Source organism: Netta rufina (assembly GCF_964035555.1).
Source record: "Netta rufina genome assembly, chromosome: 12".
NCBI classification, from domain to species: Eukaryota; Metazoa; Chordata; class Aves; order Anseriformes; family Anatidae; genus Netta; species Netta rufina.
Window position 1 is genome coordinate 5,847,594 of NC_140135.1, and position 287,293 is coordinate 6,134,886.

Sequence of the window (287,293 nt, forward strand, 5' to 3'; positions counted from 1 at the left end):
CTGATAAGCCGCACTTTTTGCTACCCTGGGCCAACGACCTGTCATGTTTTGACAAATGCTGTACCCTAGTGTACTTTTTGCTCATTAGAATATCATTATAATACCAAAACACACCTCCATGCCAAAAGCTACCCACCTCCAAGGTGTGACCTCCCCTCACTGAGCACGCGCTCTGAATTTCTCGGAGCCTATTCCTTTAAACGGAGACGGGAAAACTTTTCACCATTCATAACTCAGATATGCTTGACTATGGTCACTCAAGCTCCAGCTAAAAGATAGAAAATAATATAAATTGGCCTAAGAGAGAGGGGATGTCAGGGAAGATACCATCGTTAGGGAAGGTACCATCGTCAGGGGAGATACCATCACAAGGGAATACACCATCCTGAGGACCTCCTGACCCCTGGGATCAGTCAATGGGCTGAGCCTCTCTTAGTCCCCGATTGGGATGCCTTTGGGTGAGATTTGAACACTTGTTTATACTGTGTGTCTCTGCGGAAACAGAAATCTCTGTAGAGTCTTTGTGCCTTTCAACGCATTAATTTCCAGGCTGTGTACCTGTGTATTTCATGCGTGCTAGCTTGCTTTTGCAGACAGTAAATTATCGCCAGCAATCCAAAGACCCTGGGTACCTGTTGCTGTAATAAATTGCACTTCACTGCATTGTTCCTAGCTGTGATAGCTCTCATTGAACACGACTAGAGTGAGGGTGGTTATATGTTCCTGGTGAATCCGTGACAGTGGTAGTTTTGTGCTCGGAGTCCGACCAGACCCATATCGGTTAATGCGTTACTGGTGAATCTGTGATTGTGACAGTTCAGTGTCCTGAATCCGACCGGACCCGTAACGGTTAATCAGCTACACCCCTTATTGCGACAGAGAAATTGGCATAGTCGGCAGGATTGCTATGGATAAACTGCTGCAATAATGCAAATGTTTCCCTTCCCAGGTGGGGAAGGAGTGGGCCCAAAAATTTTGGAAAAATCAAGAGGAAGTGGTAGAGCACATTGAGCAGTGTCAGGCTTCACGAAAGATCAGACAACGAAAGGGTAAAGGTGTGATTTGTGCTGTGTTAGATGCCTGTTTGTCTTGTGCTCAGCAAGAAGCTAAGGAAACTCCTGCTCCCAAACTGATTTCTGATGTGGAACATACAGCTTTGAAATCAGAGAATGAGGTGCTGAAGTCATCATCAGCCTTCGTAAAGGAGACGGGAGAAACATTAGGAATCAGAATGGATAAACATGAATGAGAATAACAAACTTGTGACTGAAAATGATAAACTTGTGGGTGAGAATAATCCTCTTAAACAATTGCTGGAGAGGTTTAGTCATCTGTTAAATAGAATACAGCCTTCTGCTCCGGTTAAGCGGGATCGTAAATCATGCAGACCCTGAAAGCTGGGATGGTGATTTTTGGTTTGACAGTGATGATGATGTCAAAGAGATTGCTGATTCTGAACATCAATTGATTTCCTCGAGACCTTTGGTTAAAATTGAGACTACCTTTGATGGTGATGATGATGAAATCAGCACTACTGCGTGAACGATTTCATGGTCACCAGCAGAGTTGGTTAAAATACAGGAGAATTTCTCAAGGTGGTCAGGAGAATCGGAAGTTGATTATGTGTGGTGAGTTTCTCTTGAAGGAGGAGACCAAATTATGTTGAGTGAGGAAGAGGCAGGAGACTTTTGGGGACCTGGAGTATTTTTAACCACCACACCAGGAGACCATAATTACTCTATAACTGCATGGGAGAACTCTGGGGAGAATTGCCTAAGCGGAAAGCCCCCAACCCATACAGAAACTGCAACTTCTGCACCGAGCCCAATTGAGGAGGCAGAAACTCAGCAAAAAACCTCCTATCCCTGGGGAGGGCAGTGAGCCACCTTGCTCGGCAGGTATTAGCAATTCAATGGCTCGCTAATGAACACTCTGACCCTGTCATTGCCATTCCCATTGGACCCTGAAAAATATCGGTAAATTTTCTTACTGGCACCAGGACCCAAATATCAGTAATTACACGTGAGACAGCACAGCCCCTGAGCGTTGACGCAGGGTTAAATTCACCAGGCTCGATGGTGCACAGTGCCCCACCACAAAAAAATTCACTCTGGCTGCCAGAGGAACAAAAATTAACAGGAGCAGAAGTATTAGTTGGTGCTGCATGTGCTATTTTAGGACTTGACATACTGCGTGGCTGTATGTGGAAACTCCCTGATGGAACTGTGTGGAGTTTCGCGACACATCAAAGGGATTCAGGCACAGTGAAACTGAGGCTGTTACAAACAGCCATACCCTTACACCCCGCTAAAATCACTAATGTTTGGCAATAGAGAGATAGTGAAAGCCTTCCATGCATCTAACAGTAGCAATAACTACTCCCAAATATCCCACACACATGGGAACTCAAAGATTGCTGTTTCACCCTCTTTCTAACCCTGCCGGTTGAATACAACCGAGCGTATTTTATTTTCTTTCATGTTCACGGGAATCCTGAGTGAACTGCATGTGGACAGCTGGAGAATCGCAAACCAACAGTTTGGATTGATAATGCTGTGCTTTCCCCTGGCCTTGATGCAATTACAGGCCTTAAAGGAAATTTAGCTCCTGTGGTTGTGCGCAGAGCTGAGGTGTTTCACCGAGACATCTGACCATGCGTTGTCATAGTATAGGACAAGCCCTAGAACATCTCAAGACAAAAAGGACCTAAATCTCTCTACTTTAGTTCTACATGGAAACAAATTTTTTTCCAAAGATGAATGGAGTTGGAATGATTCTCTAAGAGTGGATGAACTTCAAGACTGTCTTTTGGGGTTACAGAGGCACAGAATTATCAATACAAAAAAGAACATACCAATTCGGCCTTACGTTAATCTCACTCCTTCCATCTTCAGCACAGGTCCTTATATAATTCAAAATGTAGGACAACAAGTTCTCTTTAACCCTAGCTGGTCTCTGAAAAGGGTAGATGCAGCTGGGCTATTGGGAACAGGATCAGATATATTAAATAACTGCTACTACAGATGACCTAAGGAAATTGGAACAACATTTTACCCCATTGGGAACAACTTGAAGAACTGTAAATGCCCTTGGAAAAACTCAAGGCAATACCTCCCTTGCCATGAGCTGCATCCAAACCAGTTAATGCTAATTTTCGTATCAATGCCCAGATCATCCTTAAGATGACAAGTGCATTTTCTGTGCGCAAAAATGTTTTTTAAAACAGTTTCCTCCAGATCTGTGTTGCAGCAATGGACTTTTAAATAGTTATGGATAATAGTAAAGACGAATCATATATGAAGCTTAACTAAAGAACAGAAATTCTTGCTTAGTTTAAGAACTGAACTGTATTTTTAGTTTACAGGAAGGTGTTAAAGAATTCATTTGAGGCTACTGAACAACTGCTAACAAATTATGTTTTGTTTATGTCATGCCCCAGATAGTCTTGTATTTGTTGATAAACTTAACTGTCTTTTTAATGGAGACCAAATGCCTGTAGCGTGTAGTTTCACAAGTAATTCAGTGTGAGAACCTGGCCAAATGATCCTGGGAATTATTTTCATTATTTTCCCCTCAAAATATGCAAAGCCAAAAAAAAAAAAAAAAGAGGTTGTAAGTACGACACGTTTTGTTCATGAGCATCCTCGCATGCCTATAGCAGCCCTACGCGTAGCAGGCTTCCCTAACACAACAGCACCTTCCATTTCTACAGATGGAAAAAGCAATTTGCTAACTGGACTAGAACCTCTTCATAACAGTACAGCTCCTTTTGCCGTGACAGTTACTCCATCTGAGGAACGTAAAGCTCCTCACTAATGTCTTTGCCTTACAATACTCATGGGAATTGAAGTAGGGCTCGAAAAGGTCGTTTCACTCCCTAATTAAATGCTTTTACCTTTGCAAAGGCACCTGGCAGCTGTATCAGCGTGGTCATAAATAAATAAAATAATAGTAACAGGGAAGTGAAGATATGTCTGGTGGAAATACTAGGCAACTGGGATGGAAAGCAATAACCTGAAGGAGTTTGGCCAGAATATCAGAGCTGTGGCCTCGTGTTTTGTAGGGCTGAGGCAGTCTACGAGAAACTTGCGCTGACGGGAGGCTCTGACCATGCAGCTTGCTTGGCCACCCCTTGGAGGATCTTCTGTCCATGGATGGCACGGATCTCTACGTGGAGTTCCTTCGTGTAGAGGCACTTTGAGGCAAAGGCAGCCTTTCCTATCAGCTTGAGGGCAACAATCCCAACCAGAGGCTTGTTCTGCAAGGTACATCCGTTCTCCAAAGCAGCTCTTGCCCTTTCTATTGGAGAGAGCTGGTGGTCACAGCTGTGTGCTGCACTACTGAGTGCTGGCTTGGGCGTCCAGAGCTGAGTTTTGTTCTGTGCCAACAGAAAGAGAAGCGAGCAGAACATGTCAGGGAACTTAAAGAGGTTTTTCTGTGCTTGTGGCCTTTGGTAGGTGAGGAGAAGGGCAGTGACTGCCTTCAAGGACTGTGAGTTGGCAGGCCCTTGGATTTTCATCTCAGTGTGCTGTATCAGGGAGTTCTGTATCGTTTTCCTAAGAGGACTTCGAGCCCTTTTTGGATGTAGGGCTTACCATGTCCTGTAAATCTAAGCACCCAGACGAGGTGGTGGAAATAGGCAGGACATTGCAAGTGTGCCTTGCACTTGGCTGCGTCGTTCTGGGATAAAGCAGTGCATGAATTCATCCGCGGATTTGATGGGAGCAGAGGGTGTTTGGAGGCATATGCTGACCTCCAGGACACGCATGGAGCTGGCTACATACGGGTCCCTAAGCCAGTTAACCGGGTACATTGCCCATCCCCAGTCCCACCTCGCACAGACGAGAAGCTTTGCCAACAGGAGCTGCCTTAATCTCGAGGAGAGCTGCGAGGCCGTCGCTGGGTGTGCCTCTCTCCGCAGTCTGGTCAGGCTGTCTTTATTTGCACACATCCTGTAGTCCCTTGGGGATGGAAAGACAAGTTAACATTGGCAGTCTATGCGCAAACAGGGTGGGGAACTTTTTGATGAAAATATTTTTCGTTGGAAAATGGCATGTTATCAAAACAGAAACCTTCTGTGGGAAGACTCAGCTCGGAATTACTTCTGCCCGGGATGCAGTTGCTGGGAGAGGAAGCACCGTCCCAGCCTCGCGTCCTACTTTGTGATGTTTGGTGTGCAAGGGCTGAGTTCAAGACTCTAGCCTGAATTAGGTCAGAAACCTTTACTGTGATTTCTCATGTTTTGGAGGAGTCCCCTGTTCAACAAGTCCATTGACCGCCCTTTGGCCGCTGCGTTCGGCTTCTTGTAGACACATTTTCTCACTCCTCCCTTTGTTGTGGAAACAAAGGAAGAAAAGGCTTCATGCAAACCCCATTTGGCTCAAACAGAGTGGGGACAAAACGTTTCTCTAGCTTGGAAAAACATTTCCTGCACAGCTTTGTTCAAATATACAGTAGCACATTGGCAATGAGAAGCCTGATAGCAAGGGATGTGGGGCCAGCAGAGCCATGGGCATGTTTCTCGTGACTTGGTGCTCCTGTGTGGGATGGCAGCTTCAGAGGGGCTGGGCAGGAAGCACATACAGTCCTTAACAGAGCCTCAGTGCACCTTTCATTTTCGTACATAAAGGGAAAAGAAGCCAAAGAATGGTTTAATGAATCATCCAAAGCCACAAAGCAAAACTGGAAGAGGCCTGTCAGTCACTTCAACAGCAACAACAGAGCCAAAATATAAATAATATACTCCAAGCAATCATATTTTTGTTTCAAAACTGTCAAGAATGAGGTGTTGTTTTCCAGTGGGCCTATTATCCAGCCCTGCCTAGCATCCTGGCAGGCTGTCCCCTTGCTGTCCAGCTGAGGACTGTCACTGCCTGCATCCACTGCCATCCAAGCCCCAATCCCAGCCCACCCTGACACTCTCCCCTCAGACAACCTTCGTGGCACTTGCAGCGGTGGAACGATGTGCGGAGCTGCGTGAAAACACCTCTTAAACAGATGTGTTCAGACACCAGAAGAAAGCAGAGCATTTCATCCTTCTGCTGGAAACTGGAGATTAAAGGATAAAGATTACTCGCCTCCCATTATTTGTCGCTTTGAACTGTAGTCTGCTTTTTTAAACTTTAACACAGGGGAAGTGTGTGATGTTCCATCTCTTTGTGTTTCCTCTCTGAGGTTGTTTTTGAGCATCTCCTTGTAGCTGTTTGACTCAAATCCTTTATAACTGAGGCTGCCTGGGGAGATCCTTACAGTTTATAAATATAATCTAGGCCTTGGGCCCATACGGCTCTTAGGAAGAATTAAGTGGTTTGGAGCACTAGACAGGCTTCTGAGCCAAGAGTACAAAACAAGAGAAATGTTAAGGAAAATAAATAGCCACCAACAAAAGGAGACCGACACAAGGTTTGATTACTATTTTGTTCTGCTAGAGTCTGTGGCAGAAAGACGAAGATACCCACCTAATGAGGAAGAAATTCATGAGCCAGGTTTCAGCCACACACAGCATTTGAGGTAAGAAAAATATTCCATCCCTCTGAGGTACTTTGATCCAAATCTTTTCCTTGCAGTGACCTTCCTCAGTCAGGGGCCAGATTTCATGTGAAAGGTTTTCCCTCTCCAGAATGTGAACTTCAAAGTGTGAGAAAAATGGGTTTCATCCAGCTGTAGGCCTCAGAGCGAGCGACCAGGAATGCTTGTTTTATTTGTTTTTCTATGGATTCTAATTCCTTCTTACACTTTCTGTCTCTTTCTGGATAAAGCAGGATTTTCTTACCAGCAAGGCTGAGAATGATAACCATGGTGCACGTCTGTGGTATTCTGCAGATGTTCCCTGTAAAGTTCCTGCATACATCCCCAAAGCACGCTCACCAATTACGACTGGCTGACTCAAGTCACTGGAGTGGAGGGAGAAAAGCGTGAGAGGAAGAAAAAGCACAGGTAGGCATCGGCAGTGACAAGACAGAAAGCCACTAGTGATTCCAGGGTGCTGGCGTTAATCAAGACACTAGCCACATCGATCATGAAAGAGTTAGGGTTAATTCAGCCCATAACACAAGGCTGGGCTCTCATGCCAAGGGCTTTTTAACTTGGCACCAGAGGGGCACTGTGCCCCAGTTCATCGCTGAGCATTACTGATGCTTAGTCTGAAGATTTTTAGTAACTGTATTACAGATGCTGCACCCCACTCCAGCCTTCCCTGCAGGGAAGAGTTTTGGATTCGGCTGTACCAGCTGATTTTCTCACCACCTGTTTGCTACCTGTCTGTGATTGCAGTAACCACAGAGCAGCAGCTGGAGCAGCAGAAGGTGTTCCCTTCAGCGCTGACCTGGACAGCCAGTGGGGAGAGACCAGCACGGTCCCAGATGTCCCACTCACCAGACAGACTGTCCAAAAAAGCTCCACAGCCCTGTGCTGCTGCCCATCAGCTGTAGAATGTACGATAAGCTTGCAGTGATGTGAGAGCCACTTAATCATGACACTATTTTTTCTTCCTGTTGCATATGCTGAAAGATCAGCAGTCCTTTCATCGAGATGCCATCTTCCTGTTAGATCTCACAAGGAAATGCTTCTTGTCTCCGTAGGACAAGCGTTGAGATTATCGCTGGTTACACTAGCTCCAAAGTAAACCAGAGCCACATGACTCAGTGCAGCCAAGCCTGTGAGGCAAAAATAGCAGGCTGGTGTACTGAGATGGTGGAGAGAATCAAAGAGACACTGTCTACCAAAATTAAAATGTCTGCAAATGAGCTTTCAGCCAGTGCAGAGCCAAAAGAAATGTTTCTTCCATGGGCTTACTTATTTTTGAAATCTGAAAGGAAGCAGTTGCTAAAGACAAATGGACATTGTGCTGAAGGTTTTAGGAATGAGAGATGGTAGCACAAAGACACTGATAGTGAAACTGCCATCACTGATCTGCATTGTCCACGCTGAGAGGCACTGAATAAAAGCTTGAGCTAAAGCCAATGGAAGTGAATAGAAGTAAATGGGAAGATTCCCGCTGCCTTTAATGAGTTTTGGCACCGGCCCTAGATGAAGAAACATAACTAGCAGTAAATAAACTAGGTTCTAAAAATCCTTTTGCCTTCAACAGCACACAGTGTTATTAGGAAGATGACAAAGGAAATCTGCTTATGGTGCATTTTTTTAAGAAAGTGTGACCCGCCTGGAATAAAACAATGTGAGCGTCATGTGTTGGCCTTGCGCAGGTCAGCAGCAGCAGTCAGGCTGGAATCTCAAAGCAGAAAACCCAAACCTGGCCTGGCTTCCCAGCAGAAAGCCTCTCTGCATGTGCAAGCAGCTTTGGCGTCCTCTTGCCAAAGCCACCACTACGCAGAAAGGACGAGGGGCCACACTGAAGAGCACAGAGTGCGACAACCAACAGCTGTGACTATAAACAGAGAGCACTTCAAGAAAATAAGCACCTGCCTCAAGGCTGCAGTGTGCCCTTCTTATGACAGAAGGATGTGGTGCAGCCCTGAGGCACTGCAAAAAGAGGACTCATGGGCACAGCTAATTGTAAAATTAAGGAAGGAGGAGCAGGAAGAGCTCAGAGGGAGACAGTGGAACAGCTTCATCCATCTGCCCAGTTCCTACTTGCCACAGGGGTGGGTATTGAAGGAAAGCAGAAGAAATATTTCATGCTCATCATCTGTGCTTCAAGTAGAATGCAACCTCAGGAGACCATGATGGCTTTAACAGGCAGGCAGGCTTGGATGTAAGAGCCTTTCTCAGCAAGGTCACCGCGTGAGTCAGCGCGGGGCCAGGAATAGCGCTCAGGACCAGCACGGCTGTGCGGAGCTGGAGACAACAGGCTCTTCTTTGTCTCCTGGGAGTCACCGCCCCGGCCGGGGAGCTGTGCTCAGGCCATCGGTTCAGCACAGTCTGTGCCATGAGCTTCAGAGATAAAATACACACTTCTTGGATGCTGTTTCCTGTAAAAAAAAAAAAAAAAAGCTGGCGAGACTGTGCCATTCTCAGTGGCTGCATTCTGCTATTTTGCCTGTAAATGAAGTCAGATACGTTTGTGCTGTTTGCTGCTCTTCCTTCTCCAAGTGTCTCCATCAGCAGTGTGTTAAACTCAGTGGGATGTCAGACATTAGATGGGAGGAATGATCCAGTTGTCAGGGCATTAGCCTCTGGTTCAGCAGCATGATTCAAACTACTCCTCTGCTAAAGCCCACCTGTGTGTTCCTGGAAAAGTCACTTGATCTTTCTTTCCTCCCCCTCCTTATCTGAAAAGCTGGGTCAAGCATATATCCTGAAGACTCGGGTCTCGTGAAAGTTGTGCTCCAGACTGCAGTGGTAGTTATCCTGGACAAGGAGTCTCTGCCTGGCAGAAGATAGGAGATTTGCTGGAAAGGTGAAAATGTGCTTTGGGGCTAAATGGGAGGAGGTTTTCACTACGGCCTCCTGTGACACCGTGGCACAGGGATGAGACTGACTGGGCCTAGGACACGGAGTTGAAATTGTGTTACAGTAAAGGATGAATGCTGTGGCAGGGGAATCTTGCTTGTGTCTGTGCGTAATGCTCAGTAGCAGATGATGCTTACAAAAATCATCCGCCTCTGAAAGAAAATGCTGTTATGTTCTATAGAGGCCAGACACCTGTTCTCTCATGGACTGGTTGCGAGCATTTAAAGAAAAAAAATTAATCAGTTATTCTGTAAAATCCTTAACATCCCTACCAGTGCCACAAGGCTCTTTTGTATACAGGTTCCTTGTCTTCTGGGCACTGGGAGGAATGAAAAATACTTCAGGGATTTCACTCACTGACAGGTAGGAATGGCAAGGGCGTTCAGTAGGAAAAACAAGGATTTAAAAATCAGCAGGGCAGGCTCTGGAAACTGGTTTGTGCATTCCTCATCTCTGTTTCTCTCTCCTCTCACTGTGTCTTTGCACAAATGCTTGTCTTACTCTCTCGGCTGCTGTGTTAGGCAAGTAGGACTGAGATCTCTGCTCACAGCAACCTGTTCAGTTGTGCGCAAGGTAGTGCTTTCTTCTGATGAGGGCTAAGCTCACAGAATGTTTTAAAAGTACAACCAGAACATGAAACTGCTGCTCAGTCTTTATTCTCTTGGGTCTAAGCTCCTTGAACCAAGGTTGCTCCATTTCTCCATGCAGTGCGGAGCCCACGCTGACATTTGGAAAAGCTGCCATCTCCAGCTAGCTGCAGAGTTGCCCTGAAGCTGTGTCTCTTGTTACTTACAGGTTTGTGGCAACAGGAGGTCACAAAGCTTACTCCTCATCTTCTCCAGAGTCCAGGGACGTCCTCAGATTTACAGCCCCTTGCTTTTGGCTTAACCCAAGATGAGAGCACTTGGTGTGAAGGTGGGTGGTGCTGCTGCTGCAGCAGGGAGGAGCTCACCTGGGAGGCTTTGGCTGGTTCTTGGGAAGGGACCACAAGAGAGCTCCATTGGGACTGCTCTGGGCTTGCCTCAATCAAGGCTCAGATTTCAAAAAAAAGACCAAATCTCTCAAAAAATTGGGAAGGAGGGGAGGAATTGCACTTCTCTCTGCCCACACAGTGTGTCACCCTTACTCCATGCTGTTATGCTCTCATATAACATTCCTGCAGGACCATAAATGCCTTTTAAGGGAGCAAATTTCACTGACTTATTCCCAGTCCATAAACTGACACTGCACAGGTGGAATTGGGATTTAACTGGTGACATCTTTAGTCCCCAGAAGGATTCAACCAGCAACTCCTTTTGAAGGAAGAGGCAGCTTTGGGAAATGAGCCTGTGAGGTATCCTGCCAGCACCATGGGTTGGTGGGGGCGTTGCCTCTTCCTTTCCGGCATTATCCCAGAGCAGCAAGGGAAGCATTTCTTCCTTCAGTTTTTTCTCCAGGATTCACAGTCAAACTTCGCATTTCCACCTGCCACATGCTGCATGCTGGAGCCAGTGAGCATGAGCACCAGCACTGGCAGCAAATCTCTAGAAAGATTGGACTTGCTTTCACATCACCCAAAGGCAAGACCACGCTTTCTAGTTCCTTTTTCTACCCGAGCTCCCCATGGCCCCATCATATATAATCAAATCTTCCCTCAGCTCTCCTGACTCCCATTCAGCCATCCCATCTTGCCTTCCATCAGCTGCTTTTGCACAATGTCCCTGCCCAGCTACGTGCTGTCCCCAGCTGTGCACTGCTCTCTGTGCTCCGTGGGTTTCATCGCTGCATTGCTCGCTGTCTGACATCTATTGCAACAGGGATACTCCAGGGAGTGTCAGGTTTGACCCGGGGGCAAACTGGAGGGAATGTACTTCTTTGGGCAATAATATCACTCCCACCTCCCCTGATGAAGTAGTGATGACAATTTATGTGGAAAGAGGCAAGGTGCAGGACTTGAAAATCACAAAGTCTCCTTTTCAAGGAGATGTGATTGTACTGCAGGTGTACCCGTGGGGGAAGGAGTCAGTACATCTTTCTATTCCCCAGCTACGTTGGTTCCATTATGCTCTTTCAGTGGCTTTTTGTTACTCTATTATAGGTGCATTGCAGTGGTCTCAGAAAACCCATCGCTTTCAGCAGTAAGGGAGTATTAAAATGCATAAAGGTATCGGAGGCTGGCAGATGGAAGCTGATACAGAGATGTAACAGAGTTTCAGAGGGTACTTTCTGACAACTTTATGCACTCTGTTAAAATTTAATAGGCAGGAAACCACCAAGGTTCTGGAGGAATCTAACACTGATTTACAGAAATTGTTTAAAAATATATAAGCTGCATCTTCTGTTAGTGTATATTGGCAGAATCAGTGGAGCTATGCTGATACACTCCAGCTGTCTTTCCAAGCCATATAATTGAATAACAAATGAGTTGTCTACATAGATTGTTGGAGCACGGTCAAGAATTGTATACTGAAATTATTAGCCTGTGTTAAAGCATATATCATTCTGGGAGAGGTTTTCTTTTAGTCCCATGAACATCAAAATGATGCTACGTTCAGCTTGATGAGTGAGTAATAGCATCTCTCAAATCCCTTCTCCTAGCTCCAGACACCCAAGCTGAAGTTTGGATGTCCCTTTGACAAGTAATGTCATGACATTCATCCAGCTCTGATATTAACTCAATTCTGTATGATTTGACTGTTCTTTGTCCTCTTCTTTGAGTCAAGGAAGCTGTGCCCCTGAATGACAAGCAAAATGTTCCAAGGTCAGCTGCTAATACTTGTTTTTTTGCCATCCTCTTTGGCAGTAGCTTATTACAAGTGGTGGCCTGGACAGCAATAGAGATTTCACAGTGGTTTGCAATGGTGTGGCGATAAAGAATTATTTACTGCTTCAATCTTCTAGCAATGTTGATGTCAATCCTCCAACCTCTCCAAAAAAAAAGCGTGATAGGAAAAATGGTCTAGAAAAGGAGATAAAACATGGATCAAATTTTAATAGTGAGTATCCACTGAACACTTTATTTCCCAGAATGAATATCTTGGCTTCCTCTTTTCTATGGGATGCATACTTCTGGCAGCTCCATTAGTTCAGTACACAGAAAAGTCATGTTATTCAGTTACAGTCCTAGCTTCTTTTAATGTAGTTTAGCAGCTGGAATTCAGGAGGAGAGGCAACAAGCATGGCAGCAGCCAGCTCCCTGTGTACCTTCAGCAGCCAGTCTGCACACCAAAGCCAATGCATTTCTGAGCAGAAAGGCAGCAAAGCTTCTCTTTGGCCTGCAAAATTCCTTCTGCTTTTGCACAAAAGGGGGAAGAGAGGCAGGCTTACAACCCACGGGATGCTTGCCTGCAGATGCTTGCAGTGGGGCAGTGTGTATCTAAAGGATGCTCATAAAAAAATAAGACACAGTTGGGAACAGCAAAGGAAGAGGTGAGGGAGCAGCAGCTTCCTGCAACGTTCCCCATCTAGCTCAAAAGCATTTAAGAATGTAAGAGCAGCCATAGTCCATCCTATCAAAGATTCATCTCCTCCGTCAGCCTGTCTTTGACAGTGACTAAAATTGGAGGCATTTAAGAAGGCAGCAAGGAAATAGTCTTTGCCAGGATTAGTTTCCCAGCCTCCAGCTGTCTGGGCACATGCTGAGTGAGAGGTGGTGTCATTTTGCTTAATAACTCTTGGTGGCTTTCTCTTCTATGACCTTAACCAACCTCCTCTTGAGGGCCTGTATGCTTTTAAGATCCACGGCAAAGTTTTCTATAGCCTGTCCGCAGGTTGCATGCAGAAACATCTCCTTTGGTGTCTTTTCAGCATGCCACCTGGTAGTTTCATTTACTCCTCCCCAAGTTTTGCAGTTCCATTCCTGGTGCTTCTTCACCCTCCTTGTGCCACCTGATGTTTCTATAGACCTACATTATCCCCTCCTTTAGTTGCCCATTTTTCAGGCTGGAAAGTTCCAGTTTGCTTAACCAGTCCTAGCATTGAACCTGTTCCATATCACTTCTTTTTTTAACCTTTTCCAGTTGAGGTCAGTCTCTAAATTGACACTAAAAACAAAGAAGCAGTAACTTCCTCTGCACCTACAGAGCAAAAAGCCCTGAGGTGTGATGGAGCAGGCCAGTTCTGTAGAAATGTGAGCTGTTGAGATGGGGATGGGTTTGGCCCCCATAAACCCATAAGATATTCCAGGAGAAGTGCAGAGTTTTCCATCTTCCCAGAAAGAAGAGATGCAAAGCAGAAAGCCCTCTTACCTGGGAGATGTAGGAAGTCTTTCTGAGGCAAATTTCCCAAGTGTCTGGGTCTGTTTATTTCCATGCTTAGTTCAGGTTTGGTTTTCACCCACACTCATGCTTCAGTCCGGGTTCTCACCATGATGGTGTAAGAAGCCACCTGCACATGCAACCCCACATGAAGACCATAAAGCCCTCATTCAGGAGCCGCATCTCCCTTAGCCACAGCCCTGCAAAATTTAATTCTCTTTGCTTTCCCTTCTTAAAGCTGACCCACGTAACTTTCCCCCACATGGCACTCAGTTTTTGGTCCCCCCATGCTCAGAAGGTCAATTTGAGATGCCTCAGAGGGGAATTAATAATTAATTAGTTATTTATCTCTTCCTCATGCCATTGAACAGTCACAAGATGGGCTTGTAAACTCACCCAGGTAAGTCCCAGCCATGGAGTGGGTTGAGCCCACGATCTTGGTATGGACATCACGTTGGGCATCTCTCAATGCACTGTGCATTCACTCTGATTTATCTTGGGCAGACCACTGTTCCCAAGGGCTCTCTCGCTATTCTAGCATGATATGGTAGATAAAAGCAATCCCATGGGTGATTTGATCTTCTCTCTTTTCAGGCAAATCTGCCAGCGGTTGATTGCCACGTGTTCCCTCTGATGTGGCGGAGGCCCTGAGACCCACTCTATGGCAAACTGCAGGGAAAGTGGGAAAATTGCTCCTTTTTCTTGGCATGTGCGTGATTGTTCTGGCCAAACTGATTGCAGTTCTGTGTGTTTATGTCACACTTTATTATTTACACAGGTAGTTCTGGTGTGGGTTCCAGTGCCTGGTGGCTTTGTAATTTGCGCAGCCCTTGGTCTGTCGGCCTTTGCTGTTCTCCGCAGTAGTTGTGGCAGTTTCCTTTTTTTATTACCAGTCCTTCCTGAGGGAGCAGTAATTTATGGCCAGAGGTTAACCTCATTTGCTGAAGCATCCAACTCTTGCGCCAATAGATCCATAAAATGGAGAACAGGGAGGAAGAGATGGGAAATAAATAAAATAAATATTCTTCAAACGACACACACAGCCATTGTTGAGACACAGAAACAAAGGAATTTCTGTAACGGCTGAGATCAAAATGAAATCGAGTATCTTGCCTCTGTCGGCGTATCATAGCAGTACCTTGGAGGAGGAGGACAACTCCATTAAGTAAAAATTGTGGAGCCATCTGCCCGTAATGGGCTCTGCTCTCTGAGCCAATTTTCTTCCTGAGCCAAATGCTATTTGTGGACACCTTACAGCACGTTTCCTTATCACGACACGTTTTTACACAGTTCTGTGCAGCTGTGGGTCCTCCCCTTGTGCATCCGCGCTGCGCAGCTCTTGACTTTGATGACATTTTGTGGTAATGAGCTCTGCAGATGGGCGGTGCATAAAGGTGCTTCTTTCCTTGGCACCGTGATGGCAGGTGGTTGCAACTCGAACTTCTCACTTTGCCCTGGCTACCTGCAGCTTTAGCAGGAGCTGGACAAAAATGCATTGAGTGACAGAAGCAGTGGTGTCCACACAGCAGGGTGAGGGGAAGGACAGCGTTGGAAGCATTTGTATTACAAGGGCAAGAGCTGCAGCTCAGGGTTAGTGGCTCTCAACTGCTGCATTTCCCTTAAAGTCCAAGCTCTTGGACTTCAGTGGATGTGCCAGATGGGAGATTTTTATTTTTTCAAGATCCAAGAGTGCCTCAAATATGCCCCGTGCAGGGTCTGTTACTATCGGTGGACAGAAACCTTTACTGCTCTACCTGCATTGGTCCTGCAAAACTATGGCACATCTCTTGAGACCATACCCCAGTGCTTTATCTATTTAGCATTTCTATCTATTTCTATATTATGAACCCACTGCTCTTCTGCCGCACATTGGGATCTGTTTTCTGTTGTCCATCCACCTTCTCCTCTCAGCTAATGTCTTCTGCTCTTTTCCCCAGTAGCCAGCAAAGAAAAACACGATCGCCATCCCCTTCCTTGGCCGTGACCAGTCAGTCTGCTCCTGGAGTTACTGGTGAGTCAGATGTACCAGGCTGTTCGAAGGCTGCTCAGGCAGCGTGGGCAGAGCAGGAATAACCCTGCTCCTTGGCAGCACCGCAGGACGTGTGCCTCTCGCTGAGCCTCCTGCCGTTCCCCCATGGGGTGAGGTTAACAGGACAGGCTCTGGTTCCCAGCCATGGGTGGGCGTCCTGTGTGTCTCAGCCAGCCTCAGGCTTCAGCTCCCCTTGGGGTAATGAAGCTATTTCTGTTTCCTGGGTAGGGCTCCGTCCTAATTTTGGCTTCGGCATAGATGATTCTTAGTGTTCGTGGGACGGAGCAGCCCATCAACCTTGCGTGATAGCTGGCCAGCTCTGAGATGTATAAATCAGTCGCTATGTTCCTAATTCAGTACCCCAGAAATGGGCTGCGTGTGACGAGGGAATAATTTTAGATTTTAGGAGCCATGTTTGGCTAAGATGAGTTGGCAGCATCCCTGAGACTGAAAGAAAATATTGTAAACACAGTAAAGAGCACTATAAAGCCTAGCTTTAAATAAATATTGGGCTTTGACTCCAACTGGAAGAAGCCAAATTTCCAGCTGCCGAAAGGATGCCCAGCTCCCAGGAATGTAATCTGAGATTCTTGGCTCACTTTGTCTCAACAATTTAATAATCATTTGGGCTTTTTCAGCCCCAGAGCATTGTCCATCAAAATGATCTTGAACATAAGTTAAAATTGTTCCAGGGAACTCCCCTACTTGGCTGCAGCCTGACACGGGGTCCCTTACTTGCCAGTACCCTCACCCCGAGCTGTTCTCCCACACAGCCCTGTCCTGTCCCAGGACAGGTAACAGAGATGTAAAGCCTATGTCCTTCACCCTCGGTGGTAAAATTCCCGTGAAACAAGAATTTTAAGGATATTTATCTGTGTGGTTAGTTTTTGGCAGGTCCTCTTTGGTAAACTGGCCTGTTTTCCATGTTTACTGATGGGAACAGGGTGGGGATGACTGTTGCATCGAGCTGTTACAAATACATGCCACATCCTTTCAGCAGCGGATACAGCAACTCCCCTGGCTTGAACCAAGGGACTGCAGCTCAGCTTCCAGAGCACCCACACTGCGTGATCCACAGCCGGCAGGAGTCCCTGGTGGCAGGCAGAACATCCTGGAGGAAAAGAAACCTCAATCAGGACTGCCTCCTGTGAGCTCAATAAATGCAGGGATACACAGGAAAAGCTTTTGATCTTGGATAGACAGACGTTATTGTCTTGTCTTCCTCTCCCCTAAAGAAAAGAGGGAATGAAACAAGTTTTATTGCCCAGGGCATTGTCTGGTAGATGAGGATGGGCGAGGGGAAGTGGGAGAGGAGGGAGCCTCCTTGGGAGCTGACCCAGCCCGTCGTGCTGTGGCAGGAACTAAACCAGGTCAGTGGCCCAGTTTGCCAAGCGGGTTGGTGCCAGGTGCTAGGTGTGGTGCTGGGGCTGGCCAGTTTGTATATTAGGTGTATTTAAAGAGTCAACAAGAAAAAAAAAATCCTGCAAACTTTCCTCTGGTTGGCATTCCTCTCCACGCTGATTCCTGTCCATGCGTGGAGTGTTGGGCGCTGAGGGGCCAGAATTGTAGTTCTACTGTGCAATAACAGCAAAATCCCCACTGGGGTCTACAGTAACAAACCCCGTGTTGTAGGATTGGCTTTTTTCCCCTGTGAAATGCTTCCAGAACAGCTTCAGCAAGTCTCTGCACATCACATTTCTGTCCAGGGCCTGACAGCAAATGCATGTGTGGCCTCTGATCCTTAATTTTAGGATCTTCGTTTGAACAGACAAGGTTTCATATCATTCTCAGGTTAGAATCTGGCTTTTGGGATTGCTTCTCTCAGCTTCCTCCAGTTACAAATCCCTACCAGCTCAGCTGAGAGTGTGTCACGCACACAAGGCAGCGATCCGGAATCGCACCCACACCCTGACCCTAGCACCACTCACACATTCCTAAATTATTTTCTATCAGCAACAGCAATGCCTCACTGAGATAACTGGAGGCAGATGGGGCGTACCCTGCAGGTTAAGCGTTAGGTGCCCCTTTTCCCAGCACGGCAGTGGTTCTGCATGCTGGAGCTGCCCTGTGAAGGAAATGCAAGTGAGCTCTGCTCTGATGTCCAAAAGCTGAATTACATCCTCTGCTCCTCGAGACTGCCGTTTTATCACCCCCTTTCCCTCCTGAAGTATTAAAGGCTTTAGGATGAAATAGTCTCAGTTGTAACAGGAGAAGGAAAAAGTGGAAGGGCCCAAGTCAGATCTTCACTCGACATATTCTTCATAAAGGGAACCAAAGCTACGTGTGTCCCAGTGTACGTGTACGTGTTTATCACTGAGGCAAAAGCTTTTTATCAGACTGTTAAAACTTCTTCAAGCAAAGAAACAGGCAACTGCTTTTTTTGTCAGCTCAATTGTTTCTTTATCCTAAATCCATGTAGTATGTTCAAGACAGTTCTTGTGTCTGAACCTGAAGGCAGAGCGCTCACCTTTATAAGCTTCAGGAGGGATTTGAGCTTTCCCTCGATTTCGTATTTTACCTCTTGTTATGCGTTACATAGCAGCGTGGCAGGAACATCGCATTGTCCCTTTGCAATGCCTTTTATTTAATGACTTCAAAATGCTTTGAAACCGTTTGACATTTGAAATAAGAACTGGGTCAGTTCTGCCTTCCTCGTTTTAGAGATGAGGGCAAACAGATAGAGAGGTTAAATGAATTGCCCTGCAAAAAAGAAATGTCTGTATAATGCAATTTGGAAGAGTACCTAAAACTTTTGGCTCTGTTGCCTCTGTACTTACCACAGAATGGATTTCCTCTTCCAGTGAAAATGACTTCCTCTGTGATCATTGGCAGTGAGGCTGCCAGCCAGAAAGCGATAATTAAAGAGAGCCCAAGAAGATCAGTAGCCCAAATCCAAGCGCTCTGTCTCTACAACAAACTGAGGGGTTGACTTAGATGGAGCTCATAAGAGAGATTGGGACTATCTCATGTGCATTCAGCTATGGGTGAAGCAAACGTACAAGGTGTCAGGGCCTTCAAGACCATCCCTGCTCCTGCTGCTGCTGCACCCCCCACCGTGTGTCTGTGGGGCAGAGCTGGAGCAAGAAGCCAAACTGCAAGGTATTTGACAATCACATACTTCTGGGAGACTGCAGAGCACCACCGAATAGACCTGGCTAGCTAACGTGTGTAGTAAAGATTTCTTCTCTCCATTTCTGTTTGCTTTCATTGCTAATGAAACCCTGGATGTGAAATTCACGGGGACGTACGTTGCTCTCAACAGTCTCTTTCATGTCGATCCTCGTGATAATTTGTGTTTTTCTGGTACTGTTCCTGCAAAAATGAGGTTCCGTGAGAGTCTCAGGTTTCATTTCACAGTAAAATGAAGTTTTCAGCCATCAGAGTTGTAGAAAAAAGCCTAGGTGACAGCTCAAAGAATATACAAGCTTGAAATGTTGCGTGCCAGGCCATCTACATCAAATCACCCTGAAAGAAAATTATCATGGATTTCAGCTCAAATGTGTTGTTTTATCACCTTGCAGAGGAGTTGCAGGCTTAGAAAGGAGAAGCTGTTCTGAAGCATTTTGAGTATGACGGATTTCTTCCCAATTTATGTGACAGTGCAGTGACAGTAGGTCAAATGAAACTGAATAGCATTTCAGTGAAGTCTGAACAAAGTGTCTCATGGAGCTTAAAGAGAGAAAACCAAAGGCATGATTGTGCAACACCACCTTGGAATTACCAGAAGAATGATGTGTATTTATGCCACTCAAAGGTGATGCAGCCCCATGCAAACAGTGATGCTGTTGCTCTTTGCAGCTCCCTGTTTTCAGCTGCACTGAGTACCTGAGGGTTTCCTGAGTGGTAAAGTTGCTTTCTAAAAACAGCTCTGCAACTGTTCCTCCGAAGACCTTCACCTTCAGCTTGAAATCTGCCCTCATTTACTTCCAGTTGTGCCTGTATCACATTTAATGATCAGATTTTAACTTGTGAAGGAAAGTTTCTCCATCTGGTGATTCCTGTGGGACCGTCTCAGTGCTACTGCCATCAGCACGAAGTGTTTTTTTTTGACTGAGGTACGCAGTGTGCCATGCAGGCCCTCAAGGAGAGTCCTCTGACAGCTACAGCACTTTCAGTCTGAAGATGAGCAGAACCACCCCCAAAACGGACCAATTCTGTTTCTGCCATTTTCTTCCTGGCATATCTGAGCAAACACTCCCAAAGCAACCAGCGTGATGGCGTGATCTCCTCAAGCAAGTTGTGTTAAGTGAGGGATACAGAAGCAGGAGCTCTTCTGGTAACCACTGCATGAGCAAAAGGCTGATTTAATTACCCTAACAACTGATTAAAAATGAAAAAAAAAAAAATCTACTCCATAGTACCACATAGATTGTTTTGGATTAGAAGGGACCTTAAAGCCCATCTAATCCCAAACCCCTGTCCAGGGACCCCTCCCACCAGCCCCCAGCCCCATCCAGCCTGGCCTTGGGCACTGCCAGGGATGGGGCACCCACAGCTGCTCTGGGCAGCCAGAGCCTCCCAGCCCTTGGAGTAAAGAATTTCTTCCTTATATCTCATCTTACCCTACCCTCTTTTAGTTTTAAGCCATTCCCCCTCGTCCTATCCCTGCACCCCCTGACAAAGTGCCCATCCCCAGCTGTCCTGTAGCCCCCTTTAGGTACTCGGAGATTGTTAAAAGGTCTCCCTGGAGCCTTCTCCAGGCTCAACACCCCAACTCCCTCAGCCTGTCTCCATAGCAGAGGTGCTGCAGCCCCTTGCCCATCTCTGTGGCCCTCCTCTGGACTCATTCTGATACTTCCATGTCCTTCTGGTGCCGGGGCCCCAGAGCTGAACACAGGCTGGAGTCTCACGAGGTGAGAGCAGAGCAGTGTGGGCTGCAGGCACACGTTGCCGCCTCGTGTCCTGTTCTCACCCACCAACACCCTCAGGGCATCTCAACAGGGCTGCTCTCAATCCATTCTCAGCCCAGCCTGGATTTGGGGAATGCATCACGGGAAGCACTAGAGCTTGTGAAATCATTCTAGTTTCTCTTCCCTTCTTGGTGGTTCCTTGGAGAGGAAAGGAGAAGACGAGGTCTCCGAAGACACGGCAGGATTTCCAGCAGGAAGGGCAGCATGTTCTTAGATAAGACACTTACTGGAAGGGGAAGGATGGGAAATGTTGATTCATCAACAACTATTGTGGAACAAATATATTTTTTTTTAAATGTGTGTTGTTTATAAATAATTGTATTTTTAAATGCCATATAAAAATTAGGATTTTGCTGGGAACCATTGCAGCGATCCTGGACAATCTGGCAACTGTGTCTGCAGACATTTCTTAGTTGGCTGCAGCAATCGGGGGTGTGGGAGTCCCTGGAGCCCAACTGATGAGCGAGCAAGGAGTTATTTACAGAAACGGGAATATTTGTACTTGAACAGGGACCTTGAGGTGTGCAGGGGCCAGAAGTGCCGGCATGACCAGCAGAAAGCAACGTCACCTCCAGCGAGGCGAACACTGTCTCAATGTCCTGAACTGTGGCAGGAGCTGATAGCAACTGCAGGAATGATCTGTTTAGGCAGAAATTGATTTTCACAAGATTGCCAGTGGAAAAAAAAAAAAAAAAAAGTGCCTGGGCATTAGCAGAGCAGATGCAAGATCCAGTGTTAGCTTCCACCCCTCCAATGGACAAAACATCAAGAATCTGGGTGGCAACGGCTCCGACCCTCTGAGAAATAACCCCTGGTGGGCCTGCAAATTCTCTGCTGGCAGGTTGAAGGACAAGACAGGTACTTCTTCGAGTGTGACAGGTTACTGCGGTGTGCCTGCCACTGTGGCCCACGAGCCCAGCCAGGCAGCAGCTGGCCATGCAAGCATTTCTCTCTGAGCTCAGCCTCAGTTTTCCCTCCACTGTTCTGTAGCTTTATTTTATGCCAGACCTAACAAGGGAGATTGCAATTATTCGAGCGCAGTAACAATGTTTATTTAGAACTATTGCACCAGCATCAAGAGGTTGTACCTTCACATGGCAATATGGACACTGACACCATTGAATTAGCTCAATGTGTGTCAGGGAACGGGCTTGTTGCATTTCTTTTCCCGTTACCAGTCACACCGACAGTGACAGAGGACACTTTGCCTTTCCTTCTTGAGGAACAGCGTTGCTTTTAAACCGTTGGTGATTTTCATGTCAAAAGCAAGCAGATTTCAGGAGTCAAGCAGGGCTTGTCAGACGGCTCAGGGTCCCAGGTACTGAGGGACTGAATGCAAAACAGTCATCGCTTCGGGGGAGGTGGAAGTCCTGGGGGATAAGACAGAGCCCAAAATGTTGCATTTCCCTCTTGACACATGCGTCTGAAGAAGCCCTGAAATGTCAAACTCACACAAAATTGTCAAAATGATGGCAAGTAACACAGCCAAGCAGCCCGCAATGCTTGGGAACCATGCACAGCAACGCGCAGAGAGAAGCAGGATGCGGCCGGCACCATGGCACCCCCTGTTCTGACAAAAGACCCGTCTGGTTGGGTTGTATTTGCTTTGTTTGGTTTTTAAATGCTTCTTCCCTCCTTTTTAAGGCAAATAAGAAAAACTTCCTGGTTCAAAAATGGGGCGCTGGGGAGGGAGGTCCAGGAAGAGGAGCAGGGGAAGAAGGAGGAGCTGAGGAGCTTGGTGAGCAGGAAATATTCTCCTCATCTGTGGAGAGAGGAGAGGAAGGTGGGGGCACAGCCAGCATCCAAGTTATTAGCAGGGCCAGGGATGTATTATTTTACTCGGATTAACTGATAAAGCCAGCTAATAAAGGAAAATCATAATTTCTAAGGCAGATGAGAGTTAGTTGAGGAAAGCCAATATCTTCCTTTCTGTGCTTCCTAGCCTCAGGAAAAACGCAATCTGATCCTGGTGCCATCATGATAAAACTGTACGTGAAAAATATATCTATACCTGTGCTGCTGGTAAGTGCTGGGTTATTAAAGTGATGAGAACTGTTCCCATTTGCTGAGCGATTTCCATCACGGTGCTACCATTAACTAGTGCGTTCCTGTCCCCCAAGGGGAAGAAACTTCCAGGACAGTCTTGTCCGAGTGAGCTGCATGCTTATGGGCTGTGGATTTCATTTCACGGCTGGGGAAGCAGCTGCCATCAGCGATGGTGATAAATGGCAGTGTCATGAGAAGGAACCTGAACCTGTGCGGAGGGTCAGCTCAGATGAGGGAAATCTCAAACTAGGCTCATCTGTGGGTTTTTTCCCAACCAAATTTGTTGTTTGTTCACTGCTGGAGAATGTCACTAGGCAAGGGTGTGTTCCTGCACGTGCACGTTGCTGTACATGCCCACATGTACACGGTTTTGCTTTGTTTGTCTTGTGTCTTACACTCATTTCTTTGTTTTTTAGGGAAAGTGCCCTTTTGGGGTGGCTGACCGACCCCAGATTGCCTCAGGATGGCCTAAGAGAAGGAGCGCGAGGCAGCGAGGCCTCCAGCAGCGTGGGCTGGGAGCTGACATCAGGTCACATTTTCTGACAAATCATTGACGTGTCCGGGTCTGATAAAGTTTCATTGTGAAGCTGCCAGTTTCCTTCCAAGGGCCGCGAGGATGGCTCCGTCGCGGCTCTGAAGGAAACGGGGACGGGGTGGAGACTCACCCGAAAAACCCATGAAATATTTTACAGGCGAACTACAGAGAAACCGGAGGGAAGCCAGGGCAGGGCGGGAAGGGGAGTGCTGCACGCAGACGGCGGGCCGCAGACTTTGCTGACGCCGTGGGGCATTTGGCACTCCCAGGGAAGGGTAAATACAAAGATAACTGGGCAGGGGTGTGGGTGGGTAGCGCTTAGCTCTGAAGGGCCAAGTTTCCTGTGGCCTTTCACCCTCCTGCCCTGCAGTTCACAAGCTCTTAAATAGGAACGGAAAGGTCATCACAGCCTTCCCCTGTTTTGGGACCGCTCTTTGGCGCTTTGCTTCTAGGGGCTGGCCTAACTCACCCCGTGCCTGCAGTGACCCGCTGGCGTGCAGCATCACCACCACCTGAAACTGCACCCCTCCCAGGGGCAGAGCAGGGAAAAGGAGCTGAAGAGCGGGCTCCTTATCCCGTGGAGATCCTGAGGGTCACGGGATTTGTGACGTGGTTCTGTTTCCACTGACAGTGTCTGTAGGTAGAGGCTTCAACGCAGCTTTATGCTTTGGTGTCACATCTGTTATCGATACTCCTCTGACCGAAACACAGTGCGAATTTTCCATGATGACGATAACGTGGGAGCTCAGAGTGAGATAGCAATAATAAGTAATTATAAGTCATACTCAATTAGTCACGCCAAGTGCTCTAGACAGAGTGCTTTTCATTGCAAGTGACTCCCATGCACTTGCGCGCGCTGGCCGAGATTGCCCCCATTAATTTGCTGCAGGCGGTAGCGCTGCCAGGCAGCAGCAGAATTGATCACTTCACTGTACTTGCATATTAGTTTTACACGGAGATTCTGTGCTGTGGAGGACACAGATCATTAGGAAACTGCTTTTAGCTCATCTTTTACTCCTCAGCATCTGCCCTGCTTTCTCCTGCTGATGTTAGTAATTGATGGTCCATCGTGTCGCCTCCAAAGAGATGCAGAAGCCCTCGGAAGCCCTGCACGATTCAAGCCTTCTGTGCCACACTTTTCCCCTCTGTGAAGTACCCTGGCATGGGAAATGCTATAGGGAGCTAAGGTTTGCTGATCACCAAGTAAAAATGTGCTCACCCACCAGCAGGACGCTGCACTCTGGGGCGGACATCAGCAGCTGGTGAATAAATCCCAGCACCTTCCTCTGCCGCGTGGTTCCTTGAGCCATCTGGTCCCGCTCGCAGCCCAAGCCCTGCTCGAGAGGAGCACGCGGGACACAAATCAGGCTGGAAATAATCGCTCTCTTGGAGGGAGTGATGTGGGAGCGTGGCCTGTCCCGTCACATTTCATGTTAATGATCTCTCCTGTGGAGAGGAGGGGGGAAGAAAAACTGCAGCGCAAAAATGGATCGCTGGAGGCACGTCCCTGGCATCCTTCTTTAGTTAATTTTCTGACTTAAACAAGTAAAAAATGAGATAAATAGGGAAAACATTTTTTCTCTATACTTTATCTTTTTTTTTTTTCTTTTTTTTTCTTTTTTTAAGTACTTTCAGTATTAATCAAGTCAGGGTTGATCATAAACCATGTAGCACTGAATGAATGGCACAGAAATTATATTCCCAGAAATTCCAGGTGGGCAGTTTATGGTGAGCATTTTAATTTTTATGGTGATTTCATTGGGGAATGCATAAACACATAGAAAGGAGATCAACCACGGAACCACTACTGCCACCACTGGCACCAAGGGACAAGTAGACGCTGTGTATTGCCAGGGTTCATGGAAACACCAACCTAGCCTGGGGGCTTTGAAGCCAGGTTGATATGAAACTGATGTAGGAGCAACAGTTTCCTGTGCTTCAATAAGTCAGGGTGTTGCTTGTAAGTGTGACTCCTCGTACATAAACCCAGCACGTGCCTGATTTGGGCAGCAGTGCTCTTGTTGTTCACCCCAAATATTAAAATTCCTCTTGATGATATCCAAGGACACTGGCAGAAAATGATATATAGCTTTTTTTTTTTCTTTTTTCTCTGCGTTCATTAACTTTTTCAGGAGAGAAATGTTTCAGATGCTGTCACTAGATTGAAACAAAATCAAGTAGACCAGAAGCTGTAAAACTTTAGGACTGATTTCTGACAACAGTTACAAGCGGCTTAGTGGGATGAACTTCAGTGTTCCAATAAGATGAAGTGGAATAGAAAATTGATGTGATAAGAGATTGGTGAAATAGACATTTTTGATGTGCCACCCTAAAATATATGGTATTTTATTAAATTATTCTTTCAGTTGAAGGAATAACATTTAAGCACAATAAGATTAGGAATTTAAAAGACTTCAAGAGAGCTTCATTTCTCAGAGAGCACATTCAGGGACATTCTGACATTTAATTTCTCAGCAAAATGGGAAGTGAGGCTAGAAAATGGGACACAATTAGCATTTACTTAAAACTTGGTTTCAGTTTTGCATCGGTTCAAACAATGCAATCTGAACAGAGTGAATAATTTGCTTTGACTTTGCCTCTTTATTTCTGCTTACAACTGTTTTGTGAACAGCTTGCAAATTTCTCAAATACACCCATTCTTTTCTGGGAGGTACCAGTTATTCATCAGATAAATCTTATGAGCAATTCTCAGTCTTCCCTTTCTCAGTTCTATATTTAGATTTTCTGCTACGGTAGCCAATATTGAGCAGAGGCTTAGGTCACCCATTACTATTTCTGCTCTCTGAGTGCAAATACGTATGGTTCTGAGAACCAGACAATTTGAAATGTCCTCTAATTTCTGCTAATACGCTCCTTTTCTCAACACTAGTCAGAAATAAATTTAAAAGGAAAATGGGCAAGTACGAATTGACCTCAGCGCCATTTTGAGATGCTCTTGCAGATATTTGATGTACTATTTTCTGAGTTCTCATTTTAAAAACACTGAAAATAAAAATCTGAAGGAACATTTAGTAGGGGTGGGTAGAAATTGCCTCTCAAGTTAGAACTTCTTTTTGCCATTGCTCTCTGTAGAGAGCAAGCTTAGGTGACCAGCCTAGATTGAGTACCTCCTTTTTAGATATCCAAATTTACATGAAACGCATCCTATCCAAAGTAAAAAACAAAAACAAAGCAACCAAACCAAAATCTCACACAGCATTTTATTGAAAAAAAAAAGTTTCCTATCAGAAAATCCATTTGAGCAGGCAGATTTCAATCACTGCTGTCTATTTTTGAATACATAGAAATGCATGCAGGACCTTTATATTATGTCTGGGCTTAAATCTAGTTTTGCTTAGCAGATTTGCTGTGATTTATCTTGTAAGTTCAGCACGGATCAGACTGATGGGCACAAATCTCTGTTTACATTGTGGTTAACCCAAGTTAAACCCTCAGCACATCATTTCCCTGCTATGGGCTCCTGAAGAGCAGCACTGCTGTGTCTCCATACTGCTGCTCCCTGCCATTTAAAGCACTTTTTCTTGCTATGAACTATTAGGGAACGAACGATGCATCACTTGAAATGGAGACATTACTGCTCAGGAGGTTTCCTGATGCTATTCAGGGCTCCACGTGGAATTCCGGATCCATTCCCATCACCAAGCGCTGCGCTGAAAATGTCAGGCACTGCACGCGCTTGCTGTGTGTCTCCACAGGGGTTTCTGTCAATATACACTTTCTGTTACCCAATTTAGATGCTGAACATCGAAGTCTTGAGCATTTGATTCAAAATTCAACAAATAATGAGCACCAAGAGTGCAGTTCTACATTGCCTTGAAAAATAAAATCTCCTTTGAGCTGTGAAAAACAAGATACTCGGTGATTTTACCTTGAGTTCTACACCTGAAGGAAGGTTTTGGAGATTGTGAGTAATCTTTTTAACTGCTGGCAGCTGAGCTCTTTGAAGGCTCTCCCCAGGTTGTCCCCATGGTTTGTAATCAGGTGTGCAAAATAAATGTTAATGAGGGGGTGCTCTGGGGGTTTGGCTAAGCAGTGCAAAGGTTTGTTTGCTGGTAGGGGGTGAGAGGTTCAGAAATGCAGCGGAGCCACCCCAAAAGAGGTGAGTGGTCTGGTGGTGCTGGCTTTGAGGCTTACAGGGCTTGAGGGTTTTTCTTCTGGGTCTTTTCTTCGCTTCTGGAGCAGCGCTGACCTTACCCTGGGAGGCTGCAGGGTGGTGGTGAGCAGTGGGGCAGCTCAGTGAGTGATGTGTGTGAGCAACAGGGCGCAGGTTCCTCTGTGCTGGGTTTCATCCAGCCAGCTCCAGGCTCAGTGGCTGGCTGCTGCTATGGGCTGGGCGGCTGGTGGAATGATCTCATTTCTGCAGAAATGACTTCTGTGACCTATGGCTGTTTGCTCTGCAAGGTGGCTGTGAGCAAGCATTGATTTTTAACTCATCTTGTTGGCTGGTGATTTCCCAAAGGTCTGGGTTCCCCCTGCAGATACCCACCTGAGTGCCTGGGAGGTGGCTGAAGGGGAAGGAGCTGGGTACTTGGTGGGCTGAGGCTCTTCCTGCTGCTGTCCCTCTCCCCCTAAATGATATGGGGTGTAGGGTACCTGCACTCAAGCGTTTGGTGACTCTTCTAGGTGTTTGTGGTGTGGTTTTGCTCATGTGGTTTCTACCAGCTTCTTCTGAGCAGGTTGTCTTGCGGCTACCTGCGTGCTAAGGCGGTGTGCTGAAATTCCCAGGGGAGGCATTTCCTAGCTCCCAGTCCATGCTGTGCTCTCCCTGCCCTGCTCATAGGCTCTTCTTGTCAACTTTTTAAGCAAAATCTGTTCAGACGTGTCACAGCTGTTTGGTGGCTGTCAGAAAACCTCTGTGTGCGTTCCTGCAAAGGTGTTTTCAGCTCGAAGAGCTGCCTGGCTGCTACCACTGTTACTGGTTTTAGGTTGTTCACTCCTTTCAAGGCAGTTTCCTGACTCCCTGCTAGAAAAAGATATGGAAATAGGAACAAACATCAGAGCATGTAATAAAATCGCCCAGTAATCAGTAGATTGAACTGGTCTGGACCATCTCCTTGCCCAGCTTCTATGCTGGAAGCTTGTAGAACAGACCAGGGTCATGCTGAGAACTCTAATCTCCTTTGGTAAAAGGGGGAAATGAGTTCAGAGAACAAACTTGAATATTAATAGATAAGTTTAAAGAATTAGTAGGAGAGCTAGGTGTCGTGGCTCCCTGGCTGGCCCTGCTGTGTAAGAGACTTCTAAATCCAAGATGTGCAAGATCAAGAAACCTGATAGCCAGAGCTGAGCTCTGGGCCGTGCTATTAAATGCAGAAACACTGGAGTTTCGCCAGGGATCTTACGGATGCTCCTGATCTCAACAGGAGACCTGAACATCACTGCTGCTTCCAGGAGCTTCAGCTCAGTTCAAACCCACATCCAGAGCTTGGTCCATGTCTTCAAAGCTCTTCAGAAAAGAGCAGGTGAGGATGGAAAAGGTGCAGTGGCACAGAACCCGATGCTGTTTGTCTGGTAGCTCACAGCAGAAGCCCCAGGGAGGAGGGAAGCTTCTGTGCTGTGCCTTTCATTCTGCACTAGAGGCAGGAGAGGTGCTGTTGAGAAAGCTGTGACGTTTTGGAGGAAGGGGAATCACAGCTCACAGGCGTAACCTGACTTGACTGTTACCGTGTAATGGTAGCCACAGCTACCCCTCAGGAAAGAAGTGGAGGGAGATGTGCAGAACTGGCCTTAAGGACAGGCTGAGTGCCTGTCCTGTCCACAAGGACACCGTGAGCCATTCGTTAGTGTGGCCTCAGTAAGCTTTGTTCCAGGGGGGTTCTGAAGGTGGAAGAGGGAGAGTGAGGGCATGACAAAAATGGAAACACCTGCCTTGGTTCTAGGGTACAGTGTAAGTAAATCCACATTATAGGACCATTTCCCAAGAAAAACATGGCCAATAGCTTAAAAAAATAATAATACCTCTGTCTACATCACAGACTGCAGAATGGACTGTGTATGAATGCATGTAGGCAGCCAGGGACAAAAAATCTTTATTAGTAGATTGCTTGACAGACCACTTAGGTGTCCTTATAAGAGATACTCTGCATTCTTGTATCAAGCAGCTTCTGCTCCTAATTAAACCACTGTGAATCAGAAGCAACCTTGCTGTCCCCAGCGTGGTGGCTCCCTTCACAGAGCAGCTCAGTGCCGTTTCCTGCAGGGGCAGGAGGGGACACAGGCTTTATTCCTGCGAAATGACCAGCCTTGAAGAGGAGTTTCTTCCAGGTAACAATTATATGAGCAGTTGTGGGGGGCAGAATTAAGAAATGCTTCCAAGTCCGGCCAAAAGACATCAGGCTGGTTGTTTACCAGTCACTCTTGTGAAAATGGAAGGAAAATTCATCTGTTTGCTAGTCTGAGCTTGAAAATCCTGGTGTCCTGTTTTGGAAAAGAAAGTGCCTGGGGAGTTCAGGGATTCCCAAGGCAATAGGTGATACATGCTCATGGAAAGGAAGATCTTGCAATAAGAGAAGGCAGGCCACTGTAAGCTTCAACTAGATGTGGAGCTGAAACAACAAGGATTAGGTGGAAAGGAGCTCTGTGAGGAGCACAGTGAAATTCTTTTGTGCATGTCCTTAGGGAACTGCAGGGCAAACTGAACTTAACATTTCTCAGTGGGCATGTGTTAAAAGCTGTTTGTGGGGGAGCTCTTTAGAGTCCTACATAATATATTTGCTACAGGAGATTGACTGTTTCAGTGACTGGTTTGTTATCACATAGCTGTTACAGTGGACGACCAAGGATGAAGAAAATAGTGATTGCTGCTTTAATAGAGTGGTAGGCTCCTGATGTGCCTCGGGACACTGAGGATTTTAACAGCATTTGTTTATTAATGCAATGCTGTCCATCCTGAACATTCCCAGACCCATGTTCACTGCTTACTCCTCTCCAAAAATCATGCTATTGGCTTAAAATTAGGAGGGTGAGGCCTTTGCTAGCAGGGAAGTGAGCTGAAGGGCTCTGTGCAGACTGATGCCTGCTGAGGGACCTCTCAGGGATTGCCCCTTGCAGGCATTGCCTCTTTGTATACATCTTTGTGCACTGGTGGCATGCATGAAGATGGCAACGTGGCATTCAGTTGTCCCCAAGTCCAGCTTGCTGCAACAAATCCTACCAGCTTCTGTGTGAGCACTCGGGCAGGCTGTACCTCTTGGTCCTTCTGGTTTTTCAGAAGTCACTGCAGCTTTCCTCAGAAGCTGTCCTTGGCCAGTCTTCAGGTGAGATTCAGCCTTGTAGTGTAGCTCAGAAAAGATGTTTTTTCTCTCTTCCACAGGGAAAAGAAAAGCAATTGAATCAGTCCTGTGGCAGGTAGCTGAGAGCCAACCTGCACCATGAAATTGAATCCCTCTCCAGTTTTCCTCCTTTGCCATGCGGGCTCCTCGGTAGTTATGAGTTATCCAAGGCTTTCCAGCTGTCACTCTGGGTTCTGTGTCCCTTCTCTTGTCATCATTGTTCCGCACTCCAGCACAAATGGCACAGTGCTGCTCTGCTGTGGGGGTGCTGGAACTTTTTGAGGTGGCCTGGGAGGACTGGGGCTCCCTGCCTTCTGCCCTGTCATCCTTCCTGCAATGAGCCATGCAGGTAGGAACACCACCCTGCCTGGAGCAGTCTTCAGGGGCTGGAAAGCCTCTTGTTAGGCTTCCTTCCTCCCCATGGGAGAGCAGGGAGGTGGCTGTCAGCTGGGACCATGCCACCTGCTGTCTTCCAGACCTCAGGCTGACCTGTACTGAGCAGCTCCTTCAAGGGGAAAATCTGGAAGGTGGCAAGTGAATCCCTCTGAGATGCAGCTCCTGCACCTCCTGAGGTGCTCTGCTGCATGATTCTGTCTTCCTCTGCTCTCTTAAGAGGGGCACAGATGCCAGCAAACATGTGTTTTCCCCCTCTTTGCTTGGGGGAGAGGTTGGGATCTCCTCAAAGGCCCTGCAGGAGGGGATGCTCTGGGTAAACCCAGCCCCATGCAGGGCTTCACCTGCAGCCTGGCAGCTCCCTGCACAGTCCTGGGCCTCGCTGGGGCTGATGGCTCTGCCTCCAGCTGTGCTCTGTTAAATGCCTATTGGAGACAGATTGGCACTTCTATGGCTTGAGGCATTGGTGACCACAGAAAAATGTCCTTTCAACCCCATTTGTAGTTATCTTTTCTGCTGAAAGAAAAGTAAGTAAATCCTTGGTAGTGCATTAACCTTTAGCCTGTTAATATGCATCTCCTCAGCTGTTGCTGATCTCGGAAAACAATGCGATTGCATGGCACAATGAAGTGTCTTCTGGTTTTACAATTGAGTCTCCTGCTTGTTTTATGTTCCACTTATTTTCTCTAGCAGATATGTTGTCACTTTTAAAAATTTTCTCAGTAGTTAACAGTGGGGGGGAAAAGATGAAGATGTTCAGAGGAGCGATGCTGGGAATACTTCTGTGGTCCGTGCTGTTTGCTGTCTGGTGTTGGACATCCACTGTGAGTAACTGCGGAAATTCTTCTGCACCCATGGCAGTAAATACTGGTGTCCAGTTTCTTCCACAGAAGTATTTCTGCACTTATTCCAGAAATGACTCTTCCTTTGAAAAGAATTACATTAAATTGTTGAGATTTCCACTGCTGCTGTTGTCAGGATCACATTCAAGGACAGGATGTGATTATTTCTTTTTTTAGTGGTTTATAAATACGGAATCATTTGGATTCAACCTGTCATAAAAATTGTGTTAACTGCTCTGCAGCACATTTGATAACAAATAAGATGGCTCAGTGAAACCAAACAATCTTCAGCAGATCTAGTTCACTTGCAGCCACTCAATCCTTCTGTAGTCGTTCCCAGTTCCCTGCTTTATCCCCAAGTACTGCAGTGGCAAGTGTTGTTTCATGGGCTCAGCGTGAGAAGCCTGCCCTGTCTTTCCACTGCGATGCTCAGGGGATCCTTTCCTGAAGGCAGTCTTTTATTTCTAACCCAGAGCCGTGGCTGAGACCTGCCCCAGTGTGTGGGGATTGCTGCAGGTGGGCTGGAGGGGCCAGGTAGGCTTTGCTCCATCAAAGCCTTGTGGCAGTGGATCATTTGCTTCCTGTGTCTTGAGATGCTCATCTGAAACATCGTGTGGGCCAGCACAACGTGCTAGGCTTCATGGTGCTATCATCATGCCACTACTCATGGTATTATTATAAGGGAAACATATTGAAGGCTGGGCAAGCAGAACACTTGGGAACAGCCAAGCCCCTGGTCTCCAGCAGCCTCACCACCTCTGTAACTGGGAGGTGTCAGCTCCTACCCAGCCTGTTCAAAGCAGGGCCAGTCGATAGGGTTGCTCTGGGACATGCAGCCTCTGTCTGCTGTTCTGGGTGGGTGCAGGCTGGTGGGGAGCCTCCTGTGGAAGGACATGAAGAAGTGGGCTTGCATTCATTTAACTTCACAAACGCTGCTGAGTTGGAGGCAATGCTTGTTGTGGGCAAGTGTTTAACAAACCACAGGCACTGTTCTGGCTGGTGTTAATCTGCCCCCTGTGCTGTGCCTAGCTATTTTGCCTTTCACTGAATGTAGCTGATAAAAATAGGGCTGTTGTGTTCTGGTTTGCATTGCAGTTCTCCATCTCGCTTCCATCAGTGGCTCCCTGCAGAATCTCAGCTGTAAGCTTTCCCTGCCTGCTTCCATGAGCTAGCCCACTGGGTCTCACACTTCCCAAAATGTTGTGCAGGTAGTGATGTGGTATGTGCAATGGTCCTTTGGTGGAGGGTTTAGGCCTTTGGCCAGGTTTTAACTTACATGCGGAATATCTTCTGCATGACAACTCTCTGCCTTGAAGATCAGAGATGAAAGAAGTGAAGATTGCTATCATGGAATTGTTTGTTTTAGGGAATTGTTTCATCTTCTGAGGGATGGGTGCTGGGTGCACAAGGGGTTGTCTATAGTTCTTCATTTGGGTGCTTGTCCCAGCCATACAATCCACCTCTGCTGAGTACGAAGCACAGAAATACTTTTCTTGAGACAGTGTGAGCTTTGGCTTATCCCTGATGGATTTACGAGGATGCAGGAGAAGATGGAAAGCAGAGTCTGAGTAGAGAGCAGAAAGCGAGGGGAGCTGGGTGGCAGCAGCATGGGTGCTGTGCCCAGACCCCATGTGGGCTGGAAGTGCTGGGTGTCCCTGCTGTGCTGCGTGGCTTCATCCTGCCAAAGCCAGCCAGAGCTGGGTGTGCTCTGCCCAGGGCTGCTTCTGAGGAGAAGCTCTTGCCAGCTGGAAGAGCTGAGGTCTCTAAAGCAGGGTGAGTAGCTCATCGGAGTCAAGACCATCTTCTAAATGTTAACGGGCACATTGCAGGAGACGCTCAGCAGGCACAAAAGGTCACTGCTGCCCAGGCTTTCAGTAAAACAAAGGCCAGCTATTTTTAACCTAATTTCAAGTGGGAAGCCTAAAGCCATAAGCTGGCCTGATTGCAGAAAGCCTGGACTTGCCTGATAATCAGAGCTGGATGCGTAATGTGGGGCTGTGACCACAAACACGTTCACAAGCCGCATCCAAAAATCCCTTCTGAACTCTGCTAATGCAGTGATGGTTGCGGGCATGTCCTGACCCTGCAGAGTCCTGCACTAAAAAGCAGTTCCTGAGTTACTGTAAGGGACAGGGAGTTTGGGAACTGAAGGTGGGAGCTACAGACATAACTTGCATGACTTAATAATGCCCCCATCTTCAGCTGCCACTGCAAATGAGTGGGGGAAAAAAAAAGATTGTATTGATTACCAGGCAAATGGGACATGCCAGAAAGGATCTTGTTTTCTGTTTGGGTAACCCAGGGCTCCTTGGATGTGTCCTATATAGAAAACAGCTTTGAATCTGGAGGTGTCTTTAAGAATATGTATTTAAAATAGATCCATAAAGATCGTGTTAATGTACCTGCTGGCTGGAGTGTGAGCATTGCCAGGAGAAGGGCTGCACCTGCTTCACGTGGCTTCCTTCAGCCTGGAGGCTGAGCCAGGAGAAGCCGTGTTCTGGTCCTGCACCGTACCCTAATGTTCTCACTGCTGCTGTAGGAAGCAGGACTGCAGGTACAGGTCTCTTAACACTTGTTCCTGGTGTAGGAGAAGAGTTACCAGGACTTCTTGGTGGACTTCATAAACTCTGCGGTCCCTGAACCGAGCAGCACCAAGCTTCATGCAAGCTCAGCGTGCTGCCTCTCTGGTGTGACAGCGCTGTGTCAAGGAAAGGGGGGGGGGGGGGGAAGGGCAAATTTGGGCCAACCAGCCTTATTTCTCCTGAAATGGGGTTTTATAACAGGGCTTTTCTTGCACTTATGGAGCATATGTGGAATACTTTTGACTTCTTATCAGCCTGCCAGTGAAGACCTAATGCCCCTCTCCATAGCAGGGACAGGCATGGACTCTCAGCTGCCCTGCTGTGCAGTGATGAGAGTAGATCACCTTCTGGTTACAGCACTCGGCCCAGGAATGGGAGGGCTTGTGAGCAGAGGAGCTGCTTCTTCCATCAGTGGTCACTGAGGGCTTGGTAAAGCAAGTAGCTTTGCTCCTGGAGCACCTGAGCACATCGTTTCCCTCAGCAAACGAAGCTGATCTGTGCCATTGGGTGGCTGCCAAGCACAGCATCGGGTCCCTGCCTGCAGCAGTGATGGAGAGGCTTTGTGTCCAAATTAATACATGTGACACAGCCCGGGCCTGTTCTTGGCTGCCTTCTGACGAGCTCTGGTGGGATGCAGTCCTCAGCCTGTGGCAGGAAGCGTTGCTGGCAGGTCCTGTGGTTTCAATGTCCCTGCTGCTCATCTGTCTCCATCTGCCTTTGGGCCGGTGCAGGGGATGCTGTGGCTCAGCTCCTGAGCTGTGTGCTGTGTTTTGGGGGAAGATGCTGCTGTGGTGGTGATTTTTCACTGAGCAGGCGCACAGTGTGCACAGCCACTGCTATTTCTAGGGGCTATGGTACTGCCAGACTCTCTCTTTTGCTCAAGAAGCACAAGCATAGTTTTCTGCAGCTCCATAAGAGATTTGGAGCTCTATGGCTTAAAATAAAATTAAAAAAAAAAAAAAAAAGCCCAGCTATCTCACTGGTGTGTGCTGCCCCTCTGGATCTGAGGGGTGCCCCAGACCTCCCGAACACGCCTGGTGCTGCACACACCAGCACTTGGCATTAGTGCTTCAATCTCTGGGGAGACCAGCGTGTCCTCAGGCTGTCAGAGTGCACCGATCACACACATGTATATCTTTATCTTATTTGTAGGGCTCCTGTCCCCAAGCTGTGAGGTGCTGCAGAGGTCACTGAGCTCGTACTTGCCCAGAAATTCCCATGGAAAACCATTGATAGGTCAGGAATGGCAGTGCAGGGCTGGCTTTGGGGGATCCCAAAGTGCACCACAAGTATGTTGTTGCCTTCATTCTTATTTTCAGGCACAGATTTCTTTAAGTGCTTTGGTAGAAGTTGTACAGGACGTCTCCTTAAAGCAAACAACAGGAGCTACCTCTCAGGGTGTGGAGATCAGCCTAACCCCAGCAACAGCAGCACAGCTGCTTTTTTCCCCCAGGCCTGCAAGAAGTGACAGATCAAACACTTCTTCCTCCAGATTTGCTAGGACTGAGACCTGAGTGTGGCTGTACCCTTGAGTCACAAATTTTCTTGTGTTTTTCCCCCCTGCCCATCATAAAGCACTGCACCAGGTGTTTGCACTTAACCTCCCTCTGCTCTTCAGCAGAACCATCTTGCAAAACAAAACCACGCTGCATTTCCACAGTGTCCTGTGAAGCATCCTCACTGTGTGCTTCCCAGGGTTAATCATTGAAGTTAATGATAAAAGTAGCGCAAAGCAGCAAGGGGATACGTGCCTGTCTCAGTTAGTTTCAAGGCTGTTGCAGTCTGCCTGCTCCAAATCACAGAAGGGAGCTGATGCCGCTGGTGAGGAGCAATGGTTAAAAAAGAAAAGCCTTGGCTGCTTCCCAGAGAGCTGAAGTACTAATTAGGGCCATGGACAGTCAGCTAATTCAGACCTTAATGAGCCCCAAGGGACTGCAAGATAACAAAAGCTCAGATGGGTACACCACTGTGCAGCCTTGAAGCTGGGCTGTTTTAGTGCTAAGAGCCTTGACGATAAATGTGGCATCATGCGTGGAACTGGGAGGAAACTGGAAAAGGAGCTTGTGAGATCTGGGTCGTGGAGGCAGGTGCAGCTTCCTCTAAGGGCAGATTTCACCCCACAAAAAGCCAAAAGCAAAAAAGCCAAAAGCACCCCAATGAGACTGGAGGCCTCTGTAGTGGAAAACAAGATGTGAAGTTTGGTTTTAGTCCTGGGGTTGCAAAGAGGGGCTAAAGCTTGGTCAAAGGTGGGACCGAAGTCATTGTCTTGTTTTGAGGACGTTGGGCTGGATCTTAAATTTCTTCTCTTGGTGGTTACCTTTGGGTTTTCTTTTTTGAAGAGTCGTGGTGCCTTTCGTCTCCTTCATTTCCTTGAAAAGCACTTTTTGTGTGGGCACGGCCAACATCTAGCATAGGATGCTTCCTTGCCGCCAGGACCCAAAACAGATGTGAGGCAAAAAAGAAAAGCAAAAATCCTTCCAGCTGGCCTTGCAACCTGCTCCCAGCGAACCCCTTGCACCCCTCAATCACCCTCAGTGAGCTTTGGCTAACGTGCCACGGACCCTCCGTGGTCGTGTGGCTCTTTCCAGCAGCACCTTCCTCTCGTGGGTTTTTGCTTTTTCGAAGCATAACCACACGATTGGGAGCACAAACGAGGAGATCTTGTTAGGAGCATCCTGGCAAACGTGGGCTTGTTGGTGTGCTCCTGCCAGCCTGCTCAGACAAGGCAAATATTCCTGCCCCGGTCTCCCTCGTGGGCTGTGATGGGCAGGATCTGGCCTCTAATCACAGGTTTTTGTGAAGGCTTGTGCCTGTATGGCTGCAGCACCAATTATCCCTGCATTTAGCCTGCTGAGAAGTTAGAGGTAATTGACACAATTTTGCTTCAAAGCTTGTTTTTAATGAATTAAATTTAAATTTAATTAACTATTTCTCACATTTTTGTATTATTTATTTTTTTTTTGTTTCCCTTAGTAAGCTAAAATGCTCATTGTGGAGCTGATGGGCATAATGTTAAGCTGGTTTTGAGCGAGGGTAGTGGAGAGGAGGGTTTCTCTGTGCGTGTGATGGGTCCTCCCTGCCGGAGGAGCATTAGGTCTCATCTAAGTGCCTTTCCCTCCTCAGTGGTCCTATTTACGTATATATATGTATATATATAATGGAATATATGTATGGAATCGTCCTGACACTGTTACAATTCCTCATGTAAATAACAATGGCCTTTTCTCCAGGCTGCTTCAAGCCCAGCCCTGCAGGGAGTCCCTGCCCTGTTGCTTAACTTTCTCCTCGTCCCTGCAGCAACAAATCCATCCCATTCATCACTAACCCATTAAAATACTGCATACAATATTATTTTCTATTACACTTAGCAAAGCAGGCTGATAGTAAACCTCTGAGTATCAAGCTCCTGCAAGAGGCAGTGGGAAGTTGGGTGTTAGCTTGCCTGGAAAGGTCAATCTGGCCAGTGGTGAGAGAGGTTAATTTGGTTTCCCTGCTAAAATAAAGGACGGTGCCTTGCTCCTTACCCTTGTTTACCCAGCTCAGGAGCAGCTCCCTGCTTTGCAAGGCAGGATCCCGCCCTTCCTCTCCTTGCCGAGCTGTGCTTCCTGAGAAAGCACAACCTGTCTCCTCCATCTGCTGACTGGGACTAAAATAGCTGGGGGGGCCTCTCCTCCCCCTGCCTGGACAGGAGACATCGCTCAAAGGGCCAGGCTGCGTGGGACACCTGCTGAGCATCCCCGTGCAGATAAATTACCCACGGGACACACAGCTGCAAGGCTGCATGTGCTCAGGTGCTGTGTGCTGGTGCAGCTTCACAGGCAGGAGCCCAAGGTGCTCAGCGTGGTCCTGCTGAGACCCCAGCTGGCCAACGGGGCCTCCATCTGTACGACAGCCTGCCTGCCTTCCTCCTTTTTATTATGCTGGTGTTTAGCAAACAGCTATAAAGGCAGACGAGTGGCATTGTATCTGCGTTAGCAGCTCACGTTCCCTAAATATCCCAACGTGCAAGTGTGGCATTGCTGCCTCACTCTTCTGCTCCTGGCCCTTTGCTGTGCCACAAAGGGCAGCGTCCCTGCAGCCTGCACCTCGCCTCTGCTGCTTACCTTGTGGGCAGCTCCCCTCTGGCCCTCTGACTTTTGGTAATAACCAGAAGTGCAAATGGCTGCAGCATGGGCAGGGGAAAAGTGCAGGGTTTGGGCTCCTGCAGATCTTTAGCACCACAAAATAATGGGATGTGTTGAAAATTGTGACCTTTTAACATTGTTTTGGCATGAAATCCTGAAGTTGTTCTTGCTTGATACGGTTTGTGTATCAGTTGCAATTTCAGTTTGCAACCCAAGGATCTAAAAATACCCAAATAGTCTGCAGCTGCTAGGAGCTGGGACCTGCAGGGCAAGTGAGGTCTCCTTGTCATGTAGCAAGGCAAGGCTGCCTCGTTTGCAGGGCTTTTTAGGAAGGTCTAATAGACCAGGTATATGGTTAGTGACCAGGTTGGTCACTAACTTCTTTTTGCTGCAATAACAAGGAGGGTGCTTTTTTTTTTTTCTTGTTTGAGTGCAACCTGCTACGTCATATGGATTTTTTCAATCAAAATTCTTTAGTGATGGTTCATCTGATTCAGTCTTATAGGAAGTAGCTATTAGAAGTCTCTTCCTCTCCTCCCCAGCTTCCAAAAGAATGATGATAGGACCGAGTCTCAATCAGGTGGCTGCAATGGGCAAAGGCACCATGTTGCTGCCGTGAGGGCGTTGGGTGCTTGTTGTGGAGGTCTCTGCTTGGCCATTGATTGCCGTTGATTCTTGGGAGTATCTTGCCCTACGCCACAGGGAGAAGGATATTTCTGTCTGCATGATGTGTGTGTCCACTGATGGGAGAAGCATGCTGTGTAGTGAAAGCCCACGGGTTTCTCTGCATCTTACATTCAGCTGAAATCCAGCGCTTGTGGCTGCTCTGCTGGGTGAGCTCGATCAGGAAATCTGGGTGGAAGCAACACTGCTCTCCCCAGCATTGAAATAGTTTTTTATTTCTCATTGAAATAGTTTTTATTTCTTTTACATCTGAAATCTCAGACAAAAAAAAAAATCCCGAACTGTGTAAGAATCATGAAGGATCATGAAACCTCCCATCCGTCAGGTTTCCTGGCACCGCTGCTCCCCCCCCAGCAGTGAAGCTGTGGAGTCAGATGGAAAGTGGAGAAGAATAACGATCCACTAGATACTCTGCTGCCTTGCCATCAGGGAACTGAGTAGGTAGAAGAGTTGGATTTGGAGTAGGAATTCCTCTTCCTCTGCTGTGCTCAGCTCCTCTCTCCCTTTTTGCCTCTGACTTAGTGCAGAATTCATTAATATGACACTGAGAGATGAGGTGAGTGCTGGGCAGGTATTTTGCCTCTCAGCATCCTTGTCCCTCCCTTCTGGCCAATAAGGGGACCCAGAAAGACTTCAGTGTATTGCTTCCCATCTGGACCCTCTTTTCCCTGGATTTTGTGAAGTATCTCATACACCTGGTGAGCACAGTGGATCACACCTGTGCTGTGATTTCCCTCCTCACCACCATCATTTTTTGGGGTAACAACATAAGAGTAGCAGAGTTCGCAGCAGTAAGAAACCGTAACAGTCTTTGCCCTCCAATTCACCTGTTTAGCATTCTCAAGGAGAAGATGTGAAATGGTAACCCTCTTTAATTCAGGAATGTACTAACTGATCTCACATTTGTTTGTAGCTGCTTAAAGCACTCTCTCCTCTTTGCTCTCTGTGCAAAGAGAAAGCTGGAAGATAAGGCTGCCACTTGCACGAATAAACGTGGATGTTGATAGAGCATAAATTGCCTGAAAGCAATGGTCAGATTTTTCTCCTATTCTGAACTTGGTATGTATCAAAAATGCAAACTTTCTGCATTCCCAGACCTCTGTGAAGAAGAAAAAGGCAATCTTTTCTGCCATTACTGACCGACACCTAAGGAGCGAACAGAACAGAGTAACAGGGAGCAGCCCATCTCGGCAAGTTCTTGTTGTTTTTGTTGTTTTTCAAAAAAAAAACTCATCAATTTATTCTCATAGATGAATGTTAGGGAGAGAGCTGGGACTTAGAAATCAAATGGATCTGTCATCGTACAAACTGTGTTTCCTTTCAAAACTCTTCCAGTGGTATTTATTTCTTGTATTGATTTCAAGAAGCACGGGTTGTCTTCTGGTGTGAATGTTTCTCTTGAGAATATTTTCCAGGTGTTTTTCTGAGCGCAGACATAGTTGAGAAATCAAATCAACATCACAGAGGACAAAGGGGATGGCTTCCAAATTAACCTCTTGTAATGGTTTGGCACTACTTCCTTGGCATCTTTACCTGGGCATCTTAAGCAAAATATGAATTGCTCTCGGGAGACAAAGACCTTCCTCCCCCTTTTCTCTATAGAAGTCAAAACCAAGCACAGAAAACTAGAATGATGCTCCTGGGGGAGGGAGGAATGGTGCAGATTGCTCAGTGTAAAAGAAAACCTTTTTTTTCCTTCCATTTTATTTTAAGTGGAGATGGATTTTGCTTCAAAAACACTGCTGGGTGGGAAGGGATGATTCCTCCCTTACCTCCCATGGAAATAAGGCCGGATGAGTAGGCACAGCACCCCCAGCCAATGGGTGTTTCCCTCATAAATGAAATCTAAGGAGGGGAATTGGTTTGGCTTCTTCTCTATCAGTAGAAATATTGATTTGTGTCCCAAATTAACCTTAAAAAGTATATTTTTATTTCACTTGCACAGGTGTCCTACCGCACCCCTCCCTTTAGGTAATTTTGTCTGGATGGCTCTCAGCCAGCTGGCCAGTTTGGGGCATCTCCTTGCAAAGCCTTGATTTTTTTTTATTTTTTTTTTAATTTTATTTATTTACTTATTTTTTTAAAAGCGGTCTGAGGGCTGAAATGGAGCTGGCATCTATGGCACCAAGGGCCTTTCTGAACTGAGGGCAGTGGAAGTGGAAACCAAGAACCATGGCTGGGCCCTGGTTATTTCTTCCCGTTGCTTTTCAACATACGTGTTTCCCTGAAAGGTGTCGGGGAACAACCTGCAGTGAGGGATGGAGAAGGACTCTGCAGTACTTGTGTGGTTGTTGCCCTGGGAAGCCTCCAACTCTTTGGGCTTTAGGAGGAGTCCAGACATGTGAAAATGCATTCTCTTAATGTTTGGCAAGAGCAGGATCCGAAGGAGAGACTATTAAAATGTTACTTTTCATTAACATGAGTTAATTAAATCATTTAGCTAGCACTTTCTGTACTGAGAGCACGCAGCCACATGCTATTTTGGGGTTTTGCTTGTTCTTCTGCCAAGTCCTAGTCTCCTGAGCAGCTTTATTTTTGAGTGGGAACTGAAGAGTTGTGGACAATGTTAAGCATCATCCAGTGGATCTGCTAATTTGTGGCTAGGTTGTGCAACTCCTACCCAGCCAACCTGGCTAATTTTAGTTATGGGGTGAGTGCCAGAGGGCTCTGCTGGGGTGCAGGCAGGAGGCACGGCCCCGTGCACCAGCACTAATTGGACAAGAATTCAATGCAGGCATGAGTACGTCTCATCTGATGCAGCAGTTTCTTCTAATTGTGCTGTTAATGCGAGCTTGGCTGTACCCAGGGGTATTGCTAAGAATATTATTCATAATGCACTCACTTCCTAAACCTCAGTAGCAGAACTTCACCCCTTCTGTGGTTTCAGCACATGGTCTGGGAACAGGAGCTTTCTCCTCCTCTGTTGTGGGTTCATCTCTTTGCCGTTATCTTCCTCGCATCTTTACGGGACGTAGGCTTTCACTTTAGACTTAATTTTTGCTTGATACAATATGTTTGAGGTACCAGCCTTCCCAGGCAGCCATCCTGGCACCTAAAGCACCGTGTTCTTTCTGGAGCATTTCACGGAGGGTGGTGGTGGTGGTTTTTAGTGTGTTGCTGCCCTGGGGCAGTGCCAGAGCTCTCGCTTGCTGCCAGCAAGGTGCACTGCCCAAACGCAGCGTTTCCATCCCACCTGGGGCCTTGGGGCTGGCTGTGCATTGCTAGCAGAGATCTTTCTCCACCCAGGTCTTTCTGTTTGTGTTGTTCGCACACAGCACCAGAGCTCAGGTTTTATTCCTGTGCTCAGGAGCTTGCAAATTTCTTCTGCAGAGTGCCCCGTGCACCAGCACCTCATCCTGCTGGGGACAGCCGTGTTCGTTGCTCCTGGAGCTGCTGCTGCTGGTGGGACAAGGCACCAGCAGCTGTAAGCTCTGTGCCCAGCTTGCTGCTGACTCCCAGCGCTCACAACACCTCCGTGCCTGCCCGGGACTGCTGGGTGGAAAGGCCCCAATGAGGCGGGGGGAGTCCCTCAACCACTGCTCTCAAGACATATCCAAGATGTCCTATCCAGCTGTTGTCCGACCTCTCTCAGACCCTTTACATTTAAGGGAGCTCTCATTATGCCATTCATTGCCCTTTCAGTCACATCAGAAGCAATCCTAGGATCCAAGCCACTGGGGTCTGCTTAACCAGAGCTCAGCCTCAGCAGCTGGGACTTCCCCACCTGGGCAGTGGGGTGAGGAGGGGCATGAGGGAAAAGGAGATGGGAAAACAGGGGGGGAAATCTTATTTGCAATAACAAGTTGTGCTGTGTTCCCTGTGCCAGGTGGTGTCGGGGCACCCCTCACGTCTCGCTGTGCTGATTTTGCTCATCACTGAACCCAGTGGGGTGAGGGTGGGTGCACACAGGTACGGGGTGTTTCCGGGGTAGGCTTGTAGGCACCGTTACGTGGTAACAAGGAATAATGTCACTGGCAGAGATGTCACTGTTAAACGACTCGCTGGTGGCTTTGTTTCAGCCGTTACACCGCTGCAGAACTAATGGCTGATCACTAACATTACAGCAGCCTCCGTGTCACAAATTAATGCACGCTCCGAGCTCTACTCCTGTGCTGTCATCGGCTGGCAGATAATGAGAAAGGAGAATTTTTTTTCCCATAAATTGCACCACATTGGGGGGGAAAAAAAAATGTAGAAAGCGGAGGAGTTTGTGACTCACCTCGCTGACCGAGGATCTCCAGCTGTCAGTGCTGCTCAGAGCAGGGGAGCACAGGGAGGTGACTCAGGTCTGGGTTTTCTGAACGAGCTATGCTAAGCAAATGTCTCTGGGAAACGGGAAGGCAATGGCTTACACACGAAAAGAAGAAATGAAAGCAAAGAGGGAGGAGGGGGGGAAGAGGAAGGGAAAGGAGTATCACTTTGTAAGCCTGAAGCTGCCCGGAGGGACAGGAGCAGGAGGGGTGGATGGCCGAGGCCCTGCAGAAACGCTGCTGGGTGCCGTGGCTGGGGATGGGCTCTCTGGGACCATCGGGCTGGGAATGCTTGCTGCCTGCTCCAGAGGGGAGATGGTGTTGCAGATGTTCAGCACAGCAATTTTGGGTGGCCCTCAGCACCCAGCGAGGTGGTGAGAGGCGTGTGTACATCAGGCTTACAGAGGGACTCCTGCCTGTGCTGGTCCCTGGGCATCTGCAATTGCTACAGGAGATGCTGTGATCTCTGCTCCGGCTTCCCTTTGATCGCTACCAGCTCTGTTTGTTCTGTAAGCCCTCAGCTGTGCATTTCCTTTCAAATGGTGCTGAAATTCCTGACAGTGGCATGCTTGCAAGTGTGTCTGCTGGTGCCCTGTCCTCTTCTCAGCACCTTTGAGCATTCAGCCACCAGCACTGAGTTCACTTCTCAGGAGCCAAATAGTAACAACACTTCTTCAGGAGCAGTTTTGAGTTGATACAAGCCATAAGTCACAGGGAACAATTAATACATGTATTACTTAGGCAAGCATTGCTAAGTCATTAATTCCACTTTTGCTGGAAGTCCTTCTGCAGTCCGCTCAGCCTGCAGTCTGCCCGCTGTTTGTGCTCAGCACTCTGCTAGACCAGACCGGGACGGCATCCGTGATCGGCCTCGCTGGCTGGTTTTTTTATGCTTAGTTTCACTTGAAGGGTCTCTGCTGCAATGTTTGGATGGAGACACTGCAGAGACATGGTTATTTATTTAAACCATCTGTTTCCATTGGCAAGGAGATGGCCCATCACAATATTTCTGTTGGTCTTCAGGCTCTTTGCACACCTGGCAGTGGCTGCACATGTTAGCAGATCTGAGCAAGCAGATCCTACAGGTCGTGCTTGTTGTGTGCAGGTACAAATTGCCTATCATTGAAGGCAATGTCTTTTTTCTATTGCCCTCTCTGGATTTCTCATCCCCTAGTGTTGGAGTAGCACGGGGATTTCTAACCAGGTCAGTGGAATTCAAACTGGCGCTCCTACAGCAATTTCTATCAGCCTTTCTCTTGCAGCAAAACCTTTTTGTTTGCGTGTGGTGCAAGATCTGTATGGCCTTTAACTGTCTACATGGCTGGGTATTAGTAACACACCTTTTCATGGAAAGCCGAAAGAATTACAGCCCAAGGGCAGTCTCCACATTGCTGTCCTCCAGGGCTGTTACCCCTTGCTGTTCTTTAGTTATTCCCTACCCAAAATATCCCCGTTAGCTCCTGACCCTGCTTCTCATCATGCTTCAGACGGGTGTGTCTGGGGATCACTTTAACGGTGAGCATGAGCTTTGGTGGGTGCTGCCTCTGGAATTTGTGCTCTGCTTTTTTTCCACCCCCAGGTGACAAGAAGAGCGCCGTCCCTGCTGCTAGGAGTTGCACAGCGTCGTAGATCGGGGGCCAGCACGCTCAAGGTGTAAGAAGTAGATGGGGAAAAACCCAACCAACCCCAACAGCCCTGTTGTGTGTTTCCCTGAGCCAGGTAAGTGTTGTTACCTCCCACTCTGTCATTAAATCAACCACGGTGTGTCTGCACACGACAAACAACTTCTCCCTGTCTAGAGGTGTCATTAGTGGAGCCCCCGTGTAGCACTACATTATGTGCGAGGCTGAAACCACTCATCTGTAATCAGGCAACAGAATCAAACTTCTTTAATGGTACATCCAGACAGTAAGAATAAAGCCAGGGCAACTGCACTAGCGACACGGATAACAACAGCATGACGCATCCTTGAGCAATTTGGCTGCGCGCTCGCCTCCCCAGCCGGCCGGCAGCAGGCACAGCCGGCACAGCCTGCAGTGGGCAGGCCACACGCTGTCAGCCAGCCCCTTCTCTGCAGTTATTAAAAACGCTTGGTTTTCTCCATCCATTTCCATTTGTGTCCCCCTCCCCTCCCAGTGATCCTGCCCACACCTGATGAGCAGGCTGCAAGTAGCAGAGGCTGAGGCAGGTGCCGCTGGCAGGATACATACATACCTTACGTGTCATAGCCCCTGCTGTGTCACCTCTCCTGTCCCTGGCGAGCAGCGGTGCCTCCAAGCAGCAATTCAGCGGGACCAAACGTGGGGGCTTTGCAGGGAGCCTGTCCCCTCGCAGTCCTTAGAGAGCGGGCACAATCCGTCCTGGGAGCTGGGCCAGAGACCGCATCTCCCGTCTCAGCTCGCGCCACCAGCTACGGGTATTTATTGTGTTTGCTCCTATTTTCCTTTCCTGGTCCCAACGCTCTGGATTTCCTTTGTATAGCGTGAAACCACCGCAGCAGCAGGGCGGGCCAGGGACTCCTCTCTTGCCGCCCTGTATCTGTGGGGGAGTGAAACTTAGAGGGAATCGATGCATTGGTCGCATCTCCCCTCAGAAAACAGCCTGTAGGTTAAGGGCTCTGCCAAGGCAGGTGATCATGGCTCCCTGTGACTGAATGAGAACGATCCCCCCCCTTTTCTGTCCCCCTCCTGTGTGCACACAGCACCCACACACCAATGCTTTTGCCTGTCGCAGTAGGGCCCTTGGTGGTTGCCAGAGGCTTTGTGTCTGCTGAGCATCCCCTGGGAGCGCAGGGGCTCTCTGCAGCTGGCCGTGGACACCAACACAACCAAGCTGGGCTCCAGCCAAACCAAAACATAAATTGCAAAATACAAATGTGTTTTAGGTCAGGTAAGGCAGCAAGTGACTGAAACGTTTGCAATTGCACTGTTAGAGCAATTTGCCTGTCTGGTCCTTGGCTGGTTTGGGTCTGCGACACTGTGTAAAAGTGCACACCTTCACCTCAGCTGGGACCTGCATGGGGACCAGGCTGTGCCATGAGGCTCTTCGTTTTTGGCACAGCAAAAGCATCAGTCTGGCTGCTGGGGGTTAAGATGCAGCAAATGGTGCCCCCATCCTGCTTCCAAACAGAAAAGAAAGAGCTAGCGTGATAGCAAGAGTATGTGGAAAGCAATTCCACTTCAAGATGTGCTAAAATCTTTGACTCCAAAAGCCCCCAGCTTGGTCTGCACAGGAGCGACTGATGGGGGGGAAAATCTATGAAATGCTCAGGTCTGCCAGCACTGAGCTGAAATTAAAACAGCTGGGGCACTGCAGCTCAGCAAAGCTGTGCTCAGACCATTCATCCAGAAAGGACAGCTCTCTCCTGGGATGAAGAAATAGCCAGTGACAAAGGACTTTCTGAGACAATGACAGCAGCGACTTCCCCTTCTGTGAATGAGTTATTTGTTCAGACCTGCAGCTCTCTTCTCACTTCTGCAGTGTTTTGCAGTGAACGTGTTACGGCATCAACCCAGCCTCCATAAAACCCGCATTAAAAATTGCTGCTTTGGCTAGGAACAGGTAGTCTGAAGTGGCTGAGCTAGGCTGTCTCCAAGCATTTCCAGTCTGGATCAGCCCAGTCACTGAGCCCTTGGATCAAACACTGCTTTCTGTGACACCTGTGGTAGGTCACGGGGCCTGTTCCAGTTTGTACCAGTTCAGAAACCAGTCATGAATGAGACTTTTTTCTTTTAAACCTCAGTTACACAGTTCTAGGGAAAATCCCCCTGATTCAAAGGATCCTGTGGATGGTTGTGTGGGTGCGAGGAGCCCAGGCTCTGCTGGCATTAGGTATTGCTGTTACTTGTTTGGCATCACCACCTGGGGCAAACTGTGCTGTGGGCACAAGCCCACCTCCTTTCTGCTTTCACGTGAACCTGCAAAGGCTCAAATCTACATATACATACACGCAGAGCATTTGCTTCATGGATAAAAGCTTCACAGCTTTTGTAAAAGTGAGATTAAAAGGAGAAGCAAATGTGACAATGTGTCCTCTTACTGCTTCTCCAGGTGAGAAGAGAATCAGAAGTTCTCTTCTGAGGTTAGCTCCCAAGGTGTTCTTCCACTGACTTTCTGGTTGAAGCCAGGCTCAGCCAACAAGACACCACAGAGCGTCTTGGTGCCAGAATTCTCGTTATCTATAAGCCAATTAGTCCTGTAGTTTATTCTGAAACAGCTAGTAAAAACGTTATGCCCTTTCCCCTCCATCTGTATGAAAGCCAGGCGGCCGCGCGCTGCCTGTTACGGCTCTCAGCTATGAGAGCAACGGGGCAAGAAGGAGCGTGAGTGCAAAGCTCTGCGTGCGTACAGCCCCCGTCGCTGCTCTAAAGCCAATTACCAGCTCCTCTTCCTGCTGGCGAGCAGGAGCAAGTGAGGTTGCTGGCAGTGACCGGGACGTGACAAGATGCCCCCGACCAGAGCGCTTCTTCAGGCACTGATGCTTTCTTTATGAGGCAACCGTTCCTGCAAGGGATCAACTTTTCTGTGTATCTCCTTAATGAAAAATTTAAAAAACGCAGTGTTCCCGTCTTGCTTTTTTTTTTTTTTTTTTTTTTTTTTTTTTTTTTTTTTTCCTGTTGCTGTTACAACCAGCCCTGAAGGAAGAGGAAAAGTGCTCGGTGTCCCTCACACAATGTGCCTGTGACTAGCCTGGCCTTGCTTGCTGTGCTGACAGCAGAGAGCTGGAGGGGAGCAGTGTTTGGAAAGGGGCCCTCGAGGGCTCCTGGAACAGGGGAACGTTTTTGAGCCTTCACTGCTGCGTGGCCCTGCCTGCGGAAAATGCTGACCAAAGAGACCCCGTCAAATCCGCAAGAGGTAACACACTGCTGTGGCTCTGAAACGAGAAGCTGCACATCTTCACCAGGATGCGTGTTTGCCTTGAGAGAGCTGGAAAAAAAAGGTGGTGAATATTAAAAGCATTTAAGAAATACCAAGTGTCTCTTTCCCATAGCAAAGGTAGGAGATTTTGACAAATAAACAGTTTTCCCATTTGTACCTGCAGTTTGGGGGAGATGAACAGCTAGTCCTTCCTTAGTGCAGCGCTGCAAAGCCCTCGGCAGACAGTGCTTAGAAATGCTCTCAGAAATGCCAGCTATTCCTCTGCACCCACAGCAACATGCAATTCCAGGTCATTCTTTAATAACCCAGCCCAGATGGTGCATTACGCGCTTTGGAGGCTGCTGACCCGCTCCTGTACTTAGTGCAAAACCTGGTGCTGCTTCTTAGCTACAGAAAAACATGAGAATTGTCTGTTTGGGCTAGATTGGGATCTGTAATCACAGCACCATCCATCAGATTGAAAGGCTGGTTCCGTAAAAAGGAAAAGCTCAGCTGTAATACCATGGGGATGCACACACGGATAAAGCAGAGATGGCTTTGACGTTCAGAGTCATTCATACAACGGGCCTGTCACGTCACAAACACATCAGCCTAAATGCTCTACTGCTTATATTGCAGTTCCCACGCGGAGCTGGGGCCTGGTGCTGCCCATGGAGGCCGACAGCTACGCAGCATTTTGCACGCCGACGTGACACCGACCACACAGGTTGCAAACTGTGCAGGTACGTGGAACAGCACGATACACCTCCAGAACTGGGAATCAATCAGGGACATTAATATATATATATTTTTGGTCATTTCCCTACTGATCACCGTCGTTCTGAGGGTTGCATTCTGTACTTTGACATGGACGTAATAAAAGCTTTGGTGCAAAACAGTGACCGCAGGCATGTAAGTGCATTTCTGAATCAAGGACCTGCTGTGCCCCCACCACCACCTCAGACGATCTGCTTGGGATGTCGCCTCGAAATACAGCCTAACAAACCTCGCACCCCTCCAGACAAGCGAACTTTAAACTGGGTCTCTGCCTTTTTGTTTTATGCAACCAAAGTTCATAGCAGCAGGCAGAATGCTCGGTGGCTGGGAAAGGCTAAACCAAATGAACGGGGTCACCGAGTTCAGTACGTGCTGGCTAACAGCTATGGGCTGCATCGCACTCCCAGCCACGGGGAGCTCCTCTCTCCAGCCACCACCAGGACAGGAGGCCGGGGGCACGGAGCTGCTTTGTTGCTTCTCAGTAAGCTTTGGTGGTGCTCTCGCTCCCAGCATGCACGATGGGTTTCTTCCCCATTGCTTCCTTGGCACATTGCACATCCCGGGCAGTGCGTACGTGCTCCCCGACCCCACCGCCTCGCCTTCCTCACGGCGCACATGTGCAAGCTCAGAGGGGAGCGCAAAATTCTGGCAAACAACATTTTGGGCTTGTTATCTGAAATCATACCGTAAGGACGGCGGTGTGGGTAGGAGAGCTGCGCTTCAAAGGGAGGTTTCTGTATATTTTAGGTCTGCTCTCCCCAGCAGCATGCTCTGGAAGCAGTGCTGTGCCCAGCCACCCGTGTGACTGCAGCGCTGTCCTGCCAGAGAAGCAGAATCACTCAGACAGGTGAGCGCCAGCACGGCACCCACGGCATCGTCGTTGCAAGCAAAAATGTAAGCGAGAGAAAAAAAGCTTGGGTTTGGTCTGGGCTATTGCTGAAGCAGAAGGCAAATGTGAAGCTGTGATGTTTGAGGTCAGGGTGCCCCTGCCTCTGAACATGCTCACGATCTGGACCCCCTGAAACCTTCGTGCTCACAGCCTTGCCTCCTATCCTCTCTCTCTCCCTCTCTCTCCCAGAGCAGGGCTGCTTGGCTTTTTCATGTTTTTGTTTTTTTTTTTATTCCCTTGTCTGCCTGGTTTCCTCATACACATGGGCTGAAGACACGGTCGGTCCGTGTGCCGGCACGCACCCGCACAGGCACCTGCAGGCTAGGTGGGCAAGCAGCACAGTGCCACTCCTGGCAGGGCCGCTTGTGGCTGCAGCTGTGTGCAGGCCCCTTGTGCGTGTACCTGGCTGCTCCACAGGGCATCGGTCCCAGCCTCTACCAGGTCTGGGTGCCGTGGTGGGGTCACCCCACTTTTCAGGGTTTTACGCCTGCAGTTTTGTGCTCCCTAGGGCTGCAGCACTCAGCTGCCTTACCTGTGACGTGCCAGCGGGGTTCTGCAGAGAGCCCTCTGCCTTTCCGGGCTGCGGCCCCAGGCTCCTTCTCCCTGCGGGTGCTCTCTGCCTCCAGGCCCAGGGGAACCCAGGGCAGGAACCTGCTCCTCGTCTCCTGGGGCTCGGCCTCCTGCAGCAGGGCAGCGCGGGGCTGGGGCTCCCTCCCCTGGGAACCCCCCTGCTCTACTTGCAGGTGCTCTGAAACACTTCTCCCGATGCTCACAGCGCATTCGCGATGTCTGTCTGAAGAATCAAGGCTGTTCTTTGGGTTAGAGCCATGCAAAGCTCGGTAACAGAAAGCATTTTAAAACCATGTTTCACAGAAGACTTGATCCGAGCTCTGTTTGGAGAACCCCCTGCCAGCACTTGCAAGGCATTTCTGTGTCCGTGCTGGACCTCCCGCTCCTCGTTAATCCTTTCCCTCTGTTCAGAGGAGGACACAAAGCGAGGGGAAGGGGGGGTATTTCCAGAACAAGCCTATTTTTGGTTAGGTGTGATCGTCTTGGTGTCTGCTTTGCTGACAAGCTGGAGCCCCCCCAAGCAATTCGTGCTCAGCCTTTGGGAGAAGAGTGAGACCGCTCTGAGGAAAATGATTTAAAATGCCTTCAGATGCCTTTTCACTTCTTTTTATTTAATTCCATAAATATTTTCATAAGGCTCAGTGTCTTTACAACACTTTTTTAAACACTTTTTTTTGTTTGTTTTATACACACAACTTTGACACTTGTTTGACAGGGTCAAACAGTCCAATATAAACAAAATAATAAAACTGGCAAGTGCGGATCAGCTGGGTTACCAAAATCCTTTTTTTTTTTCTTTTTTTTTTCTTTTTTTTTCTCTTACTGTTAAAACCCCAAAAGCACTAAAATATCAGTATTTGGCTTCAAACTAGAATTTTAAAACCCTTTTTTTTTTTTTTTTTTTTTTTTTAATTCTCTGCTACAAGTCCCTGTCATCATAGTGCCTTTAAACTCCTACAGACTCTTCTTTTCTTCTCAAGGAAAAATAAGCTTGGTGATGCCATGCAGAACTTACAATAGCTACTAAATATACATGTTCCCTGAAATGTAGCTGCAATGAAAAGATGACAGAGCATAAAGAGAACAAAACCAGAAACCCAAAGCACCACAGTGTACTATCAATAACATTGCAATGGATGGCCGGTGACCATCCAGAAACTGAAACAAATTTCAAATATATTTCTCTATGTATTATTTTCTATTTACAACTGTTAGATGCACCTAGGTTGATTCTTGTTTGATCTTTTTGGAGAGGGTGGGGAGGCGAAAGTCTTGAATTTAGATCCTCTGTTCTAGTGTCTAGGTCAAGGGGTAATGCATGTCATTTACCTAGGGAAGAGGGTATTTTTATTTTATATATATATATATAGTTTCAGCCAGAGAAATACCGTAAACATGTAAGTTTGTTACAACTCTCTTGTTTCTGCATATGGAATGGAAAGTGGGTTCCTCCTGTCTGGCATTGAAATGAAAGTCTGTATCAGATGCTCAGTCAAAATCACCCCAATCTGACAGCGTCTACGCTGCTTCCAGCACTTTCAGACACACGAGGCAGCCCAACCCTGCTCCCTAGTGGGAAAGCCACAGTAGGTAGTAAAAGTGGGACCCAGTGCTGGTTCTTCTTTGTGATAATGCTCCATCTCTTGCAGCACCTTGGCAATTTATGGAGGGGAAGAGCTTTCTTGAGTGCCATGCCTGAGAGCCAAGCCCCTCTTCCCTCTGGAACAACGCCTGCATCTGCTTTGCCTGCCACCTGGCTTCGGCAAGCGCTAGCAGCGCTAGCTTGGTTTGGCTTTCCACTTAAGAAAGAAGCTGTGAGTCCAACAAGTGGCCTTGTCAGATCAAGCGAGTCTTGATTTATGATGCAAATAATGGTGTGGCGGTGGTGTTTCTTTTTTCCTAGTGCTGAATATTTAGGAAGCATCTTCTCATAAAAATTATGGATGTCTCATTCTCACTCTCTGAGGCACAAAACAGTAAATGAACAGGCTTAACTAATGTGCTTGTTACTTTTTTTCCCTAAGCAATTAAAAGGCAAAGGAATAAGTGAAATTTCCATCATGTTGACAACAGATTATAATCTCTCTCTTTCTCTCTCTCTCTGCATCTCTCTCCAGCCATTCAGAAACAGTAAAACATTTCAGTTAACTTCTGCAAATCAATCTCATTCACTTCTCTAAATACCCATTCCGTTAAACAAACAAAATAATAGTTGCTACATTTTCAATATGAAAATCTGAGCATAAAAATGCAAAGGTACAAAAGAGCATAGGAATTACTTCTGATAGAAAATTGCACTGCCTCCTATTTGGGGTTCCCAATGTTTCGCTGTTGCCTGTCACAGAGGGGCCACTCTTCTGCTCCAAAATGCTAATCTGGTGTTGTTCAGTGAGAGTTCCTAGGTTACTAAAAGGTGCTGAGATTATTTTTGTAGTTAAATAAAAAATACATTCGCTGCCTTGTAACATGCCCTGAAAGAAAACAGGCTCCACAGAAATACTGAAATCGCACTCTCTGCTTTTGCCATTTTCTTGTAGTTCTTGTGTGAAGAAAAAAAAAAATATGTTTATCCACACTACTGGCCTGAGGTGTTTATATGGTGTACCAAATTCAAAAGAAAATGATAAATACCATGATCTATTATTTCATCCCCCGTTTTCAAAGGAGCTTGCAGAATAGCTCTGCAAAGTTTTTGAACTTCATCTTCTGAACCTGGTTAAACAATCTCAGTTGTCATAGGGAAAAAAAAAAATCATCCTAGTGCACAATGATTTGTTTTACAAGCTCAAACATAAGTTTTTGCGCTTGCATACAAATGTAGTTAAGGCTGAAATTGTAGGAAATGTCTTTGAAAGTACAGCTATGAATCTCCAGAGTGAGAAAAAGAGAGAGAAAGAGACCTGGAGAATTCAGCTAATCACTCCAGAGCCCACTGACCCTGATGCACCCCTGCTGACCATCGCTGCAGTTCACATTTAACTGAGCGGGGATTTAGATTAGGTCATACCCACGATCACAGGGCTAAACTTCTCAGGTCACATCCACATCTTTCCTGAAAGGCAGTTCTCAACTGCTCTGCAGCTTGGATGCATTAAATATCAGGTAAATACTTCCAATTACTTGGGCAATGATCCTTCTGCTGACAGGTCACTACTCATGTACACAGCTCATGTTTTGCCTGGGAGGTCAGTGCCCAAGTGGAGCCGGTGTTCTTAAACGCAAGAGTAGTGCAGGCAGGGCCCTCTCTTTTGGGATCATTGCTCCTGTAAATAGCAATTAGTGGTTTGTTAACGCAGTGCTGTGCAGGCGTGAGTGTGGCCACCAGGATGGGACCTTAGTTCCTGAAGAAAGAAAACTGGCCATTTGTTGGAGCCTAATAGCCAATTTTCCTCTAGCTGGAATGGAGGGCATGAAGCCGTCAGTTTTTAAGCTTTTATCTTTGCATGGAAAACAAAGATAGGAGTGGGCTTTTCAGAGAGTTGTGTCTCAGCTTAAAAAGAAAACAAATCAAAATCAAAGATAGCCCCACAGAAAAAAAAAAAAAAAAGTAAATAAAATGCAAAAGAAAGAAAAGCCCCCAAAATTCTTTTCTCAGTCTTACGCCGAGTGTGAACAAATCACACTGAATTGAGAAAAAGACAGTGCTTTAAAAAGTGCAAGAAATTAACTGAGGAAAACCCATCTCTCACTTCCTAAATAGCTGCTACCCCTTCTGCTCGTTTTCACCTGCACACAACAAAAAGAGTTAAAGCCAGAGAAATACTGCGCAGCAGAGCATGGTGCACAAAGGAGCACATCCAGACAGGCACGAGTCAGACCAGAGGATGCAGGACAGGGACGGGGAGGGTCGATGCTCTTCGTTGAAATGGTGACTCCGGGGACAGCCAAGGAAGGGACGGAGAGGGAGGGAGCGATCTCCCAGCGATCCAAAAAACAAACAAACCCCCCATAAATAAAATCAAACAACATACACCAATGTAGTCCATGAGAAACTTCGATGACGAATTCACACAAGCAGGAAAGCATTCTGGGATGCCAATGACAACTTGAATGAAGATGAAGAAGAAAAGAAAAAAAAAAAACACAATGTCCGACCAATGGAATAAAATAAAATAAAATAGGTCACATGATTAGAAATCATTGGTGCTTCCTAGTATCTAGTAGCAGATTGCTTCCCAAAAACAACAAAAAAGTTTTTGGTCCTTCTGTATATATACATATATGTATATATATTATTTTTAAATATGTATGTATATATATATATATGTATATATTTAGTTGCAACAGTGCTTCTCCGAAAAAAGGTCCATCTATAAATATAATTTTACTTCATTTTATTTTTAATTTTAAACTGGTTTAAGTTAAAATTCACCATCTTTCTAGGTATTATTTTTTGAATGGTGTTAACCTGCTGAAGTTTTGCCAGAATGGTGCCTGGCTGCGTCTGGGTTCGGTGAACTCGAAGACCTGGGCCTGGGATATGCCATCTGTCACCATGTATTGTCCCTGATTTAATGGATCCTGGGGTGGTGGGTAGGCTGGAGGAACCGACTTGGAGCAGCTCACACCTGCATTGATGATTGGGGGGGAAAAAGAAACAGATCAGTCAAAGTGCAATCGGGTCAATAGTCTTTCTTCGTCATGCTCTCGCTTCTTATCGCTTTATAACCAGGGTCCCAAACAAAGGGAGACATGCTACAGACGGCGAGTCTACGGAGAAACGCAGCCGCTGCCTAACTCAGCTCAGAGGCTCCCTGCGCTGGACCGCGCGTTGAAGATTTGGAGCCGAGCCATCACGTTTGCATTGGCAGAGTTTTGCCTGCCCTGATGGAAAAGTCCCGCGTGCCCTAGCGCGACGCAGCGCGATGGCTGTGCCGCAGGCGGCGCCAGCCTGGGCAGACGTCAGCAGACAGCCATAGCGCCGGTCCCGCTCTCCCATTTCACACTTGATGTTTCCGAGCTCGTTTTTCACCCTCCCAGCTACATTTACAATGGGTTTTGCCCCGGCAAAGGTGCCCCAGTGACCAGCCCTGAGCAGCACCACCCCAAGGACCGCTCGGCACCAGCTCCCGCGCCAGAAGGGAGCAGCGCAGGCGGCTCGGGGGGAGCGCTGCCACAGGGACCTGCGTCACTAGATGAAGGGCAACTTGTTGGTTTGGAAAGCTGGTCAGACTTTTCCATAGGGTTTTAAATTTATTGGTCGTGTTTCAGCCCCAAATGGCTATATGCAATGCAGTAAAGGCTTGCTTCTGCTCAATCCAAATGGGCAGCAATGGATGGACTGGCAAGGCTACACCGCCAGGGTCTGTCGGTGGCTGGGTGCGCAGTGCCCACCTCAGTGTCACAACGCCTGTGCGGGGAAGGGGTGAGGGGACACTGCTCTCACGGGGTTCCCAAGACAGAGGGGAGCTCCAGCAAGCTGGGACCTACACAGCCACTCGTAAAGGATGACGCACAGATCGCAGCGCGGGGTGAATGGAGGCGGAACAGAGGGAGGCGTGGTGCCACCGTAGTGCAGCCTACAGGGAAAAGTCACAGCTACTTCTGCATCGCCTCCCCGCCACACCACTGGGGAGGGATAACCCTCAGGATACTGCGACCAGCTGGAAACCGCAACTTCCGAAAGGGATGGGAAGGAGCAGGGCTCCGAAGTGGGGTGCTGTAAGCTCTGGCCAGCTCTGGATCCCCTCTGCTGCATGCAGAACTGCTCTTCCTTCTGCAGGAGGGCAGCCCCGGCCGCGAGACGGGTGGCAAGCGTCGCACGGGGCCATCGCGAGGCCGCTGCCTCCCCTGGTCTTAACCGCAGGAGCGAGGTGACTCTACCCGAGTAGCTCAGTGTCCTCGTCTGGAAAGCGGGATGGCATGACCCACCTACCTCACACGAGGGTGGTGAAGCTAAATTAATTAATGTTTGTAAAACACTTTGAGATCCTCGGATGGGAAGGTGCTAGAGAAGGCAAAATACGGTGATTAGCACCCAGGTACCACAGCAAGGTGTGTAAAAGAAATGTGACTGCATTCAGATCCTAGCCACACACAAACACATGCTTTGCGGGACCAGCGCCGGCTGGCCCGGGCACAGGAAGGCTGCACACAGTCGGGTACTTACAGACAAGGGAAAAAGCCTCACAAAGTGCACTCATGGAGCTCGTCTGACCATTTCTATATGGTGCCACAGTGCCAAACCTCTGTTTTTTTTTTAATACAAAGCTAAGCCTTTTTAGGTGAGAAAATTCATCTTCTCTTGCTATAGGATTTACCCAGCATGGATTCTTAAAGCCATCAGAAGGTTCAGACCAAATGGAGATAGTATCTCAATGATGGCTAATCAATTTCTCCTCCTTTACAGCAAATACAATCCAGTCATGCAGCTTTCTGTTCACTGCAGGTAGTAACCAAGGCTGTTCCTCATGGTGGACAAAAATTGCTCCATGATTCATTACTCACGAACCTTTAACCAATTCATCACAGTTAGTATTTCAAACAGTTGAAAAGAGCAATCTGGCGATGTTCTGCATTTGTATCTATGCTGGAATAGGTACTCATCAACAAGCTTTCTACTCTACCTTTCCCAAGCTCCTCTCTCCCAGAGAGAGTGTGCAGAGAGGAGCCCAAGCCCAGAGCCCTGCTGTCCTGGGGTCAAACCCGGCCAGGGTCAGTCCTAGGAGACCCGAGACACCACGGGTACCCCTAGCTGGCGGGGCTCAGCATTTGCCACGCTGTGACTTAAGCCAATGACGTCCCGTAAGGGCAGAGCATGGGCCTGAGCTCACCCCTGCCCCACCACTTCCATCCCTTCTTCTACCACTGTCCTGCTCCACGCTGCCTGGCTGGAGGGCGATTCAATGTGTGGGCGGTGAAACCAACTGCAGGGTCTGCGCTTGAGACCGAACTCCAGCCCCGAACCCATGTCAGAGTGCAGACATCCCCCTGGAGAACTGCAGCCATTACTGCTTTGGCTGCTTCTCCCAGGAATTTTAGGCTCCGTGTCAAGGTTAGGATCTAGTGCAGGTCCCTTACATGGCTGGAGCTGGGAAATGCATCTTCTGTCTGGTAGGCGGGTTGGATCCCAAAGGACTGCTTCAAAGGGAGATAGTCCTGGTGCCACCAGGGTTACTACCTAATGCTCTACAACACAAAAGGGCTGTGAATCTAACGCTGCTGCTACGGGACAGCCAGCAGTTGTTTCTAGCTTTGGAAGACCTTAAAACCACGCTGCTTTAATGACATGGCCCAACGTCTTTTGCATCCTGTGGCTGCAGAATTGCACCTGGCCTCGTGATGCATCTGGCCTGCCGTGCTGAGCCGTGCTGAGCTCTCTGCTGTCTTTAAACCAACTTGTGGAGGGTGACCTAATGGTTTTTAATCACGACACAGAAATGCTGTGAAATCTCCTGGATGAGTAAAATGTTATGCACTTGGGAGGCTGGAGAAGTAGAAAAAGGACAGGCTGGCTGAAGTCCACTGACATTGATGGAGTTACACTGCAAAGAATGTAATCCATAGGCTGTCTTCTCCAAACAAGAAAAAGGCAGACTCCCCTGGCCAGATCACTAGCAAACCCCAGTCAGTTCTTTCCCAAGGGAAGCCTTTTTGGTCCAAACTCCTGGAAAACAGCTTTCCCCGCCTGGAACATGCCCATGCAAACACACACACTGCCACTTCCCGCAGTAAAGAAGCTCAGACCCAGAGTCTTCAAAATTTTTTTTGTGTGTGACCCTGCTCGAGGATGTAGAGTTTTAGTATTAGCATCTAAGTTGGATGAACTTCAAAAGCTCCCAGTTGGTTCTCTTTGAATAAACAGCCAAAGGTTTGCATATTTATCATAGTTATCAAATGGCGTCCATGGCCTGACCGATCACAACTGTGCGTCTCCATGGCATGCATAATTACTGGGTGTTTGAGGGCATGCAAATAAAAACATTTGTGCTCTGGCAAGGCAGGCTGATTATTCCCTAAGAATACATTTTCTGGTGAACCTGTGATACGGCATGTTGCAAAAGCTGGAGGTGCCCCGAGAATGGCTTTGGTTTTGACATGCCGATGTTCCTGACAAGGTGCAACACAGGAATTATGTGCAGGAGGAGGGAAATTCACCTCATCTGAACATCTTCAGAACCCGAGAAGGAGCAATTCTGGGGAAAAGTATGACAGGTTGCTATTTTTCTATTCTGCTGTGAAGCGGTTTGTTCTCTCATCAGAACTCGGGGCTGTTGTGCAAAATTGTCTCTTGGGGGATTTTTTTTATATGCAAAGCCATCACTCCACTGCAATTCAACAGAAAGAAATGAGCAAAGCTCTTTTCCAATGCAATTTTGGGCTGCTCGGCGAACAGAATTCAAAGCGCAAAGGGAAAGAATCGATAGATCAGTAATGATTTCCAGCCACAGCTGCTGCACTGCCTTCCCGAGGCGTAAGAAAACAGCTCTACACCAATGACCAGACTTGGAGCTCCTTCTGCTGGTTCATGCATAATTCTGCACAGTAGCAGAATATAAAGGCTGCAGCTGCACAGCAAGATCATTTGGCAGGGTGGGGGCCGTGGAAATCTGTTCGGAATAAGCAAAAAGAAAACTCCAGGGTTTATGATTTGGCTAGACAAAACTGGTGAAGAGAGATGCTGTGCTGTCAGTTGAAATTGTGCCTTTTTTTAGTGCTGGGACACGTCACTTGGAAGCTTTTGGCTTTCGCAGCTCAGAAGAAAACAATTAAAAGACAAAACATGATCTCCTTATTTTTTCCTTCTTTTTTTTCAAAGTGCCTTCTCTATTTGGGATCACACCAGGACTCCAGTAGCACCTGCAGACCCAGGAGCTCGCTGCCAAGTCCCAGGCCATCCACACGGACACGTGCAGACAGCCCCACGTACAGCGGGGCGGCTCCGCTAACACTGCACCTCGTGAGAGTTAATACAAAGCAGACACGGAAAACACTCCAATTTGCCTCTATAACCATGGAAACTTGCCTTACAAGATGCTTATTCCGTCCGCACCCTTTAAGATTTTATCTCGTATTTTGATCAGGAGCTATTTCAGTGGCTTTTCTTCTGCCTATCCATCTAGGTAGCGTGCTGCTCGTTGCTCCCGCTCATTGAGTGGGAGACAACAAAACGCCGGCACCTCCTGTGGTGGCTGAGGGGAGGCTGCTGGAAAGGAGGCAGTGCTGCACCAAGGGGCCTTCCGTGTCCTCAAGGGCAGCTTCAGGAGCCGTGTTCAAAAAATCTTACAAATTTCATTTCCTTGTAGGTATTTTAACCCACGCAACATGGGTTGCAGGGAACATACCTCAAGAACACTAATTGATGTATGGTTAATTACTGCTGCAGCAGAGACAAATTTGGTTTAAGGAAACCAGAAACAGCCATGGCTGAATGGGTACAACCCTTTGCCCTTCTTCAGCACATTTCAACAGAGGATCTCAAAGCACTTCACCACTGCTCATTCCGTTGCTGTTATATTCAGAGTCAGCAAACTCCTCTGTGCCTGGTATTAGATCTGCTGATTGCAGACAGCTTTTACACCAAGAGCACTTAGCAGCCACGGACTTCACTGGTCTTCACTTCCATGCTCAGCTCTCCACCTCAAATTTTGTCACGCTCACTCAAGAGGAACCTAAGTGGTGCATTAGCCATGGCTCTTCACGCAGCAGGGGATTTTTATCAATGGTCTGGCAGAGGTAGATACTGCCAGGAATGGTACCTGTGAGGAGAAGATGCCTGAGCTCCCCTTTCTAAGCCTAACTTCTCTGTTTGGAGGAGAAGAAAAGGGCTCACTGCTGCTCGGGGGGACCCTGCAGCCTTGAAAAGTGCAACAGAGGAAAACAGTGATCTTGTGGCTGGGCTATTCCACAGCCAAGTGCACTGTCTGCAAACACCGAGCTAACCTCACCTTCCTGAATCTACTCACCAAGCCTGTTACTACAACCTACTGCCATCAGACTAGATGTTAAGATAACGGTTCCTCATGTGATAAGCAAAAGCTAAGTGAGGCAAGGTGGAATAAATGATACAAGGGCTTTATCAATCAAAGCCAGCTGAAAACTAATTGTATTTATGTAGTCTCCCTCTCCTCCAGCATTCTCTACACTGACAGCAATGAGCACGGTGTCTGTGCCATTGATGGGCAGAGATCACTTCGTCCAGCGCTGCAGCCTCGTTGGGGTTACAAAATGAACCAAGCAAGACTGTCCCTTGCCTGACACACCTCACTGAGCCGAAAGTACGATAGTGCTGGGCTGACAGCCTCACTGCAGTTGGAATCTCAACCTGACATTGATGTCAACACCTTGACTCTTCAAATGAGGGCTCGGCATTGATGGAAAACCCGGGCGGGCTGTCTCACATCTCACCAACAACTCCCCGGGAGGATCTGCTCAAAGCGTGTGCCCACTGCTGAGTCACCGACACCGTCCTCAGAGGTCTCCCAGCCAAGAGTTTATTCTTTATTTTGCTTAGCTCGGTGCTGGGCCAGATCTCGGATGGAACTGCCGACCGTCTCGGCGGTGGTGATCAGAGAGCACTGCTTGTGGGCCTGCAGCACCCCGGGGGGCTGGGGCAAGCTGCAGGGGGGCACCACGTAACGCTGGTGTTTGGGAGGCCTGGGGAGGGGTCTCTGTTATGGGCAATGGGGTAAGCTCTGTGATGTCTCAGTCTGTGGGGATGCCACCAAGAACGTGATTAGCTCCATTCTTTCACCTGTGCAGTGGGAAGCTTTGTGAAAAAAAGGAAATGGCCCTGAATATGTGAAAATGCCAATGCCCCTCTTTGTTTCTAGCTGCTTGGTCTATGTGTTGCTCAGGCTCTTTCAGCCCCCCAGGCTATGTCTCCCCAGATGTGCAGAGGATGGAAAACAGCCAGGGCCAATCTCGTTAGCAACAAAGATGCAAGAAACAAGGTTCAAACATTCAGAAAAACGACAGGAGGTGCCTGCAGACTCAGTTACCTGGTAAGCCCTGTCCTTGCCAGGTGGATGAAGCCAGCACAAGTACACTAATGCGCAGTTGCCTTGTTTTGCTGTATGGACTTGCTGGGGGAGAGCTTAAAGCGTACAAGTTTGAGATGTTAAACAAAGCTGTTGGGTGTTTGGGTCAGGGTTTTATGAGCTAGTTAGCCGTGAGCTCAAGTGATCAGAAAGGAAGAAGTTAGCAGGAAAATTCAGTGACTCAGAGGGAGTTTTACTGCAGGCCACAGCAGCTCATGCTGGCTGATGATTTAACCCCTGCTGGGGTTTGCATAGCTGGGTATTTATGGGCAGATTTAATGACAGCATCCTCAGCTGAAGGCAAAGGGTGGTGTATGTTTTCCTCCTTCCCCTAGTCCCAGGCCACCAGGCTGAAGACTTGTCCGGGCTGGGGGCCCCTGCTCTGGTGAAGCTGAGGCACAGTGCAGAGGTGAATACATGGGACAGAGAGAAAGGCAAGGAGCTGGCTCAGAGCACGGGGCTGCAGAGCTCTCCTGGGGCTGGAAAACCCTCTCACCTAGCTCTAAGGCCACTTCTTTAAATTTGAGCAGACATTTAATTTTCCAAAATGGGAATATTAATGGGAAACACAGCTTTGAAGATGGGCTCTCTTCACTGGGCAGTGGAACTGCTGATCACCCTGACAACTCTGGCTGACAGCTTCTAGGAGCGTGAGCTCATATCCCCTTTGTGCCTGGGGGAAGGAGACAGCCTGTGTGCTATGGGGACAGGTGTGGACAAAGCTGGGGAAGCCAGGAACTGAATGTTTCTGAACGCTGCAAACGCTCATCACAGGAGGGAAGATCAAAAGTGGCCACCAGAAGGGACGTCCCTGATGGACAGAGGCAGCGAAGGAGCCTTCTGCTTCCAGATACGCAGAAATGGAAAAAAGTACCCTGGGTAATCCTGTGTCGGTATTAAGAATAGACCAGAGTCCTACACGTGATCCATTTTCATGGGGACTTCAGCCTTGTTTCCACTGCTGTAGTCAATCACAAATGCAATTTTGGAAGTGCAATTTGATGCTATCTTAATGTCTAACTTGCCACTGCAGGCAGCAAAGGTCCTCAGTGGTACCCGGCCTTATCTGCAGAATTGCAGACTCGATCGACCGTGGTTTAAAAAGGGTGGGGTTTTGTTGGTGGTGCTGATGGTTTTTGTTTTTTTTAAATCAAGCCACATCAAATACTCTATTATTTTACTATTTCTAGGAGCCACCACACTGAATTCTATTTCCAGTTACCACGCTGACATTGAAAGACACTGAAGGGCTGTAACTGAGAGGCAAAATCTTGAACAATCAATGCAAAAAGAAAACAAAAAAAAACAAACAGTCCCTCTCCCTATCTGTCGGTAAGGCACACAACCAACACTACCCATTTACCTTACATCTAATGGACTTAAAAAAGGCAGAAAATTGGTTTAATGCTGTCTTAAGGCACCTGGCCTAATATTATTATGTTTTGTCCAATCTAATAAGTAGTGCAAATCGTAGTATATTGCTGAAATCTGACCTTGCACATAATTAAATCGATTTGGAAGGAGGCTTGTGTACGCATTTCTGTTTGGGCATGAGAATTAAGGGGTGGTTGCATCCAAATGGTCTGACTTGAGCCCCACAGACAACCCTCATTTGGGGACCGAAAATCTCAAAACACGGAGTTGTGCTCTTACTTAATCACCTGCATGAAGTTTCCATTAGTTCAAAAAGTTTCAAGGTTCCTTCTCCTGCTCTTGGGGGCTCTCTCACTGTCTCGCCCCCGTGTGCCGCAGCGAGCGGTACTTTAAATGCTTCCCCTTAAAATGCACGCAGCTGGCTCCAGAGTAATACCTCTGGGAGGTGTGGTACAACAGGGCATGAAATGAGCTGCAGTTTATACTATTTGAAAAATGTTTTTCTGCTTCACTTCTAACAAAGTTGATCGCATTTTCCATTTCACCTCCTTCACGGCTTTTCTCTCTTCCTTAAGTATTCTGTGACAGGGAAATTACCATGGGTTCCCATTTAAGAGGTGGAGGGAATGACTGAGATAATCTAGAAACAAGTAATAGGCATCCGCTGACATGGGAGCAGAGCTCTCACCACTCAGGTCGTGCTGCTGAGCTGTCGAGCCCTGCAGCAGCCACTGAGATCTGTCCGGCGAAGATCTCAGTGCCTTTAACTTTAACTGAATAAATACTTCAGCTGAATGCAGTGGAAATATCCCTATTCCTAACCAGTCTCACTGCTTTCCAGGTATAACTGATGCTCCAGAAACAACTTAACACCCCTTCTGATGCTTCTGTCCTGCTGTGGGAGGCTGGGTGGGGAGGACAAGGGCAGCCCCGCTGCCCGCAACTGCCCCGTGTGCGCACACCAGTCTGCCTGCTGCCAGCCCTGAGAGCAGCACCTCGGCCACAGCAACACAGCCCAAGCACCTTCCAGGGTCTTTGGCAAAAAAAAAAAAAAAAAAAGAAAAAAGTTGTTGGCAATTGATGTTAAATGCACATGGAAAGATTCAAAACATCAGTCACTATAAGCCACCTCTCTGGGATGTCCTCCTCCTATCTTTCTCTTCCGAGCAATTCCGCGAGCTCTCTGCTCTGTCTGTCTCGTGCTTCTCCTTGGATCCTGGGTAAAAGCACAAGGCAAACCAGGGTAAGAAACCCAAGAGTTTTCAGCAAAACATTCAGTGCAGCTACGTAATCTAATTAACCTAAGGCAGGGCTATGACTACCGTGACGTAGGACAAAAGAAACAGAGCCACTAATTTAATGGCCTTATTTGTTGTTATTTGAGATTTCATATCATAAGTAAAAGAACCAGACTTTGCTTAACTTGATGCTAGGGGCCTGACTGAATTTCTATCCATCTTGAGGACTTCATCTCATAAAAAGAACTCCCAGTGTCATAGCATATGCTCGTTCTGCATAAAAGAAATGCTGACTGGTGTTTTATGAGCTAATTAATTTTATCAGAAAAGCCTACGCTGATAACCCCCCCTCCCCTTTTTCATCTCAGAGAGAAAGAGAGAGAAAGAGAGGAAACGAGAGCAATTGCTGAATAAGAAATCAGTACAGTGCAGTTACGCTCATTATGTTTTTCAGGATGCAAGGACGGGGATTTAATCAGGAGTACTGGTAGGCATGCTCAGGCACCTTTGAACTGTGTCACTTAATGACTAAAGAGTAAAATTATTAATTAATAATTAATTAATTAATTAAAATTATTAATTAATAATTAATTAATAATTTAATTGAACAGCAAATAATAATTAAAACTGGTTTTGCCACGGCCATCATGCAAGTCAGATTATCCAGTTGCCATAATTTCCGTGATTGCTTCCGTGGTTGGGGGAGGATCTGCAAAACCGAGCTCGTGATAGCATCCGCTACTGCCAGACCTACACGGACACCGTGTCACATACCTGTCCCCGTTTTTGCGTATTTTGAGCTTAGAAAATCTGGCCAGGAGAGTTTTTAGAGAACATCTCAGCAGACAACAAAGAAAGTTAGTAGAGAGGAGAAGACTAATGACAATGGAGAGACACAGCAAACCATGGTGTTTACAGCTGGCCTAGCGAACCACTGCTGTACCAGCAAAGCCAGTAGACAACAAACAGGTGAGGCAGAAAGCAAAGAGCTCCTTCAACTTCTGCAAAAAAAAACAAAACAACCCAATGCCTGTAGAGAATGGGGAAGAATCTACCTGGGACTGACTACAGCCAAGAAACGATGAGCCCTGTTATAGGCCTAGTTGTGCTGAGGAACTTTGGTAACTGATCAATATGTCTATGACTTTGTGAAGCTTTGGAAAACGTGAAAAATTACCTCTCTGACTTCCCCTCCACATTGACTATTTCAAAACCTATAGCTGCAGGAGTTTTTGCCAGAGATAATTAACTATGGCCGTCTGGGCAGCTGAGACTCCCTTTAATATCTAGCATGGCATTTATTAGTTGGCCTGGGCGGGGAGATGAGCCTGACATCGGAGATACGTAACATCTTCACTAAGATGCATTACTTCCTAAAGCTGATGCTTCTGTGCTGTCCTTTACAAGTTACAGGCAGCCCCAAGAACCATGAGCATCCCCTTTCCAAAAGCAGGAAAGGGGCAGATCCCTTACCATGCCCAATATTTTAGCCTTCTTTCTTTCTTTTCTAATGGGAGACTTTGGGTATTAGCAAAACACCTACACATCTCCGCACTCACTCCCATTTCAGCCTGAGACAAACAACTGAGAAAGATTTCTGCCCCCAGGGACAGCTTCTGGACATGGGACTGGAGACACGAGATCAAATTCATCTCTAGCAGAATTCCACTGGCTTCAACCGCATTAGACCAGAGATTAATTTGGCCCACAGGTACATTAAGAAAGGAAACAAAGCACAAACGGTATTTTATAAAAAAAGAGAAAGGGGAGAGGGAAATTCAAGGGGGACACTGGATCCTAGCCCAGCAGGATTCAGCCCAGCCCGCTCCACCCTCACATCACCAGGCACAGTGCATGTTGCCGGTTACCTTTTTGCTTACTGACTTTCTTTACTGTCATTGCCGCTTGCCGCTTTTGATTTTCAGAAATTTCAAAGCCTGAAAAAGGGAACACGGCAAATACAATTCAGAAGATTGCTTACAAAGCCTCCTTTTCTCTTGGGGACGGGGGAAATTTTCTGCACTGTTTAGCAAACACAGAACTCCCTAGGTGGCAAAGCATCACCCAGTGAGCTGTGTGTACCGCAAGGTATTTCAATGAAAAGCAAATCTTCCTTGAAAGGACAGGCCTCCTTATAATCTCACTTGTGCAGGGTCTGTATGAAAAGTAAGATCAGACCCATTATTATTTATACAGTATCATCAATATGCCCAGTGCTTTACAGCTGAGCAACACAAACTGAGCCTGAACCGACGCTGGTTACAGTCAATTTATGGGCTGATGCTGAGGGAAGGGCACGGCTGATAAGTCATGGACTTTGCCACCATCCTGCCCTGCACAAGATGTGCTTAACTCGAGCAGTAATGAGGCAGCCAGGAGACTCTGAGGTCAGGTGGCCGAAGAGTTCTGTCTTGCACAATGCCCATGGAGGTCCAGGCTTGAAGCTATGGGCAGAATTTGCTCACTGAGGGCCCAAAATACCAGTAACTGAACTGGAAAGAGACCTATTTCATGGCAATGAGAGCAACCAAGGACATTTGAATTGTAATGCTACAATTTAAAAAAAAAAAGGTGGGCTTCTCCAACACTTGGGTCTAAATTAAGCATTACCAACAATCTCCTTTCAGATCCATTTCATATTCCTCACCTATCTTTTCATCTTCTTTAACCATCTTCCTTTCTTCTCTGAAAGCTCTGAGCCATCGCAACTTCTCCTCCAGTTTCTTGGCAAAGAATAAGTGCATTTCCTCAGTCTCCTTGTTATGAAGTTTGAAGGCATTCTTCATGCTCACATTGAAGTCATCATCTCGTCCGTCTTCTATATCCACCACTTCGTATTTATCCATGTCTATGCGACCTTTGTAATACAGAATATCTCTCCGTATCAGGTCCTGCAGAGAGAAAAGGAGAGATGGGCTGATTGTAAGGTACTTAGAGAGCCTCGACTCAGCAGGGAATTCATGGGAGGGTTGAAGAAAAGAAAGAAGCAATGGTGAAACACGGTCAGAGTCTTCAATTTTGTCTGCTGTGAATATATTTGTTGCTGACAGAATGAATAGGGGACATCATAGACAAAACACAGCAAAATAATACAAATCCTTATGCTGCAAAATTTTGCTTGTAGGAATGAGAAAATGCCTTTTAGTAGGCAATACTCTTCCATCATTTCCCATGGGTTTAGTGTCTTCTTATTGAGCTTAGGGTGTTACTCCTGCTCCATATGACAGGAAAACAGAAAACACAGGCCGGTGGCCTGATGGGATTACTGTGCTGCAAAAGGGGCTGTGTGGAAGGATAAAACTTGAGAAATCAGCTTGTGCATGCTTGGCCGTGCAGGTCCAGTAGTGCAGCTCTCTCCTGTCCAGACCCATTTTTAGTGGCAGGGTCTCTGCCATTTCTGCCGTTTGCCTGGAACTGATCTATTCTTGCACAATTCATCAGTGAGAAAACCACCCCCAGTTCTCAATTCAAAAAACCCTTAAAATTCTCTCTAACCCATTATGCCCTGGTTTTAACCAGCTTAATTTTTTGCTTATTCCCTCCTTGACGTTTATAGCCTTTACAACCAGACCTGCTCATCTTCACCTGCTTTCTAGATCGATCATTCCTGCCCCTTTGCTTATCAGCGACTGCTCAATTCTCCATGCCAGGACGTGTAAAGAAAACTAATCTTCATTATTAATATTTCAGAACGCAGGTAAGAACACCCGCAGTTCCTCGGGCTGTTTGACCTGCCCAGTGCAACCTGCTCTCCGTGCCAGCGGCACACCGTGCAGCAGCGCCGTGTTTCGGCGACCGCGGCCCCACAAAGAGTGGTTACAAGGCATGCATATGTGAAAAGGCAAATTTAGAAACATGCAGTTAAGGTTGTCTTCCTCTATCCACTCTCTAAATATAATATTTGGGTGTATTAAATTAACTTCACTACATTCTGATTTTTGAGAGTGCCCTAAGACAAACGCAATGCCAAACAATTCATTTAAAAGGAAAGAAAATCGATGTACAACATTTACTTACTCAACATTTAGTAGCGAGGTGGTTTTTTTGTTTGTTTTTTAAGTTAAGCAGTAGGCATTATTTTAAACAAATCATTTATCTTGAAAAATAAATTATACATCATAGTTTTTCAGCAAACTTGCTCATGGATCTTACAGACAGCATTAACTATCATGAACTGGGCAGAAGCTTGTACTCTCTAAAATTTGGATCTCTCCTCTAAAATGCTCTATGGGGGAAAAAGCATCCATTAACTAACGTATTGTATAAATCCATTAATCAAGATGTTGTATAAATATCTTCCTCTAGTACGTAGGCTTTGAGCAGTGATGCTGTCCAAAACATAAGAAAAGGATACTTCAGGCTGACTATGAATAGGAAAAACTTTTCTACATTTGGAAATTTGTTCCCCCCCTGCTGATAAGAGGTGTTAGGCGTCACACTAAACTTGTTCAATTAAGTCAGTACTGTGAACTGGGTTTAAATTTTAGCCTTGGACTAGTTCTTTGAAATAGCATTCATCTTTACCACATTCTCAAAAAATTGGTAACAAAACTCATAGGAAAAAGATTTGCTCCTTCAAGCAGTTACACCAACAAATATTCTTTTTCCCAGACAAGAAGAAGAAAACTTGCTGCTGTTGAAAACTTCTAGAGCAAAGCAGTCTGTCCTTGTGAGACAGGTGAAGTGGGATCCAACATACTTTTCTGCACAATATTCATGGTTATATAGAAATTTGTTCATAAAAGGTATTATAAAAAATAAACAATCACAATCCTCCTCACCTGGTACTGCAAATGCAATACTCTGTGCGTTAGCTTTTTCCTTGCCCATACCAGACGTGTTGCTTTCCCTCTTACCTCTTCAATTTTGGGTTAGAAAACATTATGAGCTATTTTTAATACCTAATGCTAAATGAATGTTTTAACAGGCTTACGCTGTTGTTAGGCTTCCAGAGGACAATGCCTCTGGTGTGGGCACGTTCAGCTGAGCTGCTCCATGCATTTATTTCCCTTCCACGGCTGCGGGGCTCCTGCAGCTCAGAAGCTCCTGGGTTTTGCAGGTATTGCTGCGTGTTGGGTGTGAAGATAACGGTGTTGCCTAGGAGTTACTGAGGGAGCAATGAGGAGCTAATGGAATCCTACAAGCGCTTTTGGAAGTGAGATGGCCCCACAGAATATTATCGTTGGTGAAAATGCAGCAGCAGGACGACCAAGCTCAGCTATCTGGGCTGTTTGCAAAAACCAGGCAGAGAAGAAGCGGCGTGTTTTTGTCCTTCAGCATTAAATAAGCACATGGGGGAAGCTGGGAATAGCAGCAAGCGCAGAGCTCCCGCCTGCCTCTTTCACTTTCATTCTGAGAAGAGACTTTTCAGTAACAAACCGAGAAGAAATGCATCAGCCTCTTTCCCGTCACCCTCCCCAGAGCACCCAGCCTCCAGCTTGGCAGGAATCTGCTGCTGGAGAAAAGGCCCCGGAGGGGAGGACCAGAGGAGAGAAAGGCTCCGCAACAGAGGCAGGTGAAACCCTTCAGAGGTGCCCAGGAAATCAGAAGAGCTCAGAGCTGGTCCATGAGGGATGTTACCTGCGTGAGGCCCACTGCCCTGTGCCAGCGGTGCATTTCTTCCTTGCTTCCATCATGGCAGGACCATTCCCCACCCATCGGCCATGAACTCCAGCACCGGCACCCAAGTTTTCAAGGGACCCTTTCATTTTCCACACATCAGTGCATGGTTTGTATGCACACGGGTTTGAGAAAGTTCAGTCCATACAGCAGATGGATAACTGCAGCTAGATTGTGTCCCCTGCAGCGGGGACAGTGTGCTGCTATCACTCCTGATTATCCCAGGGACACCACAGGAGAGACTCTGGAAGAAATTATTAAGCTCTAGGATTTAGGTTTGTTTATGTGCTGGCTATATTAGTACAGTATTATCTAGCTATAGTTTAGCCAGCATGCAGACCAGCTGGTTAAACTGTCCAGTTTTGGATGTCATACAAAAATAAATAAATAAATAAATAAATAAAAATGTTTCATTAAGTGCAAGAAAATGTGGGGAAAAAAAGGCTCTGAAAACCTGATTGGTGGGGAAAGGCCAAGAAAGATGGAGCTGCTTAATCTAGAAAGGACATAAATCAAAAGGAACAAGCTATTGGTATTCCAAAATGGGAAAGCTTCTTCGAAGAAGGGTGGTGATCAATTATTCTCCATTTTGATTGTGGCTTGGCTTAATTTACCACAAGGGAGAAGGGGATTAGACACTTGGAAAAAAATCTTTCTAGCTGTAAGAGTTGATATGCAGGAGAACAGACAAAATAGGGAAGCCTTGGGACAGCACTCCCTGGAGATTTTCAGAAATAAGGTTAGGCAAACATCCATCAGAGAAGATCTGAGTATACTTAATCCTGCAAGGGAATAGCTAATCTCCTGGGGTCCTTCCCAGCTCTACGTTTTGATGATGTCTAAGAGAAAGGCGACAGATGGAGACAAAAAGGGATGAGAGCAGGTAGGATTATTACGGACGTCAGGGGCAGTATGAGAGAAGCCCCAGGGCGCGGGCTGGGACAGCAAACACGAGGAGCAGCGACATAAACCTGCAGTCTCTGCAGACTGCATCCAGATTGCATTGCATGGCTCTTAAGAAAATTGATGCATTTAGGTCATTTGCACTTATTTGTCTGAATATGATCTTTTTTTACCCTACAGCTTCTGTGATTTCTTTTTCTTTCTCTAGCTGAGAGGTTAATTAAGCTCTTCTGAATAAAATGCTCTGCAGTCTGTTCACATAATATGTACCAAGAATTCACAAGGAAAAGATGAAGCCAAAAAAAATGTATTTGATGGGAGCACAAAACAAAGTTTTGACACATTACATAAACCTACCACGATTCTGCTCTCTGCGTTTGCTTTCTCGGAGGTCTGCAGCTGACGTGCCTGCGCCTGGGGTAGTGGCTGTGCTCGGGGGGGGCCCTGCCTGTGGGACCTGCCTGGGCCCTTTTATCCTGCTCCCACCCTGACTTAAAGCTCCCGTTTCACTGCCCCCTCTCAGAAGGGGGAAGGCGACTTTCTCTAGCCAGGCTTGAAAGAAAAAAAAAAAATCTAATTTGTGACTGCCACGAGGAAGCCGAGGCTGGCCCTTAATTGGAAAAGCTGAAGATGTGGAGTTGCGCCGTGGCTTCCACGATGAATTATGCACCAACCCCCAAATTATCACACCGGATCTAGACATCTCTATAAAGGATTGCACCCGTAAATCAGACTGCTCAATAACTCTTACTACTTGCCCTAGCACGGCTTTCTCCCCCTGCTCCCCAGCTTCAATCCAGCCTGGTTTTCCTGCCGTGGGTACCGGGGGCCGCAGCCCCACAGGCAGGCGCTGCCTGTTGGTGCTGGGGGGTGCTGTGCCCTACAGCAGCCACCCCCCGTGCCACTGGGAATAGGACTAGAGGAAATAGGATGTTAATCATGAGGAGTCAGTTGCTAGTGCAAGATGGCTTCAGAATTAAAAGCTATTTAAGAGATTAAGCAGCACACGAGGAAGAGATTTCTCTGGGCTGCGCACTGGGGAACCTGCCCGCATGGGGCGCCTGCTGCTGCTTGCACAAAGCTGGTGTCCTGTGTGGAAAAGGGCACGCTGCCTGTTCTGCACACACTTAGGGCAAGGTTTGGGGTGAGCTCAGCCTGGGAAGAGCCCAGGAGGAGGGCTCAGAAAGGAGTGAGAAGGTCTCAGGCACTGCCTGTGCCAATGGTCCCACCGGTGGGGAGTGGGACCTGGTGGGATCTGTCGGGAGCTGGGGGCACAGAGGGGCTGTGCTTTTGGGATTTGCTGCCGTGGGCAGGCTGTCAGCAATTCAAACGCTTCTTGCAGTGCAGGACCACGCAGGTTGCTGGTTGGTGTCGGGGAATGTAATGGATCCCTGCCCTCTCCCCAGGCAGCCTCCTCGCAGGAGCTGGCCCTGGGCACGTCCCAGGCGGTTCGCTCCTGTTCCCTTTGGGTGCTGCCATTTCCATGCACTTCACAAACTCCTCCTGTACACTGCTTTGTGGGTGGCACGCAGGGAGGGGCTGCGAGGTCTTAAGCTACTGTTATGACTTGAGGATGGCACTTTTTTTTTTTTTGTTCCAAGAGCCATGGTTTACTCTATGCTAGGTCACACTCTACTTCTCATGCATAAAACAAGGCGTCTGTAAAACGCAAGCAGGGGAAGAGCCATTTGCAGCCATGAGTCATTAGATCCCTTTTATAAACTGACGATATGAAAAAACAGCAGCCACAGAATAATCTCTTACAAGTTTCTCATCACACTTGCAGGTTGTTGGTCCTCCCGGCTACCAAAATCCTGCACGTCCCCATGGTGAAGCAGCTGCAGAAGGGCTTTGGGAGGAGGGATGCACCGAGCCCCCGGGTGCAGGCACACCGAAAGCCTGTGGTGGCAGCTCTTTAACAGCTCGGGGCCCTGTAAGAATAGCTCGGTGGTACACGCTGCCTGATCCAGAGCTGGCAGAGCACGGGCAGGCAGTGAGGGGGCTCTGCGGGTGGCAGATAGAGTCTGGGGGCAGCAGACACCATGCTCTGGGGTTCCCTGGACCAGGCAGAGCACAGCCTGAGAGCTGCTGGGAGGCCACAGGGTGGCTCTCCTGCTGGGGACCGCCACCCCATCCCCACCCCAGCCTCATGGAAGGCCGTCACAGAGGATGCTCTCCGAGACATTACTCCGGGTGACTGCACCAGGCTTCTTCCCTCACTACTCCTTACCCCAGAACACGGCCCGGAGCGAGGAGCTGCTGCTGAAGCCCTCGGGGCTAGAAGGCCACGAGCATCACGCTGTGCATGCACAGCTAAAGCAAAGCCGGGGCTTGCCTTATACACCCTGTAACTGAAACACAGCGCAGATGAGGCAGCAAGGCAGCAGCACGCTCAGAAGCAGCAGTGCCTGCAGGCTGTGGGCTCTTCAGGAGAACGGGGATTCGGGGATGAGGCTGAAAATAGGGACCCTGCCGAGCTGGAAACTCTACAACTTGGTGAGCAGCTAAATTTGATTTATCAATTTGAGTCGATAAATAGTGAGGAGTTGATGCTGAGATTGGGAAAAGACTAAATCAGGGTCTATAAAAATGACACCCAAACACCAGCCCACAGTCTGGGAAAGGCTGAGCTGTTTTGAACCACGCTGTGGGTCTGAGCCCCCGCTCAGGGGATTTCTCACTGACCTGGGCAGCGATTGCTGAGCAGAATGGAAGAAGCAGAGGGAGCGAGCAGGGTTTTTCAATTTACTCCCGAAATTTGTCCTGATTTTCCTGCCTGCCTGCTCTCCATCCTCACTCTGCCCGGCCTGCCGTGAGCAATGAGAGCATGGCACGCTGCCACCTCGCCGTGTCTTTGGGTATCTTTAGTCATGAGGGCTTTCAACGTTCTTTGGCTTTTTAAAAAAAGATTCAGCGCCTACATTTTTAAAATCTAATTTACCTTAAAGCAACCCTTTGAAGAAAGCAGCACAGCCTGGTTTTCTTGAACGCTGAGGACACAGTTTTCCCCAGCATTTGTTCATTTAGACTTATCTGATTGAGGAATGGTTTTTAAGACAGGGCAGTCCTGCACCATTCTCACCGACCTCTGCAGAGTGCACGGCACAGCTGGGCCTCTTCTCTGTCCAAACGAGACCCTAAAACTCAATGAACTCTGTTGTTTATTTTTTTTCCCTAAATAATCTTGGTATCAGAAAATAAATCTAAGCCCTGGCTGGATGCCAGTGACCCTGAACCACCCTGTCAGACACCGTGGTTTGGGCTTAGCCAGCCTTTAAGGGCAAGGAAATGGGGGCTGCTCAGCGCGACCTGAAAGCACGATGAGGGAAAGCTCATAGAAACGGGGGGCTGCCAGCACCACCTCCCCGGCACGGCCCCAATCTCCAGCTGCACGATGCCCCAGGTGAATGTGGGAACCAAAACATCTGCGCTGCCCGCTTGTGTAACTCTCCCCTGCACAAGGCCAGCTGTGCTGGGGAGGTCAGCAGGTTGCTGCCAAATTCTTCAGCCGTGTCTGTCTCCCTGGGAAGAGTCTGGGGAGAGATGCTCGATCCACCCTCGCCAGCTCCATGAAGCTGCGGTGTGGGATCTGAGTGGGGGAGGCCTGGAGCCGAAAGCATTTACGTGGAAATGCTATTTTTGCTCAATGCATTTAGTGGGGCAGCAGTGGCATTTCGATGCCTCGTTCCACCTAAAGCCCAGTCAGATGCGAAGCCACGAGGCGAGGGCGAGTGCGTTTCCAAAGAACTAACAGCAGGAAGGGATGGGAAACCCTCCTGCAGGCACGGCACCGCCTTCCCGTTCCCTCGGGTGTGCTCCCAGGGGCTTGAAGTCGTGCCACCGACAGGACGCAGTGGGAGCAGGGTTACATTTTCAGCTTTTGAGGTTTCGCTTGTGGGCCAGATTTACACCCACTGCAACTGCAAGAGCGATAAATGAGGCGCAGAGAATGCTGTGCAGCATCTTGCATATCGCTGTAGTTAGATGAGTAGGCTAAATCTGTTCCCCATCCAGAACACAAAACACTGACTGTGAATGACTTGCTGAATTCAGCCCTTTCTGGATTCTACCACTAAATTAGCAACTAACAACCTCCAGCCTTCCCCTACCTCCAAGCTGGAGCTTTCCTGAGTCCTGCTGACCCTGCTGCTTCCAAGGGGCTCTGGAAACACCATTCCTTAAAAGCTTGATCCTCTTCTTTGGGACTGTGACCAGACCATCCTCAGCCCTGCATGGTTTTTTGGTCGTCTCCATGCTCATCTCATGCTATCTCATTAACTCAGCTTGCAAAGTGCTTCACCTGCAAGCACACCACACCGCCGAGCCTCAGCGAGCTGCTGCTTGAAAACAGCGAAACACGGCCTGCCCCGACCCAAAACGGGGTGTTTTATGGAGGTTTAGATTACGGGGAGGAAAAAAAGCAAGGGTGTGAGGTGCTGCCAAAGTCAAACAGTGTTCCTTGTGGGTGAAAAAAGCACTTGAAGTACTGAGAGTTGTCCCGGTGCCGCGTCATGTTTGCAAACAAGATTTGCAGCCAGCCCTGTGAGACCCATTTGCCTGCCATAAAAGCAGGGCCGGCGTTTTGGTGCAGAGATTACCTCAGTGTTCCTTAGCAGAAGCGATCTGGGAACTAGACCTTCTCACACGAAAAGGGCTCAGAAATGTCTCTTTTATCTTCCTGTTTGGAAACTTGAACTGCGATGGAGTTTGACAGGATGATCTTATTTACTCTATCTCCTGTAGCACAGCTATTTCTGGCTGGCTGTCCGGCTATTGCTATTAAACTGGTCTCATTTTGCTTCTCATCCAACCTGCTTCGCTCCGAGAGCTCAAGGGAAGACAGCAAATAGCAATAAAACACAAGCTGGAGTTTACATCGCATCTTGCTTACAAGAGACACATAAAAAGTGCAAATGAAACCCAACTGTGCTTCGTTCAGCAACTGCTCTTTCAGTGCTGCAGCAAACACGAAACAAGGAGCCCCACCAAGGCCTTGTTCTACCACGGGTGGAAGAAAAGCATCATTGGGTGCAGAGATGCTGTTAACCCTTCCTGCTGCACGCTGTCAGTTCCAGCCTAATGCCACAATACTCTTGAGCCCACCGGGGAAACCCAACCTATTACCCAGAACAGAAAAAAAGATGTTCATCTATTATATGGTGAGCACCTCCAGCATCCCCCAACGTAACACGCTATGATCATAATTAATACGGCGTGTCACAGTCCGGGATGTTAAGTACTATGATTTGCAAATTCAAAGCATCTCCGTGTCAAACCCTCTCAGCTTCAGGTTGAGACGAAAAGTAGACCCTGTGCCTTTAAGGCAACATCTTTTAATGCTAACATCATCAAGGATTGACTTCATTTCTTGGTAATTACAGTTAGCACGCTGGAATATGTATTCTTCTTTCCTGATTACAGACATATGGTAAGTCAAACTGAGGCCAGTGCTTGCTTCCTACACAGTTTATTCCCTTCTTCCTTTCCAAAAGGCGTTTTCGGGTTAGGGTAACTGACCTACACCCTCTTCTGAAGGCAGCACCACTTTGTCCTCCCAACCTCTGGTTCAGGAAACACAGACACAAAATGCATTAGGAGAGCTTGACGTTAGTCCAATAACCACAAGTTACCCAGCTTTGCAAAGAAAGTCCAAATCATTCTCCCAGTGGCTCTTAATCATGAACTGTTGGCCAAGCTGCCTCGGTGCACCACGTTTGCCACAGCTTCTGGGAACGCTCTGCAGTGCCTGCCTGCACCCCCCGGCAGTTCGGCAGGCAGGCTGCTGAATGCTTGACACAGTAATTGCATCTGACTAGAGTTCTCACTTCCTAGGACCAGAAATTAATTTAATGGTGATATTAGGAAGTGACCGGTGCTGTCTCTGATGGGAAAATCCGAGCCAAATACATTTATCTGTAAAGCTCAGAAATCAATTTTCTTTGTGAAGACTTTCCCACACGAGTTGCTTTGCAAGATGGTTGCCAAAACTGAGAGCTGGCTGCCACAACAGCAGCTCCTCCACCTGCTGCTGCTGCTCTTACTCATGCAGGCCTTGTAAATCTTAGTGAAAGTTTCCTGCTTGGAAGTAAGACTTAAATACACCCATACTGGCGGACATAACATCTGCCAGGCACATTTGTATGCAGCCGTTTGTAATTACTCCTTTCCACAAACGAGGTTTGTGTCTGAAGGCCCTTCAGTTATCCGCGATGGTCATGGGAATGAGTTCGGGACTTCTCACTCTGGGGCAGAGGAGCTCATGGTGGCAGGGAGCAACCTGCAGAGAGCTGCGGACGCCCCATGATTTCAAAAGGTGAGGCAGATGCTGAAGCCTTGCTTGAAATGTTTGGGAACGACTGATAAATGCAGCAAATGCAGCTCCTGCCCAGCATTCCTGATCATCCTCTGCAGGAGTATCAAGCAGGGGAGCAACTGTGCGAAGACCTTGGGAAGAATCACCCTGAGAGTCGGCTCCCTCATGGAAACGCCTTGGCCAGACATCCAAAAAAAAACAACCCTACAACCTTGAAAGATTTCCAGACATCAACAGAGGGAAAGGGATTGCAAAGCTTCCAGAAAGTAGGTCATATTCAGAGCAGAGAGTTTATCTGGGAATACAGTGACTGCTGCTCAAAGCAGGTAGGTGGGTACTGGAAATACTGCTGTGGCCAATGGCCCTTACATTCCTTAAATTCCTTAGGCAACACTGGATGGATCAGGAGGAAAAAGAAGAATGGTAATCCCTGGTAGCACATGATAGCCTGCTGACACCCTCCTAGGCCACCTGCATGTATGGCTGGTGGAAGAAACACGATCCAACACAGGAATGGTGAAAAGAAAGATGGGTTTTGAGACTGTGGGCTCTGCCTTGTCTTTAGGCCAACATGGGACACAGCGGCTGGAACGAAGCAGTCCTCAGCGCTCCCCAGTTGACAGCAGGGCTGCTAGGAAGGAAACTCAGACTTACATAGGGAGGGGACGTGTTGCTTTGCAAGCAGCAAAATAAAGAATAATTATTAACTAATGGCTACAAATGAAAGAAAGTTGTTACCTGGGCTAAAGATGTAGTTTTGGTACTCTGTCTGGGTTCAGCAGCACTACAGCAGGCCCAGAGAATCAGCAGCTTGCACTACAGGCACACGCAAGGGTTGTGGACACGCAAGGAGCAGCGTGCTCTGGTATCTCCAGCACGTTGGTTGGCTGGAAGCACAAAGCTGATGAAATTTTTGCAGAAAAAGAACTGGCTTTCGCCAGTTCTTTTCTGGATACTGCAGGAATTCATGTACCAACCTCCTGGACCTGACATGCACCTGCTGCTATCAGAGAATGCCACTAACGCCTCGCCTCAGCCCAGAGGGGTGAAGCTGATTCCAGCCAGTATTTGCCACATCGAAATGGTCTCATCACCCACGGCATGAGCTGGTGAGTGCTGTGAGCCCAGCGCGTGACAAGCTTTGTAGACAATTGAGTTCAAAGCAAACAATAGAGAATACCAACATCCAAAACTGTCACAAAGCTTATGGAGCCAGGCTGTATCTGTTCCATCAGAAACTCATGAGGCAGCATCTGCCAAGCCAACGAATCCATATGCATTAACTAGGGGATTTGAGAGCACTGAGCTGTGGCAGCTGCAACGTTTTACCAGTGAGACAACAGGTATTAAAGGTGAGGAAGATGTGCAGGCTACTGCTAAGAAGATCAGGAGGAGTGTAAGATCTTGTCTGAAATACACTCTAGTCTTCCTCAAGCCTCTCAGGGTATCTAGCACGCTTTCATCAAGCTAAAGCAACTGTGATATATTTGCATAAGAAATTGGTTTTAGTTCCTTATTTATATCAAAAATCTCTTTTGCCAATAAACAGGTAAAATTCAACCATTATAATTAAAAAACAAATGTTTTCTCAAATAGACCGTGTCACAATTAAAGACGTGTCACACCTACTAATTTATTGTACCTGAAGAAAAGCCACACATGCAGAAGACTTACTGAAGAGGAAGATTCACCGAGATGTGCCAGGATAAATAGCACCAAAGCTGAAAGTTTTGATCAGACTCAGTAACTACACAAACCTCACAAAAAATACAGGTCAGATTGAATTTTCTCACTGCCTGTCTCTGGAAGACCAGGAGTCCTGTTCAGTCAGCTGCTTTGGAAGCCTCTGTAAGATTTAATTCTCCCTGCATACAAGGCAGAGGAGCTGGCAGCCCTGCACCAGTCTGGACTCTGAGACCTTCTGGAAATCTGAAACTTAGGCGCTTTGCCTTGCCCTTCTGGACTCCAGCAACTTCTTTTCCCTGAGGGTTTGTGCAAGTGGGACATGAAAGCATCTCGCAAGCCACGTGCCACTCTCCAGCACTTCGATTCCCATGACTGGCACCAGGCTGTGCTGCAGCTGACCCCGCGACGTGGTGCTCTGCCCACCCCGGCCAGATGAAGCACCAGCACCCCCGCAGACCTGCCATCTCCCATCTCTTGGTAGTCTGCGGGTCCTGTTTCATCTCCTCAGAGGATAATTTTGAAGCCCAGGGTAAAAGAGGCTGACCCCTGTCTTCCTGCACCTTGATATAAATGCTGCCTCCTTAAGAAAGCTGCAGGATCTGGTGCTGGCACAGATGGGGAGGTTTGGGTGCCTGCTGTGGTCTGCAACAGCAGAGCCTGACGCAGGGTCAAACCAACACAGGCTCCAAATCAGTCTGATTTATTTTATATAGGATATGTGACCCCAAAACATGAGCTGACACTCCTCTGAATTCTGCCCTTGGAAAATCTTTCTTAACAACTTTAAGAACACTATCAAGATCGGGAAGTCCAGCTGTAGCCCCCTCTCCCCTCCTACCCCATCACTCTGAAATATAAACACTGCAGTTCGGTGCTGGAAAGGCAGATGCAGAAGGAGACAATACAACTTGGCGTGGTCCCTGTGCCCATGGTGTCGGGCTCACTGGATGAGTGACCCCCCTCTTCCCCATCACCCTGAAGCCCCCAGACCTCAGTAATGGCAGCAGGGCCCACCCAACCCTGACACGGGGCTGGTCCCTGCCAGGAAGACCCAGAACCACCACGCTGTCTCTGAGGTGGCAGAAATGTGCAGGGTGCTTTCCTACAAAGGCCTCTCTTGTGGGACATTGCCTCTTGCACAACACAAAATGCCTTCTGAATGCATAAGGGAAGAGGACACAGCAGCACTGTTAGCATACTGATCCAACCTCTCGAATCCCAGCAGTGAATTGGGGCTGGGGGCGATGCTCGATACCCCTCTGGATCAGACCCAGCACAAGCCAAACTGGATGCTGCCTTACGAATCAGAAATTCAGGATCACAATCAAAGTTTAGGAGGTCAAGATTAAAAAAAAATATTAAACCCAGCTGTACATTTCCACTCATTTTGACTGTTCTCCGAACATCTGACGTTGTTATTGTTGCTTGTTTTTTTGTTTTGTTTTTTAAGAGAAATGGGAAAGATGTGAAAAGCACAATGGGGAGGGATGGGGGGGGGGGAAGCACACGCGTTCCAGAAGGCAAAATTTCAGTCAGCCGTGACTCAGGAGAAGCAAGTGCCACCCACTGAGCTGCACAGGCCGCGGCGCGGCAGCGGGCAGTGATGCCGCGGTGAGTCAGGAGCCACCCACGCCCACACCCCCGCGGCTCCCTGAGGCGCTGGGCGCTCCTCGGAGGGCCGCCACACGGCGCAGGCCTCGCTCAGCCTCTCCTCGGCCTACCCAACGTGACAGGAGCGCAGCCCCGGCATGCTCGGCCGCAGACTTCTGAGCTCTGTCGCTTTGCTTTGAACAGCTGTGAGGGTAATGAGCTGGGATCACCTTACCGGGACTATGGCAATACAGCTCTGCCGCTGCTGCCTAACACAGTTGCTCCAAAACACAGCCCATCTGCTGCTATGAATGCTGCAATGCATTGGTTCTTCACTACCTTTCTCTGCCTTCGTGGTGGGTTTCATGGCAGAGATGTCCCCTAAAACACAGCAGCTACATGAAGATGAGGTTTAAAATCCGTTTTCCTGAATGACAGCACATACACCCTGTTCAGACCAGACTGCTGGCTGGTATTTCTTCAAGAGGCAACAGTCATCACTTTGGTGCAGTAATTGAGCTGTCTGCCCAAGCGCCAGGCTTCATAGTTCATACAGAAATTCTAGGGTTATCTAATCTCAGATCATATGTTGCAGCCAAAACCCAGAAGTAGAAGTGAGGCAACGAGCCAAAACGAGGGGCACATGAGAAAAAGGCATGAAATGAACAAGTGGAAGCTGGATTTGCTACTAGCATAAAAAACCCTCTATCATGTTATACTCACCATCCTGTAATTCAGTATTTCTAGCATGTGGTGCTCTCCATGTCCTCCTCTGCACATGTAGCAAACAGCCACCTTGCCCTAAAAACCACTTTGGAATGGAAAGCCTGTCCCCAGCATGTCCTTAGCAGTGCTGCTTTCTCCCTGGATGTCCTTACCTTCTTGCAGAGAACCATCTGGTGATCAAAGAGAAAGAAAACACGCTGCTGGTTCCGTCCATAAGGCTGGTAAATCCAGGACATCTCTCCCGTGTAGATCAGCTCTGAGCTGCGGTCCAAGATATCATCTCCCTGGAGGGCACAGAGAATGAGGCCATGTGAGCCACTGCTCCCAGCCACGGCATGTTTCTCTTTGCAGAACAGGAAGGGGCAATAATTAAACAAGATTTTGGCCCTTTTGTAACTCTCAAAGCTGCCCTGTCTGACTTCAGACCACAAACTGGGGATGTGGGATCAACAAAAGGAAATCACTTGAGTGGGACATTCAAAGCACGACCATTATGGTTCACCCTGCAACAAGCAATGGGACAGCACAACCACTGCCGCAGGACACCGTCCCCAGTCCCCTTGCTCTGCCACCCCCAGCTCTTGCTGCAGGTGCCCATCCCACAGCCCTGCGGGGCTCCCTGGGGCACGAGGACTCCCGTCTGTCCCCACAGCCCCTGGCTCTACCCCGGCAGAGCACCCCGCTCTCACCAGGCTGCTGCAGCCCCCTCACTCTCAGCTCCCTCCAACCCCTGCCTCCTGCCCACTTTGTGCTTAGGGCAGCAAATTCCCCGTCACCCCCTCTCCCTGTAGAAAAGGATCCCCGTGCAAGTGCCCCCTGGAGGTATCAGGCCAGCTACCAAAGTCATCTGCAGTGGGATATCCATTCCCTCACCGGTGGGGCTGCCAAAATTCAGCCTTACAGACTGCTGCCTCTCCTCCCACCCTATCAAGCAATGACAGTCCCTTCTCCTGTGGCTTGTCAGAGCTCCCCATCTCCCAAAATCTATCCAGCCCCACGGCTGGCAAGGCCTCCCCGGCCGGCTGCCAGAATGCCCTCACCCTTTCTCTGCCTCCGGCTAACGCTTGTTTTCCTCTCCAAATTTTTTTTTAAGGATTCATGAGCAGATGGTCTTGAAAACACAGCGCTCTCTCTCCCACTCTCTGAGAGAACAAATGCAGTCACCCTCCACTAATTGGGATGAGCTGGACTTTTTAAAAAGTTAATTAAAATCTATTTATTAAAAATGGGTGAATTCACCACCACCTGCCCTGTGGGCATCTCTCACTCTGCAACACCACAGAAGGAAATAGGACGACTTCAGCTACAAGGTAAGGACCAGGATTTGAGAATGAAAGAAATGCTTTCTTTTTTCTTTTTTGGCTCTGAAACTAGTGCAGTGCTGGCTTTGATGCCAAACTAGAGCCAATCCTAGGATGGGAGCATCCCAAAATCTCATCCAACAGCTTGTAAGGGTTCAGCCAGCTATGGGGGGCATCTAGATAGACACGCTATTCTGGTTCCACTTACACTGGCAGGTGCCAAAGCAACTACGAGTCACCCCACTCCTCATTTCTCGGTGAGGATTTCAGACTGCTGTTCAGGTAAATGTGTAATTAACCTCTCAGCATTGATTGGAAGCAACTGTCTGAGTCCCTGGGCCCTGTGACAACAGCAACTTCATTAAGTCGCTGCATCATCGCGCTGCAGCAGACTTCCAAATCGCCTCAGCGAGGTGCTTATCTGCCTCTCTATCTCCTTTCTGTGGCTGTAGTATCCCAAGGCCTAATTAGGGATAACTTCCCAGGCACACAGGGGGTCATTCCCAGAAGGGATGGGCCTTACGGGGTCTCAGAGAGGTGGCAGGGCCCAATCTCAGTGGGTATCTCCTGGCCAAAAACCAGGGACCGAGAGCTGCTGAGGAAGCTCGGGCCTAGGCAAGGCTGTGAACAAGAAGCCTCTGAAGGAAGCACACAGACTGCAGAAATTGGGGGCTTTTCTGACTAAACGTGAGCTTACACGAAGAAGATTAATACAAGCCTACAGAGAGGAGCTTTTATGAGAAGGGGCAAGCCTAGAAAGGGCTGTCTGCTAAAAATAGAAACCCAGCTTTGTCTTTTACTCCTGTGGTAGCATCTCAAGCCTGAGGATACACAGAGGGCTCTGTAAACACTTCTACTTGATTAGCTGAATCCAAACCGTGTCGTCCCTGCAAGCCATTTAAAACAAAAAAAGTCAGATCTGAAACGATAGGGTTGGTATTGCATTTTGCATGTTGTGAAAATGTTGTGAAAATTGTGTTCCTTTTCGGGCTGTCCCGCTGCTTCATCCCGAGAGCAACACCTGAGCTGGGGCTGTCCCGGCTCAGACCACCCCTGTGCCCGAGCCCACCTCGAGCACAGCCCCCGGCTGCTACTGCTGGGCACAAAATCCCCTTTCCTAGTTAGCATTCAGCAAGCAGGGCTCTCTTCTGCCTGACACTGCTGTTCTTTAATTAGAGATTGACAGGCTGATTAGCACTCTGGGCTACGGAAAGATCAGAAAAAGGAAAGCAAGAGAAATGTTGTCCTTTTCATCAGGCTCATTTTTTGATACCTTCTGTTGCTGGGGAAAGGAAAAAAAGGAAGAAAAGAAAAGATGGATCTGTTTCAGTCCCTGTTGTGATTTTTTTTCCCAGGAGGGTTTCTCATCAGGCTGTCCTCACTTTGAAAACAGCATGTTTCGTGTCATTCTTGGATTCAATAACGTAATATTACGCTGAAGCCAACTATAATATATTACATAATTAAGGGCACCGAGTCTTGATTTAAAGGACCAGTAAATAACAAGAATGGGAAGAAATTTAAAAGGACAGTGTTCATTATATTTCTCAATTATATGTATTTTTCCCTTCATGTAAATATAATGCTCTTGAAACCTGCCAAAGTGGCAACCCACAGGAATCTCGGGTAGAAATATCTAGAAATCTACATAAACCGAAGTAATCTGCTTAAATAGCAGGTTGAGACTAATGCAGGCTGATGAGCAAGGCTCTCTCCGGTGCCAAACACCCCGCTGCTGGCTCAGGGACTGCCAGTGATCCCCTCCCAGGGGATGTCCATGGGATGGGGAGCCCTGCCACATCGCCTCCCTCCTCTGAGAAAGACCTGCCCCAACAGTGGGCTTTGGGGGAATAATCTCTTTATAGTGCTATGTACACGTTATGCAGTGACCTTTGGGATCTGCAACTCTCTCAGAGGGGCCAAGGAGGGACTGAGCATGTAAAGGCTGCCCACAACAGGCTCTGTCTGGCCCGTTTCAGGTCTGATCCAGAGGAGACTTTGCACGCTGGGCTGAGCCCACTCCAGCTAACTGCGTGTGCCAGTTTTACCTACCTGCCTTTAAATGTCACTGTTTTGATCTAAGGATATTTAACTGCAAGTAAGAGGATGACGCTGAGCAAAGGGAAATAGAGGTTGAACATCAGGAAACACTTCATAACAACAAGAGCTCTCAGACACTGAAAGGTCTCAGCGGGAGGTGGTGGAAGCCCTATATTCTGCGCCATTAACAACCGAAAGGACAAAAGGCACTAGAGAATTTAGTGTAGGCAGGGGCAGCACCTCTCTAGGTCTGTTTATACATTGGAAATTCAAGTTACAAAATAAAAAAAGTGAGTCACACATGGTAACAGTCCAATCCAGGGTTTTGGGTCAAGACCATGTTCCTACAAATTATACAGGAACACATTTCAAAGTGATTGGGATTATTTCTAATTTACAGCAGTCAGTGAGATCTGAATCATCCCTGAAGATTTCGCCCAGTCATTACTTGCACAAAGCTACCAGAGCTGCCAGTAATTCCTCCAACTTCGTGCCCTGGCTGCCACAGCACAGTTATCAGCTGCCACTAAAGTCAGACCGCTCTCTGTCGGTCCCATTTGCGATTTAAACCAGCAGCCCCTGCTTACGTGACTGCCTGAAAAAAAGGTCTGGCCTTGGTAGCTGAAGGATGTTCACATTTGTCAAATGCTGACCCTGAAATTCACCTTCACGGGGCCATGCAGAAAATCTTGAGGGATTAAAATGATTCCTGAAACACACAGGCACAACTCCACAGGATTCAATAAAATCCCTTCTGCTCAGATTAGCTAGGACATGCCCCCTGCTTTTTAAATTTGTTTTAGGATCAGCAATATGTGTGCATTCCCAATAATGCCCTCTCCTTGCAAGAATACGTGTATGCACACTTTGTATACAAGTTCATTTCAAATATGCACTCACAAAATATTTGTTTTGATTTTTTTTTTTCTTTTTAAAAATCTATTTCCAACATCCTATCACAAAACACAGGTAAATTCAGAAATTAAAATGCAATTTCAAATCAGAAAGTCAGCATTGCTAGTATAGAGATGTTAAGGAAAAACATTTTCTAAATGAAGTATTTCAACGTCCTTAAACATTTACCCTTGGTTGCTGCTGAAACAATTCACCAAGTGCAAAATACAGTAGTAATTAGGGATTATCTCTATCTTGTGCCCTGCATGAATTTCTGGTGGGGGGAAGAAAAATGCCTGAACTGTTTTTCTCCTCATTCCTGCTTTCTTGTAGTTGGGTTTGCTGGTTTTTTTGTTTTGTTTTGTGATTTTTTTTTTGATTGTCTCAAGCAAGACTGTGCTGTACTCCAGATCCATGCTGCTATTGCTTGCTTGCACTGCTGTGCCAGCTGGAGAGATCAGGAAGCCACTGTGACACACACACAGGGACGGAAAGGAGTGCTTTTGGGTACAAAGGCTAATTAGAGCAGGAATAGGGCCACAGAAAGATGGGAGGGTAATGCTGTGGGTTCCTGCCTCCATTTCAGTGAGCATTTAAAATCAGCTGGATAAGCACTTGCAGAAGCATGAAGTTGACTTCGGGTCACCACCTCTCAGCTGTCCTCCACCAAAGAGAAATCAGGAGTCACAGTCTTCTACTCTCCAACCCAGATAACTCTCCACAGACTGGAAGAGAATATCTACCAGGAAATCCCTCTTCTGCTCCGTAACAGCCTAGTTGTAGCAGAGGTGGGCTTGAACCCCTGCAGGTTGGGCAGGAAATGGAGCCTGGGAGATGTGTCCTGCAGACAGAGATCAGCTGAGTGGGGGGGTTGGAAGTTAGCAGCCTGGGCTTGCAATGCCTGCAGAGAGCATCTGCAGATTGAGGACAGAGCGAAGCATCAGATCTGACAGATCTGGCATCCTGCTCCCTTCCTGCATTATACTACAGCTGACTTCTGAGTGGTTTGGGTTTGTTTTTGTGCATCCTCCTGGCCATTACACGGACATCTGTGAAGTGGAGGCTGGATCTGATGATTCAGAAGTTACTTTAGGGGCAAGAATCCAGCAAAGTCCTCTGCTGCATCAAGCTCTCGTCCTCTAGTGTTCTCACCACAACTCCACGACTATTCTTGATCCAAAACATAGTATAAAAATGGCAAGAATGGTGCTTTCCTTTGAATGGGGACAGCAACTATATTCCTATTGGATCTCTGAGCAGCAGCAACAGCAGGTTCTGTTATATTATGAGAAGCTGAAGGATGGTGCTGTGATATTGTGCTTGGAAATTTGGAGAAGTAATTGATAAGCCCCTGGAAGAATGAACTGGCAAGTTCCTGAGGATAGGATGGAGATAAAGAGTAGGTACAGCTATGCAGGAATGAATTATCAAGGATACAGCTAAATAAAAATGAATTATCAACTGAGCTAATGGAATAGAAAAATAAACTGCTATTCCACTGATCCTGTGTGGAGGTCACCTTGGCTTTCCACTTGCACATGAATATTCACTGACTAGGAATTGATCCGTCCTTAATCTAGATTTATTTACAATGAGAGCCCTGGCATTTCTTACAAATGACACACATTAGCTCATCACATAGAATATACTGAAGGCTGAAGATGTATCCGATGGTCCTGTGCCTCCTTGAAAGCAGTTTTCTAATTCTGAAAATGAGTCTGTGTGTCAGTATTAGAGAATGGTTTCTTCCCAGTAAACAACAATAAAACAATCAAGCAAATCATCTGCATTCTCTCCTCTCACTGCCAGTCAAAATTCAAGCTATGATTGCTGCATTTATATGTTTTATCAGGAGACCCAGGCTTGAATCTAACCCTTGTTATAGCAATGATACTAATTCAGTCAAGGAGGATATGCAATTAGGTGATGTACCTGCATTTCTCTCCCTCTGCTCCCAGCCTTCCTAGATCTTCCCCTCGTACCCCCCCAAAAAAAAATAATAAAAAAAAATTAAACAAACCATGCATCTTTCCCATATACTAACTCATACAGTGTTATCCCATTGACTTGTTTATGGAGTTATTCCAAATCTTTGTGACCATAAGGAAGAATGGAAGCCATGCCACCACTACAAGTACCTACTTACTAAACACATGGCTCGATGATTTAACACAAAGAGGGATTTACAAAAACATTTGTCCTGGGTCTGCCTCAAAAACCCTACTCACAGATTACATTTATACAATGATTCAAAAACATTCAGGGATTAAAAAAAAAAAAAAAAAAAGGAGAACAAGTGTTTAGCTTGGATTTGTCTTTTAAAGCACATGGCAAAAATGTAGGAGAGCGAAGGCCTGCTGGTGGGGAATCCCTCGGCTGCCTTTGCCTTGCCGGTACTGGCCCCTTCCAACCCCTATGACTGTGATTCTGTATTCTCAGCTCATTACCTATACTGCAGCTACATACAGAGTTGCTTCAGACACATCTTTAAGTGGAAACTCAGTTTAAATGTGCAAGTAGCATCTCTTCAATTCAGCGTAACATTTTGGCTTCTAACCATAAAAACAGAAGCTTTCTCCATTTTTTTTTTTAACCTGTCCTGATTTCCAGGGCTTTTTGCTACCTCTCTTCCTACTTCTTCCCCAGTCACAGAGCACAGAGACAGAATGCACAGAGTGTCATCTAAATCTCTTGTACTCCCAGGACAATGGCACTGCAATCACAGAAGTTAATTCAGACTTGTACTGATGAAACTGGAACTGGACCCTCAATGTTCTTCAGAGTACCATTAATGCTTTACATCCCCAAAAAGTATCATCTCCAAAGTCTGTAAGTATGATTCCTCTGTCCCAGTTCCAAGGTCTTCTCCAACAAATACCCAGACCAGGTTGTGTGAAATGAGCTCTGCAGTCTAGGGTAATTCCAACAACTGCATGGAATTTACTTTTCCCAGGTTTATAGCACCTAATCAGGGCCGAACAGGTACTGTACCTCCCAGTCCAGAACGGAGGCCTGCCATTGAGCTATCTTGTCAATGTTCTCCAGTCTCCGCTTCCGCTCGTTGATCTGTAGAGTCATGTTCCTCATGACGGCAAGAGCAGCAGCCACATACCTGTAGTCACTGTCAAACACAAAACAGAGTCCGTGAAATAGAGAAAATAGAGCCTGATGTGCAGTGGAAACTTTCATCAGTCTATCATCACCAGCAGCAAAATCTCACCATCCTTTTAGAAAGAAATGAAGGGAGGATTTGCCACTCATCATTATGTGTTTTTTTTTCCAACTCCAATGTCTTTCTGGATCATTGAAAAAAAAAAAAAAAAAAAAAAAGCAGCTGGCTTACAACCCAAATAGTGTGTGTATGAGTCAGAGAAGGCCACAGCTTCTCAGATGGTTTGCATTGAGGGAGCCCCACTGGGAAGGGTCTGCCCTCTATCACCCCAACCTACAACTGCTGTGGCTATCACTCTTTAAAGTCTTAAGGTGCTTGCTAAAGCACATTCTAAAAGAAAGTCTGAACATTTTTATGGCCTGTCTCTGGGCCTGGATTTTTATGTTTTTAAAATGAATATTAGAAAATATTTTTTGATTAGACATCAGCCAGAGCCTCTTCCAAGCTATAAGGTGATTCCAAGAGTGCCCCAGAGCATAATCCAGTGGCATTCACTCATACTGCAGACTTCAGGTGAGCAAATCAAAAGAATTCTTTTTATTTTTTTTCCCCTGGACAGGCCTGTGAGTGTAATAACACAGAGTGAAAATAGCTTCCCGCCAGGGCCAGCAAAGATGATGATCAGTCTTTTCAAAAAGTGATGGCGAAATCAATGCTATTGATTTCCACCCTGTGCCTTCTTTTCCATTCCAGGGAACCTTAATGTTCATTTTAATCGGAAAGACAGACAAGGCCAGCTGCCATAATGCCACCGTAATTTATTAGTAACTTAAGGGCTGATATTGACTGCTGACTAATGAGAAAAACTGTGATCTTGGGCAGCTGCAGGGAGAATGGCTTTATTGATTATTGCTGAAGGATTGCACAGGTGACAGCTAAAATAGGGGTGAGTGCTGTGAATTAGAGTGGATCTTTAGGTCCATTTCCCCGTTTGATCCATACAGGATAAATATTAAGAAACATTCGCAATACAATATACAACAGAATATTATTTGCTATTTTGCCATCCTTTCTTGGATGAAATCTTGAGATCCGTTTTCAATTTTTATTCAATTCTTATGTCAAACTTCTAGCTGGGCTTAAAATAAATCCTACAAAATTCCAAAGCATCACGGCTGGTCTTTCAACAAAGTGAGGGAGAATAGAGGATGGGCTGACACACACAGCCTGATCCACAAAGAAGGATTTCTTGCAAGGGAGGCTAATGTCAGTCCTCCCGTTAGCAGAGTCTCCATCTCGTAACGTGTTCACACACTCCTAATTCCAGCTCCGACCTGCAGCAGGAGCGCTCAGGACACCAGCAAGCTGCACTTAGGACCTTTATATATTTACTTCATATTAAACTGGTGTAAATCTTTAGGAGGTGAACAGATGTGGCTTTGTGAAAAATTCAAATGAAGCAGCCTCAAAACAATGAGCAATTGAAGGGAGCCAGGCTTTGAAAACACCCTCATGCCTGCCTCCATGCGGAGTGGGCCAATGCCAATCAAGCTGGGTTTTATCTTGGTAATGCTAATTCACTAATTCTAATGTTCTGTTTGAAGAGAAAACCCCATGCACATTTTTCATTCACACAGCACTGAAGAAAGAGTCATGCCCGAACTTTTTTTGGGCTCCTAGCCCATGTCTGCGGCAGAGCTGGCAAAAACTTTGAAGAAAAAAATAACAGAAGCAAAGGATTTGGGCAGTGCATTAATAATAGGATAACATTAACTATGAAATTAAGGTAAGGAAATTGCTGCTTACTTTGGGGATGCAGTGACCTCTTTCCAGGGCTCAGTCAGGATGCAACCCTAGACTTTTGCCTAATATCACATGCTAACTTGAGGGAGAGTGGTCAGGTTTCTGATTTCAGCACTGTTGTCCTGAACTGGTACGGGGAAGATGCACAGCTCTACAAGCACGTATTAGTGAAGAGGAGGTAGCAAAGAAAAAGAATATCATGTCCCACTCTTAGATGAAGCTAGCAATTACTTTCATTGGGACTCAGGGCTCTTCCTGAGGTTTGCCTTACTCTGTAAATGGTGCAATTGATTTAAACAGTGTTTTCTACATAGCAAAATTCTAATCAGAGTGCCTAAGAGACTCCTAATCCAGCCAGCGATGGGCCTGATTTCATTGTATTAGTCCACTAATTAGTCCAACAGAAAATTATTCTAGCTTCTGTTTCAGACTCGCAATCGAATTACAAGCACTGTCAAACTGCAAGTGCATGAGGACGGCTCACCACCTGATTAAGGAGCCCAGCTGAAGCTCCCCAGTTGGCTTCTTGGTTTCCATGGTTCATCACTGACACTGACAGTACCCCAGCCTGCAGGTAGCTGGCTTTTCCCTGTGTCTGGTATTGCCACAACGTGACATTCCCCAAAGATTACTTGCTGTTCTTCTCAGTCTTCGCTCATCTCACCTCCAGCCCCAAAGGAAGCAGAAAATATTCGTATTTCAAGAGGTACTGGGGCAGCCTGGGTTTTCTGCACAGCCCTGACATGGAGGCATCTGGTGCTGAGACACGCTCCCTGCGCATCACTTTCCCTGCTCATGGCACAAAGTGGTCTGGGCCGCGAGCTGGGCTGCCTGGAGGTGGCTCCCAGGCTCCTTGAACGCTGGAATTGGAGGAGCCAGACCACAGGATGGTGTGGTGCAACCCACCGCGTTCCTGTGTCACAACGCCACTCCACCACAGGTCAGTAAGTTCTCTGGGGCATGCCCACACTAACCAAGGCACAGCATTTTGCTGGCTCTCTGTGCAGCCACAGGCTCCCCACGTGTGCTGTGTTACAGCTCCAGGGGGCTTACGCTTCACTAACGCAAGGCAAACAATCCTGCTTTTCCTTCTCAGAAAATGAAGAAAAAAGAGATATGAAGCGCCCATAGCTGTGTCCTATCACGGGCACAATCCAGTAAAAAAGAGCTCTCGGTCTGAATCAACGAGTTGTTGCTTAATGGCAGGAAAGCGCTGAGTCTCCGCGGAGTATGACTCTGTCTGATCACTTAAACACATGCCGATTTTAAAACATCCCAAAGGAATGCACTCTTCCAAATAATTTACCCTTGTGTAATCACACTGTCCACATACCCTTCGGTATTGCTACCAAACAATTCAGAGAAGGTCACTTGAAGCACAGACCTCCTCTCCCCGAGGCTGCTAGCAGCTCCCCCTTGTAAAGCCAGGCATCCAAATTCACCCTAAGTACTGTGGGGACATCACGTGGCTGGTGAGCAAAAGAAGCCACAATGTTTGGGATCCTAGAGCTGGTTTCTGATACCCCGACATTCCCATGAGTCCACTCCAAGTTTGATTTGGCCTCGCAAGGAAAGGAATAAAAGAAATTGGATCAGGAGCCAAATGCATATCAAAATTGGTGATTTTTAACCAAGTGTTCAGCTAGCATCAATCAGTGAAACTGGTGAACCAGGTCATCGCAAACGAATGTACCTCTGCTCATGTCACTTTTCTCTGCACTTCCAGAGCTGGTTTTGGGAAACAAAAACAAAAAATCAAACACTTGCAGAAGTTTCTGAAACCTTTGTGGTCTTTTTTTTTTCTTTTTTTTTTTTTCCCCTCTAAACTACTTCATTTTAAAAAGGGTTTTGGAAAAAGAAAGAAAACTGACACAGTAGAGGATAATCTGTTCTTAGGGGGCCTCATTCTTCTTTCACCTATCATAACTGATATCGTAAGTACTATTCTCGATTCACACTAGGTCAGGTAATTAGACTGATTGCCCTCATCAGAAGCAAAAGAGATCCATAAAATTCTGGGGAAGATATCAAACTGCCAGGTGCTCCTCTGATCCTAAAAACCCAGTGGCAAAATCAGAGATGGAATGAGGCTGAAAAGCAGAACGGGCTCTGAATTTTCCCAGGATCTGAGCATAGGCAGGTTTGAGCTGCAGATGTGGCCCTCCACCCACTACATGCCCTCCCTAGGATAAAGGAATAAGCCTTTCTGACCACTGACTGCTAATTAAGTAATTTTTCTAGTGTAACCAGTAGCATCATAAAGTACATCCAAGGGTAATTAGTTCACATCTGATTACAAGAGAGATGAGTTTGGCTCCACTGAGAATCGGTGCTTTGAGAAGCTTTCTAGCTATCTGCTAAACCTTTGCCCTGCTTCAATTTCCACAAGATGTCATTAAGAGAAGAGCTGGACAGACATAAAAACATCCCCCGTGTGGATTAAGAGGCCACGTAGAAAAGCAGTGAGCAAAACCCCTTTGTGTAACAAGAGCACCCCCATACCTGTGATCCTGTGCAGTGTACTTGAGGAGCTCTGCGAGCTGCAGGGGGTATTTGCAAATCTTCTGCACTGGCGTCAGAAGGAAACCGTCGATGGCAATATTAATCATCTGCTGCAACAGACGACACGCTTCGAAGAAATTCTGGTACCTGCTATCTTTCATCAGCTTGGAAAGCTCCATGCATGCATCCAAATGGTTGTTACAGTACTCCGAGTAGATCCAGAAGCCATCTTGCTGTGAAAGGCAGGAGGGAAGGGAGCGCACGTCAGACAGGCGCCACGAGCAGGCAGTCACCCCACCTGCCAACATGACGGCTAAAGAAAAAGGGACACCCCAACAGGAGGAGGGAGCATCCCCAAGTCCTCTTCCTGCTCAGAGAAGGTGCTGCACGGTTGCCACATGGGCCGCAGGGGGCCAAGTCCTGCACAGTGCTGAGGTCCTTATAGGTCCCGGCTGTGGTAAAGGAAACCCCTGTGGGTGTTCTCAGCTTCAAATCGACTGCTGAGATTGTTCTTTGTGACAGGTGAGTAGTTTTGAACACCCCTTTACCAACAGGGAACCCCAGGAACCAACTACTGTGCAGATTTCCCCAGAGTCAGTAAACACCAAAGACTGGAAAAACAAACACCAAAAATGAAAACCCCTTGCACGTGCGTGCCCAGCCACCCTTGGCAGTGCTCTAACCAGGCTTTTTGCACTAGTTGGGCTGGAGTCTCCATTTCCTGCCTTCACTGACCACAGATCATCCCCAAATGCCACACAGACACCCCAAATGAAAGGTGTAAGAAGGATCACGCTGGAAGGAAGAGGCAGAAACAAACGGGCTGCCACACTGAAGTCTGTAGTTCAGCCAGCCCTGACATAAGCCCAAGGAAAGGCAGGCTGTAATGTGCCTTTCTGGGAACAGGGCAGCCTGCTTTCCTCCCCAGCCCCGCGGCCGACCAAGAGCCAAGCACTGACGCCTCTCTCCTGCTGAAGTGGGTGAGGAAGGAGCTGGCAGGCCCAAACAACAGGATCTTAATGTCCTCATCCCTCAGTTTCCCCCAATGGCTAAACAGGGATAATTGATCAGGATTTTATTAGCCAGCTTTCAACACCTACGGAAATGATGACAGCGATGTCAGGTATTTCTCCCAGTAACAGCAGTAGGAACTTTTACTTATTGTTACTGTAAATGAATTGACAGCACAGCTTTAGGACATGCAGTTTTAGCTACTGCTGCTCACCAAGATTTCATACTTTTCTTTTGCACAAAGGTGCAATATGCTGTGTGCTTCGGAAGCAAGCAGCAGAGGTTGCAGGCTCTGATAAAAGCGAGCCATGTTAATGCCATAATGCATTTTCTCAGGAATAAGCTTGCTTTTTAATTAGAAGGCCAGTGATGCTTAAGAGATGCTGCAAACCTTTTCAGGGATGCCCCACTAAAGTTTCATGACTGTCTGCTGGAAATTTCTCTGGCCAGTGAGCTGGGGCTAGCTGGACCTGGCTCTAAGCACAGGACCTGCGTCCTGGGTCGGAGCACCCCGGGTGTAAGCTGACACAGCACTTCAGTCTCCGTAAAGGAAAGCCTAAAACTGCAGGACCATAATTTCCCTGACACTTCCTGACACACTTCCAGCACTGCCCAATTTATCAGCTCCTGTAACACGTGGCTTATGTAACAGCACGAGGGGCTGGCCCGAAGCCTCCAGGAGTGCATCGTCAGCTGGAATGTCCTGCTCGGGGTGCACTCAGTGGGGACGAGCTCTCTGCCACCCTGCTGCCACCTCGCACCTGGCCCTGCAGGTGAAGGCATCCGAAGCTCTGTGGGTTTTTCATCCCTTGCAAATGCAGCTCAGTGCCACAGCAAACAGCCAAGGCACTTGCTCTCCTCTGCTTGCTTTGTGTAACACACAACTAATGCCTCTTCTTACTCCTCCAGACTGCCCTACCTATTCCAACCTTCTGGTCACCCGTGATCTGATGAGGATGGCTTGTGAGTGGAGTTAATACGTACTTTGAGGAGAAAAAGAAGGTAGGGGGTATGTGAAGGACCTTGTGCCTACATAACATGAGAGAGGATGTGAAAAGTTTTTGGGATTCAGATGCTCTGGGGCGTTACCCAACTATATACTTCACTGAGTTCTCCCTGCAGCTGTACCTCCCAAAGTGGATACAGTGCCTGTGGAGGAGCCCGTGGTGTGTAACTGGAACAGAACAGGACTGATGAACACAAGTTAGATTCTGAGTGATTCCTGCCTTCTGACTTCTGCTACATCCCCACTGCACCCACCATAAAACAAAAAAACAAAAATTGCCAAATGGACTTACGTGTTCAAGGAAACACGGTCCAATTTCACTGAGATGGGGATCTTCTTTGTTGTACTGTTTCTCCAAATCCCGGACAAAACCCATCTGGAATCTATAGATATCTTCAATGTTACCAAAGATGATCTTTAGCTGTTCATCGTTGAACATATCCCGTCTCTTCCGGCATTGCTTCAAGTAACCCTGTAAGAAGCAAGACAGAACAATCCATAAAATAACCCAAACGCTTTTCCTGAAGCAGCTCCCAAGTTTTTCTTGAGGACGGAGTAAGTGAAAACAGAACCAGAAAACATCTCTGAAAACAAAATCCACTTTTAAAGCATGACAGTCTCCATCAGCTGCTCTCTACAAGTAAGTGTGCAATAGGGAAAACAGGCTTCAGAAACCTCTAAGTCCATTTTTGACAGACAATATTTCATTTACAACATTTGGCACTTGCAAGCACTGCTCCCACTGCAACCTGCAGCAGAGCACAGCGCTACCCTCGCTCAGGACACACCAGCCCCAGCATGTACCAGGCTTTACAGCCCACACCAGACAGTGCTGGAGACAGCGCGTGTACAGGAGAGAAGTGCAGAGGGGGAACAGCGCCTCAATGTCCTTCAGCATTCTGCATGAATCAGTTTTGCAGAGGGAAAGTTCCCCAGAGATCTCAGGCAGTACAGCCTGAAACTGCCGTGTCCCTGCTTGTGCTGCAGAGAACAGCACCATTTGGCTGATGGCTCAGAGAGGTGTGTTACAGCACCGTACGCCTGGTCCTTCAAAACTCCCTGCCTCGCACTACCCAGCATCAGGGGCAGCTCCTGCGAACATCGCTGTTTCCCCATCGTCTTCAGTGGCACGTGGCATTACAGGGAAAGCTGGGAGGGGCTGTTTGGTCCCCTGCCTGCTCTGATTTCTCGTTTTAGCCACAGCAGTCAGGATAAGGAAGCTGCCTACCACGCTGAGAAATACTTAACTAACATGTGGCTGCATGGCCTTGCTCTTGGAAGAGAGCGGTGTACCCGTCCCGAGTCGTTTCAGCACCCGGTGACATGCTGAAGGCAAACACTCTTGCAGCTTTCCCTGACGTGGGAGGCAGCATGGTTTGTCCCACACCTGAGACAAAAGCAAGAGGGCTTCTGTCCTGCTGGCCTCCCAGCAGGGAACCCCAAAAGCAGTGCAGGAGGTTGGGGGCGTTTCGGCTCACCCGATCGAGGGAGCAGCACGAGCTGCATCAATGCCATCTAGAGGAAAGCAGCATCGTTTTCATTTTTGTTTCCTCTATCCTTCATGCGATTACTCCAAATACACTATTCCAAACAGCTAAAATGTGAAAATTTTGTCCTGTTTTCTCAGCTACCATCTCTTCTTCCTTGGTTAAGTGGGAACAGAGGACCAGGCTTTGTGTCCTGCTTTGTACAAACATCAGGCTCACTCACTGAGCCTACAGACATGAAAGGTAAACGGAGAGAGAGGAAGAACTGGCATGTAGAGAGCTTACAGAAACTCTCCAAAATCACAGAATGAATCTGCAATAGAGCTGGCAGCGGTTCAGGCCTCCTGCATCCTGACCCAGCGCAATAACCAAAAGGTCCCTCTTCATCTTCATCCGCCCGTGTTACCCAGTGGTGCTGAGCCCACGTTTAGCTGGACAGCACACAAACAAATCAGCAAGGAAGCACTGCTCCAAAGACCTCCTGACCTAAAAAGACGTGGTGGATCAATATCCTGGCAAAAAGAAAACACACCACCCCGATCCCTGTCTGCGTTCCTGTTTTGCTGGCCCTGCCTCGTCCATGAACTCACCGCCCTGGTTTTGGCTGAATCACGAAGCCTTCAGACACTGAAATACATGTGGGGAGGGGATGGGGTGTCACGCGGAGGTTCGGGGTGCCTGGGCTGAATTTCTGACCCTGCCACTGATCTGGGTGACACTGAGCAAATTGCTTCTCCCCCCCGTGCCTCGCCTGTCTGGATGATTTAGACTAGAAACTTTGCAAGGCTAAATATCAAACGCTGTGCTGGCCTCTTCTGGACCGCGGCCTCTTGACTGAAAACAGAATGATATGGGGGTCATCAGGAGATGACTTTGCCTTTATTATATAGGGAGAGGAAGAAAAAAAAAAAAAAAAAAAAAAGAAGGGAAAACTGCCAACAGCTCCAGTTGAATGGCTATATTTGGGAGCTCTAGATGCTTAGTCACACAGACGAACCGCCAGCTGGTGACACGCAGCTGCTGGCCCACAATGCGAGCCATTGGGACGCTATAATAAGCTGTCCTTCAGCCTCACCATGTGGTTCCTGGGAGGGAGAACTTCAAGCAGATGAATGATAAATGCAACTTTGGCCGACCTGGCACAGAACCAGCCTCTAGGATGTCCAGCTTAGCTAGAAGGATGCCATTATCCCGAAGGTGCCTGCTTTTTCAGCTGGGAAGCTTGGGTTATGGAACACCTTCCACGTTTACCAAATCTAGGTCTCTCTTCTTCCAAGAAGCTCCTCGATGACTCACTTCTCTGGGTTTCCCTCTCTCATTTTTAAGGCCAGGAGGAATGGGAACAGGCTGGTTCCCAGGCTATAGGACAGTTGAAGGGCAAACAAAAATACAAACCATCACGGAACAATGCACCTATTGCTTTCTGTGTTTACCTGCTTGTCTCAGAACAGCTACAAAAAATTAAAAAATAAAATAAAGAAAAGACGTGGACCTGCCCACAAGGCCAGGCTCTTCTTTTTGAAGCTGGCTGCAGCGCGAGCAGTGCAGCAATGTGTCTGTGCTGGGGCCTCTGCTCCGCTGCATGCTGCAGGCTGCCTGCAAGCCAGGCTCCCCTCGCACACACACAGCTCTGAGACATCAGGCAGTGGATGATTTATGTGAACAACTTCCAGCCCTGGGGTTGCTGTTGGCTGCAGCTACCGTCGTGAATATTCCCCGTCCTCTGTGTGCTGGTTCATCACTTCGCCTAAATCACGTGCTCCTGAGAAGCTGAAGCAGCACGTTTCTGCACAGGCACCTATGAAACCACAGGGAGAATTCCCGAACGCATGGAATTCCCAAGGCTTCTCCCCTCTCCAGTTTGTGCATTTTGATGGTTGGTTTCCAGCAAAGGGGAGACTGCAGATTTATAGATAACACGCAGCAAGCGCCAGCTAGAAGGCTGCTGCATATTTTTTCCGGTAAATTTACTTCTGTTACATAAAACAACGTCATCTTCCTCCTGCTCATCCCATCAGGTCTGCTCAGAGGAGGGATAGCTGACTGATGAGCAGATGTTGGAGAGTGTTTTGTTCAATGAATACCTAAAAATAGCTGTCAAACTGGCTCCCTTTAAAGTACATTTCCATGTAGTCCCTGAGGTAAAGGCCAAAGTTGGAAAGTATCTGCAGGAGGTTAAGTGCTAAGTTTTCTCCACCCCAGAATGGGTTTAGAGACGGTCAGGAGAGGTGGCCAATCCTTCCATCCTTCTTCTCGTCCTGCTGAGAGCACGGTGAGATGCTCTCAGCAAGAATGCTCTCAGCATGAGGAGATGAGAGCTGCTGCAGGCTCTGAGTGAAAAGGCAGTGGTGGTGATATTCCCATTTCCTTCCATCTCTGAGCCACGCTGGGGAGACCCTGCCCTGTAGACTACCCTCCAGGTTGGACCAGTACCATCTGGGCTAGCAAAATCCTCATCTCCTGAACAGCAAGGACTGAGCATCAGGCACGGATCCGTGCATCAGTCCTGCTCCTCTCCCCACCAGCACCACTCATTTTTTGGATGCAGACTGTGATTGCCCTGGGACCCACCTAAAATGTGTAATGAAGTCCATAAGGAACACAAGCTGGTTCCTCAGAAGGGCACAGAAGAAGCCAACCCCGAAACAGCACAGGAAAGCTTGTCCCAGCTCTGCGCAACAGAGCCACGCTGACCGGCTAAGATGCAGTGAGGATGTTTGCTCCTCAGCTTTCAGAGCTGTCCTGGCACCAGAGCAAAGTTTAGGTGGAATCCAGACAACGTTATTAAAAATAAATTCAAAGTGAAATTAGTTGGAAAAGAGGAAAAACACAGCTCTGGAAGTTGGCTGCCCTTCCTCCCCTCCCACCCCCAGATTACTCAGAATACAGAGGTTTCCTTTCATCTCCCAACTGCTTCTCTGTTCCCACCCCTTACATTAAGCCTCATCTCCTAATCCACGTCCTGGTCCCAATCTGCTGCTCCCCAAAGCACACCACCCTGCTCTTCGTGTGACCAAAGCCCCAGGGCAGGGGACGTATTTTCATGCCTGGGGATGGCCACACGGACCTATGGAGCTTTACTGGAGAGGCTGTGCCAGTGAGGCTGGCTGCTGCTCACCATTAGGAAAGCCTAGTTTTCAGCAGCTGATTATTTTTCTAACCTCTAACTGCTAAGCCTGAATTTCCTAGTGCTGGATGTTTCCCTGAGGCTAAATTCTTTTTTCTTCCTTTTCCCCTCGGTGATATTTCAGAATAACGATCCGTCAGCTCCCCATAACGCAGGCCAGGGAACGCTCAGCATTTTGCCCCTAATAAAAATCTTCGCAAACCCGTTCCAGCGAGCAGCAGCAGCCAGCCCTTCACACTCAAACAAGGGCACAGCAGCAGCTGCTGGTGCTGTATGGCTTTGCTGAGCAGGGGGATTCCCCCAGCCTCCGAGCCAGCTGCATCGCGCAGGTAATTTTCATGCTGGTGCTGGCTGGCTTGTGAGCTCCTGACTCGGCAGGGCTAGTGCCACGGGTGTTGTAAATAATAACACGGTGTGTAAGAATATAATAGCAGGTACTAGGCACACGTCCTGCAACAGAAAGGAGCTGTCAGAGGGCTCTCATTACCTCACAGGGGCTACGGTCCTCCGAGAACGACCCCACATCTTAAGGTGCCACAATGAACAAGGAGTCCTAACGCCAGTGAAACTCAGCAACAAGAGCAAAACTGCACTGCTGAACCCAGCTCTGAATCAGGCCCAGCCCTCACCACCCACCCACATCTCCTGGAGCCCTGGGAGCAGCTTGTGCCAGCCTGGGTCTCCTCTGCAGAGGAGAATGCCCATTTGGGTCCTCCTCCTTTTGTAAGCGAGGCAGCTGAATCATTTCCTGATGCTCTACCTGACAGGAAGATTTATCCCTCAGTACTGTTTTGTATCCCACAGATCTCTCCCACATATTGGGCATATCGTTGGGTGCTGTAAATCAGTGTTACCCCACGGATCTCACTGGAACTATACCTATCTGCACCTCCGGAGAAGCTGATTTAGCAGCAGCCCGGTGACACGACTGGCAAATGCAAGTTCAGATTTATTTTGTTGTTCAACAGAAAAGTGCAAATGCAGGAAAAGAAACACCACGTGGAAAAGTTCCTGCAGTTCTTCCCTTCTTCAGTGCAAAGCCCTCTGACTGAAATAGCACGCTGAAATTAAGCTCATTTGTTTCCAGATTGAAATCCCAAGATTCTTCCATATTTGAACAGCATCACGGAGGTTTTTTTGGATGGCTGCTCTGCCTTGTCAATAGAAAAGGGGCAAGTATGAAGGGAGGATGAAGACATTTGCTAAGCAGTATTCACAAAGGGCTTCAGCACATTGGCTCTGGGAAGAGAGAGCCCAGGCTCACAGCCCACTAAACACTCCGAGGGGTGAGCTGAAAGCCCTGGACCTTGATTTTAGTGCTAAGGAACTTCTGCCTCTCCGTAAGAAGGATGCACAGTGCCCAAGCTGTCCCACAGCACACTCTGACAGAGCTGCACGGTCCCCTTCCCAAACACCCCACGCACTTCAGGCACAGCTCGGGGCCCCGAGGCTGCAGGCCAGTCAGGAGCTGGGGGCGTTAATTGGATGTAATGAGGAAGAACCAAGTGGAGGATGCGAGGGGGCAGTCATCAACGTGCATTTGCTTGCAGTTTCCCTTACACTATGCAAATGTAATGTACCTCATTTCCCAGGGTGAGATCATTCTGCTCACTGGAAGAGAAGGCAAATGGAAGCCCCCCTGAGCAAGGGGAAATTGTGAACCCAATGTGAAAGACACAGGTGGAATGGCTAACTGATTGCTTTAATTACAACCTAATTTCCTTAGCCACAAGTTCAAAAGTAGACAGCGATGGGTTTTAATTAAGAGAAATGCTTGAAAGATCTCAACCTCATAATTTTTCAGTCAAAGTGATACAGAAAAAAAGACCAGAAAATTGTATTTTTGGTTAATATGACCTAAAGCTAATTAGCAGCTCCAGTAGAAAATACTCAGAAGTATCAATACTTATTGACGGATGCTGCTCCTCAATTACACACACTCCTAATAAACACAGTGTGACTTTTCCCCCGTCACCCCAGGACCAACTCAGTCCTCAGCTCTCAGCAGCCCATCGTGCGTCCTGCGGGGTCCCCAGCGCCACAACCCCACGTACCTCGCAGATGTCCTTGAGGTGCTTGATGTAGTGGCGCTCCGTGTTCATGATCTCGTTGATGACGTTGGCTCTCATCTGGTCTCGGTTTTGGACGGTCCGGCCGAGGCAGAGGCAGTCGGCGTTGGGATCCAAGTGGCCGTTCTGCACGTCGCTGGTTCCCTCCTCCACGCCATCTTCTTGATTCACCCAGAGCTGTGAGGGGGAGAGGGGAGAGCAACAAGCTGAATCGTAAATCCATCAGGAAGCCAGCGAACGAAGAGAGGCTGGGTGATGGTAATCATGATGGTACGGCCTAGGACCTTTCCAGCTGACTGATTTACGAAGGACGAGATACGGCTGGGGCAGAAATCTGAATGAATCTGAACATCAGCTCAGGCTCACTGGGTTGCGGCACTGAGGTTGCTGCAAACTTCCCAGGCCAGGATTTGTGAATGAGCATTGATTTTCATTTCACAGCAGCTTTCCCCATCATTTCACATGAAGAGCCATTCTCGCTCAGGCAAATGCCCTGCCTCAGCATCTGAGATTGTGATCCCACCCTGCGCTGAGCTCAGACGGGGCCGTTCCTTGGCAGAATAAATCTCCGAACGGGTCTGAGGGCAGGTTTGGACTGGGAGCCAAGCACACCCCTGGGCACTGAACCCTTCGAATGGCAGTGAATTGCTGAATGCGATGAAAAAAAGGATCTCTGCCTTTTCAGCACACTGAATTTCCATCCCCCAATAAAAACATCCATTGAACCTGTAAGCTAAAAGCTAGCGCTGACTCCTAGTCTCTGTCTTTGAGCGTAGCATATGGATCAAATGCTTCCCTTTGTTATCTCTTCCCCAAAATAAAATCTGCTTAAAGTGACTCTTACAAACTCAAACTGGGCTCAGCACAGTTTGTAAATGAACATTACATAAAGGCTAAAACACAGAAATAGTGCTGGCTTACAAATATCATCTCCGTTGTTATATAAATGAAGCAAGTTTTCTTCTTGGCATTTAAAGACCAAAATACCAGAGACCTTGGAACATAAAAATACATCTACCTGTACACAGTGAAACAGTCCCCACAGACAGGCACAAGGGAAACAAGCTGCAGAGTTAGCCGGATCTTTTCTTCTTCTTTTGACTGTTAACAGTTTTTAGGAATTTCCCATTTTTCAGCTTAATTCCCATTTTAAACACCTTCATTGTGTGCCTGTGCAGACTGTGTTCCTGCAAATTAGTAAAGTGAAAAAAAAACCTAGCCCTTCCCACGCTCCTTCCCTGTTTTCCTAACCAATTATTATGTTTAGCTAAGCCACATCGCCCCTTATTACAGCTCCCACATTTTGTCTTCCTACAGTGAGCCGCACAGGCCAAGAAGCCGAGGTGTTTGCAGAAAACACATCTCGAGCAGAATGTTAATGGTGCCATTAACTTAGGAAAGACAAAAAAAAAAAAGCCATAAAAAGCCTGACTGTTCACCTGGGTCGTGTTTGTGCCGTGTCCAGGAGCTACCAGGGACTTTGCACGCGGGGCGTGACGGTGACAAGATGCCCTCGTGGCCAGCGGTGAGCAGGGGCCACGTCCTGCCTGCTCTGTCCACCTGGGACCTCCTCCTGCCCGTGGGACAGCCTTTCAGCAACCCCCAGCCTTGGGACCTTCCCCCAGGACAGTTTAATGTCCCGTGTGACAGGGCAGAAGCACAGCACGGCGAGTGCAGCTGTCAGCTCTGGTTTTCCGTGCCTGGATGAGCCCCAGGGGAAGAGGAGCACCACGACACCGGGTGCGGAGGCACCCAGGGTGTCCCAAAACAAAAAAAATCTTTGTAAAGAGGGAAAAGAAAAACTTGAAAGCAGGAATCCTACAGGTTTTGAAGCTCGCAGGCAAACAGCAAGCTTGCAAACTTGGACGGTTTGTGAAAGCTGTAGGGTTTGGTACGCCGTTTGGGTAGTGTGGGAGCACTCCCCGCTTCCACATCTGGGAATCTCAGGAGCCCTGCTTTTTTCTTAATGAAATTTTTGCTCTTTCCTGCTAGGATTCATGTTCCCAAAAGGAAAAAAATATACCGCTGCAGTCTAGATGACTCTTGTTTTGGCTTAACAGCAAATGAAACAACTTTTCTGGGATGGGAGGAAGCCTGATGTGCCTTCCACCTGCGCTCTCCAGCCCCAGCTGCAGGAAGGACTAATCCCACAGCGCTGTGCAAACACGCCGGCTTTTTGTCTTAACCTCTCGAGTTCTCCCCAGCTCAAGCAAGAATCCTTCTTGCAGGGGATTATTTGAAGTTTGGAGCGTGCCTCACAGCGGACGAGGCACATTCCCAGCTCTGCTGCTGACCCTGGGCCAATCGCTCCTATCGGCTGAGGCTCTCCACATCTACAAATGGGGACGAGCTGCCTTACCTGGGATATCTTGGGATTATTCTTGAGGTTTGTAGACTTTCTGAAGGGGAGGCATAGGGAAGCTTTTGCACAGTTTGAAGCATGGACCTAAAAGCATCACCGTGGGCTCACCACACTCATCCATGAGCGACCACTCGGCAGAGGGACCTTTGGCTGCTTTTACACCTTCAGCTTTGGGGTTTATGCAGCTCCCACATCCTCTCGTGCTTGCCCCAAGGAGTAGCTGTGCTGTTTTTGGGCAGGGAAAATTAAACTGGGAGCCTCGTGTCCTCTGACCCCCCCAGGCCCCCAGCGGGCAGATCCTCTCTGCTTCACCGACCTGCTGGCTCAAACCCCGAGCTGCCGCGCTGCAGGCAACAGCAAGGGGCAGAAGGCAAACCAGGGGTGACACAATTTTTTCCTGGTAACTTAGTAAATGTCACACCGAGTCGATCCAGACCATACTGCTCAGGTTCCTATTTTAGCTCAGTGCACGGTCGCCGGTAGGCAGGGGGCTTTTTGGCTGGGATTTAGCCACACGCAGCTCTCCTCCTGAAACGCCTGACCCTCCTCTGCTGCGAGCAGCCCTGAGATGGCACTAATGGAGCCATCTCTCCTCTCTCCGAGCTATTTTCCAACGTGTGCTGGACACCAAGGCGCAGATTTACCTGCCTCCCGGTGAAAATGGGTCTGTTTTCTAAAAGAAACTTCAAAACTCTGGTTTTCCCTCAGTCTCACCTCATCTGCTCACTCTTCCCTGCTCCAGGGGGGTGGCTGCCCCCCTGCCCACGGAGAGGAGCTGGGGATTCAGGTCCCCGGCAGCCTGTCACCTCAATTAGATCTCAAGAAGCCTCTCCAGGCTCCTGTCCTCCCCTCCTCAGCAATTAGGGGCAGTGGCTTGGAGCAGGGGTATACCAGCCTGGATTACTGCATTCAACAGCACCTATTTTTTAGGGGAAAAATAGTGAAAATAACAGCTGTTGAGCAAGCATCAACAACCCTACAATAACAAATCAGCCTTCGATGCCTTTTTTAACACCTCTGCAATGCAAAAAAGCACAGTCTCTGAAATAATACAGCACTGTGCAGGCCTCCCCCACACTGCTGAAGAGGTTCAACGTGGAAAAAAAAAAAAAAAAAGAAGAAGAAGAACACTGCCAAGAGAACCATTTCAAACTCTGCGTATTGAGAATTAATTAAAAGGAACCATCAAAAAGTGCAGGAAAAAATCAAGTTGCGTAATGCCAGTCCTAAGTGGTATTTCACACGGGAAGGCCACCCGAGGTGTGGGGAAGAACAGGCTTATCACGAGGCTCGCAGTCCCCAACTGCAAACTCAACCCTGATTAGGAAGTCATGACCAGGAGCAATTGGCAGAGGCAGATAAAAGTAAAATAGCCAAATAAAAAAAAGCCCCGTTTGCCTAAGGACACGGTTCCAGGAGCCAGGGAGAGCTGATCGCTTCATTGTGCTGCTTAATATTGGATGTGATTTATACAAAATCTGTAGGAAGGTGATTTATCAATTTGCAGCCATACCTAAATGGTGCAGAAAATCACCAAACGGCACCGTTCCCACATTAGCTGACCCGTAATTGCTGTACATCTAGACTGCCGAACGCACTCGCTGTATAGAGGACATTTTACTTGAATAGGCACTGAGGGCTGATAGTCTCATAATAATCAGAAAGCATGATAAAACAAACATTTTAGCAGCCATCTGGATTATTAATCTCCTTCCGCTGGAGATTCACAAGGACAGAACTAGCAGATAATGTGCCATCCTGGATTCTAGCTCACAATTAAATAATGTGGCACGTTAATGATACAGGCAGATCCTTCCAGAGAGCTGTTACCAACCCCTGGCATCTCCGCTCACCAGTGACTTCCACAAGTACCAGCGCACACAGCCCGGCCTTAACCACAGCCTGGCACTGAGTGCTGGTGTAAATCCTACAGCTGGAGGTGAATGTGTGAGGCTGCAGTGACCCTACAGAAATAAGGATCGTCTCACCCACCTGGCCGTGCTGCCCTGGCTCCGCAGAGCTGCTGTGCTTTGCCCTCTCTGCTTCCTCCCATGAGCTGGTGCTGTGCCCTTGTTTTCAGCCACACGTGCTGTACTTGCTATACGCGTGCTCTGCTGGGCTCTGCACTGGATTAGCAATTTCACTTGCTCGTTTATAACCAAACGAAGCCATGGTGCAGAGCTTTGCACAGGTCAAACAGTGAACATCCGTCTGCACATCACCCCAGCGGTCGGGGCATGGCCTCTCCGGGCCGTTAGGGAAAAGCAGCCTTCTCCCTGTCCAGGATGAGGAATAGGACTCTTGGCACCAGAAGGAAAGGCAGCTGAAGCCAGAGATCTTTTTCCTCCTGTGGTGCTACTGCTGTTCTTCCTCTGCAGTCTGGCTCTAGCCTCCCTGCCCTTTGCCTCCCTGCAGCCCACGAGCTCTTTGGTACCTTCTCTTTCCCTCCTGCAACTCTCCAGCTTCAGCAAATCCACTTCAGCTCTTCCTCTTCCCCCTAAAACTCTCCATTGCCGGCCTCAGAAGTTCCCTTTATGCAAAGGGAAGAAATATCTTCCACTCATTTCTGGAAAAGGAAAAAGCAACAGACTCTACACGGACAGCTTCGGGCTCCGTGCCCCTGAAAAATAGCTCGTGTGAGGAAGGGCCCCGCTGCCTGCCTGTGAACCTCCGGGGACCCGACAGATGCTGAGCTGTCTGAGTGGCGTTCGTTGCCATGCTAATGGCAGCTGCAATTAGCACAGGCAGTGTTTGGATGCTAAAATGCTGCTTGACTTTATAAAAAAAAAAAAAAAACACCACGCAATTTGTCTGCAGCGCATCCTGTCGCTGCGGAGCGCTGCTCACGCTGTGCGTGATACCTCCACCAGAAGCTATTTTTGTGCCGGATTTGCCACAGGAGAATAAAACCTGCTTCACGAGGCACTGGCTCTGCAGCAGGCACTGCAGCACACGCCGGTTTATTTGGGCAACAGGTGAACGCCGTCCTCTTTTCCCTGGGAATCCTCACCGAGCTGCCACTTGCTGAGGAAACGCTAACGCAACGACTGCAGCGGGCTGCGAGGCAGGGCAGCGATGTGCAGCTCTAGCAAGAGACCTGCACACACAGCAAGGATGATTTTAGGGGGGGAACAACACCTGCAAGAGAGAGGAGTCACATCTGGTACACACACAAGCCAAACCGCCTGCCAAATAAAGAGGACTGGGGTGTAGAGCGTCCTAAAAAGTGCCTTAAAGTGCTTACACCAATTTATCCAGCACGTGTCCTTGAGCAGGACAGAATGAAGTGGGTCACAGGCAGCGTTACGGCAGGAAAATCGATCTCAAATCACAACGCTTAGGGAAACCTCAGCAATGGCGAGAGCGGAGATGGATCCTAGCTGCACTCCTGCACTTCTCCCTCGTAAGGGACCACGAGGGATTACAGCCGCGGCAGGGCTGCTGCCCCTCAGCTCACAGCACCCCAGCAGTCACGGGGCAACCCAAGAAGCTGCAGTAAAACCTCCCCAAGCCCACGTTTGCTCTTTAGCTTAGCTCGGTAAATGTAGGGAAGAACCACCACTGCTAAAGTGCAAGGAAATAGATTCTGGAAACTTGGTCTGCCTCTTGGTGTCCAAAGAGATTAAGGGGAGCTTTGTAACAAAATAAATCCCCTTCTCTGTCCGGGATAGGTGCACTCTGCTGTGTCTGTCTCCAGGGACAGATTTAAATCAGTAAGGTTTTAGGTTTTATTACCAGTGGAAATACAGCAGGGCCCAAACGGGATGCCCTCTTGTTTCATGTGTCTGAAGTGTTGGAATCTCACCCCAGCCATTTTGGAGATGTGATGTTGGGCTCTGCAACCAAAGCTTTGTTTTGAGACTTAATTTTCTGAAGGAGACCTTGAGGTACAGCAACTGATCGATCCATTTGCAGTACTGGGGTATTGTTCTGCGCTGTGAATTCATCTCCACAAATCCTAAGCCTATTTTTTGAGCTTACACATGGATGTAGCAGTATGCAAAACCATGTCAGCCCCAGAGCACGCGAAGACAGCCCAAGGGAGCACCATCCAAAAGGAAGGAAAGAGCGACAAGTAATATCACTGCTACAAGCATATGAAACCCTGTTTAAACTTCCCACTGCGTTTTCCATCGGCACCTCCCACCCTCTCAGCCCCCTAAAAGCAGACAGGACGTTCAGGACATTCACCATTGCTTACTAAGCTCCAGACCTGACTTCTCCTACGTTTTGCTTTTTCTCTTCCCAGAAAAGCATTGCTTTATCATCCCATTTCTCCTTTAAAGCTCTTGTGCTCCCAAAGCTTTGCGGCTTCCCTCTCTCCTCCCTTCTCCCAGCCAAGTCTCCAGCTAAGAGGATAACTGCAGGCCCTGAGCACAGAGACAGCAATTCCCGTAGGTGCAGGCGATTCAAATGCAGCATTTGTTTGCAGCCCCCCGCCCCCAAACCCTGCATGCAGAAGAAGCCAAGGGAATCAGCAGGTTGCTGTTTTCCTCTGCACATGCAAATGTGAATTCTGCCTGCTATGAGATTTTGTGAGTGCCAAAGCCTGTGCCAAAGATTTTCATGTGATCTGGCTGGAGAGCAAGAAGCGTCAGACATCTCATTGCAAACTAGGCTTCCCAGCCCGGTTTTGTAAGCAGATGTCATCCAAATGACTTTTAGAGGAATCTGGCTTTGCAATCACCTTCTACTGTACCCCATGTTCTTACCTAGGAGTGACCTGTAGTCTAAAACATCCTGAAATTAATCCTGCATGGTTTTATACCCGTCTGGTCTGTCCTGTCATTCCTTCCTCTAGCTGCATTTGATCCTCTGCTGTGCAACGTGCTGTTCCCTTTTCCTCCTCCTCTTGCATAAATGAAATAGAGATATAAAGGAAAGCAAATATTTTTCTTATGCAAGTAAAACTAGAGCCACCCAGCCTAAATCGGGCAGCTTTCTGTTACCATGTCAAAAAAGCAGAGCTCAAAGTACAACAGAAAAAAAATAAGCAGCCTCCTCGTTATGATCAGTTCAATAAGAAATACAAGAAAAAAACATGGAGGGGAAAGCCAAGTGAAAACGTTTCAGGTTAACCCATCCTCAACAGGACCCTGTAGGAGCATAAACCTGGTCCTGCAAGCAGAAGAGGGGTTACGGGTACCTGCCCTAAAGACCCCACGGCTTTGCAGGCATCCGGCTCAAATCTCTCTCCTTGTAAGTAAGGTGGAAGGGGAGGGGTGGGGGGGGAAGGAACAAGCAAGAATAGAAACGAAGAGGCAAGCGAGCGACCTCCACCAGCGGAGGAGAGAAGATGACAGCCCAAACGCAGTCGTTTTCTCAGCACAGGACACAGCGAGCGGGGCGCTGCCTGGAGAAGGCAGCTCAGTTCTGCAAACCCGAGTGGCAAATTTCCCCCTCCAGCCTCCCCTGCAGAGCTGCGAACAAACTGTGCCAGAACTCCGCTTGCGTATTTTTTGAAATGCCTGGTGCTTATTTTTAAATATTAATTACCGTTTGTGACAACAGAACCAGGCAGTCTCCCCCTTTGGGAGCACATCCCTCAGTCCCAGGGCAGGTGTCTGGGCTCAGCCCGCGCCGAACCAGAGCCCCACAGATGGAATAACTGTGTGATGGACGGGCTGATTTTGTTGGAGTGAAGTCAAGCTGTGGGGTTGTGATGTTAGACAAAACGGGCAAGAAACCTGCCTGGAAAGGCCATCGCGATCCTAAGCACCACGGTTCATCCCAGGATGTTTTTCAGACATTTTTCCCTGCGTATCACAGCCTCAGATTCATTGACTCCTCTCCTTTGTTTTTCCAAAATCACCCTCCCAGTGCAGGGAGAGATGGAAAGTTCAGCCAAGCCAAGCGATCCATGGGTTTTGGCCTTAGAGTAAATGGAGTTGTTTGTTTAGTTGTTTTGTGATTTTTTTTGTGATTTTTTTTTTTTTGAAAGCTGTGCAGTGCAAAACAAGGCTGTTATTAAATCTGCCATGAGCAGTACACTTACGACACTGCACAAAAACGCACATTAAATCTTTTCCCCGGAATCACAAACAAAACAGCCCTGGCAAATGCTCTGAAAAAGTTAAACTGGCCCAGAATATTTCAGTCTCCAAGTCAAACAGAAAGAATCAGACGGATTTTTCTAAGGCAGCTTTCCCAGCGAGGAACACAGATGAGATGTGCTTGCAACACCCATGAGAATATTTTCCACAATGAGATTATCATCTTGATCACACCTCCTCCAAATCCATTTACCAAGCTCATTATCTCCACTGGGTGCAGGGTCAGACTCGCAGTGTCCTATTCAACAAAATCCTGAAGACTATTTGTTATTCTGGGGGTTGTGCTAAGCTTTCTTATTCAGGGAGCCCAGGCTCCAGTTTCAATCCCTCACCTCTCGTTGCTCTCAGCGCTGGCCAGACCTAGGAGGGACAGGAGAGATAAAAACAAGCACCATGGGGGAAAACAAAAGCGTGCACTGGGGATTGGAAGAATGCAGAAGCAAGCAAAGAGTTGGGTTCCTTCATCAGTGGTCATCATACATCAATAGGAAACACCAGGTCGTAGATTTTTAACTCCATCTTCCTAATCCTTATGGCTATCACCCAGATAATGAGATAAAATCAAACAGGGGTCCTGATGATGCAGGATTGCCCGAGATAGGAAGGATTCAGAGGGAAGGTAAGCCAGGCAGAGAACCAAAGGAAACACGGTGGCTCTTTAAGATGCTGCACTGTCTTCCTTGTGTGTTTCAGAGAAAAGTCTTCCCCTCAATGGAGCTTGTCAAATTGCCCAGGAGGCTCAAAGCAAAGATTCATCTTTCAGACAATTGCACAAGGCAAAAGAAATCTTCATTTTTGAACCATATCCCCTAAGCTCCTAAAGGAATTAAATCTCTATTGAACCCTCTGTAAAAGGGAGAGGAAAAGGAGGTGCACAAGGTCCGTGGTGATGTCTTGACTCCCCAGGGAAGTTTGAGAGAGCCCTAATAATGTTGCAGGAGCTGATAATACCTAAAAGGGCATCTGCTTGTGCTTTTGCTTTCTTAAGACATACTGAGTAAAAAAATAAAATAAAAAAATCAAGTGCTTGAATCCTTATTTGGGAAAGGCCAGGCCGCCAGTGGAGATGGCTGGGTGCAGCAAAACCTGCTTCAGTAGAAAAAGAGACAAGCCAAATTATTCCCTGCCCACTTAAAAGAATAACCAGAACTGCTCACAGACTAATTAGCAAAGAAATTTTACATTCAAAGCAGCTGAGGAATCAGAACACAGCACTGCTTGTGGAAAGGGGGGAGCTGACCCCTCCCTGCGAGCTCTCCTCAATGCAGGTCGCCCATAGCCCCCCAAAATCACCTACTCACAGCCTGCACAATACTTAACTGGTTTTCCAAGAAGAAATGCTTCAGGAAAGAGGCTACAGCATGTTCAGGCACACAAGCAAAGGCGTTCCGCATCCCAAAAGCATAAAGAAGAGCCAACACCTCTTCAAGCCTCCCTCTACCCCAGCCTCACTTCTTGCAAAGCCTTCTCTGTTCCCCATTTTTCACACAGAAAACACAGACATGGAAAACAAGCATCAGTGGCAATAAAGACAAAAAGCAGTTCGGATCATTGACCATTTCAAGCAACGACGGCAGCAAATCACTGAAGCAGTAAGAAAAAAAAAAGAGTTATTCACCCTTACAAAACTGGCGGGAAACCATCCTTCTTCATCATCAATCTGACCCCACCACCAGTCCTTGTTGGAAGCATCAAGAACCTTGATAACGTCTCCTGCTTTAAATGCCAACTCCCGGTTGGCCATGGTGACGTGATCCCATACTGCCTCAGCACGTACAGTAGAACCACCACTGATCAGCTGTGGAAAGAGAAAACCAACAGTCAATACAGGCCCGGTTCCCCCAGACATGCACATGCACAGAAGCAGCAGCACAGCAGAGAAGAGCTCAGCCAGAGTAAAACTTTGCCTCCATTCTGATCCGCAAGAGTTTCACCGTCACATGAAGGAATACCAAGGTATAAACCTGATATAATCGCTCCTCAGAGCGCCGCACGGCTCCTAGCCATGCCACACAAGCGAGCACGTGTGCAGATGCTCGGTGACTCTCGGATCCTGGCCCTGAACATATAAAAAGCAACTCTGGAGCCGCAGTTACGAGCACGAGCACCTGTTATCATAGTACGTGGCTGTCAGGTAGAAGTCAGCCCCAAACCAGGTCAATGGTGTCCTGCAAAGGAGATTTAGTTGCAGTTCAAGTTGGCTCAGGGAAAGGGTACAACCACAGCTTGAGGCCCTGGAGGTTTTCATGCAAAATCAGGCACAGCTTTCAAATAAATGTATTTAGAACACCTTTTTTTTTTTTTTTTTTTTTCGAAACAAAAGGAAGTTCAGTGTGCACCTAGTGCTGGTGATGCACTACCCCCCCTTGCTTTTGACATCTTCAGGCTGCCGGCAGAGCAGGGGGCATGGTGGCACCCTGCTGGGCTGCGGCAGGCCGAAGGCAGCCCACCACAGCCGTGTCCTCACCTACCCAACACGGTCACTCCAGAGCTGGCCAGCGGCACGGCGGTGCCCCAACCAGCTCCCGTTTTCATTACGAGCCACCCAGTTTTACAGCAACTCCTGCTGAACGCCTGCAGGAAGGACACGTCTGAAGACTGGTGCTTGTGCACGCACCAGATAAATCATCCTTCCGCGCCCGGGACACCCGCTGCTCCTCAGGACGATCGTCGTCTCTCTTTTAACAGGATAATGAATTGTGTTTACGTTTCACCCGCTGCAGGAATTGGGCACCGAAGGGTCAGACTGCCCCAGCAAATCCAGACTTTACCCACACGCTCACTGGCTTGTCAGAGCCATCCTGAGCCACGCTCATTAATTCTGCCGCCTGAGACGCACCCGATGTGCGCTTGGGCTCGCCTCCAAAGCAGAATTGCAGCTCAACAAAGAGCAAGCTCGGCTCTGCAACCATCACAGCCCTTCCACATGGCAAGACTTTAACAGGCACGGATATCCTTTCAATTTAGGCAAGCAACACAAAGCATAAAAACAACACCCCGTCACAGCGGTTATGTAAGCACAGAAGCTCTGGGAATGGTTAGAAAGCTCTTAACGGCACTTCTGTAAGTTCAGCTTATAAAAATGCCTGCTAACAACCACCTGCACGGTAAGAACTTGCAGGAAACCTTTTGGCACTGCTGCAGGGCTCTCAGCATAAACGCATAAGAGCACTGGAGTCCCTATGGGCGACTCAGTCAACAGATTAAAGGACCTGATTTACAGTTTTCCTTGAACTGATGTTTCCTTTAAGGAATCAAGCTTCTTAGGTTTGTGACAATTGCGGTTTCAGCTCTTCAATTATTAGAGGCAGCTTACATAAAAAAGCAATATCTAAGTGAGACAAACTTGACACTTGGTGCCTTTCATCCTCAAAAGCCAAGATTTATCTAGTCAGCAGATTTCCCTCGTCTCAGCAGTGAGGTAAAACAACATTCTTCCCACCTCCATTTTGACAAATTATCCTTTCAAATTCAAATTGAGCTGCAAACAAAACATGGCTCCCCCATAAAGGACTTGCTACATACAAGCCTTACGGGATAACAAGACAGAAAACAAAAGCGCAGGGTAAGAACAAGCTCTCACGTTAGAGTCAAGCAATGGACAGGATGTGCTGAGCTTATTGCAGAAGGCATCTGGTGTATTTGTGGGGATTCATCTCGTGTTTGATACAGTGGGAGCTGAAGTCAGACAGTGTAGGACCAGCCCTGGGCCCTCATGTAGCAGAAGGGCAGCTGCATCTGGAAAAATAAGTTACCAAGACTGATTTCTGCCTCCAATGCAACAACCCAACGTGCAACCCAGGCAGAGATGTGTTTCGGTGCTTCCTTCGAGCCCTGCATTGCTCTGCATCAAGGTTTCCAGACACCTCCATAAGGATGAACCAGGTAAAAGCAGAGAAACCCGAGAGAGATCTGGGAGGAATGACAGACCTCACAAAAAAAACCCCTCTCGATATATTCAAGGCCTGTTAACAATCACCCGTTCCTGCACCAGGACTGAGCTCTTCTCCTTCACCAGCATTTCCCTTTTGGCACATTTACACAGCCACTAACCCCCAGCAAGCCTTTGGTTTCCTGGGCTAAGCCAGCTCTGCTCCTTCAGCCTCGGCTTACCGGGGGGCTTCCTTCCCCCGGCGTTTCACCAGCCCTTCTAGGCATCTAGACCACATCTTTCTTGACTATAGATGATCAGACCTGTCAATGCTATTCCAAAGAGACCTTACCACAGCTCTGTGAGACATCAGGAAGTTATTTCCCTTACCGTGTCACAGAAATCTTCCTGCAAGACCCCACGCCTCCCTGTGCCCCGTGGCTGCCTCCCACCGGGAGCTCACTGTGATCCTGCACTCAGCTCAGCTGACTAAATAAGATACAGTGCATTCTCTTTATCTAGAAACTCAGTTGTCTTATCAAAAAGTAAATGAGGTTGGCCTGACACTCATTCCCTTTGTTAATGCCACTGGGTATTTTAGTCCATTTTTCACTGAGGATGAACCGGGAGCAGAGCTATTACGCAGAAGCCGCTTTCCTACTTTTTCTGCTTCATTTCACACAGACTTCGCTGCCACTTCACACGCAGGCAGATCTGGGCACGAGCTGCCACCAAAACGTCACTGAAACCAAACTTCAGAGGGACTCGAGAGCCTCCTAGCCTACTTTACAAAGCGCATTTCCAAGCCTGAGGCACAAAATCCGGGCTCGGAGGAGCGCAGAGGCCAGCGGCAGGGCTGGGAATGCCGGGGAGTGAGCTTGGCCGGTGCCTGTGGTCAGCACAGATCTGAAGGGGACGGCAGGAGCTGAAGTGGCTCTGTAAGGAGTTTCTTGACAGAAAGAGAAAAAAGGCTGAAAGCTCTTTGTTTTCTCTTCCTGGTGTCACTGGAGAAGAAAGGCGCCCTCAGCTGCTCCCCTCCAGCCCCGGTCCGTGTCCTCAGCCCAGCACGGGGATGCGCTTGCCAGGGAGCTGGCGAGCGAGCTTCACCCTTCCAAAACACAAAGCCAGCACAGCCTGCAATAAAAGGACAGCGTTGGGAAGGCAAAATTTGAATTCCGGCCATCACACGTGCTGGGTCCATTGAGAGAACATCAGAGCCTAAAATTAAAAGGTCTGGTTTTTATTCTGCAAGGCATCTGGCTGCATCCATGGAGCCGTCTGGCTATTTCAGGGCAGGGTTACAGTGACAGAACCTGACATCTGCAGCAGCAAGAGAAGATGAACAAGAGAAAGGTCAGGACAAAATTCTACGTGTTTTCTGAGAAAATTCAGCGTAGGAACTCTTCATTCCAGAAAATTCCTATCTCTTGGTTCCAAATCTAGGTCCTAACGCTGTGGCCAGGCATACCCAGCCAAAGACACTGCATGGGACTTATCTCTCATGCTTTCAGATGTCCACCATACAGCATCGGAGACGGTAATCTGGGCTTGGTTATAATCAGCGAAGAGAAAGAAACACATCTGGAGCATAATTCATCTCAGCTCTTTCAGTTGCCTACCTTTGAGTGAGGTGAATCGTGCCCCAGCAATGGCTGCTGCTCTCTGTTTAATTGGGTAATGCACACGTTCACATTTCCAACACCTTAACGTTCAGCACGTCTGCAACCTGGCCATTGCTAAAAAGTGGCGAGCAAAAGCTGGATTAAATAACGATGATCACCGTTGGCATAGCCAAAGACTTCAGCCACGCTCTCCCAGCCACACCAGTTTCCCCCTTGTTGTTTGTGGTGAAAAAAAAACCCTCAGCGGGCAGACAACCAGAGATCAACTGAAGGGATGTTCATGAGGGACAGGAAGAAGGGAAAAAAGAGAACGCTGTAATTATGTGCACAGCTGACACATCTCTGGAAGATGCCCTGAGAACAGGGGGTATTATCGCTGCCTCACCAGGACCGTGCGCTTCAGCCTGTCCAGGGATTTTCACTACAGGTTTCCAAAGTGCTCTGCAGACCCCCAGTAACTCAGCCACAAACCCTCACTCTGCAGAAGCTTATTGAAGATGCTCCTAACACTCATGTACAACAGGTGACTGCATTCACAACAGCAAACAAAGTCAGGGGAAAGGAATTAAATTACTCCCACTTAATGTCCACGTGGATTTTGCTTTCTCTTCCAGGCTGGTTTTATTTCTAGGATGGAATGCGGCCACTGGAAATACTGAATTACATTAGAGGTGCTGCCAAAATAAAATGATAACAACAACAAACTGTCAAAAATAAAAAAGAAAATAAAAGCTTCAGAGGACTCTGCAAGTCCAAAGTCACAACCAAAGGGAAGGGAGCATCGTTAAAGCCATGGAGGGAGCTTCCAAGGCAAATAAAAGAGGAGCACAAATGTGGTGGTTCAGCTCCGGAATTAGCAATATTTTTTTTCTGGCCATGGCTTTGTGGCACTGTTGTTAAGATAAAACAACTCTCGCCGCCAAAACAAGCAGGAAAATGAAAGCAGAGAGAATAACAGGACAACATCCTGCTGCATGACACGGTGGAATCACTCTGCTTAACCCCATACAAGAGCAAAGCTGGGAGCAAACCCTTACCGTGGAGAGGGGAAGGGGAATGCCACGGAAGACCCTCCTGCAGGAGCAGATCCCTCACACCCTGCCACCCATCTTGCACTCTGATCCAACGAGTCCAGCCCCGGGTGTTTTGCTGAAGTACCTTTCAGAAAGTGACCTCTAAACAGAGGTGTACGACTTCCTCCAGGCCACTGCGGGGTTTCCATCTGCTGGCTGTGTCACTGCAAAAGGACTTTGCTCCAGCTCTGCAAGCTGGGGCGGCTTGGAAAGAGACCTTGGGGCATAGGTGAACCTCTGCCTCGCACCCCTCTGCTGCCTTTTGCCTGACTTTGCTCCTTCCAAAGCCACAGCACACAGCCGAAAGCCAACATCTGCTCCTTCTCAGCAACTGCCTGCAGCGAGGCAGCCTCGTAGGAAACGGGTTTTAGAGAAGTCATCCAATCCTGCAGAATTTTGCTAAGTGTTCCCAAGTAATCAACACTCCCTGCTTTCTTACGGGCCAACGTGAAAAAGAAATTGGGGATTTACTGGTCCCTGGAGACTGAAATGGGCATGAACTAGCAGAAAGCAGGGGGTGATTCAGTTTGAGGCTGGGCCACACGAACCACTATTCAGACCTCCTTCAGGGATAAGTAATGGTCTCTAGCCCACTGGAGCCTGCATTGCCTTTCAAGCACAAAGGTTCCCACAAGTCCAAAATCCACTTAATGAACAGCAACCCCCCCAAAAAAAAACAGCAATGACAAAGAAGCCTATCATGGATCAGCATCTCCTTAGAAAATCCTAAGTACACACGAAGTTTCCAAGACTGCGGACTCTGGGTAATATAAACCTGCCCTAAGATTATCCATATTTCTCTACTAGATCATTTGCTAATGCATTAATAGAGCTGTAACAGTAAAAATAAATAAATAATTAGAATTATCTGGGTAGTGCCCTTTCAAATTAGCACTGCAGAAACCCCGTGCTCCTCTGCAGGGTCAGGACAGTGAAGGGAAGCCTCCGGCTGTGAAGGGGAGACGGAGACACGCGGTGAGACTATGCCATTTGTTTAAATTGTTCTGGTACAGACATGTCCTTTATTCAGACAGCATAAAAGCACCATAAAATAACAACAGCATTTCCCACTGTATTCACCGGGCCCTTCCAGAGCGGCAGCAGCCAAAACACCTTCAAACAAAAACATGCAGAGAGCTGGCATTCAGGGTAAAGAAATCAATACTCAAAGTAACCCCAGCAGAATAGGAAACACAAACGCCTTGGAAACTCCCAGCCAAGTGAGAATCCTGCTTTCCTCCACGTGTCCCCAGGAGCAAGGCACCTCACGCTGCTTCACCCTCCTGTGCTTTAATTGCATCGCTCCCCCACGTGCGGCAGGGCTGGCAGCACAGGTCGATAGGGCTGCTCCTCGTGGGGCAATTCGTAGGGCCATCATCTGAAAGATGTCCCAAGGATCCGCCTGGGAGCTCCCCTGTTAAAACAACCCTCACCGCATGGCCACCAAGAGCTTTGGTGTAGCCCTAACCTAAACCATGCAGAAACTGCAGCGGGTGGCTGAGCCCCCCTCCGGCACGTTTGGAGGCTCACGGGGCAGGCGGAAAGGAAGAGCACGAGCAAATGTGCCCCCAACCCGCCGTGTCGTACTTCTGCTCTTGTCTCCTCTCCCAGCAGTCCCTTTGATCGTGTATTTATTTTTAAACCTCCCATCAGAAATGATACAAGCTGAATAATGCTAGATCGTAGTGGATTAGCCGCACGGCTCATTCACAAAACAAATGGGAGGGCATTTCCACTTGATTTGCTTATTCTCTGAAGAGGTGCAATCACATGAAGGTTAAGAATTTCCCTTTCTCTTTCAAGCCCTTTGATGAATTTGCCTAATGGCTGGATTGCAGCTGAAAAAGGCTGACTGGAGCGAGAGAGCCTCTGATATTCATCGCGTTGGTCACCCTGGGTTGGAAGCCTCATGGACCTGCGGGTGGAGGATCAGCGCAGACCTAAAGGTTCATCAAGCCTGGGTTATTACGTTTTTGACTGATTTAGATTTTCTTCAAGAGAGAGAGCGTGGCAGAAGTGAAATCACCTGGCCTTATACAGGGCACAGCAGCAGACTGCAGGGTATGGCTTTCTTATTCAGCGTTTCTTATGGTTATTGTGCACGTCGCTCCTATTAATTACAATGGCTGCAACCCAGAGCTGCGCTCTGCATCTAGAGAGCTGGGAGTGCCCATAAAACCAAGGCAGGAGTGAGGAAAAGGACTGGAAACAAGGCAGAGTTACCCCAATAAAGCACTGCCCGTGTGGTTGTTAATTGGCTCCGGAGCAGCGGCGAGCCTCCTCTTTGATGGTGCGCGTGTTGCCATAATTGCTTTCCAATCCTCTTTGCGTAGCGGGCACATTAAGCTTCCCTTGCCTGATGACATATCTTTCATGTACAGTAATTACAAATAACCACCAACCATAATCTTTTAAATCACATGAATTATGAGATTGGTTCTGGAACTCGGAGTTACAGCCGCTCCCAGGAACACAGCGCCTCTCCTCAAACGAGCCAGAGCAGCTCCCGGCACCTCGCTGAACCTGCGCCAGCACGGGCTGGCAGCAGAATTCCCTCGCTACAGCACATGGAAAACAAACGGCTACGTGCTCATCAAAATCTAAACCTGTGCAAATCCCAGTTTTCTGAGCAAGGAAGGGGCTCCTCAGGTTCCCAAATGACAGCAGAAACTTTCTCAAAGACCTACAGTCCTACTGAAAATCCTGCCTGTGGTCAGAGGGCCGGAGCTGCGCTTTGATTTCTGCCCAGTTTAAGCTTCAAGATGCAGCAGGGGTGAAGGAGGCAGGCAGGACCTGCTCCCAAGCGGTGTTTGCAGTGTTAATAAAGCTCCAGCCCAGCCCTGCTGCTCACTGCGGCAGCAAACGTGGTGCCAGATAACATCGAAGCTTTGTGCAGAGACCACTGCGGGACCGGGGAAAAGGCTGATACACTTTTCTCTCAGTTACCCAGGGTGCAAAATCACGCAGATAAGCGAAACCACAGATATTACGAAACGTACAGAAATTAGGCTCTGGGAATGTCCAGTGAAGGGCAACAGGCGGGGAGGGCACTGGTGCTGTGGACCTGATCCAAGAGGGACGCAGAGCACGGAGAGCTCAGCTGCACGGAGACCGTCCTGAGCATCCCCATGTGCATGGCATAGCTGATCCACAACCTCACGACCCATGTACGGATAACCAAGCCTTGGCTGGAAGTGCCAGGAATGCCAAACCTAGCTTCATTTTGCCCCCAAGGCCAGTCCTCACTGAAAAGGAGAGCATAAAGACTTCTCTGGCAGGGAGCAGGCTGGCTGACTGTAGGCAAACTGAGCTCATCTGAGCAACTGAGGAGTTGTTGCAGGGAGGAAAGATAAAATTGTAATTGCTCCAAGGAAGGTAAAAGTGCTTGAAGAGTTAGAGATTATTTATTTTAAAATGTACATCACCTGTTACTCCGGGGCATGGGAGTTTCCAAAGCGAAAAGAAATTAAGGAGCAAATCACAGAAATTACTCCCAGGGGGTTTCCTTATTGCACACAGCCACTCACAAAGGCACCGGCGCGCAGACCTGCTCATCCCAGACACAGGGGCCGCACCCCCAGGTGCCTCCAGCAGCACAAAGCTGGTGACGAACAGCTCAACCATCCCAGATCTACCTGGCAGAGGGCAAAGGCTCCCAAACACACAGCTGCACACCAGCACAAACACCAGGACCGCAAAGCGCAGCAATTTCACTTATCTGGAATCAAACGTTCCTCGTAAAATGAATCAAGTGACAGGAGCAGAACTGATGGGAGCATAAGCAGATACTTTGTTCTAGAAAAGCTGACACAGTTGGCCAGGGTCTAAAGATCACGAAAGGAAATTAACTGAGATGTAAGTCTGTTAACACAAAACAGGAACATCGCTCTTGGATGGCCAAGCGCAAGGAGCAGGCAGCAAGAGCCCCTTTGTGATATCAATCGCTGCAACGTGTTTTAAATTACGCCACATTATCCATATGCCATGTGGCATATGGATTATGTCATGTTACACCACACTGTATTAAACACATCTTCAGTAACAGGCTTAATAACGCACAATTCTCATATATCGGGATTGTAAAGGGAGGCCAAAATGACTGCACAGGAAAGAAGGAAAAGAGGAAAAGAGGAAAGGAGGGAGAAAAGGAGGAAAGGAGGGAGGGAGAGAGAGATTTTTACTAATGCGATAAGAACTTGGGACTTAAGTTGTGGCTGTTATTAGTGCAAATCAGTGCCCAGGACAGATTAAAATCCCGATGAGTGTATTACACTGATTACAGTCGCTGCTCAGGCTCCATATGTGCTGTTCTGATCTCTTGATTCCTTAGTGTAAGCCACTGCAGCTCACGTCTAATAAAGCCAAGGAGAGGCTCATCTGCGGATCAGCACAAAGAGGGGAACGCCATCTGTAAATTGTTTTGCAGACCCTGGCTTATGGAAAATTTTAATTAAATGAAAGCACAAGGCAAGAAGCAACACGTGACCCCCTAAAACCACCCCCGGTTTCGGGTGGCTTTGCAGGGGCAGCGGCCAGCAGAAAGCCAAGTCCATCCAGCTGCTCTTTTGCAAGAGCCACCCACTGAAAATCCCACTGCTTCTGTCCTGGGCAGCAAGAGGAGAAAAGCGGAGTTGGAAATGGCCAAAAACTCTAGCCCCTGAATGACAATCTTCAATCTATCTATTTCAGCAAAAATGACAAGCCTTCGTCCTGCCTGTCCGTATTACAGCACCTGCACCAAAAGCAGCCAGAGCTCAAGCCGAGCTTGGGGGAAACACCGGGGTGAGCAGCCGCTGCTGGCAGGCACCCCACGTGGGCGATCGATAGCGCAACGCCGCGGCCGCAGCGTGATGAGGCTCGAGTCGTTATAGCAACTGTGCTTCGCATTTACATCTCACCTTTCATCCCTGTCAGCTCCCGAGAGGGCGAGCGGGTGGGATGGCAAGCAAGCAATGCAAAGCCACGGCTCTCCTCCAGCCGCTCCGCCAAACCCCGGGGTGTCCCGCAGCCCCGCGAGCCCTGAGCGAGCAGCACGTGGTGCACGGGCCGGGCTCGGTGCCTCACCTTTGCAGCCCGTGCATCGCCTGCTGGACTCGCTGCTTGGCCAAGCCTGGCTCCGACAGCATTCAGCTCTACCCCGTGCAACCCCTACCGTGGGCGCTGCTTTTGGGGAACGAGCACATGGGGCCACAGAAGGAAGCAGGGGGGGCACAGCTGGCCAAACGTCACAGCACGGGTTTTCACTCCCTTGGTTTCCACAGATTAACAGCAGGTACCCGGCCTGATGTTCCTGTTCCCATCTAATTCACTCGGTATTACCATAGTTTTTCTTTCTAAAAGCTCAATGGTCAATCCTGGATGTAAAAGGCTATCTCGTCAGCCCGGTAATACAATGATGCTAGTTAAATGCGCACAACTCTCTTGCAGATTGCCATCGAGCCCCATAAGCCTATTACATGGATTGGCCAGATCAGTAATGGGATATGCAGCTTCCCCCCCTAAGCTGCTTTTCTCGATTCAGCTCAGGTTAGTACTGAATGGAAGCGACCGTCTGATGGCTTCTCAGATTTTACGGAGAATCGCCACGGCCGCAGCGTTCTCTCTGACGGGAGCAATTCAAAGCAGAAACTCGCCCCAGCCCTCTCCCTGAACCGGCTGGCAGCCTGGATGCACACAGCTCAGCCTGTGGACGCCTCTCCGAGCGGTGGCACGGCACGTCCTGCCCGCCTCCTCGCCCTGCAGACCCCGCTGCACCCCAAGGCAAGCCCCTGCCCGGCCATTTCTTATTTCAGCCTGTGCACAGCGCCGTCTCCCCGCTGCCGTGCAAGCGGTCCCTTCCCCACGGGACACGTGCGAGTCCTGGCCATCTCCGTCCCACCTCTCCCCCTCGGGAAAGGCCACGTTTGCTGCCTGGTGTAACAGAATTATCACCTGGACGGCGCTGAGGGAAACGGTTACGTACCAAGATAATTCTATTCAAAGTCTAGAGGGCAAAGTTGTCACAGATGAAATATCATTGTCTATTATCTGTTGGCAAACGCAGTACATAATGGCAGCCACTCAACTTAATGGCTTACATTCCAGCTCCTTCAAATGAGCCCATCACCGCTGTATGTAATCACAGTGTATATTTAAAAGTATAATTTCCATCCAGAAAGACCATCGCTGGAGCGATATGACTCATCCAGTTCCCTGTGCATCAGAAAGCGTGTCATGAAGACTGGGAATTTGTGAGCCAGTAACCATCTGTGTGCAAAGCAGGACGTGAGCCTCCAGACCCGTCCGTGGCAAACTCCCCCCGCGGTTCGGAGGCACAAAACCTCTTGCCCCCGCACCCAGGAGCACAGCCACGTTTCCTGAAGCTGTGTGTGAAGTAAAGGGATGCAAACACTAAAGAGACGTGCAATGGAATGAAAGGCATCCCTCCCCACGTACCTATTCCAGCACTTCACATCTGAATAGCTATAGCAGCGAGCTGGGTTTTGTTTCTGCCATCTCAAAATCATCTCCGCGGCATAATTAGTGTGCTCGTATCAAAATGGGTCCAAACGCATGGGAAAGAAGCATGCAAATACGATTATTTGTTTTTCGAGGAAACATGATGTTTTTCCCTGGCTAATAGATTTGATTCATTAAGGAACAACAAGAGACGAGCAAAGTACTTGCAGCAAGCACTCACTGATTTCAGCAGCAGTTCCTCCTCGGTGAATTATCCACGGACAGCCCGGTTTTCACATAATTATTTTTGGCCCACTATGATCTGACAACCTTTTTCAGTCTAACTCGACTATGTGCTACTACCTGAAATTGTGACAATTCCTAATTTCCTTAACGGGTCAATTAGGTCACCTGGCAGCGCCCTGTCCCTGGGCTGGATGGCTGTCACGTTCCCGCACCATCTCCAAGATGGCCAGATTGAAGGTTCATGTGAGCAGATATTTGCACTAGGATTTGCAACGCTATCTTAAGGCAAACATCTGAGTTGTCTGAAGGGGTTTTGAATGAATAATTCTTTGCATTATTCACCTAGCTCTAGAAATAACGCTCCATCTGTTCACGGAGCAGTCCCTTTCTCTTATTTAGTTAAAATGAAGGTCATGCAAGCGAAAGAGGAATTTGCACGTCCCCAGCACCTCACAACCATGCACATTGACAAAACGCCCGTGTACCTGGTCAAGGTCATTAACCAGTCAAAGAAAGAAATACAGCTGTCAGGTTAAGGGGAGTGAGTAATCACCCAGTGCATCATTGCTGCGACAAGCACCCCAGGACACAGGCTGGAGTCAGAACATGTCCTTTGCAATTAATCATTAATCAGGACGTGTTACGACAAAGAAGTCAAATGGCAACTCTAAAGGTGAACCAAAATGTTACTTTCAAAACACCTACGCTTAAAAAAAAAAAAAAAAAAAAAAAAAAAAAAAAAAGCAGTCGACTCTCAGATCAGAGGGGAAAGGCAAACGGAGCACGTATAAAATGCATCCCAGCCTCTGGGTGGAAAGCATCCAGCTCATACTGGGGCATGATTCAGCCCAGAAGAGCAGGAAGCGGTACCGCTCGCGGGAAGCTACGCTCAGCTGAGGGGGCTTTGCTGGCACGCAAGATCTTTTCCTTTCCCTGTGCCACTGCCTTGAGCTAGGGGGGACCCGAGCGAGCCGTGGTTGTGCTGTATGAAAGTAACAGGACTGCCTTGGGCCGCTCCTGCCTGGCTCCCTGTGCAGAGCTCCTGCTCAGGCTGGATGCCCTGGCCCCTGTGTGCTTGGGATAACCACTGGAAATCCACTGGTGGTCGGGGGCGGTTGGGCTAGGTGATGTTGGAGGTCTTGTCCAACCCTACTGATTCCCTGACACGCAGCCACCTACAGCAGCCTGGCCATCCCCTGCCCACTTGCCGAGCACACGTGGCTGTGGCTGGTACTTGAAGGAGCACACGAAATGCAAGCCGTGCTCTGGTTTTGGGTTGAGAAAGGTATTCTGAAGAACAGGAGGATTGCAGACACCCAGGCAGGACGAGTTCCCTGTGGGCTAAGCCCTTTAGGTACAGGACCGTCTTCCCAGAGCCTTCTCTCCGGGCTGAGCAACCCCAGCTCTCTCAGCCTGTCCTCACCGGAGAGGTGCTCCAGCCCTCCGAGCATCCTCGTGGCCCTGCTCTGGACATGGGATGTGAGGTAACATTAATTGAGAGTGAAATATGCCCAAACTTCTGAAATAAAAACTTCAGCTAGAGCTCTTTGGGCTAATTGCTGAGGACAAGAGCACGCACAGCTCCCTGCTCTGCAGCCCGTTCCACCACAGCCTCCAGAAATTGCCAAGGCTGTGAGAAATGCTATGGCGAGCCCTGTCCACAACTTCTATTTCCAGGTACCGTTCACAATTGATACCGCTTGTTATGAGCACCCAAGATCTTCTCTTTGGGCAAGGACTTCAAGAGTACCCTCTTGAAGACATCTTGCAATTCATTTTTACTACTGGCCTAGGTACGTACTCCACCTAGAACTAAGTGGCTCTAGCTTTCAGTCTAAGTAAACCCCCACTTCAAAAACCTTATGGAAATGGGGTAGGAGCTTACATTACCTCTTTGTTTTTGTTTTGTGGTTCATTCAAAGAGAAAGGAGCATGAAAGATGAAACTCGCGGGTTTCCACCGTGGCTGCATACCTCGCATCTCATGGCTTTTCCTTCCTACAGCTCTGGCACAGAAACCATTCGTTATCCTACCAACACACATTTTCACGTTATTTTTTAAGACCAGCATCGTGCACGATGGCAGCTGCCTTCTTTCAGAACTGCGCAGCCGGGAAGTTTCTCCAAAGGGCAGAAGGACAGAGAAGAGCTGAAGGAGCAGAGGAATTTGCAAGAGGGGACAGCACACGCGAGGTGTGAAGCACCAGCAGCAGTGCCAAGGCAGGACGATGAATTCGGGTTGAGACCCAAATGAAGGGGCAGGCAGTGGCTGGTTCAAACCCGGCTCCAGAAAAGGTCAGAAATCGCACAGGGGTGCTGGATGCTTTGACAGCCCGAGCCCTGTTTTTTCAGACTTACTACTTGATAAAAGAGGTTGAACAAAGTGTGCTGTGGCAGTTCTACAGCAACATGATGGAAAAAAAGATAATTTCCCCTCCAGTTCAGTCACAGTCCTTGATAACCTGGATCGCAGGTTGAGTTTGCTGTCACATAGACTTAGGGATCCTGCAAGGGAGTACAAAGCAAGAAAGAAGAAACAACTGCAAGGAACTAGAAACAGGACCCAATAGCAAGTATTTGTTGCAATCTTAATTACCTTCATTGCCATGCAGAAGAGGTGATACTACTCAGTAACCTTCCCGGATGGTACCAAATTGGAAAATCTTGCAGATGTCTTTAAGCATTGAGAAATAAATCTAACAGATGGGAGGCTAACTCATCCCCGTCCCATATTCAATGGGAGAGCTGCTCACAGGGCGAGGAACGGTGGCAGGAAATCCGAGAGGAGCTTGAAATGCAAAGAAATAAGAGCAAGAGCTGTAAGGAGCTGTAAGAGCCCCTCCTCCCATGGCTTGTTCTGCACGAAGCAATTCATTGCAGACAGATATTGACAGCGTGGGAGGGATTCAGAGAAAAGCAACAAATTTTATCAGAGGTTCTGGAAGGATTAATATCCAAAAAGAGATTAAACCTGTTAAAAGCTCAGCTAAACTACCATTTCAGAGACTGCTCTAACACCATTTAAATAGTTCCAGGAGAGGCATTATTTATGTATAACAGGGAAAGCCAGGACTGCAACATCTGAAATGGAGAGAGGCTCCATTTTAACTACCTAAAATCAAAACGCCAACAAAGGATTCATTTCCTGCCTACAAGGTGAGAAAGTCTTTGAACAAAGACCAAATTCCCCAACTTTACCCAACAGGAGGATGCAGCAGAAGGTGCTGGAGCAGCCCAGGAAGGGCAGGGGGGTGGTACAGAAAGCCACACGCACACCCAGCAGCGGCCGGGGAGCCGGGGGGGATGGCAGGAAGCCCTCCTCTTGGCAGCGAGGGGCTGGGACATTAACCAGCTCCTTTGTAGAAACTTTGCAGACCAAGGACAGACCTCTGAAAGTCTCCTTGGTGATGTAAGGCAAGCACCAAAACCGTCCCTGATGTTTCCAGTGGGTCCCACGATGGCCTGAATAACGCCCGTGTGCGCTAGGTCCCATCTCTGCTGCAGTAATATTTGCAGTAAGATTTGTCCACATACTGCGGATAAGCCTCACCTCTTCCACTCCTCTGGGAACGGACTTGTCCTGAAATGTAAGTGCTTGGACACGTTCTCCTTCTCTCCTTAAAAAGACAAACCCAATCCCACTCCCATCATCATTTATGCTCCTTGGAAACGCAGCCAATTAAGTCCAGAGGAGACGTGAAGGCTGTGAAGCAGGTCGCTTCAGTGCCCCAAACAGCCCTAATTAAATCTGGTTGTATATAAATTTGCCAGGATACCTCCGTAAAGGTGTCTGTGCTAATGGCAACTCTCAGCAGCGTTTGCACTGCTCTGCAGCCCCCAGCCCCTTCCCCTTCGGGTCCCTTGGAGTCCCTTCAGCTGGTGCAGGGGGACTAAACACGACTGGGGGCAGGTTTAGGCAGGCTTGGTTTTGGATAGCAGCAGCTAGCCGGGGAGAAAGGGAAGCGTTCCTTGACACAACGTGCCTGTTTCACAGGGGCAGTCATGGAAAGAGAAAACAAGCACACCGCGGGAAGCTTTGGGCACGGGGAGCACCTTTTCCAGAAGCTGACGCATCCATGCGAAGCCATCAGAACAGCACCCATGGGTGCCGAGCAGAGCACACTGTCAGCTGTGCAAAGATGTTGAAGGCTAGTTTTTCCCAGCTAGCACAGATTTGTCAGCAAGAGAGGCACAACCCTGCAGTGCCTGGACACTGACGGAGATCAGGAGAGGATGAAATCCCCGAGGAAAATCTCTTCCAATCCCTCGCCCTGCCTGTGCACCTGCAGGGTGCCCGCAGCACCCTACGGCGTCCCTGCTCTCAGCAGAGCGGGCACCTTCCTCCCCTCTGCTCCCTTCTCCACCACCACAGCCCCTTTTAAGCACTCCTCCAGCCCCGCAGGATGCAGGAGGTGCAATTCGACGTGCCCGCTGCCCTGCCGGGCTCACAAGGTGCTCGCTGGCAGTTTGCAAAGTGCCACTTAGCAGCGTGGTGCCCTCGCTTCCCCAAGTGGAATCTCATTAAACAACAGCTAAAATACATTCATCATTTCCCTGCTCTGCTCCTCTGTGTAAGTAATTGCTGCAGTCACAACGGGACGGGAGGCAGGAGCGCTAATAGGATGACAGGTCTCTACCAAAATCCCCATTAGGTTGTGGTCCACACAACGCCAAAGTTTGTGAGCCACAGCTCTGTCTAATTAAAACTGCAGGAGGGGAGGGCTCAGGAAGGCTGAGTACAATTATCCAAGTCAGAATTTAGGCAGGGCTCTGTGACTTAATCCAGTGCCTTGTGCACCAAGTGCTAAAGGAGTTTAATTGCCACCGCTGATGGGAATCTGTACCTGTGACTCATCTCTCACACTTGTTGTAAAGTTGCTGTTTTTCTCGCTCCTGATCTTCTTTTGCTAATGCGCTTCCAAGGCCACAGCTTCAGTGGTTGGAGACAAGCTGGGGAGCTGCGTTTGGTTCTCTTGCAGGTTTCAAACCAACGGGATCGATCTGTGGTCTCACCGGGTCCCCTCTGCACAGCCCCAAGGACTGCCACCAGCACTGCAGAGAGCAGCAGGACGGGCAGGGAGCTGGGAGGGTTCGTGGTCTTCTGATGTAGAATAAGGCAAATATCCGTTTTCTGATCCCTTCATGTGCATAATTTTCCTAAATTCACTTATATTTTATTTAATCTTTTAAACACCAAATTATGCCTTAAAATCCTTACCAAAACGAGGAACCCTCACGGTTCTGTTCCCAGGTACGTTTCTCACGTACAGCCCTTACCCGTTTTTGAGGACTTTTTTTCCTCCTTTCAAAACGCAAACTCTTCCCCGCTTGCTAGGAAGATTTTGGTTTGAATGCAGCAAGGTCAGAACAGCACAGACATGTTCTTCTTTTTCCCAATTACTCTCCTCAGAAGCAGCGAGCGTGCTCACATCCCCGCTGTACACCTTCGGAGTGTCTATTCAGAACTCTTCTTACCATAACAATCTTGTCAAATTAATTCATCATTAAGGACAGATTTTTTTTCCCTTGCCACCACACATTAATTAGTGGAAGGGTTGCCATGGGAACCCAGCACCACTACTTAACACCGTGTAATTTACCATGGTGGTAAAACGTGGGCTAGAGCCCTGCAACAGGTGAAACAACAGGTGCCCGTGCCTGGGGTATGTGCTGAAGCCGCATTTGCTGCTTTGGTGAAGGTTTTGGCATCTATTTAGTCAAAAAATAAAGCTGGAAAAGCTTCTCAGGACCTGGACATTAGGACTGGGTATTCTGTGTGCGAGCCTGAAGGCAGACTCCCATTTTCCTAATGTTTTAGGACAAATCCAGTTTCAGGACACTGCTAGGAACCCAAGTCAAACAAAATACACACAAAGCACACACGAAGGCCATGACCAGACCCAGGCGCTCCTTGCTGACAACTCACCAGTAAGAACCACAGCCAGATCAAAGCAGCCCACCACCCCTGGGTGCATCCACTCCTGCCTCCTCCTGCCGTGGCTCTGCTGGGAAGGATCTGGGCTCGGGGGCCGCTTGGCAGGATGCCTGCTCATGGGCCTCCATCCTGCAGGGATGTCTGCTCATGGGCATCCACCCTGGAAGGATTTGTGCTCGTGGGCTTCTGTCCTGCTGGGCGGTACCCCTGCGACACCCCACGGAGGCTGCTCCCCAAGCACGCTCCTGTCCAACAATCAGAAACAACCAGCTAACGAGCAGCCTACATTTTAATGAGCTCGCCCAACACCTACTCATTTCTTTTAGCCCAAGCAACTCTTCTCCTCAGCAGCATCTGGCCTGGGAGCACTTGCAGAGAGCAGCGATGCTCCTGCTCCGTCACCGCGGTGCCAGGCTAGGCGAGGCGCTGCAGCTTCCCCATCCCCCCGACTGTCCTTGTCCCTGTTCCAGTTCGGACTCATTTTGTTGAATATTGGCAATCAAACAGGCTACTCCATTCCAAGGGAGGCTGCAGCACTGTCTGGTACAGCAGCATTAATCTCTACTGGAAATTCATCTTCTAATACATCCTTGGATCATACCTTGCTTTTTTTCCCTGGCCATATCACACTGTTAGCTCGTCGTCGGTCTTTGATCGCCCTGACAGAGCTCAGTCTTCATCCCGCCCGCACGATACAAGGCTGCAGCAGGCACTGCTCTGCCTGTGAGCCACACGCCGCTGTCTGCTGTCGTGGGCAGCCACTGGCCTCAAATCTGCTGTCTGGTTGTTTGGTTACCCTGGCAATACTCCGTGGCGTTCTCTGCTAATGCACGCAGCAGAAAAACTCAAACCTTCAACTGCTTTCAATAGTCAGATTTCATTCTCTGGGTAAAACTGGGCCCAAATTGCAGCACTGGACTAATAAAGGTATTTCAGAAGCTGGGCAAAATCACAGCTTCCCCCAGCAAGCAAAACCTGAAATGAAAGCAAAAGGGATTTGTCGGCACCTCACTGAGCCAGCTCCTAAGGAATGCAAGACCAGGCGCCTACCAGCAGGTCACCTCAGCATGTCAAACCAAGGCCAATTCCCTCCTCCTGTGCTTACTGGAAGAGAAGTAATTTTGGCTATTCCAGCCTCTGAAATACGAGGGAACCCAGGCAGAGCCCAAATGCTCCGAGTCGCCCCGCTGAACGCACCGTGCTGGGCACAGCCGCCTTCCCAGGGCACTCACAAGTGTTCTGCTGGGAAGGACACGGCCAGCTATCGGTTATTTTTTGGTATTTTTTTTTTCCTTTCCACCTTGTTTTGCTCAGGAGGGACGCACGTGGCTCTCACCAAAGCCGCCTGAACAAGGAACAGGCCCTGAACTTGCTTGAGGTGTGCCGAGCGGTGCTCTCCCACCAGCAGCACACATCGATCCCACCCCAACACACCTCCTGCTGCTCCAGCCTACGCCTTGCTCCCGAAGCAGCACGTCCTTCTCTACTCACTTTTGAAGCAGGTCAGAAGCTGTTTCCTGAATTACCAATTATCCGTCCAGTTTCAAGCAGGCAGGAATGCAGAAGCCACCATCAGTCTTGGGAAACCGATGCCAATATGCTGGATTTCCCTGTTTCCAGGCTTTCTTTTTGGTTTATCTGAGCATGAACAAGATCAGGACAGGGTTTTCTAGTCCTGGGGGTACAACCGGGTTACCTGCTGCTGCAAGATTTCTGCTAAGAGGGAGGATATGAGAGGGAGAGCAAGAATTAAGGGAAACAGAGGCGGCTGTCAGGTCAACCAAACTTGAGGAGCGGTACATTTATACTGGGATAATTCCCAGACATTTCTGTGATATCCAGGAAAGATTTGATTCTTCCCTTACCCTTAATTAAGTAAAAGCCACGTGCAGTATTCCACACCGAAAAAAAACAACGCTCCCAACACATAATAGGCACGCACACACACCGCGGCGCAGGAGCACGCACTACGAACCCTGCAGGCTCCCACGCAGACACCCGGGTGCACCCCTGCACGCCCGTAACTCCCCCCCGCTGGGCAGCACCCACGGCCTTTCTAACACATCTTTTGTACAGGTTCACCACTCACTCGGACCAAGGGATCTAACGGGGCACAGCTGGCCGGGGCTGTCAGCCGGAGACCCCAGAGGGTGCAAGGCCCCTCTTTCCTCGAGTAACCCAAGAGCAGCGTGGGCTCCTGCAGATCTGGAACGGGTTGGAACGGGGAAAAGCCTGTCACTGCTGTCCTTTTGTAGAAGAGGGTTTTTAGCTTGTGTGGCTAATCTGAAAGCATTAAACAGCACCACTGCCACCCAGCCTGAGACAAGGAACATGCCCGAGGGGAGCAGCAGCACCCAGATGAAGGCAGCAGAGCAGCCAGAGCAGCCATCAGCCCCAAGAAACGTCCCAGCAGCCCTTCTCAGCACCTTCTTCATGATTACTTCTGCCTTTTGTAGAGTTCTTGAGTGTGTCTATCAACCTCCAGGTGCCTGCGCCACAAACCTCCCGTATACGTGATAAAACACCTTCCTGATCCTTCCTCTGGGATTTAATCCCTCTTTATTTTGGCCAGATTCCTGCCGGTTTGTTCTCCCCACAAAGCCCCCGGTCTCAGGCAGGCAGGGGGAAGACGTGATGCCACCCAAGCTGGGAGCTGCAGATCAGCTGCGTGCCGACAGCTCTGCGGCTCAGACGCTTCCCTTATCTCCCCTCTCTGTTCCGTGCTCTTCCTACGAGCCTTTTCTCCAGCAGCTTTAATTTAAGCATCGCCTTGCGCACAGAAGATGTGGTACTCTTATTGACAGAGCTTTATTGGGAAACGCTGATTTAGGCTTGCATGCAAATGATTCGAGCATGCAGAAACGGTGTTCGGACGTAGCCAGGAGCTTGCTGTGCCAGGCTGCGCTGCAAATGTCTTTGTAGAGGAGCTAAGCAGCCAACTCCACTGCTTCACCACCTAACACTGCCCAGGTTTGTGCAATGCTACTTTCACCCTGATGAAAAAACTCGCAAAATAGTGCATCCATCCCCAAATCTTACAGTCTTGAGGCAGAGGTGGGTTTCTTACCCAGGCTGTTACAGGACCACGTTGACTTGTGTTTGCCTCCCCTGGGGCCTGACAACTCTTTCCATCCTCCTTGCACGGGGCTCAGTGGCTAGAAAAGGGCTGGAGGACACCCAAATCTCCAGCGCCAAGCCCCAGGAGGCAGCAGTGCAGTGCTGGCCTCCAAGCTCACTCGGTGCCACACGTCTGCATGCAGGTTCTCTGGGTGCCCCGGAGGTGATGTGGGGGTCCCTGGGTGGCTCCCCATGTCCCAGACATATGAACTGCTCGCTGACCTTGCATTTTAAGCTTCTAAGCGCGTTACAGCATCTCATCCTAAAGGCCTTGCTTCAACCAGGACAGAATTCCTGTTCTCTGACAGCACAGATTGTTTTTTTACAGAAATTAAACTTGACAGCATCGCCTTCCCCCTGCCCCAACTTGCTCTACTCTTACTGCAAATCCAGTCCAGCAGGGCTTAGGAGCACAGGACAATCCTAAGAAGGATAAGGAAAACTAAAGAAATTGAAGAAAAACGGAAGAAAAATAGACTGAAAACAGCATTCCCTGAGCTGGACAAAGAGAAAAGCATCTACGGCCCATGGAGAAAACCACTGCACATGTGCAAATCCCTCCACTGCAGCGCCCGAGGCAGTATTAATAACAGGAGTTTTTAAATCACTGTTATCTCAACCATCTCCTTTTTATTTGTGCCTTGTAGAGAGGAGATTTCTTTCTGTTATCTTTAAATTCGGCTGCTTGATACCTTCAAGATTACAACCTTTGCAAAGGAGCTGGCAGACCTGGCAGCTCCCAGCAGCTGGAGCTCGCTGCCGCTGTCCCGAGACTGAGCGCGGCCCAGGAGATGTTCTGCAGAGACAACTGTGGGCAGCCGAGAAATTGGGGCAGTTCTAGAACTGAAACCTAAAGGGAGATTCCTTCTCCATTGCTTTTCTTTCTTTTTTTTGGTGTCCTGCATGAAATTCTCTTTCCTTCAGGGTTGTCTCTGGAAAATTAGCAGCTGAGGTTTCTCTGTGCTTTTCAGCTTCTTTTGCCTTGATTTCTAAACATGGATATAAAGGTTTTATTTACTCGTATGCACACACAGACACAAGTGTGTACGTGTGTTGCTTCTGAAAGGCCACAAGCACAACGAGGGCTCATGCTTCTACCACAGCAGTAACAACTGGTCATGATCTGTTCACTACTGAAGAGGTTTGTGTTTTTTTTTTTCTTTTAAATAAAATTAATCCCTGCTGTCAAACAAAGATAATCAGCAGCTGCGGCTTCAAGACAACCATGTGCCAGGCCTGAGCTGGAAATCACTCTCTTCTTACGTGTATTGAGATGCCTTACAAGTTTCTTAGCTTAAACATGCTCTGCTCCTGAGCAGTCAGTGCTGGAGGCTGCCCCCTCTCTCGCTTTGCAAGGGTCAAGCTACAGGGATGGAGGCTTTGGGAGAAGAAAGTATTACAGTAATTAATTGTCAGCCAGCTGGCAGACCTAATTTGCCAATAAGGCAATATTAAAAACTGGGAGGTGCTTTCTGCCCCCTAAAAAAATCACCATTCTGCACTGAACCCCAAAGAATTATTCACCAGGAAGACAAACAAAAGGCTGCAAGCTCCCGTAATGCACCGTCCTCCAGCTTCCCTAAAAGCTCACTTGAGCTTCTGGCAGCAGAAAGGCAGCCACAGCCTTATTTCTCCTTAGGAAATACTACGCATTAAAGAAACACACTAATATTTATTCTGCCCAGTTTTCCAAAGTGACCCTGGCATACATATGTAGGAGGAGTGGTGCTCGTCCTACAAACACTCAGAGCTTTAGCAGCAAAATGTACAAAACAGAGACAATTGCAGGAATCAGGATATTCCACTTGCAGGTGCCACCGTGCCAGCATCCTCTGCCTGGTGCAGCAAACTGGGCAAATTTAATTTAGTAACAAAGAGAAAACAAGATGAAAGACAAACCTAGCCTCCCAGAGGAGGAAAAATCACAGCGCTACAGAATTCTGATGAGCACCATTTCTTATCTTAAACACGTTGGTTCTTCCCGTTTCGGAAATATAGCATTCAAAAATCCAGCTACGTGGATACATCTGTGTGGCTGGATTTCGGGTTTGCAGCTGACATGCTCTGGATATGGGTCTTCACTTCAGGCCGAGCCCAAAACCCTGCTACCCCCGAGCTGGCAGCAGATAGCAGCTGGCAAACCACTGGCACCTCTCCCCTTGTGTCCACATGGCTTTAGTATTCCCTGAAACTCCCAAATACCAGTGCATTTTGTTGTAACGTCTCTGAAAATATGCAAAAATAACAATTTCTGACCTTCAAAATGTAATTATGACATTTTGCTTTGTTATTCCAGCCACGGGCAAATGGCTCCAATAAAACGTGTCACAAACTAGGCCCTAACGCCCTCAGGCTAAAGCCACCTCTTTTTTAGGAACTAAAAGGTTCATTTAAACCATTATTTACTTAACACTAGCCAGAAGAGAAATGGAAGAGCTGGAGCACCAAGAAGGCAGCTATTCTCATTAAATTGGTCTCAATTTCTCAAGTATCCGGTTGAACATTACAGAGGTCACAGCCCCACGCTGCTATGAAACCGTCAGAAGTTTCCAAAACCTGCGGCGTTTAATAAGGAATGCTGTATTCTCCAATCACCTCAAATGTTTTACAGAGCATTACGACTTTCGGTTTTATAGCTCCAAAACACTAACGCAATAAAAAGTCTATTTCGGACAGATCCGCAAGCCTCAGCCATTAGCTGTGATCACAGACCCAACAGCAGCCGCCTTTGCAGGCTGTCAGGAGCAGTTCCCTGTTCCCCGAACCATCTCCATGCCGTTTACCCTTCCCTGCTTTCCTCATTCGAAGCTCTTGCCATTCCTGAGCCGCAGCTTTTCCCCAAAAGCTAAAATAACCTCTCAGAAGGCCCTTCAGCCTTAGGGCACCAGGTGCCAGGTCGCAGCACGCCGCGTGATCGTGCTGTCCACTTCCCCTTTCCTTTATCCGCTCCATAAATCGCCCACGTGCCCGCAGAGCTGTGTTTCCCATAGAACATGCCTTGAATTGATCCGAGTGGCTCACCCCTCCGTTTTTCTCCCTCTTTCCCCCCGCAGGGACACGCTGCTGTGTCACCGACAGACCGAAGCCCCGTAACGCACACCGCGGGTACCGCAGCGGCGGCAGCCACCCAAGGTCACGCCACGGCACTTTGCCGTGAGATACGGCGGGCAGCCTCTCGTGCTGGAGGCAGCTCAGGCTCTGGCCTGATTTGAATCTTTCCGAAGTGTTGATTTGAATCTTTCCAAAGTGTTGGAGCAGCTTAGGAGCAGCTCTCGCCCCTGACCCAGCCAGCTCACAGGGGCTGCTCAGTGCACACCCCAACCAAAGTCCCATTTCATCGGGCTGCAAACCGCATCCTACCAGGCCGACTCCCAGCACAGCCTCGTATAAAGCAGCAAAGCCGGGATCGAACCTGCTCCAGAGCACGCTATCAGGTACTCCAGGCTTCGTTTTTATCTGCACATTGAACCACAAGCAGCAGCCTTAGCTGAGCCCGAGCACCCAGCCCTGAGCTCACGCTGTGCTATTGAGCAGCCGGCCAGCTGCGGGGCTCAGAGGCGTCGATCCCCGCCGTGCCATGGTGCTGGGTACCACGTCCAAGACAAATGTGTCAGCACAGGTCAGCTCCAAGCCCCAGCAGAGCTACCTGCGCTCTGCTCTGCAACTATTTTGCCATTAATAGTAAAGGTGCTATACGTTTTCGCTCTCTTTGATCTAGGCTGGGCTATTATACTCCTCTCTCAAGTGTTTGCTAGCAGGCTGCACGCAGCCGCGCGTCTCCAACTGAACATATTAATGAACTTTTGATGGAGTGCTCGAAGGCTGCCAAGGCAGAGAGGATGGCTTACAGAAAGCAGTGAGCCCCCGCGGGTGGCCAGGGGCTGCGCGGCACAGTCCTGGGGCACCGCACCGCCGCTCTGCAGCTCTGCCAAGGCATCAGTGCTGGCAGCACAGTCCTGACAACACCACTGCCTCCAACACCCTGTGCCACAGCTCCTCCCGGAGAAGCCCATCCTCCAGTGACAATTTTCTATGAATAAAATGCTTCTCTTCATGCTTTCCAAGTGCTCTGCTTCGCTAAGGCGTTGCACATTTTCTCCAAAGCGCACATGTGCACGCTGCTGAATGTTTAGCATCTTGCTTCCTCCTCCTCTCCCTCTCTCTGAATTTTTCCTACCTTGTTTTAGCCAATCATACAGGAGAAAATTTTAGTCTGAGCCTCATTAGTATAGGATATAAAAATAGAAGTGCATTATCTTTTGTAGTTCTCTCAGTTGGTTCATCAGCTGCAGGGAGGGGAAATAATTAAACGTTTGTCTAGTGAAGAAAGAAAACATGAGAGAGATTGTTTTTGTGGTTTCCTTGAACCCGAGCACAGAGAGATTTAGGGGCTCTTGTGATACACAGACTTTGCCCTCCCCACTCTCCAGGGCTATAAAAATGCCTGATGATGATACCTCCCCTCCTTCCCTCCTCCTCAGTTCAAAAATAAACACATGATGGAGACTTCAATTCAGGAGAAGCTGGCAAAATGTCCCTGCTGCAAAGCGCAAACATCCAGCAAATCCCCTTCAAAACTTTTACCCAAATAGCCCCAAATTCCTCTCAGCACTTCTCCCAGCACCTCCAAAAGCTCTCCTAGAGACAAGAGAGCTGGACGAGCAGGCGCGTGTCTGCACGGACCAAGGTCAGCACAGGAGATATTCAGAAAACATTAGCGAGCTGACTTGATCCTTCATCAAAATACTTTTTGCTTTTCCTTCCTAACACTTCACTGCCCACGACATGGCAGGCTGAGCCGATGTGACAAACTGTCGAAACACATTTTTTTTTTAAAGAGAAAAAATTAAACCTAGACTTTAAAGGTAAAACTGGCCCCTTTGAGTCTCTCTGCATCACACGTGACACTCCTGCCAGAAAAACCAAAGGCTCTGAGAGCAACTTGCTGGGAAAAGGCTCCCACAAAACAGTTGGGGCGGCACCATCAGTCTCCTGGCTTTGCCTCTGTCTTTTAAGCTCACGTAGAAGCAACCACAGAGGCACAGCAGCACCTGAGCATTTTGTAATGCCCGGACACAAACCTGGGATAAGATGCTGTTCCTTGATCCCTTACCTAGCCACACTGCTGCACTGCAAGCAAGATCCGCTGCCAAAGGACAAGGATCACAAACACCATCACCCCTAAGCCTCTGAATTCATACGTCGTGGTTTATTACTGCTATTGTATGGGTAATGACCTATTTACCAGCGGGCCATTCAGGGTGTCAAATCCAAAATGCCTTTGTGTTCCCCGGTGGAGTGCGAGATTGCTATTGATGAGTTTAGCGATTTGATGTAAAGGAAATAAGTTGAATGCTATTGGTGCTCTTTTGGGATAAATGCCAGGGAGTTTTTATAGAGGGTTTTCAAAGCTACAATAAAACACCACGGATCTGAGTCAGAGTGGGCAGGCATCTCCGTGTAAATCTGTGAGCAGCAGAGGTCTCGGTACACGCGATAACCACAGACGTAAGAATATGATGTGGCCAAACTCCTCGGCAGCACTGTGTGCATATTTGGATCCCTGAAGGTGCACAAACCTCGAGATTCCTGGTGTACACAGAGGTCACCTTCACGTCACTCTGTGCGGGTGTGATTGATTACATGCCCACAACGCTTGTGCCGGGGCACGCGTCTGATTGCTGATATGCGTGGTGGTAAATCAAGGCCTTGCTGCACACCCTGTGTGCTTGTAGGCACGCAGCAGCCAATGACCATTTTATATGATTTGCTTTTAATTACCTCAGCTGGCAAAAAATAGCCTTTTCTTAGAGCTGGATGGGTAGTGAGCACATGTAGAAAGCAGTTTACAAATACCTTGGGAACAGGCAGACGCGCAGCGACACTCATTAATATAAACTGCAACGAGACCAAACCTCCATGGCTGTCTCCAGAAACTGGTTACGCATTTCCTATGATTTCAAAATGATTATCCTGGAAGTGAACAGGTTTAAATTATTGATACCTTATTTCAGTATGTGATGGTCTAAGATGAAAAATTAAAATCTGTGACAACAGCTAGAACCGTGTGACTTCCTAACAAATAGGAAGGCTCTAAAGCCAAGCCTTAGTTGACTGAGGATCTGGTTCATGGTTTCCTTGGTCTTGGGCTCGTTTCCAAGCTCCCAGAATCCCTTCCCAGTGTTCTCCCCCATTAAGTCCATCAGGATTAGCAAGAACCCTGGGGTTTCAGCTCACAGATTTAAAATGGATGGTGCTATGGAAGGTAAAGAAAATGGGGGAAAAAAGTCTGTTCTGCGTTTATACATCGGTGTAAAGTAGGGAGAGTTTATGAACAAGCAGCACACGATGGGACAGAAATATTTAAGAATTAAGGCTTCTTTGTGGTAGAAGAACCCGATGCACTTGGTAATGAGTACAGAAGCCCTTTTAAAAATAAGATATTGAGGCTGCTGGACACAGATAAGACTCCATAGCCCTGTCTCGCTAGCACAGGTCAGCTAACTGAATACAGCTTGTGCTTTCTAAGGTCATCCATAAATCCAGGGGACTTCTGAGTACTCTAAAGAGATCAGGAAGGTTTGGAACAGGGTATTGAACTGCCAAAAGAAATCCTTTTCTTACAGCCAAATCCACCTCTATGAATCTTCCACAAGCAGTAATCAGAACGCTGGTTCCAGCCTATGAAACAGCTCGCTTGTTTCTTCTTCTTTGGGGCTGGTGCCAAAACCAAGACCTACTCACACCTAGAGCCACAACCTACATTGACAGAACCACCAAAACGAACCTCGAACTTTGGCTTAGCCAGTCATTTCAGGCTCACAAAGCATCGGTGGACTCAGGACCACGTAGTCAGTGATGGATGGGACTGACCTGTGTGCAAGTCTCCAATGCCCAGCTTTCTAGCACGGTCAGACTGGCAAATCCTACTGTCTGCTGAAGGCTTGAATCCGCTCCAGGTAATAACAATAAAATACTCCCTTCATCTCTGCCCCGGTGTTATCAACAGCCTGTTTCCAGAGCCCTTCTCATGAATCCATCTGTCTTTGGGAGGTCTGCTGCTCCTCTCTGCAGCCATCATTAGGATAAACCTCATTTTGTGCAAATCCTGCTGGTGCTGCCCCTTCATTAGCAGTGCTGCCCAGAGCCGCCTGTGTGCGGTGAAACACACCGCTCCCTGCAATCGAGGGGGCTCTGAGCTCAAAAAAACATATTTGAATCATCTGTTCTGCTCAAAGCCAAAGGAAGACTGCCCCCTTGAGCGCCTGTTCCCAGTATTTTCTCCAGCCTAATCACACCTATGCCACGTGAAGGTGCACCAGTTATTTTCCAGAAACACAAATCCGTGGCCTAGTGGATTCAATTTGCTGCGTGTCCTACTTTCTTCTGATCTCCAGCCCCAGCTTTCCCTTTATAACACCACTCCTCTATACTTAGCTTCACCCCCCACATCATATCCTTCTCCCTCTTTTATCGGCACTCTCTCTATTTGCAAAAGCCCACAGCTTTCCTCCTCTTGCCTCGCCTCCTTCTCAGCCTCTGGCTGGTTTCTCTGCACCACAACCTCTCCAGATTCACCCGGCCTGGTAAACCGACTGCAAACCCTCTCTCCATTTCACTCGGTTGCTCTGAGCCAGTCATTTAAACGTGAAGGCCTTTAATTCCCTGTCAGCAGAAACAAGGACTAGATAATGCATCCGTTGCTAATGCGATCAGACTCACCGGCCAAACCGCGCCGCGCCGTCCCGCGAGGGAAATTTCCTCCTTGCCCGAGTGGGGAGGTCACTCAGCTCTGCCAAGGAACAGCACCGCCGCTCCCCAGACGGGATGGAGACGGGATGGAGATGGCAGACACGTTTCTGCTTGGCACACGAGGACAGCCCCAGTGAGACAAGGCGAGAGGGACGCATTTGGAGCGAGGTCAGAGGAAATATCACGTATCTGGAGTCGACCGCTTACGCTTTGGGATGCTCTGCTAGGGAATCTAACTTCTGGCAGCCAGGAAAGTCTCCTATTTCCTTGGATTCCTGTTCTCAACCCCTCATCTTTCTGCAAGTCTGCTTTCCAAACAGATGCCTTATCTTCACAGAGCCCTGTCTGCCTGCCAGGTTGCTCTGCCTTGCTCCACCACTTGAGCCCAGCTCCCAGGAGAGCAGCAGGAGAGGCAGGAGCACACCACGCTTACAGGGACGTGCTGGGAGCAGCCAGCCAGCTCCTCCAGGCCCCTGAGCACAAAGCAGCCACCTGCACAAGCCAGAACCAAGGGGAGAGGCAGGAAGGCAGGCAGAAAGCCCCCGTTAGCCCACAACAAGTGGCCGAGGTGCCTCGGTGGACACATCGCTACTTTGGTCTCTGCATGGCGCCTGCCAAGAACTGGGCTCAATGCAGATCACCATGAGCAGTCCGGATGGCTCAAAATGGACAAGAACAAGGTAAAATCTCCTTCACAAATGCCATCATGTACAAGAGAAATGTCAGGTGCACTGCGCTGGCCTTTCAGGAGGCTGCTGGGAGTGACGATGACGACGTTTATTAGATTCAGGGCTTAATTCTGCCCAGACAAAGGCACCATACCCTGTCAGACACCACCAGCCTTTAACACTGACAGACTTCTTCCAGCCTCTTGAGCAGGCTGAGAACATGTAAGGTGAAAGACAAAAACCAGATGCTCCTTGTGTATGGCCAACAGCCTGCCCTGCCTACCTCAGCCCAGCCTGGCAGACACAGCACGATCCTCTCCACTAGGGGATTATCCCATAGGAACCTGGGGGCTTCCAACTTCCAAACTCACCACGCTCACCATTCCAGCCACCTCGGGGTGTTTCTCAAGACAGGACAAGAGGAAAAGTTCACAGAAGAAAGCCTTGGGGCGCTCCACTTTCTGCCCGACCTGCACTGCAGCCAGGGGGAATCTTTCTGTGGCTGCTGCAAGGAAGAAGAGATTCAAACGATCTGGAAGGGAGCTGAAAATAACAATCCAGAAAGCTGTAAACATCTGGAAGCCCAATGCTTTGCTCTACAATTCTGAATTGTTTTCTTGCCTAAAATAGATTTCTAGATGGATTGCAATTAAAATGAGTTACACAGTGCTGTAAGAATGTTACTTGTTTCCGTTTCAGATTTTATTTTTGCATCTTTGCTTTCTAGGTCCTTTCACGTTGCATCAGCCACTCTTTGGATTTAAACTACCTTTTTCTCTTCCACTCTTTTTCTAGCCAAATCATTCTGCATGCAACCAGTTTAATGCTTTATTACCAGAAGGATTCTGCTGTCAGGAGCTTACACAGCCTTACAGCATTTCCCTATAAAAAGCTGGCCAGTGGTGCAAATACCCACTGCAAGCACTGACTACAGCTGCTGAGAAAACTCGCAGAAACATCTGACCATTTCCATCGAGGTGATTGTTCCCTGATACCTTTGTCCAGGACAGAAATTTTCATCTATTGTCCTGATTCCTGCTCATAAACCACACGGAGAGAAGAAGACCACAGGGAAGGGTGGACACCATGAAAACAAACACCTTTGCCTTTCTGACAAGCTTGTAAGCAGTCCAGTTGCCACTGAAGAGGGCAGTGCCACTGCCACCCCACTCCAGCCACTTGCTGGCCATCGTTCATGAGGATGGGCATGAAGATAAGGTGATAACACAAGGGATGCCCGACACCAAGCACAGCTCTCAAAAGCACTGGGGTTCAGTTTTACAGATGCACTAGGACCTTATCAGCATACCAGTCCCTTTACACTTGTCCTGTACAACCTTACACTTGGGCTCCTGTGGATAATACAGAAAACTGCTGGTAGTCCCAAATCTTTCATCTTCATTTGCCTTTTGAGGGTTTTCCATTTTAAAATAGAAAAAGTACTCGAGTATTTATTTAGCACAAAGGCTTTTAAGTAACCCAACTTCAGCAACCATTCTGAAGATGCTGGAATGAGGAATGTCAAGTATTATTACTATTACTCGAATTTCAACATCAGCTGGAAACAAACGCAAAGGTAAAACTGTCTGCAGTAGGAACGGAAAGGAAAAAGGGGAAATAAAAGAAAGCTAAACCCACTGCTAGTGACGGCGAGATGTTTTCAGCTGTGGGAGAACTGTTCAAAGGAACAAGTGGAAGTCTTTCATGACCATCCGAGACTAACCACTATAGACGTTTCCTGCCAGGTTTGACAAAACAGGAGGGAACGTGCCCCAGGGAACAGCCTTCTTTTGGGGGAAAGGATGGTCAGCCACAGAAGCTCTAAAAGGACCGATTGGGAAAGAAAGATGTGAGCTCACGTCAGTCAGGCAGAGAGACAGCCTGTCTCCAGCAGACTGCACTTCCAGCGGGATCCCACCGTCCAGAGCAGGGCTGGGCTGCCTTGGGTGGCTTTTGTGCCATTCGTCTGCGTGCTGTGAGCCTCTTCTGTTTCTTATTACAGGCTAGGAGGAGAGCAGCACTGGTTGCCCTGAACGGGTCTGCCCTGGAGCTTGTGCCATGGAAGACCAGGAAGCTGCAACTGCAAAGCTCCTGCTTTTATTTAGGCATTTCTCCTGAATGTAGCTTGGTTCCTCGCTGTACAGAGACACCACAAAAGGCTAGAGAAACAGAAAAGCCTCATTTAGATCAATTAATAACAGAGAGGAATTGTATTCCTAATGAGTAACAATGGAAGGCTTTAAAGAGGTATAGGGACCTTATCTAGCTGAACGCAGTTTAAAATAGTGGAAATAATAAGGATGCAATCTGACATCGCACATGCAAAATATGTGAGGCCAAATTAATCTTTGGCAGAACCCCGCTGACAGCGGCAGAGCTGCCTCAGCCGTTCACTTGGCATCTCGGCTGGTAAGACCTCAGGTGGAACCCTGGACATGGCTTTGAACCATCGATAACTCAAGGAGGGAGCAGCCCAGGGGGAGCCCCGCTCTGCCAAGCCTCCCGCAAAGCCCCTCTCCCCCTCGGCTGCACGGAGCGGAGCGGGCAGGGAGGTTTCCAGCCAGATGATCACATCTACCTTCAGCACAGCGCTTCTCGTCCTCAGCTGTCAAATCGTTTAATGGGAAAGGGCAATTTCCTTCTGCACGTTTTACAATGCCCTCGGGGCTGGCGGGGGGCACCCCGTCCCTCCCCACCTGGGCCGGCGCACGCCGCTCGAGCCAGACTTTGGAGCAAAACGCAGAGCGCTCACGGGAGGTGAACTGACAAGCGCGTCACCCCTGCCAAGCTCACGAGAATTTCCTGCTTATGGCCGAGGTTTCTGCGGTTTTAGAAATACAGAAGATTTAAACTCCCGTGTCTGCAAGCATCAGAAACCCCCAAGCTAATGGGGGTGAAGACAGAGCACTCTGGATAAACAGGTTATTCCATCACCATCAATTATTGCGGCTCTCGCAATTTTCTCTACGGCTCGTCTCGCAGACACTATCCCAGACAGGGCACGGAGCTACTTGCACTCCTGGTTTCAGCCAGCATGGCAATTTACTGCCTCCTTGGGAAGGCTTTGATATTTTAAAACCACAACAGAGCATTCTCTTTGCTTGAAAGGCAACCGCTAGCTTAGCCACAGCGGAAGTATTTGCAGTGCCCTGGGAGATGAAAGCAGTTCAAAACCTTTAGTTTTATTGGGCAAATTAAAAATAAGCAAACAAGTCCTTCTCTTTATTTTCTTTAATGCTACCGCTGCCTATTCCCCTCCTAGACTTTCAAAGCATCCTTCAGAAATGAAGCAATTCCACTGAACGGCCTGGAATTAAGCCTGGCATTAGAGATGGAGAAACTGAGACACGGCGCTGTGCAGAGGATGGGAGCACCCAGCGCGCCCTCTGCGCCGTGCCCTGCTCCTGCTCCCCCGTGTGTGCCACAACACGGCACCCTTTTAGCCCAGGACATGGGATTAAAGCCCACGACGTTGCTGACTCGAGCCAGATCCATATCACTCAGGATTTTTGGTTGTGCTCCTCTGCCTCTCCATAATTCACAACGCTCCCCCTCTCTGGAATGCTTAGTGAACAAGAAAACCGCGTGTCCTCTCTCATCCCCTAACGCCAAGACATATGACATGACTGCCGATGGGGCTGGATGGCTGCAGGAGCCACTAAGACGGCGTTAGACCCCCCGAATTTCCCCCGCAGCACTCTGCAAGGCGTCGGAAATGGGCTTGTGGGGAGAGCCAGGAGGCGAGGGCTAAAAGTGGCTCTTGACTTCACTCTCCCGTTTGGGGGTAGGCGGTGGAGGTGGGCGGCCGCGAGCAGAGGGTAGGCGGAGGGGGCGACGTTTATTTCCAGCTGCACTCTTGTGCAATTTCTCTCGGCGCTGAGATTTTATAGAAAACAGCAGGAGGTGGGGAGTGGGGGGGAGACTAAAAAGGAAAATCGCAGAGTCCTTGCAGGGAAACGTGCTAAGGAAGAGGAGAGATGCCATCCTCCTCAGCCCAGACCCGAGATTCTGCTCTTGTTGCAGCCGGTTTTAAAAATACAACAAAACCCAGGGTACTGGAACGACATTGCCGAATCGGTCACTACCATGTACAATGGAAATAAGGCCACTTGACAGAGAGGCACACACGGATGTGCGGTAACGACATGATGCTAAAAAATGCTGCTTGCAGAAAGCCTGCCTCCTAATAAATGGCAAGGGCTTCTTCACTCCCAGAGATTATGTAATATGTTCTTGCCTGCTGCTGACTCATATTTTTCAAAATATATCTGGGAAGGAAAACATATGCACACGTGTTTTAATGCATTTGTTTCCCTCTATCTGTCCAGATAAATACGCACAAAGGCGCCCAGCAGCAGGCACATGCATGCTCACTGCTGCGTGTCGTGTGTGCGTGAGGAGCGGGGCCTGGCATCTGTTCCACACGCACACACTGGAGATGGATTAAACCAGCACCATTTTCTGGGGCAAAACACAGCAACTGCTTAATGCAGGGAGTGTGGGAGGAGAACAAGAAACCAGGAAGCTACGGGGGGGATGGCAAAAGCAGCAGCCCTGGGAACGCGCTGCCTACAAGCTCCCGCCAAACCTGGGCTCTGGGGACTCGGCACAGTCTCAGACTCAGCTTAAAACTGAGCTGGAAAAATGGCTTTCGGGCCACTTTGACAATTTGCAAACGGCAGTGGGCTGCGAACATCACGCTAGTTAAGGGGACGGTGCTGGGTGCAGTGTGGGTGTGGGGCCAGAGGTTCCTAAAATTTTGTAAATCTGGGGTTTTGGTCCTGGCAATGCCTGTGAACACACGTTGTGCCCTGGCTGAGGACCTACAAGGCAGCTGGTTAGTCCTGCGCATGTCTGTGGCCAGCCTGCAGGTCTATGAGGTTTAGTTCCTTTCCTCTGAGCGTGCGTGTACTTTTAATTCTTTAGAAAAGACTTTTAGATGCTTCTGCAAAACCCTTGGTGTCCAGGAGATGGGATCGATCTGCTGCTGGGCATCAGATGAGAGATTCATCTACCCTGGACCAGAGGAGACTGAAAATCTATCCAGATGTCAGCTCCTCATCACGAAGTGGCGGCAGACACCCTGCATCGACAACAGCGGGTGCCCTGCTCCCCGTGCCTGCCTTGCTCGCACCGCCTCCTCCTCCTGCCCTCACACCTGGGCAAAAGCACCTGGTGCAAGTCCTGCTGCCCCACAGCCCTTCCCAACGGTCTAAGGCAGAAATGAGCGGGATGCCTCTGATCCTCCTCACCTTACACAGCCCTTCGGAGAGGGAATTCTCCTCTCCTTGGTCGCTGCATCAGACAGGTATGTGCACATCTACGCGTTGCTGCATGCGGGCACCATCAGCATTCCCGTTCTGTGCACCCAGCTTCGCGTATACACAACCCTAGAGCAATAAAATTCTAATTTAATACCTAAACCTACATCAGAGACGAGTGCCATTTGAAGGACGCTCATTCTTGTTCTACAGAAACTTAAAAATGTTTTATCTGGATTCAAAACCTGTTCTATAATTGTTACTTTTAACTTAATTCTCACCGAACTCCACAGAAGACCAAACGCACAGCATACCTAAAAGGCTTTGCAATAAACCTTAAAAACAAACGTTAAAGATTGATCACATTTTTCCAAGTTTACAATAAAACTGACTGAAGCTCAACTAGATAAGGAAAGAGAGTTGCATAAAATTAATCACTACCTTATCAAGCCAGGAAGAAAGAATGTTAGATAACAAGTGTTTCCTAAATTTGGTATCAGAACAGAAACTTCAATGCAAAACCTATTAAGAAAACCTTGTCAGATATACCGAATATAATACAGAAGAGTGGAACCATCAAAAATAGCAAGAGGAATATGAATTCTTCAGAAAAAAAAAAAATGCCTTTGGTTACTGCCAGCAAGGTCCTGATTTTATTTTCTCAAACTGAACAAAATTTCTTGACAAAACTTTTCGCAGATATGCCCAGCAATTTAGCCCACTGCTTATCAGAGTAAAAGATTGGTCCTCAGGGTATTTCTCTAAATTTATATTTATCGTTGTGCAGCTGGGGCCATACTGCATTTTCACAGTTCCAAGAAACATCTCCTACACAATTAGGATCCTTGTTAGTTCCCAAACCCTTGTGCCCGGCCGGTACCTTTGGGCTGTGAGCTGCAATCACTTCCACAGCCACACGCTCTGAGCTCACCAGCAGTGGCTCCAGACCCCAGAATTGGCAAGGAACAAACTTAACTCTTTAGAAGCAGCCACACTCGGGCAAATACCTTGGTACTGAACGGGAACTGATGCAAAGAAAACAATCGGCATCGTCACCTGGTCACTGATGAGGGCAAGTCAGCTCCTTGGCATGGGGCACATCCAGCGTGCCCTAGTACTCCCCTACCCATGTCACGAACCTCCTGTCGGCTATTTCCATCCTCACACGCTCCCCAAATGCCACCACGGGAGCAGTGCTGGGGATGGCAGCAGGACAGGGCACGCGGCCTTCCCCCACCCGCCGCCGGGCCTGCACCCAAAACGCGGCTGCCCCAGGGCTGGGGACATGGCAGCATCACCATAGCAGCTTAGCATGAGGAGAAAAGGATGCTGGAGCACACGGCTGCCCACACTTGTGGCGGGGCAGTAAGAGAGCTTCAAAATCTAACAGCCTGGGATTTGCATGCAATCCCACCCACAACAACAAAGGGCCGTCAGGCTGCGGGGCCCTACCCCGCGCTAGGCCCGTGGGGCAAGGCCACCTGCTGAGAGCACAACACCTCGGTGGCTGTGGTGCCACCACCTCAGGGCTGCTTCATCTCACCCGAGCCCTCCCCAGGGCTCCTGCTGTCTGCCTCACGAGTCCTGGTCACATCCCAGAGAAAGGCACCAGGGCTACAGAAAGAGTTAATCTCTCGGAGACTTACAGATCGCAGAGAAAAGCGGCTTGCAGCATACCCCCTGCTTTACTTAGCTGGAGATGCTGCCTAAAATAGAAACGCAAGCCTTGCCAGCAGTCTATACGTTATGTTATATATGTCTCAGCTGATGCCAAAGAAGGGGCAGGCACTAACCCACATGGGACCTTCCACATGGGCACAGGCAGATTTTTCTGCTCCTGGACGCTGCCGCACTGGGACCTCCAAAATCCCCATCAAGAGCTGCTCCACCGGACAAAAACAGCTCTCCCCACAAAGCCCCAGACCCATCTGGTCCCAGTGAAAAAAAAATCCAGCCCTAATTCTTTAAATACCTTCATGTCAGTGCTGTTTCACCTGCCATGGCCCTCCTTTAAAGCTTCGGGCCTGCCCAACGCAGTCCACCACAGGGAGCTCTGAGGGCTCCTTGTCCCGAGCTCAGCCGTCCCAGCGAACACACTGCCAGTGAGATGTTCCCGACAAGGCAAGGGTAATACCCCATAATAACTGGTTTTAACTGGAAACAAGCGTCCAAGGCTGCACGGCCCTTTGCTGGCAAGGTTGACAGTGGGGTTAGAGACAACCTGGCCATCTGTGGGTTCTTGCAGAGTAAGACCCATTTCCACCCAGGGTCACAAGAAATTCAGCCAAACAACAACAGAAAAAACACGGTTCCTGCAGCAGCTCTTCCTCCAAAAGCATCTATTTTTAGCCAGAAGCATCAATCGCTACAGCTTGCCATCTACAACAGCCCAAACGTGCAAAATCCTACCACACGCAGCAGGGCCAACGCATTGCCCCTCAGTATCACCACGGCCCTGCCACCCGGCCCCACTTTGCAGTGAAAGGATGGCGCAGGAAGGGAAGGAGGAGGTGCCCAGCCTTGGCCATGCCCAGGTAACGTGCCATGTTCCCCTCCTACAGCTGGGGAAGAGGAGCTGCAGGAAGGCAAAGGAACATGCCCGAGGCCATACAGCACAGCAGTGGCAGAGCAGGGACCCGGCAGCACGCTCCTGGGCTGCCGCTGTCACCATGACACAAACCCGTCCTGCTTGTAACACGGCACTTATCATGCCATTTTGGGGGAGTTTTCCTCCAGCTTCCTAACTTCTGGCCATTGGAGAAACCTCAGCTAAGAGACGAATCAATGCACTTGGCCACGACAGCTCTGATTACATTTAATTACGAGATGCACGCTGAACACAACTATCACAGCCGTTCGGAAAGACACACGTTGCAAACGCAGCCCCCTGCTCGCCGCCACAGACGCGTGATTAACACCACAGAGCACAGAGAGGCACAATGCAGGCAGAACACACGGACATGCAGGCAAGCACTGCACACAAAGAGCAGCCTGTCCCCAGTCAAAACCAGCAGTCACGAAATACAGAAACCGAGGAACGACATCAAAATGAACTGAACAAGACATAAGAGGGGCTCTAGTCACAAATTAAAGCAACGACGACAAAAAACTTACATGGATTTTGGGCAATTTTCCTTCAGACATTAGACACAGCGGTTGGGCTGTGTACCGAATACCTGATCCGAAAAGAAATACAAGCACATTATGCAAACAGACGGGGGCAGGAGGCAGGTGAACACGCCGCTCTGAACAACATGCACCCACGGGGTGAGAAAGCGCCTCTGCATTTCCACCGCGGGGCTCGGGCAGGGCAGAGCTTCATTCACCACAAAGCAGAAGCCAGTGCCGTGCCGCTGCCATCCCGGGGGAAAAGCCAAATGGCAGGACAGAGAAGAGCCATCACGTCAGTGACCTCTGAGCTGTCCCGGCCCCCTTTTCACTTGTCATGTGAGGTTTAAAACAGAGGTGGGAAATATCCGAGGGACTGGGGGGGGGAGGAAGCCTATAAGGAAATGAAAGCAAGCCCTCGTCAGCCTAAGGAAAGAGCCTTAAAATCACAGCGAACACAGGTCTAGCACGGCCATCCCGACACGTATGCTTTTTCTGAAGCATGGGAAGAGGGAAACGCACCCCCTTCCCCGCGTCAGGAAGGGTGCCTGAATCTTTAAGGCAGCGAATTGCCGCTCAGGAGGAATGGACTTTTTATGGACTGTGTGAGACAGGGTTGCTATGATACAGTCAGAGGCATTTTCATGAATCCTGTGGCAAATAACATCGAATCCTGCTTAAGCAGACAAACAGCAAGTCGGGTCTCCCATCACCCAGCCTTAGCAAATACACAGGAGCAATCACTGAAAGAGATTTTATGCGTTTGAAATATCCTATCTGCATACAAATGAACATTAGTCTTGGGGCCGTGTTTTCCGGAGGGTCAGCGCTGTGATTTAGCTGAAGGGATGGCCCCTCTTCCCCCGGCCCTGGGCTTCAGCAGCCCCGCAAAGATGAAGAGCTCAACATTTGCAAAACGGGGGTGAATTACAGGGGCAATGCCCCCAGGGCTGACCCCACAGAGCCACAAGCATAACCCGAGTCGTCCCCCGGAGCTCAGGGGGAAGGAAAGCTCCACCGCACACAGCTATTTTCCAGCGTGCAAATTACACCGTGAATCTTGCAAGCTCGGTCACTTACGAGCACAGGGGATCTACCGCAAGCGACACAACGCTGTCACCCCAAAAAGCAGCCAAAGCAGGTCGTCCCGGATTGAGCTGCTCCTGAAAAGTATGGCAAAATGGAGCAGTTCGCCTTGCTCCTGCTCCCCAGGCTGCTGGAGGCTCAACTGCAGGCTTGGAAAACGCAAAACTGGGGGTGCAAGGCTACAAAAGCAGGGTTGGGGCAGGTGGCTCAAGGCCCGCTCGAAAAGGTGGCCACTGAGGACTGTGGGGTGGGAAAACAAGATCGAACTGATCAAGCAAAAGCTCCAGCCCTGGCTCACTTCTCACGCTCCTCTCTCTCTCCCTGAAGTCCAGCCGGGTGCCCCACACAGCGAGAGCAGCATTGCTAACACCACGCACCAAGTTTTCTGCGCTGAACTTTCACGGTGCTCTGCATAAACCTTACTGCCTGCGAGCCCACCAGCCTCTGGAAGAACAAAAAGCAGAGAAGTGGCAATAAAATCACACCGATTTTCTTAAGCGCCTTCCATTGTGGGGTAAAAAAAAAAAAAAAAAGGACAAAAAACACAGTAATTTCCAGCAATCTCTGGATTTCCAGCAACCCCTGGTCCCCCAGCAGCCTGCCATCCCGCAGCTACACCAAATGCCACCGCTGCAACCAGAAGGGGCTCGCAGGAGGCAGCGCCCGGACACAGCGGCCCCACACACATGCGATAAGGCACACCGCCGCGGGCACCCTGCCACGCATCGCCCCAGATGCACGAGCTCCGGACCAAGGAATGCACTTGCTCGCGCCAGAAAATCACCAGAGGTGCCGAGCATTCCTTGTAGAAATCGTATTGAAAGGTAAAACCTTCACACCAGAGCTCTAACCTTAAGGAAAACAGACATTCAGCCACAGTTGCATCCTATTTTTAACTTGCTGTTTGTTGTTGTTTTTTTTTTGGCTTTTACTCATTTTTCCACCCTTGCTCCTCCGAATCACTATGTCACTTAAAACCGTTTCGCCGAAAGGATTGGTTTGGCTGTTGTTTGATTGATTCCCTTTCCTTGGTGATCTTTGTTCATTTATTATATTTCCAAGAGATCCTGCAACCTCTGAAACTAACAACATCACAGAGCTAGCAGGAAAATAAAGCAGATTGGAGCTGTTTAACAATCTGAACCATCCTCAGCATCCAAATGATTTTATTTTTTTTACAGAAGATTCACTCAATCACCTCCGGAGGGAAGCGGATTCCTCTCCCACAGACAGCTACAAGTGAAGAGGAGGACACAGAGCCAGCAGGCACCCGAGTGGCTGTGCTGGGCTGGTGTCACCGGGTTTGGGCATTTCTGGCCATTAAATGGGCTACTGCCATTAAACACCTCTTGTCAGCTCAGGTGGCCAAATGTCACCACCCTGGGACTCAGGAATTTTTTTTTCCTCTCTTATTTACAGCTAAAGACAGTTTCAAAGCACCAGATTTGCAGCATTTGTTTAACTTAATTTCCAATCATGCCACCAGCCAAAAGGAACTCTGCTCTTAACCAAGTCCATCTCCGCATTTAACTTGCAGCAGACACTCACATGGAAACAGCTGAGTCTCCATCTCTAAGCTCCATCCAAGTCCTTATGAATCAATTACTTGATTTTTTTTTCCCCATGCTTAGTAGAAGACATCAGATAGAAAAATACAGCTGGAGCTGGCACCAACCAGTTAAATTAGCAAAGCAACCTAATTCCAGTGAACGTTAGCAAGAGATGTAAACATTTTCAAACTACAGTTATATAAATATATATTTTGAGCAATTCTGATTTTTCCAAAGGGGAAAATAACACAAAAAAATATATATAGCCATAAGATTTCTAAGAGAAACACTACTCACATACAGAGACATATTTCCGAGAGGAAAAGGCATTGCTCTTTTCAGACATTCCCTTCATCTCCTCGCTAAACTTCATGCTCTGAAGCTCGAGCCCCCCAGCCAGCTCTGCTTTCGTGCCATAAACATTGCAATTTTGGTCCAGACATCTTCCAACAGAAGGACCTCTAACTACTCGACACCTTTTCAGCAAGCCTATAATATGCAGCTCAGCACTTCATTTTCCAGAAAATCAATGTAAATAAAGTCAAGCAAAACAGCCCATCTCAAAATCTCATGATCCTTAAGGTGGGCAAAGATTTTTCTTACATACATTACCAAAAATAATATATAGAAATGCACACGCACAAAAGAAAGCTAAAACACGATTTCTACAGAAATCAAAGCAAACCCCAACCCCTCCGTATCTGTTGCTTTAGCAAAGAAAAACAAAGCATGCATCCCCTTTTTATCTTTGATTCCTCCTTCCCAATTTGCCAAGACAGAAAAGACGTACAAACAGAAAAAAAAGCCCAGCAGTTATGTTTCGATCCCTCTCACATCTTTAAAGAAAGGAGCAGGTTATATCAGTGGGGACGTAGAATTTGGAGGCTTTGGGGCTGAATATTGAGAAATCAAGTCAGATCATCAAGGCAACATAGATAAATAAAGAAATTAGAGACTGTCTCCCCTTTTTGTGCCTGGATGTTATTTTAGCAAAGATTTAATCCTTTAATAGGATTTCTCATCCCCCCCCTTAAAAATGTCCAGAGCTCGATTCAATTGCACACACCACCTCTCACCTGGCAGCTACATGGTTACTCTCACAGACATTGCACATTAACTGCTTGCTAGAAATTTCGAACAAAATGACTTATTATTAACTTGAGTCTATATTTTAAAGGAAGCAAAACAACACAGGCAGTGCTTATTACAGAAAGATATTTTCACTCTGCTTCTAACTCAATATGTACAGCTCTATCTCCACAGCACAGCACGATATATGAATGGATCATTACTATTATTTATCACATTTAAAACCCAGGCAAAAGCAGCTACACTTACAGGCATACTTAAAAGACAAGACATGACAAAAGATTTAGGGAGAGATAATATACCAACGTCATACATATCACAGCGAGGCCATGTTGAAGCTCAACGCGTTTCCCCCCTCAGTAAGAAATCTCTCTCTCTTTCTCTCTCTCTCTCTCTCTCTCCTTTCTCTCTCTCTCTCTCGCTCTTGCTCTCTTGTTGAATTGCTAGTGGAAGTAGTAGCCCCCAACAGCTCAGGAGAAAAAATCCATTTAACGAGTGCCCAGGAAGAACATGAGTATGACATTCACAAGCAATAGCACCACAATCACTGCAAAAACGACCACCGTTTGAACATCCAAGGTCATGGTGCAATGCAGAACACTGTAGTGTTCGAGATGTGGGGCTGGTAGATTTGGAGAAGTCAACCTCTGCTCTGTAAGACTGTCCATACATCCACCATGCTAGAATAAAGGAGAAAACTGTTCCTGGTTTTGGTTTTGCTCGGAATGGTTTGTGGTCTGCTTTGAGTTTATCCCCCTATCTGCTGTCTCTAGCTCATTCTGGAGCCCGCTAAGTGAAGCATCATCACAACCAGTGAGCACTAAAGATGCAAAATCCTTCCTTTAGGAAAAGAAAGCGAGCGCTGTCTGCAAGCTTCTCTCTCTCTCTCTTCCCCCCTCTCTCTCCCGGTCTCGCTCTTGCTGGCTGGCTTGCTTTTTAATTCGTCAAGCCAGTGCAGATAAGAAGCCTGTGTGAGTGTGACAGCTCTGCAAGCTGCTGCGGCTGCATCTCTCGGTGCGAGGCGGACCCTTGCGCATACAAATCAGCTCCAGTGACCAGGCAGCGAAGGGATCCTGGCTGTCAGTCAAACGCAAAAGGAAGCGCTGGCTCCATAAATACGCGCATCTTCCGCCCGCCGTGACGGGGAGCGCCATGCAGGCATGTCTGCCTGGCTGCTTTTGCGGCGGTTCGGGGGAAAAAAAGAGCCGTGCGTGGGGCTGGGAAGCCGGTGCGGCGGTCGGGTGCCGGTGCTGAGCTCCAGGAGAGGCGTCTCCAGGCTTTCTGTGCGATGCAGATCCCGCTCCCCGCCGGCGCTGTGCGGCGGGGACACCTCTGCCCCGTCTGCACCGCCCGCGCGAAGCTTCGGATGGGAAATATTAAAGACCTGCAAGCAGAGCCCGTGCTGCTCGGAGCCTGCTCACGTCAGGGATGGGAGCAGGAGGAAGAGCCGGGAAGCAAAGCAGCCGAGCTAACGACGAGGCAGCCCCTCGCAACGTGGAAATTCGCTGTGAGCCTGTAATGGGGGAATTTTGTAGGGGGAAAATCACTTCTCAGCTCTGCGCAGCGCTGTGCGCACCAGCCTGTCACAAGCACATCGCATAGCCTCGCCGCTCAGCACCGCACTGCTTTGCTTTGTAAACTGAATTCCGACTCCACAGATAGAGCTGCATGGAGGCAGAGCAGGGTGGGGATCTTTATTCCTTCCACAGCAACCAGCAATGCTGATTCCTGCGTTAAATTCACGCACGCACTCAACATTTACGGTCCAGATGCCAGTCGCTACCCCAAACCTCGCTCTCAGGTCCCAGCCCCAGCAGTTACCTTTGAGAGGAATCACACACACACAGAAAAAGATGCGCTCAGCTGGAAAAAGCAAATGATTTTACAGGCAGAGCCAAACAGAGCAGTGCTGCCAATGCCGATGCATTACACACCACAATGTGCACACGGGGGCTGCTCATGGGCGCGTTCCAGGAGTGCTGCCCCGCACAGCACACCCGGGGCACTCGCGCACAGACACGGAGCCAAAATGCACCAAACGAGCCCTGTTCTCTGTTAAGAGCTCGGGAGGACTTTGGTGTTTGACACCTGAGCAGACGTGGCTGGGAGGTGGTGTTTTTCCCCTCACAGCATCCTTCCAGGGCAGGTACCTCCATCAGGAAGGAACGGGTTGGATTATGCTCCTACCCCACCTTACCGTTCAGACCCATGCTACACCCAGCTCCTTGCTGCAAGGCTCATTTTATTTCCTCCCTCTGCTGGAAGGCTCCCTCCAAAGGAGCACGCTTTTCCTATATTTACCCCAAAAAGCCTTCAGAGGAGAGATCGCCCAGGGAGGCGATGACGGGAGCTCTGCTGTGCCTTCCTTCTGTTCAAACAGAGTCTCCCTCCTCCAAGAGGACTGTGAGGGGAGACTTTTCCCTTGCATGTTTACAAAAACCTGCTCGAAACCCGCCCCTGTCCACATGTGTCAGCACTTATCAGGCTGCGCCCAGGTGATGGATCCGCTGCAACACCGGGCTCCACACCTGCACTTCCCATCACGTATGCATTTTTAGGATAAGCACTCTGTTCTAAATTTGCGTTAGACAGGCAATCAGAACAGCAACCGAATTGTAGACATGGTGCATTTATTGTAGTCACCATCCCTTCCCAAAATAATTGGGGCAATTTTCCAAAGCTCAGCTCTGAACTCCCATGAAAGCCCAGGAAATTCAGTTTTGCTCTCAGCAATAACAGCCACCCCTCCACAACCTGCAAGGGGCCCAGATATAGAGGCACCTTTATGGCCAGTCAATCTTTTCCTCTAAACTGGAATGAGCACGGAAGGAGGCTCAGGCTCAGCTTTACTTCTATGGAAAGCAATGCAGAGGTTTTCTCCCTTCTCCCGTCTCTGCAGATGCCTCTGCAGGCACAGCCCGTGCCCTTCGCATCCTCCCACCACCAAGAACGGGAGCCTTGGTGCCTCCGCGTGTAGGATCGGGGTTGGGGGGACAAAAACCGGGCAGGTAAAAGCAGCGGGGGCCTGAGAAACATCCAGAAAAACAGTGCAGCAGCTCCCACACATGCTCAATAGCCACTTCCGTAGCTGAAAAAAAAAAAAAAAAAAAAAAAAGAGGATTTCATTCCGAGCGATGTGCCTGGCAGCTCTCAGGCAGTCATCCTGCAAGCGCTGAGCCACTCAGAGCAGAGGGGAGGGCAGAGATTATAAATAGAGGCTCCGAAGCCAGCCCCCTGCCTGCACCGCTGCCAGCCGCAGGCAGGAGGTCCCCCCCAGCCCTCACCCCACATGCAGCTCGTGCGTCACCAGCAGCTGGGCGATGGCTGCGGGGACCCCGCCGCCGTCCCTCCCTGCTGGCCGCAGGGGCTGGAGGAGATGCCCGAAGGCTCCGTCCTCCCCGTGCCCCCCTCTGGAGCGAACGCCCCAAAATATCCCCGAAACATCGGGCGGGGAAGTGCCGGGTGCCTGGCTGCACGCGGATGTAAATAGGAAGGCTGGGTGTGGATCAGGGTTGATCAGCACAAACAGATTTACTGCAGAGAGGCTCCCGTTTAAATTATTCAGAGTATTCCCGGTGGTACTTGCTGCCTTATATAATTTCCCATGCCTTCCGCGTGCGCTAAATGTTAATTTTACTAGGGAAATGGATGATACTTTCTCTTGGAAGCCTCGCTGCAAAAGAACACCTACACATCAGAGGTTTATATAAAACCACCCCGAAGTTTAACTTGATGTAATGCCTTCTGAGAAGTTCGGTCTAATCTTCTGAATAGAGTTAAAGTAAGGAGCAGGAAGAAAAGGCGTGTAACAGTTATATAAAATGCCACCTGCCCTTGCAGCACAGCACACGCCCCGACATCACAGCAGCATTCGGGAGCACGGTTTGTAACACAAGGCCAGGGATGGCTCCTTCTGCATGAGGAAGCAGCTCTGAACTCCAGCAACCCTCCCTCCACCAGTCACACCAGTAAGGACAGGGTCGGGACTTCCACTGACACACCACAGCCATACGGAGAGGTAGGTGTGTGGAGCCGTACACGCACGGACACAGACGGTGTTTTCGGGACTGCCAAATCAATCAGAAGGGCCACCCTCGGAACGTTAATTGCGATGATGGCAATTCTGAGGCATGCCTCTGCAGCAGGTGATGCCAGCCCCTCCAGCCCGTGTGCGCGGCGCCGTGGGCTCAGCCATGTCCCACGACTCCCTCCTATGGATGTCTCAGGCAATTAGCGCAACCCAGCGCTCCCAGCTCAACGAGAGCAGCTACAGCTCGGGAGCAAGGGCTCGGGATTTGCACGCTGAAAGGTCCAACACCCAGCTCCCGCTGCCAGGGGCACCGTCTCTGCACGATAGCAGGATAGCCCAGAGGCCGGCGGCAGCACGGGGGTTTCAGCTCCAGTTCCCTGCTCTGCTGTAGATCCCCTGCACGAATTAACACCCTACGCTGCAGCAGCCCCTTGGACATGCAGAGACATCTGTGCTTTCCTGACACCAGCTCCACCTCCCGTTAATGGCAAAAACAAAGCTCTCACAACCCCGAGACAGTCCCACGAGTGACCTGCCGCAGCGGGCTGAGCTCGGGGATTTGCCGCGAGCACCGCAGCTCTGCCGGGCCCAGAAATCACGCTCAGCAGCCAGCCAACAGAGAGCGAGCTTTTGGGGAATCCATGAAAGTTTCCAACAGATCCTGGGGCTGCTCGTGGTGCCAAGTGGGGATATAGTGATGGGGGAGTTGCTCTGGACCAGGGGCAATCAGCTGCTGGCGACCTTCGGTCCTGAGCAGCTCCAGCTCCTTCTGCCGTGCTCCCGCGTGGAGCACAAGCCACATCTCAGACCTACAGGGCGCCAGGAAAGGAGTTTGAACTTTTTGTTTGAGCCCAGGAATACTGCCCATGAGGAGGAATGAGCAGCAGTGGTACCCGGGGACGTGTGGGCAGGGGATGTGCAGCTGCTCCTCTGCCGGGCACGCTCTGGCTGCTGCCCGCCTTGCCAGGCTCCGGGGTGGGGGTTGAGGCATCGGCTCTATCAGAGATTATGCAAGGACCATCAAATGCATGCTGGTTTTCTAAATCTAGCCAGGAACTAGTTCAGGGCTTCAGAGATTAAGGGCTAGTGGGATTACGATTTGCTAAACTTCCCCAGAAGGATGATTTTCTTCAATACGATTATCTGCACAGATGTGGGCTCGCGGTGCTGATTCTGGAAGCTAACATTACATTTTCCAGTTGCCCGCTGTTCCTTGCCTGCCCACTCCATCTTTCAAACGCAGTTTCCTCACTGTCCACATCAATTTGGGACTTTCTTCCATTAACTTCTCTCTTCTGCCCTTCTTACCTTTCCTTTTGCTCTACCTACCTCCCTTAAAAGTTTCCACTTCACCTCCCCCTCTGTCCCACAGCAGCTCGAGTGTCCTCTACCAGAGAGAGGAACACGAAAGCAAGGTGGGGAGGTGACAGCAACAGCTCAGCCTCGTCCAGCCCCTTCCCTGTTAACTGCATGAGATGCTTTAGCAAATTCACAGCATAGCTACACAAGCAAAGGATTCATTTAGAGAACTAACGTAAAATGCAATTACAGAAAGACAAAGGGGAAAGAAGGAGGAGAAGGGGGCAAGGATAAGATGATGATCTCAAAAGCTGCAAGGCAGAAATAGACTTCAGAGGGAGAACTGCTGAGGAGAAGGCTGAGATGAGAGCCTGCAAAGCAGTGGCAGGGGAGAGAAGGCTGATGGGGAACGCAGCAGGGCACGACCCATGAAGCAAGCCCCTCTTGCAGCAAGGCTGAGAGTGCAGGAAAAAGCGCAAGGTACATTTCTAAGCCCACTTCTGCAATGTTTGGAGAGCACCGTGCACTGCTGGAGGTTGACTTGGCTGTGTGCTTAACCTGCACGAGCGCCTGGCCAAGAGCGCTACACAAAGCTCAGAGGCTACGGGGATGGACCTGAGCGTCTCCAGGTCACTGCTCTCGGTATTCCGTGAAAACAAAAACCAAGAATTTCACCTCAAGATGGGAAGCACCACTCTGAACTTCAAAGGTCACCCCTTGGTAGATGCGTTACATACACAAACGTACAGAGCCCAGGCCAGCTGCAGCAGAGGAACTCTTTCCCATTCTTCGCCTGTTCTAATTCTATCTCAGCAAACAAGAAGCGTTATGCAACACAACGATGTCCCCAGTGCGGAGATCAATTTATTTATGACCATTTCATTTAATACAAAGAGCCAGACAACCACCACAGGAAGCCCAAGGAGGTTGTGAGGTGCTTGTGCAGCAGCCCTCTTGAAAACTGACCATGTTCCAGATGCAGGAGTCTCAACGCAAAGGGCAGCAGGGACGTGTCAGACACTAACCTGCCGGCCTTGGACCACTTCTGGACACCTCAGTTAATGCTGGTTCCTTCTGCAAACGGATCCAGCATCTCAGCAGGCTGTGCTCTGTTGAATTAAATCACTTGCACCATGCTGGGAAGGGGAGATAAAGCTGAAGCCGTGTCACTGGGGTCTGACCAGGTGCCCAGAGGCTCCTTGCAGGGCACCCTGATGGGGTGTCACCTGCATCCCGGCACGGTGACGGCGCACACAGAGCTGCAAAGCTCTGCCCAGAATTTGGTGTGCCACAACGAGGAGCCATGTGCTGGTATCACCAGGTTTCACAGCGTTTGTAACACTACAGGAATCCAAGCTCAGATGGCATGGGGAGAGCACCCGGCCGGGGGGTTGATTCCATTGGGCTTGTCAGGATACCACTGAGAAAAAGGAAACTTCTATTTTTAAGTTTATGTGAACTTAAAGCATTAAGAAAGACTAAAATCTCATGCCCCCAGCAATTGTGTTGTTTTCCCTTCTACGTACATCTGCTCCACATCCCAGCTGGAACTGTAGAGACATCTTCAGACTCTCAGTTTGGGAAAAGAAAAAAAAAAAAAAAAAAAAAAAGCTTCAAATCCAGCAGAAATCAGACAAGGTAACATCAATTACCCTGGTCACAGAAAAAGACTGCAGGGGCTGAGAAAGTTCAGTTTAGAAGCTGACCCATCAACGTCCAGACGTTCGTTGTAACCTTACATAAGCTCTCTTTTGTCTGAAAAACTGGCCCCGAAACATGCACAGGCATTTACTTCTTAAGTTTACATCTCAGGCTTAGGGGCTTGCACTTGAGCTTGGGAATAAGACCAAAAAGCCCAAAGCCCAACCTGCAGAAAAACCCAAGACAAGTCCCTTCCTTCCACCGCTCCCCCCCAGGCATGCTTAGGGGAACTCCAGTGCTTCTGAAATTAAATTGTGGAGGTCTTCACAACCACACACCCCTGGACAAAGTGGTAAGTGAAAAAAAAAAAAAGCCATCACCCACGAGAAACTACGGCACTAAACCCAGGGTCAGTGTCCCCGATGCAGTCCCCGAGCAACCCTGCTGCACAGAAGCAGAGAAGAGAAAGCTCTTCACCAGGAGGATCAAAGGGTGTATGGCAGTTTTGACACAACCCAGGAAGATCCTTTGAAACCCCACATGCTGCATTTCCTACGCAGTTAAAAAGCAACCCTAAAAGAGTATTTTCACCTGCCCGAGCCTGCGGAGGTCCAGCAATTAGCAGTGCAAGAGCGAGATGCTGGGCAGCACGGAAACGGCACGACCCACGAGGCACACGCTAACAGCCCTGTCAGAAACGGTGTGGGACAAGGGGCAGAAGAGAAGAAGAAGTTTCCAGCTCTATTTTTCTGACTGACCTTGCAGAAAGCGTGGGTTTAATGAGCAGCAGCATTCCTGCACGAGGGCTCGGCGCTCTCTGTGGATCAGACCATCACCTCGGCGCGCCACGAGAAATACAAAGGCTTACAAACCTGGGAGCCCTGACGCAGTGCTTGCTGGTGGGGCTGCAACTTCTTTCTGCTGCTCAGTCAGCCAGAGCTTATTCTGAGGGAAACAGCAAGTTTTCCGCCGTGTATAATTAGGGAAGCAGAGCCCAGGCACGATGCTGTGACTTACTGAGGGTCACGACACGGCGCTGGGGCAGGCAGGAGCAGAAGGCACGGCCCTGCTTCAGGCAAGAAGGGTAAGGAAGGGAAGAAGTCACCTCCAGCTCCTTGCAGCCCTCCTCAAACCCCTTCTGCCACTCTGGCAGTTTTAGCTGCCCTGGATTGCTCCTTGTCAAGATATTGAGGAAAGAAAAAAACCATCTGATTAAGAGGCTGACCCACGGGTCTCATGTTCTTCACACAAATTAACCTAGAGCTTGAGACTTACTTTATATAAATCATTTTCTCCATCTCTCTGCTTCCCCCCCAAAAAGGAGAGGGAATAGCCTATTGAACCTGACACTCACGTAATGAAGAAAACAACGCAAGACAACCTAATGAAGTCGGAATTCCAGCAGGATCTCAGTAGGTACAGGAATGGAACAGGAAACACTCCTTGTTATCACCCATAATATCAGCATCAAAAGAGAAAAAGAGATGTCCGGAAAGGTGCAGTCTGATTTGCCACATGCCCAACGTTATCTCGGGTTAAACCCAAGGAATCCTGCAGCGTGGCAGCCACGGGGAGAGAGAAGCTGGGATGCCAGCTGAACAAAAAGCACTTCTGCATCCAAAGCCAACCCTGGGGGCTCAGGGGGAGATAACCAGAGCTCCGGAGCAGCAGCCAGGCTCCTCACTGCAACGGGCACTGGGGATTGCACAGCCTGGAAGGACTGCCCGGCACCACACCTCTGCCATCCTCCAGCAACATTCCTCCTTCCCCGGCCACGTTACATAATAGGGAGCGTTATTTATTTATTTCTTGATAAGATGCCTTTTCATAACAATAGGAACTATTGGAGACTGAGATAACTTGATGAATTTTTCCTATTATCTAAGAGCTTAGTCACTCAGGGAATTAGTCATGTTCAAAATAACAGCCTGGCTCAAAGAGATTCAGAGCAACCGTTCTGGAGCAGAAGCAGCTAATGTCATAAATACATTAAGATGTTAGCTTGAAGCATTTCAGAGATTTTTCAAGAAGTCTTTAAAAAAGAAAAAAAAAAAAAAGAAAAACCTCTCTGCCCGCACACAAGGAAATGGGGTTCTCAGCAGTTCAAAACCCACCGGGTTTTACCAAGCGTGCTGTGCTCCAGCACCGACACCTCGAAGCAGGAGGGACAGCGGGACTCGGTGGCTTTGCAGTGAGCACATCCTGCCCGATGCAATACGAAATCCTACGAAATACGTAGGGTATTTCTACGGTACCCTCCAAGCAACGGTCTCGAAGGGTTTTCCAGACATCCCCGGTGAATCGTGGAGGTATCCCAGGAGGCAGGGAAGTTATCGTCACGCCTGTTCCCCAGCAGGTAGGCAGCGGGGCACGGAGCCACGGTTTGCTCATGGGACTAGAGCCAGGCCTCCCCCTCGCCAGCCCTGGGACTGACGCAAGGGCAATCAGCAGCATATAGCTGGTATTTATCCAAGTGGTTTTATTTTGTGTAGCATCTCCTCCTGCTTAACCTGGACGTTTACTGCGCGCTCTTACAGCAATGCCAGTGGGGGGCTTCACAGACAGATTGTAGAAGCTCAGAACTGGAAGTGAACTGGGAAACAGAACAGAAACCACACAGGAGAGAAAAAATCCCCCTGAGAAATGCACTTGGTAGCACGGACATAAGCCTTTGGGAGCTATATGACATTGCAGCACGTGCAGAGCTCTCGCAACCCAAATACCAACCTTCGGTGACAACGGATCCCAGGATGAGTGGGACGAAACTTTCCAAAAGCCACTCTTGTAGGAAGGGCCCCGCCTTGCTTAGGCTGCAGAGTACAGCGATGACCGACCAGGCAGCTCCCCTCCACCTCTGGGGGAGCGCAGGGTGCTCTGGGCCTCCCAGGCCCCACTCTTTGCCAGTGCCTGGACACGGAAAGACCCTTTCCCCATCCCATGCCAGCCTGGCTTCCCCCTCCCCACCGCATTTGCTTATCAAAAATGATTTTCATTCAAAAATGAAAATCCAACCCAAACTGCTTTCTTGCCCTTCTCTTCTCCTGACTTCACACTGAGCTTTTCGGGATTAAAGGATGCAAAGAGTCTTTCTACTTTAAATATGCTTTGATTTGCAGCCTGGCAAGTGGAGAAGAATCAGTGAGGAAAAATGGAAGGAAGTTTCCTGCCTGCTGACCTGCCCTGTCCACGGACATGGTCACGGCTCCTGGCATTTGGCGCTTTTATGCGCTGAAATCTTCCTCAACGTTGTGGTGATTTCCAATAGCTTACTTTCTGCTTCTGACAGCGATGTAAAATTTCAACCACAAATTGATTTTAAACGTTTGACCAACATGCACTGGAAAAATAGAGCTGTACGTGGCTGAAAAAGAACAGCCCAGGATGCTACGTACCGAAGCTAATGGCTGCGCTCACTTGGACTTTCACAGGCACAACATTAAGTACAGATTTAGACTCTACGTGTGGAAGTAAAAATGAAGAGGCAAGCTTGTTTTTCCTTTAATAAACACAAAGGCTTGGGGAAAAAAAGCTCTGTCCTTATCAGATTAAAAAACCCTATTCCAGAAAAGGCTGTGTTGTGGCGTGATTTAAACCAACTCATTTCATTATCACGCCCGATCAATATTCTCTGTGAAGACCTACCCGAAGCATCACCACGCTTGCAATGCTGATCAGATGTGGAGATTTATTCTCATCACTACCAGTGACAATTAGTTTCATCTTTCAGGGTTAAAAACAGATACTAGCGGAGTTTAGCAACTTAGTACCAATGAAGCATGTAAAATACCCTCATGGGATGCTGGCATAATTGGCAAAAGATTAATTGTTTAAAAAACGGAAGGCAGCACATGCAAAGGAGAAAAAAGGAAGCCCCGACAGCTTAATATTATGGAATAATAGCTAGGTTTGAGGGGCTAATTTAGAAATAAAGAACCACCTGCCATGAGAACAAAAGGTACTATCACTTGTAAAATATAGTGACATGCTTCTTACAGATGACTAAGAGAGTGGGTCCGACTCTTTAAGCCAAGCAGGGCTGAGGGACAGCAAGCAGCCCTCCAGTAGCCCCGTGCAGTGCAGCACCAGTCCAAAATCTACCTTCAGAGCACCGTGCCCGAGCAGAGCCAAGCCCAGGGGTGCTATCCAAAATAAACGTCTATTGCTGCTCTTTCAGAGACGTACATAAAATAACAAAGGGGGAAAAAGACAATCCAAAAAACATATTCAGAGGCTCGGAGCTCAAGAAAATTGGCCCGGTGTTCTCTCGAGGGAAGGGTAGGGCTCCTGCCATATGGCAGGCAGCCTGGTGTGTGCGAGCGGGCCGGCCGACCTTCCCAGGGAGCAACAGGAGCAAAACCACTTCGCATTTCTACAGCCCATTTCAGCCAGGAGACCGAGATGGTAATGTTCACACTGACTCGGGGAGATGCAGCTACTTCTAGCATGGGACGCCTGGTTTGTTTAGCAGAGCACGCCAGTACAATCCAGCAAAAAGTGCTCTGAAAAGTAGAGGGACTCACCTACGGTAACAGCAAGCAAAATCTGACATTGATGGAACGGAACTACCTGTGCTGGCACGTGGCCAGGACACCTGGTCCAGCCATCCTGGCCTCGAAAAAAAAAAAAAAAAAAAAGAGAGCAGAGTTTGGGTGGACCAAACGCCACAGCAGGACCCTGGGCTGGCAGCGCAGCCAGGCTCTTTGCCCCCTGCATCCCTGCTCAGAAGCTGCTGCAGAGAGCTCTGCTGGATTCACCTCACGTGCTGCCGTTCTCTGCTTTGTGATCCGTTTGTGGTTTTTTTTTAACCTTAATTTCAGATGATAAAGAGATACACGGAGAATCTTCAAATACTGCTGAGGTTGTAAAACTGGCACGCAAAATGCAGAAGCCACGGCCCTCTCTTTTATTTTTCCCTTGTTAGATGGAGCAGCGTTGGGAAATTCCTGGGCAGAACCTGCCTCAAAATCAATCCCCAGCGTTTGACTGCCCCCCCAAGCCTCCAAAAAAAAAAAATAGATTTAAATTACAGGCTATTCAGCAAGCACTACAATTTCTGTCTAACAGAAGGCAAAGATTAGTCTGATCAGAACAAAATAACAAGGTCTCCCTCATTGCCATCAACAAGAAAGGAAGCTGGAAAGATAAAGAGGGCAAGAAAGTGTCAAGTGCGGTGCTGTGTCGGCCAGGAACCGCACCGCATCCCCTCCCCTCTCCGCCAGAGCTCAGCAGTCACCCAGGGGGAAAGGGAACAGGATGAAAGAGCCCCGTCCAGCTTCTCCACCACCCGTTTTCTTTCAGCGTGGTAATCTCTGAAAATGTAAATCAGCAAATGGGTGAGAGGCGATTTGTGTTGCTTGGACACCGGCGAAGAGGGGAAAAGTGCTAGGCTGGCACGCATGTGGGGAGGTGCGGGCACGCACGGAACAAAAAGCCTGGGTGCCTGCAGGGTGGGAGCGGGCAGCAAAACCCCCCCCAGCTCCTGCTGGGTGCCAGACGAGCCTTAAATAGGACCCTGACAAATTTGCTGGCTGCCGCAGGCTGCTGTCAGCACCCCCACGCTCCGCTTCCAGTGCTGGCACCAGGAGCACAAAGCGCTGGGCTCCTCTCAAAGTGCCTCGGAGGGGATGCAGGGCAGGAGCGAGCCGCAGGGGGCTCCCGGAGGAGAGACCCAGCAGGGATTGCTGTGCTGGCTCCAAACCCAGCCCTGCTGCCAGCAGCATCCACTGGGTGACACCAGCAGGGCCAATGGCACCAGTGGCCATGGGACGAGCCCACGGGGTTGTCCTGCAGCTCCCTGGGGGCAGCGAGCACCCAGGGGAGGACGAAACAAAGCAACAAAATCCCACAAAACCCAGCCCAGCGCAGGGAACGGGAAGCAGGGGAAATGCTGCTGCGAAACCGAGCGGTACGAGGATGAGGGGAGGACCCCAAGAACAGCCGCAGCTCTTTGCAGGGAACTTTCTGAATGAGGAGACCCTCGCCGAGGCGGGGGAATCGCCCCAGCTCCCCTCCCGGCAGATACAGCCCCTGGGGGCCGTGCTGGAGGCACGGCGAGGGTATCTGCAAAGCAGCAAGGTCTTTTCTTTCCCTCTCTGTCACCGCTTGAGCCGCTCTCCCCGAGCCTCATCCCTTCGGAGGAGCGTTTGGCAGCCCGATGCGAGCCAGGCAGGGATGCTCCGGCGTGGCAGCACCCAGCCTCCCCCCGCGCCGCAACTCATCATCCGCAGCAGGGGCAGAGCTGACAGGTCCCAGCGGTGGCTGCCAGCCGGCGTCCCCGGGCCGGTGCTCCTCTCCTCGCAGTCCTCTCCCCGGCTCTGGCACCGCACACGGGCGCCTGGCAAACCCTCTGCTCTCCCCCCAACAAGCCCCCGACCCACGCTGCCCAAACCCACCTCCCCAAGCCCCTGCTGAGCGCCTCTCCCCCCCTCCCACGCCCCCGGCGAACGCACACCCTCCTTCCTCCCTTCTCATCCCGTCTTCTGCTCGGCTGTTTGGAGCCACCGAGTCCATAAAATGGCTACAGGGGGATCGACGCTTTCAAGGACGGGGAGCAAAGGAGGAGCCGGGAGAGAGGACGGCGGCTTATTTCCCCTTCAAAGTACTGCAACGAGAGGAAAAGAGAAAGACGTAGCTACCTGAACTCACCATTCCTGAGCCATCCCTTAGCCACTGCATCTTGCTTCTGATGATGTCCTTATTATCAGGGAGGGGAAAGGAAAAAAAAAAAAAAAATCCCTACTGCCTGGCGAGAGCTGGCAGGAAAAAAAGAAAAAAAAAAAAAAGAAGCCCCCCACCCCCACCCTAGCCTGAAGCCTTCAGTCAGCCATCCCTCAGCCTGGCAATCCCGTGCCTGTCGGGAGCATGTTATTAGCAGCCTCCTCACTACCTGGGCTCCTAGTTATTTCTTTCAGCCACAAGACCGAGGGATTTGAGGGGAGGGGGCCGTCCTTTTTGCTGCCTTGCCGTGCTTTGCAACTCCGCGGGAGGGGAGGGCAGGGAGGGGAAGGGCCCCCGCATGAACTTCGCGAGGGTCCCCGTGCTGCCCGGTGCCCTGCCCTCCTCCTGCTGCTGCTATGGGGGTCCCGGACCCGCTGAGCCCACGTGTCTCCATGCCCAGCAAGGGGCTGGGGGCTTTGCTGGCATCTCAAGGGCAGCAAGCTCTCACTCTGCTACGTGTGCGGGGCAAGTCCCTTCCCACCCCAGCGAAACCTCGCCGCCCGGTGAAGGGCTCTCCCCTTCTGGCACCTGGGTTAAAACCTCCCGGTCCCTTTTTCCTGACTTTTCGGTCAGAGCGAGGGAACGACAGCCCCCCCCCCGTGCTGTTGGGAAGAAAGAAAAGACGCTCGTGGAAGTGTTCGTCGCCAGCACAGCCGCCCACCGAGCCGAGCTGGGTCTGTCTGGCGCTGCCGGGAAGAGGCGGCGGTGGTGTGTTGGGCTGGCACTGCTGGCTGAGGCAGGACCGAACCCTCCCGGTTCCTCCCAACAGGACATTCACATCAGCACCGCTCTCCCCACATCGCAGAGGACACACGGAGATCAAAAAGGGTCGGCCAAGGCCGTGCAAAGAGGCTGCTGCGCCGTGGCCACAGCCCCTTGCCCGACAGCCCCGGGATGGAGCAGAGCATCCCAAGGGCTGACACCCCCCTGAGTGCCATAAAGCCGGCCCAGCAACACTCCCGACATCTCTCCGGCACCTGAAGAAGCCTGCAGCTAGCCCCAAGGGCATGGGAGGGCAGATAAAGTCACGGAGACTACGTGGGTTCCTGCTCTGGGTACCCTGCATCCACGCGCAGGACAGAGCAAAACGTGTCGGGGAGTTGCAGCCTCCCCCATCGCACCCGCAGAGGATTTAGGGTTGTTTGCAGGGTTATGATGTGTTGTGTTTGTGTTTTGTTTTTTTTTTTTTACTGTGTGCTCCTGCCTCAAGGGCAGAAGGGCATTTGAATCTCCCGGTCCTGACCTCTAGAGGAGTCAACATTTTTCCTGCAGCTGAAGATTTTGAGTCAGGGCACCACACGCGGCTCCACGTGACTGCCACTTTCTGCTAGCCCTGCGCCAGAGCCTAGGTGTCTTCACTTATTTATTTAAGCAAGCCAGAACAAAAGCACGGGCAAGAGCAACGGGATGCTGCCCAGCATCTCTGTGCCACTTGGGCCCCACGGAGCCTGCTCCAGTTCCATCACGCCACATCCCATCACCTCCTGCAGATGCTGACAGCCGTCATCATTCCCGGAGATGGACGGCAAAAGAAGTCAGGAGGCAACCACCTAGAGATGCCCCAACTCCAGAATGCTGCCTGCGTTAAGTAACAGAAAAGCCAGGTAAATTATTTATACAAAAAGGGGTCTAGTCTGAAAAACCCATCTCCGAAATCTTTCTGGAAGGGACGTCCAGTTCCCTGCTGAATAATACAGCGGTGGCCACATCGTTGTGCAGCCCGGGTTTTCACAAAACCCTGGGATATGGCACCTCTTTGCGATGTCATTCTGATCCACTGCAATGTCACCAACGGGTTGGGGAGAGCTGGGATGGACGAACTGACGGGCAGACATGTCCCGAATGCAGGGGCATTGCCTCCCCCAGAAATTGGACTGAAGATAAAAGCAATGGTCGGGTTACCTGTCACTGAAGGGTAAACGCTTTTCCTACAAGGAAGGACCAACAGAGAGACCTGCAGCACTGTCAAGCACACACACGAATAACACAGGACCCTGCGAAGCACAAAATCACCTCAAAACCACACCGAAGGGTACCAGTAACCGCTGACTGCAGGCACAGGGACACCCAGCTTCACCCTGACAGCGCCAATGGGGGCAGCACTCGTCTGGCGCGTCCCACCGCGTCGCTCTAATTGGTGAAGTGGATCTGGGGGAGGTCGATTTGTGTGGAGGCTTCTTGCACACCCGCAGAAATCACACCGCTTTCTCTCCTCCCGCTGTCAGCTGCTGATTAGGCCCATCAATAAGGCTAATATTCCTCTGCTTCACTTCCTAGCCCTTGGTTATGCTAAGCAGCTTTGGGAAGTAAACCAAAGGTTGCCAGGTTAATTCTCCGTCCCTGTGAAGGTGACGAGAGGCAGCGAGAAGCAGAGATTAGCCAAATCCCTGAATCGGCATCCATCTGCAAACAAATCTAACCTTGCCCAGACCGGCGGGGCAGCGATTCTCTGCCGCACAAAAACCCCAAAGAACCCGGTTGGGCTTCCTCCACCACAAACACACCCTCATCGCCTCCATCGCCACGAAACGGCCAGGCAGCAGGCAGGGGACCCACCCCAGGGGACACACAGGTAGGGGAAGAGCCACCCGCCAGCTTCTCTGCACCCCCGCAGCAGGGGAAGAGACCTGCCCTTTGGGAGAATCTGGGGAAAAGGCCTCACAGCTTGGCTCCTCTGCCAGGCATTCAAGCAGGGATGCTTGAATAATACGTGAATAAAGACGTGAGCACGCTGCAGGTAGCCCCACCGGCACACAGCAAAGATTTCGTGTTTCAGACGAGGCACTGGAGTCACACAGCACCACGGAGCAGTGCTGCGGGCCCTGTGCTGGGTATAAAAGGGTATAAAACCCCCATTGCTAAGGGGAAACAGAGGCCACCTCCAGCATGCAGGGTTTGGGCACTGCAAGTTTGTGCACTGCTTCCTTCCCCGTGATGTAGCCCACAAAAACATCATTCCTGCTGCCAAGAGTGAGCAGTTCAGTGCTGCTTGGATTCGAGGAGCAGAGCAGGTCCTCGGTTTGTCTTGGGGATTGTTCCAGCAGACAAACCCCATAAGAACTCAAACATTTCTCGTTACTAACACAATGTCCCATTCGTTCTCGGAAAAACTGGTCACATTTTAGCTGCCACAGCCCCCAGACGTCTCTGTCCCTACAGAACCAGCCCATAACACATTGCATCTCGGGTGAGCAGAGCGGTGAAGGCACGGACAAGGTTTACCTGGAAACTGCTCTGCAGCAGGAGTTGTGGCTGATGTCAGTACTGTAATTATCAGATTAATGCCACTTTTCCGTGTGCAACTTTTTTCTCTTAATTACTTGCAGCTGGAGAGAGACTGACTCAAAAGCAAAGCAAACGGCTACGAGCAGGAGGATGCTTACTACCACATCACACTGCTGAAAAAGCACAAAGAAATCTCTAACCCTGTACCTCATCTCATACGCTTGGAGCCACGCAGCCAACACACAAAAATCTTTAACGGCATCCCCACTGCGCTCTGCTGCCCGACCTGCCTCGTGCAGCCACTCGCCCTGCCCTCCCTCCCCATTTACTGCCACGCTGCAGCACCACGGGGCAGCTCCGGGGTCAGGTCCCCATCCTGAGACGGATTGGGATCCCAAACTGGGGGATCATTTCCTTGAGTGGTGAAGGAGGACAGCAGCAGCACAGGATTTCACCTGCCTCTGATCTCTTTTCATCACTACACCCTCTCACTGCCGAAATCCCCCGTGGATCATTCAAGGCTGCCGTCCTTTACCCACACCACAAGAACACTGCTATGAACTGCTCGCTGGGTATGGAAACCTTCAGAGATGCCCCTCTTCTTCCCCAGCTCTTGCCTTTACGAGGGGATTTCCCCTGCTGTCTTTTGACCCCTCTTCTCCCCTGCAATGCTCGCTGCAGGCACAGGAGCACATCCCCGGTCCCCCAGCCAGCGGCTCCCCATGGAGCTGAGTGCCCTGGATCGCCTCCATCGAGTGGGAGCCTGGCAGCTCTGTGGAGAGCCCTCCTCACAACGGGCATCGCATCGCTGCGGCGGGCAGATGTTCTTCATTACCTACCAGAGAGCACAAATAGGTTCTCGCAGCCATTGTCTCTATTGAACTGCAAAGAAAAGGCACCAAGTCCTACAGGTTAATTAATGAGAAGGGAGGGGAGTTTGTCTAACCTCTGCGAGGAATTAGCCAGCCTGGCTTTATAAACCAATCAGCCGCACTGCACAGCTATGAAATAAGCATCTTCCTTCAGGAAAAAGAAAAAAAAAACACAAACCCTATGGAATACTTTCATAATGGCCCAGTGCTTCTCAGATTAGCAGAGCAATAACGCAGCGCTTCAGGCTCTTGCAAAGTATTATTATTTATGGTACATTACAAGGTAGATTGTTTGTTCTTTAATAGGAGATGACATATTCAGAAGCCCCAGATACGTGTCCTCCTGAACCAACTCTGACACAAAGACAGTTTTGGTCATAAATTAAAGGATGTGAACAAGTGCAGGAAAATAATTTGCTCTGATGTAATCGATCGGGATCTTGCTGTTTGCCAGAGAAAAAGGAAAAAGATTTTCATCTCCCCACTGCAGCTGCAAACCAGGTGCACGAGGAGCTCCCCTGATTTGCCCAAGGTTATATACATCGAAACAGTGGCACAGATGGACAGGGGAGCCCAAGCTTGGTAGTATTTCTCTGCTCTGAAGCCACTTGTCCAGTTCAGACCACTACACGTGAAATACACTACGTGTGCTATATATATGCTATATACTTAAGTAGATACATAGCATATATACACTCATATTTGCTGTATACTTGGCACAAACTAGAGTTATTTCTAATTGATGTGTTTGGTGCTGTTATTTGTTACGTTACATTTAGCACTCACAGTGCAAACAGACTCCAATCTAGCCCCACACAGGGTGCTCCCATGGCAAAGGAGGTAAATGACCAAACGGGCACGGCCACGCCATCCGGACACTCTCCCCAAAAAGCTTCTGGTTTGGAGAGGACAAAACCAGCCTAGAGCTCTTATAAAAGCCATAGCGAAAAACCACGGTTTGGAAACCTGTTAAAAATAAACACATAAAATAAAGGAAATGGCCTTTTTTTGAGTGAACCACGCAGCCCAGAGGCCAGGATCCCCCTTCCCAGGCGCAGATGCTGCAGCCAACGCGGTCCCGTGCCAAGCACCTTGTTTACTATTCCCGTTCCCTCCTCACCCCCGTCTGACTGACAAGACGACTCATGCCTCAGCCCATTTGATTTGCTAATATCTTTCAACTTCTTCCAACAGTGGCATTTTTAAAACTCCCACACCTGCTTTAATTAAACCGTGGCAGCCTGTTTCCAAGGCCCGCGCTCTGTCGCTAAGGTCTCTGCTTCGGAGGTGAAAATTAATAACCTGCAGTCAAATTAAACTCAGAGAGTGACGAGGAAAGCACCCCGGTTCAGATCCCCAAGCCCGTTAAAAGTCTCTCCAGCATCCAAGCCTTCTTTATGTCCATCTGTTACCAGTGCTGCCCTACTTCTGCTTATTCAGGGAAAATCCTATGGAGATTAAAAAAAGGAATAAAACTAAATTTGAAACAGAAAGGGCTTTACAAGTAGCACAATGCACATATATAAATTCATTTAGTTTGTGTACTTAGAGAAAGATCCGCAGCCAAAAAAAGGTGGTGGTGTTTTTTTTTTTTTAAAGCGAATGAGAGCTTAGCATTACAATTCACAAGAAGATCTACAGGGAACCGCTGCCCGAGCTCCCCCAGCCACGACCTTCAAGGCCCGAAGGGACTGAGGAAGCCACACACACACCCCCTGCTCCTTCCTCAGCCCCATGGCAGGACCCAGGGCCAAGTGCCCAGCACCCCCGGCATGCCCATGCCTCCTGCCCCGAATGCGCGCAGCCCTCCCTGGTCTCACATCACACCGAGCTCCTGCCTGCCCCCCTCAAACCCCATGGGGATCCCGCTGGAGCTGGGGGATTTCAGAGCACACACCCCAGCCTGGTCCTAAGCCCACAGATATATACTGACCCCTGGGACGGGCAGCTTTTCCCCTTTTTTTCTGCAGCAGCAGAAAGCAGGGCGGTGGGATGGTTGGGAACGATCTGGGCACGGCACAGAGCTCTGCTGGCCTCCAGGGGAGCACAGCTTGACTGTCAGTGTTACAGCTCGGCTCTCAATAAACAAAGCTATGGCAGAAGGCAAGTAGGTTGGTCTCCCATGTCCTCACATCGCCATCAGGCAGGTGAAGGCTTAATGAGGTCACATTTATAAGGTGATGGCCACGGTTCATCAAAATGCACAGAGGAACATGGAGGAGCCTTTTGCATTCACTCCTTGTTCCTCTAGCTCAATTATTTAACGCAAGCTGCGATCTGCAGCCCCAGACGAGGGCTTTAAGCACCTCGGATCACAGCCACATTTTGATGGCTTCAGTCGGTCTGAGTTTCAAGTGCTTGGGGAGAGACCCTTCCCCAAGCAAGGTGTGCAGAGAGACGCACAGGGAGGGCTCCCAGAGCCCAGCCCTACAAACACAGGCTGTCCAGCAACAGCCAGGACAACAAGGAGAGCGTTGAGCTTTCTCTCTCCCACGGTGTGCATTTCTGGTATTTACATGCCTACTTTTCTAATGGACCTGGGTCAGGTCGGTCTCAAGGTTTCCAGTGCCTCCCCACACTCCTCCCTTTGTTTTCTTGTGCCTGCCATCAGCTGCACCAGCCAGGGAGCAGCTGGGCAAGCAAAACAGGCAGGGAAAGGAGCAGCTGGGACCAGCCCCAACGTCACCCGGAGAACTTCTTGTGCTGGAGCATCATCTGCAGCTCCGATCAGCAGAAGGAAACCTCTTTGTTCAGTCCTATTAACCATTGACTCTCAGAGTTGGGATGTTTACACAAAGAGGCACTCTTCTTCGATACTTCAGGCTGCTGCAGCACCGTGAAGTTTCTCTCCCAAGAAAGCACTGCCCTGAATCGCCCACAGAAGTTAAATCAAAGAAAGGCAAAGAGATTTCTTCCCCACCTGCCATCTGCAAAGGAATGGAAATTCACCTGATAAACAGAACCACATGCTTTCATCGTAGGCTACTTTTCAAGATCCCTTCAAGTCTCACAGCTCCCTCATCAGCCTTTCACTGACACAGACAGTCCACAGCCTTCCCCACCAAGCTCAATCCACAAAGGAGCATTTTAATCTTGTTTCATTTTGAAAAACATTCACAATTCGCTTTCTGACACTCCTTTTCTTAGAGCTTCCATCCCTGTTCCCCTCCCTAAACCTACAATCCTCGCTGGTGTCCTCTGAAACTGTTAAAACTCATCTGCCTACAACAATTACCAACTCACTGCTTTAATTTCAAATGAGATGAGATCCCTCTCGGGCTTGTTTTTATTAGTGCAGAGGAAACAGGCCATAGGCTCAAAGAGTCTCTGGCTTGCCAGGAAGAAAGCGGTAGGAATGGGCATCGCCCTCCCGCTGTTCCCATGTCTTTCGTTTCTGCATTGCCACACCACGTTACGCGGTACCAGTGCAGCGGGGTGTGCGGTAACGCGAGGAGACAGGCAGATCCAGGAGGAGCCAAAGGTTTCCCCATGAAGTCATTTCACAGCAGGGATGCTCAACAGCAAATACAGGGTGTAAAACATGGACGAGGATCATCTAACATCTTCCAGTGCACTTACAATTTTAGGTCGCAGACCAACTGAAGTCTACAGAGGTCAAATCTCAGGAGCAGTTATAAAACCACGGTCAGATAAATAAAGGGGTTAAAACCAGCTACAGCGCTGGCTGGAAAGCCTTTCTGGAGAAAAGCAATTCCTTTATTAAATGTATATCCCCACATGCACACGAGGCCATAAATGTGTAACATTCTCTCCCTCTAGTGGCTGGAGGCTTGGAAATAAAGGGGATGGAAAATGACCTTGCAACTCCAGGAGAAAAATGGAGTTGGTCCCAGTGCGTCTATCCCCTAAACCCTGCAGGGAGCCAGCCATCACCCTGGCAGGTACTAAGCCTGCGACAGGGCTGAGGCATTGCGTCCTCTGCAGCAGCACTCTGCAGAGCGGGATGCAGCGAGCTGCTAGCTCCAGTTCAGCTCGTCTTCACCAGCCACCTGCAGGTTCTTGAGCTAGAGCCACTTACCTACCTGCTTTGCCTGCGTGCATTTGGTTTTCTTCTCCAAAATGCTCCGTTTTATGAGATTCATGCTTGTTAGCGCACCGTGGCCAAGAACACGTAAGAGCCGCTCTGTGCTTATCCTCACCGTATCATCCAGCCCGTCTGCCAGGTCTGCTCACACCTTCCCACCGTCGGCATGCTTGGAGGAGAGCACGAGGCGTAAAAAACTCACCCGGAGATGGTCTGACAGCAAAGAGAGCAGCAGCAGCGCAAACCAAGTCGAGACGGTATCATACACAAACCTCCCCAATGAACTGTTTCTGAATGCCTTCCTCTTACTGTTAGCACTGCTCAAGGGTTTTAAAAGATCACAAAATACCAAACCCCACAATACAACCCAGGTTCCCAGATTTATGTACGCAGCTTCTCTAGTTGGTTGAGTGCTGGGACTTCTTTCCACATACGCCTTCTGCTGCTCTACCCATCGTGTAAGGGGTACCAGCGTGGTACAACCTCCACGTTAAAGAAGCGTGGCATTGTTCAGAAGGACAGCATTCTTGGAAGGCAGCGTGGCACCACCAGGTCACGACAGCTCCCCTCCCCAGCTGCAATACAACGCTACCAGTTCATTTATTTTAGCTAAAAAAAAAAAAAAGTCGCACTCGGTATCAGACATCATTACCTCAGCACAAAATGGACGTGTGTGGGTATGGGTGCTGGATGAATATTCTTGACAACCACAGCAAAAATGTTCTTATAAAAAGCTGGGGAAAAAGGAAGAAAGAGGTGGGGGCTGCTATCCAAGAGAGTTGGTGGGTTTGACTCAAAGATAACACTTACAAATACTCTTTGCAGTTTTCTCAGGCTGGCGTGCCCATCACAAGCATGTCTGAGCCTTTCCAACACCCCTGGGAAGAGAGGGTGAGCTGAAGGTCTCAACTCTGCACAGATTTGCACACCCAGGAAAAAATATCCTGGAGGAACACCTGTTTTGAACTGGGAAGGGTTAAATAGAGCTGCCTACAAGCCCTCTGGCCATTAGAGCTCAGAGACTTTTCTCCCCTTTTCACTACTGTGATAAGCCTGGCAAGGCAGAGACCAGCCTCATCGTATGACCATAACCATTTACAGGCTGCTCTTTTCTTTTTTCTTTAAAAAAAAAAATGTAAAATTTTTATTTTTTTTTTTTTAATGTAAATTATTTAAAAAAAAAAAAGCATAGTGCATACACCCAAGCAGATGCCTGTAAGAACCAACGAGGCAGGCAGATGTTAAAAACCACGTTTCTGCCAAAATCCCAGTAAGCTGCCCCATGCTCTTCCTGCATTGCCTTCCCAGCTACTCCTGATTCAAGACAGCCAGGTCCACACTTTGCCTTCCAAAACTGTCCTTTGCCGTTTGGTGCTTTGCTTGGCAGTGAGGCTTATAAATCAGTCCCAAATGCTCCCCAGCATCACTGCTGAGTACGAGGGATTATGCAGAGGTAAAGACTTCAAGCACCCATGTGGTGTGAAGTCAGAACACCATCTACTGCCTTCTGGAGTGCTAAATATACCAATATTTTACTACATACTTGCCTACTTAGCTATCTCAAGAGCAGTCTGTATCAGTCCCTAAAGAAGGCAGTTTGCTATTTATATATAATGTGCTTAGCAATTTTTGTCACTAAAGCTCCATAGATATATTATGCATGGGGCTCTTCATCCTTATAAACTTCAACACGGGAAAAATCTGTGCTATAAACTAAGCTTCACAGGTTCTTGGAAAGGAACGTTGTCAGGCGGGATGAGTGTCCTAACACCTCCGAGAGCGTAATTCTTGTAAACTAAGGATTTTAACAATGCTTAGAACATGGCATGAGAAATGAGTTAGACAGGCAGCCATTGAAAATTGCCATGTAGTCTATCTATAGGAACGCTAGATGTTTGTTTCACCCAAGATTTACACAAAATAAAGAGGAATATAAAGTTCCTCACGAAAGAAGGAGGCAAGATTACTCGCATAAGCCAGGTAAGACTGCAAGATCATCTTTTCAAATTGCTCCCCAAATCTACTGCTTCTGGAAACACATCAAGCACTGCCTGACATGGCTGAAGACAATCAAGGAGAGTTTTCAGAATCTCAGCTGTGAAAAACAAAACAGAATCAAAGGTGCAATGCTAAAATAAATGCTGGGCGTGTGGCCCTTGCTTACTTAACCTCTCAGCCAGATGGGACCTATCGCGGCGTTTGGAGTGAATGAAGCACCACAGAGCAAACCAGAGGTACCAGCAGCTACAAATGAAGCCAGAAAACTCCTCGAGTGCACTGAACCAAGGAGTCTGGATCTAGCTGGGGTATTTTATTTTATTTTTGGAAGGGGGTGGATTTAAAGCGTACAGGATTGCTTATAAAACAACATTTTTCTTTATCGAGCTATGTTGTAAAAACATAAAAATAACCTTTTGGGGACAGCAACCTAACTGCAAAAGCATCACAGAAGTATTTTTGTGTAGCATGAAAAGATACGAAATGCATATTCTTAAAAAGAAACGCGTGGCTTATGTTTTACTCCGCTTCCACTGTGCAGCCGTATGTTGGCTGCTGGGTTCTATTAATAAACTCAGAGCTCTGCCATTACCCCACTTTGTGTCTGGATAAGCACGACCGATGCGCAATTTCGGGCACATAAATACTTAATGCTGATACCTTCAGTGGATAACGATGCTCAGATGTCAGCTCTGCCATAAAGAGAAGTCGATTCAGCCTCCTGCAAACTGCTCCGTTAGGAGCACGCTGATCCCACACGATTCACAAACAAGAACGGGGAGGGCTTCCTCTGCACCTCCGAAGGACAAACATCCAGATGGGGGCCTGTAACATCCACACGCGTGAGCACAGCCAAGCTAGCTGCAACTGTGTAGAAACACTGCAGTCTCAGTGCAGGTCCCGTGCCACGGCTGGCAGAGCCTTGCTTCCCTTCAATAAAACTACCCCCGGTGACACAAGGGGTGCTCGAGCCTTTCCTGGATGAAGGACACGGAATAATTTTGGTTTCCCTCTATTCCCTCCACAAATGACAACCCGCTTGCTCTCATCAGCAGGGGCAGAACACTGTCAGCAAGGCTTTCCATCACATTGCCCATGACCGACTGACATGACTTCATCCTAGACAAGACCCAAAGGTTACCTTCTGCAAGGAGATAAATTTTGTTTAATCCAAAGAGGAGAGAGCGAGTTAACCTTCCCAACTCAAAATAAAGCAGACGGTTCCTTACCATGATCTCAGTGCACCTCAGCTCTAACCAATACCCAGCTTTATTTGGTTACATGTCCTCCAAACCATTTCCCCATTTTTCTGAGCCAGCAAAACTTTACCAGAAACCAAGAAATAAAAACTGGTTTTCAGCAAGGATTCCCAAAACTGCTGCTCATTAGAGAACGTCTCTGTTAGTAATTTACTTTGATGCCTACAGTTCCAGCTGGAAACCAGAAAAACCATTTTGCTGAGAACCTCAGCAACAGGAAAGTCACATTTTCAGGAAGGATTTAGCACTTAGTGATCATTCATCGGGAGTCGTCTCTTTTTCTCCAAAGTCCCCAGTAGTAATCTAGATTTTCCCCTCTGAGGTTTTAAAGGAAAACAATGGGAAACCTCTTTCAGAAATCAATTAACTCCACAAAAATCAATTAACTCTGCAAAACCAAAGAACAGAATGAGCACTTCTTGCCCTGTGTGCATCACGTTCAGAATAGCGAGCCTGCCTGCGACATATGAGGCACTGCAGCATTTCTCCATCTTGCTGGTCTGCCAGTTGGTGCTCCGTTCAGAGCTCACACTCTCCTTTCTTTACTTGACACCCAGGCTCTGTTTGCCGATGCTACATAAACCTCCCAGCACCATTTTGGCCCTGGTGGATATGAAAACTGCGTGAAAAGAGAAAATGGCTCATTACAATCCCCACCCCCCCTCCAAGCTTTTTTTCTTTTTCTTCTCCAATTTCTTGAATTTCAGTGTTATTTTTAACATCTAATAACAGCTCTGGTCCCCGTCCTGGATGGGGCCAACTCCCGCACCACGCCAGGCACTCCCTGCTCCCATTGACTTCAAACCCACGTAAAACAGATCGAGTGAGCTCTAGCGGCTCTTAAATATTCACTTTTATTGTAATATTCTTAATCCTGAATTTTATAAGACCTGGAAACATTTCACACTCATTTACAAGAATTATACACAACGCTCACTTTCTCCTGCCCTGACGCGGAGCTCGCTGTCGCAGGCACCCATTATCTGACAGCCCCCAGAAACGCCGCACAAAGCATTAAGCCCCAAGCCAGGAACACTCAAGTGCACAATGTACCGCAGCCATCATGGAGCTGATCAGAAAATTGGGGCTTCTGCACAAAATGCTTGCAGATATTAAAGCAGGCTCTGGTTGTATAGGGTTGGTTTTTTGGGTTTTGTTGTGTTTTTTTTTTTCGTTGGTTTTTTTTTTTTCGTTTTTTTTTTTTTTTTTTTTTTTTTTTTTTAAACAAGCTTTCTGAAGAAACTTTTCAGTTTCATCTAAAACCTGAAAGCTGCGTGTCAGCAGAGACACTTCTTATAGTTCAGAGCCTTAAATTCATCTGATTTCTTATTTCAGCCCTCACCCTCAGAAAGGAGGAGAAAACAAGACAGCAAACACCACCCAGATCAGTTGCAAACCCAGTTTTCTGACCACAACCCACAACCTCCACGGCAAATATTCAAGCAGCCCTGAATAAAACTGTTCAGCATGGGCCTGGGAGCACGCTGCTCCATCGCTACTGGGCTAGTGATGATGAGCAAACAGCAGGGCACCAACAGGGAGGTGTCCTGTTGGATGCTGCGGTCCTCCTGGCTCCAAAAGGAGCAAAATAAAGCAATTCCATGACTACCTGTGTCATGCCAAAGGAAGGCTGGGAAAGGATCTCCAAACAGCGTGGTTAAAGGCATTGCTTTGTCTTTTTAACGCCTCCCTTCCTGTCACTTCCACCAGCACCCATCCCAGTGCCTCCCAGCACCGAGGGCTGCCGATGGTTTTCAGAGCCCAGCGAGCAGGGCCAGCATCATTTCACCTGGAAACGAGGACATTCAATTGGATTTTTGTTTTTTTCCCAGCTTCTTAGAAATAGTCAGGGGGGACCTAATATTAGCTCTTCCAGGAATAGTTACGTGGCTAAAAAGAGAACAAAGGTGATAAAATAGACTGTCTGCAGCAGCCGTAGAAGAGGTTTTATTCCTCCAGCCTGTCTGTTGTTATCCCCAGGAGCTTCTGCCTTTTGTTGTCACTTGATGGAAGACCTGGATAAAACACTTGGGTCAGCTCTGTGACACCCAGCTGTCAGGGGGACAGGATTAAATGCCCATCTGCCACAGCTGACCACAAATATACGGAAGGTGATAAGGAAGGAGGAACCTCTGGGCAGCTCGAGCTGCTCCCCCTGCCTGCTGTATGAAGGAGCATACCCCACGGAGGGCGAACCATAACGTGATGCACTTTGCATTCCCTTGAAAAGTGCTTTAGAGAACTGAACACACCGATGGGGAGGCGCTATCAAAGGGACAGGGGGAGCTTTGCCCCCCATCAGGAGTGGGACCCCAAACTGCAGCCTCACCTCCATGCAGCCAGGGTGTGCTTGCCTCACATGGCTCGCCCAGGACCAAATGAATTCCTTCCCTTCTGGGCAAGGATATTCCCAATCTCTTTCAAAGAAAATACCTGCCTCTCATTTTTTAAGTGATAAATCACCTGAGGGTTAAATGCTCACCCTTCGGTCACCCTGGCCAGCCGACGAACACCTTACCTGCAGCAAATGGGAGTGAGGTGGGTGCACTCCTGCCTTGCTAAAGCCCTGCTAAAAACTAAGGTAGAGCATCAAAAGCCCTGAGTTCAAATTCCTCCTGGAAGTCTTGCTTTCAGCGGGTTGGGTAACAGTGGGGAACTGCATTATTTGTTTCCATTTTCATGACTGCATTCTGCCTTTTTGGGCCTCCACCAGGCCTGGTTTTAATGGCTTGCAAATTATACACAGGAACAGTCATAAACTGCACTGAAGTACCAAAGGACTTTTCCCCCCCGCCCCTCCGAAACAAAAGCTTGACATGGTGCCGCCCTATTAAGCCTATCATGAATGTGCCTGCTTGGGTGACTGTAATTACAGGAATTTAGTAGGGCCTTTTGTTTTGCTCTACGCTGAAAAAAAAAAAAAAAAATAGGGAGCTGGAGAAAACAGGAAAAAGAAAAAAAAAAGACCAGTGGACACAAAGAAGTTTTCCAGGAACCACATGAGGGCGGATGAAGGATTGCTGTTTGCACAAACAGGAGTTCTGGACGGGGCAGGCAGTAAGGAAAAACAGCAGCAGGGCTATGGGAGGATGCCAGGGAACCCCACATCCTGGAGCCTTTTAGCGGTGCAACGTGCTTCTCGCTCAGAAGGCACGGCCAGATCCCACAAACAGACCCAGCCCCTAAATACCTGCGCCACGACAGCCTCTGGGTGCCGTGCATTTGGGGCCAGGGCAGGCTCCGTAACCCAGCCCGAAGGGGGACACGCTCTGTCCTGCCCCACACACGCAGGGGGTCTCGAGGGAAGGTCTGTGTTTGCTCACACAGCACGAGGACACCGATGAACCAAGCGCTGGCAGCACAGCCGGCAAGCGACTGAAGGTCCTCAGCAAAACGACCCCAAAAGTGACTGAGGAAGGCAACAGCCCAGAGCAGAATGGGGATGGCACCTTCCAAAACCACACCAGCAATCGCAGGGGCAGCTTTCGGTGCCTTGGCATCAGTTCGTTTAGTAACCTCAGCTACGGGATGCCGTCCTGTCATCGGGCCTAAAAAGAGCAAGGGGGTTATGGCAGACTGAGCTGGCCACGTGGGGAAAGGCGGCTTTGTCACACTGACAGACCTTTGGCTTTGCTCTTTTCGCCTCCTGCACGCAGCACCGTTGTGTAACGGGAGCACACAGATCTTCCCAGATGAGCCCCAAAAATCAAAAGCCGGCTCCTGCCCCAATTTCGGCGTAATTACCACACGCAGACAGGGCAGTCTGCCCCCACGGATACAAAAGCTAACAGCTATCACAGAACAAAGCGGCTTCTTGAGATGTCATTTTTCCTCACTGATTCGGACAGGTGAGAGTAAATAACAGGTTGTCACTGCTGTCTTTTCCTCGCAGTGGGAGCAGGCCTGGAAATCCCACAAGGAGTGTGGAAATCAGGTCCTGGGCTGACGGGATGTTGAGCCCAGCTCAAGACACAGAGCACCCAAAAGTCACAGGTTGGTCAAATGCCCGTCCTCACCTCCTCGGTGTGGAGCAGCAGCAGTCAGCACACGCCAGCACGAGTGAAAACGGAGGCAGAGGAGCAGGGGCTGAGAGACACGAGCCAAACTCAACACAACAGCTCCAGCCCAAGGGACAGTTTTTACAAAAGAGCCCACGACACATATGCTCCTTTCCCTTCTGTTCAAAATAAAATAATAAAAAAAAAAAAAAGATGCAATTTGTCCTTTTGATGTTACAGTTTGGGGGTAGGTGGTGAGGACTGACTCAGCACAGGATAAAACAGGGACAGGATAGAACACCTGCAGCAGGGACAGGATAAAACACCACTAAATGTTCTTTCCTCTAGACCCCGGGGAGAAATACTGCAACTGGAGACCCGAAGGACTGCGAGAGCAGCCAGGGACCAACCTAGAGGTGCTCCTCCAGTGACAATTTGCTGCTTTGCCTCAAAAACACGAGCCCAAATCCTCCTGCCTGCTGCAACGTCCCCCGGTACTCTCCCCTCCCTGTGCCTTTGCTGCACTGCACAACCCGGAGCCCTGCATATTCAGGCGGTTCCAGAACTACCCAGGCTCTTCTCAGGGACCAAAACATGCGTCACCACATCTGCACATCAAAGACCTTGCAGCCACAGCATCTGCAGGGACAGGAGAGGGAACGAGCAGAACAGAGGTGACAGTGGGGACTGGTTTTTGCTCACGGGGAGCTCCCCGATGATTTTTTTGTTATTATTATTTTTTGTCAGAGTGTATTTTAAGCTCTGGAAAGGCTGCAGTTCCGCTGAGCTTTCATAATTCCTGCTCAGCACAAACCAGGCTTCACCAGCCCTCCTCCCTCCCTTTGCAACCCTGCCTAGGATCCAAACAAAGTGTCAGCTAGAGACGGATGTCAGACGGAGAGCTGCTGGCACAGAGGGGTTGTTTTTGCATTTTTGCTTTTCTATATAAGTTTGCATTATCCACGGCGACTTGAATATTCAGATAGCTCGGATACCAGGAGCCAATGTGTCCAGTACGTGCTAAAAGAAGGCTGTCAGAAAAGAGAAGCCAGTTCCTTTCAAATGCCCTGAGATGCTCGAATTGTTTTTGCTTTTACTGGGCAGCCACCTCCCTTTTTGTTCTCTTCTGATGCAGTTGCAAAGAATATTAGTTCAGGTGCTGATTTCACATCCAGACCCTCTCAGTCCGAACAGAGCCCTGCGGTCACCTGAGCACTTCATCCACCGCCCCCAGAAAAGATGCTGGAGCTGTCTCTGTCCTGAGCCTGCTGAAAACCTCCCCAAAGCTCAACATTGCCAGAGCAGTGCAGCTGCTGGGTTAATTTTGGCCAGACCTTTAAGGCTCCATAATGGCCATGCCCGAGCAGACAGGTCTCTTACAGGACCCAACCCCGTGGTACCCAGCCGAACATCCCTGCAGAGCACTAACAGATTGCCAGGAGAACAGCAAGGGCTAACAGCTCGCTCCAAGATGAATTTACCTGCTGGTTATTAGACTCACATTTCCTAGTTATTCTTTACAGGCCTGTTCAGTGCAGCACGTGGAGCACAGCTGGGAAACCACCGCTTTAACTAACACACCCACGGCACCTGCTGCTGGGGCTCGGCAACTTTCTGCAGCTTGAGGACTGCCCAGCAATCCCAGACACCACTACTGACACAGCGCCGGGATGACAGAAGGACAAAGGCTCTGACCTCTCCGCTAGATGCTGCTCCAGTTGTGACAGCAGCTCTCCAGCGGTGCTCCCAACACCTGAGCCAAGAGCCCACATACTTCAGACGCCGGTGAAGAAGCCCTTCTTTCTCCTCCACACGCTGAGGTGCTGCAGCTCCACGATAAGCAGGCAATCCCACTTCCTTTCTGCTTCTGCAGGAAACTTTCAGCTGCCCATCTTAGGGGATCTGTCGGCACAGGGACCTCCGCAGCAGCAGTACAGAAGGTAAGGTGCAGCGGGGTGAGGGGATCACCCCCACCCTGCCCAAGCAGCCAGCAGCAAGTCCCCAGCCTCCTAACCCCATGCCAAAGCCTTCAGCCCGTGCCACAAGAGCACGCTCTCTCATCAGATGCCTTACATGAGTAACCAACGCAGTGTGAATGGTAAATGTCAGCGAGTGCAGTCCGAACCGCGGTTCAGCCTTCCCTTTGGGAGATTGGTATTTATTTTGTAATGAACACAGGCCTGGGGGTATTCGTGTGGGCACAGGAACAGACCAGGGAAGGAGTGTGCACGTACCTTCATCATTACCTCTCTCTAGTTTCTGATATTGTGTAGGTTCTTCCTATCTGCTACAGAGCTACAACAAAAAATAACCCATTAGCCAAACCCAGAAATAAACCCAACAGCCTCAAGCTACAAATAACCAAGTCAGATACGCTGGATTCTCCTGTTTTTGCCGTGCAAGGGCAAGACAACAGGAAAGGCAAGGAGAAGGGGTTTACTTAGAGCCATCTTCAATTTTTTCTTCCAGCACATTACTGTAAGAAGCAATAATGCTTATCTACCAATGCTGTGCAGACTGTCAGAGCACGAGACACGTGTCAGCTGCAGAAGCATAAAACACACTGCCTGTGTCTAGTCAGGTTTCCCTGAGCAGCCTATTGCCACGGGACACAGAAAGGTGTGAACTTGAGGCAGCAGGAAAACCACAGCACACGTGGAGCAGTGTGACAGGCAGCTTGAGCCCGGCAGCTCCATTCCTGCATCGAGAAGGCCTCGGTTCCCCCAGGCGCCTTTTTCAGGACTTGAGGTTTGTGGAAGTGCAAAGTGCTGTGACAGGGACAGCAGCAGAGAGAGGAGGAACCAGAGGACACCTGAAAAGAAAATCCATGCACTGCAACGCGAACATGACCACCCGTCAGCGAAAACCCCAGAATTAAGTGCCCGACTAAGTTTGCTAGGGAGATTTGGACAAACATAAAAGGAGGATTATTTCCTCCCCGCCTGAGCTCTGCCTGTCATTTCTAACCCCACGAGCCAGTAACTGCAGCCACTACAGAGCAGCACAGCTCCATCCCCTGGGGAAGAGCTCGGGGAAGTCCCTCGGTGATGTTTAGGCATCCCCCTCACAGGGGAACGCTTCCCAACAGTCTGGGGGGCTGGAATTTGGACAACCCCAGCACCACTGAGGCACCTCAATGATCAAAGCTTCAGGATGCTGGGGATGCCCCAGAGGTCAGAGATGCTCAGCACCTTGCTTTGGCCAAGAGGGCTACTGGCTTTCTGTCCTGGCATCTTCGCAGTAGCTCTCAGTGCTAAAGCAGGCGGTAGAACACCTTAAAAAAGCTCTGTACCCTTCTTGCAATTCACTCCCTATCCCTTAGCCTTAATAAGACCTTGCAAACCTCATTTTTTCAGCTGATGATTCTCATCACATTCAGGCACAACTATTTTTGTTTAGGGATGTAGCACAGGAATAGTTTAAGTTATGCTTAAGAAAACCCCTTGGCATTTTAACAGGCATTGGCAAGAACCAATTTCAGAGCAGTGCCTTATAATGGATGTCTCCATGGATACCTCTTTGTCAGCACCTCATTAGATAAGAGCTGAGATGTGTGTGAGTACCTTCCCCTTCTGCATTTCAGAAGGTACCTGAAAAACACTAATTATGCAAATCTCCATCCTCTAAGTGATGGATACCGGTGAGTTCAGGTGACAAAACAGATAAGCTGAGCCACGCTAGGAAAGGAAGACAAGAGATTTCATTTAGACACTTCTTACAGCTGCTGACACTTTGGCAATTACCAGAGACCGGGGAACCCCTTTAGGCCACAATGGGTTTTTTTCACCCCCTCCTTTTCTTTTTAATAGAAAAAAAGCAAGCAGATGGAAAGGAAGAGAACAATGGAGAGGCAAAACTCAGAGAGCAGCACCTGGAGCTCTGCGGTGTTTGGAAGAAGGCAGAGGAGTCCGCGTGGCAGAACATCACCAGGACTAGCAAGGACCTGGTAGCCAGAGAGACGCAGCCCAGAGGAGCTCAGACCAGCACTCCTAGATACTCCACAGAGCAGTGACCAGTTAGTCTGCATAAGGACCAATACACCCACTACAATAAACATCCAGCTCTGGTAGAGATGCAGGAACAACAAAGCTAGCTCGACTTTCGGAACAGCATCAATAGCACTAAAAAAGACAAAGATGGGATTGAGGGACCCGTGTTACCTGTAAGCCAGACACAGCTAACAAAAATCTCAGAAACGAGGCGAATTCTGTGAGACTGGTCCCACTGGGACCTTCAATTTGTTCTTCCACTGCCGAGCACAGCAGAGGTTATATGTGCTGCAATCTCCTGCTCCGGGAGCAGCTGGGAGCCCACTCAGCTCCTGGCATGGCTCAGAGCCACCGCAGGGAAAGGATTTTCTCTCTCCCTGAGCCGTCGCTGTAAGTCAGTGTAATTCACAGGAGAAATCCTTTGGACTGCTCTCAGTTATGCTGATGTGCAACAGCCCCATGGAGCTACCTACCAGCTGGGGATCACCGGCACACTGCTTCTTGGCTGCACTGCATTCCTTGCCTTGCAGGTAGGGGCAGAGAAACAGGGAAAATGCTGCCTGCAATACAGCCTGAGGGTCACACAGAGATGCAGTTTACAGGGAAGGGTTGCTGAGTTAAAAATGGTGACCCTCGCAGCATCACCTTGCTGGCAACTTGCACGCAGGCCCGCGGCTGTCTCACACCCTTCTCTGAAGTTCTTACAAAGTCCAGCTTGCATGGCTCACCTTTAAAATTAAAGGCCAGTTCCTTTCACCCTACACCATCCTTTCACCCTAAGACACACCGATGCTGGGCGCAGGAATCACTTCTTTCTCTTTCTGCCACAGGATTTTCGAACAAGCAGTAACTGCGCCGTGACTGAGCGAGCCAAATATTCCTGTTTCATCTGCCATACAAACACCAGTGGATTTGATTACACCAGAACTGGCTCTCTTGTGGCCCATCTTTATCGTTAGACCCTTACCTGGGGCTGTGTGAGCAGAAATATTTTGAGATTTTTCCAATGACAATTGCTTGTTCTTATTTAGTGCCTCTCATCCCCAAGAACCCCACAGCATTGTATAGGAGAGGAAGCACTTAACCCTAAACCATCTACCTCAGCAGTGCCATGGGGCAGCTCTTTTACAGACACGGTGATGTGTGCATGCATGAAAGGAAGAAATCACCTGTGACAAGACATAAAAAAAAGTAAAAAATAATACTAAAAAAAACTTTATGCAGCGAGTTTCTCAGCACTGAGACCTGCAGCACAGTCCCACCAAATCCATCAGTCCTTTGGGGCCCTGCCACGTGGACAGGGCACATCTTGAGCAGTTTTTTCTCCCATCTGCTTTCTCCAGGAGTCCCTCTCATGCAACAAAGCTTTGTCACACGTAAGGAAGAAGATACGTCCCTTCCTGACAAAACATCTCCCCTACATAAGGAAAATAGACTAAAAATGTCCCTGCTCCCACCTGCACTCCACACTCCCAAGAGTGGCAAGCGAGGGCTTCCAGCTACCAACCAAGCACTGTTAAACTCTGATTTCCTGAAGACTTACCTGGAGAAATTGCTGTGCTCACAGTAGCCGTAGTAGCAACTTTAATCTTAAACATCTTCTGCAAAGGTGTGACGAGAGCGAGTGGCTAAGGTTAACGCCAGCTAGATTCTTGATATTGAATACAACATCAGAAAGTTCAGCAACTGAAGAAAAAGGATTGTAACCTAGGCCAGCTGTAGCCCAGTTTTACCACTGTGCTCTCCAGCACCCACAGGAAGTTTTATGGCTTTCCTTGGCTGCATTGACCCCTTTAGCCACATAGGAACTCGAGTCTGGAGTTGCTGCAGAGATGGACGGAGAGCGCTCACATAGCAGATGTGCGGCTACCCTGCATGAGTACCTCTGGGATGTGATAGCCTTTTTGTCAGAGGACAACTTCTTTTTAATTCCCCATGAATTTCCTCAATAACTACAGCTTTCAGAATACATTTGAAGACAAAGACTTAATTGAGTATTAATGCTATCGAAAAATAATGGGAGTTGAGAGTATGTCCTTGATCGTGTCTAGACAGAAGCAGATCTAATGGATTTCCAGTATCTAGGTAGTAGGTATAAATAGATTAACATTACTCACAGAGACCTGGAACATCTCCGTATGTTACCCAGCGAGGAGCGATCCTACAGCACAAAGCTTTCTAGCAGGTCTGTTATCTAACCAAGAGCGCACCGTTCGGCTCCTGACTTGCTCCCTACAAGATATCTGGAGGAAAATGGTCACGGGGCGCTGAGGAACCGCTCAATCCACTCACCCATCTCTTCTGCTCTGGTGAAGGGAACAACAGACGGCATCAGAACCAACAACAGAACCGAAGCTTCTTAAAATTTAAAGATCAGGATACTGCATCCGCAGACTGCAGGCACACGGACCCGGCTGTCGAGGAGCAGAAACACACGGGAATCCAGGCACCTATGTTCCAGGCAAGCTCTCCTGCCACGGCTTAAGCCCACCAATTTGTTTCCCCGAGGGCAGCACAGAAATGCTCACTGGGACCCAGAGCTGCTTTGGCAGAAGCAGCACAGTACTGGCAGAAGCAGCATCCACGCTCTGCCAGGAGTTCATCAACACAAAGGCCTTTGTCAAGAAAGGGGAAGTAAAAAAAGGAAAAAAGAGCAGGAGTGGGTTCATCTGTAAGTTACGGCTGTTTTAGGTGTAAGCCTGGGGGAATTAACTTTGACACTCCCTTTCAGCTTTTTTTGTTATTTCTCTTTTGCACAAACTTGCATCTCTCCGCTGTCAGACTTTGATGGTTTTATGTAACTGTTTAAAAATTGAACAAGCTTCTTAACTTAGGTTTAGCAGAACACACTTTTTTTTTTTTTTTGCCTTTCTCTTTCTCGAATGCGCATTAAGAATAAAGATTGCCAGAAAAAAAAAAAAAAAAAAAAAACAAGAAAAAAAAAAAAAACAAGACCTTTCCCATCCACTGACATCAGCCACTGTAGTACACAAAGCCGCGTCCTTGAGGACTCTATTTTTTGTACATTCTGTTCCAGCACAAGCCGACGCATCTGCAGCCCCCGTGGGCTTTACAGCTGGTAGCTGGAAAGAAAGATTCATCCCAGGGAAAATACACAGGTTAACCACAGCAACAGCAGCCACAGGGCAGCTCTTCAACGGAGGGCAGGAACAATGAAAGAAACCCCCAGACCTCAGCAGTATGGCAGGGCAGCCAGAGCTCCCAAGGGGCAGGAAGGGGCTAGCCCCATATTATGGCCTGAGAAAGAAGTCGGGGACCTGCTGCTGTCAGGAGAATTCGGTTTTACTTTTATTTAAACATAAGTTTCTGCACAACTAGATGAAAATGCTTGAGAAGAGACTCCCTCAAGGCTCAAAAACCAGAGGCAAATAGCCTCCACCCTTTTCTGTGTGTTTGTATTTCTTAATTACATTCGTTTCTAAGCCAGAATCATATTTGTTGATGCTCCGGGTTGGCAGTGCTGTTGGTAAAGACATTGGGGAAACCCAGTAAAAAATAACAGCAACATTTGTAATTAGAGCCCTGCTCTCCTTCCTCTTCGCCTACTGGAAAGTGTCTGCCTGTGTTTGTACTGGCAGCTCTTTAGGGCACACGCTGCTTCTTACTGTTTGCACGAGCTCACAACAAGAGGCTTGGTCTTGACCGGGGGCCACGAGCTATCAACGCCAAAGGGGCAGCACATCTCTCAGCACCATCAAAATAAGGCAAACCTTTTGATAACCCAAGTCTTACACCTGAGAACTGAGACACGAGCCTCGAAGGGATGGGGATGCTGAAGCATGGCAAAGCTTGGAGACTTCCAGCATCACACAGAGAGTCAGGCAGATGATATTCAAACACAGCACCATTTACCGTGATAACCTGCTATTTATCTCCCAGCTATGTGGTTTGTCCAGGCACAGAACAGGAAGAACAGACCTGAAGTTTACGCTGCAGGTGGGACTCAGGGTCTAAAAGCTGGACATGGGAGCTGCCAGACCACGGTCCAGAAAACACAGCACCGACCCAAGGGCATGCTGCGTGTTTTTGGAGCCCTGACAAAGAGACTGTAGCTTCATCGTTGCTTTTTTTTTTTTTATGGGGCCTGCTGATGCCTCTGCACGGTATGCCCCGAGTTTGGCACGATGTGACCACGCATGCAGATCTAACCTGCAAAAGCACCAGCGAAAGGAGCTCCCAATGCAGATTTGCAGAATGGTGTTGTGTGTTGCAGCCACATCAGGCAAAAAACAAATAAAAGAATATCTGGGAGAAGATCCTGGCCCTGCCTCAGGGGCCGCAGGGGCACTGCTGCCAGCACAGGAGCTGCGGGTGCGAAGGGAGAGCGCGCTCCCATGCCGCCAGCAGCTGCAACACGGAGCACGATGCCTGCTTTCCCGAGCTTCAAATCCTGCTACGCCTGCCCCAAACGCAGGCCGAGCTGCTCGCAGCCCCCCTGTTTCCTTACCCATTCCACACAAAGCCACGGGGGATCGTCGCCTGCCCTTGCAACTCCCGCAGAGGCGGCCGCACCATGCTTCGAGCCCGGCCGGTCTGCAGCACGTTACACAAGCCACGAGGGAGGCAGCTCCTTCGGGTTAACCCCAAATCCACGGCAGGCCCACGGCTGCCTATGACAGCACCGCTCGGCTCCACCGCTCGGTGTCAAGCAAGAGTTATCCGCTGCCAAACTTCTGACCTACTTCTGCGTTGTGTTTCTCCCCCTCCCTGCTCCTGCCCTCAGTCCCCAATTAAATCTGCGTGAGATTTCCTCAATTATCCTCTTCCTGCTAATAGATGTGGAAAGAGGATGCCGTAACAATGTATTCCCCTGGCAGTGGTTCAAAATAAATCTCAGAATTAATGCTGAGGAGTGCAGGATGTATGAACACTTTAATTAACCACCAACATATAGAAAAGAGCAGTTACGTTCAAGACAGCTGATACGTTGCTGTCACCGCAACACAAAATATAAAGTACTGAGTATCCTGGTGCTCTTATTTAACTGACAGGCCAACAAATCAGCACTAACTTCCCCTTTCTGCGTAGCTGAGCCAATTTTTACCTGGGGTCAGCTATTTTAGGACACCACAATATTCAACCGGCGCAGCCTAAACAGCGCCGTGCTTGAAAAACACTCCGGGATGGAGGAGGCAAACAGTCCTAACAGCTGAAAGGTTCGTGTCACCAAAGCCTTAGCTTCTCAGACACACGCACGTGACAGAACTGGAGGGTGGGAGTGGAGAGACCAAAGAGTAAAATCTCCATTTGCGGATGTTTGCACGAAAAAAAAATAATCATACGTACCTTTGGAAAGAAGTGGGGCAGAAAGAGAGAGCTCCTACGTGAACACAGTGAGGAAGACAGTCTGATAAGTGCTTGCAGTTCGGGATGACTACAGAAATAATTTGAACAAGATTTTTAATTGAGACAAAAAAAGCCTGTGAGGAATAGGTAATAAACAGGGCCTGGGAATCGCTTTGCCCATTACAGGAGTCGGCAAGCCTCTGCTCAGCTTTATAGGCCCCTCTCGGCTCATCCCAGAAAAGCATTGCACGATAAGAAATTGCAAGTCTTCATTAAAAAAAGAGGCTTTGATCCAATGGAAACTACATCTACACACCTACAAGCAGGATTTTCCATCCTGGAGTTCCTATTTTATCTCCTTTATTTACTCAAAACTGTATCTTGGGCCAGAAGCACTCTGTGTTCTCCTAATGGCTAGATATTGCAATTAAACACATCACTGCGAAGGGAGATCTCAGCGTAGCAATACTACAGGAGAAAGGAAAAAAAAATATAAAGTTTATTTTAAGCCTGGTGGAAAGCAACATGCAGCAAATTAAAGGATGCTGGGCCATAACCCTGCTGCAAACGCTCAGCAAAACTGAAAGGCAGCTTGCTCACGAGCACGCATCAAATAGCTGGGAGAGCATTCTCCGAATTATTTAGGGCGTTGCAGTGCTGGGTGAGGCTGAAATGAAAACAGAGGAAGACTTAAGCCAAGTCGATGTGAGATTTTCACAAAATCCTCCAGCAGCAAGGAGCTGCCAGGCTGACCAACACAGGAGTGGAGGAGCAAACAGGCACGCATTGAGCTGGCCATGGACTGGGTAGAAGGAGAAAAAGAAAGAAAGAAAAGGCAAAAGGCGCAATTTTGAACCATTCTCCAGTTTTTCTTCATGTCCTACGTGGATGTTAAAAATGATTAACACCCCTGGGAACAGACTGTCCTCTCTAAAACCCCTAGTTCTCTTTTTGTGCAAGAAAGGCAGTAACTGATCCCACTGAAATTGCAAGCAGTAATACCCTGCTCCTCTGGAAAACACACTTTCTCTAAACACCTCCTGAGAGACTCTAAACAAAAGGCTGCAGCTTCCCCTCTCGCCTCCCTCCCATCGCTGTTTGCTGTCTGTTCACCCAAGGCCTTCGTTTCCACCTTAGTGCACATGCACCAAAGCTATTTCTGGCCGGGAGTGACGTGGCTCTGTTTGCATAACTGGGTTCCCACCTCCCAATCTCCTGCTCTAATAGTTTGCAAAATTAGCGCTGGAAAAGGCCCTGTTCCCAAAAAGAGCTTGTAAAGTTCAGTTTGCCTTTATCCTAAGCCCACCACCCACCCAAAAATAAAATAAAATCAAGTGGCAGGAAAGATTATTTCTGCAGAAGGGTTTGTGAAATGCTTCAGGAAGACATGGACCAAATTCCTTAATGGTGCCCATCTGGGATGAGGGGATTCATTCTGCTCTGTTTTGCCTGAAAGAGTATCAAAATAACAGCAAAACCTCACAAAAGCAGATAACCATTTTACACAATGGAGTTTTAAAACAATACAGCCTGACCTCCCGTGGATCTGGCTTGTAACAAACTCGCTTCAACCCAAAATGTCATCCAGAGGAAAGGCAAACGGACTGTCACTGAGGGTGAAACCAGCAGCGGAGCTGAAAATAGCATCTCAGATGAAGCAAATACGTCAGTTGGACGGTTCTCAGCTGTCAAAACTGAGCTGTAATCACAGACCTCTCCTGAGGAATATTTGATATTTGGCTAGTGTTAAAAATGAAAGAAAGATATCTTACAAGAGAAAAACGTGGCCCTAATAAAGAACGCAGGGAAATGAGGCAGGTGTGCCAACAGATCCAGCCACTGGTTCTTCAGCAGCAGACAAAATCCATCTCTGTAACAACTTCATCCCTGCAGGACACCGTACAGGTGGGACTGGACATCTTCCTAACCTGCCCGGGCTAATCGAACGAGCAACACGCAGCTCGAGCCCCTCCAGCACCCCGCCGCAGCAAGGGGAGGACGCGGAGAGCAGAGGGGGAAGAGCTCTCCCTCCCCATCCCGAGGAGGGGATTTCTCACCGCAAATCACCGAGCTGCCAGGGACGGGAGGAGCCGGGGAGCCTCCTTCTTACCCTGCTCCAAAACCCTGCGTCCTGGGAGCCTCGCTGACAGCGGCGGCCGGCCAACTGTGCTGTGCTGGATTTCCGCGGGGAATCGCTCAGCAAGCACCACGCGGTGCAATTACGGGGAAAACACCTGACAGACACTGTTCTGACAGAGACAAAAAACACCCTACACGTTTGGAAAAGACTGCATTCGCTTCTTAACCATTTCACAGAGGTGCTGTGGAGCTGAAAGCCTCACAGTGCAGAGCTCAGGAAGCAGAAGCCTCCCAAAATTACTCGAGCCAGCAGTGGGCCACGCACCTGCACATCTGGAGCCAACACCACCAAGACAAAGGCAATCCCAGCACTCAGCTTCTTGTCAGAATTGCCCTGGGACTCCAAGAACGCAGACTGCATTGCCAAGAGACCTGAGTACTTCACTGCTGTAGCGAAGTCCTGGAAAAGCTTTCATTTACCTTTTTCTCGCCGTTTCCCTTCTTTCTAGGGCCAGTCGAGGCCACTACGTGACTGCAGCCCACTTAGGTGCCAAAAGACAGCGAAAAATTTGGAAGCATGTCAAGAGACTGAGAACTGAGGAGTTCCCCTCACACAAAGAACAGGGGTGAAGGCATTTCTGCTTTCAGATGTGTACATTTTGGCGTGAGAAGAAGAGGAAAGGGCAATCAGTCAGTACTGACTCATCTCTCCTGGAGCAACCTGCTTCTCCGGCATCCCACTCCAGCTGTGCAGGATATCAGGTCTTCTCTGGCTTGCAGCAATTCCTGGTGGTGGTGTGATGGCAAAGTGCACAATACTGGTAGCAGCCACAGTGCAACCAGCTACACTTCCAGCCTTTCTCCAGCCGTGTAGGAGCGCAACCACTGACCCCATCAAACCAGGTGGAGCCAGCACGAAATGTCTGTTCTTGTTCAGATAAGACTGATCTCTCAACATTTTTGGACAACAGGATAATATATTTCCCTACACATTAGAAATTGAAAGAGATGTATTAGGGGAATTATTCTCTATATTCTGTATGGTCCATTAAGAGGTGAAGCTTCCCCTGATTCATCGAGGAGCTCGTTGCAAACCATGTGGTTTCAGTGCTATAATATCCAAGTTCCCTGTGCAGCTTCTCATCCTGTTAATTTTATACCCTGAGTTGGTTCAATTCGGGTCTAAAACCACTAGGACAAAGCCAGGGACAGAACCAGACCTTTTACTGCTACCACTGGTACTGGGTGGCGGCAACATATCACCAAAATCTGCTTCGGCTTCGTGACTTAAAAACGCAGAGCGAAATCCAGCCAAAGCACCTGCACCCTCCTCACAAAGCCCCCGACCTTCACGTGTCAGCCAAAGCACCACAAGGCTGTGTCCAGGCGTGCTGTGTCGGGCTTTTTATGGAAGCATTTCACTGGATGTACTCCCCTACCCAGTGACCAGGGGCCTCAGCAGCACCTTGCGTGGGTGATGGCACATCGCAGAACCACATCTCTGTAGCTACAGAGGAGACTCTGAAGCTATGACTGTGCTTTTGCCTTTCACCCTCCCAAATTTAGCTCCTTTTCAGCTACATGCTGGTGACACTGCAGTGGCCTTGAGTCACAAATGCAGCCAGAGCCTAGGAAGCACTACAGAAGCATTTGTTCCAATATTTACTCAGAGATTTTTCATGCTACACCTACCACGGACTTTGCTTTATTGAGAACATAGCGCACTGGGGAAGGGCAAACCACACTGAGCTGCCAAGCGAAATGTCATTAAGGTTTTAGCAATGCAACACTAATTGAGTTTACTTTAAGGCTTCTTTTGTATAAACCATATCCCAGAGTGAAAGACGGTGACAGAGCTGAGTAACGAGTTGAAGCAGAGCAATCAAGGTGGAACTACCGAGCAATGGAGAAAAGGATCAATTCCAGGCTGGTATTTAAGATGAGGGCAGAGAGCTTAATTTGAACTATAGAAGAGGCGATTATGTACAGTCACTGTTCTACACACATTTAAAACCACGTAGGATGCAGCACCTACCACCTGAAGTGGCACAGAAAACTCCCCGAGGTTCATTTGCACTTAAAGACTACCACAAACTGGAAGATGAGATTCTTCTGAACAGGCTTACGTGTAACCTCTGAGCAGCTGAGAGACCTCTTCTAAGCCTGGAACTTCAAGTCTCTCTCTTGTGCTACCTAGAACAGAAACCCGCAACCCAAAGCTCAGTGTTCCTGCTTTTAAAGTTTCTCCTTCCTGTAAGGATTCATCACCCAAGCCCTGTCTGTCCCCAGGTTGGTGGGGAAACACCTGGGCTATGGTGCTGTTGGGGTAACGCCGAAGGAACCAAGGCTCGTGTTCCCCCAGCGCTGCTCCGTACAGAAACACAGCTCTGAATAAGCACGTTTCTGCTAAGCAAGACAAAATAACCAGAGCATGGTAAGTTTATAAGAACTGCTCACTTCTGGTGGTAGGAACCTTAAAGTGTGTTTTGCACTAATATTCCATCACAGCCACCAGAAAGCAAGTCCAAAGCACGGAGCATCCACACAAAGTGGGCGCAAATGGGTTTAGGGATGACCTAGGGTTCACCGGAGACTATCCACATCCCTTCAATGCTCCCTGGGCTCTGAGCAGTTCAAACACTCAATCAGATTAGATGCATCAGACCTCAGGTGCTTAAAAGGCTGCCCACTGCTGCAAATCCCACTAATGCAGAGCTCCTTGCTGGGCGTGCTTCACGCAGACACACGGGAAGCATTCGCCAGCGAGTCACAAGGCGCCTGGACAGGGGCACCGGGACCTGCCGGCTTGGTCCGAACTGCTGTGTCCACCTTGAATGATCAAGTCTTTCTTTTTTCTTTTTATCTTTTCTTTTAACAATTAGGCACGGACAGGTTTTCAGAACTGGTAAAAGCATTCACAAATGCCTAAGAGTGGCTTCCAGGAGGAAAGTAACGTAAAAAACAAAGATTTCAGAGCACCGTTAAGTACAGCAGTAGAATAGGTTTATCACGATATAAAACAAACCCCAGAAAACACACAGATCAGGCACACCCTGGCAGCAGAAGTACTGAATGTTTAAAATGAAGGAAGGGAAATTAAAAGAGGCTGCTTTTTCCTGGCAGCCCTCCTTATGTGCATATAAACCTCTCATCATCAACGCGCTGATATTTCAACTAATTAGCACCCGGAAAGCCACGGGACTGTGCTCTTCCATCAGCCTATTCATGTGGACAGAAGGGCTGAGAAATGACTACGATTACATCCAGCTCACGTAGCAGAATGCAGCAGTCTGTGATCCCTTCCACAACCCCTTCCTCCCCAAAGTAGCGAGCCAAGAGAAACATGGTGCAGGACACATTTCAAAGAGAGGAAAAAAATAATAATAACAACCCCACCGAACAAATTGCTCACTCAGCATTATGCCAGGAGATAAAAATAGAAAGCAGAAGAGCTGGTGCAGAATACCAAGCAGCATTCCCTGCTCATTGCAGCACAGGGTGAGCACGAGAACCCAAACCAACCTTCCCTTTGCTCCGACCTCTTGCAGGCTGCACATTGCTTGGACTTCCCATTCCTCACAAACGTGCCTGTGGGGAATTAGCTCTGGGCAGCTAAGGACTGGCGCATGTGGCTCACACATCCACCAAAGGCAGCCTCTAAAAACAGCTGATGATTTGGGGAGAGCACTAAGGACAGGACAGGCACAGCCTCTCGTTAGCACAGGGGGTGTCGAAGAAGCTGGCTCTGATGCAAAGTTTCCATTCGAAGTAATCGCACTCTGGCTTCCTCCAGCACATAAATTTGGGCTTCAGTCCCTTGTACAAGAGCTCACAAGACACAAAGGGGAACAGCAGCAGAGAACATGAATGTTTGCCATCGGCTTTGCTAATCACCAAGGTGTGATAGATGCCAAGGGCCCAGTCAGAGCTAGGAGAGCCTTTGGGGAGTACTTTTTGGCATTTCTGTTTCCTGCTGCAGCAAAGTCTGCCGATTTCTTGGGCACCTCGAGGTCCCATGCAAGTTGGTCTTGATTGTGTCAAAGTGTTCCCAGCAAAGCAAAGGCTCCAAGCAACCAGAGCACCAAACCAAAATGCTTTGCATATAAAGCAAAAAAGCTTACTTAACAAATACCGAAAGCTTTTAAAAGACTCAGTTTGACCTCATTTATTTTTTTCCCTGCTGCCTGAAATTAGAAGAGAAATGAAAATATATTTATACTTTTTTTTTTTTTTTTAAACCAAAACCTGGGCTTTACACAGAGCAAGGAATAAGCAGCCTCCTGGGGTTCACAAGGCAGCTGCTCAACAACAACTTTGCATTTTGCATGACATGTGGTGATACCAATGCTCTTTTTGCACACCCACCCACACCTCTCCAAGTACCAAGATGGCACTGATGCCCCTAAGACAAGCCTAATGCTTTGGCAGTCCCCTCTTGCTGTCTCCACCTCACACTTTCCCAACCAAAATGGAAATCGAGCAGTTTCTCCAGAAGCCTGGCCTCTGGTTTGGAAGTATAAATCTTTCTGTACTAGCTCTGCCACCTGACTGGTCTTCAGCTGTCAATGAATGCACCCAGTAAGAGATACCCAAGCTCACAAATCTTATCTCAAGTTTATAAATCTTGGCAAAGAAGAAATTTCTTTCTAGCAAAGTGCTGATTTACAGACCCATGCATCTTCACTCAACGTGGGGCAGAGGCGAAGGATGAATTTTCCAGCACTGCTATTGTAACCACATTTATATATCCTACTCCAGCAGCGCTTAACACGGTAACTCTGATTTATACAGCCCAGCACAGATCGCACACCAGCCTGTCCACTGTAATTCAGGCTGAGCAACAAGCTGCCTAATGGCAGCACCAAACACGTCCCCGAACTCATCCCAATCAGCACCCAAAACCAATTCTCTGTCCCAGCAATGCATGGGGTCTTCAGCACTAGTTAGCACTGGGTCCTGAACACGGAAATGTTTGTAACACACCTGATGATATTCCAAGATAGGGCTGGCAGAGCAATTTATTGCTGTAACAGCAACTCCACAGGAATATTATTGTTGCCCTTCTTTATTCTGCCCAGAGGACAAACAGCCCTACTAGATTTGGATCATTTTACCTTCCAGGAGCTTAGATGTTCAACAACCCTATAACCAGAATAACATTTTCAAGTTGAAAGAAGCAGTTGTGTTTCAGAAACGGGGAAGGACCCAAACAGAAGTGAGAGAAAAGAAAGGAATGAACTCCTTGTCTGTTGCCCTCTACCTTGTATCTCAGCCCATGAAAATCAGGAGAGAAAACAGAGGTGATGTAAGGTGGCATTCCAGAAAGCCACAAAGGACTGAAATACCAGAGGTATTCCAATCCCTGGAAGCCATGAAACACCCAACACAAGCAGGCCAGAGAAGTCGGTCTCACTGCCTAGAGGAACAACAAAGGCAAAACCTTTTCGGCCCTATTCCCTAGAGAACTTCCCGTGCACTGCACTAGATGCCAGCCAGCAATTCTGTTGGTTTGCACTATCCAGAGTTTTATATGTTGGGAACCAGTGAAGTCAGACACAAGTGATACCAATCCCAATGACACCAAGTGATATCAATTCCCATGGAATAACCAAGGCCTCCGGACATCAAACATTCAGCATGGCACCAATAAAAAACCCCACACAGAAACAAGGAAGCACATCAAACAAACGTTACAACTTTTTGCTATTTTTTCCCGATTTTTTTTCAGCTTCCAGAGAAAGACATGGACATCTCCAGGCCCACAACAGCTTTTACTTCCTCAGCCAGCAGCAACATTAACAAAAAAATAAATTAAAAAAAAAAACAAAAACAAAGTGGATTGTGCCTGTATTTGCAAAACACTTTGAAAAGAATCAGTCAAGTCGATCTGTCACAGAGACGGTGCTGGCAACAGTAACAAATCCAAAGGACACGTGGCAAAAAAGGGGGGAAAATATATCATGAAGACCACAGAGCAAACCTATAAGCAGTTTTGAAACATCACAGTTCCCTCTACCTGCAAGGAACATTCAGCCAAAGAAATGGGAGGCCCAGTGCCTCCATCAGACTATAAAGCCTCTGATTTACATTGGAGGGAAGCTAGGCTGGTGGGAAAGGTTAATGCACTTATTCTTGTATTGCTATAATAAATATTCTATAAATATTATATATGCATATAATAAATATTAATATTGCTATAATACAACTCTAATAGAAATTAAAAAAAAGCTCAGCAGTGGCTAAAGGAGCCGCAGATTCAGGAAGCTGTAAGTAAAGCAGGTTGTTAGTTTCCAAGGTTAAAGATGCAGTAGGTATATAACATCCCTGAAGCAGGCAGAGGCATAGTTCAACGAACACCTTACCGAATACTTCAGCTTCACAGTTCCATGCCTGAATAAGGTCCATCGACGTCTACTGTTACTGTTCTTGTACACCTCCACAGTCTTTGAAGGCAGATCATTCTCAGCAATTCTCCGTTTCAAATCTACAGGGGGAAAAAAAAATGACAAAAGATAAATGGTGTGCTTTAGCTCAGGCTGGGGGCGGAGGCTGTTCTTTTAAATGAAAGAAACAAAATTGTTTGCAAGAGACTCATTCAACCTCTTCTTTAGAAAAAGAGAGCAGAGAGTATATTTAGGTGCTTTATTCAGTGCTCTTGGGATACAAGAAAAATAGTGCAGCTTGGATACTACAAAAATGCAGGCACAAACTAAGAGCTGAGAGCCAAATTAAGAGGTGGTGTAAGCAGGTGGGGTCAGACAGGCTGGGTGTGAAGCCAGAATGCTCTCCCGGCAGCACAAGAGCCTCATCTTCATGCACTGATATTAGAAATGAAATCGTTCTTTGGGTCATAACTGCTAACAGTACCTCTGCAGAAATCCCAGCTTTACAACCGTTGTGGTCCACATGATGCAATATCTTGAGAAAGATACAGCTTCTTGAATCCATGCAGAAAACAACAATACAACAGTCCATAAAAGCTGTTTTTCAAAGCAATGTCTGCTTCTCATCCTAAATATTTCAGGCCAATCCTTTACAGATGCAATCCTGATCTAGCCTTAAGCAATTTATACCATTTACACCAAATCCCAGCTTGGCCTTACAGATGGTACATACCCAAGCACAAAACAGCTTGTAAAGAAAAGGCAAATGCTGGAGGGGGGCTGCCAGTTCACCTTTCAAAAGTCAGCTCTACTTTTCTAATCATCCCAGATTTTCAGCTCCCCATCCTATCCTTCTCTTTTTGGGGGTAAAGCTGTCGTTCTGTGCAAGACTGGGTTTTCCCTCCCACATCTGGCAAGGTTAGACCTCAAACCCTTCCCTCCCCAAAGCTGGGGTGACAGACACTGGGAGGAAGGAGCTGGAGGCCCCACGGCAGCTGCCAGCACCAGCTCCTGCCAGCAGGCACATGGGGTCGGGGCAGTGCACGAGGTAGATGTACGTGCATATACATGTATGCTGCCACGGGTGTTCCCATCCCCTGGATGCACCTCTCACCTCAGCACAAGTTCCAGACTGTGTCAGTCCCAAGGGCTTTGAAACCAGACAGCAAAGGGTAAAAAAGGTGCCAGGCTTTAGGGAAGTGGTGATGCACAGCCCAGGACCTCTGCTCCTGCGATTTGGGTCACCTTTACCTCACATGGCCAAAGCATATGCTCCCCGGATGCTTATTGCAAGCTCTCTGCTCCCAAATGACATCGGTGGGGACTCCGATCGGCCCAGGACAGCAGCAGAGAGCAGAGCAGAGCTGGGACCCTGCCTCAGCCCTGACACGGCTGGGTGGGCAGCAATCCTGATTTTCTTCCAGCGTTGCTGGGAGAGAGATGGCGCTGAGACCTATTTCCTAAATGCAATGCTGACGTAGGCACCCTGCTGTTATTTTTAGCAGCATGCGTTTCACTTTCTGGACTCGCAGGAAATCAAGCTGCAGTGCAAGTGCCGGTTACAGCAAGAGGCTGCGGGCAGGCTCCAGAAGAAAGGCGCCGACGTGGTAGCACTCGGGAGCAATGTGCAAGCACCGTAACCATCACATTTGGAGAGATGCTTGTGCTGCTCCCTGCGCCCCTACAGAAGAGCCATCAATTAAAGAGGCGCCGCTTTGCCTTTTCCCTTCCAGCTCTCCTTCACCCTGATGTGCTGCCACCATCCATTAACTGCTCGGATCCCCTGGGTGCTCCCAAGCCATGCCAGCACAGTCTGGCAGCGCTCCCGTACTTGCCCATTGCTAAAGCACAGGATTCTTAGTGTTAGCAGCATCCCTTCAAGAAATAATTTTCTTACTGTAATTATCGGGCTTTTTAACTAGAGGTTCACAAAATCTTGTCACCCATTCAGCTATCTGCCTGTTTACCTGCCAAAACAAGACGCTTCCAGCAAATACACTGTCATGCTTTCTGTAGTGTTGTTTTGAGCAGGACAAATTATAATTACATTAATCAAGTGCTGCAGAGGAGAGCTCACCTCAGTCTTTGGCTCACGAGATTCTCTACCTGATCAGGAAGAGTACCCAGAAGGAAAAAAAAATCATTTCTTGCTGTTCCAAACAAACATCACACCTGAGTTGCAACCTCAGCATCCACCACCACTCGCCACCTCCAAATGGCGAGCATTCACAACAGAACCTGCTAACAGGACAGAAAGCTAAGAAGAAACTACCAAATTAAAACTTGCACAGAAGTCTGTGAACAATTTTTACACTTTATGCACCAAACTGCTCATTTTCTCATAACCAGGTTATAGGCAGTGTGTTCAAAGACTTTAAAAATACAAGGAAAAAGAAAAGAAACTCTACAGCACATGGCTATCAGAGCCTTCTCACCAGGCTTTAGGGTTGTAACAGGAGTGGATACAAGCCACATTTGTGAGTTTTGTCAACCCATTGTAGCCTTGGCTGACTCTGCAGGATGCATGGGATAAACAGACAAAGTCAGGAGGAAAAGCACTGCAAAGCTACTCACAGCGTGGTTTGTCAAACATCCTCTCTGCCTCCTCCATCTCCCTGATGATGTTCTGGATCAGGGAACTGGAGGAAGATCTCTCCATAGCGACATTGTTGGAAGGCATTTGCACGGACAGTTGAGAAGTAGAAGACACCATCTGGCAAGAAAAGGGTCAGAGAAGAATTTTACCAATGTGTTAAACTCGGAATTAAGCACACATTTAATAATACATTTATTTTTTTCAAGACAGTGACACACACCTTAGACTTTCCTCACTGCAGTCTGTACCCTTGTCATGTTTTTTTACTGAAAGATTAAGTCCTGCTGGCTGCGGGGCTGGGCTGCCCAAATTCTCCCTGCATAGGGCTCCCTACCTTGAACGCAGCTCACGGTGCTCAAGTCCCAACAACTTCCAGCGGCACCGAGCCCCCAAGGCACTTCTGAGAGTAACGCATGATGAAGACATCTGCATCAGAGGGTGACCAGGGCCAGACAGCCTCCAGATCATCAGGTGCATTTGTGGTGTCAAAGCAGGTAGCCAGCTTGCAGATCAGCCCCAGTGAGACAGCTCCAAGGTTGAGCTAGGAAATCAGGCCCCAAGTGGGCATCGAGCCCAGCACAGTCTGTGGATGCCTACGACACAACTGTGGCTGTGCTAAAGACCAGCACACATGCTACAGGGCTAAATGAAGGACTAAGCACCCAGGGCTGGACTTAAATGGGCTCCTGAGCCCATGGGTGTGCGGGGTGGAGGCCCCAGGTGAGGCTGCTCAGCGTCATTCAGGCCCGTTAGTGCATCCAGAGGAGGGTGGGGACTCGACAGCTGGAGAGCTGCTTCAATTGGCACTCCTGAACTGAGCTATGAGAGGCACCCTTTGGTGGCCTAGAGCAGCAAAAGAGACTCTTCCCATCAGGGTTTTTTTTTGCCAGATGACAGCTAACTGTGCCCCATCACCTACCACTGACCTCCACGTATGGCCACGCTCTGCAATAAGAAGCGGAAAATGGGACAAGAGAGAGCGCTTTGCAGAAACACCTCCACCACTTAAAGCACATATGAGTAGAGCAATGAATTTGCAATGGTGAGCTTTAGGAGGACAATCTGCTCAGCTGCGTCCTGTCCAGCAGAACAGTAATGGGATCTGCCTGTCCCACTACAGAAATAAAAGTCACAAGTTTTTCGAATAAAGCTGGGATACCCATCAAGAACAATTCCTGCAACACTCAGGAGTCCTGCTGACAATAAGATCTGTTGTGAATTACATCTGTAAGAGCGAATTAAATTAGTACCAGGATGTCACTTTCTTAATTCCCCCAAATCTTAACAAAACTCTCCCTTCCAGGCACTGCCAAAGGTCATCTAAGGTCTTCTCCCGGCTCCATAAGCAGAAGCCTGCAGATGGCCTACGAAGAGGACAGGAGGTGAATAACCAGAGCAGCGCTGCTGCTATTGCTGTGCTGTTGGAGTCATCGGCAGGGCAGAGGGAGCCTTCTGGAGGGAGAAAGGATTCTTCGTATACATGGATTTTAATTACTTTGGTGGAATATGTAACTGCGAAAGAGCAGCTCAGACCTGCAGGCTGTCCTCCTTCAAAAGCTGAGCCTGGCATCGCTCAGCTGCTAACAAACGTCGAATACAAACGCACTGACCTTCGTGCAACCCAGTATCTGTAGAATCGAGCCTCCTTACAAGCACAGCTAATTTTCAGATACATCCTACCCACCCTATGTCTTCTCGTGATGGCTTCCCTCGTGGCTGGGGAGATGCAGCTGACGGCCTGAAGCTGGCCTGGCCTTGCTCCTTACCAAATCCACCACGCACCATCGGCATTGGGCCGTGCTTCAGCCACACCAAGGCAGCCAGCCCTTTGTGTTCCTCTCAGGAGCGTTTCCCGTTCTCTGCACCATGTCCAGTGCTCCAGGACGCTTCTCTTGACTGGGTAACGGGGGGAGGAGGAGAAAGCCAAAGGAAACCTCCCACACGGGGAAGTTCTGGACCCAGTCCCTTAGGCACAGAGGCCAGCAATGCCCACGAGTCCCTGTTCATATCAGCACTGTGATGGTACCAAGGGTGGCAGAAGATAGCCTGCAAGGCTGGGAACTAGAGGAAGGTAAGACCTGAGAAGTATTTTAAGAAAACGTGGAAATTGCAGTCATTCACGTGTTCAGTGTCTGGTTCTATATACATGAAAATCCCATCGGCTTTGCAGACTTGACCTGCCTTTCCCTGACACTGCTAAAAATGTTTCCAAAAATAAAAAACAAAACACCACAACACCCTACCCCACCACAGATAGCACTAAATAGAGGCTGTAATTCAAGATTTTGCTAGCACCTCGTGGCTATTACAAACAGGAAAATCTGAACAGCTCAGAGTTTTTGTCTCTTCTAAAAATAAGATGACTGTCAGATATAACCGTATTAAAGGCCATAAATACACAGAATCTGCATTCTGCAACTAAATCATGCCTTGCTACAGATTTGGGTACAGTGCTCCTTTGGCAGCAGGAGGATTTAGAAAGTAAAGCACTATTTCTTAATGTGTGTTTCTTTCATAAGCACAGCTAGCAGCAGTAGGCTGAGACAGCAGCTTACTGGTGATAACCAGGAGACAAGGAGAGCTCTGAAGATACCCCTCCGAAATACACATTTTCCTGGTTAGTGTCACTCAACTGAGCAGGGAGGGAGAAGACAAGTCACCTCATCAGGCACACTTCTGCAGCAGCTCCCCAAATGTTCTGTGGCAGAGAGACAGACCATCTCCAGATACAGGTCACGACGGGAACTTGCTGCACAGAGCTTGCAGAGTCCCATCAAGCACAGAAAAAGAAAGTTGCTCCATCTTCCTCTTGCAAAAAGACATTTGTGACAACTGCTCAAAAGCAAACCAAAGCTGTGGGAGGATCCGAGACCTCCGGGTTTGCCCCCAGTGCCTCAGCGATCAGTAAGGCAAAACTACCAACACATCTTCTAGTATGTGCACAACCAGGAACTCTCTGCCTCCAGTTAGACCCATCACACAGGTCGAGTTTCACATTTTCCCATGTATGGCAATGCAATGTGCAGCTGCTTCTTGCCCAGAAATCACAAAACCCCCTAAAAGCCCTGCTCACAGGCCACCGGTACGGGCTGCTTGGCATCAGCACGCTCCACAGCGGGGAGCACCTTAGCGGCATCCCGATGGGTTAACTCGTTTGCACTCTTCCAGCAACCATAATTCCCCCAGAAAATGGCACCTCAGAATCAAACAGGGACATTTCTCCACGGGGACACAACAGCCAGCAGTCAGATGCAGACTGTACACCTCCTGCGGGTAAAAATCAAAATCCTAGGGATAAAGATAAGGCGTTTTCTTCCTTAAAAAGATAAAGCCGTATTTCACAAATAGACAGCAGAGGGCAGAGTAAGACTGCAGAGAAAAGCCTCCTGTGCCTTCACTGCAAGAGGGGAAACACAAGGGAGCTGCTCTGCGGTGCTCGGTGCCCGTGCGCGCCCCCGAGGCGGCCAAGGGGAACCTCTCTACTGACAATGAGCCAAAACCATGCTTCAGAGAAACCTTGAGTTCCTACAAATCCTAAATGGATGTCTTACGAAAAAGCCAGGTGCCTATTTTGCAACTGTTCCTCATGCCATTCACAAAGCGGGTATCAAATCCCCCACAAACCCTGCCCAAGGACAGGCTTCTTGAAGGCACTCGAGGCCTCTCGCTGAGGCGATCGGCTCCGGGGCAGACACATTCTGCAGCAGAGCAGGAGATCGAGGCGGGCAGGGCTTTTTTTCCAGCATCAAGGCCACTCAAGGCAGCCGAGGGAGTCACCAGGGCCTGCTTGTGAAGAGCCCGGCCATGGTATCCACCAGGCCTCTGCATCTCCTGCAGCCTCTCCAGCCACAGTCACCGACGTGGCTACCCAGCTGGAGGGCTCAGGGAAACACATGGCCATCCAGGTCTTGGGCTGCAGGGTGTGCCCGAGTCTCCTGTCAGTGTTGGGAGCTGTGCTGTGGGTGCTTGAAGACTTGCTCGGCCTGGTGGTGGAGCTTCGGGAGGAGGTGAATAGGCTGAGGAGCATCAGGGAGTCAGAGAGAGAAATCGACTGGTGGAGGCATACTCTGCCCGCCCTGAGACAGACTCACGAGCCTGCCACAGCATGAGTGTCTCCTGCTACACAGAAGACAAAAGTTCCCCAATCTGGAAAGGTCCCAGTAGACTGGAAGCGGGCAAATGTTGTACCAAGAAAGAAGACCCTAGCAATTACAGGCCTGTCAGTCTCACATCAGTGCCCGGTAAAATTACGGAGAAGATGATCCTTGAAGTTAATGGGGACAATGCAGTCATTGGTCCCAGCCAACATGGGTAAGGGTAATGAGGGGTAGGTCCTGTTTGACTAATTTTTCTTTTATAAGATCACCCATCTAGTCGACCAAGGGAAACCAGCTGATGGGATCTTTTTGCTGTGATCTCCTGCTGACTTCAGGAGGCCTTTTCACGTATGACTCCCCTATCCATGGGACTTAAGAGGCTTCCTAGCATCACCAAGCTGGACAATACAGATTTGTAATACCCAGAACCTAGTCCAAAATGTGATGTCCACTTCAACAATATGACAATTCGGCTTTAAAAGACTCGTTTTTAACAAATGGGAATACACTGCCATAATTAGAGCCACCGCCATTACCGACTTTTCACTTTGGGCTAGGTATTTACCACTGCTGTCATTTTGTGTAGAAGCAGATGCAAGGCAGCTCTGACCGGACCCTAAGTCAGCACGTAGTCACATTAGGAAAGCATTTTACTCAAATCATACACCCAGCTCCTAAGCAAGCCTTTCTGCCACAGGCTCAGCACCAATTCATTGAGGCCACATAGCTTCTGACAGGCTTGGAGAAGGGAGAGCTCATTTAGATCTTCCAGGGAAACGATGAGCTCTACAAGATATGGTCCAAATTTCTTTTCTGTTCTTACACTACATGCCAGGACTTTGCATGACATTCTAGATGTGGCAGTGTAACACGCATCACCTAATAAAAATCAGCTGCCACCACCAATACTACTCCTTTAGGTAAGAAAACACAAGGACCGTAGTGCAATTGAGGAATGCCATTTGTTCGCTCCAGACTTAAAAGTTCTAAATTTGCCAAAAGCAAGCACTCTTGTTGCAGATTTCTACTTCAAATGAACAAAATGCAGAAAGAAAATTTAAAGTTAGTGCCTAGAAATATATGAACATCTGTTACAGCCCGCTTCTAAAGGCATTGATACGAAATGGCCAAAGAGTCATAAGTGGAGCAGCTCTAGAGATTAACCCTAACAGCCCAGGCAAATACCAGGCAGATGCCTCCTTTAAGTCTGATATAAATGCTGTGTATGTACTGTCATCATTTGTATGATGGTCTAATTAACTGAAAATTCCAAGATATAAAACTGGTTTCAGGTGCAAACCATCTTCGTAAGTAGTATAGTAACAATATGGTCTTATGGAAAACGTTATTAAAAGTTTACTAATACCTCTCCTTCCTTGCACAGTCCGGAGGTCATATACAATGAAGGGCAGTAGTCAACGCAGTGAAAGTATTCTTTGTCATGAAGCATTACGGCATTTTGTTCTGCAGCTGAACTTCCTCTGTGCTTCTTCACGCTGAGATCAGCAGGCATGACAACCAGTTGTTCACCTGCAGCATATTTGGAACAAGCCTCTACAGAAAAATCACCATTAGCAGCTGGAGAAAGGCACAGCTCCTCAGGATCCAGATTATTCACAGGAAGATCTTCAGAACGTGGCCCGTCTATGCCCACATCCTGTACTTTCTCCGGAGTACTGACCAGGTCTTGAATCTTCACATCATCTCTAGACATGTCCTGCAAAGGCAAGTCAGGATTTCTCGAGTCTTGCATATCCACTTCTGTCTTCAAAAGCTCCTCTGCAGCAGCTGCAGATGAAGCCACCTCTTCAGAAACTACCGAAGCACAAGACACATCGTCAGCTTCAAGTTCAGGCAGAATCCCCTGTGGCAGGTGGATCAGCGCCTTGGTGTTCACTACAGAAAAGTCACCACTAACAGCTGGAGAAAGGCCCAGCTCCTCAGGATCCAGATTTTTCACAGCAAGATCTTCAGACTGTGGCTCATTGTCCATTTGTAATTTAGAGTGCCTCTCCAAGAGTTCGTGCTCCACAGGACGGAGCAAGTCCTCAAGTCCTTTCATCAAATCTGCCTGTGGAGTTTCAGTTACATCCTTAGAGGTTTCTTCAGCATTTAGCACAGTGACAGAGTCACCTGAGAGCTCTGGCAGCTGGGAGACAGGCGGTTCTGGCCCAAAGGAAGAACCCAGTGTTTTGTTAAAGCAATCATGCTCACTGTCCAGGACAGAGGAGCCAAGGTCTTGAGACATTTCTGTGGCTGTGCAATGCTGCACGAACTTCTTACATGCTGAGCTCTCACAGCCCTGATTATTGAACGTGCCTAAATCTGGGGACTGCAGATGTGCTCCCACCCTGGTGGAAGCTCTTGCACTCTCATTCTCCATATCCAAGTCCTCTCTCTGGGAGGTGGCATCCTGTCTCCTGCTTTGGAAACTCCTCCAAGACCTTTCTTCATCAGGTGAAAACAATTTTGAGGAGCCTCGCAGCTTCCGAGTTGCCTTGGCCACACTGGTGAATAACTTCTTAACTCCCAGAAAGCAAGGGGCTCTGGATACGGGGATTGATTTCTTCTGCTGGCTAAAAATCTCTTCATATTTCATATCAAAGTACAAAGAAGAAGTGGAATGGTAAGTTTTATTTCCTAAGTTCTGGAAATTGGTTTCAACTCTTTCATCTGGAAGCTTTAAATCACCTCTGCCAGTTAATGAATTTTCTTTCGTATATCTGAAGAGCTGAAAGCTTCTTCTTCTGCTGCTCTCCCGTGGGGGCACAGTACCCCTCTTTTCATTTTCCCCTTCTGTATCTGAATGACTCTTAATAAAGTTTTCAAAATTCAAAGACTTGCTCTTTCTAGCTCGTATTTTATGGTAGTTAGTACAATCCTCTTCACTGGGGACAATAATATCCCTGAGACATTTAGTTTCATTGGCATCAACATCTTTCAACTCAATGGCTGTTGAACCTGAGTAGCGAGAGAGCCTCTGATTTTTACCCATTTTCTTAATCCCCTTGATGAATGTTCTTTGCAAGTTGGCTGAATTGTCCTGCTTCTTGGTGGCACAAGCAGCCTTTTCTCCGAATCCTCTGAAATCTATATTAGGCATCGTGGAGCTTGCTGGCTTTTTCACCCCATCCCCGAAGGGTGAGTTTTTTTCTTTTGAGGCCTTACAGGTATCCTCTAGTATGACCATGGACTGGGGTCTCGTTTTATTAAGAGAGGGTCCTTTCTTTTGCCTAACAGAATTCCAGATCTTCTTGACTTTGGTCTTCTCATCCGTGGGTTCTTCTTCCTGTTCACTGGGGACTTCATAACCATAGATGCCGTGCTCATTACGATCTTGTTTCACTATTTTGATACTCTCTCCACCCACTTCAGCCTTGGAAATTCTGTTTGCATATCTACTTGAATCTGGAGCAGTATCCAGGTAGCTGTCTATATATTCCATTGCTCTGGCTCATAAGTTGCGGTCGGGGTCACACATGAATTGTCTTTAGACTGTTTTCTTCACAAGACTTAAAAAAAAGAACAAAGGAATAAAATTAGGATCAGAAAGTTTTGTCATTTGTTTTTTTTTTTCCAAACACATATTTGTTAATACAGCACAAGTCCAATCTTATCCCAGCAACAGTGGTAGCTTTGCCACTGATTTCAATGACATTGAATTTTGCTCCCAAACCGGATAAAGTATAGGGCAACTCAAAGCTGATTTAAGTGCCTGAAGATTTAGTGATCAGAATAAACTTCCTGCATTAATGAAGTTACCACAAAGTACACACAGAACACCATAAAGCACATGTAGGTCTTGCAAATTGCCACTACTCTCAACACATCGGAGTACATGACAGAGAGAGAAAGAGGAAATTACAGTGAAGTGTCCCTGTGCGTGTCACTGTCCTGTCCCCCCACCCCATCTGCCAGGAACCGACAATGCTCTCCCACTGAGTTCACTCTCTTAAGGCAGGCACATTCAAAGAAAAGCCAGGATGAGCCTCTTCCTGGAAATCATGTAATTCTGAAATAAATTCAAAAGCAAAAAACCTCATGGAATATTCAAGCCAGGTTTTCCTACTACAGCTATGGCACCAGCATGGAAATCCCTCGGTGGAACTGGACTGCTAAATGAAAGCTGCTTGGCCACCAACGCTACACAAAAACACGTTCCCATCAAGTGAGTTTCAGCCTAAGTGAACAGGATGAAACCCACAAGTACCCCATATACAACAGCAATGGTAACCATTCCAAGCTCTCTGAGGGAATTTGGACTCCCACGCATGCAGATGATAAGCCTTCCTTTCCCGTGGTGTACACCTGCCCTGTCTCACTGCTACAGCTTCTTGATGTGGCCCTGGGCTTGCTGTCCACCTGTGCAGCACACAGACCTGTGTGCCAGGTACCCGTCAGGGTTGAATTCCCCCAGTTCCCAGTCCCACTCTCAGGACAACAAAGGGAAGCAAGAGTAGGGCCAAGAAAGGGAACAGCCCCAGAGACACAGACCTGACAACACAAAAACTCTGCATTTTCCTCCAGTTTTAATTAGTGAATTAGTTGATTTTAACTAGTTACTGACGCCATTAAAATTAACTAATTACTAGCATCAGCTGATGTTCCTACCTCTAGTTATTTTAACTCAGTGACATCCAATACCTCTGCACAGAATGCTTTATTAGTAGCCTTCACGGGAGCCTTAGAGGAGAGGAGAGGGACTGTTGTCTCACAAGGCATCCCAATTAAAAGTGGGAATGAGCTTGTGAACAAACTACTTGAAGGGGTCCAGAAGCCCAAGGAAGTAGCAGTGATACGTTATAAAGCGCATCAGAGCGGCAATTCAGGCACTGCAGGAGGAGATGGAAAAGCAGATGAGGCAGCCATACGAGCAGCTGTAGGTGGAACTATAAATCTATGACCTACCAGGAAGGAATCGAGAAGTACCTCAGAAAATACAACAAGGAAATTAAACTGGCTGAATTTATAAACTGTGTTAAAGATTCGATTGGGTGGTGGGTCAACAGGGACACTGGGACACTGAAGCAGTAAGGTTCTGCTGGAAGAAGTAATCCCGGGGTTACACGCCCCGTGGAGGCCACAGTCTAGGGGCAAGGTAGAAAAAATGAATCAAACTTTGGTAGGACAAATAAGGAAACTGTGCCAGGAGACACTGTTAAGTGGATGCAGGTTTTACCAACAGTGTTACTCAGGCTTTGGGTAACTCCCAGGGCACAGGAAAAAGCAAGCCCATTTGAAATACTGCACGGGAAGCCTTCTGCTGGGAATTTGGCTGGGAAGCCTGATCAGATGCATGTAACTGTGAACCAAACACTTACAGATTTTCTTTCCTTCTTAGCAAAAACTTTGAGTCTTATCCACAGATACCTCCTAGTAACAGCACCAATCCCATTACCTGCACCGGTTCACTCCTCTTCTCCTGGAGATTAGCTTTACCTGAACCTGGAGGGAAGACCCCTAACTGAGAAGCAGAAAGGACCATACCTGGTGCTGTTAAGATCAAATATTGCTGTGAAGCTTAGGGGGATGGACCTGTGGATTTGTTACAGCCAAGTGAAAGCTGCTCCTCCACAGCTGTGCAAAACTGGAATAACAGAGCCTTTGAAATTGAAAACCAACAGAGTTAATGGACTATAAATGTCTAGTCTGAGATGGTATAAATTGAAGTGTATCTCTATTAGTGTGATCTGCGTTATATAGAGAGAGATAGAGATTTTCTGTGTAAAGGTGTAAGCTTCCTTAAGTTAGAAAATTAGGGGGTAAAAAGCATTAAATGCGTTAAAGCATTTTGTTGGTTGAGTGTAGCCAGAAAGCCAGGGGGCAAAAGAAAACAAGAAGTGGTTTTGAATCCCTGAAGCCAGAACACCCCTTTGGAATTGACAGCTTCCCTAATGGGCTTTCTGAACTCCTGCAGTGGTTGTCTTCTTGGCTTCTAGATCTGAAATTAGGGATGAAGAAAACTTTAGTCCTAACAATATGGTTGGTAACGTGCTTTGTTTGCATGTACCTACTCACAGGGTGCACCTGTAGGTAGGTGCTGCACCAGGTTGATGGATAGGTGAGACTAACCTAATATAAACTACATAAGTCTCAAAGGGGGGAATTATGATGCCAGTAACTAGTTAATTTTGTTTCATTAACTTTGTTTCATGAAAAAAGATGTTAAATAGGTATTTCAAGGCAAGGGCAAAGATGACCCAGGTCTTAAAGATACTGAAAGGATGGATAACTAAGAAACTACTTAATCAAGAAGACCATTTTGTAAGGAAGAAATCCAGCACACATGCTTTTGAGTTAGTTACTAATCAACCTGTTGGAAACACCTGGCTGGAAAACAACATTAAGATTGTTATACTATGAACCGTCCGTGAACTATCCTCATTACAACACTAAAAATCACACCCCTGGTCTGAGGAGCCACAGCACGATTTTGTCATGTCAGCGGCATGCTAACCATGTAACCAGCTGGAAATTGGAGGATTGTTGTGATAAGAGCTTGTATTAAGCGTGGCTTGGGAAGTGCCTGCTTCGTGGGAAATCACCTGGTACCCAGACTTGTGCAGTGCTGAAATAAAACAGCAGCTCAGCCACAAACCCCACGTTTGAGGAGTTTCAAGTTGTGTGGCCAAACATACACGGCAGCAAAAGACCAGAATGACACAAGGTCCCTATTTTTCCCCTTTCCAGTTTTATACTTTACTGGTTTTGGCTGGGTGGATCTTGCATGAGGGGAGAAGATTCAAAAGAAACAGGCTTCTCTACGAAGCCTTTGGAGGGATGCTAGCAAAGAGGAGAGAGGCCATTTCCCACAAGAGGCATTAGCAGGAGACAGACTGAGTGGCCCCTCCCCAGAGAAGGAACAAAACCTAGAAAGGCAGGGCACAAGGGTGACTTTAAAATTAAAAATAGGTGGTTTTTTTTAGTATTATTATTTTTGAAAAAGCACACAGGCTTGGCAGCATTACGGCCCTTAACGACAAATAAAATCTGAGTATGGAGAACGGATAAAGAAGCACCCAATTAGCTCTTACGCATCTTTCTGGGGCACAGGGAAAGGAGGCTTAGAAGACAGCATTTTGGGCGTATTTTTGATGGTGCGTGTCAGCTGGAAAACCGAAATGGTTCGTCAGCCCCCTGGCCTTTTTTTACTTTTCTGCAGGAGCAGGGGCAGATGTCAGGCTGTACAGCAAGGTAGCAGCTAAGCTGCAGCTCTCTGCACATGAGACTTCAGCCACAGCAATCAACCAGATGCTGGAAGCTGCTCCAGCCTACAGGAGTCGGGGGGGGTTCAAAAACCCAGCCCTGTGCAGCAGGCCCTGTTGTTCTTCTCACCACAAACCCAGCACACCTTCATCGCCAACCTCACCTTCATCTCCAGCTAACCGAGGCTGACAGATGCGTTAGATGTGCATAAAATCCCTTGCAAACAGTACCAGGTGTTACTCTAACATCTGTAGCCATGACACCCTTCCAAATTATTTGATTTTTTTTTTTTTGCATTACCCAAATCTCTAAGGAAGAACTCAGTGCTTTGTGCCTTGGTCCTGATCGCACAACATTTCCTTGGCAACAAGGGCTTTTCTTGCATGATACAGGTGGGAGGAACAGCAATTTTCTTCCATTTCAGCGTAATTTAGCAGAGGAATACAAGAGCAGAAATAACACCACATGCCCAGTGAGGCTGACACTTCTCAGGGATTTACAGGACTCTGAATTGGGCCTGAGCAATCAGGGCTGTCACAAGCCTTCATGCAGGAACCAAAGATTTTTGTGGGCAATCTTCTGACGTGCTCGTCCTTAATAAATACGAACACCAGATCATAACAGTTACTTGTCAGCTAGCAGAAGGGGGGAGGGTTGTTTTTGGTTTTACTGTTCAGTGCTGTAAAGCTGTCCCCCATCTAGAAAAAAAAGACACCAAAAACTGGTGTTTCGAGCTAAATGTGCTTCGAAACCCACTGGCCACCCATCCCGCGGTGCTGCCGAGCTGGGGACGGCGCAGCAGAGGCGCCAGCGGCGCTCCGGCAAGGCGGCAGCCGGAGCTGGAATGCACCGAGGGCCCCTGAGGACACGAGTTTCCACTGGGCTCTTCCTCTGCGGGATATAAAATCACAAACAAGAAGGAGCCTTTGGCCATTGTTTGCCGGGGAAGGGGGGTGACAGGGAGAGGGCACGCGGCGCAGCCTGCCAGAAGGCACGGCTGAGCTAAGGAAGTCCTGCCTGGGCTTCGGTGTATCCGCTCCTCTCCAGGAGGGGCAGGGGGAGGCAGGAAGGAGAGAAAATAGAGAACAAACGATCATACAGCCCTTGAGAAAAACCTGTCTGCTCTCGGAGAGCGTATGAAGCCCCAGCATGCAGCGCCTCTCGCTATACAAAAGAGAAAGAGGAAAGAAAATCCCACCGGTTCTTCCGCTACCGTGTTCTAACACTGAAAAAAAAAAAATGGGAGGAAACAGATGTTAAGCTCTCCAGCATCAGGAAATTATCTTTTTCATGAGGGTACGCTCACTGCGGCGTATTTAGGTGAAAGAAGCAGCAAGAGAATCGCGACTTCTGCCCCTTTCTGTCTACGTCTCCACGGACGTTTCAGCCTCCCGGTGCTGCTCCGAAGGACCAGCCCCAAGGCAGCTCGCACATTTTTGCAGCGTGCACCCGGCGGCAGGAGCCCCTGCCCAGCCTGCAGGTACAGCAGCACGCAGCTGCCCACGCCACAGGTTGCTCAGCCCCTGCAGGAGTTCAGCATCTGCCGGGCACGGGACAAGACGGACGCTTTGCTGCTGCCATTTGGACAGCCACGGTGGTATTGGAGCTATTTTTTTTTTTTTTAAATAGAGGTGGAAGGAGTGAGGAGGAGAAACTTGGGTGAAACATCTGCTAAAGGGATCTCCAGGCCGTTAGCAAGCGCAGTTACGGCTTTCCAGCGCCCGTAGGAAGCGACCACAGCATTTAAGCAGCATTTCACACACTCTGCAAAACGCATTACACAAAAAGTTTAAAAAAAAAAAAAACAACTTTAGGAGCAGGAGGTGGACAGGAGATCAGTTTGGCTCCCTCTCCAGCCAGGAGGGCACGGATCTTGGTGAAACACCAAGCAGTGCTCAGTGGCACGGGGGGATCTGCAGCCACGGTCTCACCACGGTCCGTACGGAACTCAAAACTTTGGCTTGAGTAAATCAGTGCGCTCAGGTATAACTTCATCGTCACTTCCTTCCCGTTTCAGGAAGCTTCAGACTTTGTGCGATGGCTGAACACAATGAAATCAGAGCAGGAGGCTGATTCGCCTGCAGCTGAGGGACAGGCAGGGCTGCTCAGCTGCATCTGTCAGATACATTGGGCTTGTGCTGCCAGGGGAGGGACCAGCTCCCTGCTAACACCAGCCCCACACTCGGGGCTCTGTGGGCCTGAGAAATCAACGTGGTGGTGCAGAGAGGTGCCAAGCAGCTCAGGGGGTACCAACACCCGGCCCTGAGCCCTAAAACCTGCTGCCCAGCCAGCAGCAGCTCTGCATCTGCAGTGCTTGCACAGAGGAGAGGAGAGCTGCCTGCTGAGTCCTCACACAAAGCCAAGCAGCAGAAACTTGAGAAGAAAACTTGGGTGGATGAAAATCCACGGTCATTTGGATCAAAAGGTGGAGAAGGTATAAGTATATATAGTTGCAGCATTAGCCCTTGCACACCTGTTCACATTTTCGTAAACCCTTTTTTTCGCTATTCTGAATTGTTTTGCTCTCCAGCAAATAAAAGTAAGGTGAATATCAACTAGATCTGAAAGGATATTTTGCTGTTTACACCTCAGATACACAGGTACCAGAACAAAATAAGGGAGTCAGAAAACACGCCAATCCTCCAGAACAAGGCTATGTTTTGATGCATGACAGCTGCTTCCCCGGATCTTCTCAGGTGTTTGGCACCAACTGCGGCCATCGTAACAAAGAAATAATTGTCATCACATTACTTAGGCTGTTCAGTGGTCACTTAAAAGTAGTTAATTACATATAAGAACATTTAATTACAATCCCAGTAGCAGCTGTAGATATTCTGATACCACAGTGATGAAATGCTACAGTGCACGCAGATTGTGGGGTCTACACCCACGCACACCCCACTATTAGTTCAGTCCCAAATTGGAGCTGACCCACAAGGCTCATCACTCCTGGCTCCCCCCAGGACTCCCTGGGAATTGAACCGCACATCTGAGAGTGTCCAAACGCATCTATAACCTGCAGCAGGCTTGGTGCTGTGACTGCTTCCCTGGAAAAACAACACTGAACTTGTTCCAGCCACGAGCCACTGGCCGCAAGCTTCAGGAGGGCACTGGGAGGCAACAGGCTCCTGCTGCTTGTGCACAACTTTGCACTCCCGGTCAGCCAATTCAGTCGAAGTTCCTCTGCAGCTTCACAGTGGTGACATTTCCCTGCGCTGAATCCCTTAAAAATACTTTCCTTCCCCAGAAATCGTTCAGGAAAAAAAAAAGAAGCATGGCTGTCAGTAGCCTCAGCATAAGGGCAGAAATCGGCAACCAGCATTCAGCGTGTTGTATCGTACACAAAGATAGTGTCCAAATAATTGTCTATTGTATCCCGAAGACGGTACAGGAAGGCTTTTCCCCTCGCGGGGAGCCTAGAGGTCACACATGCTTCTGCCATAACATTTGCTATAAATAATCCTCGGCTGAGCACAGGTTGGGGCCGGTTACAAAGCAGAGAGAGGCAGGCACTGAGCTCCTATCGGCTTCGGCCATGAGCTCTCCCCAGAGAGTGCAGGCTCTACCCTATTGTTCCTGCTCAACTGTTTGAAAGAATTATTTTTTCCTTGCTTCTGTTGTTTGGGGGCTTTATGTATTATTTTTTTCCTTTGTCATGGAATCACTACGAGAAAAATTAGTGCCATCTTACGCGGCAGCTCGCCGATGCCAGTAGTGCAGTCAGGTGTGGAGGGTCACACTCCTGCACAGATTGCTGCGGCTCCAGGCCTCGCACGCTGTGTCTCTGCGTTAATGTGTGAGCAGCAGGCTGCAGAGAGACCTGCACGGACTGGAGAGCTGGGCCACCACCAACCATGTGAAGAGCAAGAGCAAGTGCCGGGTCCTGCACCTGGGACGGGGCAACCCTGGCTGCACGCACAGAGTGGGCAACGAGATGCTGGAGAGCAGCCCCGCAGGGAGGGATCTGGGGGTTGTGGCTGACAGCAAGCTGGATATGAGCCAGCAGTGTGCCCTGGCAGCCAGGAGGGGCAACCGTGTCCTGGGGTGCACCAAGCACGGCATTGCTAGGCAGTCGAGGGAGGTGATTGTCCCGCTCTGCTCTGCGCTGTGCGGCCTCACCTCGAGTGCTGTGAGCAGTTCTGGGCACCACAGCACAAGGACACGAAACTGTTGGAGAGTGTCCAGAGGAGGGTGATGAAGATGGTGAAGGGCCTAAAGGGGAAGACGGCTGAGGGCACTGGGCCTGGTCAGCCTGGAGAAGAGGAGGCTGAGGGGGGACCTCATCGCGGTCTGCAGCTTCCTCATGAGGGGGAGTGGAGAGGCAGGTGACCTGTTCTGTGTAAACACCAGTGCAGGGGGGACAGTGTTAAGCTGAGGTAAGGGAGGTTTAGGCTGCCCATCAGGAAGAGGTTCTTCACCAAGAGGGTGGTTGCACACTGGAACAGGCTCCCCAGGGAAGCAGTCACTGCACCAAGCCTGTCTGAATTTAAGAAGCGATGGGACTGTGGACTCAGGCACATGGTCAAAACTTTTGGGCAGACCTGTGCAGTGCCAGGAGTCGGACTTGATGATCCTCATGGGTCCCTTCCAACCCGGGATATTCTATGGCTCTGTGATATTTGTGTGCTGACACCGGCCCCAGATACACACGCAAAGCTCGGGAGGACACCGAGCACCTGGTTCTGCTCAAATGTTTTAAAGAATGATTTCGGCAGATTTCTCACCAGCTCCTTCGCACTGACCTGAGAAGTCAAAGGGTACGAAGGTGTACTCCATCACCTCCCTCGAAGTCCTGCGCCTGTCTCCAGGCCCACAGCGGGGTGGGATTTCCCCTCTGCTTGTCCCCCCCCCGGCCTTGCTCTGTACCGCAGCTTGGACAGGAGCCTTCACTTGAAGCTTTCTCTACCAAGCAGACAGAGCCATCCCCGTCCCAAAGGGGGATGGGGGGGGAAGCAAACTGCTGTGACCACGGCCTCCCTTGAGGCACAGGGGGCCTGTGGCCGTGGAGGGCAGCGGGTATCGGCTCCAGACAAGTGAAATACTGCCTGGTGCTTCTCGGCAAGAGACAAACCACGGGAGGCCTCACAGTGGCAGCTGGCGCTGCCAGCGGTGAGGTTCCAAGAGCGTTGGCCGCGCCCCTGCTGGTGGCACTATGATGTGTCACAAGGTGCCTCCGAGCCTTCTCCCCGCAATGAAAAGAACCTAAACAGCCGCTTTTTCACCCACTGCCATCGTGGTCTGGCCACCACCACACCGCTCACCCAGGCTGGCACGCCGGGTGGCCGCTTGGCAGAAGGCGCTGGTGGGGTCGTGGGGCTTGGAGCCCGTTTTGGGGGCAACGCCGCCATCGTCAGAGGGCTGACCCCGTGCCCGCTGAGCCCAGAGCTGGTCCCCACAGCTCAAGGCTTTCTTAGCTCCTCGATGCAGCCCTGCCCTGCCGTCCCCACACCAAACCCAAACAAGCAGCTTTTAAGCTGGCCCCGCTGCACGGCGTCGCCCACGTGGCTTTTCCCAGCAAAGGGGGCTGTCAGCTCGTATTCCTCATGCACCGGGGACCCCACTCGAGCCAGCAGCGGTGTCTGAGCGGAGGGAAGCCGCGTCCGATCCAATTAGCATCATTACCGATGAGCTTTTTCATCCCTCAGCCACGTCCCATCCTCTGCGCACACACAGGCGGCCGTGCCGAGCAGAGCTGCTCAGGGCACCCAGCTGGGACAGCGGAAGGACGAGCCGAGCTGACCTCATCAAGGCCACACTAATCCCTTTTTTAGGGTTAAAAAAAGCAGAACAGCTGAGCGGGAGCAGCTAAAGTTTCTTTTCATCTTTGAAAAGAAAATAAAAGAAAGACAGTTTGCAAAATCTGCTGAGTTTTCTGGGTGCTATCTCAGCGCTGCGCCTTCTCCTTGGCTCCTTCAGGAGCCAGTGCTGGACCCTGGCTGTGGGCTGACGCCTTCCTTCCTGTAGTAAAGCGACGGGCTGTCCCATATGCTCACCACATCACTCCCTTGAAATAAAATCTCGTGAGGGAGCCAATCCTTCCTGCCCACCCCACTTCAGAAACAACAGAAGAGTGCTCCCTGCACGGTGCTGGTGCCCAACACCCGGCACCTGGGCTGCACAGTGCCTGGAGGCACAGGGACACGGCCCCCAGGTGTTTTCAAGGGTTACTGGTCCCTGCAGCACATTCCCACACCAGTTGTGATTCATCATCCTCATCAGCAGAGTGGAAAAAGTGACCTCTTCCCCTGGAGGAGGCGAAAGAAGTGCGTAAGGAGAAGTATTTAAGGACATGGGCTTGCCCAGCAGGAAACCTGTGCAAAACTCGCATCCCACAGCAGCCAGGGAGATCTTCCACCGACTCCAGGAGCTCCTGGGCTCTTCCCTGCCTTTCCCTAGAGGTGAGGTTCTGACCCATCTCCACAGCCCCCAGGCCCAACCGAGCTGTCATTCATCCAGCTCAGAGCAAGGCCTCCCCAGAACCTCACAGCTAGAAACGTTTTAGACCCCATGAGGATGAGCCCTGGTTTATCACCAACTGCAGGCACAAAGACCTTGTCCCAGACGGCTTCACCTCTGGAAATTCTCCTGCACATCCCACAGATCCCAGAGAAGACAGCTGCCCTCAGTACAAAAAAAAAGCGTATTTCCCTACATTTCGCTAAATTTCCCCATTTAGGTGCCTGTACTAACCTTGACCTAGTGACCGCAGTACTCTTTTTGGCACTGCACTTACCCTCACAGCAGAGGGGATCTAAAGAAACGGGGCAATGCTGCTGAGAGGGGTTTCTCCAGCACCACCAGCCAGACCCGGTCCCTAAATCAGCAGACCCTTCCTGCTCCCCACACACATCACACCTCCACCAGTGCGTCTGGAGGGAGACAATGATGCTTTTGCTTCTCCAGCCGGTGCCAAACAGAAGAGAGCCATCAGGTCTGCGAGCCCTGGCCGTGGCACTGCGCGGATCCACGCAGCTGCCCTGCTGCAGCAGTAATTACGGGATAATCTGCACCCTGGAGCTTCCAGCTCTGTCAAATAGGTTGGCTCACGTCCTGAAATGCAATTATTTACTTACATGAAGCCTATTCATTTCAGCCTCGGTGCTACCCGGTGGCCAGAGCCCTACCTGCTCCTGCGCTGAGCTCCCAAGCGGGAAAACCAAAACAGCTTCTGGGTTGCCTGCACTCGTGGCTGGCCTGGAGCTGGCCCCAGTGGCACTGCAGCCCCCGCTCTGCACTGGCACCAAGCAGGTGTCCTGGGGGCTCCAGGCTGGGTTCAGGTCGTTCACACAGCTGCTGCGGGTGTAGGGCACCAGCTGCATCCATTTGGCATCCAAAAACGGTGAGGCAACGAGAAACATCAGCTGGAGGCACCAGGTCTAAGCCGGGGAAGTGACACCACCTGCAGCGCTCGCCCCGCTCCAGCACAAGTCCAAGCAAAGGACAAAAAAGCAGAGCAAGGAAAAGGCAGCGCAGGGAGGTTTAGGGCTAAAACCAGCCCGAGGACAGTGGAAAAGTCCAGCAGGAGATGGCAGAGCCCTGCGGCATCTCCTGGCCACCACCCTCCTAGAAGGAGACGCTCCGAGCACAGTGGAGAGCCCTTAATGAGTTTAAAACTGCCCCGTTTCACTTGTGCTAATCAAAAGTGCCTATTGTGTGCAAAAACAATGCCCACTGCTAGCTCTTGGAGCTCTCAGAAGCCCCGGCAGTGTCCACGCTCGATCCAGGGGCACAGCAGGCACGCGGCTCCGCTCTGCCACCCGCCGCAGCTCGGTGCTCGCCCGCTTGCAGGATGGCAGCAAAAAGGGGAAGAAAAACCCAGTGGCAGGGAGACGAGGGCCTTGGAAGGCAAGGCGAGGAGCGAGAGAGCATCCCTGCAGCGAGGGGGAGCGCCACCAGACTTCAGAGCCTTCAAACCCTCTTCCTGCTGCTGGCACGTGAGTCGTACCCCAAAAAAAAAAATCACATGTTGACGGCGAGAGAGGTTTGCAGGGTGAGGAGCGGGCGGGGTTTTGCGACTGGGATCACGCAGCATGGGAAATACGGGCTGTCGCTGCCAACCACCCGAGCCACGAGGATTAGTGCAGGAAGAAAACGAAGCAGAGGAAGCAAACACGGGAGTGCAGCGCTTGCTCACGCCGCTGGGATAGGGAACCGAGGCACGGGGAGGTTATAGGTGTCCTTCCTGCCTTGTGTGATCCACTATCGCTCCACGAGCCCGGCGAGGCTGTGAGAAGCAGCTGTGAGGCACCGTGGCCGACCGACCCTGCTTTCCCTCCGAGCTTTCCTTACCGCTGAGAATTCCCATCAAAAACCCAAGCAGAAAGGGACAGATAAAAACTGCGTCTGGACACAGGTATGGACAGAGCTCGAGAGCTTTTTATCTTTCCGCCCTGCAGCACAACGTGAGCTCAAAGCCCTGCGGCAGGGCCCTGCTGCCACCCCCAGCCAGCCACAGGAGAGGACATTTGGGATGCACACGGTGGGGAAGCACCCTCAGCACCCTCTCCATCCCTGCTTGTGATGCCTTTCAGCAAACGTCAGCGTCGTTCATTTTTCGAAGAGGGGCTGAAACCATTTCCTACACCTTCAGCCCTAAAATTCCTTTCACGGTTAAAGTTACTCGCAGTGAAATACACAGAGTACATGTGTCAAAAAGCCAGGTTTTGAGGAGAACCAGGCACCCAGCAGCAGCAGGCTGGGCGCTGGCAGCCCTGCACCTGAAGGGGAGCAGGGGAGAACCCCGGTCAGCCCCACCAGAGCAACGTTTGAGGACAAAAAAAGCGAAGCCTCGATCCCAAGACCTCCACCTGTTTGATGGCCAAGCCGACTCTGCTCTGCTCACCCCACGTGCTACCAAAATTTTAACGACGCTTCCAAAATGCCCCCTTCTGGCAAATTACAGCTCGGGTTTGCGGGTCACAGCCCGGCAGACAAAGCCCTAATAAATCTGTCGTTTAACGGAAAATCAGCGCTGTCGGCACCGAGCGCAGACACGAGGCTCTGCTCCGACACAACGTGGTGTAACCACCTAAAGTGACTCGGCAAATTAAACTAAAATCCCCATTTTAAAGAAAACGTACAGGGAAGATCCCAGCACGAGGGAAGATCCCAGCATCTCTACAGAGTGTTTGTGCCTTTCAACGCATTAATTTCCAGGCTGTGTACCTGCGTGTTTCATGCTTGCCTTTGCAGGCAGTAAATTATCACCGGCAATCCAAAGACCCTGGGTACCTGCTGCTGGGTACCCTGACCCCAACTGAAGCCCTAATGGTTAACCAGCGACACCCCTTAAGGCCCCACATCAGGCCAAACACAACGCACCCAAACCCAAGCAGCCCCACGCCCGAAGAGCTGGCGATGCCCTGGGATGGGGCACAAACTGGGCACCCCCCGGGGTACCTCTGGCACCTGTTTCCCCCCTCCCCAAAACCCATCGGTCACGATGTCGTGCAGGGAGCGGGCAGCATTCCCCAACTACTGGATTTAAGCAGTAGTTTTTTAGGGGGTCCCTGCCAGGGCTGTTCAGGGTCTAAGATGCTGGGGGCTGCGTCCCGACCCCGCTCTTACCTCAGCGCATGGCCCCGCTGCTGGACGGTCCCGGTGTCCCCGCTGCCGGGGAGCTGAAACGTTTTAAAACACACCCCAAAAAAAATAATAACAACAAATTTTGAAGTTGAAAAGTGACGGTGCGAGTTTTTCCAAGTTAAAAAAAAAAAAAAAAAAAATTAAAAAGTGGAAAAAGGGGGGGACGGAAGGGATGGGGGTGGAAGGGAGGGTGCCCGTGCCATGCACTGCCCCGGGCTGCCGCCCCCCCCGGCCCCCCAAACCCCTCCGTGCCCCGGTCCCCTGCGGAGCCCCCCGGCCCCCCGGGGAGGGCTCAGGGCGAGGCTGGGGCAGCCCCGGAGGGGCCGGGGGGTGCCCCGGGGTCCGGGGGCCGCCCTCGGGCAGGGGGACGCGGGGGGCACCCGCCGAGGCCCGGGGCGGGCCGCGGGGCTCCGCCGCCCCCGCGCATCCCCCGCAGCCCCGTCCCGTCGGGGCCCGCCCGGCACCGGCCGCAGGGGCACCAAAAAAAAAATAAAAATAATAATAATCAATCAAATAGTAATAAAAAGCGAAAAAGCGACTCCTAAAAGCGGGTCTCCGGCTGGATGCGAGCGGGGGGGTCCGGAGAGGGGCCCCGTGTGCCCCGCCCCGGCCCCGCTACGGCCCGCGGAGGAAGCGCGGGGGCGGCTCCGCTCCGGGCCGGCCGCCACCGCCCCGCCGGGGCCGGGCCGTACAGGGACCCGACGGCTAAATGTCTCCTTTATTTCTTAAATAAAAACGACAACGACGACGTTTTGGGGCCATTCTAAAACTTTGGAGAAACAAAATCATTATTAGAAAAGGTTTAGGGGGTGTAATTGGTGCTTTTCCACTGAGAGGGATGGTTGGGTGAAGGCACGGTGTTCTCCATGAGGGGCAGGTGTGTGCTACAGAGGGGCAGCTTAATTGGACCCCGCAATTAAGTGGGATTGCAACCATCGTGTCAGCTGTGTGAGCCCAGAGCATCCCAGCCGCCTCGCCGGCCACCAAACGTCTTCTCTGGGCAGGCAGCACCGAGCCCCTTCTGGCCTCATACGCCTGTGGCCTCCTGAAGGGGACACGGCCTCCGAAGGGGCCAGGACTCTGAAACGCAGGCCTGCTCCCACTAAACATAACGTTTTATTTTGGTTCTGTGGCTCGCAGTGGAAGCTGGAGCAGGGCCTTCTCCCATTTGGGCTTCATCACCAGGCCCTGCAGTGCCGTTCTTCTGGGTATCAGCCACGGCCACTACACCCGCGCTGAGCTTGGGAGGCAGCAGGAGCAGCACCACAGCTGTAGTCCTTCTGGAAGGAGCTTCAAACCTGCAGGGAACACCAGAAAGCAGTGGGAAGCCCTTAAATCCTGATTCTGCCAGGGACATTCCCGGGTACTTACCCCCACAGAGCTAAATGACAGAAATTACAGCCAGGCCACAAAAACCCAGTCACAAACAGGGCAAGAAATAAACGATGGGATCGGATGGAGGCTCCTTCGGGCGTTTCCCAAGGCCCACCAGGGGAGGAACAGACCCTGAAGGGCTGCAAGGAGCGGTGGAGGTGGACACGAGGCCTGGTGGAGCCGAGCTGCCATGCCGGGGCATTTCCCTGTATCTGTGGGCGACGCGGTGGCCTCCGAAACTCTGTCCCTTCCCTCGCTCCTCACCTCTGCCCCCGCAGGCACCATGCTGCAGACCCTGCTGTAGGGTGAAACTGCTCCTAATGAGAAGGGGAGAGACAGAAAAACGATAAGGAGTTAATTTCCAGAGTCCCCTTGGAAACCCAAAGTTGTTTGGAGCATGAAGACCCAGGGTCGGCAGGTTCCTCGTCTCCTTCCCTTTCCTGCTACATTTTATTCACACCGTTTCAGATGATAGAGGATGCCCAGACCCTAAATTCACCCGGATCTGAAGCCTGCCCCATGCCCTAAATGCACCCCGTCGGCTCTCCCACCCTGACATGCTTCCTTCTGGCTTCTGGCCTCCAGCTGAGACCCGGCGTGGAGCTGGGCACCATTTTCTCCAGCGCCCGGCCCCACAGCCCGCGGCTCCCTTGTTGAGGTGACCGCGGGCCAGGCCCCACACAGATGGTGCTGAGCACACAGCCTGGTGCCAAGCAGAGAAAAACACCATCTCCAGAAACCTAAAAAATCCCTATTCTGCAGCGCTCTGCCCCAAACTGGGCTGTCCCACAGCTGCCCCCAGCCCCTGAGCACCGCCACAGCCCAGGCTGGGGAGGGGAGGCAGCGACGGGCAGGGCCTGGCCGCAGCGAGTGGGAACACAAGGACACGTTTCCACCTATTAACTCCACTTCCTTCGCTTCCTGCAGCCTCACGGCAGCGGGTTATTAATAGCACGTCGCAGACAAGCACTGCGGCCAGCCCAGGATCCGGCCTCCCCATCACAGCCACTCGGCAGCCGTGGAAAACCCACACACGAACACTGCGAGCAGCCCGTGGGGAAAGAAATAAAATGAGGAGTCTGCCACGTGCCTTGGGGAGCTCCCCCAGCTGCCTGGTGCCTTCTGGAAGCCCCGCACCTCGCATCTTGTGGGAGGCCAGCGACCAGCGGCTTGCAGCCCTGCCTGTATGGTCAGAAGTTTGCTCACGGTGGTGCTGAGATCTTCCAGCCTCGTGGCAGGCTCCAGCACAGGAGCCAGCTCCGTGTTTGTGGGGAGCAGCCGGGGCCATACCCCAGACCTGAGCTCCTGCACCCCTCCGGGGGAGCTTGGGGTCACCCCAGTACCTCTGATGCGTTTGGGAAAGCAGAGACCCTGCAAAATGGTCCTGGCAAGGGACTTCTGGAGAACTGCCTCCTCCTCCTGGGACGGGAAGAGGAAATCAGCAGTCCCTGGGGAGGACATGTGAAGCAAGAGAGCTCCTGGGATGCCACGTGGGACCACGCAGGGCCGATGAACAGGAGCTCCTCCACCCAATGCTGTGGGCCAGACGCCGACACAGCCACGCAGGGGATGTGGCATCATGCACAGAAAGGCTTCTCCCACCCTACCCCATCCCTCCAGCTCCTCTCTCAAACCCCAGCCAGTGGGGACATCCAGCACCCCGTGACCCACAGCCCCAGCACCAGGGTTTGACAATCAGGTGGTGAACAAAGAAAACAAAACAATAACAAAACTCATAACATCGGTGGGGTCAGGGCTGCGTCAGGCAGACTCTGGCTCGGCTGCTTTCCTTCTAGCTCAAGCCGTTTCACCACACCAAGTGAGCAAAGAAATCCCTCTATTTATCTCCCAGCATTTGTTTCCTCAAGTCCTGTTTTCCAAAGTCAACCTTAATCACTCCTTAATCATATTTGATGCTCCTCTGGCTTCAAGCATCCCTTAATCCTGTCCTGGAGACTCTTCCCATATCCAGCCGGGGCTGCCACCCCTCCCGGGGCTCCATCCAGCGGTCGTGTCCTCGCGTTGGCTTTTGCTCCGGGCACGCCTGGCTCCTTAGCACCCAGAGGTGGCCTTGCACCAGTCTCAGATACTCCCTAAGGTGCTGGATGGCCCCACATCAGTCCTCTTCCACTCCTGGCTGGCATTTATGGGGACGACTCCGCTGTGCTGAAGAGCAGGAAGCAAACGGGCGCCTTCAGCCGCAGCAGCAGGAGCAGCAACGTCTCGCAAAGCCCCGGCATTAAAGCACGTGGGCGATCGTCTCCCCAGGATCTCCACCCAGGATCCTTCCTGCTTCGGAAGATTTATTTGATTTTTTTTCTTTCTTTTTTTTTTTTTTTTTTTGGTAACACTGAAGCAAGAGCAGGAGGAAATACATAAAAAAACGGTGCCTGGGAGGCTGCAACCTCTGTCCTCCTTCCGCTCCTTGTGTCAGCGGCGGCTCCAGCCCCTGCCCTGGGGGAAAGCTGCGCTGCTCCCCCCCAGCTTACACAATCCCTAAGGCTTCTTGCGACGCCCTTACCCAGACGTGCCTCTGAAGGTGCAGCTGGAGCAGCAGCTTGCAGGGGGTGACGTGACCAGCGGGCGCCCAACACCATGGGTCAGAGCAGAGGGGACAGCATCCCGCATCCCTGCCCCTGGGCCTGTGCAGAAAATCAGAGGTTCTCTGCTTTAAACCGTTGTAAAACTCGAAACACAAAGCGAATGCTGTGCAGGATGGCTATCCGGGTTAATATCGTGTGCATCGTGCTGATGTGCAGGGGGCTTTTTGAAATGGGGCACAATTCCTGGCTTTCCTCCCTCTCAAGGAGAGGACCAAAAGCCATCCCTGGAGCAGATCCCGCAGGTCCCACGGGTGGCACGGGGCTGAGCGGGTCCCTGATGCCCTCTGGTGCCGGGTGCTTTGCCCAAACCTGCTCCCTGCCCACCAGGCCGAAGGCGCAGGCTGTGGGGCTGGGAAATGAAGAGCCGCAGCTCCGGCACCCGGCAGCCCACGGCGCATCCCCAGCAGCCCCAAAAGGCAGCAGGAGGGGAGCGCTTGGGGCAGCTCCCCGGCACCAGGCACCGACGAACCCTCAGGTTTTGGGGCAAAGCCATCGGCGTCACAAAGCCGGCGCAGCCCAGGCCCAGCAGGGAGCCACGGAAAGAGGTTTTTCTCCCCAAAACGTCTCATATGCAAAGATCTGGGCGCCCAGCACATGCGGAGCACACCGCTTTGTTTCCTTCCACCCTGTCAGCCCCTACGGGGACTTCCTACGCAGGGGCACCACAGGCTGTAGGGTCACAGGCTGTAGGGTCACAGGCTGTGGGGTCACGGGCTGTGGGGTCACCGTCTGCAGCCGATACAAACCCCGGCAGCGCGGGGAGCATCGCTCCAGCCCAGGCGCTGCAATAACGGAGCTCTCCCTTAGAGGTCAGCCCAACACCAAAACCGGGCCCCAAAATCCGCAGGGCTGGAAGTGGTCGCTGCAAAGAGGAATCTGATGGAAGCGGGCATTTGGGGAGGGCAAGGGATGCTCTCCGACACCTGCAGCCCTCACCGTGCTGCCTGCGGGGGGGTGCTGCTAAAAGCCGAGCTCTCATGCGTGCTCCCCAGCTCCGTGGGGTGGGGGACAAAGCCCCGATGCCTCCAGGGGCTGCTTTTGGGGAGCAGGACAAGCAGCAGCCCGGTCTTGTTGCCGCTGTGATATTTTGCATGCCCAAAGCAGATGGAACAGCTCAGCAGCTCCAGGCAGGTGCCGGCTCCTTCCCATGAGACGCTGCAGCCCAGTGTGTGTGTGTGTGTGCTTTTTTTTTTTCTTTTCCATCGTAAAACAGACCTCAGCATCATACTAAAAATAGAGAGATTAACAAATAAATCTCCAGCAGGCAGCTCCCGGGGTCGGCAGCCGCTGGGGACGGCAGCAGGGCTGAGCTGTGGGGATCCCGCTGCTGAGCATCCCTGCTCCGTGTGCGTGGTTTTGGGGCACACGACGAGGATGGGTGCCCCGGGACAGCAGCCTGCTGGTGCAGCCCTCAGAACAGAGACCTTCACGCAAGGGCTCGGGGGGGTAAAGAGGAAATTAAATGTGCAGCAACCCCGGTCTTCAGCGGGACGCTCACCTGCGTCTCCCTTGGTGGCACAGCGTGGTTCTGTCGGGGCTTCGGAAATGGCTTTGGGAAAGAAAAGCCACCCCGCTGTCCCCATGGCCACACTCCCTGGCTGTCCCCTGGCAGCAGCAGAGCCCCCCGTGTGCTGCCCCCGGCCTGGCAGCTCCTTTTTCACAGCCGATCCCCTTTCAGACTTTCTGCCCATGATTAAAATGAAGAATAATAATCGGAGCTCGTCCATCAGTGACAGCTGGTGCCTGCCCTCTGCTAAAGAGCTCCGCTCTGCCCTGGTGTTTTTTTTCCCTCCCTAAATTCAATTAGGTGTAATTAGGACTTGGCCCCATTACGGCCACGACTCCCCCGGGCCAGGCACGGGGCTGGTGGCCTCTCACCTCCTGCTGGTCCCCCTCCCGCGGGAGCTGAAATGCAGCAGAATAAATAATAATTAAATACTAAAATGCAGGGGGCTGAACGACTAGCCCTCGCCCCCGACGGTTCCCAGCTGCCTCCCATGAGAGGCATCGAGGACTGGGTTTTGAGCAGCTCCAGCCACTGTGCCCGCTGCAAGCCTCGCGGCTGCCTGACCAGGAGAGCTGCCCCTGGCCCCCATAAACCCAGCACCACGTCCCCGTAGCTCTGGGGGCTTTGTTTCTCCTCACTTGGAGCTTGTGGCTGGTTCAGGGAGGTTCAGCAAGGAAGAGGCAGCAGCCAAGGAGGGGGTGAAGCAGGAGCAATGCAGGGAGGAGGGTGGCTGCTCGCTTGTATCTTCTCTCCCCCCAAATTAAACCCATTCCAGTGCGTTGTGCTCTAACACCTTCTGCAGCCTTCTCCTGCTGAAAAAAGCCCCTTCGCTTGCAACCAGGAGACAGGAGAGGGGAGGAGGGAGAAGAACAAGGTATCACCGAGGATCAAGCAAGCCAGAAAAACACCCAAGCGAGACCAGGCGTTCTCTAAAAATCCAAAGTTTATTCGTTAGAATTCAGTGAAAGGAACATTCAGTTTAAAACACAGTCAATACATTAAAAAGTTGAAGGAACTAGTAGCAATGAGACCAGACCGGGACAAAGCCCCCCCCAGTCAGTCCCCTCCCGGGGGCCAGAGGGGAACCCGCTGCCTCCGCCGGGCTGCCCGCAGTGGTGGGGCCAGTGGTGCCAGCAGCAGGGCTCCCTTGCAGGCAGCCACGGAGGGGGCCAGCGAGGGATGGACGTGGGCAAAGCGCTGTTGGTTAGCGCTGCCGGGCTTCTCCAGGTTTCTGCGTGTTCCCTGCACCACGAGCAAGGCACCCGCAGAGGCGGCAGCAGGACGGGCGCTGCTCCCAGCAGTGGGGAGCGCGCAGCGGGGTGCCGGAGGGGCAGGAGGGGGGCTGAAGGCCTTTTTCCTTGTCCATTTTTTGGGATCATACAGGCACGGAGAGAAGAGTCGGTACCAGGTCTGAGCTGCACTCAAGACAGGGCCCGCACAGCGAGGGGCAGAGGGAATGTGAAAGCAGCGAGGGTCAGCGCGCCCCCGGAGTGTTTGCCAAGCCACCTGCCTGCCCGGCCCTGTCTGGGAATGGGGCAAAGCCATTTAAGAAAAAAAAAGAAAAAAGAAAAAAAAAAAACTAGCAGCACTCCTTTTTGTTAGGAGCTATTCAATAAAAAGACAAAAACCTGTGCAGAGCTAAACGCCTGGGATGGAACTGGCAGCTCTGCCAGCACTGGCTGTCAGGGAAAGAAGGGACAAATCTGCTTTCAGTCACAGTAATTTTATTTATTTATTTTTTAGCTTTTCAGCATTTAGTTTTCTTTTTGCCTGTCACTGTTTGGCATTGTTCTCTTCTGCTCAATTAATCAACGTGACCTTCTGCAGAGAAGTTATGTCAGCCCTTACACCCCACACAGGGTTGCAAACTCTGCAGGGGCACAGACATAGAGTCAAGCAAACAAAGCAGCATATTCATTCAACTAAAAAAAAAAAAAAGGAAGAAAAGAACCACGTTAACTAGTGGTGTTAGGTCTTAGCTTACCAGCAGCTCTCGTTTCAATTAAGATCCCAAAATTCGAGGCAGCGTTGCTCCGGAAAGAAGCCAGGCAGGGAGGGACCCTCAGGCCGCAGGGTTATTTTCAGAACAATTCTCAGACAGACACGGCCTGGGCACCCTCCTCTCCTCCAGAGAGGAACTTTGCCACCAGTTTCAAGACCATCACCGCAAACCAGCTGCCAGCATCTCCTGCCCCACGAGGTTGTATGGGGATTTAAGAACAGCCCCGGTTTTGGACAGAGTAATTACGCACACAGAAGGGAAAGCCCCAGCTGAAATCCACACTTTTTTTTTTAGCTTAAAAGACAGCCAACAACACTTTCAGGGAGAAATCACCACGGTCCACAAATTCAGATTAAAAACAAAGCTAGAAAACAGGTTGACAAGTGTGACAAACCAGTATTAAAACAAAGACATCTTAGCGGCGTCCACAAAGAGAGAGTAAGTATTGGCAACGGCCCGGCTGCTGGTTTGCAGAGCCAGGCCCTCGTATCACGTTGAGCAGCGTGGTACACAAGGGTATGAGAAGCGAGGTGGTTTTCTTGCATTGCACAGGCAGCAGCAGCAGCAGTGACAGCAATAAATTGCTTTTTCTCCATCGGAACTGTAAACCACACCATTTTAAAACACAACGTACGTAAGTAAAAGAACAGTCCATAAAATCTCCCCATGAATATAAAATGCAAAACTATACAAAAATAGATAAAATCGACCGTTTTCTTGTGTGTATATAAAAAAAACAAACAAACGAACAGAAGAACAAAGTCCCCAAAATGCAATACAGTTACTTGGTAGGCTGACCTGAAGGGCAGTGGTTTGCTCTGCAAGGTAACAGCGATAACCCACCACTCCGAGCCAAGGCTTTCCCCGCAAGGGATGTACTCGGTTCCTTGAGGTTTGGGGGAGATTTTCCTCAACATCCCAGCAAGACAACCTGCTGTCCTCACTCCTATGACTTATTTTTTGGCTCAGTAGACTCCTTTTTCACAAAAAGCCTCAATTACTACTCTCAAACTCGGGCTCCTCGGGTAAGTCTCTGTTACACCAGGTTAAAAGCCAACGGCTCCATCCAGAGACGAGCACAACTGCTGCAGTTCTGGGTGAGAAACGGGGCTGCTTCTAGCTCAGATGGGCTCCAGGTGGGGAATTGCTTGGAAATGGTGCTCGGTACGAGGTTGGCAGTGGTGACCGAGCAAGCTCTGAGGGCATTGCGGGCTGCCAGCCCCTCTGCCCTACAGGAAAGCAGCCAGAGGTCAATCCCACCCCAAGGCAGCAGTGCCTGCTCCTTGTGCCACCAAACACTCCCTGTGTGGCTTCAGCAAAGCCAAACTATCAATTAACATCAATTAAATCAGAGAAAGGATGGAGGATCACCCTTAAAAGCTTCATTGCCGCACCCATTGCTTCTGAAAGGGTTGTGCGAGTATTTCCCCCCTCCAGGGATTTAAGCGTTCATTTGGACACTGCAACTGTGAGACATCTCTCCTAAATCCCTAACAGGACGAGATCAAGGCCCAGGAGCTTGTATTTGGCACTCAAAGCATGATTCTTTTATAATTTCCGAGTCGGAAAGTATCGTGGGGAAGATCTGGTCCTATTTCTCCCAGAGCACACAGGTGTTGTAGGAGCAGGAGTGTGTTAGGTAATGAAACCCACTCCACGGCAGTGCAAATCTACAGCCTGGGTTAGCAGAATGAGAATTTTTACTTGTTTTGGTTAATGGGGCAGAATGCTCCAATAATCCAGGAAAACGGGTTTACAATGCTTTCTAAAATCTCACTTGAAATCAGCAGGTGTCTGCTTCATTTAGTTCCAATCAAATTACGAGGAGGAACCTTTGGTATGAAGTCAGATTATCAAGTCTTGCCTGTATTGCTTTCACACGTTAGTCTAGGACCTGTTGTCAGGAAGTCTTTCCACTACGTACCTACAACCAAAATAATTATTACTAAAGAGACATGCATTTGCAACTGTACATTCATTTTAGCACTGAGACACTTTCATACTTCACCAGAACTTTGGCAAAGGCTGCGTCATTTACAAGAACACTACACAACCCCCCCCGACCTGCAAGATGCCTTTGGTGAAAGAAAATAAGCACTAAAAATCCAGGAAGGGGCTGCTGCGGAAGCCAAGCCATTACCGTGAGCACCGGTTTGTGCCGTGGCATCTCTGGTGCTGCTGGCACTGCCTGCCTGCCACCCGTCCCTTGCAGCAGTGTCAATGTGGGCTGCTCTGTCCCAGGAAATCCCTTTAAAATGCTTTCTAAAAATCTCACTTGAAATCAGCAGGTGCCTGGCTTTGAATTTTGAAGAATTTGCCGTTCCCTGCTCCTTCGTGGATGCACAGGGACAGGGGTAAGAAGCCTCTTCCCAAGAAGTAACAGGACTTCGCTTTGCTTGGGCACGCAGCACAAAGCAGCTGGCGGTGCCTCGGTGCCAGCGGGGGCTGCTCGTGCTCCAAGCAGGTCGGTCAGCGGGGCGGGGGCATGAACAGCAGGACCTGGAGGAGGGGAACGCTGGGGTATTGCCAGTTGGGGATCATTTTTTTTTAATGCTAAAAGCTCTGCTGTGAAAAGAAGCAGGAAAGGGGCAAGGCGGGGAAGGAAAAAATAAAAACAGCGATCTGAAACTGAATTAAGATTCAGAAGTTGGACAGAAGCAGGAAGAGGCTTCGTAAGTCACAGAAGGCGAGGTTTGGGGTACAGACAACAGGGTTTAAGATCAACCAGGACACCAGAGAGTCCTTGAGGAGAGACAGGAGCTCTGCTCCAGCAGCCTCAAAGTGTTCCCAGGAGCTCACAGCCTCAGCACAGAGCCTGCCTCCCTCGCTCACGTCCCTTCTCCATGCTCGTTGAAAGAGGAAAACCAAACCAAACAAAAACCTGCAGCACCCTCCAAGCTTTTTTGTTCCCTCCAGTTAGGAGGAAGAAGTCGCGAAGCCTAATTTAGGCTGTGTTAAATCCTGTATTCCAATTAACAGAATACTGTCCCCGCAGTGAGTTTCTGCAAAGAAAAACACAAAGTGAAAAACCCACAGAACTTCCTTCCGAAGAAAGTCACAGCACCGGCAGCTTCGCAGCTACAGGCACGATGCAAATTGAGCTTATTTCAAAGAATTCCTACATGTGCCCGTGGCCTGGGAGAGGCTGGGAATGTGGGACAAAGCACGGGAAATGCTTCACTTGGAAATTATGCACCACAAAGACAGACCACGACAAATAAAGCGGGGCTGAAGTTTTGTTCTGGAAAGGGAATCCATCGAGAGGACACCTCTCCGGGTGCTGTATTTCTGAGCAAATTAAAGCTAGAGCTGAAAAATGTTATCAGCACGCACACAAAAGCCCCTGCTTTCCTTTTGGGCAGGAAAAAAAAAAATGTTACGGCAACGTTCCCCTGAATCGCCTCCTTCCCTTGCTCTCAAAATAACCTGCATCCTTCCTCTGGGGTCCCCAAATCACGATCAAGGTGGAAGACATTAAAAGTCTGCCCGAAACAAAACATTTCACCAAGAAGAGGAAGAAAAAAAAGTTTCTTCTGAAAGCTTCCCCGAGACTTGCTCCCCTGGCTCCATCCCGAAGCGGGGGCTTCAGGAAGGTGCCCGAAAGCAGCCTGGCCCCAAAAACCCCCCAGCAGGGAGACGTGACCCCACACAACCAACTAACGCCTGAAGCGAGGGCGCAGGGCAGCAACGCTCCCTGCTCCTCCCAAACATCAAATCCTCCAATCCTTCCTTCAGAGGTGCCCCTCGAGCTGAACCTGCCGAGAACAAACCTTGCTGTGCTGGAAAAGGGTCCGTTTCCAGAGTTTATTCTAGCAGCACTGGGGCCGGGCACTGGGGCTGCGTTTTGCATTGGGTATTGTATTCGGGAGCGGTGGCTCGCGCTGGGAAAAAAAAAAAAAAAAAAAAAACAAAAAACAAAACAAAAGTGCCTCAGTGTTAATCCATGAATCTAGGAGGTTGCTCTACATCAAACCGGAGTGCCCACAGCAGCGCGGAGCGGCGCTCACTGCAGCTGCAGGAGTTTGTCTTTGTTGGCCCAGTTGGACATTAAAGTCGCTCATTAAAGTCACTCGTTAGTGTTCACTTTCTCCCTCCCCCCTGCCCACCCTTTTAACCCCTTCCCCCTCCCCCCGGCTGCCCAGGAGGAGCTATTTGGCTCCCGTTACATTCAGCGAAGGGTTCGGGCAGCCGGCGGGCAGCGCGCTGCCCTGCGTGGCTCTCCCTTTCAGCAGCTCTTGGCCGGCGCTCCCGCAGCGCTCCGCGAAGCAGGAGGGGTTTTTTAAGGTTTCGGTGCTGTCGTCGTGAAACTGGGGCACCCCCTGGGCCACGCCGACGGGTTTGCACTTGGCTGGTTTCTCCGGGGACTGAGCGAAGCCGAAGCTCGGCGGCGGCTCCGGCTCGCCCAGGGGTAAAACGCGGGCGAGCTTTTTGGCCGCCACTTCTCCGTGGTGGTACCTGTAGGCACCGGGCGCCTCTGGGGGCTGCCTCGTGTCGGCCTGCAGAGGTAAATTGGACGGCCTGACCAGCTGCCTGTCCGGCTCCAGCTCCTGGGGCCGCCTCTCCAGAGCCTCCCTGGCGCTGCTGCGGGAAAGGGACAGAAAGGGGGAGTCGGCGTGGGGCTGCTCGGACGGCTCCCAGCCGCTCTCCAGCCCAGCAGCCGGAGCAAAGCCCCAGCGTTTCGCCCCCCCGGCAGCCAGCTCGGCGTCGTACTGCAGGTGCTGCAAGCCCGGCCAGCCCAGCACACCGTCGGGCTCCCCACCTGCAGGAGCAGCCAGCTCGGCGTCCTCTTTGCTCCTTCTCGCACCGTCCGAGTCCTTTTTGTCCCGTTTAGACCAGAGCTGGCAAGGCTTAAGGCCGTTCTTGGACACCTGCAGGTCGGCGAGCTCGAACTCGAGGCTCTCCGTGTCGAGGGACCTGCTCCTCCTGTTGACGGAGAGCGGCGCTGGCATGGCCGGGCTGAGCCCGTGCAGGCGCAGGTGGCGGGGGAGGCTGGCGACACCCCAGTTGCAGCTCTGGAAGGAGCCCTGGGGGTACCCGGGGAACATTCTCTCGTCACATTCAGCAAACGACTCTTTCTGCACGTAGCTGTCGTCGAAGGCCTCGAAGGAGGCGGCGATGTCCTCCTCGGCGTTCATCTCCAGGTGCTGCTCGCACTCGCCTTCCCCTTCCTGCTCCACGTCCACGATGTCGAAGGTGACCATGGTGGGGAGGACGGGGAGGTTCTGCGTGAAGGAGGAGCCGGAGTCGGAGCTGCCCAGGCTCTCCGAGAGGCTGGAGAAGAGGGTCCCGCTGCTGGTGAACTCCACGAGCGCTTGCGAGAAGCTCACGGCGTGCTCGGGCTCACGCTCGCCGTCGGCCTGGGGCTCCCCGGGGGCGGCCTCGGCCCCGTCGCGGCGGTCGCTCTGCGAGCAGCTCTCGCGCTCCTGGGGCCTGTAGCCGGGGAACGGCCCCGTTTTGGATGGGGCCACGTGGACGGACCCCCCGAACAACGCCCGGTCCGGGTCGGGATCGAACCCTGGGTTGTTCTTCATGAGCTGAATAAGGCAACTTCCTTTGGCTTTTTGGCTGTTGTAACAGTTCTCTGGACACAAAGGCCCTGGAAAGTCCCTCCACTCCGGGTTTTCGCCTCTCGCCCCCGAAACCCCACTACTCACGCTCCTGTTTGGAGCTTGAGAGGCAACCTGCTCACTACCAAGGCCACTCTGATTTTTGCCAATCGAGTTGGCTGCTCTGGTTTTACATTCAAGGTACTGCTTTTCCCTGGGAGCATCGAGCCGCTTCAGGACCGGTTCCCTCTGCAGCTCCCAGTAGAGCAGCTCCTTCTGGATGGCAGCCAGCCGCTCCTCCTCCGTTTCCATAACGCCCATCTTCCGATCCATCATCTGGAGCAAGCCCTTCTCAGCAGGGAGACAGAAGTCCAAGAAGTAGCTGAAGATCTCCGGGCGAGACATTTTGCCCTCGAACAGGGGCTCCTCCCCATGCGAGGGACTCAGCAGCGCGTCGTCCGGCTCGTAGAACTCGTAGAGCGCGTCGCCGCTGTAGCTGTCCCTGGGCAGGCGCTCCTTCTTCATCTCGCAAAGCCCGTCCCCGCCTTCGTCCTCCGGCCCCGGCGTGGTGGAGTCGTAGTACCCCTCGTCGCTGTTGGGTGCAGACTCCTGCTGGTCGCTCTGCGGCGTCAGGAGCTCAACGAGGGCTTCTGCCTCCTGCAAACCGCGCGCCTCCAGCTCGCCGCTCGCTGCCTGCGCGTCGTGGCCGCTCCCGGCGGGTTGCAGCTGGGCTTCGTACCCCCTGTCCCCCTCGGTGGTGCTGTCCCACATCTGCTGGAGGTATTCCTCTGCCTCCTCCGGCATGGCCATCTCCTCCCCGCCGCCCTGGTAGGTGACGAGGCAGGAGCTGCGTTTCGCAGCGTCTCTGCTGCGCTCCACGGAGATGGTGCTCTCGGCGATGCTGAGGATGTCGGGCTCGGCGATGATGTCCCCGCAGCCCGTGAGGGAATCGAAGCTCTTCAGGGAGGTGACGTCTCCGAAGATGAGGCTCAGCTGGTCCCCGGAGTGCAGCGAGGGAGGGTCGTTGTCTGCCAAGTCGGGGTGCAGGGCCACGGGGAGGTGGCTGTACTCAGACTCCGCACAGACGGCGGCGGCCGCCTCCGATTTTGCATCCAGGGCATCCCGGTCCCCCGGCATCGCCACCCCATCACCCTCGGGGCTGCCCTGCTCAGCCCCCAGCCACTCTGGCTCAGCAGCCTCCCCGGAGTTGGTGGTTGTGCCGACCGAGCAGTTATCCTCCGAGCTCCCCGGGCAGGCGGCAGCGAGGGGCGCAGACCCAGGTCCCCTTTCCTCTGTGGCTCCTTGGGTTTCCGTTCCCGTGCCTCGAGCTTTGTTGGCCTCCTCGGAGCCCCCAGCCCACTCGGGGAGCTCTGCTTTCTCACACTCAGCCACCTTGCTCTTGCGGTGACGCCGGATGCTGTTCAGCAGCCCCTTCAGGCCTTTTTTCGGCCTGGGGAAGGTTGACTTGTCTCCAGAGGGCTTCTTCTCGCAGCCCTCGATGCTCCCTGGCGGGGAGCCGTCCTGCCTGCCAAAATCGAACCTGACGCTGGTGTCTATGGCCATGTGGACGCTTTGGGAGCTCGGCAGCGGGCAAGGATGCGAGTCCTTGCTTCCATCCGAAGGGCTTTCCAGATGCACCCTGCTGCCCTCGTCGTACACAGCGCCGCTGATCCCATCGTGGGTCTTACTTTTACTGAGCCCCTTTTTCGAGGCTCCTTTCCCCTGGCCTTTGTTCCTGCCGCTGAAGAAGCTGGGCAGCGTGCAGATGCTCCTCTTCCCCCCGAACAGCTTGAAAGCAGTTTTCTTCAGCTTGCCGGGGGGGGCCTGGGGCTGCTGCTGCTGCTCCACGGCCGCCACCGAGGCGTCGCTGCGCTGGGACAGCCACTCGCCGTTCTCCTCGGGCTGCTGCTCGCTGCCCTTGCGCTGCCGGCACGCGGCGGACTGGGACCTGCTCCCGGCCGGCTCCTCGGCGCACGCTGCTTCCATGGCAGCTGCTGGGCTCGTGTTGGTCTAGCTGGAAGCGAGGACTCGGGCGGCAGAGCCTTCCTCCGGGCACGCGGGCTGAAGCATCGTGGCTGACCTAAAGCAAAGAGAGAAGAGAGAGGAGGTGAGCTGAGGCAGGGGGCGGCGCGGAGTCGCTTGCAGCACTGCAACGAGGCGAGGGGCTTCGTCCCCGTCTGGACCCGGCAAAAGCCTCCCGAGTTAGTTACTGGGCTTTTTTTTTTTCCCCCTCTCACCAGATTTCAGTTGTTTTTAAAATCATCTGTCAAGCACGGAAGAATTGCATTAAAACCATTCGTTACCAACCGCCCCGATCAGATTATCTCAGCAGCAGGGAGAGAGGTTTTAAACTTTCAGCCTGGATTGATGTCGGTAGCTGAGAAATAAAATAACGACGTTTCTTTCCCGGAGTCGGGATGGGAGAGAACAAATCCAATGAAGCTCGTAACGCGCTGCTGAGCCGCTCTACCTGAGGCTTAGCCCTGCCTGGTACCAGGCTGGGAAAGCTTCCCACAGGCTTTGCCCAGAGATCCCGAATCAGAAATACGCCCGGACGATGGCTCCTGGAGCTCAACAGCAAACCCACCACCTCAGATCTTCTCTCGAGCCTTGGGAGCCTGCACAGAGAGTACCACAACATCTGTTTGCCTCCGTAATTAACGAGAGCCCTGGTGATTTGAGGCCTCTGGGGCCTTCCCAGAGCATCCCAGGGGGGTTGTGGCACTGTTCTAGCTCTGACAAAGCACTTCTGGACTCCTAGACGCTTCCCAAACCTTGCTGGAGCAACTTCCCAAACCTTGCTGGCTTTCTCTGGAGCCTCCCCAGAGCCTCTCTGCAGAGATCTCCTTAGACAGGACTGAGAGACAACAGCACGCACACGTGTGTATGCACAGATTGGTTAAGAAGTGGCAGAACAATGAAACAGGAACGAGATTTCACAGACTCGATTTGCAAACAAACTCGCTCTGACACGACGGACGCGCGCTGCCATGACCGCACGGCTCGTTAGGGTCGCTCGCAAAATCAAGGCACCGAGGGCAAAACCCCAAACCTGCAGTCAGGGTTAAGAGCAAACCATGCAAATCCCAATAAAAGACGGCGCTTGTCCTGTCCTCAGCTTCCTGGGGTGGCCGAGGGGGACAGGGGGGAGCCAGGCAAGGTGCAGCTTTCTGCCCCAGGTCCTCCACCCACGCAGCCCCCCGCTAGGCTCTCCTAACTCTGTAAGGCCACAGACATGCAGCAAAAGGAGGAGGAAAGCAGCCTGGCCTGCCCCTATAAGCTTCGGGAAAACGGCCCCGATTGATCCCCCCAACACACCGAGGGGCTGAGGCCGCTCTCCTCCACGCGGGCTGGCGCTGCCTGCGGTGAGCAGGCGGCTAAATCCCTGCCTGGTGGCGCAGCAGAGATCAGCTGGGGAGCCCCTGAAAGCCATCGGGGGGCTGGAGGGACGAGGCCCGAGCACAAGAAGCCAGGAATCCCCCCTCCGACAGGCAGGTGCACGGGGCCGGCACAGCTGCTGGCACGGGAGGTGTGCACCCGAGCACGAGCAATTAATTCCCGCAGGCACCAGGCAAGGCTGAGCTCCGATCAATTAATTCTCAGCAAGGGAACGGGAGCGTCCTGATGCTACAGACAGGGAAAGGGGAATTAAGGGACTTACCCGCGTCCCGGGGGAGGCTGTCCTGCTGCCAGGATTAGGAGGCAGAGGCACCCCCAGCCGGAGAGCGGATTTCTATAATCCGGGAGAGCTGCTCGAGCACCGCTGGGAGGTTTTGTGTCGGATGCAGCAGCTCCTCTCCGTAACCCGGGGGCTGCTTTTGCTGCAGCTGCTGTTACGGACAGCCCGGGGCTGGCCCAGCTCTGCAGCACGCCCGGGGAGCCATCGGGGCAGGCTGCTCCCGGGACCTTTCCAGAAGTGCGCTTGTGCTCCAGCTCTGGAGTTAAAGAACAAAAAATCTGAGCAAGAACCACCCAGCCCAGCCCCGGCTGGAATTCACCAGATCCTGACCGAGCCCGCAGACAAAAGAGATCCTTCCACGGACCTCGGGAGCGTCTGGGCTGAGGCAGCAGGAACTCAGCCGCAGGCACCCGCGGTGGGAGAGCTCTTCCCCGGGCTCCCTGCTGCTGCGGCGTGACCCCACAAACCAAGGGTTCCTCTGGGCCTGTCCCAAGAACCAAAAGCCCCGAGAACTGGAAACCACCTTCCATTTTCCAAAGTATTTCACTCGTGGCCATTTTATATCTACTTCAGCTTACGCGCCTTTTCCCTTTTGCAGTGCTTACCCCGCAGCACGCTTACCCCTAAAGCAGATTCCCGGTTCTGCGGCCGAGCGAGCCCTCCCGTGTGGCGTGCCCCGTACCCCCCGAGCCACCCCACAGCCTTTTCCATGCCCACGATGACAGAAATTAAATCCTCCCTGAACAGAGGCTGCGAGAAGAGGGGCAAGGGCCGGCACCACACACCCGGCAGCTCCCCCATGTGCTCCCGACAGAGCCCTGAACCCTCACGGAGGTGCCCCACGGTGCCGGCAGCAGCACGGCCCCGATCCTTCTGCAAACCGCCCCCAGGAGCTCTCCTCAGCTAAAATTTTGTGGATGCTGCTCGCAGACAAGCAGCAGCCCTCCTTCCCTCCCCACGATGCCCCGTTTGCAGGCACGTCGGTGCCGCAGCGCCCCGATCCCCAAACAAGCTGCTGCATAAACGCTTCTCGTTACAGTAAAAGCAGCAGGCGATGGAAATCGTTTTGTTGGAAGGCTGCGTGCTAATGTCATTCTGTCTAAGAGACAAAGACGGCTCGAGCACTTCAAAGTTTCAGTCCCGAGGCCTGATTTACCAGGAGCTTGATAGTTGTGAAACTCCTTTAGTCGGAGCTGTGATTTCCTTCAGTTGTTTTTTTTTTTCCCTAATTACAGCGACGCGAAGCACCACGTGGGCAGATATCTACAGGTTCAGGAGCGCCTGGCGCCGGTGCTGCTTATCCCCAGACCTACTGGTGTAACCGCATCCACAGCGGGCAAGCACTGACCCTTTACCCCACCTGGGTGTAATCAGCGTGCCATATTTACATACTTATGGAGACAGCCGGGGTCCTGGGGCAAGGAAAACCCTACAGCGTAGGCAGGCATGCTGCACTTAGGCAGCAGCACCTCGTTTTTATGGCGACAGCTGGTGTGCCAGAGGAGGTCCCGAGATGCTGGTGCTGACTCAGAACGAGCTTCACAATTTGCATTCGCCACCAACCTCAGCTTTCCCCTGCTCGGAGCTCCTGCCTCCCCTTTTGTAAAAGGAAATCCTTTCGTGTTTCATCGCGTTTTAACATCAGGCAGGTGGGTTTGGAGCACGCCGACACAGATCAGTAAATACAGAGAGAGACATGATGGGGAGCAAAACAGTACCTAGCACATCCCGCATGGCCCTGCCACTGAAGATGCTCGGCAGCAGCTGAAAATCAGCCCCAAACCTGAGAAATGAGTTGGGTCACACAACACCGATGCCCGAGGAACAACCTGCTGCACCAGGGGTCCCACCGAGCACGGAGCCACCGCAGCCTGCCTGCTGCAGGACCTCGGTCCCGAGCAGAGCCGACCCGGAGCAGCGCAGCGACAGCAGGCACGGACCTCGGGGTAAGGCAGGAGCGCGGCGGCGCCTTCCCCTCGCACCGAGATCACAGCCACCGCAACTGCGAGTAGTAACCACATGAAAAAAAAGCGTGAGTGAACGCTTTTCCGAGCCGGGTGTAAGTTTAACAGCTCTGCCTGAGGAGCTCGTGACGCCTCCACGAAGTCTGGTGCTGAATGGGAAGGCGGCTCCCTCCCACGGAGGCATTCCCCTGCCTCTCCCCACTCAGCCCCGGCGCGTGGCTGTTTGGGTGCCTCGCTCCACGCACGGCTCGTCTCGGCACCTCACGGCGGCTTTTTGGGTGCGAACGACGGCAGCCTGGTGGGGAAGGTCACAATGAACTTACGGAGAAGAGGGACTTCAGACAAAAACGTGTGGTCACCCAGCCTTTGGGGGAAGACGGAGCGCATCGAGGGGCTCAAGCAGCTCACCGTGAACCTGAACGCCGACGCTGCGTGGCAGATCCCATCCTGCCCCGGCCAGAGCGAGCACCAGCAGAAACCTGAGCCAGAAAGGCAGCACAGGTATTTTGGTCTACCAGAAAAACACACGTGAGAAGTCGGCTTTCCACTCGTGGCTGAATTTGTGCGAAGCAGGACCCCGGCAGTTACCGGTCAGGCCTCAACAGCTGGGGACGAGAAGCATGGCCAAGAACCTGGGGTCACATCCAATGCTACCACCACGAATCCGGCCAAAAAAGCCTCGTCCAAACTCACCCTGAAGACCTCGGGGTCTCAGCAGGGAAAGAAACCCAGAGCCACGAGCTGGGCTGCTGGGATCCTGCTGCCCCTGAGAGCCTACAACCGCGTCGGTGGGCTCGCCAATGGGGTAGGAAGGCCGGGGGACGCGACTCCTGCTGGGGGTGACCAGGCTGTGGGGTGACACCTCTGTAGGGTGCCACCTCTGTGGGGTGACACCTCCATGGGGTGCTACCTCTGTGGGGTGCCACCCATGGCAGCCCCCCTGGAGACGGCGGGGATGAAGGCACAGCGGCTGCAGGGGGCTCAGCTCAGCCTGCCCCCCTCAGCAGCCCAGCCTCACCTCTCCTCTCTTTTCCTCTCCTCTCCTGTGGCCCCCAAGCCCTTCCCCAGCCCCTCGCCCCCTTCCCCGCACCCCCTGGGGGTCGGAGCCCCCCTCGCCCCCTTCACCCGGGCAACCCCACGCCCTCACCTCCCCGCTCCACACCCGGGCGCAGCCCCGCTCCGAGAAGGAAACGATAAAAAAAAAAATAATCAAAAAAAAAATCACTAAATCGATAAAAACCAACCCCGAGCGCGGCCGCCACCCCCCGGGGAGAGGAGAAGGGGGGTAGGGGGGGGACCGCGGCCCGCTGCGGCGGGGCGAGCCGGGGCCTTGCGTGGCGGCCGCCGCCGCAACAAAGGCAGGGCCCCGCCGCACCGCCCTTACCGGCTGCTGGGCCCCGGCCGCGGCTCGGCCCGGAGGAGGAGGAGGAGGAGGAGGAGGAGGAAGCACGGCCCGGCCCTGCCGTGCCCGCCGCCGCCGGGGAGGCGCCAGCCGAGGAGGGAGGGACGGGGGCGGAGTGGGGCGGGCGCTGCGGGCTCGGGGCTGGGGAGGGGACCCGAGGGGATCCGCAGGTTTCTGCAACCGGAGAGACCCCTTTGGGGTCACCCCGCTGCGAGACAGAGGGCAAAATCTCCATTAATTTAATGTGTGTTGTGCTGGGGGGTCCCCACCCTCTCTCCCCTCTGATGAGCACCCTGGGTTTTTACTGAATGTGGTAAAAACCCTCTCCCACACGAGGGACAAGCACCAGGCTGTCTCCCACTCTCAGCCAGAGGTGGGGCATCCTGCCCCCTACAAGCCAGAAATTCAGGGAGATGCCTTCAGAAAGGGGATAGCAACACCTCCAGGCAGGCAGAGGATGAGGGAGCACAGCAAGAGAGGCTCCAGAAACTCCTCCTGGTCACAAAGCATCCAGTAATTAATAAACGTGTGCAGCTGGCATTAGAGCCACCAGCTGGTACTTGCTTAGTGTGATTACTCTGAAAATGAAGTTTTTCATCCATTCAAGCATTAGCCGGTTTGATTTCCATTCCAGGTCAGCAGGGCCTGTGAGGCAGGAGCTGCTCACACCTGCCTGCTGGCCCAGGCACAATGCAGGGGGGTGTCATCCCCAAAAAAACATCCCCCAAAACCCCAGGGGCAGCTCACCTGCTGGGGAACCAGCTTTCTTCTCCACAGCTGCACGGCGAAGGCTCGGGACCCCCCAGGTGCTGCAGACTCAGCCACAGTCCCCTGCCTCCAGCTGAAAAGCAAAGGCACCTTCTCACCCCCCCACATATGCACGAGTGGTTTGGTGGAGGTGAAAGCTGCACCTGCGTGAGTCCAAACCTTTTTGGGGGGTTGGGGAGCACTGAGACAGCAGCAGGGCATAGCTCCAACTCAGAGCCCTGCACGGAAATACAGAGTAGGACAGGAACAGGACCAGAGTTACCTGTCATCAACTGCAGCCCAGGAACCAGCGCGTGCTCCTGGGTAGAGCTTGAAGTCTACGTGAGGCCTTTGTACCTACAACAACTTCACCAGCTTCTACTGCCATAGAAGATAGAAATGCACTCATAATAGGCAGGAAACCCGTTCATAGCACCTGCTGGGTGCCCTGACACAGCTACACCAGCACACCCAGCAGGAGGCAGAGCTAAATACCACTGCCTTGGAGGTCAAGGGCATCCGACCCTCCTGCTGCCCCGATCCCCAGCCCCGTGCATGCAGGCCTGCCCTGGGAGCAGGCAGGAGGGCTCTTCTTTTGGATCCTCTGGCAGTGGTGGACATGAAGAGGGCGCAGAGCACTCGGCTCTCCCAGGGCTGTGGGGATGTGCTGCCACCAGGTAGAGGAACAGCTGCTGGTGGTGTTAATGCCTTCCCCAAGAAGAGACTGCTTCGTATCGTCCTGAGAACAGGACCCGTGAGATCAGGCAGCCCTGTTCCCTGTTTCGCAGCCAACACAGAGTTGCTCCCTGCAGAGCGATTTCCAATGCTTTGTCCAGGCTAATTTGAAGCACACCATGCTCAGGGGGCCTGGACGCTTCTCCCAGGAGGCTTCCTGCAGCCTAATGGACGCTAATTAATAGATTCCACAACCTCTGAACTAACAATTAGATTGGGGACCAATAAATAATGCAGGACAGGCCTGTGTTTACAAACAGTGAGCTGCGCAGAGCTGACAGCACACTGATGTTGTGCAGAAGTTCAAGAGCAGCCAGGAACCCGCAGCAAACCCCAGACCCCGAGCTCCCGAAGGCACCTTGTGGGGTGTGCTTCCCTTCACCTTTGAGGTACAATTACACTGGAGTGAACAAACTATGGGGGATAGATGCTGCTAACCCCTACAGGTGGCCCCGGCTGCAGCAGTCAGTCTCTTTGTCACTTCTGGATGATGTCAGCTGGGGTTTCAGTCTCTTCGGATACCAATTAAACAATATTTTAACCAAACAGACCACAGCAGTTTAATAAGAATATCAGCATACATTAAAAAAATCCTGCACAGTCACAGGCACTCAGCCCAGACAGACACCCCAGCCCCTCAGCAGTAACACCACCACTTCTGAGGAGGATTAAAGGATGTTTAAAGATGGTGCTGGAGAGGGGAGGTGGGAGATTGGGCATCAGGGACTTTTGGCTCTGAATACTTACTGTAGCCCTTTGCCTGAGTCACCTACAGGTGTGGTTGTGGGGGAGCCACACCGGTAATCCCCTTGGGCTCAGGAGCACCCCAGGCACAGTACAGAGGAGGTGACAGCCACACGAGAGCGTTGGGGCAGCAGATTGTGGCTGAATGCAGCCTCCTGCCAACCTTGCCAGGCTGCAGTACAGAGGAAACAGCTGGAAACCTCTCTGGGGAATGGGTCTTACACACCGCTGAGGCCTCGCTGTGGGGAAAGACCTGCAGGTCTGCTCAGATCCTGCTCTGCCATCACTCTGCTACGCCTGGCACAGAGCAGGAGCTGAAGCCTTCTGTTTTCTCTCCCACTCCTCTCGCTATCTTTTCAGGCAGGCGATGTGTTTCAAGAGAGACTTTGTAAGCAAAAGTACTTTGTGGTCGCAAATTCACATCTGTTTCGTGCTGTGCAATGGCAGCATCAGAGCAGCTTTTAATTCAGGCATTGGGCACGTTTCTGGGGCGGGCATCTTCCGCGCTGTGTCCCTGCTAAAGCTGGTGTCGGAGGTAGCTCACCAGCACCGGGGGGATGTCCAGCTCGCCGAGGGCCTGCGCGTGGCCAGCCTGCTTCAGGAGGCGCCTCACCGCCAGCCTGGACTGAGACATCAAGGATTTGGGATGAGCTGCATAAGGAGAGAGGGGGAAAAAACAAAACCATCACTGCAGAGCTTCAGGACACACAACCCTGCTCCCCTCCAGCTCGCGTGCTGTCAGCAAAGGGAGTGATGATGCACCCAAACTGAGCATCTGCTGGGGCTGGGTACACGGTACAGTCAGCCACAAGCTTCATGGTGTGAGCTGGGTACATGGAAAGGGAATCTTCCAATATTACACTGAAAAGGTGAAGTTTCCCTGGACCTAGGCAGCACAAGAAAGCTGGCAGTGAGCAGCAGAAATGAGAACAAAGAAAAGCAGCGTTTAACCCAAAAGGTTTACATTAAGGGGAAATACCAGGCCGTGGAAATTCCCACATGCTCCAGACCAGCACCAGTGAGGGCAGTCACTTAAAGCAGCTCCTTTAGGAAGCTTCTAGAAATATCTATGAAAAGCAGATGCCGAGGTGAGCCTGACTGTAACCACATAAACGTATGCAGTAGCTGCACTGAGTCACACCAAAGACCCCTGATTAGGTCGTCTATCTCCAACAGCAGCCAGCAGTGGGAACTGAGGATGTTTGGTGGACATGAGGAGCAAGCCCTGCTGTGGAAACACTCCCCTAAATCCCAGCAATTTCTTTGGGGAGTTTCCTGGGGCAGCATGTGTATCTGAGCCATCATTTAACCACCAGGGATGGACCTGTTCCCTGCAACTTTGTTAAACCCTTCTCTTAAGGCGTTCAGTATCAGAGCCTTTTTTGTGGGTGTTTTTTGTGTGTGAACACCATCGTCAATGGGGGAGAGGGAGAAAGAAAGAAATATTCAAAATAAAATAGCAATAATCAGGAATGTAAGACTAGAGAGAGCCATGCTCTCAAGTGAGGCTGCAAAGAGGGTCAAAGCGTGCAAGAAAGCCTTGCCCAGGCTGATATCTCCCTCTCTGTAGGGGAGCAGAATTAAAGGGAAGGGGAATCTGAAGCAACTTGCCCCCATATAAACAAAAATTGGTGCTAATTTCCAGCCCAGGGGCCACACACGCACAGATTACCTCTCGCCTGCAACAGCAGCTCCAGGCCCTCGCTACCGGGTGGCATCTTTTCCACCGCGACTTTTGGCAAATAGACGTCGGCCCCGAAGTCGAGGAGCAGCTTGATGAACTCCCGCCGGCAGCCGTGCCTCAGGCAGATTTCCAGCAGAGTCTTGGGCTCCTTGATGCGGGCGATCATCTTCTCCTCGGTGCAGTTGTAGTTGGGGTCGGCGCCGTAGAGCAGCAGCATCCTGAAGCACTCCAGGTGCCCGTAGACGGCCGCGAGGTACAGCGGGCCGGAGCAGGCGGCGGAGTTGGCGGCCCACTCGGGCACCCTCGCGTGGACGTTGGCCTCGGCGCCGTGGTGCAGGAGCTGCTGCAGGATGCCGAGGTCCCCGTCCCTGGCCGCGGTGAGCAGCGGCGAGCTGTTGTTGTAGATGCTGCCGGAGGGATTCGCCCCGGCCTCCAGCAGCGCCTTCACACACTCCAGGTGGCCGTTGCTGACCGCCGTGAAGAGCGGGGTCTGGGCTTTCACGTCCAGGCTGTCCACCTCCGCCCCGTGGGCCAAGAGGACCTCCAGGCTCCGCAGGTGGCCCCTGGAGGCGGCCAGGCGCAGCGGGGTGCTGGGCACGCCCCAGCCGCTCCGGCTGTTGATGACCCTCTTGTACCTGTCTTGGCTCAGGAGCCTCTCCAGGGTTTGATAATCATCCTGGGATACCGCTTGGTTCAGCTCCTCGCTTTCTCTGGTACCTTCTTCGTCTTCTCTGGGCTGGAGCATGGAGAAAATCTTGGTGATATCCATGAGGCTCATTTTTTTGCTCTGTCTCCTGAGTACCACTTTCATTGTAAACAGAAAAGCCCAATATCTACGGGACAACAAGACAGGGTTAGAACCAGTTACCTCCGACACCAACCCTACCCTTTTGTTACTACTTTCTATGCATTATCGAAGGAATATTCTCAAAAACAACCCTACTAAGTTTCTGACACACATATCCCACTGCCTCCATGGGTGAGGAAATCTGCACTGGATTAATCCACATTAAGACAAAGACTGAGGACATCGCTGTAGCACTCGAGTGGGCCACCTCCCCTTAAAACGTTACAATCAAGAACCTGCCAAAAGAGGTGAATTTGGTGAAGGCCAAAGGCTGCATGGGTGAACTCACAGACATTTTTATTTTAACTATTAAATGCTTTTCTGCTGCCCCCAGGGGGGGGGGGGGGGGGGGGACAGGCATGGGACCACTCACAAGATACTCAAACCCAGAGCTCAGGAGGGAACCTGCACGGCCACAAACTTCTGCAAGGACCCATCGAGCTGCTCCCATCGAGCCTGAGGGAAGGCCAGGTGGGAACAAGCAGCAGGACTGACTCTGCTCCATGTGGGCCAACACTTCTGTAAGAAGCCTCACTAGTAGCTACATTTCCAGGTATTTCCAGGCCTACGGAAAACACGATTTAGGAGCTGACAGCAGCTCTGGGTTTTGCTCAGGAGCACTCACAAACAAGAACTCAACTTTTCAACCCAGTCACTTTTGTTTTTTTAAAGGGATTGGGTTTCACCACAAGAGAGGAAGCTAACATGAGCATAGCCATATTGATCAAGCATTTTCAGCATCGCCGTTCCTTGAAGCACTGATGTTCAAATTCAGTGCAATGACCTCCCTCTGCTCTCCTGCCTCCTGAAGGAACAAGGCTGCAGGAAGGAGCTGTGGGTTTTCCTAGCAGGCTGTGCAGGGAGGAAAAAGAGGGGTTCCTGAGCTTGTTACACCCACACTGGGACCGAACCCCAGGGTGTCTGCAGGGTAGAGCCTCGAGGTGGCCGGGTGGCACCAAGGGAGAGGGATGTGGTGTGGGACAGGCACCCAAGCAGCTGGGTGGGCAGAGGAATTCCTCGCAGCAGCGCGGCCCTGCAGCAGCTCAGGTTTCCTGCAGGAGAGGCAGCAGCAGCGGGAGGGCTCCATCTCCCCTGCCTCCATGCAGCACGGCGCTGAGCAATTAGCCCCATTCTGCAAACGAGCATCTGATGGCAGCAAGGCAAAGCCACGGGAGACGTGTCCCACATCAGCCTTCGCTAGCAAGGTGTGCGAGCTCAGGGGGCTCCCCTGTGCTGAGTCACCTTCGCAGCTCTATTTTTGGGTTAGGCAGAGCAAGTTTGCTGGCAGCTAGGGAAGGCAAAGCTCTGTTGCACGTCCACCTGTTAAACAAACCCAATCCATTTATAGAGAAACACTTGCAATTACGTTAGTTTTATTCTTTAGACACTCCAATAACAAGCGCTAGGGCTTTGGAAACCTCCCTACTGACACAGCTAATAGTTCATTGGGGGGGGCAGTATATGTGGGATGGTGGGGTAGGGATTGAGGGTCAGGGATTATTACAGATTTGATCTAAAAAGACTGTTATATTTCCAATGAAAATAGTCTGGAAAAATAAAGCCGGCTGTAATATTCCCTAAACACACAAATTAAGGGCGGTACTTTGACAGCGTCAACACTGGTGTGAGGAGCTCACAGATGCTCCTTGATCCAAAAAGCTCAAAGTCAGAGCCTTCAATACTTGAGCTAATGCAAGCTGTCCATGGATCTGTGGACACAGAAAATTCTAGAGCCGAAGATGACACACAGAACAAAAAGGTATACTCACACCTCTAAAGCTCTGGCTACCAAGTGATCTTCAATCCCCCACGCTGCCCACGCATCACTATGCTGCTGCCTTACCTCTGTGAGGTAGGTGATGCTCACACCCGAGCCAGGCAGGGCTGCCGCAGTCCCATGGCCAATTCCCCCGCGGTTTAAGTGCGAAATGGAGGTGAGAGAGAAGCTCTGGCTCCGCCAGGGATGGCCATCCACTCTGCGCAACTGGAAGGACGCAGGCTGTCAAGCTCACAGCTGAAATGCCACTGCGGGGAGAAGGGCCAGGGAGCTGGGGCTAAAATTAGCCCCCGCAGGCATTTATCTTCCCACTTCCATTCTTGGAAAGTTCCCACTGGGTAAATATAGATAGGGGCAGCAGGGGGGAGACTCAGACAGGTGCAGGAGGCTGTTTGACCCAGGGCAGTAGCTCCAGGCGGACACAGGCTTCATTTGCTTCAGTTTCCTTGCTGAAATTGCAGGGAACTGCTTAGTTTTGAGCCCGTGCTATGAGCCAGCTCCCCAGGCACTGCCCTGGCAGGACAGCCCTGCCCTGCTGCAGCGCTGGCCTTCACAGCACCATTGTCCCACTGGATTCCCCTATGAATGCCTCTCCTGGGCGCCTTTTCCACTTTCAGAACAATAATGGGCAAAAGGTGCTCTCCTCCCTGCTAAGCCTGCCAGAACAAGCCACTTCTTTGGCTTTATAAAATTACACGGCATATAGCGAGGCAAAGACTTTACAGGGGCAAGCGAAAGGGGGAAGGAGTGTTGGGACTGTCTTATCACGAGCTGTCAGCTGGTAAGTGTAATTGTATTTTATCCAGTTCCCTGTAAACCTTTTCCTAACTTTTTGGTGGTGGAGCAGGAATGGTCTGTCAGCTTGAAGAAGCGCTATCAGTGGCACTAGATAATGAGGAAGGAACCAAGTTATCCAGCAGGAGAAATCTCTGCTGCAAGAACTGAAATCAGGGGACTCCGCAAAACAGGTCTGAAGTCATGTTGTTCCCCTCCCCAGCACTCCACTGAGTTTGTAGTTGCACTGGGAAAAGTGTGAAGAGCAAGAAAATGGAATATTAACAGGTTTTAGACTTTTGGCTTACTTGCAGTTTCACTCTCTCCAAATTCACCCAAAAAATATTTATTCTACAATAAGGTCCATTTCCCAAAAATCAGGACTGTGTAAAATTAAGAAAAATGTGAATAAACATCTGAGCAAAAGCTCAGTTAAGGATTTATTAAATATCAAGAAGCCTCAATCACAACTGGGATCCTGCAGTCAGAAAAGCCAAACCTGACTGGAAAGCCATTCAACAAAACACAGAAATAAAAACAGAAAATAAAAAGGCAGAGTATGGGGCAGGGGATAAATCAATATACCTTGAAAAATAGGAAATGCAGGAAACTAAGATTTTAGACATGAAAGGAAAATCCTTGAATGGAAAATTTAAGGATAAATTGCATATTCTTTTGCTGTTGTTGCTGCTGCTGTTTAGTTTTCGACCAAGAAATCTCAGAAGCACTACCAGCTTTTTCGGCAAAAAGCCGTGATAGATAAATCCAGCAGTAACGAAGCAAGGAGTTTGGAGTACTTGTTGAATAAATCTACCCTTACCGTACAAAAGCAAACTGAAATACTTTTTATGCGCCTGTAAGTGCTAAAGAGCCATGTGAAACGGCATCTTGCATGATTACTTAAATCAGTAGATTCAGATAAACACTAAACAGGAGCCCAAGCAGAGCTGACTGATAAGTCAGACCCATTTTGGCTAAGCTTCCTAATGCTTCAAAGCATGGGGAGGCTGAGGAGCCAGGAGGAGCATTTGTGATCTGTCTGAACACCAAAAGCAAGTGGACTCACCCTGAGGTAGTTCGCTGACCTGACACATTCTCCAGGCAAAGCCATTCCTTTCCCAGCTGTCCATTAACTGGAGAAGAATTAAAGGGCAGAAGTATATTTAATGCCAATAAGAAAGGTTTTTAGGAAGGTAAATCCTGTCCAGTGCAGTTGCTTTCATTAGTAAGATTATAGTTATTAGCATAGCTGGGAAAAAAAAAAAAAGTAATGAGCTTTCTGATTTAACACTGCAAAGCATTCTGACTTGAAAGTTTAGCACCAAACAGTACCAAATAAATCATTTTGCAGGATTAGGGGTTTACTAAGAGTCCTCACAGTCTGAAATGCAGAGTTATTGTGCGGGGATACTTCTGGCTCCTGCCTTTGCACTATAAATCACGGCAAAGCAGTAACAACGCCAGGACTGCTTTGAGCTGGGACTTTACCTCTGTGCCCATTCAAATACCTGCTCGCAGCCTGCTGGCACAGCCTCCCTGTTCTGCCAGCCACACGCTCAGCACTCGCTTGGAAGTGGCTTTGGTGGCAGCCCCAGCAGCAGCGTGATTCGGATTTTAGCCACAAGAGGGCAGGGACAGACACCCTGCACCGCTCCTACCTGCACACGGACAGCTTCCAGGGCACTCCTCAGCGGTTTATTGTCAAATGGGTGTATCAACCTACAAAATGCGTGGATAACACCACTGTGAGATGAGCTCACTGAGCTGGAGAAGGAGCCGAGGAACTTTTTTCCTCCTCCACGAGCAGTAATTCCTCAAGGAACTTCAGCCATGGAGGCTCAGCAGCACAGAAAGCCAGCTCCCTGCTCTCGCTCCCTTCCAGGCACCTGTTGCTTTTCGGATCCAAGGATGTGCTGGAGCCCATGGCTATAAACTGATGCTAGAATACGATCATTAAGGACCTGAAAATAACCCAAACTCAGCGTGTGCCCACTCTGTTATGCGAGTTAATCTGTGTGACACTGATCTTTCACAGAAATCTGCCTGTTTGTCCCACTATTCTCTGCTCAATGTGCTCCAGGCTGACAACGCTCAGGACATTATTAATGGCAGAAGTAGGGGGTCTCCTTCCTTTTGTTTTGCAATACTAAAATTCACTGCTTTTAATTCCAAAGATTTGAAGATAAAGTAAAACCCTAAGAAGCTCTGAGTCATGCCACCCCCAAAGACAACTTTGCCCTGAGATCACAAACCATATACTCAGTAAGCAAAGTTTGTGTTTGTTTTTTTTTTTTTTTAATTATTCAAAATACTAGGCAAAAAGAACAGGCATAGAAGAAATACCTGCTTTTAAAGGATTTTCCAACAGCAGGTAAGATTGCAACCACCTTTCAGAACCAGAATTTCTGACCTGTGAATCACCATATTTACCCCACTTTTTTTAAACTCCACATCGGATCACAGCATAACAACAACAATCACTGCTTCCAGAAAAGCAGCACTCAGAGAAAAAGAATTGGCAAAAGCAGAAGTGTTAAAATCTGAAGTGTTGTGTGAAAGGAAGAATGAATAGGACGAAAACCAAGAACGGGATTTGATTTTCTTAGAAGAGACAACGTGCTGCCCTTATGTTGGTATGGATAGGTCAGATGATCCTGAAGGTCTTTTCCAACCTTCATGATCCTGTGATCTTCATCCTCTCCCCAGCTTCCCCTTTGTCAGGTAAGATCTGTAAACACTTGTGTTGTTTAACTCCCCTCCATGCCTCACCACTAGGGGGGACTGTACAGAACCCCAGAACACCTGCAGGATCCTCAAATTCTTGAGTCTCAGCCTTTGGTTCATGTCTGCTTCATTCATTTGGTTCGTGTCTCCTTCATTAGATAAGAGCAGCACCTGATAACTCTGCTTATACACAACTTAACTGTGCCCCCCGGTGTTATTTATTTTACCAGTTCCTACTCACACTAGATTCCTTGCTCCTCTCTTCCACGGCTGAGCAGGCTCTGAGATCCGTTCCTTGTTAACAAAAGTGGGGAGGAAATAAAAGACTCAGAAAATAGCATTCACTTTCCCCCAAACCACTGAAATAGAGACATGGGAAATGAGGCTGTGATCCGAGTTAAGATATGTATTACTGTTACAGTTACTCTGTTTTGTCTCTCCCATTTCCTCCACCATCATCCCCAAGTGAAACAAAACAACACAAGTTACAGGAAAACACCTGAATATGGAAGCTTTGGATTACATGTGAGAAATTGTAATTAACGCACCTTCTGCCTGTAATGAAAGACATTTCATCTTCACTTTATTTAGTCACATGAGCGTTCAAGGATTTGCAGCAGCTCCACGTTAACCGACCTGTGCAGACCCATGCAAGGCACTGCAGACATTTCCTCTCACCATGAGTAACGCTGGTGAAGGTTCAGTTCTGTTACTGCACTTCATTCACAGATGAATTTGTCCTTTTTACATGTATGCATGAAGTCTCAAATCACTGCCATCACCTTTAACTGCTAGGTGACTGAGCTGAAAGGAACAGAGCACAGAGTTACATCGCCAAAGAAGGAGTACTGCAATACTCAAATTCCACTCCAATGCAGAATTGAAACAAACCAAGTATTTAAACGTTTTTGGCACATATGAACCTGAACCTCAACAAGGCAGCAAGTTAACTTAAATGTTTTTTTTTTTTTTTTTCCCACCTAAACAATAGGCTTGACTTCTGTGCATAGCTCCAAGTAAGTTTACTGATGAGTATTTTTATTCAGTGTATTTCAGGAGCTGTTCAAAACTAGAGCTGATAGAACCACAAGCCTTTAGCTATACTCCTACAACGACCCTACATGCAATCTACTCCCTCAGCACTTGTTAGCTTCAGCAGGGAAGTTTTAAATCCCCCTCAGCAAAGATGCTAACAGACGGTATGTTTCCCCAAGATGTAAGTTAGTTTTATCCATTCCACTCCACTGCCTTCATTACATGCTAACAATCCAGTTAAATGCAAGGCAAGCAGTCTAGGTAAATGAAAAATTTCTCTGAAAGCATTATGAATGTTTAAACCAAGCAAAAAACAAAGACTCCCAGACATCTGAAGACTGAGTATACCCAACTGTCGGGCATATTTTTGGCCTTCATACATAGAAGATATCCAGTTTTAGGATGTACATTGCAGTGGGAAGGACTCAGCAGCTGGGTAACAGGTATTGGCTTTGGGCCCATCCCTAGTGATCATGGTCTCACCACCCTCCTGCCTGATGATGTGTAGCTGGGGGCTATTCATACTTAAGGGGTAAGCCTGAATGGCCTGGTGCTGAACTGACCCAGGAGAAACAGTTCCTCTCTCTCTGCTGCTGCCCTCCTGTATGTTCCTCTGCAATCGCCCCCCATCTCTCACATGGCATTAAAAGCCTCCAAGCACTTCTTTTAAGATTACTTGCTAAAATAGCTTACACTGCTTTGCCAGGCACACATTTAAACAGTTTACGTAAGTTTACCAACCCAAAAGGCATCCACAAGCATTTTTGGAGAGCCTTATAAGCAGCAAATTAGCTGGTATCACTTTGTTTATATCTGCCTTGCAGAAGTACATTTAATTGTAGGATTTGACTGCTGCAGCGCAGGTGTAAATTAAAGCACCAATTCCAGCTTTGTATACAAACAAGTTTTTGCACCTGGAATCTCCTCCTTCCTCAAACATCCTGCAACCACACCTTGCCCCAATACTGAGTTTATGATTAAATAGAGTCGCACAGAAGAGCATTTTTAAACAATACCATCAGCAGACAGATTGCAGATTCTTTGTTCAAAGTTATCAGGAAGAAGTCTCTTCACCTGTTACCATGCAACACCTGCAAAGGTCAAACTCAATTCTTACAGCAGGCCAGCAGGACGGTTTAGTAGCTTCTCAGAAAGCTTTTTAACTCAGCTTGGAGCAATCTGTCAACAGTCTTACCTAGGAGTGAGGAATAGACAGCCTTCCAGGAGGAAGGAAACACAGAAAAGATTAGTTTTTTATATAAAACTAATAGTTTTTATATAAAAAGAAAAGCAATATAAAACTAACTAAAACATGTACAAAAGGTACTAAGCTTTAACACCCCTTAATCATCATCATCATCATAAAACAAGAGTAAGGACACCAAGCAGCACAATGTGCCCAACAGCCCCTCTGAATCCAGCAAGGTCACCTACCTTTTATTCTGTAAAAGAAGTGGAATCACATTATGGTAAGATCACTCCTTAAGAGTTTTTAAATGCATCAACACTCCAAAATACGAAGTTCTGCTTTGAGTTTAATTAACAAACAGATCAATCATTTCCTTTAAAAAGGCAAGGTATTTATTTTTGTAAGAAATAAAAATAAACCATCATACAAATGCAACTTCATGAGACAAATACATTTGGAGAAAGTACACAGTGCTCCTCTAAACACGGTACAATGTTTTTAAGCAGTGCATTAACTAAAATGACTTACATATGTACGGCCATCGCAGCACATTCAAGAATATGGGATTTAATCATACACAGTTTTATACAGATGTCCCTCATCAACTACACTAAGGACAACGACAGCATCCGACTTACAGAAACAGCAGAAACATTTAAAACTCTCAGCTGCGTACTACACACACATTTAGGTAAGTTCCTACAAAGATCACTTGGTGATGATGAGAAAAGTACCACATTGTGCTCCGATGCATGTGACCAGATCCAGTGCTACCAGTTGGCCCAGTAGGATGCTGCTACATGGAGTACAGGCAGATACGCACAACTGCTGGTAGGGGATCAGGTCAAACATTTTCACCTACCTTCTGCATTGCCTCAGTAGGTCAAGAGATGCCAAAAGGACAGGAGTGCACATTTAAATGCTCACCCTAACAAATTACACTGACTGCAGCTGGCACCGACCTGGCTACAACTGGTGTTGAAGATACTAAAACACGGACTTCACCTGTTTTGGGACATTCCTCATCCAATTAATGAAGTGCTGTGTATTAATTAAAACAAAACTAGTACATTCAGAACAGATTAGTTCCTCCCAGCCCAGATTTCAGGCATGGGAAGTGCTTCTGTGTGCAAGAGGGACAGCATGTAAACAAGGAACTGCCTCAGCTTCTAACAATCGTTGGGTTTATCAAAAAATGATCCCAGCACTCAAAGTGGTGGTGAAGAGGAGAAGAGAGAAACAACATTTTTATCTCTTTTGGTCACTCATGACTATTCATTACTAAACAGTGCCAAGCAGCTATCCCTTTGGGGGAGCAACTGCCAGGCACTGGAGCTACCCAAAGGCCAGCTTGGCCAGAGAAATGAACTGAAGCAGCACCTGGCAGAAGAGCTCTTTTAAATACTTTCCCTGCACATGTTACAGGCTTCTCAGATGCAAGGGTACTTGCTGAGTGCCCACCGGGGCTCATGATCCCTAAAGTCAATGGAAACAGCAGAGACAGGGCCCTGCACTAACGTGGTTATTTCCACCTGCAACCCATGAAGGTCTAACTCATGTCTGTGGTCCTGGGAAGCTCTGCACACCTTCAGCTCCCAGCAGGACTTGAAGCTCACTGCAGTTTACTAGCAACCTAGAAACAATTCTCCTTCTCTAGCCCAGTCAAAGTAGTTTCATGGATCAACAAGCACCCACATGGTGGCCTCCTCTTCTAAGCACGTAAATGTCAGGCATGCACTCAGAGCAGGACCAGAACACAGCTAGAAGGATATTATGCTCACAGGCTTTTCTAAACAGCTGTGGAAGAGGGCCAGCTGGAACTACACCACCTGTGGCCAAACCAGGCATTCCCTTTTTCCTGTAAAGCAGTCAGTACTGGTTTGATTTTCCCTGCCAGAGACAACAGCTGCAAAACAAAGCTATTTAAGAATCCAGCATTAGGAGATTCACATTAAGACATTTCACTTCGAAATAAAGCTAGGCAAATCCCTTCCTCTACTTCAGAACAGTAGCTGTAATGCAGAGTATTATAGGCACTTGCCCACAGCAATATCAGAACTATTTGTAGCAAGAGACATTACGCACACCGTAACAGACTACCTTGAGAAAGCAGGGAGTGCTCCAGGAAGTTTTACACGAACAGAACCCACCCACAGCAAATAGGATCCCTTCTTCCTCCCCGGCAGAGGAATCCAAATGGAAAGCAGCAAGTTGCATTGTTCAGTTAACAGCTCCAAATACAAAAAAAAAAAAGCACTCATCACTTCGCAACACGCAGATCTCCACTAGGAATAAATAAGTTGAGTAACTTTTCACCTCACACGGAAAATTCCTACCTAACAGTTTTTAGTTTTTCCCTTTAACGCTTTCAGGGAACATATAATGAAGTCACTCACCACTGCCAGCAGGGCACTCCCTAAGGAACCAGGACACGGGCTTTCTGCAAGACTCTAGGAAGCCAATCCTGGTTGATTAGAGACCTGAGGACATGCTGCAGTGCTTTGAACAGCTTTTCTTTTTTTTGGTCTTAAAAACACAAAGAGTTCAAAACAGAACTCATCTTCAAAACAAAACAAAAAAATGCTTCTAGTTAATTGGTTTTCAAACAAATAATCTCATGGAATTCCAGGAAACCCTGCTATCTTTTCCAGCTCCATAAATTTACAGCACCAGCATGAATGACTTTGAATACGTTGTAGGCTTTGGCCAAGCTTGTACATATTAAATGCAAGCAGTTTAAGACGACAGATTGTTTCCCTTTTTTGGCTAGGTTTTGCATTTCAAAGTATAAAGTCATGCATTGTTTTGCTATTGAAGTCAAAAGCATCATGATTATTAAAAGCTTATAAGCACTTTCAGTGTATAAAGTAATCTCTTCAGGGTTTTATGCACCTAAAGTAATATTGTAGTCAAAGATCTGCGGAGATGTCAGCATCCTACTTTAGGGATAAGCAAAGTTCATTATACATTTTTTAAGATAATCTATGGTAATTTAAAAGACAAGGCAGTGTGTAAACATTTATAGAAACCTCCTGCAAAATGTTTTTATACAAAGATTAACCAGTGGTATATCTAAATTCTTCAGTAGTCAGTCAAAATTGTCTACAATTCTGTATCACTAACTTTCACTACAAAGTACATTAAAAAACTGTTGACATAGAATAACTGGTCCTAAGAAATGCCTATCTTGGTCTCAATTTACCATTTAAGAGTTCTCTACTGAAGAAGTTGTGCATACTATCCACTACTCTTACTACCTAGAAAGAGAAGACAGGGTTAGTCTATTAGTTTGCTTAAAGGGAGCTCCGAACTGCAAAGTGCATATGCCCAACTGAGCTTTTAGGCTATGAAGAAGCAAAGGGAAGGAATCTCCCCACTGCTCTCCAGTGGAAATCTACAGCAAAATTTCAAACCCTGCATATTTAGAGCAGCAAGACGAAGATTTGGGTGTGATCTCTTCATTTGAGGAGTAAATGAATATGGCAAACAAGGGCTGGCAGGCTATCTTGCTTGGTGCTAAGCATGATTAATATTAATCAGATTTATTTTTTTTTTATAGAGACACAACAGTAGATAATCTTGAGAATAAAAATGATGCATTCAGAAGTATGCATCCTTCAAAATAAAATATATAGCTGTTTGCATGATGCAATATGCAGTTGCAACATACCCACAAAACAAATGTTGAGCATCTTCAGTGTAAGTGTATCTAGATCAGTATTTTATGTGCTTAGCTTGGAAAAATCAAGCACACACGCTAGCTCTCTCACTCATACCTGGAAAACAGCTGTTTTGTAAAGCAGACAAGTATTACTTGCTTTAAGATTTAAGAACCTACAACATCAGAAAAAGTTTCTCTTTGCCATTCCAGGCACCAAAGAAACTGTTCTCAGATACTGCCCTTCTTACTTGGGTCTTTTGATATAAAATTAAGATTTTCTTACCCAAAGTGACACTTGGGATGGTTTTGTTTTTCATTCCCCCCCCCCCCCCTTCTTCTTGAAAAAACGTTTAATTGTTCATCATTTCCTGACATGTTATAAACACACAAACCATTGCATATTGCAATGTTGTAATGGAATAATGGAATGTTTCTACTTTTTATTGCAGATTGGGAAGGGCTAACTTAGATTTTTTTGTTGTTTCAGAATTTTATAGAAGAGCAAAAACCTGATTTAAGACCTGATGGCAGCATTGAATTTGAGCATAATCCAAAAGAGAGCAAAAAAAAAACTACTGAATTTAGCTGCACAAAGGGACTCATGCAATTAAACACATCCATAGGAGAAATTTGTCCAGAACAAGTACTGCAGAATGGCTTTTCTGTGCCATTCATTTCCCTGGGGAGATGAACCGCTGGAATGAAGTAAATGGAATACATTTGTGTTAAACTTTCAACTTTCACCAGTATCTCCAGCTGAGCTTACTGCAGTTCAAAGGAACCAAGCAGCACAACAAGCACTGCAGTGAGTCCAAGATGGAGCCACAGTCATGAGCCAAGATGTCCACTTCTCGATCCAATAACGGGTCCCATCCTGATCTAGGTTTTGTCACCACCTTCACCAAATGACAAAGTTCATCGCTATGAGAGAAACTGTTCATTTCCTCAGGTCCTGACAGTACAGACCACTCAGCCCTAAGCTTTCACATGATTTTAACATTCAAGGTAACATTCACCGTAATCACTCGACACATGATGTGAAATAACCACCCGAGTAAAACCACCACAGTGTCTCTGAAGCTACTAAACTCAGGAGACCAGCACAGATCCTTGGGAAGCTGGCAGCAGATACAAAACAGTGTTTAAAAATACTGACTACAAAGAAGACCAAATACTACACCCTACACTACAATAATAAAAATACTACATTGCATTGCTAGACATTAAAATGGTCTCCATAAAAAGGCACAGTTTTTGTTGTTGTTGTTGTTTTTGTTTAACAAATATGCATAGGAAACAAAAAATGAATCAGTTCTGCCACAAGGTGAGGGTCCATGCAGAGATTCATTCAAAGCTAAGAAAATATTTTTTTTTTTTTAATCAATTTTAGATGAACTGAAAGGGCATTTACAACCTTGCACCACCACTGAAAATAAACGGATTGCATCTTTCCTACTCCAGTCATGAACACTGGGCAATTTCCAAACCCCACGTTAATTGGCCACGATGTCTTTCAGCTTGAAATACAAGTACTGCCAGGCAGTTATTAGCCTTAAACATTTTCATTTCCACTGAACAGTAAGGTTTACACTAACTCAAGATAGCCTCAGCAGCTCTGTACTCATCTTCATCATTTTAGCCACAAAATGATGCAAACCAAACACAGACCGTGCTTGTTACAGCGAGGGCACAGCTCACTGCCAACACACACACAAACACTTGGCTGGAGAAGGTGGGCACAGGGGCACAGATCCCTCATGCCTCACCACCACAAGCACCTGCTTCATTTAACACAATTCTCAGAGCTGATCAATGGCACTGAGGCTCTCCTTCCTTAGCTTCAGAGTCTAAAACGTCGGTGGCATTAAGGTCAGGGAGGTCTTGGTGATTAGACAGGTTCTCTTTGTTCTTTTGGTCCACATCTGACATAACATCTACGTTCCCCACTGAGATACCATTGGTCAGCACAGGCGGCGGTTCCCCTTCATAATCCTGGGGAGTGTTCAGCAGTGGTGTTTTCGAAGCAGCACTTCCTACTTTAGATAAGGAGCAAGCTTCGTTGGGCAAAGGACCATCAAGGAAGGGAAGTTTCTACACAAACAGAAAGACATTACACAAACAGAAAGACATTTAAAACATTAATGAAAACTGTTATTCCCAGATGTCAGGGATACACACATTTATAAAGTCTTTAGAGACCTGAACCGCATGAGATTGAAAACTGCGATAGTTTAAGAACAACTGTCAACATAACAGTCCCGTGACAGCACCACTTTCATGCTCAATTACAGAGCTGAAAAAGTAACACATGCAATTATCTATACCCAGGCAGAGCTTTTTGAAACAAACATAAGAAAACTGTTTGATCAATAAAACCACAAGCCTAAGCATTCACATTAACCTAGCAAAGGACACTGACACTGGTCTTCTTACTTATTTAGTTTTAGATGGATCTCTCACTACTGTATTTTTAGATTTTTTATTTTTTAAGCACACAAAGGACATTGTAAGTAGCGCCTTGAGCAGAAAGAAAAGACACTTCTCCTTTCACGCAGCTGTACACAGAAACTATGGAAACAAAACTACAGCCCTTTAAAAGCTAACAAGACTATTTTCCACTACAGCCCTGCCCCCACCTTCCCTCTTGCCGTGCCCAAACGGCTATAATTATCTATACGAAGATAAAGATATATCTCTGGGGAATCTGACACAACTGAGCAAGCTTTGTGCAGTCTGTTGCTGTTTATTACACTACTGTGGTTTGAAGAAGAGAAATTTTGGACACATTATCGCTGCCCTCCAACACCACAGAACAGAAGTGGTAGATGTGCAAGCTTGCCCTTCATTTCAAGTGCTTCAGCTCCAACGTAGCCACTTCCAGAGGACAATTCAGCCTACCTATCTACATTTCAGCCATTACATGAACGCCAGCTTTCATCTTAACTTCACTGTTTTAAAACCTGGCTGATCATCACTTTTTTCCAACGTGTCTTGTAAATGAGAAGACAGGAAAGCAGAATCGGGGAGCAAGCTGTAACCAACAGTGTTTATATTTTTAGGGGGCAGGGGGACAGAAATTGAGCCCATTCTTTTCTTTCCTAACCCTCACATGAAGTTTGCTGCACATCAGGTTGAAACTCAGGTTTCTTTTAACATGTTTTCCTTAGAGAATTAGACCATTGTGAGCCTGCAACAGCACTTGACCAAACAACTTTAGAAGATGAGGGTTTTGGGTAATAGAATATAGTCATTACAGTAATGTCATTTACCTCCTCATTTTGTCCAACTCTTCACAGTATGTTGAAACAATTGTTTTAATGCCAATATTTAATCCAGTTATATTTGCCAAAACCAGCATATAATTTTAAGTATTGACAAGATTCGTGACTCACGTTTTCTAATTCAGATGCATTGTCCTCTAGTTTCATCTTCTGGCTCATGCAGCTTAGCAGATGATCCAATACACACTGTTTTGGATGCATTCCTTTGTCAAAGCGATTGTACATCCCACACCAAAACCTTGAGAACAGGGCAAAAAAAGAAGAATTAGGCAGCCAATTGTACACTAGCGGTCATAACAGAAACCAGATGGTACTCAAGGCAAAAAGTATCAAACATTAGTAACTGATGTAAGAAAATGCCACAACCTATGACTATCAAATTCGTATCAATAGACGAGTTTTTATAACGCTTTAACAAAGTTCAAGAAAAACTTCTGAGGGTTTAAGTACTTCTTTCCTATGATCCACACGTGTTTGCAATAGGTATTAAAAGATGACACAGATACACTGTTCTACAACAGATTCACTCAGGCTTTGGGCAGTTCACTTTCCAGTTCTCAGTTTGTCCTACCTCCCTACTTCTGTGAAAACCCTTGGCCTTCCAGTAGTAACACCGAGCACATACAGATGCCTTTGTATCCCTCTCTCAGCAGGGAGGAGGAGTGAGCCAGAAAGAAAGCACAACTATCCACTCCAGCTGTAGTACCCAGGGCAAGCAAACGCACACTGCAACAAGAAATCCCTTCTTGTGGAAGTGTTGTGTACTCTCACTGCGTTAAGCCTGGGTGTGACTGGACACTGAAATTCTCAATTGAAAGACTTCCTTAATACATGTTAAAAAAAAGAGGAAAGGAGGAACTTTAACAGTTGCCTACCCTCTCAAATTTTCTTGTCAGAAGAGGAAGTTGGAGGTGGTGGTGGGTGGGGAGGGTGTTAATCTACCTATGTGGAATTATTCTTCTCCTTGCTTATCCCCCGCTATCGTTGTCAAATGAAAGCAAAAGAAAACTAAGTTACAGTACCTGCATTTATTTATCAATTACTCATGTACTACTATCTTCAGCTTATGGATGAGGAATGAAGGCAAAGGGTAGAACAAACCACTAATCAGCAAGAAGGTTATTTCAGTAAACCTGAGTTACTGAACCGTTACAATGAAAGAAACGCCCCTTTTTAAAGAAGTAACTTACTGGAAACTAAAAGGTAACGTGTTTGGCTGAAGCTCTTTGTAAGCTGTAAACCCTTTGTACAATGGATTTCTCAATTCCTGCTTCTTCTGTAAGAGGAAAGGCCACAGAGAATGGGTCTTCTCAAAGATTCTGTCAATTACAAATAAGATCTAATCAATAAAAAAAGAATCAAGTTAAGCAGATTAATAATGCTAGCTGTTCTGAGTAGAATTAGATTAAAGGAGCTAAGAATTACTTTTACACAGTATCTGCTCTATTTCATAAACATGAAATATATCATTGAGGAGTATATAATCATTTAAAATGGACAACATCCAATCCAAGAAGCCCTATCTGCAAAGTATTGTTTTAATTTGGATCACATCTGACTATGGTGGATGTAATTCATCTACTTTTTTTTTTTTCCACGCTGCAGAACAAACATCCATGGAGACAATGCTACTCTTCACCAATCTACAGTTTCTCTAGGAACAAACACACAACCTGCCCTTTTTCTAACATTTGAGTTGCTTTCCAGACTGCTGGCCCTATAAACTGCCAACTCACTTCAGATCCTCACGCTCCTTATGACAGGTCCCAAGGAAGTTTCCAAACTGGCAGGAGTAGACGTGATCATGGATTTCAAGAAGGAAGCGCTCATTAAACTCAAACGCGCAAGGGAACTGCTGCATCAGCTGCCAGACACATTCAATGAACTGAGTGAAGACAGGGGACACTTCTTTTGGGTCACCATCCAGATGGCCACACCTAGAGAAATACAAACAAAACAGGGTCAAATTCTGTGTCACTACCTACAAAACGTTCTTCGCTAATAGAATAAGGAATTATTCTGCAGAATTAGAAAAAAAACATGCAGTTTATCCTACAACTACTCATTACAGCATGCCACCTTCATGGGAGTGCACTCTCTATAGGATTAAGCCTTTGCACACACAACGGGATCCCGATCAAGTGGCAGATTTTCTCTTTCAGACCAGGGCAGCCTCAAGAAAGCATTACTCCTTTGTCAAGGGTACTGGGTAGAAGTGGGAATAGTTGGGCGGTGTCCCCTTCTCAAAAGGGAAGTTAGCAATGGAAGAACCCACATAACAGACTTCTGAGCATCACAAGGAATACTTGTGATATAGGAACCCTCAAGCCTACGCCATAACGCAAGCACCAGAATAAAATGCAACATTCTCCAAAGGAGTGTCTACAGCTTTACCATAAAAAAGTAACACTAGCCCCAAACTGAGAAAAAAAAGGTTGGCATTAACAAGATTCTGTCTACCAGGAACAGTAAGAAACAATGAGAAAAAGGAGTCTTCTGTGATCTTCTATGGACATGAGTATTTTATGGTGCAAGACTAGCCACAATGCACAGAGACATCCAAAATAACCTGATTTTGCCCACACAGACAGCAGAAATGAAGTCCTGGTAGGCAATTTACTCAGGAAAAAAAAAAAAAAAAAAAAAAAGCATAAACCTTTTCACAGCTTTAGATGAAGTTCAGAAAAAAATCCTACTAGTTCTGCAGAAACCTAGTCAGGGAAATAACGGTTTTCATTATATACCATAAGAAAAGGAAAAAAATAAAAAAACAACCAGAAAAAGAACAATGGTATTTTTGGAAAGCAGCCAACCCTCTGTTGTACTGTACTGACTGCTCTTTCTTAACAGGAAAAACTTAGGGCAGAATGCTTTTTCTCAGAAGGGATATGACCTGGAAATCCAGGGAAATAAACACGGTGCCCTCAAACCTAAGCAGAAAAATTAAATAAGATTTCTTATTACAGGGATCATGTTAATCAGATCCCAACTAGATTCCAACTCCAATATCCTAAGAAGTATGAGAAAGGACGGATTACCCTCAGCCACCACTAGGAGAGGAAAGATTTTCTCCAGCTATTGGAACAGAAGTTCTTATTCTTAGGCAATGGTGAAAATTGGGTCTCAAGTACTTTTTCTGTCTCTTACAGGGGTCTCAAATTTGGAACAACCCTATATATTAGAAGAATAGGAGTATCATTTTAGTCTTAAGAAATGTGAAAATAGTCCCTAAAAAAACGGGGCGTTTGTTTGGCCAACAATTTCTGTACAATTATTTTATCTTTGGATAACTTCTTCTAAAGCAAGAGCGAAGCGTGCACACATGGCTTATTTTTCCTTGATATACTTCATGGAAACGGCCTCGTTTTACTATAAAATGGAGTCAGTCACATCAAGAACAAAAGCCTCCATTTTTAACAAGTTAATACCACTGAGTAGACCTGTACATTCCCTCCTAGTATTCCTTTGGACCGTCTCAATTTCTAGTTTCTCTATGGCAAGTGGAACAAGAAGTACCCCAAGGCAATATCCCCGATATATGCAGGCTAACAATTACTGGGATGACAACGTTTTTATCCTGCTTGGAGAATGCAGGTCAAAACCGTTTTTTAGCACTACAGTGGCCTGAAGTTTGTTTTGGTAAGAGTCCAAAAAATATTAGCCAAGATTTTTCTATAAGAAAATTATTAGAAAACATATCTTACCAAGACATTAACAGCCTCCATATAATGCAGATGTGATTTTACAGGTAGGAAAACGTTCAAAATTCTAACAATTTGTTCGTGATTGCATAAAGTAATGAAAAGAACATCCCCAAAGAGCACTGGTGGAATAACCCCAGCAGATACTGGCCTCAGGTCACCAAATCATTTCCAAATTTTTTCTCCTCTGTGCTGTATTTTCCTTTTAACTTTCAGATGGAAGGCATAAACTTGAGAACACTACACAAGTTCCAGTGTCAAGGCTTCACCCAGTCGCTACACCCAAGGTAACATGCTCTTACCTGTGAGAGAACTTGTGGCCCATTGCAATCCACTCCTTTTCTATTAGGACCTTTAGTTTCAAAACAGAGGTAGGAAAAAATAGCATTAAACTTTCTTCAGGAAAAGCAAAATTAAACCTTTAGTATTAACTCCACGAAGCTTACGACTGATGCTTCCTGGTGACCCTACAGTTTTAAGTACATCCGTAGCAGTTAATGAAAACAGTAATGGTGATTTACAGGTTAGAGTTAACCACAGTTATCACTACAACATCACTGTTGGAATCACAAGTTATTTAAAACAAGGCTAGTACTGTATTCAGGTAGTTTTAGTTTGTGTTGTTAAGATCATAATATACAGACACAGCTGAAACAATTAACAGTTCAGTACTACACTACGTACTGTTTAATTTGAAAGAGACCATCCTGACATTCAGCAAAATACATCAGCAACTGGAATTTAACAAGTGTTTAACACACACGAATATAAAAAGTACAGCTGTGTACTGAGCTCAGGATGCAATTAGAAAAACTATATGGTTATTTCTCTCAAACAGAATGTCACTGCTATATATATTTCCTGATAAGAACATGTTATTAGTAGACAAGGGAGCAGCATTTTCCTTTAAAATATGCATCACAAGGAACCAAATGACTTATGCTTAATCCTTTATTACGTGTCTTCCTAGATCACATTAAAGATCAATTCCTGATATCCTCCAGAGGCTTAAAGAAAAGTAAGGCAGAAATTCACAAGAAATTTCTTTGAAAACTAAGTTATACTGCTTTTTTCAATTTTTCCAATTCTTAGAGAGGGCTGTTGCATTCATCTAGGAATAACCACTGTCTTAAGATCTGTGCACACAGGACAAGTATTTGTGCATTTTAATTACAGTTCCTGACCCCCATCAAAGCCGTGTTCATCAAACAGAATTGTCCAGAGCACTACCCAAGCCGAGGTAAATGTTTTGCACCGATATAATTTTAATTGCTAAAAGACTGTAGTTTAATCCAGAAGCAAAACTAGTAATTAAAGAAATCGCATGTACTGAAAGGAACAGGTCTAGCAGTACAACACAGTGAAGGAGCAAAATTTGCATTGTTCTGATCTCGGGGCTTCTTTTAAGGAACTCTGAGAACGAGCAGCAGCTTGTCTTTCAGTAATTAACTGAAGCAGATGAATGGAAAGGTCACAGATCACACTATTTATGCAGTGATGGTTTCATGTAAGAAAATCCTCACAGTACAAGCAAATGGCTAAATTCACATGTAATGGCTTTAAAATAGGTCGTAAATGATGCACAGATTTTGTGTGATATACAGGTTACACACTTCCCTGTGCACATGAATGAGTTCCCCCATCTTAAAACCCTAGCAGATCAGTCTGTCTTAGGTGGCAAGTTTCTTCACCGCTTCTTCTTGTGGACTGCTGCCAGAGTCCCATCCTTTGCTCACTCATCTCTTGATGAAATGTCTCATTAGCAGCTCTCACATGGACTTTCAAGGAAACAAAGATTTGGGAATTGTAAATCAACTGCTGCTGTTCTGCGCCCATGCTGTTCAGAGCAATTAAAGCTTGTTTATAGAATCAAAGCTGTTTTTATATAGGTCACCTACTGTTTGTTCCAGAAAATGGCCTAAAACATTTAATTAGGGCTTGTTTACATTTCAAATCCAGGAAGCACTTTTTCTTTTTGAAATTCCAACATCCGTATTCTTACCATGAATCCTTTAAAAGTCCTGTAAAACGGATCTAAGAGGAGGCTAGCCAGGGAGCAGACCTGCGCCGTGCGATCCCAGCCATCAGAGCAGTGGACCAACACACTGGCATTTTCGTCTTTCACAGCCTGTGAAGGAGACCAGACAGAACAGTTTAACAGCTTTCCAGCTTGGTTACTGTAATTAAATGCTGTCCCTTCATCTGCATTTACCAGACTGGCCTAAAACCCAAGGGGGAAGTTTGTCATTTCTCATCTGGACCATGGAAACGCACCATTTCTGGGCATGTAGCCATCATGCCCAGAAACCCCAACCAGAATAAAATGCTGGAGCATGCCTTGTCAGCATGAGAGACTGTCAAGAAACAAAAGATCCTCTGATCTCAAAACACAGTTTTCTGACATGCCAAGAATTTTCGGTCCTTTCCTCTGAGGAAAAAAATGGTAGATGAGTAGAGAATAAGTAGTGCACACAGGGACTAGGATAAATTAGAAGAGTTCACCCCCGCTTCCTCTCATTGGGATTACCTTTATCCCTATGTACCGCTGGCAGAAGATAAATTCAGAATAGCTTCTTGCTTGCTACACCATGCAATTTTAAGGGAGAAAAGGCAGCATTTGCAGAAGTTCATTGCTCTTGCCACTATCTGCCTGTATTCCCTCTCCTATTATTGAAGAGCCATTTACTTTACTGACTTTTCCCTTCTGTCTGGGCTGCAGAGTCACATTCTTTTCAAAGACTCCACAGAAACAACGGCTATGTTGAACATTACAAATTAGCAGCCCCTGCACCCCATTAAACCAGGAGAAAACAAGCTGGTCTACAAAACCCCTCATTTAAAACACAACAGTCCAGCTACTAATGAGCATGCTGCATTAGGAACGTAAGGTTACACATCGTTTGCGCTCCTAAGGACAGTGCTATAGGGTACAGATGCATTTCTAAAGGTCATTCATTCATTTTCTATAACTTTACCCATTCCAAATGAGTAAGAACGTCCATGTAAGCATTCGTTATAATGCAGTCCATGGGACTGTCTCAATCCCTATGGCTTTTCATTTAGTTTCGTGAATCAACTCAGAGTGCCAGTTGGGTAACTAACTTGATGCGCTCTGACTGCAGGCTTTTGTTTGTTTTGAAGAAGTGGGGCCAATCTGAAGGAGGTTTTCCCACCTTCTCTCCAGAGACTGCCTTACAGCCTTGGAAGAGTCCCTAACATGGCAGGTAAATACTTTTTAATTCACCTGCAGGTCAGCACAGAGTTTTACCTTGGCGAGAAAGACACCTGCATCCATCACAGCCTTGATGTGCCGCAACCAACCCGAGTTCTCCAGCCCAGTGAGGAAATCACTCATTGAAGGAGACTTTGTTTCACACACTAAGAACACAAACAAAAGAGAGACTCTGTTAACACCATCTTCTTCCCACCCCCTCATTATCCCTTCACAGCAGTAAAGGTTTGTAGATCCTAAACGTTAATATTTTCCGACTGCGTCCTGTCTAAAGGGAACAAACTACAGGTTGCATATATAAATACACAATCCAGAACTTTTTAGCTGCATGAGAACAGTACCTGCCTCCTCTTCCTTTTAAAACTACCTCAGTACTTTTTTCATTTGAGTTTTCTCCAACACAACTTAGTTTTTAGGGATTTGTTACTTCACTACCAATCACCATCGCACAGACACCTAACACTCACCAGCACGCTGTCACTATGGGAAGGATCTGAAGAAAGGAGAGCTCTAAGTTGCACAGAGAAATAACACAGCCTTGACGGCAGCTCAGATGCTGTACTGAGAACCAGCACAGAAAATACAGTAATACAGTTCCACAGTCCCTCAGGATTAGTAAGAGATTCTTTTTTTTTTTTTTTTTATCACTGTTAAAACTTAGCAAGCAAGAAGAATTTGGGAGTAAACAAGCATTTATTCTTCCTCCTCTTCCACCATAAAATGAATCTGCCAGCTACAGGCAACTGAGGACTCAGTATTTCTGATCAGGCCAATCTCATGGTGACATGAAGAGCCTCATTTTTCTCCAAGCTCACTACAGATTCTGCAGCACTACCAGGCCAGGCAATTGGTAGCATCAATTATTCAGCTATTCCAAGTAAGATAACCATTATGCTGGTTACTTAATATTAAATTCATATTTTATATGACAGCGCTTATATTACATTTTAGAAAACTAAGCACATGGACCAAATAGAATGATTTACAGCACCTACTCTGACTTGTTCCGCAGCCTTTGCTAGCACAAATATGTTCATATTCCTGGAAACCAGCCTGCCGAGTAACTTGTTTGATCCAAGGTACTCTATCGCCTTCAAGGGAATTTCTCCCAAATTACACCAATGCAAATACGGGCCTGATTCACCTCTCAGCCTCCAAAGGCTCTGTAAGTATTTCTCTTCTGCATTTTTCCCCAAGATCACAATTTCAAGGAGTAGCTTAGTTACCCGAGTATTCATGTACCAGGAACAAAAGTTCAGTCAAAGAAATCAGAAGTGAAAAATAAGAACAATGAGATTAAAGCCCTTGGAAAAAAACAAGCTAGAATTTTATTGCCAATTAGACTCATTGCTTACCACTGAAGTAGTCCAAAACTAAACAAAGCAAACCCCAGAGAAGTATCTCAGCAACCAACGATTGCTTTCTTTCAGTGCTCAAAGTAGCCATGAGGATCTCTCACCAGTTAAACAATATTTTCTAAGTGTTTTTCTTTTCATTTGGAACATTTGAGAAATTCACGTTTTATGTAACTAATAAAATTAAGGAACGTCGTTCGTGTCGTTTCCTAGTTTTGATCCGCCATAAAACTAAGCACAATAACATAGGAAATGTCTACTGGGAAAATGTTTAACATTAATACTGTCAGACACTTCAACAAAGCAGAGACAAAGAAATATACATGGACTTTGCTAATCAACTTCCACCACAGCTCTGAGTCCACACACACTTGCGCATGTTGGATTTATATGTTGTTAGTGAAAAGTTCTGTCCAAGAGGAACCAAAGGTAATATAAACTGGCCACTTGCATGCACCATACTTACCCTCCAGGAGTTTCTGCAAGCTGTTCCGCATCACATGGATGTTTTCTATGCCAATAAACTTAAAGCGAATGTTATCGTAGTTATCTTCGTTCTCATAACCCTTCCCAGCAGCTCGGTTGGCCATGGCATTTAACTGTCAAATTCAAGGGAACAGGATGGAAAGGAGAGAAAGTGACAAGAAACAACACACAGAAATAAACAAGTCTGCTCTGCCAGTTGTGTTTAAATCTCCCAGAATATATACTAAAGAAAAGCTGCTACTCAGGTGTCCTTCCCCACCTCCCCATACATTACTTCCAGATGTTTTACTAAAATGACATCAGCATCTCCAACCCACTAGCCAGATGCACAGGCTCATTAAGACCTTGCACAGCACTTCTTAGGACAGGCAGTAGCAAAACCTCGCACAACAGCAGAAGAGTACTGTCATCCAAAAAGGTAAAGAAACATTTTGTCTTTACTGTGAAACTGCACAGAGAGAGCCAGACAGAAGCGTATCAGAGTAAAATTAGGAAAAGCCATTTTTACGAGTAACATACATACATGGTAGTACAGAAATAGTAAGAGAATTCCAAAGCTTTTCACAGACATACATGCACAGATGAAATAAAGCCACCTGAGGGAAACACAAATATTAAAGTTGAGCAGAAAGAATACAGCAACCGACTGGGAGTGCTGAAAAAGAAGTTGAAAAGCTGCCAGTCGTTCTAGCAATCACCCAAAACTGTTCAGGAGCTACCATGAAACCTTTACTGCTGACAAAGAAAATACCTCCAGCCCCCAAATACTGATTTGGGAGAAGGAAAGATTTGCTTCCACAGAAAGGAGAGAAGAAAGAAAGTTCAGATACAATAGTATCTGAACATCTTCAGAACAACCAAATAACAGTAATTTATAAGTGGAACAACTATGAGACCAGAAGATGTCTGTACCAAACAAATATGCAATAATTGCTATATACAGCCTGTTCTGTAATTAAACGTAGGTCTTTACGGAATGTCATACTGCAAAAAGTCAACAGGCCTGAACAATGGGTGAAGTATTCCATCTCCCCAAAATGACTTTTCCTCACCATTTTGTAACTGAATTTGTGCTTTCTATAAAAACTCAAAAATCTGAATAGTGAAGCAGGTTCTCAGAAGTCATTTATTAATCAGAGCCATGTACATCTTCGTATTTAAATAAGTGTGCTGTGTGTCCTAATTTGCTTATACCTATACCCTCAGTGTGCTTAAGGCAATCATTTGATTAAGTTTCTAAATTCAAATCCTCAAGAGGATTACAGATTTCATTTGGAGAAAGTTTCTTCAATAATCTCTTATATAATAAACACCTCAGCAACAGAGTTCAAGCTCCAGATAGTGGCTACTGACCAGAAAAGCTGATTGCATTAAATTGCATTTCTCAATTGTTCTCAGATTCCATGCAGCCCCACTTCTGCCCAGGACACAGATAGAAGCACTTCAGACTTGTGAAAATGATTTTGGAGGCTTTGCTGCAACTCAACACATTAAGGACCTGGCTTTCTGCTGGAAAATGGCTCACTGTCACAGCCAGCTTCAAGACTGCTGCTCACTTCGGGTCATCCTTAACACAGACCTCAACCCAGAACAGCCCAAGAGCACGAGCGTTCTTACCACTCCACAATGCAGTTCTGTTATGCACAGTCACACATTCACCACATTAAGACATAGAGTAAGGAGCCTGATTCTGATTTCATCTTTGACTGACCCAGTTTAACCTAACGCTGTGTGAAAAAGCATTAGCAGAGCTGTGAAAGAATTAATTGGAAACACTATCGTTAACTGAGACACAAGCTTAAGAAGTAGCCACAAACCCAGTGAAGATACCTTTGGCCTTGTGTCTACAACATACATGAAGGCACACCCAGGGTTGGCTTCTCTGATCGCCTGCAACATTTGTTCATCCTCCAGACAGCGAGCACTGAACCCAGACAGCGGCTGGCTACAGCGACATATGGCAGCCTGCAACACACAAGAGCACATTTTTCCTACTTTCAGATCTTCTCTGCTGCACTGATCTAAAGAATACCATAATTTGTTGGTTTTAAGTGTCCTGTTCTCTGCTTTGCTAAAAAATTGCCACTTAAATGGACATGCAGAAATACCATGGGAATATTTCACAGAAACAGAATTTTGAGAATCCTAAAAACAGACTGAGCAGCCCTTCATTGCTTTGTCCTCAAATCCACTATGCTCTGCCTGATACTCATCATCCCAAACATTAGAAGTTTTCAATTTTTCCACCTGACTTCTATTTCCCTAACCTTTCTTTTCTACTGCTTTGCTTATCAGTTGCTGTTACCATTCCACACTCAGAACTGCACTGGGTATGCCCTAAGGAAATCCCAGTTGTTGCCAGAACAACTCCACGCAGTCGCCCAGGTCAAGGCATGCTTCCTCAGGAAAACAACAACTTGACTGTCACAGCATTTTCCTAGCATCTGCATCTAAAACACTGCTGAGACAGCAAAGTTAAAAATTTACATTCTCGTCTTCAGTGAAGGAAAAAAAAAAAATGAATCTGTTAACTCAGAATAAGCAAAGGTTTCGTTTCAGGGTGGTTCTTCCTCTTCAATAGTAAGAGGATTTAGCTGAGTTAACATGTATCTTGTTAAACATTATTCAATATAGCTACACGGTACATTAAAAACAGAACAACACGTAAGGAGTTCTTGAAAGCTGATCAAAAATTTCCAGACAGGAAGCCTGGAGAGCTTGTGTTGTTGTTTTTTTTTTTTTTTTACCCAACACTGGATGCGCCCCCAATATTTGGCTTTAACCAGCTTATCCTGTGTCTAGGAATCAATTCTAGAGCTGTTAGGAGAAGCACACTTCAATAATCATCACATTCTTTCCTTTCGCTAGAAGGGGAACCTCTGCCCTCCCCTCCCACCCCCAAGACAATAGACAATGAACAACTAACATTGTTTTCTTTATATAAGTAGGAAAGCACCGGAATCCGCCCTCTGCTCCTGAACCTTGAGCTTCCGATCACCGTTGCCTTATTCGCTGCTCTGGGCACCACTATTTCTGGAGGGTACGTGTTGCAAACCTGAAGTGAGAAGAAAGAAGAAATCCAAATGTGACTACTGAGCAATTTAAGATCCATGAAAATTTTATAACTTCACATTTATAGATACAGCAATGGATTATTCACCATAGCACATCAAACAAACCATATCTGAAGCATCAAGCCATTAAAATGCATTTAGAAAAAACAAGGGAATGGCTGAAAATAATAAAAACAGTGTGGTAACGGAATTTTGCAATTGAGCCTAAAACTGGACTGTACAGTACACCAAACATTTTAAAGAGAACTTCTTTGAAGGCCTAAGTTTTAAAAAAGCTGCTGATTTGCCACAAAAAGAAACATATATTTTCCTCTAAATCTTACTCAACTTGAAATGACCTTCTAGTAATCAGGTAGCATCAACTTTATCCATTTTCCTCATAAAATGTCCTCTCAGCATATACTTCACAGATAAGACTTTATTTAAGGCTTGACAAGTTTAGAACACAAACTGGAAACCTAGAGGAAGTTGTACAGCTTTGGCAATTAAAGTTAAGTATTAGCTTCAAAGTGACTCAGAATTTTAGCTGCCCACATTCCAGTGCCCTGATCAGCTAATGGGAAAAGCACCTCTTCAGTCATCTCAATTCAGACATCCAAAGACAATCAATTAAAACCCACCAGTGGCTTCTGACAACAAGGCATCTACTTCTTCAACTCAAAGTGGAACAGGAAAAAACAACTGGTAGGGGAGAAAACGGAGAGCAGGGCAAAGGGATTCAAGACTTAACCTGCTGGTATCTTCCTCACTTGTTCACTTTGTCTTTTAAACAAAGTTTGTGCACAACAGAGAAATAAAAAGGGAAATATGAAGCAGGGGTTTGAGTAAGCTTGCTAAAAAATACTTCCATTTAACATTTAGACCTGTAACTTGACCTTAAAGGGGAAAAAAAGAAATAGCAGCAGCTAGTTAGGACTGAAATAATTAAGAACCCTTCTGTAGCATAAGATCTAACCAAGAAAACATCCGTTTTCAGGAATTTTTTCCTTCCTTACCTAGTCCCCTTCCTCTCTGCCTTGTTCCTCACACCAAGCCAAACTGCTGCCATTTATTTCTCCTCTACACATCTGTCACCAGCTTGGTGGGGCAGGACTTGGAAATACCTACAGAAGCTAAAGGTACTTCAGTTTTTCGTAACAGATGGCTTGACATTTCTCTAGAAAAGTAAGTAGCTGGTATTTTGCCAGAGGAATCAAAGCAAACCAAGGTGACTCTGCAGCTCTGTTCTTTCATAACATCATTACCCACAGCTTCACATCAAGGAGCTGCTGCTTCAATTAAAACCAACTGAGCTCACTCCTCCCCAGAGGCATCACTTATGCAGCAGTAGGATTGCTGGATGTCATTAATACCAAAAGAAGAGATACTGTACCAAATGGCTACTTCAGACAAGAATTACCTCATAGTCCTTATTAACATCCGTTATTTCCCAATAGTCATTTGGAATTCCCATACGCTGGTAATCTACTTTCAAATCAATCAGCTTCCATCCAATCTCCCGATTATCTTTAGACATTTTCGGATTGTAAGAGAAAGCATAAAGTTCTTCAGGTTTCACTGGGAAGAAGAAAAAAATGAACTTGTTAGAAAAGACGTATGGAAAGGTCAACACCTCTTCCTAAAGGCTTTTTCTTGTATAAGCACATTGTGCAAGACACCACACTACGGGTGTAGCCTACCTGAAAACAAGGACCAAACAAATGATTCAGTCAAGAACAGTCAGGAAACTTGGAAATGTTTTTCTATAAAAGCCACTTCACCTCATAGTTGGCCATGTCTCAATAATAGCTGTTTTACTTACGCTTCTGCCTCAAAGATCACAAGTCTGAAGTTTAAATTTTATCACTTCATACTTTTACTAATATAAGCAGACTACTTAGACTGATTTTTCACTCCTCAAAAATATTATTTGAGTGCTATATAGGAGAGTACGGATATTTGGAATTTCTCAACAGCTCCTCAAAACCATTCCTAATCCTATCAAGCCAAATTGGACTCACAGATGAATGAATTGGATGAAGCATGTAAGTTTAGGTCTTCATGCAATGTTCCTCACATTTACATGTACATGTTTCATTCTGGGTAACACTGAGTGTCATCAATTCATATTCAAATCCTCCGGAATTTCTAGTACTCATTTTCCACTGACAGGGAGATACACTAAAGCATTTTTATCAGAATTACTATTTTGAAGTTAATTCCTTCTGAACAAACTATTACTGAATTTTCTGCAATAGGCATGCTAGAAGAGACTGATATTGGAAGAACTAATCCAGAAATGAAAACATTAAAGATAACTTTTTCTGTGAAGAGTCTTGCACACCTGTAAGTTCATCATTCAACAGTGAGTTCTGAGCTGCATGGAAAGCTTGACAGACGTCTTGAATACTACTGGCAGCCCAACAAAAGCTTCAGGCTGTGCCTGACAAATGGTAATTTCTTCCTCCCTCCATCTCATCCTTCCCAATTTCCTTCACTCTCTTCAGAAAATGCAAATCCAACCAATAACTCATTCAGCTGACTCCCAAGGCAGTAAGCTCTCCAGAAAGAGTGCAACCTGCCAGAGTCTGATAATGTGGCCAGGTTACCAGACAGGTAACCCGTAACTGTCAATCACACGTGCAAATCATAAATAATTATATGCTCTGCCAAATAATGTGAAGGAAGCACATACAAAGAAATTTTAGACCAAAGAACTAAAAAAAAAAAAAAAAAAAAATCCATAAATAGAACAAAAGAGCTACAGCACGTTACACAAATAACCACAAGACAAAAGAAACTGACTGATGTAATCTCCCGAAGTGACAGCTCCCACACTTCAGGATGCTACATGAGTCTAATTTCCAAAACTGGAAGAGCAGCGACAGCTTTTAAACAGAACATCAGAAAACTGCCAGATACAGCATTAAAGTTAAAGCTTCAGAACTAGGAAAACTCCACAGCTCAGGACACAAGGAAGATGCTGGGAACAGGCACAAGTCCTAATTTCAATTGGCAGTTCAAACACGGCAAAATTGTTTCTACTGAAGTCCTTCTATTCAAGTCCTATGTGACGGTGAGCATGAAGCAGACTGGCACCATTAATTCCCTCCCTTTAGACTAGTGCCGAAGTCACAAAACACAATCAAAAATTACACCCTTATAATAAGGCAAGGCACCAAATACTGGTTCACTAAAAGAGACAGAAGCTAGTATAGAGAGAAGCCAGGTAGGAAACCCTCTGGAATGCTGTCCTGCAAGAACTAAGAGCCTGAATATTCATCCACGGACTAAGCAGCCAAGGCCAGAAGAGACCACAGGTTTTTGAGGATGTTTTGCATCTACTCTTATGACCGATTCCAGGTCATGGTACCAGGGCAAAGCACAGGGCTTCACATCTGAAAGAAGACAAACGCTGAAGACTGACCTAACCCTGCTTTGGGAAATGACAAAAGTTGACAACATTTACAACTGTGTGGGATCCAGAATTCTACAGACATCTGGCTAAACAGCAAGGGCAGAATTACACACGGCCAGCAGCTAAATCACAGAAAGAACTGACAACAGCCAGTGCTGAAATGACACTACTCAGTGTGAGCGCTACAAGAAAGAAGCGTGAGATGCTGCACACCACCTCACTCCTGCAAATCAACTTTGTACAGGTCTTCAGAAGTCCTTCATCAGAGACCTCCTTGTTTCCACTGTCAGAAAATGTTGTTTAGTTTAGAAGCAGACAGCCTGGTGCAGAGGGCAGAGCTCTACTTATTGTGCTAACCCACACGATTAATCTCTAGCAGTGGAAACAGATTCTGATTTCACATCCTCCTCTCCAGCAACACCAGCAGTCTGACAGGCGAAGCTTTCTCTATTGCTCAGACAAGCCTTCCAGCTTACTGCACAGCAACAGTTTGAGAAACAGACTCCGTCCCAAATACCTGGTTGTGAAAGTTTAAGCAATGAGGTATACACTTCATGACAATCACGTTCTTGCCCAATAACAAAGTGAGCCACATGGAAGTTCTTGCAGTGAATAAGGAGGGGACATCCAGCTGTGGTCAGAGGCAATTTTTCTACACTTGCAATATGGTGATGCAGAATCTAAAAAAACAGGAGATAATCAAAACTTTCAGATAACCACTATTAAGGCCATAAGCTGTACAAACAGACAAAAATTCTGCAATATGCTTAATGCATCTAACCCATTACTAGCAGCAGAAAATGAGTTTATTATATTTATCAAGAAAACTTAATAAACATCCAGATTGTGCACCCAAAGGCTAAGTAATTACAAGCCAGACTGTGAAAAAGCACAGGTGTATAACAAATTATTTTTAGAGACTGCTAATGTAACTGGGTTTACTTTGTTCTAAGAGGAGCCAAATTCTCTTTATTTTGCTTCCTCTCCACCCCCATCTGCAATATGTTTTGTCATTCCCATTTTATGATCAATAACAAAGGCTGCTGGTTTCAGCATTAATTTTGTACTTCTAAAACCTGTAAATTCAAGGTTGGCAGCTCTGCACACTGAGCTTGAGATAGGAAACTAGGTTAAGTTATTTCCTTTCCTGAAACTGACATCAATTCAGAGTCATTTCTATCAGGTCACTCTACCATTCTGCACATTTCCTTCCAAAACAGTAATTTCTGTTAAACATTTTCAGAATCAGAATGCAATAAAAAGACTAACACAACTTTAGAATTCACAAAACCACTCATACTGCATATGAAAATACTTTGTATCTCATATTTGTATTTAAACAGGCTCCAAGTATCACACGTACCCATGTTTCTTTTCTGACTTCAGAAGAAGCATCCACGTAGATGAGATGGGTAGCTGTCAGGTATAACGTCCCATTTGCTGCCTTCCTATTTGCATATCGATCTAGTAATTTCACATTTTCAACCTGCAATATAAGAGAGTTAAAAAGTAAATTTGACTTTGATCAAGGAAATCCTAAACACCTGCTCAACCATAATCCACTGCTAACATACACATTAGAGAAAAAGAGAAAAACATAAAAATTAGACCCCCCTGCATTACAAACCCAGCCTTATAATTTAAATCAATAGCTGGCAAAATAATTCAAAAGTCAAAAAGGCCAAGTTGCCAAGATTTAACACCAGCATGAGTTAGTAGGATTACTGGATTTGTAGCCAAAGTTATCAAAGTTTATTACTGTGAAAGGCTGTAGAAATAATAAGATAAAGAACTACAAGAGAAGACTGTCCATGGGTTGTTTTGTTTTTGTTTGTTTTTTATTAAAGTATAGCTGGTGAAGACACAGCCCTTCTGGTCTGACTTCCAACTACCCAGTCGTTACCAAGAAGCATTGGTAGCTACTTGCTGTAACACACTGCTTAAGCATGTAAGCGCATTTCATAAACCACACTAACCTAATTAAAAGGGTGTCAAGAAACATGAGGACAGTCTAAAACGTTAATTAAAATAATTCATATTTTTTTCCTGAGTCTATTTGCTTGTTAATGAAGGCAGATTTCATCCTAAAACAAAAATAATTGGGAAAAAAAAAAAAGAAAAAGGAAAGAAAGAAGACACGCAGCTTAAGATCGTGCGAATAAGTTAGTTCTGTGTACTGAATACATAAGCTTCCTTACAGTCACTGGTCTGAGACAAATAATGGAAAATATTTAAGATAGTTTAAGTGCAGGGGTCTTGGCTGTACATCTTCCCACTCCATGCTGTTTTTCAGCACGTATCTATATCTGCCTCTTTCAGATCCCTGGAGCCGCCTGTCAGTACAGCCAAACTGCCTAGGCAATATCAGTAAGGAACATCCCCAAATTAATATCCCAGAGAACGAAACAAAACAAAATACAGCCAGTGTCAGCCTTAGCGACACTGCAGCATCGAAAACAGTGCCTGAAGGAAATCCTTCCCAGCTGTCATTCCCTGAACTTCTCTTCCACTTCATTTCAAAATGCATTTTGATCCACTTATTCAGACTGAGGGGCCTCTTCACTTTGATGCAAAGTTTTCAAGAATCACGCTCAGAACACTTTTTGCTCGGTATCCTCAGTGAAAATTTTCATTTTCCAACACTGGGATACAGTAAGATATACTAAAAGAGCTACCCTTTAAGACTTTGAAGCCTTCCAGACTTCGCAGCGCCCTGACAAGCAAGAGGGCCACTAATGAACACGCGTTCCTTAGAAGCAAACAAAGACAGCTCGCTGTCTGAAATTCGCCAGGACCTTCAAACAAGCAAAATATGCTCGGAAGCACACCGAGCTTCTAGGGTTAGGTAACTTCTACCTCACCCTACAACCCGCCGCTTCCACTCGCACTTCACGCCTTTCCCTGAGCTTAAGGGCAACGCTGCGGGGACCCAGCGGCCAGCCAGCGCTCCGCAGCCCTGCGAGGAGCCGGGGAGAGGAACCCAAGGCTGGCTGCCGGCCGGGGCGAGGGGACCGCGGCCCCTTACCCTTACCTTGGGCGTAGTGATGTGCTCCATGGCGGCGCCGCCCGCCTCGCCTCAGCCCTGCCGGCAGCCGCCCCGCCATTTGCAGCGGGCAGCTCCCGGCCCCGCCGCGCGTCTCGCGAGCCTCTCGCCAGGCGGCGCCGCGGCCGCCATTTTGAGTGAGGGCAAGGGGTGTGTGTTGGGGGGGAAGGGGTAAGGGAGTGAATTTGGCCTGATAGTGCCTCATGGAAACGTGTAATAAAACCAGCTTTAGCTCTCTCCCCGTGTATTGTAAATTCACCTCGTGGATCGTCAAGCTGGATACTGAGGAACTCTGTAATTGCTGTTAACCTGCTGCTGCCTCCACGATGAATATTCATGATGCGTTGCCAATCTAAGGGCAGCCGATTCCCCTGGTGCTCACAGCAATCTAAACCCTTAATTTGCTGAGAAATTCAGGTGGGTGACCTTGCATCAAGCCTGATAATTTACATTTTATAATTCTTGCATAACAGGTGGCATCAGCGTGGCAAGCAGGAACATGAGTTTGTTGCAGGTCCCTGTAAGAAAGGTGTTGGTTAAAGTACAACGTGAGGTAACATGAGAAGAAAAAAGGGGATAGCACAGATATTCTTACATTCCTTCAGTGCTGGGAACCCCAGGTTCTGGCATACAGGACAAACCACTGACTATGGCACACAACCCAACTCCCACCAGCACTGAGGACCTCAGAGCTTTTATAGGACACCCACAGCAGTGAGCACATCTCTTCCAATCTTCTGCTTTAATAATAACAATAATAATAAAAAAATGTTTTTCACTTCAAGATAAGATGAGGTGCAGGTGTATAATCACTAGGTGCCAAGTGGGAGCTGCACACTGGCTTCCCTGCTGCAATTAGTAGGCTAAATGCATCCAGCAGCCAAGTGTTAAGCACAACACACGCCTGCTCCCATCAGCTGTTACAAGGATCACTGACTCCTTGATGTATGAGAGCTAAATGTTAGGACCGCTACAATTAATACATCATGTTATTAAACAATAAAGTGAGTAAAAAAACTACTAATGGAACCCCCAAATTTAGAATGTCCAAGAGAGCACATTAAAAAACTGGAAAGGGCCTATATGTCTCAGTGTCCTCATTGCTCTTCTAAGTAGGCATCTCAGCAAACCCATTCAAATGTGACTAAATGAAGGGCATTAAAATACAGCATCTATGCTTGCAATAGAACTCCCAGCATTACCTTTGGAAACAAATGGAAATCCCAACAGTTTTATTTTCTTTGTCCCTCAATCACAATGGGAATAAGAAAGAAGAAAAGGAGAAGTGCACTAAAGTTTGGAGGAAAATATCACACAGCAAATTCATCTGTGATACAATTTTAGTTGCTTTTGTGGTGGCTATGATGGTCCTTCATTTCCAGTCACTTCTTGTTAGTTAGGTCTCTGCATCTGCAGTGTACATCAATTTCAAATCATTTTTTTTTCCCTGTAGCTTCTCATAAGGTTTGCAGGATGATGATAATTTGCAACATTAATAATAAAGCGAGTGGAGTCATTGAAAGGAACTCTACAGTGCTGCACAATGTACAGGTACAATAGCAATACTGCTTCTTCCTTTTCCCAAGGGCAACTTCACACACCAGACAAAAAAGTAACAAAGGAGGGAAGAAATAAGCATGTTCAGATGAGGAGTAGGAAGCATGGATTGAGTAAGAGATACACTTCTTAGCCAGCTACTATCACCCTCATGACCTACTCCCAAACTACTGATTATTATGCCACAGAGCATAATTTTGAGCAGGACCCCCAAGGCATAAAGAGTGCTGACTTCTATCGGGGAGATTTTCTCAAGTAATAGATGGAGCCATGGGGAAAGTACAGAGCAGAACTGAGCTGCTGAAGCTGGGGAATGCTCACAGTTGAAAACATTCTGCTGAGCTCCTGGACTATGGGTGGTGAAGGGGCTGTTGACATTCCCTGACACTGATGACGTCCTCGGTGCCATATGTCTGGGCCAAGTGCAGCAGTTCCCAAAACCTGCTTACAGATGCTGTGGTGCAGTTACGTCTTCTGTAACACAGGACATCAATAGATATCGCTTGCAAAAACACAATTAGCTCACCTCTTGTAACTACCAAAGGTGTCACAGGACTAGTACAACATGTGCTGCCTCTGAGGTTATATTGCTAAAAGTGATTCAAAAATCCAGTCTGGCCCCTGACAGCCCCTTCAGAAGGTTTTACACCTCAGCATAGGTTGCAACTACAAACAGGCATCCAGCAATCTGCATGCAGGGACCATCCCTCTCCTCCGTGAAATTCAGTACAATCAAATGGAGCAGCTCAGCTGTCCCTGGTATTTTTAGACTCCCCAGTTGTGTTGCTTTGCTTTAGATTAATAATCTGCCAGCCATGCTGTGATGGGGCTGTGGGACAGCACCTCCAGCCTGCTTAAAGTCAGAAGTTCTTTAGTTAATTAAAGCATCACTTGCAGAGATGGAAAATCACTACGGAGACATGAGGCAAGGAAATGTCGAGTGGTTTTGTTTTGTTTTTTCCTTTATAGTTGCTAGATGTTTTTAATGGAAAGAAAACAAAATGTCATCGTAACAACTCTTGATGCAATTGCCTGACACTTATGCCCACTTCCAGCAGAGTTTAGGAAGCTAACGGATGAACACAGATTTTGATCTGTTTTGTTGCTCTTGGAACTGAACTGAATAATATCATAACCAATAGTTAAGTTTCTTCTCTTTTCTAGTGAACAGCTAGAAGCAGATTGTGCTTTTTCTCATATGCATTTTTTTTTTTCAAAATTATTTTTACAGGACTCTTCTTGCTTATTGCCTTGCAATTTGAGCTGTGCTTCTTGGTTTTGAAAAGTGGCATTGTTTCTGCTCCCTGAATAGAAACATTCTCCCTGAACATCATGAAACATGCTCATATAAAGTTTACTTGCTGCATGAACTTGAGAAAGTGGATATAAATCTGACTTTTGCAAAGAGCCAGGTTACTGACAACTCACTTGCATGAACATTCATGGAATGGGACCACAAGAGAAGCCTGAGCAAGGCCAAAGCAGATGTGTTTACATTTTCAAACAAATCTCTGTAGATAATGTTTTGCAATATGTGTCTACCACTCTGAAGAATAAAGCCCATCAGTCTCCGCGATCCCGGACTTCCCTAAGGATACAGAGCTATTCTCCCTGCTGTCAAGCAGGAAAGAGAGAAGGAAGTTGTTTCCTGGATTTTATTATTATTTTTTTTTAAACAGAGCTTCCAATTTGCAGTAAAGCTCTGCATGAGTGAATCAGTGACTGAGGGCTGGGAATGGGTGTCTTCCCCTCGGCGTTGCGCCAGGTTAGCTAAGGGCTGGATTTGGCTGTCTGGCTTTGCTACGTCTGGACACTGATAGGGGCAAAAAAGCACTGAGACCTCTTATATAGTAGAATTCAGCCCAAAGCACAGCAGGTACTTTATAGTTATCTCACAGGTACTTTTCCTCCAGTCTAAGACATGATCTAAGAAAACACAAGTGATATTGTGCATTAAAATATGTATGGCAGAGAGACAGCAGAATATTTGCAATACTAACATGTTTCAGGGTCTTAAACTCTTTGTTCCAGTACACAAAGCTCTGACCCAGTCGAGCTTGTTAGCAGCGGCAAATTTATTCCTAACTATTTTTCTTTGATGGAATGGAGTTGTTCTTTTTTTGAGACAGGACTCAATCCATAGTGACAAAGGGTGGATTATCTGCCTCTCAGCAAGCCATTGAAACCTATCAAAGTGAATTTGGATGTGGCTTTAGAAAAACTATTGAAAACATGCCAAGAACTGTATAGCACAGGGAAGGAGAGCAGGGATGGTACTTAAATGCAGTATGATATTAGGATGTTGGCAGCATCTGGAGAATGGAGATGGTGTTTGGCAAATTATAGAAACGGATATAATTCAGGACTGGAGCCAAACACAAGCTTTACTTGGCTGCAGACAGATTTTTCTCTGGGGTTTTGCCCTGCCATACTTAGATTTATTTTTTTTTCCCATTTGTAATGAAGCTCGAATTCCAGCCTTTGTGTATGCACTACAGATGCAGCATCTTTTTAGGTGGGAGAAGTAGCTAAAAGTACCTTTTCCTCTGGCCTAGCTTTTATTCAAGGGTAAACAGAGGGGCTTTTGGAGACAGCTTCTTCTTGGAGATCAAATTAAGGAGGGATGTTCCTAGGGCTTACAGAGGAAAAAGTACTTTAGGATTGTTCTACACGGTTTCTCTGAGAGCCTCCTTCTTTATGTTGTGCATATCTGTGGATTTGATCCTGTTGTCTAATTACAGTTCTAATCATCTTACTTATGCATCATTTCCCACTGTAAATAAAAAACATAAATAAATAAATTTATGTAAATAAAAGGAATTTTAGGCAGCTCTTTGCTTTTTTCTTCCAAGTAGATGCACAGACTTGCCCTTTTTTAAAAAAATGACTGATTTTATTGTGAAGTCATGTGTTCATCTAGTCAACATGACGGAGTTGAGTCATCCCATTGTCAGGGAACGCACCCTAGGGAACAATGATGAACAATTGCAGGTTATTTGTCATCAGCGATGTGTGGAGTGCTTAAACACACTGGGTGATAGCAAATGACAGGAAGATGACTTTATACTTATGCATATGAATTATAATATAGTCTGGCGAACTCTTCTGTGGTTTAAGCATAGGGACAATGGCAAACTTCAGGGGAAGGCAAAATGAGTATAATGACTTTAAATTAAAAATAGGGCAGATTTAGATTAGATATCAGGGAGAAATTCTTTCCCATGAAGGTGGTGAGACATTGGAACAGGTTACCCAGAGAAGCTGGAAAAAACATTGGAGAAGGATTAAAGGGTAGGGGAGGGAAAACCAGCAGTTTCCCCAGGACTAGGCTCTCTTCACTCCCTGCTGTCCTTTGTCCAGCTCTGCCTGAGACTTTGCCAGCACCGTCACCAGCCTATACAGTGTAGCACAGCACTGGAGGAATCCTCCCATCCATCCATACCAGTTACCATCTCATGCTAACTGGTTTCATGTGGCCTGGACAGTCTTTTTCCAGTAGTCCCAGCCCCATGTGAATGGATTAGAAAATTTTACTCCTGGGCGCCCCATGCTCATAAGGCCAAACACGTTTGCTCTGTATTCAGGCAGGTGCACTGTGTTTAGCATTGTCTTCTTGTTGTTACAGAAAGCAATCTTACTTTTGGGGCTGCTGCAAGGAATTGAGTCTCTTCAGCCATCTCTTTAACTTTGGTGTCTCAAGATTGCTTTAGCCGAAGAGCAATGGAATTAAAGCAGCGGTGACGGATGGTGTGATCAGCCCACTGGACAGGACTGCCCAGTGATGAAGTCCTGCCTAGCACTGACTGAGTGTCTATTAAAGCCGCTAGGTAGGTAGATGAAGCATGGATGTTTCTCTACAGTGATCTGGCAAGAATAATATATGGTTGTCTACTGAAGTATTTCAAGGGCACCCTAAGAGCAAACCTGACAGAGGGCAATTTTTCTGGAAATATTTTGTGCTCTTACCTACCAACAAGTAGAACTGAAGTCCATGGTGTAAAGAAGCACAGGCCTATGTTGTGCCCTCGGACAAAAGAACACGCACAGTGAAGAGACCATCAGCCAGCTGGCTCACGCCTGTAGTGTCACCAGAAACTGTAGAAGAAAAAGCACTTATCAGATACAGGTCTCCACTTCCACTGGGGAAACTGTCATGTTTACTCATCCGCCCCTGGTCTGGTGCTATCACCCTCAACTCAAGATGACAAATCAGGTTGAAAAGCCCACTGCATCACCCAGCCGCAGGCAGAACCTCGTTGCCCCTGGATAATGCCATTCCAGTTTCTAAGAACTGGTTTACACTTACATTCTCGGAAAATAAACACTTACTAACAATTCCCTTTTCTTGCTTTTCCCACACTTCCTCTTTAATAATAAATAGACCTGATGAAAATTCAGAATGGCAACACAACAGATACCCAGACGGTTCAACTTAGGGAACTTTGGCATATATTTCCCCCTGTTTGCTATTCCCTTACTGAGCTAATCCTTCCTGAGCAGGCAGGAGTGCTGGTAACTTTCTACAGTAAAAAGATGGGAAGAGTTAGGCGTGTGCTCCCGTCAGTGATCACAGTGTTAGCAGTGGCATGAATGTGTTAGATATCTGCCTAGGCAAAAAGAAAAGGGCATGGAAAAAGAGTTAGCAAAGTAAGTCCTTACTTGATTATTACTATAAGTGGTAGTAGTATTTTAGCAAGGTATGCAACAGAAAATTTAGCCTTGACTCTTGAAGGTAGAATTCTTCATCTTTATACTTTATATAATCTGTGCAACTACTTTGTACTACTTTGTCATGCTAATGACACCTTATGCCATCTAGAATAATGTGGAGGCTATAATGCAGCCTGTACAAACAAAGTATGACTGGTTCAGACCTTCATTAGCCTTAAGAGACCAGCAGTACACACTTGACCCAATGCTGCAAAGCAAATTCTTTACAGTTTGTATTCAGCAGATATCCTACCTCTTCTTTTTTGTCTCTCTTGTTGAACCTGAGCTAGATCCTGTAAAGACCATAGTGATCCAATTGTTCATCAGCAGAGCAAACCTAGGGCTTCAACACGCACTTACTTTTCCTGGACCAAGGTTTAAATGAAACACAAAAATGCAACAAAGCAGAAAAAGCAAACAAACAAAAAAACCTTTTAGCCCACAGATGAAGATTTTAACTGAGGAACAAAGTCACATTGGGAAAAAAGTTTATTTTCATGGGGATTAATAGGGATCTTTGTGTTCAGGTTTCAGGACCTGTATAATAAAGCTAGTCTGTTACCCTTGTTTCACTTAACATTTCTGCAGCAAAGAGTTCCCCCTAAGTCAGTGCATTGATAATTTCTTACTAACACTAGAGTGAAAAAATAAAAGAATCACGAACTTTAAATCCTCCTACATAGATGTTCAAAATCATGTGA

At 48.6% G+C, this 287,293-nt stretch overlaps 5 protein-coding genes across 7 annotated transcripts; all 5 read right to left on the reverse strand.

The window, feature by feature from the left end:
- Positions 1-52,976: 52,976 nt before the first annotated feature.
- On the reverse strand, positions 52,977-222,860 carry LOC311213659 (uncharacterized protein). 3 transcript variants are annotated; one of them, XM_084293802.1, is made up of 15 exons: positions 222,745-222,860; positions 207,338-209,483; positions 201,853-201,991; positions 199,258-199,379; positions 111,240-111,419; positions 101,192-101,383; positions 94,816-94,995; positions 92,507-92,739; positions 88,081-88,210; positions 81,007-81,138; positions 66,665-66,908; positions 65,886-65,954; positions 63,909-63,995; positions 54,835-54,994; positions 52,977-54,471 (listed from the first exon to the last, which is right to left on the reverse strand). In XM_084293802.1, the coding sequence occupies exons 2-15, from the start codon at positions 209,414-209,416 to the stop codon at positions 54,090-54,092; spliced, it is 4,329 nt and encodes a 1,442-aa protein (XP_084149928.1). In that variant the 5' UTR covers positions 209,417-209,483; positions 222,745-222,860; the 3' UTR covers positions 52,977-54,089. The 3 variants fall into 3 exon arrangements, with proteins under 3 accessions (XP_084149928.1, XP_084149929.1, XP_084149930.1); XM_084293803.1 differs by lacking the exon at positions 63,909-63,995; XM_084293804.1 differs by lacking the exons at positions 52,977-54,471; positions 63,909-63,995 and having other exon boundaries at positions 54,664-54,994.
- Positions 152,925-153,104, reverse strand: LOC311213713 (uncharacterized protein; the record flags this gene model as incomplete). Its single annotated transcript, XM_084293909.1, has 1 exon — positions 152,925-153,104. The coding sequence occupies one exon, from the start codon at positions 153,102-153,104 to the stop codon at positions 152,925-152,927; it is 180 nt and encodes a 59-aa protein (XP_084150035.1).
- An 11,536-nt stretch (positions 222,861-234,396) lies between the features above and the next one.
- Positions 234,397-242,844, reverse strand: AMER1 (APC membrane recruitment protein 1; the record flags this gene model as incomplete). The annotated part of the gene is made up of 2 exons (XM_084294247.1): positions 242,822-242,844; positions 234,397-237,874 (listed from the first exon to the last, which is right to left on the reverse strand). Exon 2 carries the CDS (start codon positions 237,778-237,780, stop codon positions 234,397-234,399), a length of 3,384 nt encoding a protein of 1,127 aa, XP_084150373.1. The 5' UTR covers positions 237,781-237,874; positions 242,822-242,844.
- Positions 242,845-245,582: 2,738 nt separating this feature from the next.
- On the reverse strand, positions 245,583-249,399 carry ASB12 (ankyrin repeat and SOCS box containing 12; the record flags this gene model as incomplete). The annotated part of the gene is made up of 3 exons (XM_084294248.1): positions 249,366-249,399; positions 246,738-247,582; positions 245,583-245,716 (listed from the first exon to the last, which is right to left on the reverse strand). The coding sequence occupies exons 2-3, from the start codon at positions 247,558-247,560 to the stop codon at positions 245,583-245,585; spliced, it is 957 nt and encodes a 318-aa protein (XP_084150374.1). The 5' UTR covers positions 247,561-247,582; positions 249,366-249,399.
- An 8,852-nt stretch (positions 249,400-258,251) lies between these two features.
- On the reverse strand, positions 258,252-280,337 carry MTMR8 (myotubularin related protein 8; the record flags this gene model as incomplete). Its single annotated transcript, XM_084294249.1, has 14 exons — positions 258,252-260,847; positions 262,149-262,275; positions 263,228-263,356; positions 263,774-263,974; positions 266,041-266,090; positions 267,741-267,866; positions 269,007-269,116; positions 270,792-270,924; positions 272,642-272,776; positions 273,738-273,866; positions 275,285-275,442; positions 277,800-277,962; positions 278,646-278,768; positions 280,314-280,337. The coding sequence occupies 14 exons, from the start codon at positions 280,335-280,337 to the stop codon at positions 260,566-260,568; spliced, it is 1,890 nt and encodes a 629-aa protein (XP_084150375.1). The 3' UTR covers positions 258,252-260,565.
- Positions 280,338-287,293: the final 6,956 nt, after the last annotated feature.

Bases quoted from the DNA above. Each gene is read 5' to 3' on its own strand.
- LOC311213659 (XM_084293802.1), bottom strand. From the start codon at position 209,416: ATGGAATATATAGACAGCTACCTGGATACTGCTCCAGATTCAAGTAGA. The intron at 65,955-66,664 runs GTGAGGAATATG...TCCCTTTTTCAG, and splicing joins TAAAGAAGATGAAAAGATAG to GCTTTGAAATTTCTGAAAAT. The intron at 54,472-54,834 runs GTTAACACCATT...TCTTCATTCAAG, and splicing joins TTCTGGCAAAACTTCAGCAG to TTGTCATTGGCATCCCAGAA.